Source organism: Pelophylax lessonae (assembly GCF_965119305.1).
Source record: "Pelophylax lessonae genome assembly, chromosome: 5".
Classification (NCBI taxonomy): Eukaryota; Metazoa; Chordata; class Amphibia; order Anura; family Ranidae; genus Pelophylax; species Pelophylax lessonae.
Genome location: NC_138772.1, coordinates 141,205,040 through 141,493,397, shown reverse-complemented (window position 1 = coordinate 141,493,397; position 288,358 = coordinate 141,205,040). Strand labels below are relative to the sequence as shown.

Genomic DNA, 288,358 nt, shown 5'->3' with positions numbered 1-288,358 from the left:
AGGGGGTTTTCACCCCGCACGTACTCGGTTTCCCGTGTGCTGTCTTTCCTTCAGACGGGTGTCGATCAGCGTTTGGCGCTGGCTACGATAAAGGGTCAGGTGTCTGCGCTGGCCGTTCTGTTTCAACGTCCCGTGGCTTCCAACTCCTTGGTTGGCACTTTTGTTCAGGGTGTGCGGCATCTGGTTCCTCCTAGGAGGGATCCTTTGCCCCCTTGGGACTTGAATCTAGTCCTATCTGTGTTACAACGTGCTCCTTTTGAACAGATCAGGGAGATCTCGTTGTCTATGTTGTCCAAAAAGGTCGCCTTTTTGGTGGCGATCACTTCGGCTCGCAGAGTGTCGGAACTGGCGGCTTTGTCCTGCAAGTCTCCGTACCTGGTTGTTCATTTGGATAAGGTGGTCTTGCGACCTAATCCTTCTTTTCTGCCGAAACGAGTTTCGGAATTCCATCTTAACGAGGATATTGTTTTGCCTTCGTTGTGCACGAAGCCTAAACATCCAAAGGAGGTGAGATTGCATTCTCTGGATGTTGTTCGGGCGATTAGGGTTTACCTTAAATCGACTGAGTCTTTTCGAAAGACGGACTCCTTGTTTGTTCTTCCAGAGGGTCCTCGGAAGGGCATGGCGGCTTCCGCCTCTACCATTGCCAAATGGATCAGGCAGACCATTGAACAGGCCTATGCCTTGCAGGGGAAGGTTCCCCCTGTGCCTGTGAAGGCGCACTCTACTAGATCTCTGAGTACGTCTTGGGCCTGTCGTCATGGGGCTTCTGTAGCCCAGGTGTGTAAGGTCGACCGTACACACTTTCACAAAATTCTACAAAGTAGATGTTCAGGCATCGGCGGATGCTTCCTTTGGCCGCAAGGTTCTTAGTGCGGCTGTTCCCTAGGGTCCCTTGTTGGGGACTCCTGGCTGTTGGGATAAGTTTTGTATCCCCTGGTTTTTTGTCTTTTCCTGGGTTGTTGCTCCTGTTGAGCACTTATTTTTGCTGTTGCCCAGCTGGTTTCCTTCCTTTGGTAAGGTTCCTTTCTTTGATGTGGAGACTGCGTTGCCTTTCGGCGCGGATGCGTTTCCCACCCCTCATGTTTGCACTGCTTTGGGACGTCCCCATATGTGACGAATATGAAGAGGTGGCGACTGTCGGAGGACGTAAGAGAAAACGGAATTTTTGTAAAATCTTACCTGTAAAATTCCTTTCTCTGAGTCCTCCGACAGTCGCCGCCCCCGCCCCTCTTTTGGGGTTTGAATGTATACTCTACTGCTATTCCACTAAAACTGAGATATGGTTGCAGGAAGTAGGAGGGTATTGACTGAGGGGACCACCCCTTGAGGGTGGGATATGTTAAAGCTTTATTGTTAACATATTCTGTTGCCTAGCTACTCCTTCGGAGCAAAGTCTAATACCCCATATGTGACGAATATGAAGAGGCGGCGACTGTCGGAGGACTCAGAGAAAGGAATTTTACAGGTAAGATTTTACAAAAATTCCGTTTTTAAAGCTTCAAGTGTTACGGTACCTCCTAACACATCAGCTTCTAAGCATTTCCGATGGCCTCAGCTGTCAGGGCTTAGAAGACCTCAAAATTAAGGTCAGAAATAACCCTTGGTCCAAAGGCCTATTAAATCAGGTTCCAAATCTGCCTTATGAAGGGGTGCCCCCACTCGTTTGGGTGGGGGGGAAGGCTCCTACAGCTCTCAAACTTGGGAAAGAGTGATGGACAGGTGGGTCTTGTCCATAGTGGCACGGGGGCTACATGATAGAGTTCTAGAAAGTTTCCTCCTCCTCCTCGGTTTCTGGGTTCAAATGTCCCTGTTTGCCCAGTAAAAAAGTTCTTGTTCCAGCCCCTGGAACGTTTGTGGGTGCAGGGTGTGATTGTGGAGGTTCCTACCAGCGAAAGGTTCACAGATTTTTACTCAAATCTTTTTACAGTGCCAAAACCAAATGGCGAGGTAAGACCCATTCTAGATCTCAAAGCTCTGAACCTGTATCTGACCATTCGGTCTTTTCCCATGGAATCAATCCGCTCTATGGTAGCCTCTCTAGAGGAGATGGCTAAGAGATTTTCTGGCTTCCATAGAGATCATGGATGCATACCTCCCATGTACCAATTTTCAGGCTCCATCAGAGGTTTTTGTGTTTTGCAGTTGGGCAGTCCCATTTTCAGTTGGTGGTTTTGCCGTTCGGTCTGGCCATAGCTCCCCGGGTGTTTACAAAAGTCTTGGCCCCGGTGTTGGCTCTTCTAAAGTCTCAGGGCATCTCCGTAATGGGTTACCTAGACGACCTGCTGATCAAGAATTGGTCAGGACCAGGTCTAAGATGGGATGTTTCCTAGACCGTCCAGTTCTTAGAAAATCTGGTTTGGGTACTTAGAAAAGTCGGCCTTAAGGCCTGTTCAAATTCTGGAATATTTGGGTCTGATTCTCGATACTGCTCAGGCAAAGGTTTTCCTGCCATCAAAAAAGGTTCTGGCCTTGAAGGGTCTGATGCGGTTGGTAAGAGGGAAAAAGTTTCCCTCTATACGGCTGTGCATAAGACTGCTAGGCAAGATGGTGTCCTCATTCGAAGCAGTCCCTTATGCGTAATTCCACTCCAGACTCTTCCAGAACAGTATTCTGTCCGCTTGGAACAAAAAACTCTGAGCTCTGGATTCCCCAATGTTTCTTTTCCCCAAGGGTATGACAGGATCTGACGTGGTGGCTAGTCTTTAGCAACCTAAGCAAGGGGAAATCTTTTATGCCTGTGACCTGGAAGGTAGTTATCACAGATGCCAGCCTTGTGGGCTGGGGAGCGGTCCTGGAGGAAATCTCTATCCAGGGGAGGTGGTCTCGGGTAGAAAAGGTTTTACCCATTAACATCTCGGAGGACGGGCGCTGGTTTGCACGACCAAACTGCGGGGGTGTCCTGTCAGGATTCAGTCTTACAACGCGACTCTGGTGGCTTATATCAACCATCAGGGAGGAACCAGAAGCCAGTCAGTGCAGAAGGAGCTGAACCACATTCTGTCTTGGGCAGAGAGTCTTGTTCCATGTCTGTCAGCGATTTTCATCCCTGGGGTGGACAACTGGCAGGCAGACTTTCTAAGTCACCAGCAGTTGTTTCCAGGGGAGTGGTCCATGCATCCTGAGGTCTTTCAACTGATCTGCCAATGTTGGGGTACTCCCAACGTAGATCTATTGGCGTCCAGGTTCAGCAACCAGCTTCACAGGTTTGTTTCCAGAACCAGGGATCCGATCGTGTTCGGGACAGATGCTTTTGTGATTTCTTGGTTTCGGTTCAACCTGATCTATCGGGTCCAGCTTTGGCCACGTCTGTTGAGCAGAATTCAGGTGGAGGGGAAGCCGGTGATCCTAGTGGCTCTGGCTTGGCCCAGGAGACGTTGGTTCACGGAAATTATAAAATTAGCAGTGGAGAAGCCATGGTTGCTTCCATGTGTCGTCCAGACCTGCTCTCCCAAGGTCCCATATTTCAACCTTCTTTACGGTCGCTGAATTTGACGACTTGGCTATTGAGACCAGAATCTTAAGAGATCATGGGGTCTCTGGTCCAGCTCTGGCTACGTTGATAAATGCCAGGAAACCTATCTCTAGGAGAATCTATTATAGGGTCTGGAGATCCTACATTTCTTGGTGTGAATCCAAGAGATGGCATCCTAGTAAGTATGTCATTGGAAGAATTATTTTTCTTCAAAAAGGGGTAGACTTGAAGCTGCCATTAGGAACTAACAAGGGGCAGATCTCTGCCTTTTCTATTTTCTTTCATAAACCATTAGCAACTCACTCCTTGGTGCAAGCTTTTTTGCAAGGTGTGATTCGCACGGTTCCGCCAGTCAAGCCACCACGATGTCCTTGGGATTTAAATCTTGTGCTCTCTGTGCTACAAAAGCAACCCTTTGAGCCTATCCAGCATATTCCCTTGGTTCTCATGATAAGGGAATTGGTCCTTTTGGTTGCCATAACCTCGGCCAGAAGGGTGTCAGAATTGGCGGCTCTTTCCTGCAAAGAGCCATTTTTGATCCTTCATCAGGACAGGGTGGTCTTACGCCCTCATCTTGCCTTTTTGTCTAAGGTAGTTTCCGGTTTTCAGCTAAACCAAGATATTATTCTACCTTCCTTTTTTCCGTGTCCTCATACTATGCACTAATTCGTAGTACTGATGCTTTCTTTAACCTGCCAGAAGGGCCTAAGAAAGGCCAAGTGGCAACTAGTTCCACTATTTCCAAGTAGATTTGTCAAGTTATTGCTCAGGCATATGGCTTAAAGGGTAAAGTTCCACCCTTTAAGTTAAAATCTCACTCTACCAGAAGGGTAAGTGCTTCATGGGCAGTGTATCATCAGGTGTCTTATGGCTCAGATTTGCAAAGCTGCTACCTGGCCTACATTCACAAAGTTTAACCAAGTGGATGTAAGAGCCCGAGAAGGAGCTCAATTTGGAATTAGCGTACTTCAGGCAGCAGTCGTTCTTGCCCAGGGGCAATTTTGGGGTTACTGTGTCCCCTCCCCTCATGGGCATTACTTTAGGACATCCCAGATTGTCATTACCAGCTCTGTGTTCCATGATTTACGATAAAGAAAATAGGATTTTTCCTTCAACTTACCTGTAAAGTCCTTTTCTTGGAGTACATCACGGGACACAGAGGGTCCCGCACCTCTTTTCTGGGATCATTGCTTGCTTCAAAAACTGAAGTTCTCCCTGTATGGGAGGGGATACATGGGAGGAATTCCTGTTTTATTGGTTGCCAGTGTCCAATCATCTAAAGGTAGTGCATAACCCAGATATTCATTATTACCGGCTCAGTGTCCTGTGATTTGCTCCAAGAAAAGGATTTTACAGTTAAGTTGAAGGTAATATCGTCCTGCATAAATATTATGGTCTTTTTGAAAGATGCAGACTTTTTCCTGTATAACTGATTAAAGAAAATGTCTTCTAAAAACTGGCATTAGGTTTGGGAGTTGATTTTGGGTCAATCTTCAACCCGAAATCCAGCTAGCTCATCTTTAAAAATACCAGCCCATACCATTACCCCACCTCCACCATGCTGGCCTAGTGGAGCTCTTTGCCCAGTACTGATCCAGCCACAAGCCCATCCATCTACTCTGTCAAGAGTTTCTCTCCTCTCATCAGTCCATAAAACCTATCTGTCTTCAGATACACTATATTACCATAAGTATTGGGATGCCTGCCTTTACACGCACATGAACATTAATGGCACCCTAGTCTAAGTCTGTAGGGTTCAATTTTGAGTTGGCCCACCCTTTGCAGCTATAACAGCTTCAGCTCTTCTGGGAAGACTGTCCACAAGGTTTAGGAGTGTGTCAATGAGAGTGTTTGACCATTCTTCCAGAAGCACATTTGTGAGGTCAGGCACTGATGTTGGAGAGAAGGCCGGCTCGCAGTCTCCGCTTCTAATTTATCCCAAAGGTGTTCTATCGGGTTGCGGTCAGGATTCTGTGCAGGCCAGTCAATTTCCTCCACCTCAAACTCATTCATCCACGCTGTCATAGCTGAACAGGGCGGGTCAACTCAATATTGAACCCTACGGACGAAGACTGGGATGCCATTAAAGTTCATGTACGTGAAAAGGCAGGTGTCCCAATACTTTTGGTAATATAGTGTATTTCTTGGCCCAGTCTTGACGTTTCAACTTGTGCATCTTGTTCAATGGTGGTCAAGTTTCAGCCTTCCTTACCTTGGCTATGTCTCTGAGCACTGAACACCTTGTACTTCTGGGCCCTCCAGGTAGGTTGCAGTTCTGGAATATGACAGCACTGGAGGATAATGGGTTTCTGGTAGCTTAACATTTGATTTCTTCTCAAATCTTTGGCAGTTAATTTGCATTTTTTTTTTTTTCTCAACATGTTTCTTGCGATCCTGTTGAATATTTGCAACAAAACGTTTGATGGTTCTGTGATCACTCCCCAATATCTTAGCAATTTTAAAAGTGCTGCATCCCTCTTCCAAATTTTTTTTAACAATTTTTAACTTTTCAGAGTCTGTTAAATCTTTTTTGGTCCATTTTGCCTGAGGAAAATAAGCTGCCTAATAATTATGCACACCTTCATATAGGGTATTGATCTACTTAGGCCACACCCTCCCTTTTTACACAAATACACATCACCTAATATTCTGAAATCCAATAGGCATTTAAGTTTATACAGCTTGGAGCTGGACAATATGTTTAAAAATAATTTGGTCATACTCACTTGCCTAATTGTGCACACAGTGTAATTTTAGCTTTAATCAGGTGTGGCTCTGTTTGGCTTACTGAGGTTATGTAAAAAAAAAAAAAAAGGTGCATCTAGATTTGTGAGAGCTTGTGATTTTCTTTGCAAAAATGCTTTGTTGGGGGCCTGTGCAGCCAGCTGCTAAGTACCAGCGCTGTTGCATGTGGAGAGGATTATACACCCAATGTATGCTTCAACTAGAGCAATTTTAAGCTTTTTCTTGTGTTCCTGTAGGTGAACAGTGGGACAGAGGAGCAACAGTAATGAAATACAAGATTGTAAGCTCTAACGAGCAGGGCCCTCTAATTCCCCTTGTATTGTAACTGTATTGTCTTCCCTCATATTGTAAAGTGCTGCACAAACTGTTGGCGCTAAATGAATCCTGTATAAAGATATGTAGTGGTGCAGCCACATTTTGATTCATTCTAGACTTAATTATCACTAGCCTGAGGTATGACTTTCGACTTATGTTTTTTGCACACAGTTTTGCCTGAAGCAGTCTCTCCTTTGCTCTGTACTAACTCTCAACCAGAGTTGTTTTTTTTTTTTTAATACTTGATAGATTAAATTGCTAAAAAAAAAAAAAAATCAGTTCATAGAATTGCATGCATCTAATGTTTTTAATTTGTATGACCCAAGACTGATTTGTACTTCAGTGCTGAGTGCTTTTTTTCCCCCCCTTAGCAATCAATGGTCACTCCGAGTGCCTAAGACTCCTGATTGGAAATGCAGATATTCAGGCTGCAGTGGATATTCATGATGGAAATGGACAGTAAGTGTATGCTTTTTACTCCAGCAGTATAGGGTGTAACTATGAATTACTGTACAAAACTGTGAAAGGTTTAAGGGCATAGGGCATAACTTCTATTTTAACAAGTCTGTTAAAAAGAAGTCAAATATCTGCCTATTAATGGTAGTAAGAACAATGCACATATACAACGCTGATTCAAACACATAGATAGCCATATTAGCCTAATTGGAAGCACATACATGGAAGCGACATGCCAATTCCTTATTTAAAGGCTCATTTATAGTAGAGCATAGATATTGCTATCCACTCACAATGCACCGCTGCCCTATGCACACCACAACCCGTCCCATTTTTAAAAGACAGGCAATGGTATGTAGCAGGCAAAGCCCCACAGAGCTCTCTGGCTAGTGAAGCAAAGGAAACGGGAGGAGTGCTAGTCATGTGACCTTGACAGGTGACATGACCAAGCTGTACTTGGCTACGTGGCTTTTTATTATTTCGAAAACATCTATTGGTTTTTATTGTGCTTCATCTATTCACTGTCCTTAAACCAATGGGTTGTTGTGACATTTGTCAAGCATATAGATGTGCATTATAAATGTGCAGTGTTTGTAGCCATAGTCCTTAATTCCTGAAGGTGAATGACAAATGCTTTTGTACAATTCTCACAAAAACAGTTTCTAGAATGCATAAAGACTGGCACAGACAGATTTTGCAAAAATACAAAAAATTGTCACTGCCCCCACCTATAACTGGACTTTAAAGCAAGGAGCACTGGAAGGGCAAATAAAACCAAAGGATTTCCAAGCTCAACCTACCGAACAGCCTGTGACCAACCATATTGACCTGCCTAACAGTATGCATTAAAGACAGTGGTTTAGTTGTACACATTTGCAAATACTTGCATAAGCTGCAAGCCCCAGCAAGGCACCCATTTACCTGCCGTCCCTTCTTCTAACTTTTAAGAGTCTCCACAGTGGGAGCACATGCATTCTGATGGATAGATGGAGGGAGGTTTCGCAAAAGAGTGTTCTAAAAATGGTGCAGCATGGACTTAATTCATGTACCTGTCTAAAACTTGTACTTGAATTTGGCACATGCTGTGCAACTTTAAAAATGCATGAGAGACACTTTCGCAAAAATTATCCGCGCCAGTTTCTCTCTACGCTGAAAGAGTTGGCCTTAATTAGCTAAATTTTTGTAAAAAATGAACTATTTTATTTTACTTTGAATTTGGCGCATTACACCACAGTGTAAATATGGATCATTTTTAGATCTAACCAATCTTGTCGCACAAGTCGCTGTCATAGCCGAAGTTACAAAAGCTTCATGAATTTATTGAATTACATTAATGCCAGAACAGTGGCGCAGCAGCTTTATTGAATTCCTCCCAGTTTTTGAGTAGATTTAAGGTTTTAGAGCTTATTTTTTTTATTTTAAATGCTGCTTGTGTTCCTACAGAGGAGGTTTCTCTACTTTTCCTTTTGTCTGACACCCATGTTCAATGACCTGGAAGTCAGAAGAAATTTCCCAAATGGGTACACAACAATCAACATTGACATATGTCGAACTTGAGACAGAACTTCGTTACTTTTTTTTCTCTCCTGCAAGGTAAAGTTATAATGTGCTGGTATGCATCGCATATCTAGCACATTATGTGAAACTTACCTTAAAATGAAGCTATTCCAGCACCGCAATGTCATCGCTTCAGGGCTCCCATCTTCACCCGTCTTGATTCCGGGTTCGCGGCTCTGAGACTGGCTGGAGCCATGATGATGTCACTTCTGTGCATGCGAGCAAGAGCCACTGTTCACGGCACAGGGCTCTGAAGGAACAACACGGGTGGCTGTTCCTTCACAGCGCATGCACCAGTGATGTCACTGGCTGCATATAATGTAAATATCTTCTAAACAATGCACATTTAGGAGATATTTACACTACCTATAGGTAACCCTTATTATAGGCTTACCTATAGGTAAAAGGAAGTTCCTCATTAATAACTTACCCTGGTTTAAGGTTTTCATTTGAGGACCAAACATGATAGAAAGCATACCCAATTTGTAGCAAAACAAGTAAGAAATAAAACCCTGCTCTAGGCATATTTATCTTTTAACTTTATGAACCTGATGGCTATGATCACTTTTCTAATGTCTGCTGTAGAAAGACAATATACACAATAAAAAGTTAATGTGTCCTAAAAACTATGTATTGTACAACCTGGCTATTTTCTGATTATTGAATGTGAGATGGTCTGTCACATTACTTTCCATTTTTTCTTGTTCATAAAGCAGTATTAAACCCAAAATAAAACATTTTATTATATTGCAACTTACATTTCTTAGATGTGATTGCATTATTTTTCTTTATTAGGCTTGCTTGCTTCTATTTTCGTCTGGTGATCCAGCCAGGAAGTCTGTTGTTTCAAAAGAACAAACTCGTCAGCAGAATGTATCCGTTAGAGATAACTATATAACACTAGCATGGGTGCTTAAAGCGGAGTTCCACTCATTTTTGTGTTAAAGTCAGCAGCTACAAAAAGTGTATCTGCTCACTTTTAATAAACACACACTCACCTGTCCCATGATCCAGCGTCGCGGCCGCCTGAAGCCTTGCTCCTATACCTCTCCTCTCGGCGGCCCCGGCATGTCTAGTGTGGGCACCTGGCTGTGACAGCTTGCTGCTTCACAGCCAGGTGCGCACTACGCTTGCGTGAGCCGTGCTACATGTTGTGAATGGCCGGGCAATCTTCTGGGACCTGTGACGTGTCCCAGAAGATTGCAGGGAGGGGGAGAGGAGAACTTCCGCTCGAGCCGCCTAGGCGGCCCTAGCGGAAGTGGGAGCGGGTACCTGTCAAATCAAGATACCTGCTCCCTCCCCAAAAAAAATGACATGCCCAATGTGGAATGTCAGGGGGTCAGGAGTATTTAAAGCTGAAGTTCCACTTTTGGGAGGAACTCCGCTTTAAAATCAGATTTTAACTTTTATCCCTTTTATTTGGTGATCCAACCAGTAAGTGTTGTTTTTCAACAGAAAAGCTCCCTCTCAGTTATAGGGATTGGACAGACCACCACTTATCACTGGCAGGGGTGCTTAAAATGATCAGCTTTTAATTATGTAAAACCTATATCCCAAATGGGAAGCCCTGTTTGCTGTAACTAATTAGGAAGTATTAGCTGGAGTTCAGCTTTAATTTGTTGTATTTAAATTGAATACATCTAACACCCCCCTCCCCCAGACTGACAATGCTGCTGTCCAAATGTGCCCCCTCTGTGCTCATTCATCCAGCTTTGGGGTCACTGTAATGCAGGAGGTTTGTTACTGCCAGATCACCAGGTGAACACAGAGCCAAAGAAAAGAAAACTTATGCAGCCACCACATCTTATAGTTGGCAAGCTGAAATATATTACATTTTTGGGTTTAATACAGCTGTAATTTTTAATTTATCTATAATTTTAAAGTTAGGAGTACAGCGAGAAGATTTAGAACCTCTACCCTGCTTAGGGACATTTCCTCTCACTTCCTGGCACAGTGACCACACTAAAACTAAAAGGAATCTCTCAATCAGGACTCAGTGAAAACTGACAACGGTTCTCCCCCCTTCTTACCCTTACAAAAAACGAAATGCAAAGTGGTTTTCCTACTTGTACAGGACACAGGCTTTTTAATTATTAAAACTGGGTATCTATTGAGCTACCTTTTTGAGTGATTGGACACTGACCAAAAAAAAAAAAAAAAGGCTGCAGTGATATCTTCCTATATAACACTTTTTCCTAGCCTCATTTTTTGTTTGCTAGTGTTCTTAAGGGATGGACCTCTTCACCGAGAGGTGCTTACCTCCTCCTGTGGAGGTTTCCCCATACTCTACTATAAACCAATTTTTATTGGTTTTCCTACTTGTACAGGACACAGGCTTTTTAATTATTAAAACTGGGTATCTATTGAGCTACCTTTTTGAGTGATTGGACACTGACCAAAAAAAAAAAAAAAAGGCTGCAGTGATATCTTCCTATATAACACTTTTTCCTAGCCTCATTTTTTGTTTGCTAGTGTTCTTAAGGGATGGACCTCTTCACCGAGAGGTGCTTACCTCCTCCTGTGGAGGTTTCCCCATATCACTCTCATATTCCACCAAGATGATTCTTCTAACAAGATTCCTTCTGCACAGTCACTTTTACTCCTAATGCAGCTTTGGGATCCGTATACTCTTCGACAGAGCATTTGGTCCAGCCTGTAATGTTGCTTTTATATACTGGTTCCTGCTGGGGATGTTCACCAGTTTACCACAGGATGCTTTACAGCAGTGGTCCTCAACCCTGGTCCTCAAGGCCCACTAACAGGCCAGGTTTGCAAGATAACTAAATTACATCACAGGTGATCTAATTTGCTGCTCAGTGATTGCAGTGTTCTAGTCTGCATCTCCCCAAGGTAATACTTAAAACCTGGCCTGTTAGTGGGCCCCGAGGACCGGAGTTGAGGACCACTGCTTTACAGGACCAAGGCTGCTGCAGAGCCCTGTTCCTGAAGTATCCTGCAGAAATATTGGAAGAGAGGAGGGTGCAAGGACACTGTTTCGGGATCCCTTGCCCTTCAAGGCACCGGGCCCACCCGAGCGGAGTTTCCCCGGTACGGTAGACGGAACCCCATCCCCCAGGATCCCCAAACTGCCACAAGCCCTAGTCCCATGACTCAGCTCTGCCAGACACTGCATCGGCCAGACAACAGGGACGTGTGCTGCAAGGTGACTGTACCAACCTACCCATTGTGTTGTCTGGACCCAGGCACCCTACTGTGTTGAGGACTTCCACCAGAGGCCCCTGATTTTTAGAGCCTTGTTGCTTATGTAAGTTGCCATTTGTCTCTTCACCACGATGAACGTGTTTATACTACACTTATATTGCACCTTCCTCTCTTCCAATTTGTTATCCAGAGCTACTTAAGTCTTTCCAGAGGTACTGCACTTAGTGTCTGAGGCTAGCAAGACAAATCTGTGTACATAAGTCACTCATTGTGCCATATTTTCCTCATCTATCCTGTGGAAATATGCCCATCCTGGGTGAACATCCCCTGTTACTCTTCCAAACTGGATCTCTAGTTGTGAGTACAAGTGTAAGCACTTTAAACATGCACCCTGGGGTTCCCCTCATTCTCTAGAGCTTCTTCAGGTTGTGTGGGAACTGCAAATGACCCTTCTGGTGGTGACAGCAAGAAACTTGAGTGCCAGGATGAATTTAATTTGGTGCCAGTTTTGTTAGCTTCTCTGTAGTGACACTATTGTGTCTGAGAGCACCCACCTATCCCTCAATGTTGTCAGCTACAGTAACCTCAAACAAGGTGGTGCAGGCATTAGAGAAGCCTGAGTCACCTCATAGGTATTGCAGTATGGGGTCGCCTAAATTGTCTAAACCAGCCAAGACTTTCCCAGTTCAGGCATTTGTCTCAGATTTATCCTTCCACATATTTAAGTTTTACCAGTTCAGATTTCCTCAAATGCCTGTTTCAAGTGTAAGGTGCTCCATGCTGCTCTGAGTCTCTCTAGCCTTCTTGACTCATTTGTTTTTGCGAGCCTATTCGGGTTGTTTACCTTGTTGCCCTGCCCTCAGTTTCTTTCAGACACCTTAGGCTACATGTACACGGGACGTTTTAAAAAGTCCTTTGAACGCTGGAATTTTACATTTAAGTAAAGGACGTTTAAACCGTCCGTTGTGTTGCGTTTGCAGTCGCGTTAAGCGGCATTTAGCGGGTGTTTGCGCTCAGATAAGTTTTTAGAGGTCAAAAAAATCATTCCCCTTTAAAATGGAAAAACACAAGCGCTAAAAGCGGATGATCGTTTTCGGTCACGTTTTGCGTTTGAAACGCCGGTAAACACGCGTTCTGAACATCGTGAACGCAAATACGGTAATTGTTTTCCAAAAAACGACACTGAACTCAACTGCCTCTAAATGACTGTAAATGACCCAGTGTACATAGACAGATAAGATAACAGAGGAGGGTTCAGGGGCTTCTGAAAAAAATGCCCAACTGCTCCTAAACGTCCGTTTACAAGTAGCAGTGTACATGAGGCCTAAGTCGTATTGATTAAAGTGTTTGTGTCCTGTACTGTACAAATACAAAATAGGATTTTTGTTTTACCTGTAAAATCAGTTTACTAGAGTACAGTACAGGCACAGGTCCCCTCCTATCAGTTTTTTATGATCTCCTGATTGCTTGCCTCAAAACGGAGTCTGTCTGGGTGTGGGAAGGGTCATATAGAGGGATGTCCCTGCAGCCTTTTTTAGCGAGTGTTTAGTCACCTAAAGGTAGCAGCATATAACCCAGTTATCGGTGTCAAAAATCCTTTTTTGCCAAAGGAACACTATAAAATAATACCGCTATTCTTCTTTCTAAATTGGTCATATTTCACTTGAACATTGTTTTTATTCTGGTATATTGGTGTCGTATGCGTTCATTTTCATCCTGCATAAAATTTCAAGTTCATATCAATTTGAACTCTTTCCAGCTAATTTCAAAATGTGCCCTTATTTTATAGTCCACTTTATTGTTTCGGTGACCTGTCTGGCTGAACATTTTGTGTTGTAAATCTGCATTGCACTTCTGTTTGCTGCCTAAGTGCATAGCTGGATACCAGCCATAAAGGAATATTGCTCCACTGACTGCTTCACTTTCCAGTAAAACCTGTGTGTCTCTGCTTTCTGCCTTGTATTGCTCAGGACTCCATTGATGCTCTCAGTCTTGAATGGGCATACAGAGTGCGTTTATTCATTGCTGAACAAAGGAGCTAATGTGGATGCCAAAGACAAATGGGGAAGGACAGCACTGCACCGAGGGGTAAGGCATTCCTCTTCTTTTTATCTTTCAGTGTGGTGTTTTTCTGCATTTGAACAGAACATCAATGCACACCCTGCACTTAGATCTATGTGCTGAAATTTATTGCTTGTAAGTATGCACTGCATAATGACCAAAAAACATTGATCTTTAAAAATGTTCAATATAGGCCATACATGTTTTCTATATGGCAGAGATATAGATATGCGATTTTAACTAAAGATGTTTTTACTATGAAGACTAGTAGTACGTTATGTACTGAATGTAAGTAAAATGTTTGCTTTGACAAGTTTATGAGAAGGCTTAGTGCAGTTAATTTCCACCCTTATTTTGGAGGCTAAAAAGGAAAAAAAAAAACGGTTTCGGAGCATGCGTGAACCACTCCTTCAAGTCATAGAATTTTATTGGTAAAAAATGTGTACGAACCCTGTGTATGTATGTACGTATATGGGTGGGTGTGTGTATATATATATATATATATATATTTGTATGTATGTATGTATGTGTGTGTGTGTGTGTGTGTGTGTGTGTGTGTGTGTATATGTATATGTATGTGTATATATATATATATATATATATATATATATATATATATATATATATATATATATATATATATATATATAATTTTTTTTTTTTCTTTTGCATAGATATATACACAGTATTTCACAAAAGTGTGTACACCCCTCACATTTTTGTAAATATTTTATTATATCTTTTCATGTGACAACACTGAAGAAATTATACACTTTGCTACAATGTAAATTAGTGAGTGTATAGCTTGTATAACAGTGTAAATTTGCTGTCCCCTCAAAATAACTCAATACACAGCAATTAATGTCTAAACTGCTGGCAACAAAAGTGAGTACACCCCTAAGTGAAAATGTCCAAATTGGGCCTAAAGTGTCAATATTTTGTGTGGCCACTATTATTTTCCAGAGTGAGTTCACCAGAGCTTCACAGGTTACCACTGGAGTCCTCTTCCACTCCTCTATAAAGACATCACAGAGCCGGTGGTTGTTGGAGAACTTGCGCTCCTCCACCTTCAGTTTGAGAATGTCCCACAAATGCTCAATAGGGTTTAGGTCTGGAGACATGCTTGGCGAGTCCATCACCTTTACACTCAGCTTCTTTAGCAAGGCAGTGGTCGTCTTTGAGATGTGTTTGGGGTCGTTATGTTGGAATACTGCCCTGCAGCGCAGTTTCCGAAGGGAAGGGGGATCATGCTCTGCTTCAGTACGTCACAGTACATGTTGGCATTCATGGTTCCCTCAATGAACTGTAGCTCCCCAGTGCCAGCTCACCCATGTTTGCAGGCTTTCTTGTGCATTATGTTTAGAAGAGGCTTCCTTCTGGGACGACAGCCTTGCAGACCAATTTGATGCAGTGTGCAGCATATGGTCTGAGCATTGAAAGGCTTACCCCCCCACCCCCCCTTCAACCTCTGCAGCAATGCTGGCAGCACTCATACGTCTAATTCCCAAAGACAAGTTCTGGATATGACGCTGACCACATGCACTCAACTCCTTTTGTCGACCATGGCAAGGCCTGTTCTGAGTGGAACCTATCCTGTTAAATCGCTGTATGGTCTTGGCCACCGTGCTGCTGCTCAATTTCAAGGTCTTGGCGATCTTATAGCCTAGGCCATCTTTATGTAGAGCAACAATTCTTTTTCAGATCCTCAGAGTTCTTTGCAATGAGGTGCCATGTTGAACGTCCAGTGACCAGTATAAGAGAGTGAGAGCGATAACACCAAATTTAACATACCTGCTCCTAATTTACACCTGAGACCTTGTAACACTGAGTCTCATGACACTGGGGTGGGAAAATTGCTTATTGGGCCCAATTTGGACATTTTCACCTAGGGGTTTACTCATTTTTGTTGCCAGCGGTTTAGACATAAATGGTGTGTTGAGCTATTTTGAGGGGACAGCAAATTTACACTGTTATACAAGCTGTACACTCTCTACTTTACATTGTAGCAAAGTGTAATTTCTTCAGTGTTGTCACATGAAAAAATATAATAGAATATTTACAAAACTGTGAGGGGTGTTCTCACTTTTTTGAGATATATATATGTATATATATATATATGTGTGTGTGTGTATATATGTGTATATGTGTGTGTGTGTGTATATGTATATGTATATGTATATGTATATATGTATATATATATATATATATATATATATATATATATATATATATAGAGAGAGAGAGATTTATTTGTCTCTACATCTAATAGACCGTTTATCACTTGAGACTATTTTGTGAGTGCTGAGAATGTGATGAAGATAATTTGAGAATTTTTTGTTACATTTTTACACAAACTTTCCTCTGGAAGTGCTGTTAGAGGTGACATTTACAAGATTGCATTAAATCATTACCACAGCACCCAGTTATGTAAAAAGCGCAGTGCCTTTCATATAGCTCAATGAATATATATGAAAATAAGAGAAAAGATAGTTCAGCGCTGCTACTATTATTCTTTGATCAAAATAGAAATGTGCAAATAAGCATGTGTGCAAACAAACCAATAAATTATATTAATAGTAATTGTGCAATCAATCAAAAATTCATTGAGTCCATATCCGTATGAAAAATGTCCATACAGTGCAAATTTAAAAAAATGAATAAGGTGTCCATTCAGTGCAAAAATAATAAATAATAAAGGTGCTTCTGTGCTCCACTTGATATAAAGTGCCAGGTGCTCCCCCTGTGGTTCCCTACTTACCACAAGACGTTATGAGACTGACAATGTGCATATATCCTTGTATGTGATCACCGCTCCTTAGGAAACACAGCCTCGGATGTTCACTCAGTGGGAGAGATCCTTGGAGATAGCCATTCTTATATCCAGAGTGCCCTCATGAAAAATAAGATGCCATCCATAGTGAAGTATGTTCAAATTAACAATTTATTTAGTGAAGAAATCTACTTACAAAACATATCAGATAAGCAGACAGAGCTCGGCACGGTGGTTCGCTGTTCCCGCAGCGTGCGTTCCACCGGCCGAAAGTGACGTCAAGGTACGCTCAGCCAATCGCTATATATGAAAATACACTGCGCAAAAAAAATTAAAAGGAACACTTTGAAAACACATCAGATCTCAACGGGGAAAAATATCATGCTGGATATCTATATTGATATGGACTGGGTAATGTGTTAGGAACAAAAGGATGCCACATCATTTAATGGAAATGAAAATTATAAACCTACAGAGGGCTGAATTCAAAGACAGACACCCCAAAAATCAAAGAGAAAAAATGATGAAGCAAGCTAGTCCATTTTGCTGAAATTTTATTGCAGCAACTCAAAATGGTACTCGGTAAATTTGTATGGCCCCCACGTGCTTGTATGCATACGTGACAACATCGGGGCATGCTCCTTTTGAGAGGACGGATGGTGTCCTGGGGTATTTCCTCACAGATCTGGACCAGGGCATCATTGATCTCCTTTTTTATTTTGTTTCTTTTGTGTTTCCCTCTTTGTTTTCCTTCCCTCTAGGTGATTCTAGACAGGATAGTTCTTTTCCCAGAATATGCACCATCAGAATACTTTTCCGTTTCTTCCTTTAATGTTCCTTCAACCCTTTATTCACACACCCATCTGAAGCATATCCAGTTCTCTGTCGGAGAGCCCTCTTCAGTTATTAGTCTCTTACCCCTTTATATGTGACATGTAATGATCATTCACAGTCATGAGGGGGCATCAAATCATCAAACGGGATTACTCACCACTCCGTTGAAAAACATTTTCTTGTCCGGGGGGTCATCCCTCACTATCTAGATACTGGTTACTGTGGTTGTCTTGGGTGTGAAGGGTTAACTCCAGGGGGTTTACAATTTTCGATATGTGGCAGTTACATATGCCCTTGTTTGGCTCTCTCTGGCCTCCGGTCCTCTCTGCTCCAGTCCTTTTTGCGCTGATCCTGCCAGCCTGTCTAGAGAAGTTGCCAGGTCCCTCTGTTCAACTGCGGTTCTGACTCCTTTCCTGTTATCATGCAACCTGCACATCCCAGGTGATAATGCTGAGGGGGGAGCCCCCAGCTGTCCAGGTCCTCTCGAGGCGATATCAAGGAAGCCGAGCACTTGAGCAGCCACACACACAGGTCTCCCAGCTGCTTTGCGCCATGTGCTGGGCACAAGTGTCCTCCCAGTGTCTCCTTCCTCTTTACGTCTCGTCCGTCCAGTCCAATCCCTCCAGGGGGATCCTAGCCCAACTCAACCGGTAGGGTAGGGGGTGATGATTAATAGGCGAGGGTGGACGGCAGCCTCTTCTTTTTTCATCTTTAATATCCCGGATAGGATCTCCTGGAGCTCTCAGCAGCTCCTTGCCGGGGCCATACTCAGGCCCCTCCCTCATCATTGAGCTCCTGAACAGACTGAGGTGCAACCTGGCAGTGTCAGATGGACCAAAACCTAATGTCCCAGAGGTGTTCTATTGGATTTAGGTCAGGCAAGTGTGGGGGCCAGTCAATGGTATCATTTCCTTTATCCTCCAAGAACTAGCTGCATACTCTCGCCACAGAAGACCGGGCATTGTCATGCACCAGGAGGAACCCAGGACCTACTGCCCCAGTGTAAGCTCTGACAATGGGTCCTGGGGTTTCATCCCAAGACCTAATGGCAGTCAGGGTACCATTGCCTAGCCCACTGTTTCTCAACTCCGGTCCTCAGGGCACACTAACAGGCCAGGTTTGCAAGAAAACTGAAATACATCACAGGTGATATCATTTGCTGCTCAGTGATTGCAGTATTCTAGTCTGCATCTCCCCAAGGTAATATTTAAAATCTGGCCTGTTAGTGTGCCCTGAGGACCGGAGTTGAAAAACACTGGCCTAGCCTGTAGAGGTCTGTGTGTCCCTCAATAGATATGCCTCCCCAGACCATCACTGACTCACTACCAAACCGGTCATGCTGAACAATGTTACAGGCAGCATAACGTTCTCCATGACTTTTCCAGACCCTTTCACGCCTGTCATGCTCAGAGTGAACCTGCTCTCATCTGCACAGGTCACCAGTGGCACACCTGCCAATTCTGGTGTTCAATGGCAATCGAGCTCCATGGTGCTGGGCAGTGAGCACAAGGCCCAGTAGAAGACGTTGGGCCCTTAGGCCACCATCAAGAAGTCGGTTTCTGATTGTTTGGTCAGAGATTCACAGCAGTGGCCTGCTTGAGGTCAATTTGTACATCTCTGGCAGTGCTCATTCTGTTCCTCCTTGGACAAAGGAGCAGTCCTGCTGAAGGGTTAAGGGCCTTCTACGGCCCTGTCCAGCTCTTCTAGAGCAGTGGTTCTCAACTCCGGTCCTCGGGACCCACCAACAGGCCAGGTTTGCAAGATAACTAAATTACATCACAGGTGATCTCATTTGCTGCTCAGTGATTGTGGTATTCTAGTCTGCATCCCCCAAGGTAATACTTAAAATCTGGCCTGTTAGTGGGTCCCGAGGACCGGAATTGAGAACCACTGTTCTAGAGTAACTGCCTGTCTCCTGGAATCTTGAGACTGTGGTGAGAGATACAGCAAACCTTCTAGCAATGGCAGGTATGATGTGCCATCCTGGAGGACTTGGAATGCTTGTGCAACCTCTGTAAGGTCCAGGTATCACTTCATGCTACCAGTAGTGACACTGATCCTAGCCAAATGCAATACTAGTGAAAAAGTTACAAAAGATGAGTAGGGAAAAAGGATTCAGTGGCTTTCACCTGTAAAACCATTCTCTTTTGGAGGCTGTCTCGTTGCAAATCTAGTGTCCCTGTTAATTTAATGACACCAAAGCAGCTGAAACTGATTAATGCCCCCTCTGCTATGTAACTGACCAGATCAATATCCCAGGAGTTTAATTGACTTGATGCTATACTCTGATTTAAAAAGTGTTCATTTCGTTTTTTGAGCAGTGTGTGTGTATATATGTATGTATATAATATATTTGTAGTTTTTATTTTATTTTTTTTTTTAACTTTTTTTTTTTTTTAATTCTTTAAACTAGGCAGTGACTGGGCATGAGGAGTGTGTAGAGGCATTGCTGCAACACAATGGAAACTTCCTTTTGCGAGACTGTAGGGGAAGGACACCTATACATTTAGCTGCAGCATGTGGTCATATAGGAGTTCTAGGTGCTCTTCTCCATACTGCGGCCTCAGTAGATGTTGTTCCCGCAATAGCTGACAATCACGGATACACATCTCTTCACTGGGCTTGTTACAACGGTAAGCAGTTTGTTTAGAAAATTTCTCTAGTTTTGTTTTATCTTTTTTTTTTTTTTTTTTTTTTTTAATTTTTTTTTTTTTTCGTTTTCATTGAAACCTGTAGTAAGTTTAGTAACTATCTATGGCGGGTTCCTACATTCTGCTGTTTGTCTATAAAAGCTGCCTTTACATGTGCTGGCCTTAATGGCTGGTTTACGTTTAAGATTTTGTAAACTCGCAAAAATGTATGCTTGGCTTGTTCAATAATCTTTTTGTAATGGGTTTTAATAAAAATGAAACCGGAAAAAAAATTGAGAAATTCCTGTTTATTATACCAGTTTGCTATTCTCTTTTTGTGTGTACATGGCTGTTGGCAGTTCTTCTCTAATGACTGACAGTGGCTCTTGCACAAAGCCCCATTTTAATACAATAGCATGGCATTGTAGCCAGCCTGTTGTACGTTGTTGGGCAGGCTCACAGCATGATGTGATCTGCTGCTGCTTTTGGTTCCACCCACACCTCTAAGCGCAAGTCCAGTCCAAGTCCAATATTTTCTTCCTTCAGGGACCAGGTCCCAGAAGAGAGACCGTTCAGTGAAGATTCTCATTTATACAGCATGGCCACATTGACCAATCACTGCTTGCTCTTGCCTGCATTATAATGCTACACAGCTGCCGGGGCTGTGTAGTGAAGATTACGTTTGCAGCCGTTTATAATGACTGATAAGGGAAGCAGGAGAGTGGTATGGGATAAGTTAAAGCGGTATTAAACCCAAATGAAAAATATAATATCTTTGGCTAGAAAATTACTTATAACCCCCAAATATTTTATATATAATATATATATTTTTTTTAAGTAGAGACCCTAGGAATAAAATGGTAAAAGTTGCAATTTTTTATGTCACACGATATTTGCGCAGCGGTTTTGCAGACACAATTTTTTTGGAAAAAATACACTTCAATTAATTAAAAAACCAAAACACGATATTTAGCCCAATGTTTTTGTATAATGTTATGCCAAGTAAAAAGATAACTAACATGTCACACTTTAAAATTGGGTGCCCGGATTTGAAATACCAGTGCAAATGAGAGAAGCCCATGGGAAGGGATAACTCAGGGGAGCATATCGCTGCATCCTGGGACAGGTGGGTACGTGTTTATTAAAAGTCAGCAGCTACAGTTTTTGTAGCAGTTGACTGTTAATAAACACAAAAACCACTGGAGCTCCTTTTAAAGAATCTAGTACTTTTAAATGCAATTAAAGTGGAACTCCACTGTATATGAGTACTATAAACCCAAAGCGCTATTCATTTTTATTATTCAAAGCAAACTGTTACATCTATCCATCTCTCTATGCTTTATATTGCTGAGAAATCATTTAGGAAAACGCACCCTCAGTATTTCTGGCTGTGGCCATCCTAAGTCCGTGTTGTATTAGCTCTGGTTTTGGATGGTGTCTAATCATATCTGGGTGGATGACATCGCTAATCTCCCTTGGTGACAGTGTCCAGTCATGGGGCCTTTGACAGAAGGTGCGACACATGCCCTGTTATACCCACAATTCCCGCTTTGTTAGAGAAACAGAGCTAGAAGCAGTTGAGGGATGCAAATAGATGAGTGGATGAGTATACCATACTATGGAGGTGGGCTGAATGGGCAAAGTGGCAGTGTCTTTTAATGTAGGTAATTATTGCCTCATGCCTTCAGCAAAGACTCTAAAATATCAAATAAGTATTGTTATACCTTTTGGCTTTAATTCCCTTTACCTAAAATCTTCTGTCCTTACCATCTGCTGTTCTCTTGAACAGGTCATGATGCCTGTGTAGAGTTGCTTTTGGAGCAAGAAGTGTTTCAAAGAATGGAAGGAAACTCATTCAGTCCCCTGCATTGTGCAGTGTAAGACCATTACCCTTGTATGGTAGTATGTACTGTATATATCAATAGCTGTATGCGTGCAATAACATTTTTCTCTTTTCCTTTCTATAGCATAAATGACAATGAAGGTGCTGCAGAAATGCTCATAGACACTTTAGGTACAAGCATTGTTAATTCAGTGGACTCAAAAGGAAGGTAAAACCAACAGAATCTGTTTCAACATGCAATTGTTTGCCTTTTAATAGTAAAGCTGTCTGTGGGATACAGTTACCTTTTGTATTGCTATTAGCAGAAAATACAGATATTAAAATGTATGTAAACATTACCTGTGCACACCACTCGCCTGCACCTTTTTGGTCTTTTAAATATACTTTTAAAAGTGTTTTTGTTATATCTGTTCAGTAACAGTAAAAATATACCTGTTTTTGCTAGAAATCCAGTGAGCTGATAACTTTGAACAGTCTATTTGTGCTATTAATAGGGTAGTAGTCAGTTTCTCTTTCGTTTATTGACTGACACAGCTCCTGATTCTTCTTAACTAGGTTATACTGCCTCCTACAGGAGCAGGACACAAGGCAGGAAAAACCTCGACTACGCCTATGGGCTGTCCTAGGGGGTATACACCCACTCTTCGCTATAGACACTCAGTTTTTTTTTCTGCATAGTCAGGAGTAAGGACCTAGTTCCTTGCTGGAATCTCTGGTCCTGGCAATTTTTTTCTTTTTCAATGGAATTTTTTCCTCCTTTTATTATTTTGTTCCTGTGATCTACAATCAAGTGCCGGACTGGGCAACGAACTGGATATTCTAGATCCTTAGGGTCCCCCCAGTCCGGCCAGCGAGCGCGTGCAGACCGCAGCTCCGATCTAGGTCAGCCGCGACATAGCCCCACTGGACGGAGGCTGGCCTGCGAGTTAAATGTCTAGTGAGGACGCATACGAACTAGCTTTAGCCTGAGTCGCAGCGTTTCCTCCTGGCCGTCAGCACCAACATTATGACGGAGCAGTATCCTGTCCAGAGAGGTGCCCATCCTGTTCCTGGTGTGGTAAGTAGCTGTCCCCCCTCTAGACCTGGAGGATTTTGGGGTGGACGGTGCTAGGGATCGACCGATTATCGGCAAAGCCGATATGTCGAGGGCCGATATGCACTACAACCGATATATCGGAATTGGCCCTTGAGGTTACCGATATTTCGGGAAAGTGCTTGTACCGGAGTGATGCCGGCAGCTAGAGGCATTCACCCTGGTACCGGCGTCCATAGCTGACAGTCGGCTGTCTTGTAATGACAACCGATGTGGCTGAGAAGCCGCTCGGCTGTCATTGCACGGAGCGGGAGGGGACATCCCCCTCCCGCTGCCTTCCGCGTATTGCCCGGGTCTCCCGTCCCACAGGGAGACCCAGGTAACCAGCCTGCACGGCCGCCGAAGACCCGATCAAAGCCGCATTCGGCTCTGATCGGGTCTCCATGTAAAAACGAATTCTCTCCTTCCAGACCAGCGCTGGGTGACGTTACTTAGGGGATCCTAACACGCAGGGCAGGAGGCACTTTTCGGAGCTCTGATTTGCTGCTACCTTGATGTAACGCCTCCGGGGGGCGTGGCTTGGCTGTCACTGTGTCCGGTCTTTAATGTCAGGGTGTCCAGCTGCCTGCAGGAGAGAGAGCGCCCTATCTGATCAACAACGAAGCCACCAAGATCAATGGGGCGTCTGCCGGGGCTCTCAGTGCTGACGCCTTGATGAGTCCTATGGAGAGACAGAGGGGGGGGGGTATGGGGGGGGCGCGCTCCTGTGTACACAGCAGTTCGGCTTCTAGTGGTGCCAGAATGACATTACTCCCGGGTACTTGGCGCCAGTTTAGAAAAAAATTACAGCATTTAAAGCAGCCAAACTTGACGTTTTGAATACTTTTAAAGGCAAAGGAGGGACCCCCAGATTCCTCCACAAGAGTACCTGTCAAGGGATACATTTTTTTTTTTTTTTTGAATGTACAAAAATATCGGCCGATACCGATATTCAATGGCCATAATATCGGTATCGGCAACCAAAAAAAAAAAACGATATCGGTCAATCATTAGACGGTGGGACCCCTGGGTTCTGCAACCCCCCCCCCCCCCCCAGCTCCTCTAAAATTTCGGTGGTCACTGTGGTTCTTTCGACCCCCCCCCCCCTCCCTGGGTGAGGTTATGAACTGGCTGTTGCCACATAGTCTTAAGGGGGGCTGTTTGGAGTTGCTGCTGACCGGGTTTTCCTGGTGCACAATAGGGGGTTGAGCAAGGTTCCCTGCCATCCTGGGGTTGGTGACTAGGGCAGGGGGATGTCCTCTGGGCTCCCTGCGGCAGTTGTTGGGCTGGGGGAGCAGATGGTTTAACATCCACGGGTACGCACCTCATGTGGCCGGATCAGGCCGAAAGTTTAGGCTGCGGCTTTGCCGCCTACTTGTTGGAAACTTCGTGAGGCGGCCCCTGTGAGGGTGGCGGAGACCACTGCCTCCCGTTTGGGTATCCGCCTTCCCCTCTGCTGCCCCTGGGTGGTAGGTTCTGCTGTGGCTCGCATCCAATCGGCCAGGTGCTCACAAAAATTTAGACCGTGGCCTACTTAATAGGTTGTGGGGGGGGGCAGTGTGTTTAACTGAAGCCCCCACTCTTCCTTTGGGCATCTGCCGGGCTGAGGATCCATGCACTTGCTGCTGGACCTTCACAAAAATTTAGACCGCAGCCTGTTAGGCGAACTGGTAAGCTTGGCGCCAACCTTTGAAGGGGTGGCGCTTCATTTGTGATTGACAGTCTTGCTGCCATTATTGTGTGGGGCACCTGCCCCTTTTAACGCGGAAGAACCATCATGGTACCGGTACCTGCCTGTGTGTCCGCATCCCGGCGGGCGGCCCCTTTTAAGGAAGCTATTTCCTATTATGCCTTCTATAGAGGGCAACCCCCTTTCTTCTTCTTTTTTTTTTTTTTGCGGGGTCCAGTAGGTGGTCCGTTCGTGGACCCTTATTCAGTGTCCCCTTTGCGGGATCGCAGTGGCGGACTCCCCTGTTATGTTTTTGGGGTGAGCTTGGTATATAGCGACCCTACTGGGTCTGCGTCCACGCACCCTGAGTGCTCAGGTAGGCAGGATGATTCCTCTGCTCCTCTAGCCGCGCATGAAAAGGCGCTGGTGGATGCGGTGTTTGTGTTCGTGCGTGACACTTTGAAGTTGAAGGTTGCGGCTGATGCTGTGTCGCAGGCGCTGGTCCCTTTTTGGCACCCACAGGCCCTCCAAGTTGGCCAGGGTGTTCTCTTTTCCGCTCACTTTGACAGCATTACCACAAAACAGTGGGGTTGTCCAAAACACAGTGGTTCCTAAACGCTTTTTGCTTGCGGTGTCCTTATCAGGATAACTGCGTTAAAGGTGGACGGTCCCTCCTGTAGTGGACTTGTGGGTTTAAAGGTTAAATAAAGCTACCTTAATTCCGGTCGAGGAGTCCCCGGCCTTTAAAGATCCAGCTGATAGGAGGGTGGAGGCTCTGGCCCACCATATGTACACTGTGGCTGGTTCGGCACTTGGGCCAGTATTTACTATTGCCCTGGTGTCGCAAACTCTGCCAGAGTGGGCTAAACTTTTATGCCGGGACCTAGAAGGGAAACCACTTTAGACTTGAGCCATGCTCCTCGGCTCATAAGAGGCCTTTTCATCTCTCAGGGTCTCAAGACGAGAACAAAAGTCAGGCCCTCCACCAGCGGTCTGGCAAGCCACGAGCAGGCTCTTCCAGACCTGCAGACAAGGCTGCCTCTGCATTCAGGGGCGACTTCACCCATTTCTGGGGTGGGGGGGGGGGGGGGACATCTTCGCTGGTTTTCGGATCCTTGGACCTGGTACAGGACAGGTGGGTCCACAAAGTTATTTGGTTAGGCTACAAGATCAAGTTCGGTCTTATCCTCCGGAAAGGTTGTTCCCTTCCAACCTACACTTTTCTTTGGGGCAGTGCAAGACTTGTTACTTCATGTGTGATTGTTCCGGTTCCGACCTCGGAATGTTTTCAGGGGTTTTGTACTCAAACCTCTCTACAGTCCCCAGGAAGGAAGGCAAGGTATGTCCAATTCTGGACCTCAAGGCGCTAAACGGCTTTGTGCGAGTACAGAAGTTCCACATGGAGTCCATTCACATGGTAGTGGGGTCCCTACCTCAGGGGGATTTCTTCTCGCTTCTATCGACATGAACGCCTAACTGAACATTCTAATATGTGCCAGTCACCAGCGCTCGCTTCGTTTTACTGTGGGCAGGGAGTATTATCAGTTTGTGGCGTTGACCTTGGTCTAGCCTCCTCTCCTTGGGTCTTTATAACAGTGTTGGCATTGTTTGAGTCAGGAGGGGATCTACAGTACTGGGGTACCTGGACGATCATCTTCTGCGAGCAGAGTCTCTGACTGCTCTGATGGCCAACTGAAGATTTCTCTGCGAACTCTGAGGGAATTCATTTGGATTCTGGACCTTCAGGAGTCTGCTTTTGGTTCTGTCCACAAAAACTAGACTATCTGGGTCTGACTCAGTCTCGGCAGGAGTGTTTCTTCCTCTGGAAAAACTCCAGACTTTGTAGGAGGCAATTCGGCTTCTGTTGTTCAGCAGACAGTCATCCCTCCGGGCTTGCATGCGGGTGCTGGGCCTGATGGTGTCCACCCTCGAGGCGATTTGTTTACACAGTGCCACACAAGATCTCTGCTAAAGAGATTCTGGTAAAATGGCACAGGATCCAATGTCTCTAGAGGTGGCTTCATTCTCCATCACTTTGACTAGGAAAATCCTTTCTCCCTCTGTACTGGACGGTTGTCGCCACAGATGCCAGCCTGTCTGGTTAGGAAGGCGTCCTCAGCAAAGACATGCTCAGGGGGTCCGGACTCAGGGGGTACGGAATTATTGTACTGGAACTCCGAGCGATCAGACTGTGCCTGGCTCATTGGGCAATTCTTCTTGAGGGATGTATGGTACGATCTCTTTCGGACAATGCCACGGCTGTGGTCTATGTCAATCACCAAGGGGGCACAAGAAGTGTCTTGGCGGCTCGGTAAGTATGCCTAGGTGACCATTAGGTGGTGATTGGTTTCGGGCAGTAAGATGAAGATGGCAGCTTGTGCAGGGCTGTCTGCACACGGTGTGGGGGTCCTGTTTGTCCTGGCCTGCCAATCAGCTGCTGAAACTAAGAACTGGGACACTAGGTGAGGGGCAGGAGACACACTGACATACATTTTTTACGTCTTACACTTGCTCTGTGCGTTTTACGCCTGACCCCTGCACTCTGTGTGTTGCCTGCCCCCGAGGCCCCTGCAACTCCCTGTGTTGACTGCCCCTACTCACAATTCAGCACACTGTGGCACCTGCATCGTCTCTTTTCTCTATACAGGGCGCCCAGGACATTTTGACACTATACCTTGAATGTCTGCCTATTGTTTCAAAAGTCTGTGACCAATTGTTTCAGGGCATTTTAAAAATAATGGCTTGATTTTGAGTGTGTGGCTAAAAGGGGTTTGTTTTTTATGACTTTTATGACTTTTATGACTTTTATGACTTTTATGACTTTTATGGTTAAAAAAAGTGGATGTGGTCAGTAGGGTGTCCCAGGATTTCAGTTTGAAAATCTGGTAACCTTTAACATGGTGTGTTCTGTCACAACTGCTCATGCCCTCAGTCTACAAAACCTACACATTGTGAGTTGTCTTATACGTGTGCTGTAATATGTTTTAGAAAAGTCATTAGGAGCCTTACTATTTTTCTTTTTATTCACACTTGTGTTTTTTTACAGGACGCCCCTTCATGCTGCAGCTTTTACAGACCATGTTGAATGTTTGCAGCTTTTGCTCAGCCATAATGCCCAGGTAAATGCAGTGGATTCTTCTGGAAAGACGCCTCTGATGATGGCTGCTGAAAATGGACAAACAAATGCAGTAGGTAAGGCAGACTGCTATTCACCACTATGTGAGAATCTTTGTAATTGGAAAGAAGCTTAGTCATTGGGAAGAATTTTTGTATTTATTTATGTGAAGATGCCCTTTGTCTTGTAATGTACTCTAAGAAAATTACATTTCTCTCTCGTTCAACTTCGGACACAGTACTCCATAAACCATAACTAGTGGGTCCAGGAGTAGGACTAGGCAGAACTAAAATTACCTGGCTACGCCCATGGGCCATCCTCAGCTGGTATATAACCCTCCTCTCTGCTCTAGGTAATCAGTTGTAATCTGTCTAGTCAGGAGTAAGGACCAAGGCTCCCGGCTGGGATCTTGTGGTCCTAGCAATTTTCTCCTTCCTTACATCTTTTTTTTTTTTTTTTTTTGCCTCTCAGGAGATCTAGAATCAACTCCTGGACTGGGTGACGGGCTGGATAATATAGATCCAGTGGTCCCACCAGCCCAGCCAGTGAGTGCGTGCAGACCGCAGCTAGGCGCTAGGTCGGCCGCGATGTAGCCTCACCGACAGAGGCTGACCCGAGAGTTAAACATCTCGCAGGGTCGCATACAACTGGGCTTGCGGTCCCTTGGCCAACTGCTCCCCTACTTCAGTGGCGAGGAGTTCTGTCTGAAGTGTTACCCGCACCATGGAAGGGTAAGTACAGTCCTCCCTCTCCCTTTTTGGTGGTTTTCTTTGGGGTGGACGTGGGTAACCTCCAGGGACGGTGATCAGACCTGCCTGCAGGTTCCCTCCTCCCATCCCCTACTCATAAATTCCTGGGCTTCCCCCACTCCCATTCCCCCTGTCTGGACCTAGAGTCCGGTGGGGGTCCCAGGGCAGAGAATGCAGCAGAGACCCCTGGAGTCTCCCCCCGCTATCCCCACTCCACTCTAAGGGTCCTGGGCTAGTGTGTCCTGCCCTGGTAGTGTGGAGGGGTCCCAGCGTAGGAGTCCCCTAGGTGTATGCCCTGCTGTTTGCAGTGTGGGCATAGTGCAGGGGGTCGTGGTGCATAGTGCATGGCAGAGTCTCCCCTAAACGTGTGTCCTACCTTCAGGGTGGGTCCCCTTGCAGAAGGTTCAGTGTTGCAGAGGGTTCAGGAAAGATCCTGGTAGCATGCTATAGTGTTTGTAGCTCAAGGTGACCATTTTTCCATAGTCTGGCTGGTCTCCAGTTGGCCATTGTTTGTGTAGCCCGATGATGTCACAGGGGCCATTTTCCCTTAGATGCTGGAGACAGCTAAAGCCTCGTGGGGATGTCGAAGCTCCTCTTCTGCTTCCTCCTTAGTTTCTTCTTCCTGTGCCCAGGACATATGAACAGGGATAGCGTCCCTGGGTTTGAATGATGCTGGATTTGAATTCTCGGCGCTCCTCCGGTCGGTTGGGGGTCCCTGTTATTTCTCTCTCTGCTGATCGGTACCCTGAGCCTTGAGGGGATCCTTTAGTGGTGCTAAAAGATCCTTTTTTTTTTGTACTGCAAGGTCCTCCTTTCCTTATGGAGCCTCAGGGTCACATCTCCCCAACTCACTGCCGCATGGAAGTGGCAGGTCCCTCGGAACCCCAGCTTCCCATGGTTGCATTGACTGCTGTCCTGCAGTCCTTCGTGTCCCAGGTGGAAGTGGTGTGTGGGCAAAGGCCCAGGAGGAAGCGTCCCCCCGCATTCCCCTGCTCAGGCTGTCTCACATGATTCCTCCATGGTCACAGCAGCGAATGAAAAATTGCTGGTAGACGCACTTATCACTGCAGTGCGTGAGACTTTAAAAATGGAGGATGCGGCTGATGTAGCCACGGGTGTGGCTGTGTTGTTTGGTACGCACAAGTCGCATCGTACTCCAAAGGTGTTTCCTTATGTGCCTTATTTTGACAAGTTTTCCTGCAAGGAATGGGAACAACCAAAATCACCCTTTGTGGTCCCTAAACGTTTTGATGTATGTTACCCTTTTGAGGAGTCACTTTTAAAAAAAAAAAGTGGTCTAGTCCACCAGTGGTGGACCCTCCTGTTTCCAGGTTGAGTAAAGCAACCATGATCCTAGTAGAGGAATCCCTGTCCTTTAAGGACCCAGCTGACAAAGCAAAGGCTGTGGCACGCAGCATGTTTACTATGGCTGGTTCTGCATTGCGGCCGGTATTTGCGTCTGCTCTGGTGTCTCCGACCCAAACTGAATGGGCCAAGCTTTTGCACCAGGGCCTGGAAGGCGAGCAGGTCCCTGCTGCTTATGTTGATTTAGCGGACCAGTTGGTCCATGGGCAGCTTTGGATACAGCTCCTGTGCGGTCCAAACTTTCTGTTTCAGCGGTGGTGATTAGGTGCGTGCTGTGGCTTAAGAATTGGTCTCTAAAGCCTCTAAAAAAAGCTCTCACTTGATCTACCCTTTCAAGGCGATCGCTTGTTTGGGGCTATCCTGGATGACCTCATTGGGGGGGGGGGGGGGGGGGCGACTTTCCTACCACAGTCAAGGAAAGGGAAGGCGCCTTGCCCCAGATGTGGGCCCACCTTCTCAGCCCATAGAAAATGATTTAGTGCGGTCTGGTAAGCCTAGAGCTAGCTTCCCCAGGCCAGCAGACAAGACTCCTTCAGCGTGAAGGTCTGCCCTCACCCATTATTAAGGTGGGGGGGACATCTTTGCTGGTTTCCGGCCCAGTGGACTTCTTTAGTGAGCATCAAGGAGATCCCCAAAATGTTTATTTTCGTGGTACTCAGAAAGGGGGACAAAGCTTATCCTTTTCAGGTTTTTTAGGCCCTAAGTTTCCTTTTGCAAATTTAATTCCTGCAAAGGTTCAGGTGATGTCTGAACTACCAAAGGTCCCCCCTATCCCTGTCCAGGGAATTAATTTACCTAGATCTGATGCCATTTCTGACCAGGGTGGTTCTTCCTCTGCACAAACTTAAGGGACCACAGGCCGTGATTCACCGGCTGCTGTCACACAGGTAGTTCTCTCTCCCATTTTGCATACAGGTTCTGAGTCTGAAGGTATCCACCTTCAAAAACTGTTCTGTTTTCAGTCTTACATGCAGCTCCTTTAGCAGGTGCGACTCCACAGGAAGATACCGAAGTTCATGACCAGGCCACAGGGTCCTCTGACAGATGCCGCAGACGGCCAAGGCCACAGTTATGCCAGTATCATCCTCGGCTAAGGCTCCTTCTGCAGTTCCTGTGAGGACTCAAGAGCGAGGATCTTTTAATCATCCTGGTGGTGGTAAACGTTCCTTGGGGGGCTTCCTCTCAGAGAAGACCAGTTGTCCCAAGGGCTGATCTACCATCCTGCTTTATAGTCGCTGGTTTTAATGGCTTAGCTATTGGAAGCCAGATACTGAGGGATAGAGGTCTGTCTGAATCAGTGATCTCACCTATGGTGAAGGCGAAGAAGTCGTCTTCCAGCAAGACATACCATCGTACATGGAAAGCTTGCATTTCTTGGTGTGAGTCGATTGGCGCTCATCCTTGATCCTTTTCTGTGCCTTGGCAATCTTCTTTCAGCGGCCCCTAGCCACGCACTTTAGTTTCGCTCCTTCATTCAGGGGGTTCGACATGTGGCTCCACCTGTACGGTCTCTTTTGCCGTTTTGAGAACCTCCATTTGAGAATATTTGGGAGCTTTCCTTGCCTGCATTATCCCAGAAGGTGACATTCTTGATGGCTATTACCTCAGCCCGCTAAGTATCGGAATTGGCAGCATTATCCTGTCGCAGTCCCTATTTAGTGGTTCATAGGGATAAAGTGATTCTTTGGCCCTGTCCATCATTCCTACCCAAAGTTGTTTCTGACTTCCATTTGAATGAGGACATTGTTATTGCCTTCCTTGTGTCTCAAGCCGGCTCATCCCAAGGAATTGTCTTCGCATACCTTGGATGTGGTTCGTGCGATTCGGGTGCATCTGGCAGCTACTGAGCCCTTCCGGAGGTCAGACTCGCTTTCTGTTATGGATGAACCTCGATAAGGGCTGGCTGATTCTTCGGTTACCATCTCCAGATGGATCAGACCGACGATAAATCAGGCCTATTCCATTAAAGGTCAGGTTCCACCTTTCCCTGTTTCTTTATTTCTCTTTCGTTCACTGTCACACAGCTTCAAGTCTTCAGACCATTGGGCTTATGCTCTTGCTCTCTAGGAGTAGGACTAGGCAGAAACCTTTTTGGTTATGCCCCTGGGGCAGTCTCGGAGGGTATACTATCACTTTCTGCTGTAGGACTTCCAGCTTTTTTCTGCCTAGTTCAGGAGTAAGGACCTGGCTCTCTGCTGGGATCTGCGGTCCTGGCATTTTTTCTGGCCCCCCTGGCCAGCAGGGTTTCTGTGACAGCAGTGATCCGGTTGAAGTAGTGGAAAGCTTACTAGGCTTCTAGAAAGGTACTGACTGATCTTCCCTTTTGTAGGTGGCCATTTGTTTGGCGCCTCTATGGAAGAGATCATTAAGGGCCTTGCGGGAGGCAAAAGTACTTTGCTTCCACAGGCTGCCAAGGGCAAGGAACCTCGACATAAGAGGGGTCCCTTATTTTCGGCTCACAAGTGGCCCTTTTGTTCGTCTGGATCGCAGGAAAAGGGCTCGAGATCCACCTGTAACTTTGTGGGAGGAATCAAGAGACCCTGGAATGGTAAGTCCAAAAGGGCACGTCTGGTTCCGCAGAAAAGCCTTCCTCAGCCTGAAGGGACGGCCTCACCCGCATGTGGGGGGGGGGGGGGGGGGCGCGTCTTCTTCTTTTACCGGATCCGCGGACCTTGCTCATTCAGGACAAATGGGTCCACAAACTGGTTCGGTTACAACATTGAGTTTCGGTCCTTACCTCCGGCAAGGTTCTTTCCTTCCAACTTACGCCTGTCTCCAAAGCGGCTACAGGGCCTCTACGGAGCAGTGCAGGACTTGTTAGCACTAGGAGTTATTGTGCAGGTTCCAGAATCGGAACGTTTTCAAGGTTTTTATTCAAATCTGTTTACAGTTCCAAGGAAGGAAGGCAAGGTTCGTCAGATCTTGAATCTGAAGGCTCTAAACCACTTTGTGCAGGTTCAGAAATTTCAGATGGAGTCCTTCCGCACAGTAGCTGCTTTCCTTCATCAAGGAGATCTGATGGCTTTTATCGATCTCAAGGAGGCTTACCTTCATTTCTCTGTCGCTCATTGACAGACGCAGGACTGATATCTTGATATCCGTAGGGTTATACTGCCCCCTACAGGAGTAGGACACTAGGCAGGAAAACAGTTCTGGCCACACCTATGGGCAGTCCCAGGGGGTATATCCTCTCTCTCCCTGCATAGGATGTCAGTTTTTTTTCTGCCTAGTCAGGAGTAAGGACCTAAGTTCCTTGCTGGGATCTCTGGTCCTGGCAAGCTTTTTTAGATAAATCTTTTTTTAGTTAGCTTTTTTCTCCAGTTGTTCCTGTGAGATCTTCAAGCAATTATGCCTGATCTGGGCGACGGGCTGGATGTTGAGATCCAGTGGTCACCCCAGCCGGCCTACGAGCGCGTGCAGGCTCTAGCTCCGCGCTGGGTCGGCCGCGACATAGTCCCGCTGGACGGGGACTGGCCCGCGGGTTAAACGTCCCGCCGAGTCGCATACGACCGGTCGACGGCCGAGTTGCAGCGTCTCCTTTGGCCGACACCCCCCCACTGGGTGGTGAGGGGTTTTGTCTGGAGTGGCGCCCTCTCTGTTCCGGTATGGTGAGTAAATGTTTCCCCCCTGCTCCTCATGGCTGACTCTGGGGTGGACCCGGGCCCCTCCCTGGGACGGTCGGACCCACACTAATCTGGGTTCCCCTCTGTTCCCCTGTGCACCCTCCCTCTGTGGTGTCCCTCTCCCCCCTCCCTTCCCCCCTACGGGGGGGTGTTTGTGTGTGTGTGGGGTTGCTAGCCGTTCATGCAAGCCGCTAAGGGGGCAGGGGGGTTGGGGGGTCCCGAGTGCGGACGGCTGTTGTGCGGGGGGCTTCCTCCCTGGCTTCCCAGGGCCTACCTGCCAATCGATCGTCTGTTAGTAGATGTGGGGACCCCCCTTCCCACCGCAGTGCACGGGGCTGCCATTTGTTTGGAGTCCCTCATGTGGCTCATGGGGGCGGCCATCTTGGTACACCCAGCTCGTTTTGTTTGCAGAGCTGGGCAGCTGTGGGAGTTACTGAGGGCATGTGATGGGGCGGAGCCCCTCCCTAGACCCGGGAAGGTCGCTCCACAGGACTTCCTTGTCATGTAGACAACGCTTAGAGCAGTCCTGTTGGACTCTGGTGCATCATGTGGTGAGCCTTTTGGGGGTATCTCTCTGCAGGGGTCTCGAGGCACGCTGTCTCATTGAGGGGCGCTGTAGTGCTGGGTGACATTTCTAAAAAAAAAAATTTTGTTATACTTTGCTGACGGGTTCCCCTGGTGTTGCCATGGACCCTGCTGCACATGTGTCCCCACCTGACCCCCTCGAGGTGGCCGCAGGGCCCTTCGATTCTCCGCTCACCATTGATGCGCTTTAGGCGGTCCTGGAGTCATTTGTGTCCCGGGTGGAGGTGGCCTGTCAGGGACGGGGGGCTAAAAAGCGACCCCCGCCTACCCCTGTCTTGTCTGTTGCCTTCGCCGGTTCCCGGACCCGTGGCTCTCCAGGATTCAAGACAAATGGGTTCACAAGGTCGTACGGTCGGGATACAAGATTGAGTTTCGATCGCTTCCACCGGTGCGGTTCTTCCCTTCCAATATGCGACTGTCCCCGAATCGCCTAACGGCTCTGTTGGGGGCAGTGCAGGACTTGATGCAACAAGGAGTGGAGTCCATTCGCACAGTGGTGGCCTCCCTGCATCAGGGGGATTTTCTGGCGTCCATAGACATCAAGGATGCCTATCTTCATGTTCCCATTTACGCAGGACACCAGCGGTTTCTGCGCTTTGCTGTGGGAGAGGACCATTATCAGTTTGTGGCGTTACCCTTTGGTCTCGCTTCTGCTCCCCGGGTTTTCACAAAGGTTTTGGCCCCAGTTCTAGTGCTGTTGCGGCTGTGGGGCATATCGGTCCTGGGCTACCTGGACGACCTCCTCCTTGGTACGGAGTCTCCGCAGGCTCAGTTTCATACGCGGACTCTCCAAAAGCAGATTCTTAAATGGAACCGGAATCCCGATTCCCTGGACAATCGGATCCTGCTGAACGAGCGGACCAGGGAGTCTCTGGCTGCTCAGGGGCTCTGGTCCCTGGAAGAATCCAGGTGGCCGATAAATGTGTTGGAACTGAGAGCGATCAGGTTTTGCCTGGTTCACTGGATCGAGCATCTTCGGGGCTACCCGGTTCGGATTCAGTCGGACAATGCCACGGCCGTGGCTTATGTCTATCACCAGGGGGGCACCAAGAGTGTTCTGGCGGCCGTAGAATTGGCCAGCATTCTTCATTGGGCGGAACAGTTTGTTCCGCTCTTTCCGCAGTTCACATTCCAGGCATGGAAAATTGGCAGGCGGACTTTCTCAGCCGTCAGACCTTGGATCAAGGGGAATGGTCTCTACATCCAGAGGTGTTTCACCAGTTGTGCCTTCATTGGGGCACCCCGGACGTGGATCTGTTGGCATCTCGGCTCAACAGGAAGGTGCAGAGGGTGCTCCCGCAGACGCGCTGGTTGCTCCGTGGGGGCAGTATCAGCTGCTGTATGCCTTTCCTCTTCTCAAGTTGCTGCCGAAACTTCTTCGCAGGATAGAGGCAGAGGGAATTCCAGTCATCCTTGTGGCTCCAGACTGGCCTCGTCGGGCCTGGTACGCCGACTTGGTCAGGCTGGTCGCGGACGCTCCTTGGCGACTTCCTCTCAGGGAGGATCTACTGTCTCAGGGACCGATCTTCCATCCTGCTTTACGATCGCTGGCTTTGACGGCTTGGCTGTTGAGAGCCAGGTGCTGAAGGACAGGGGTTTGTACGTTTCAGTTATTCCTACTCTGATTAAAGCGAGGAAAGCGACTTCCAGAAAGATCTATCATCGCACATGGAAGTCTTATATCGCGTGGTGTGAGTCCCTCGGGGTTCCTTCACGTTCTTACTCGGTGGCTCGGATATTGTCCTTTCTGCAACGGGGGGTCGAGCAGAAGCTGGCCTTGAGCACTATCAAGGGTCAGGTTTCAGCATTGGCGATCTTCTTCCAGAGGCCACTGGCTACTCATTCTTTGGTGCGGAACTTCATCCAGGGGGTGCGGCACCTGGTTCCTCCGGTGCGCGCACCCTTGCTGGCCTGGGATCTTGATTTGGTGTTGTCGGTTCTCCAGAAACCTCCCTTTGAAAATATTAGGGAGATTCCCTTGCTTACCTTATCCCAGAAGGTGGCCTTTTTGGTGGCTATCACTTCTGCACGCAGGGTGTCGGAACTGGCTGCGTTGTCCTGTCGTTCCCCCTATCTGGTGGTTCATAGGGATAAGGTGGTTCTTCGTCCGAATCCATCCTTCCTAAGGTGGTTTCCGACTTTCACTTGAATGAGGATATTGTGTTACCTTCCCTGTGTCCTAAGCTCTGTCATCCTCGGGAGTTTGCGTTACACTCCTTGGATGTGGTTCGGGCGATCAGGGTGTACTTGGCTACTACTGACTCTTTTCGTAAGGCTGATTCACTTTTTGTGATCACGGATGGCCCTAGAAAGGGGTTGCCTGCGTCTGCCGCGACTATCTCCAGATGGATCAGACAGACGGTGGTGCAGGCTTATTCTATTAAGGGTCGGGTTCCTCCGTTCCCTGTTAAGGCGCACTCTACTCGGGCTCTTAGTGCTTCCTGGGCCTTCCGCCATCAGGCGTCGGTGCTTCAGGTTTGCAAGGCGGCTACCTGGTCGTCGGTTCATACCTTTACAAAATTTTATAAGGTTGATGTGCTGGCATTGGCGGATGCCTCTTTTGGCCGCAAGGTTTTGCAGGCCGCTGTTTGAGGGGACCTTTGGTCTACCTCTGGGTTTTGTTTTTTCAGGTGGGTCTCATCTGCTTAGTTCAATGAGTCCTCTGTTTTTCTGGTTGGCTCTGTTTTGGCCTTCTGGATTGGATTTTATTTCTATTATCCCACCCCTCATTTGTGGCACTGCTTTGGGACGTCCCTACAGATATCAAGATATCAGTCCTGCGTCTGTCAATGAGCGACAGAGAAAACTGGATTTTTGACTTACCGTAAAATCCTTTTCTCTTAAGCTCATTGACAGACGCAGTACCCGCCCCTATTTTGAGTTGGGTTGGTATGAGTCTGACACTGCTTTGTTACATAACTGACATCCTATGCAGGGAGAGAGAGGATATACCCCCTGGGACTGCCCATAGGTGTGGCCAGAACTGTTTTCCTGCCTAGTGTCCTACTCCTGTAGGGGGCAGTATAACCCTACGGATATCAAGATATCAGTCCTGCGTCTGTCAATGAGCTTAAGAGAAAATGATTTTACGTTAAGTCAAAAATCCAGTTATTACAATTAGAGTTGAGCGGACACCTGGATGTCCGTGTTCGGCGGGTTCGGCCGAACTTTAAAAAAAAGTCCGGGTCTGTGTCCCGGACTTTTGCCGAACTTTTCCCGGACACCGAACCCCATTGAAGTCAATGGGGACCCGAACTTTAAGGCACTAAAATGGCTCTAAAACACCAATGGAAAGGGCTAGACTGCTGCAAATGGCAGCAAACCGTAGTTAAGAGCATGGCAAGTGCTCTGCAAACAAATGTGGATAGGGAAATAACTTAAAACAACAAAAAAAAAACTGAAAAATAAAACAATGTTCTTCATCTCTGAAGGACGAGGCCCATATGGAGTAGGAGGGAGGTTGAGGTGGTGGTGGATGTGGCGGTCTCATAGGCGTGCGCACAGGGTGTGCCGGATGTGCCTGGGCACACCCTAATCACCTAGGGCACATAGCATTATCGTTCTGTTTGCCAGTGAGGAGATGGGAAAGATCTCCCTCGGACATGCTCTGCTCTATTTCACTTTGCCAGCAGGGAGAGTAATGTATCGGGGCCATGTACATGTAGGCAAACACATGCATGTGTATTTAAACTTTGGGGTGCACACCCTAATGCAATAGGCTGCGCACACCTATGGGCGGTGTAGGTGGAAGCGGCGGTGGAGGAAGACCAGGGCCGGATTAAGAGCATCATGGGCTTGGTGCTGAGGATTTTGAAGGGCCTTAAGGGCCGTGCCTTGGCATGCACCCAGAGGAGGAAGGGTGCAGCCATGCATGCCTAATTCCACATGGGATGCTGTCTCTGAAGCCCATAAACACATCCATGCATCGGCAACTGTCCCCCCTTGTCCGGCCTTCGTGCTGTGTGGGGAGGTTCTGAGGGAGCTGCCTGGGGAAGCGAGCATAGAAGCCAGACTTCTGTGTTTACAAGTGACAGAAGAGCGGTAACAGTGAATATGGCCAACCTGGGGCCTATATAAAGGTAGGGGCCTGGAGCTGCAGCTCCAATAGCCCCTACGTTAATCTGGCCCTGAGGAGGACGAGGTAGCCAACACTGCTTCTTTTCACAAATTTTAAATGAGGGTACACCCCAAAAGAGTGAGAGAGCAAAAATGGAACAATGGCTGGGTAAGGTTGGTATCCATCGCTATTCTGCACAAGGTACGGAAAAGTCCCGTGGGATCCATGCCTGGTTCATTTTAATGAATGTGAGCTTGTCCACATTGTCTCTGGACAGGCGGCTGCGCTTGTCTGTGATAACGCCCCCAGCCATGCTAAATACCCGTTCAGATAATACACTGGCTGCAGGGCACGCCAGCACCTCCAAGGCGTAAAGGGAAAGCTCAGGCCATGTGCCCAACTTGGAGACCCAGAAGTTGAAGGGGGCAGACCCCTCATTCAGTACGTCTAGGCGTGTGCACACATACTGCTCCACCATGTTGGTGAAATGCTGCCTCCTGCTAAGACGTTCCATATGAGCTGCTGGTGCTGCTGTTTGTTGTGGCGTGCTGACAAAGCTTTTCCACATTTCGGCCATGCTAACCCTGCCTTCTGAGGTGCTGGCGGTGCCCTGGTTGCATTGGCGACCTCTTCCTCCTCCTCCTCCTCTGCCTTGTGCTTCCACTGTGGCCCCGCTGTCAGGTGGGAATGCCAGCAGCATGGCGTCTACCAGCGTGCGCTTGTACTCGTGCATCTTGCGATCGCGCTCCAGTGAGTGAATTAAGGACGGTACGCTGCCCTTGTAACGGGGATCCAGCAGCGTGGCCACCCAGTAATCAGCACAAGTTAGAATGTGGGCAACTCGGCGGTCGTTGTGGAGACACTGCAGCATGTAATCGCTCATGTGTGCCAGGCTGCCAAGAGGCAACGAAAGGCTGTCCTCTATGGGAGGTGTATCGTCCGTGTCCTCTGTATCCCCCCAGCCACGCACCAGTGATGGCCATGAGCTGGCCTGGGTGCCACCCTGCTGTGAACATGCTTCCATCTCCTCCTCCAGCTCCTCCTCCTCATCCTCCAGAACTGTGCCCCTGCTGGACAATTGTGTCCCTGGCGTTTGTGTGTGCAGGAACCCACCCTCGGAGCCCCTTGCGAATGACTGCCCTGAAAGCCTTGGAAATGTTAACTCTTCATCCTCCTCCTCCTCCTGTGCCACATCCTCTTCCATCATCGCCCAAATTGTTTTTTCAAGGAGGCATAGAACTGGGATAGTTAAGCTGAGAACGGCGTCATCGGCACTGGCCATGTTGGTGGAGTACTCAAAACAGCGCAACAAGGCACACAGGTCTCGCATGGAGGCCCAGTTATTGGTGGTGAAGTGGTGCTGTTCCGCAGAGCGACTCACGCGTGCGTGCTGCATCTGAAACTCCACTATGGCCTGCTGCTGCTCGCACAGTCTTTGCAGCATGTGCAAGGTGGAGTTCCACCTTGTGGGCACGTCACATATGAGGCGGTGAGCGGGAAGGCTGAAGTTACGCTGCAGCGCTGACAGGCGAGCAGCAGCAGGGTGAGAGCGCCGAAAGTGCGCACAGACGGCCCGCACTTTCTGCAGCAGCTCTGACATATCGGGGTAGTTTTTAAGTAACCTCTGCACCACCAAATTCAGCACATGCGCCAGGCAAGGGATGTGCGTCAAACCGGCTAGGCCCAGAGCTGCTATGAGATTTCGCCCGTTATCGCACACCACCAGGCCGGGCTTGAGGCTCGCTGGCAGCAACCACTCATTTGTCTGCTGTTCCATGCTCCTCCACAACTCCTGCGCGGTGTGTGGTTTGTCCCCCAAACAGGCAAGTTTTAAAACTGCCTGCTGTCGTTTACCCCTGGCCGTGCTGAAGTTGGTGGTGAAGGTGTTACGCTGTCCAGATAAGGAGGCGGTAGAGGATGAGGAAGCGGAGTAGGAGGAGTTGGGAACAGGAGGCAAACTGAAGCGCCCTGCAATCCTCGGCGGTAGAAGGAGATGCGCCAAACAAATTTAAAAAGGTGTATCTCACATGTACCGATACAGACTATCCCGCAATTTAATTTTTTACACTCAAACAGGGTGTATATTGAATAGCGGAATAGGACAAATTTTACAAAACGGTGTATCTCACACGTACAGACACAATCTAGGCCCTGATTGCAATTTTTTGTACCCTAAAGGCAGGATGAGGAGTAGGAGGAGTTCGGAACAGGCAGGAGGCAGACTGAAGCACCCTCAAATCCTCAGCAGTATGAGATGCGCCCCAAAAATTGGAAAGGTGTATCTCACACGTACCGACAATTTAATTGTTTATACCCAAAGGTTTTGATTGAATAGCGGAATAGGAAATATGATCCAAAAAAGTGTCTGTATCTCACACGTACAGAAGCACACTAGGCCCAAATTACTATTGTTTGTACCCCTAAAAGGCTGAATGAGGAGTAGGGGGAGTATGGAACAGGCAGCACCCTCAAATCTTCAGAAGTATGAGATGAACCCCAAAAACCCCAAATATCATTCAGCTCTGCTGCAGGCCACAATTTAATTTTTTTTTTAACCCAAGGCTGTATATTGAATAGTGGAATAGAAAAAAAGTGTATTTTTGAAACCACTCAATAATAGCATATGTGAACTGAACACAGCAGTGTATGATCAGTCAGCACAGCACAGCTGAAGGAAAAACACTGCACACAGTGCCTGATAGAAAAATACTTTTCTCCCTCCTCCTCAGTGGGCAAAAAAGATTGTGTTCACTGCACCCCAAAAAGATTGTGTTCACTGCACCCCAAAAAGATTGTGTTCACTGTACCCCACACACAGCAAAATGAATGTGGACCACTGACACCTGCCTATCTCCTATCCCACCCCACACAGCAATATTGATTGTAGTTTGTAGAACACACTGACCCTAAAAATCAGCAGACTCTCTCCCTAAAAGGATTGATAAGATCGTAGATCGGTCACTGCAAACCCCACCCCACACAGCAATATCGATTGTAGTTTGTAGAACACACTGACCCTAAAAATCAGCAGACTCTCTCCCTAAAAGGATTGATAAGATCGTAGATCGGTCACTGCAAACCCCTCCCACACAGCAAAATCGATCGTAGAAAGCTGACCCCAAAAATCATCAAGACTCTCTCCCTAAAATGCCTACAACTCGCCCTGCCTAACACACTCCGACCTGTCCCTCAATTCTATCCGGACACAAATGTTTTTTCTTTCCTTTCTGTCCCTAATCAGCAGCCAGCACGTTGATGTGTGCTCTTTCCCTGAACTAAACAGCAGAATGACGCCGCAGCGGCGCTGCCTCGAACTTATAAAGACTTGGTCACATGCTTCAGACGGCCAATCACAGCTACTAATACATTTGTAGGCATGGCTGGGATGGCTTAAGGCACACCAGTTAAACGCTTGTTGATTGGCTGTTGAAAGCCCGCCATGAAAAGCGCGCCAAAGCATGCAAAACCCGGAAATAAAATGACCGAACATGGATTTTTACCCGAACATATAGTAAAGTTTTCGGGTCCGTGTTCGGGTAACAAAAATCCAATTATTCGGTACGAACACGAATAATACAGTCCGTGTTCGCTCAACCCTAATTACAATATATGTCGGGCAATCAGCGTTTTCTTCATTTTGCCATGGGCGAGGAGCACTTTTAATTCGTGGCGTTACCCTTTGGTCTTGCTTCAGCTCCTGAAGTGTTCACAAAGGTTTTGGCCCCAGTGTTGGCCTTGTTACGGCAGAAGGGGATCGCAGTACTGGGTTACCTGGATGATCTGCTTCTGCGTACAGAGTCTTCTTCGGTTCTAGAAGCTGACTTGGAGGTTATGGATCAAAAGGAGTTCGGGTGGACACTGAATTTTCAGAAATTGGTACTGTCTCCTTCCACAAAGCCGGACTTCTTGGGTCGGACACTGGATTCAGCGTCAGCCTGGGTATTTCTTCCTCAGACAAAACTACTGAAGCTACAGGAGGCTGCCCAGCTTTTGTTGTCCAACCATCAATTGTATCTCACGACTTGCATGCAAGTTCTGGGTCTGATGGTCTCCACTGTTCCATTACATTCCATATGCGCAGTTCCACACCAGACCTTTTGCAAAGGGAGATTCTGATCAAATGGAACAAGGATCCGCTGTCATTGGAAATCTGATTCTGTTGAGTCAGGGTTCGAGGGAGTCTCTCCTATGGTGGCTCCGCTCCCTGGCCCTGTGTCTGGGGAAAATCTTTTCTTTTCCTGTATTGGAATGTAATCACCACGAATGCCAGTTTGTCTGGATGAGGGGGTGTGTCTTGGGAGTATGTTTGGCCCAAGGTGTCTGGACTCGGTCGTCTGCAGGGGCGCCCTGTGCAGATACAATCGGACAATGCTACGGCTGTGGCATATGTCAATCATCAAGGGAGCACAAAGAGTGCCCTGGCAGCCTTTGAAGTAGCAGGCATCTTTAGGTGGCCAGAACAAGATGTTCGGGCCCTCTCTGCTGTGCACATTCTCGGGGTGGACAATTGGCAAGCGGACTATCTCAGTCGGCAGGCATTGGATCCAGGAGAATGGCCTTTTTTCCCGGAGGTATTTCATCAATGGTGTCCTTCGTGGGGGACCCCCGATGTGGACCTGCTGGCTTCCGGTCTCAACATTAAAGCACAGAGGTTTGTGTCAAGGTCTCGTGATCCTCTGGCCGACACCGCAGACGCTCTGGTGGCTCCTTGGGGTCAGTATCGCCTTTCCCACAATTCAACTTCTGTCGAGACTGCTACGTAGAATCATGGTAGAAGGAATTCCAGTCATTCTGGTGGCACAAGACTGATCTCATCGGTCCTGGTATGCAGGCCTGGCAAGGCTGATAGCAGACATCCCTTGGAAACTTCCTCTCAGGGAAGATCTTCTGTCTCAGGGACCAATCTTCCATCCTGCTTTACGATTGCTGGCTTTAACAGCGTAGGTATTAAAAGCCAGGTACTGAAAGACAGAGGACTGTCTGAGTCGGTGATTCCTACGCTGTTGAGGGCTAGGAAATCTACTTCTAGGAAGGTGTATATTACTTGGTGTGAGTCACCGGGGGTTTCTCCCCACTCCTTTTCGGTGTCTCGCCTGTTGGAGTATTTACAATTGGGTGTAGATCAACGTTTGGCTCTGGGCACCATCAAGGGCCAGATTTCTGCCTTGGCTATTTGTTTCCAAAGGCCGTTGGCGGCGAAATCCTTGGTTCATATCTTTTGTGCAGGCAGTTCGCTATCTGGCTCCTCTGGTGCGATCCCTGGTACCTCTGTGGGATCTCAATTTGGTTCGGTCTGTGCTTCAAAGGCCCCCCTTTGAAAAAAATTTTAGATATTCCTCTACTCTCACAGAAGGTGGCTTTCTTAGTAGCGATTACTTCCGCACGTCACGTGTCGGAGTTGGCTGCGTTGTCTTGTCGGTCACCTTACTTGGTGATTCAGAGGAACAGAGTGGTGTTAAGACCCTATCGGGCGTTCCTTCCTAAGGTTGTCTCGGGGTTTCATTTGAATGAGGACATTGTGCTACCGTCCTTATGTCCTAAGCCTAAACATTTTAAGGAAATTGCCTTACATTCCTTAGATGTGGTAAGGGCGATTCAGGTTTACCTGGCGGTGACTGAACCAATTAGGAAATCTGATTCTGTGTTCTTACGGATAGACCTCAAAAGGGGCAGGCTGCATCTGCTGCGACCATTTCCAAGTAGATAGGCAGAGGGTGGTGCAGGCCTACTCCATTAAGGGTCAGGTTCCTCCTTTCCCTGTTAAAGCGCATTCTACGAGGGCGATTAGTGCCTCATGGGCCTTCCGTCATCAGGCGTCGGTGGTTCAGGTGTGCAAGCCTACTACTTGGTCGTCTGTACACACATTCCCCAGATTTTTTAAAGTGGATGTACTTGCATCTTCAAATGCGGCGTTTGGCCGCAAAGTTTTGCAGGCTGCGGAGGCTTCCGCTTCTTGAGGGTGAAAATTTTTTCTGGTGGTGAGCTCCAATTCCTAGTTGAGCTCCTGTTGTTATCTGGTTGGCTATGTTTTAGCCTTGTTGGGAATTCTGAGTTTGCTGTGTTTTTCCCACCCCTCATGTTGCACTGCTTTGGGACATCCCAGTGGTCTGAAGACGGGGCTCCTGTGACCCTGTTAAGGCTCCTGTGTCCTGGTTAAGGGCTCTTATGTTTAGCCTTGGCTTATTTTTCCCCACCCCTCATTTTCCTTTTGGCACTGCTTTTGGACGTCCTACTAGTTATGATTTATGAAGTGCTGTGTCTGTCGATGAACGAAAGAAAAAATTGGATTTTTGTACTTACTGTAAAATCCATTTCTCTGAGTTCATTAACGGACGCAGCACCCAACCCTCTATGGAGTTCTAATACGTCTAATACTGCTTGATACTACTACTAAACTGATTACCTAGAGCAGAGAGGGGGGTTATATACAAGCTGAGGACAGCCCATGGGCGTGGCCAGATGTTTTTTATTCTGCCTAGTCCTACTCCAGGAGCAGGCAATATACCCCACTAGTTAAGATTTATGGAGCGATGTGTTCGTTGAACTCAGAGAAATGGATTTTACGGTAAGTACAAAAATCCAATTTTTTTTTTTTAGGCCTGTAGAATAAAATGGTGTCAGTTACAACTTCTATGTAACAGGATATTACTGCAACTGTTAAAATGTTACTGGCTTTGGGTTTGTTTTGATGGGAAAATGCAGGGTGCTTTCAGCATTAGTTTGAGACTCATTCAGAATTCATTCACAAGTACATTTTACATCGAGTTTTGATTGCATTTCCATCGACTTGTATAGGGAGAGAAGCCGTTCTGATGCAAACAAATGTTAACCGGCACAGACTCTAGTATTTCCCATATTTACATGCTTGTGTATAATTCTCATCAATAGCTTGTGTATATATTTGTCAATTACTTTAAAATTACATTCTGTTCTGTGTTGTCATATTTTCTTTTTCAGAGGTGTTAGTTAGCAGTGCAAAAGCTGATCTCACGTTGCAAGATAACCATAAAAATACTGCACTACATTTGGCATGCAGTAAGGTACGTCTCTAAGCAGTATTTGCCTCAGTTCCTCTGCCTTGCTTAGTTATAGGTAGCATCTTTTTTTACACCTTCCTGCAGTATGAATAGCACTCATTTCATGCCTTAAAAAATGCCAGTAATGTTTGTATTACTGGGTTCTTTTGATGGGTGGTTCTCAGCTGTTTTCTGTCAGGAACAACTTGATAACTCAATGCAGTGAAAAATGTAGTTCTGTTTTTTTTTTTTTTTTATGGTGCAAAAATGAATAGTCGTGCAGTACATTTGACAAAATAAACACACAAGTTCCTATTTATAAATCATTTTATCTGTTCTCAGAGCTGCAGAGACAGATCTTAAAAAGAAAACATCTCTCTAGAGTACCATTAGAGTTAAGCTTTAACATAACCTTTTTTTCCCTTATAAATAGAGTGGACAAGGGTTAGAACCTTGGTTGGGTTTTTTTTTTGCGGTCTGTGTTCTCATTGCGAAGATACAACCTCACAATTTGTTCTGGTGAGAGGAAATCCAAAACTTTACAGTTGCCACTACAACAGGGGTAGAGGGCTTTCTTCCAATCGGGACATCTTTTATGGTGACAACTGCTTTCCCCTCATTTTGGGGAAATTTTTTTGCTTACTTCTGTTTCATTTCTTGGGACAGGAAGTGCAAGGAAATCTCAATGGTTACATAGAGCGCACTGCTTAATACTACTACGTAAAAACCTAATATACGTTCCATCCCCTTACCATTAGTGAAAAATAGTTTTGGATATAGTTACACCTAAATGATTTACCTGCTGTGCCATCTTCTTTGGACTTGGCTCTCTATGGGGTAAGCTTAATAAATGTACATCAACTAAGCAAAGTAAAGAACATTTTTCCATAACCTAAAGAGAGCAGCCCCATTTAAAAATATGCTGTGCAAAAACAGGCTCTCTGATATACTTGCTTTGATATTATTCAATTGAAAATATAAAAAAAAAATGCCATAATGTACCAGAGCTATGATGAGAAATGCAAAGTTACTTTAAAACATCCAGGGTCCTGGGATTTTAGACATGCCACGTTATTTCAGTTTGTGATGATAAATGTTTGTGTTACTTAGGTTCTTTTTATGTCAAAGTATGTTTTACTAGTGTTTTTTTTTTTTTTTTTTTTTTTTGGTTTTGTTTTTTGCTTCTTTAAAGGGTCATGAAACCAGTGCCTTGTTAATACTAGAGCAAATTACTGACCGAAACCTCATCAATGCAACAAATGCAGCTTTGCAGACGTAAGTGATGTTCTGGTACATCAGCAGATGGCGCTGTCTTCCCAAAGCTCATAATGATAAGAGGGACCAACACTGCAAAAAAATTTAGGCAGGCTGGTTTCTAGTTGAGGTCTTAGCAAAGTCTTGTGATGTAGGCAGTAACAGAAATTTGGAAGCAAAGTGATGTCATTCCGAAGTAGAAAATCTCTTTCAAATCCTATCTGTACTCCTACACAGTCCCAGTATAGGCGTTTCAATAATAATTTTAGAGAACCAGTTTCCCTTTCGAACCTCTGTGGGCTTCTATGACATGGATTTATTTAACGCAGGCCCTCTTATACACATGTAGGGCTGAAACCCTCCAACTGTCTAGGTGCTCAGTGTATAAAAATGTGTTTACCCTTATAGCTCAGTGCACATGCTTGCTCAGTAAAGTGTTAACTGTGGGCTGTAGCCAGCTGCTTGTTGGACAATGCAGTTATTTTTATATACGCACTCTGTAGCATTACATTAGCAGTTTGTGATCAACGCAGTAGATCAGTGTTTAAATGTGATTTTGTGCTGCATGGTTGGCTTGGATCAGGTCCCTACTGAACTGATCTAATGCTTGCATAGAAACACAAAAAAAAAGAACAGAATTAAACATCTGCTTGCCAATTTGGACGCAGGGAGATCTAAGGTCGCCAACACTAAATCATTTTTTTCAAAAACTGGTTTTACATTTTTAGCTGCAGAACTGCCCATGCCCTATAAAATGTTATGAATATCTTTAAACCTTTTGTGAGCAGAAGTGATTGATGACCAAATGTACAGGTCTAAATTTTTATCTGTATGCATTAATTAAACTATGTTTTGTGCTCATGAAAAGCTTTTTCTTCTAGGTGTACATTAAGCACACCTAGAAAGAAAAAGTGAGTTTGTTTAGAAAACAGCCTTGTAATCATGTCATAGTTGACATGACGACCACTGTCAGTGCAATGCGCAAAGCTGCTTGTAGTGGAGCGTTATTGTAAAGATTGTAGACAAGCAAGTGTTGGCATACAAAAAACATTGCATTCTAGTGATATTTGTTACTATCTTGCATTTCTTTGTAGACCGCTCCATGTGGCTGCTAGGAATGGGTTAACGGTTGTAGTCCAGGAACTCTTAGGCAAAGGAGCAAGTGTATTAGCTGTAGATGAAAATGGTAAGTTTCTTTCCTTCAACCTTGTGTGTATCCATATCATATAAACATTCACTTTATTGTCCAGATGGAATTAAACCATTTTTTTTATATATCTGTCGAATTGAGTGCCTTTAGAAAAACCCAGCACTCTGTGATCTGTATTTTGCGCTAGGTATAGTGTTTTACGGCTGGTTCACACCAAAATGCGTTCTGAGAAAGACCCCTTCTATGCATGTTTCCCGCATTGCAGGTAAGCACGCTGCCCTTACGATAGATTGTTGGTGACAGCAAATGGTTAGTGGCACCCCAAATGCCATACATTTGTGGCCACCAAATCGCATGGTGCCACAGTATGTTCCAGTTTGGTGTGGTACATTTTCAAAAGTAGTACATGCACTATTTTTTGCATGATTCCGGTGTGTATGGCAGCCCATTGAAATCAATAGGCTGCCAAAAACTGAATGCACGGGAACACATGCTTTCCGCTGTGACCTGACCCTGAAGCTTTTATTTATTTTTTTCTATACTTCCTTTATTATTACTGAAATATCACCATGACTGTGGGATGTATTCTAAGAGCTGCATTTTAAAGCAGCACTAAAGATGAAGTTCAAAGATCACAAAGTAATTCCCATCATAGGAAAGGTTTATATTAAAAACCAAAGGCACAGATAGATATAATTAATGTAATTAGGAAGTGTAAGGCCCCTTGCACACGGGCAATCTATTCTGGTCTGTCTGTTTTTCAGGCGGACACAATCAGACCATCCATTCTCCTTTGATGTAAATAGACTTGTGTCCATTTACACCCAGCTACCCCTGATCCAGCAAAAACAAATGGTAGGGGGATCCACTCCCCTCTGTCTGGCTGGATCCAGATCAGAGGGCATTCAGATGTAAACAGCCAGCCAGTCTGTTTACATCCGACTTCTGATTGAGCAGGGCAGGCTCTGTTCATGTCTGCTCTGCATAGGCAGAGCAGACATGGTCCTGTCATCCGGCAGCTCTGCTCAGCAGGGGATTAGCGGACAGATTCCCTGCTAAGCAAAACCGGACCCTGCCCATTTGAAAGGGGCCTAAGAATACTCTCCTACCCCAGAACAAAATGGTTTACTCTTTTACCAGTAGATTGTCTACTTCCGCGGCTATGAAGGGTTCCTTAAGCCCCCATCAGTCTTCCAATGTCAGCTCTAATACCAGAATGTACTTTCAAAAGAAGACATGTCCTCTCAAACTAGCAAAGACTGTACCAAGGCCTCTTACGGTTATGGGGTGTCCTCATTTCTCAAAGTGGAGAGAAAAGTCGGTCAGCCTTCTGATTTCAGAAAATTTAAGATGCCTGTAGAGTGTCTGTCTTTTCCAAGGGATACAAACCGGAATTTCTCTTTCATTCATTGACGAATACAGCCCCTGATTTTTCTTAACAATTGGATTATACTGCCCCTACAGGAGTAGGACACTCGGCAGGAAAAAGCTTGACTAGGCCAATGATCAATCCCAATGGCCATGACCTATGTCAATCACCATGGTCGCACAAGAAGTGTCCTGCCGGATCAGGTAGTAGCCGGCATTCTAAGGAGGGCAGAAGATCATTCCAGCGCCCTCTGCTGTACATATTCCATGGAAGGTACATAGGTCCCAGCATAATGATTTTAAATAAGTAAGAGATCTCACATTTTATGCCAGGGTATAGATGAAAAATTCATCACCTCCTAAATCCTAAATGATTGTAATTTAGGGCTTTCTGCTGGAAGACTAAAAGGAAAGAAGCAGGCCACCTACAGTCCATTTTGGTATACCTTTATAGTCAAAGTTCTTCAGACAGTATGGACACACAACAGTGTGTATTCATCTAAATGGGGAAAGCACCCCCAGCTATTCAATAAAGCAGCAAAAGTCCATCAAAGGGTAGTCAAGGTGTGACTCATTGAATGATCCAACAGCATGCTGCACCATAGATAAGGAGATAAAACAAAGGTGGAAGCAAGTCTTTTGGGAGTCTCGGCCATCTTTCTACACCTGTAAGCCGCTGCAGCCTATGTTCCAGCTGAAAGCCTGGCAGTTTCCTGGCAGAACTCTGCTTCAGCCAACCGCTTACCTGCTGAGCTCTGCAGCCTCACGGTGATCCTAAGAAGAAGAAATCCGTGCTGGACGCATCTCAGAGATTGGAGTACCTGGCTTGACAAATGATATGGCTCTGTCCAGAATCTTCCAGCTTCAGGACAAACGTCTATTCATTCCCATGCCCAGGCTCTCTGCCCAGAGTAAAGCCATTGATCCGTGTTTGCATAGGGTTGTTGGGTCTTATGATTGCCTTCTTGTAAGCTGTACCGAACCCCTAGTTTCATTTCAGATGATTGCAACCCCACATTCTGGCAGCCTGGGACAAATAGACTTGGCTGTTCAACTTTCCCATGCTTCTGACCTCCAGGCCAGACTCTCACTAGCATGATGGATTTCCAACCAAGCACTGGAGTTGACTCCATAGTCATGGAAGGTTCTAAAGATAGAATCCAGCCTGTTGCCTTGGGAGCAGTCTTCTCGGCACAGTGGATTTGGTATTCATAGAATGCTCGCCCTCCTATCAGTGTTCTGGATGTTGGTTTAGTTCTTTGTCAGGTGTCCTTGCAATAAAGGCATTCAGAAGTTCAATGTTCAGGCTGTGGCCTGTATCAATCATAAGAAACAACAGAAACCACTCTAAGGAATCTTAGATGATCCTCTCTTGGGCAGAACTTCATGTTTTGGCCCTGTCCACCCTTCACATTCCAGACTTGCTAAATTGGCAGGTGGACTTTCTCAGTTATCTGCTTCTAGAATGGTCTCTCCTTGTGAATGTTTTTCAAGCCCTTTACCAAAGATAGGGGATGTTGAATGTGGATCCCCAGGCATTGAAATTTAACCATAAACTTGACAGGGTTGGCGCCAGGTCCTTAGGGTCTTTGCATTGAATCCCTTGTACTTCACAGGATTAACTTAAAGAGCATTTCATTTGTCATTATCTCACTGAATTGGCCCAGGAGGACAGTACTCAGACATACTCAGACTGCTGGCAGATGCTCTTTGGACTCCTCTGGACCTCCTGTGTCCATAGGCCAGTGTTTCTGCTTCTTAGTCGCTGGTTCTAATGGCATGGCTGTTGAAGCCACGGCCCTGATGAGCAGACCTTTCGGATTCAGTCATCCTTAAACTTTTAAAGGCCAGGAAGTCAACTTCTCGTAAAGTCTATCTTACAAAATAGTGGGGAAAATTAGGATTTGATCCCCTGCAGATTTTGGAAGTTTACACTTGCAAAGAAAAGAAGGGTTTATATTTTTTTTATTATAGGTGTATTTTAAATGATAGAGACAGAATATCAACCAAAGATCCAGAAAAACACGATACAAATGTTATAAATTGAGTTGCAGGTTAGTGACTAATTATTTGATCCGCAAGCAAAACAGGACTTAGTACTTGGTGGAAAAGCCCTTGTTGGCAAGCATAGAGGTAAGACATTCCTTGTAGCTGGTTACCAGGTTTGCACACATCTCTGGAGGGATTTTGGTCCACTCTTCTTTACAGGCCTTCTCTTAATCCTTAAGGTTTTTTGTTTCCTGCTTGGCAATTTGAAGTTTTAGCTCCCTCCACAATTTTTCTATAGGCTTACTCAATGGCCTTAGTGTGCTTCTTCTTGAGCAACTTCTTTCTTACCTTGGCGTTATGTTTTGCGTCATTGTCATGCTGGATGACCCATCTTCAGTGTTCTGGCTGAGGGAAGAAGGTTCTCATCCAAGATTTTCCAATGCAGCAAAGTTGGCCTGTATCTTTAGCAGAGAAACCGCCCAATGCATAATGTTTCCACCTCCATGCTTGACTGTAGGGATGGTGTTCTTAGAGTCATAGTCAGCATTTTTTCTTCCTCCAAACACAACGAGTGGAGTTAATGCCAAAGAGCTCAATTTTGGTCTCATCTGACCACCACACTTTCTCCCAATCCTGAATCAAAATTGAGCTCTTTGGCATTAACTCGACATGTTTGGAGGAAGAAAAATGCTGATTATGACCCTAAGAACACCATCCCTACTGTCAAGCATGGAGGTGGAAACATTTCTCTGCTAAAGGTACTTTGCCACATTGAGGGGCCAATGGACAGGGCCTTGTATTGTAAAATCTTGGATGAGAGCCACCTTCTCTCCAAGTCAACAAAAGAGTTGGTCCAGAAGAAGCACATTAGGGCCATTTGAGTGGTCTAGCCAGTTTCTAGACCTTAATCCTATAGAAAATTTGTGGAGGGAGCTAAAACCTTGAGCCAAGAAACCTTAAGGATTTAGAGAAAATCTGTAAAGAAAGAGTGGACCAAAATCCCTCCTGGGATGTATGCAAACCTGGTAACCAACTACAAGAAACTTCTTACCACTGTGCTTGCCAACAAGGGTTTCTCCACCACTTTGCTTGCCAACAAGGGTTTCTCCACCAAGTACGAAGTCCTGTTATGCTTGGGGATCAAATATTTATTTTAGTCACGGAATTGCAACTATATCATTTATTTTTCTAGATTTTTGGTTGATATTCTGTCTCTATCATTTAAAATACACCTTTGATAAAAAAAAAAAATATATATATAGATCTTTCATTTCTTTGTAAGTGGGCAAACTTACAAAATCTGCAGGGGATAAAATAATGATTTTCCCCACTTAACACCCTGTTCCAAATTATTATGCAAATTCTATTTAAGTGTCACAAAGATCAAATATTTAGTTTTTCAGTTTAACTCATGGATGGCATTGTGTCTCAGGGCTCTTTTGATCACTGAAAACAGTCTCGGACACCTGTGATAATTAGATTGCCAGGTGAGCCCAATTTAAGGAAAAACTACTAAAGGAGGGTGTTCCACATTATTAAGCAGAGCACCATGTTCATGCAATATGGGGCAGAAAAAGGATATCTCTGCTGCCGAAAAGAGTGAAATAGTTCAATGCCTTGGACGAGGTATGAAAACATTAAATATTTCATGAAAACGTAAGTGTGATCATCACACTATTAGGAGATTTGTGGCTGATTCAGAGCACAGATGGGTTCGTGCAGATAAAGGCACATTGAGGAAGATTTCTGCCAGATCCATGCATCGAGAGAGCAGCTCCTAAAATACCATTACATAGCAGCAAACAGATATTTGAAGCTGCTGGTGCCTCTGGAGTCCCACGGACATCAAGGTATAGAGTCCTCCAGAGTCTTGCTAGTGTGCATAAACCACCTATTCGGCCACCACTAACCAATGCTCGCAAGCAGAAACGGCTGCATTGGGCAGAAAAATACATGAAGGCTAATTCTCAAACAGTCCTGTTCACTGGTGAGTGCCGTGCAACCCTGGATGGTCCAGATGGATGGAGTAGTGGATGGTTGGTGGACGGCCACCCTGTTCCAACAAGGCTGCGACGTCAGCAAGGCGGTGGTGGGGTCATGTTTTGGGCCGGAATCATGGGAAGAGAGCTGGTCGGCCCCTTTAGGGTCCCCGAAGGTGTAAAGATGACCTCTGCAAAGTATGTGGAGTTTGACCACTTTCTTCCCTGGTACAGAAGGAAGAACTATGCTTTCCGTCATAAAATTATCTTCATGCATGACAATGCACCATCTCATGCTGCAAAGAATACCTCTGCATCAGTGGCTGCTATGGGGATAAAAGGAGAGAAAGTCATGGTGTGGCCTCCATTATCCCCTGACCTCAATCCTATTGAGAATCTTTGGAGCATCCTCAAGCAAAAGATCTATGAGGGTGGGAGGCAGTTTACATCCAAACAGCAGCTCTGGGAGGCTATTCTGACACCTTGCAAACAAATTCAAGCAGAAACTGTCCAAAAACTCACAAGTTCAATGGATGCAAGACTTGTGAAGCTGCTATCAAATAAGGGGTCCTATGTTAAAATGTAACGTGACCTGTTAAAATGTTTAAAACGATTAAATGTTATAAGTTTGATTGAAATAGCTTTTGATTTCAGTAAATATGCTACAAACACAACAAATGAAAATTTTCAGTTCCTTACAACCTATAAAGTATTTTGAAACTTACTGTGCGTAATAATTTGGAACAGTGCATTGTAAGTTTTTTATGTTTAAAATAAATACTGTTATTAGGAGGTTTGTCCAATAAAATTTGAATTGTACTAATAGTTAACAGGTGAATTATGCTGACTGTTATTTACATCAACTATTTAGGTAAATGAGAAAAATATCATTTGCATAATAATTTGGAACAGGGTGTATAAAGCCCATTTTGCTTGGTGCAGTTCGAAGAGCTTTCATATTAGACAGAATATGGCCCACAGAGTTCTTTCTATCTTCCACATTTGACTGATTTTTACCTTTTTTAAAGTCCTTTTCTTAGAGTTGATTTAAGGACACAGGTCCCACCGCTTGTCTGTGATCTTGCTTCTACTATTGCTTTTCTAAAACTGAAGCATTCTGGCAGTGGAAGGTGTTTGCCGGTGTCCAAATCCTTCTGTAGGCTGCAGTATAACCAAATTGATCTCTGAATCATGTGCCCCTCAATGAACTCCAGAAAAATGGATCTTATAGCAAGTAAGATAATCAAGTTATCCTACTGCTCTGCCAACACTGCTTTTCTAAGTTTGGACATTTTACTGCAGAATCTATTGCTCTGGGATCCCAAAACAGCCAGTCATGTGAACACAGTTTTGAAGACCTTACCCATTTTGTCCACCAAAGGGAATAGTCAGAGTTTAGAAGGACTGATGACTTGCCAATCTTTTTGACATGGCTGGCTGTGAGTACTTTGGTCATGTGACCAACCAACATGGGGTACTTGGGCAGTGGTTTCTGCAGTGAAGGTAAATATTCTATAGCTTCTTTTAACCACTTCCTGACTGCCCGCCGCAGCTATACTGTGGCAGGGCGGCCCTCCTGTGTGAACCGACGTAGGTATACGTCGGTCGTGCACATGCAGCTAGGGACGGGCGCGCACCGGCGCGTTCCCGCCCCCACTCGGCAGCGGGGATGCCGATGCACGGGGCAGGCGGCTCCGATTGCCACCTGACACCCGCGATCGCTCCCCGCTGAGAGAGGACGGGCAGTTGTAAACACAGCTGACTGTTCTCTCTGCAATGATCAGAGCGCCAGTGATCCTGCTATATAGGAACACAGGTCTCTGTGATCATTTCACAAGCCACGCCCCTAGGTACACATTGAACCCCTTGATCATTTACTGTGTTAACCCCTTCCCTGCCAGTATCATTATTACAGTAACCGTGCATATTTTTAGCACTGAATACTGTAGTAATGTCACTGGCCCCCCCAAAAGTGTCAAAAATGTCAGTTAGGGGTCCGATCTGTCGCCGCAATGTCGCAGTCCTGCAAAAAATTGCAGATCGCCATTACTAGTAAAAATAAAAATGACATAAATCTTTGCCGTAGTTAGTAGTTGCGATAACTTTTGCGCAAACCAATCAAAATACGCTTATTGCGATTTTTTTTTTTTTTTTTTTACCAAAAATATGTAACGGAAAATAAATTGGCCTAAAATGTTAAATTTGGATTTTTTTTTTTTTTTTCAGAATTGTCGCTCTTTTTTTGTTTATAGCGCAAAAAATAAAAATTGCACAGGTGATCAAATACCACCAAAAGAAAGCTCTATTTGTTGGGAAAAAAAAAGGACGTCAATTTTATTTGGATACAACGTTGCACGACCGCACAATTGTCCATTAAAGTAACGCAGTGCCGCATTGCAAAATATGGCCTGGTCATTAAGGGGGAAAATCTTCCGGTCCAGAAGTGATTAAGTAACAAGCAAAGAGGACAGATTAGTTTTGAATCCTATTTGACCACAGGGGCTCTTTAGATAGAAGGTTGTGTGTTGATAACAAAAATCAGCAAGCGCTTGCTAATGTTTACTTTTTCTTCCCTTCTCTGACTGCAGGCTACACACCAGCATTGGCATGTGCTCCCAATAAGGATGTTGCTGACTGTCTGGCTCTCATTTTAGCCACCATGATGCCGGTCTCATCATGTACCACAATGCCATCTCTGACTTTAAACCACTACACCAATCCCTCAAAGACAGTCACTTTTGACTCATTGCCCCTCACGAGAAGTGAGCACAGTTCATATTGCAGCTTCAACAATATCGGCAGGGAAGATGGCTATCCATACACAGAAGAAGATGAGCTCAATGACTCGGACTCGGAGACCTACTGAGGGATACAATGGAGCCCAGATTTTAAATAAATTCACATTGTGCAACCAGAAAGAGTTCTCATCTCTGTGCTGCCAAGGTGGCCACAAATATAGGTTAACTTATCGAGTTTATAAGAAAGTGTTTTTTTTTTTTTTGTTCTTTACCCTTTTAAAGTAAACACTGATGATTTGACTTTACATTTATTTTAATCTGACCACTTTTTTTTGGATAACAAACCTTTCTACACCCCTGTTAATGTCGTCTAGAGGTTTGGATCCTGTGATGAGAATTGTTCCCGGACAACACATAGCCCGGGGATGGTTGAGACCATTTAAGCAGTCATTACTGTTTTATTTAATATTTTATTGTCTTTGTGGAAAGAATCTTTTATATGGCGGGGCCTAGCAGTCCAGGCAGTGGGCGACTTCAACCATTGTACAGAAAACACTATAGTGAACGTTGTATAAATTGAAAAAAAATTTTTTGATGGCAATAAATTAATTTGGTACATCTGGCATTGTGTGTACATCCGTTTGCCAAGGGACCAAATAATAGTTTTTTTTTTTTTTTTTAAGTGGTTTGAATTGACTGGAAGCCGTTAATCTAGCATCATGAGTTCTATCTAAGTCTTGTTTCAGTTAATACCAAAAATGTCAAATTTTTCTTTGATATTTTTTCTTCCGGCGTCCACGCAGGAATAATAAAAAAAAAACTTAGACTCTGTTTCATTATTGCTTGTTAGCAACACGTGGTTATGCAACTAATACTGTATTGGGAATCAATCATTAGTAGTTTTTTTTTTTCCTTCTCTCTTGTCCCAGTAGTGCTCTATCTTCTATTAACTATTAAAGTACACGGGACAGAACTGTGTTAAAATATAAATTTAATATAAAACTGTTCTTTTTGCCAGTGCACAGAGAAAATGTTTTTTTAATGCAGGGAACATTGCATACATGGCCTGGTTTAAACTAGTGGATTAACTACTAACTCAGACCACAGATGTCTTCAGTGCGTATTGGTGACTGGTACACTTCAACGCTCTTGCAACAGTTGTAATTGAAAGAAGCTTCCAAGGCAAAAAAGAAAATGCTGTTTCTATCTCTTGATCACCTAGACCAGTGTTTCTTAACCAGGGAACCCTAGGGTTCCTCCTGCGCTTGCTAGGAGTTCCTTGAGCAGTGAGCAAAGGTGGGTAAGTCTCCCACCTACACTGGCCACCAAGGTAAGGAGGCAATTTTCCTCTGGCTACCAATGTAAGGACTCACCCCTACACTTGCCACAAATGTTAGAGGACACTATTGTTTTTATTGTCTGCATTTCTGGTCTGCAGTTATTTTAAGAATATTACTGAAAATAATTTTGTAGGAGGGTTGGTAAAAATAATTTTTTTTTTATTATTTAAAACGTTTTTCAAATGATTATTTTCTAATGTGCCTAATGATAATGTACCCTGAACTGTAGTTATACTTTTTTTTTAAAGGTTCCCCGAGAACCTGAAAATTATTTCAAAGGTTCCTAAGCGTGAAAAGGTTGAGAATGGCTGATCTAGACTAAAGAACGCCGTTTCAGCCTTGTTCTACAGCACCACCTTTAGATAAAAACCTGTCACTGCACCTGTCACTGCAGTGTGGCCTATCAGATGCAGCATATTATAGGCATTATATCATTCCCAGTCTTGGAGGTGATCTATTTTCATTGAAAATAAGCAGTCTGGCTAATAGCAATGTTCTATAATGACATTGTTGGATCTGGCAGTGTATCCTCTGTACAGGTTTCAAACCTGAGAAGGCTGCACAGGAAAGGTAATTATTTTCAGATTCCTTATTTTTAGAGTTTATGAACTAGGACGTGGTAATTCCTATGGGACACAGGGCATGTTGGCCTACCTACCCAAAGTATTTGCTAGCTATCATTTGTAATGGGAAAACCCTTTTAAAAATAGCTTTATCACGGCAAAGCATGTAGATTTGTGTCAAATGGAATGGTAGCTTTTTTCCATAAAGGTCTGTCACTGTAGCATGATTGTGCCCTGGCAGATTGCTGGTAACTTTGAACATCCGAACACTAACTGGCTACCTGCTTTAAAAGGCAATTGTTTGGTGTATATATTTTTTTATATCTTTTCTGTATGACATTTTATAAAATGAAATGTGTATTTTTGGTGTAATAAAGCTATTTCTATTTCAAATTTGATTGATTTTTAAACTAAAGAAACTTATAGAGCATATGGCCAAATGTTAATTAAAACAAGCTAGTATTTTAACTTAATTATGATTTAAAAACCACCTGTTGTAAGGTATGCCTTACCCAGTCCTTTGTAGGAATCTGTCCACAAGTAAGACACCTGTGTAAGAGCCCTCAGCCGGAAGGTGTCCTCCTCTGATAACTGGATAGACTTGGATAAAAATTGTCTTGTGTTAGTATACAGCCCAGGAGTCTACGATTGCATTTCCTTATTAGGCTTTCCTACAGGTAATTTGCTTTGCCACCCGAGTGTTTGCTTTGCCAGAAGACCATTTCTCCAGCTTGGACAGGCTTTGTGTAAGTGCTCATAATTCTTCCCAATTAAAGATTTATTCATGTCAGCAGACATCCTGAGGAATAGCATTGACAATGCTCTGAAAAGCAAGTTAAAAAACATTATTTTTTGGAGGGGTGTATTTAGCTGGATATAGGTCTCGTTTAAGGATGGATACCAGCTTGTGAGTCTGGGTTTAAAGAGAAGCGTACAGATGTACTAATTTTTTTGAAAGAACTGCACTACGAATTTAATTTGAACTTGAAATGAGCATCTGTTACTTTTTCATATATGATTAAGGACTCAACCACACAGTTTACTTTTTGTTGGCAAACACTGCAATGAAGTTATTAGTTGCAAAGTGGTTCAATTGATTTTTAGCATGAGATTAAAATTCCCAAAGTAAGTCTTGTTTCTATGAGCCTTCTCTTGTACATGTTGGTGTAAAGAGCAGAGTGTACCAGCTTTTTTGAGGGTGGGGTGTATAAAGAAAGTGATTTGAAGCTCCTTAGATGCGTTTCTTGTACATGTTTTTCAAGGTAACATAAGAGAGCAAATGGTACAATGCTCTTTCTCAAATCTCCTGAGCCTTAGCATGACTGCAACAGTCAAGCTATTTTTTTTTGGTAGGTATTTTGACAAGAATTAAATATCACTGGAATAAATACTATGTATGCATTATTGTGCTTGGTGCGCATAGTGCTGGCACCAGCTTTTCTTCAAGTACCATTGCATGCCAAATTACTTCCTGATATAGCTTCACCTGCATCCCTGTGCTTTAGTTTTCTTGAGAAGAGTGAGGATACATCCAACAGATCATTAATTCTATTTGTTGAGAATGCAGTCTACATTAGTGACAGCACACCCTGCACCTCTAGCTTTTAATTATGCACCAGCATCTCTCATTCGATTATGGGCCACCTCTCAGCTGCCAAGAATATGGTACTGATATAATTACACTCACCTCTACTACCTCTCTTTTTTTGAGGAAACCTTTACTGAGGAGATATGGAGCTTGAGCTTCAACCTCTTCCCGCTAATGGTACGCATATATGCGGCCTCTCGGCAGGTGGGCTTTAACGCTGAGAGGCAGCATATATGTGACCCCATGTAAACATTCTTCTATGCTGAGAGCGCGGGCCCTCCATTACCGTCGGGGACCTGAAAGCTCCCGATGCATACTTGCGGTCGGGAGCTTTCCAATCACGTGACCGCTGTGAAAGCCAATTACGGCAACCACATGACCCAAATGCCCACCTCCATCTCCTGGCACTTAGAAGTTCTTAAAGGGTCGGGAGGCGGTGGCAGGAAGGGGTTAAAGTGTAGTTCCAAACTTGTAGTCTAACTTGAGAAAGCTACACTGTTTGTGTTCCCATTCTCGTACCTTTTTGGAAGTTTCTGAGGAGAAGGTTTCATTCTCACTGCAATACTGTTCTGAACAGCCCCATAATTTCTCTATCCCCACACAAACTGGGGACACACTGGATTATCCCTCTTTAACATACAATGTAGAAGCTCAGTTTCTAAAGCCAGCCATAGATGGCGTGAATCTCGGCTGATTCAGTATATTTAAACCTCTATAAGCAGGTTGATTGTACCCAAGTGGATCCATCGATCCACTTGGGTACAACCAGCATCTCAGATACTTCATGCATTTATTTCCATTGGTTATAGCCACTAGCAATAATCACTGTGTTTTCCCGACAGGGATCGCTTTCCAGCAAGATCCACACCCCTGGTGCTGAATTTAGTGATTTAACTTTAACCCTTTGTTAGGGCAGACATTGTTCAAATCTTATGCAAACACGATTAAAATATAAAGCTGGCCATTCATGGATCAAAATTTGGCTGGTTCACCAGGGACCAGCTGAATTTCAATCCATGTGTGGCCACTGTGGCTGAACAGAAGTTGATCTACCTATCAGCTACAGTTTTGATCTGTCGGTTATGAAGGTCAGGAAGTCTCTTCACTGTCAGAATAAAAAGACCCAGTGGAGAGGAATACTTCATCTACCTTAAATGTGTGGATTAGGGAGACGAGTCAGTGTGTTTATTTATTTTTTTTTATTCAACCGACTGGTTGAACTAAAAACTTGACTTTTCTTTGGCCAGCCCTAGAGGAAGTAAAAAGTTAAGCAGCAAACAAAACTTTTTTATTTTAGTTTAACCACTTAAGCCCCGGAGAATTTTCCTGCTTAAAGACCAGGGCCTATTTTGCGATTCGGCACTGCGTGACTTTAACGGACAATTGCGCGGTCCTGCGACGCTGTACCCAAATTAAATTGACGTCGTTTTTTTCCCCACAAACAGAGCTTTCTTTTGGTGGTATTTGATCACCTGTGCAATTTTTTTTGTGGGACTGCGGCATTGCGGCGGACAGATCGGTCCCCTAACTAACATTTTTGACACTTTTGGGGGTACCAGTGACATTACTACAGTAATCAGAGCTATACATATGCTTTGTTACTGTAAAAATGACACTGGCAGGGAAGGGGTTAACTTTATTAGTGATCAAGGGGTTAAGTGTGTCCCTAGGGGTGTGATTCTAACTGTAAAGGGGTGTGGCTTGTGATGTAACCACAGAGACATACGATCCTACATAGCAGGATCGTATGATCTCTGCAGTTATACCAGGGAGCATGACAGGCGGCTTTGTTTACATCAGCCACCTGCCTTTCTCCCTCTCCAGCGGGAGATCGCGAATGGCCAGCGGACATGGAGCCGCCGGGCACACGCGGGGATGGCTGCGAACGAGCAGGGGCGGGAGCGCGCCTCCAGCGGCGCGCGCTCGCCCCCTGCAGACTCCTGGGCGAGCGACGTAGTACTACGTCGCTTTGCCCAGGAGGGGCTGACTGCCACAGTAAATATACTGTAGGCGGTCGGCAAGTGGTTAAAAAGAAAGTATGGTGTTTTTTTTAATCGCACCTAGGTGATAATTACTGCATCTGTCCCCCGCTGGCTCAAACACTGAACCCGAGCAATCAATCAGCAGATCACTCAGTTCTTAGATCTCCCTGAGCAGAGAGCTGCTGACTGCCCTGGCCTTCCAATCTGAACTAATAAATTAAATGGTTAGATTGAAAAGTAAGAAAAAAAAAAAAAACCTTGGTAGTTCTTATGAGCAACCATTGTTTAATGGCAATGGTTACTTTCATATTTTAGCAAATAGTTTTCAACCATGTTAATAGAAAATGCTTATAAGTGACTGTTCTAAATATTAAAGAAAAATGTAAATAATTGTGTAGTAGGGATCTTAAAATTTGGTTGATAACGTTTTTCAACTCAGTCTGTCGAGGTTCATTGACATTCATATGGTTACTTGTGGATCGAACATGTAACTCATTTTTAACGCATTTCATACTTGACTTTAAGATCCAGAGAAACTACATGTTTTCCTATTTCTACGGGTATTTGTATTTTCCAAACGTTGAAATTTTATTGCACATTTTGTGGGGGGGGGGGGGGGGGGGGACTGCAATATTTGCAAAAGACCTTTCTAAAAAAAATTTAGGTTATGTTCACTTTTAGGGTTTAGAAACTACACACCAGTATTTCAAATGAAGTAACTGGTCTTTACAGATGAGGGATTGGGGCTTTTTATTTGCAAAAAAAAAATTCCTCCAATTTGACACAAGCTTTTTTTATGTTCAAATAAAAATAAAATCAGTTCTATCATTTTATTATTTTTGGTATTGTGAAACTGAAACCTTCTACATTGTAAATGGTCGACTGGTGAAGAGTGTGAACACAACACAGTATTTTGATCTATTTGGAATTTTGTGATTTTTTTTTTTTAAAGAAAATAGCATGTAAATAGAAAATAGTGACTGCTTGAATACTGTATTTACCTGCACTCTTTAAGTACATTGAAATTCCTGTATATTTTATGAAGCATAATAAAATGTGAGTTATGTTTAATGTTCCATGGTGATATGTTGACATCTACCTCAACACTTAACTCTTCGACTTCACACCATAAATGCACTGGTGCTGCCATACATGCACTAGCAGGCATGGAACACCCATGGCTCTGCACAACCTTGTTACAGTGCATAGGCTCATGATCAGTGTCCATTTATAAATATCAAATTAATGTATACATGGAGACCCTGTCCCCATCTTCAAAAACTGCATGTAAAAAGAAAAACCAGTTTCTCTTTCGTTCATTAATTGACACAGCTCCTGGTATTCTTAACCATTGGGTTATACGGCCCCCTACAGGAGTAGGACACTAGGCAGAAAAAATTCTAGCTACACCCATGGGCAGTCCCGGGGGGGGGGGTATACTCCCTCTCTCTGCTATAGCCACTCAATTTTTTTTTTCCGCCTAGTCAGGAGTAAGGACCTAGTTTCTTGCTGGCATCTTTTGGTCCTGGTATTTTTTTCTTTTTAGATAGAAATTTTTTACCTTGGAGATTTAGAAACAGCTGCCGCACTGGGCGACGGGCTGGATAATCTAGATCTGGTGGTCACCCCAGTCTGGCTAACGAGCGCGCGCAGACGCCGTGCTAGGTCGGCTGTGACATAGCCCCACTGGACAGGGGCTGGTCTGTAAGTTAAACGCCTCACGAGGTCACACACAACCTGGTCTCGGCCCAAGTCACAGCGTTCCTCCTGGCCGACAGCCCCCTCATTTCAATGGAGAGGGGTTCTGTCTGGACGTGGGCCCCTCCTTGGGACAATCAGGCTCCCGGGCTCCCCTCCTTTCCCGCAGGCACCCCCCCCCCTGCAGAGTCAATCAAACTGCCTCCCCCTCCTTCCGTATGCGCTGGGGCTGTTTGCCTGGTCTGGCAACTTTCTTGGGGTGGGGCAGGGTGCTGCCTGGCGACCATACGATCGACTGGGGGGGAGGGGGTTTGTACCTGCTGGGGCCCCTGCCAAGATCTGTCCTTGAGGCCTGGTCTCCCAATGCTGGGTCCTGTATACCTCATGTTGCCGTTTTGTTGTAGCCTGTGTGATCTATACACAGCGGCCATGTTTGTGTAGCTTTTCGGCCATTTTGCTGTGGTATGCTATTGTAAATAGCGGGGGCCATGACAGTGGAGCCCTGTGGGTGGCGATTTCAGGGGTGAGAGTCTCTCCTCATCCCCTGGTACTGACACCTGAATCATTATACTTCCCGATCGCCCGCACGTGTAGTGCAGATTATCCTGGTAGCTGCAGGTGCTTGTCTCTGAAGGTGGTGAGTCTGGTGGGGTCCTGTCCCTCTCTGCTGAGGAGCACTGTTGCTTTGTGCCTGGCGACCGGGTTTTACACTTTTTTGTGGGGTCCCCCTGGTGACTCATGGAGTCTTTGGAGCACATTTCCCCACCTGATTCCCTCTCTGAGGCTGCGGGGCCCTCCGGGTCCAAACTCTTCATCCATGCATGGACTGCAGCCTTGGAGTCCCTTGTTTCCTGGGTGAAGGTTGCTTGCAGGCGACGGGCTAGCAAAAAATCCCCCCCCCCCCCCCGCCATCCCCTGCCTCATCAGATCCTGAATCTGATTCGGCCGCCATGCAGACTTGGGTCACCCTGCTGGGTCTGCAACCACGCGCCTGGAATCCTCTGATAGTGAGGATGATTACTCCACCTCTGCGATCGCTTACGGAAAGGCGCTGGTGGATGCACTGATTGTATCTGTGTGTGAGACCCTGAAAATGGAGAACGCAGCTGAAGCTGTGAGGGAGGCGCAGGTACCTTTTTTGACACTAGAGTGGTAAAGCTATTTCCTTTTCCTGCCTATTTTGCAGGGCTCTGGAGTCGGTAGATAAATACTCTGACTCCTCAGTTTTTTGTACTTCCGACTCCGACTCCTCTGTATTAATATGTATTAATCTTTCGACACTGACTTGGGTGGGTGGCATTGCAGTAACTATTCTGGCCACATCACTAACGATCTCTGGATAAACAAGGATTTTTTTTTTAGTGCTTTATAAAACTCCTGTTGGAATTTTTTTATTTGGACATTTACTGGTTCTGTAACGCTTATGCGACGTCGCTTTCCTTTAGCAACTTCCATTTTGTCTAAGAAGGAATCAGTCTAAAGCCCCGTACACATGAGTAGAAATTCGGCCGGGAAATTTCGTCCGACCGATCCGACTTTTCGTCCGAAAAAATCCTGGTGTGCAGGCTATATAATTTTTGTCAACCGTCAAAACACGACCGATTTTCATCTTATTAGTACAGATTTCGATGGGGAAAAATCTTATGAGCAAGACTAGGCATGCTCAGAGATGAAAGAACACAAAGAAAGCAATCCAACACATGACATCACTTCTGAAGTAGAATTCTGTCGTGCGGGAAAATTTGTGTGCAGTCTAGAGCACATTCCAACCAACAGAAATTCGTTGCGTGTGTACGAGGCTTAATTCTTCGAAGAAGATGATCCAGAGTTACCACTATTGCTTAAAAGAACTTCATCCTGTGGAGGTATTTCAGGTCGTAATCCCTTCATGTGAACTTCTACATCATAGAGGGCCTTTTTCCCAGTAGCAGTCTGTTCACTGTTCAACAAAAGTCGGCTCATTGGGTCAACATAAATAGCCGCTAACAAGATTTCATTTTCCAGCAAAAGACTCTTTTCATCATTAAAGATGCAATGCCCTCAGCTATTAACCCTCCATTTTTGTTCAGGCGATATAACAGGCTCTTCCATTCCAAGAGAAATTTACCCGGGGTTAGATCGTCACATTGCAACCTCTTGGTGACAGTGAAGGGGTGAGAAAGAAGGTTCTCCAGCTCTTTTGTTTGTGTCCACTGGCTTTCAGTTAATGCAAGATTTTCATTGTTTGAACTTAAAGACTTCATAGAAGAAATGGACAAACGCTTCACCATTAAATAAGTGCTTCCCCAGCGAGTTGTTTGATCCAAAATGTCTCCTTTTCCTGCACGTATTTTCAAAATTGCATCTGTTTTCGGGGCCCTGGCTGCAACACTTGCTGTAATTTGCCAATTAGTGTAGCTGCATGGCGATCTTCTAATCCATCTCTTATGGCAAGTTGCAGTGTATGAACAGCACATCGCATATGATGAATAGTAGCAAGCTTCAATGCTTCTTCAACAAAGTTGTCTAAAAAAAAAATGTCAGCATTCTCCTCAGTTTCTAAACTTTCTCCGATACTTGCAGAGCTGTCTTCCTCTAACTCTAATATCTGTTTTACTTTCTTCATCTGCATTCATCTTCTCAATTGTGCTCAACAAGTTAGAAGCGTTATCTGTCACCGCACACATAAAATCTGTTCCTTTGTAATTTCAAAATCTTCTATAACACCCTCCACTAACTTCTGAATCACTGGTGTGATGTGCCTGAGTGTCCTTAAATCCGAGGGTCTGTGTTATTGTTTTGTTATTTTCATCCACAAATCTAACATTAATAGCAAAATAATTGACTCTGTGACGTGTGCATGCATCCATTAAGGAAGACAAAACGTCCTTTCAGTACTTTCTGTAGTTCTTCCTTTTTACATTTGGCCTCCTCAATTAGAAGTTTCCTTATACTAAGTCATTAATTATAACTTTTTGTGAATTGGGATATTTAAACTTGCTTTTTTTTAAATTCCAATCTAAACTTAGTAGGAGTTGGCGTCGGTGCATTGTTTTCCGACTCCAGGTACCCAAAATTTCCTCTGACTCCTCGACTCCGACTCCACAGCCCTGCTATTTTGACAGAATTGTCGCTAAAGAGTGGGGACAACCAAAGCATCCCCATGGGGTCCCTTAGCGGTTTACTAGGCGTTACCCCTATGAGTCGTCCCTTCGTAAGTGGTGGACTATGCTGCCGATGGTGGACCCTCTGGTCTCCAAATTAAACAAGGCTACCATGATTCCGGTTGAAGAGTTCCTGGCCTTTAAGGATCCGGCTGACTGGAAGGTGGATGCTGTGGCCTGCCATATGTACACTTTGGCTGGTTCGGCAATGAGGCCAGTATTCACCATTGCCCTAGTGTTGCAAACTCCGACCAAGTAGGCTATGCTCCTACGCTGTGACCTGGAACGGGAACAGCTCCCCCCTGCCTTTGCCAAGCTGGCGGACCAGCTGGTCCAGAGGCTGCAGTTTACCTGTGATGCCTCTTTGGATGCGGCTTCCCTGATGGCTTGCCGCTCTGTTTTGGCAGCGGTGTTTCTTTTGGCTCAAGTGCTGGTCTGCAGATCAGACTTCAAAAGGCCTTGACTGATCTTCCCTTTCAAGGAGATCTGTTTGGTGCTACCATGGATGACATCAATAAAGGTCTCACGGGGGGGGGGGGGGAGTACCTTTCTTCTGCAGGCTACTAAGGGCAAGAAACCTTGTGGTAGACATGGGCCCTCCTTCTCAGCTCATACGTTTTTTCGTCCCTCAGAGTTGACTGACAAGGGTCTCTTCAGGAGGATCCAAACGCACCTGGTCTGGCAAGCCAAGATCGGGCTTCTCCAGACTCTTATACAAGGCTCCTTTAGGTGCGCCCTCACCTGTATCGGGGGTGGGGGGATGTCTTCACTTGTTTCTGGACCTGTGGACTTCCCTAGTGCAAGACAAGTGGTTCCAAAAAGTCATTTGGTCCGGCTACAAGATTGAGTTTCGCTGTTATTCCCCGGCAAGGTTTTTTCCTTCCAACTTGCGCCTGTCCCCATACCGCTTACAGGGCCTGTTTGTGGCGGTACAAGACCTGTTCCTTCAAGGGCTGATTGTCCTGGTTCTGACTTTCGGAACATTTTCGGGGTTTTTTCTCACACCTGTTCACAGTCCCAAGGAAGGTAGGCAAAGTGCGTCCAATCCTGGACCTCAAGGCGCTAAACTGCTTTTGCGGGTACAGAAGTTCAGAATGAATTCGAACAGGGGTGGCATCCCTGCGTCAGGGGGATTTTCTCACCTCCTATCGATATCAAGGTTGCCTGCCTTCACATTCCAATATGTGCCAGTCATCTGCTTTTGCTGTGGGAGAGCAGCATTATCAGTTTGTGGCATTACCCTTTGGTCTCACCTCTGCTCCTCGGGCCTTCAAAAAAGTGTTAGCCCCAGCGCTAGCCTTGCTACGCCAACGGGGAATCACAGTACTGGGCTATTTGGAGGACGACCTTCTGCATGCGGAGTCTCCTCCTGCTCTGGTGGAAAATCTGAAAATCACCATACAATCTGAGGGTGTTCAGCTGGATTCTGAATTTTCAGCAGTCTGCTCTGGTTCCGTCCATGAAGCTGGACTATTTTGGGCCTGACTCTGGATTCGGCCTTAGCCAGAGCGCTCCTTCCTCTGGACAAACTCCAAAAATTGCAGGCTGCGATTAGCCTCCTGCTGTCCAACAGATGGTTGTCCCTCCGGACTTGCATGCGAGTGCTACCTTCGAGACAGGGAACAAGAAAGTCCTTTTATATGGTGGCTTTGTTCTCTGGCACTTCGGCTCGGAAAATCCTTCCTCCCCTTGTATTGGACAGTGATCACCACGGATGCCAGGCTGTCTGGCTGGGAAGGCGTCCTCGGCAAGCATTCTACTCAGGGGATCTGGACACTGGAAGATGTCTTGGAACTTCGAGGTATCTAGATCATTGGACAGATAGTCTTCAGGGTTGTCCACGGCCGTGGCTTATGTCAATCAAGGGGGCACAAGAAGTGTCCTGGTGGCTCTGGAGGTAGCCAGAATTCTAAGGTGGACAGAACGGATATTTCCAGCCCTCTCCGTGGTACACATTCCCGGGTGGAAAATTGGCAGGCGGATTATCTCAGTCACAGGGAAGTGGTCCCTTCATCCAGAGGTGTTTCATCAGCTGTGTTTCTGATGGGGCACCCTCAAGGTGGATCTATTGGCGACTCGGCTCAACAGAAAGATGCAGAGGTTTGTAGCATGGTTAAGGGATCCTCTGGCGGACACCACAGATGCACTGGTGGCCCTGTGGGGTCAATATCGGCTGATTTACACCTTCTCGCCTCTCAAGCTTCTGCCCAGACTTCTACGCAGGATTGAGGAAGAAGGGATTCCGGTCCTCTTAGTGGCTCTGGACTGGCCTCGCCAGGCTTGGTACACCAATCTGGTGCAGCTGGTCGCCGACGTTCCTTAGCTTTCTCTCAGGGAGGATCTGCTGTCCCAAGGGCCGATCTTCCATCCTGCTTTAGTCGCTGGCTTTGACGGCTTGGCTGTTAAACACCAGGTGCTGAAGGATAGGGATTAGTCCGTTATTTCTACCCTGTTGAAAGCTAGGAAATATACTTCTAGGAAGATCTACCATTATACGTGGCAGACGAACGTTGCGTGGTGTGAGTCTCTTGTGGTTCCTCCTCGCTCATTCTTGGTGGCGTGGATCTTAACTTTCCTTCAACAGGAGGTTGAACAGAAATTGGCCTTGAGTACCTTTAAGGGCCAGGTGTTGGCCTTGGTGTTCGTCTTCCAATGACCTTTGGCCACTCACTCCCTGGTGTGTACCTTTTATTCAGGGTGTCAGACATTTGGGAGATTCCCCTGCTTACATTGTCCCAGAAGGTGGCCATCACTTCTGCGCGCAGGGTGTCGGAACTGGCGGCATTATCCTGTCCACCTTACCTGATGATTCACAGGGATATGGTGTTTTTTTGCCCCTGTCGGTCGTTCCTTCCTAAGCTTGTCTCCGACTTTCATTTGAATGAAGACATTGTGTTGCCTTCCCTGTGTCCCAGGCCTAAACATCCAAAGGGAATTGCCTTGCATGCCTTCAATGGTATCCGGCAATTAGGGTGTACCTGGCAGCTATGAAGTCTTCAGGAAGTCAGGCTCTATTTGTGCTCACGGATGGACCTCAAAGGGTTGTCCGCTTCCTCTGCGACCATTTCCAGATGGATCAGACAGGCGGTGGTTAAGGCCAATTTCATCAGGGGTCAGGTTCCTCCTTTCCCTGTCAAGCTGCACTCTACTAGGGTGTGCTTCGTGCCTTTCGTCATCAGGTGTCAGTGACGCAGGTTTGCAAGGCGGCCACCTGGTCGTCGGTACACACTTTTTTTTAAAAGTTTTTTAAAGTGGATGCGTTGGCACCTGCGGATGCTTCCTTTGGCCGTAAGGTTTTTCAGACTGCGGTTTGAGTACATGATCATCTTTGAAGGTGTATTGTATTTTACTTTTTTTTCTGGTGTGCTCCAGTTACTTGGTTGAGCCCCTGTTGCCTGGTTGGCTAATGTTTAGCCTTGGGAATTTTTTTGGTTGTTCCCACCCCTCATGTTTAACACTGCTTTGAGATGTCCCAATAGTTATGAATACAAGGAGCTGTGTCCATCAATGAACGAAAGAGAAAATGGGATTTTTGACTTATTGTAACTGTAAAATCCATTTCTCTTCCGTTCATCGATGGATGCGGCTCCATATCTTCTTTGACCCGTGGGTTATGCTGCTCTTCCTAGGAGTAGGGCACGGCGGGAAAAGGGTTAACAAGTTAACAAAGCTTAGCTACGCCTATGGGGCAGTCCCAGGTGGTATACTCCCACTTCCTGCTTGTCGCGGAACTAGCCGGAGAATAATCGCTCACAGACCTGGCACATTAGCCAATTCTCAACATGGCCGCGCCCGCATGAATACGCACACACGTATTGCAAACGCATGTTTGCTAGGGCGAAGACGTGTGCGTGCTGGCGCACAAAATGGACATCCAATCCCAGCACCCTCTGGCCTTTAAAATGATATCTGTGGCACATGAACATTGCTGACTGGTCTTCAGCTTACTGTTTCCTGCTTCCTGTTCCTGTGTTTGCTGCTGCTTCTGATCACCTGTTGTCAACCCGGCTTGCTCTTGGATTCCTCTTGTCTCGCTCCCAGCTCTAACCTCGGATTGTTCACGGATATTCTCTTGTCATTTGCCCTGTGTATGACCCTGGTTTGCCTAACCACAACTCTGCTATATGATCTGCTGACCACTGGCTTACTGACCTCTGCTTCCGTCCCCGACTACGCCTTCGGCTGTGCCTTGTCTGCTGTTGATCCTGCCTGCTGCACTTTTCATTACAAACTACTTCCAGTCGTGTGCAGTCTGCACCATCCTCAGCACTCCTGCGTCTTAGTGCTCACCTCCTGGTGTTCACCTGCAGAGAGATCTCCCTAGCATCAACCCTCATCTGGGGCACAGCTGGCAATCCCTGCTACTTTGGGCTTCGTGTTTCCTGTTACCACCTTCAGGGACACTGAGCACTCTGCCACAAGGAGAGCTCTCTCAGCATTTCGGCTTCAGGACCGGTACGTGACAGTGCTCTAGGATGTTTTTTTTTTTTTTTTTCCAGCCTAATCAAGAGTAAGAACCTAGCTCCTGGCATGAATCTCTGGTCCTGGCATTGTTTCCTTTTAAACTGAGTTTTTTTCTTCTTTAATTATTTTCTATTCCTGTGAGAAATACAATCAATTTGGTTCCTGTGAGAACTACAATGAACTGCCGGACTTGGCAATGGACTGAATATCCTAGATCCTTAGTCTTCCCAGTCTGGCCAGCGCGCGCGCCACGCTAGGTAAGGCGCAACATAGTCCCACTTGCCCGTGAGTGAAACACCTCGCGAGGATGCACACAACCTGGTCGCGGACTGAGTCGCAGCGTACCTCTAATCCGCAACACCTCCCCATTCCAGGATGGGGAGGTGGTCTGCCTGGAGTGGTGCCCACTCGATTCCATGGTGTGATTAGTGTCCCCCCCTCTCCCTTTGTGGTCATTTGGGGGTAGACGTGGGCCCCTCCTTGGGATGGTCAGACCCCTGGGTCCTCTTCCATTCCCCCAGCCCTTATAACAATCACGGTGGTCTTTTGTCCCCAACCTAGCCCCACTTCCACCACCCCCCTTTCTGGATGAGGTTGGTAGCTGTCTTTGCCACTTGCTCCCGAAAGGGGGGGAGTGGGTGTGGTTGTTGCTGTCCGGATCGCACACGGGGGTCTTTGAGCAAGTTCCTGGCCCACCGGAGGTTAGTGACTGGGGCAGGGATGTCCTTTGGGCTCCCTGCAGTTGTTATAGGCTGGGGGGAGGAGAAGTCTGCGCCTCACGTGGCTGGATCGGGCCGAAAATTTGGTACGCGGCTTCGCCGCCTACTCGCAGCTGTTCGGGTACATGACCAAGCTGTCTGAGGGTCTGACTGAGCTGATATAGTGGACGGTACTGCCGACGGATGCCTGCCTCACGCGGCTGGATCGGGCCGAAAATTGAGGCCGCGGCTTTGTAGCCTACCTGTGGCTGACAGAGCTGGCTGTCCAAGCGACTAACTAAGCTGTCTGAATGACTGACCAAGCCGGATCGGTCCCCAAATTTAGCCCGTGCTTTTGCCGCCTACGCGGGGCTGGCTGTTCGAGCTGCTGACTGGGTTGATAGAGCAGCGGACGGGAATCGCCTCTCCGGCCACCCAAACACCCCCCCCCCCCCCCCGAGGGGGTTGGACATATGGTCTACCTGGCGCCCCCTTGAACCGGGGTGCGCTGCATTTTTTTTTTTTTTTAGAGAAGTGAAGCAGGCATTATTGTGTGAGGGTACTCTGTCTGTGCGTCTGCGTCACGGCGGGCCCCCTCTTCCCCTTTCTAGGGGGCTTTGTCCATTATGGTCAGCGAACCTTTGGCCTAATAGGTGGTCCTTTTGTGGACCTTTAGCCGGCGTCTCCTTGCAAAACTGTGGTCCGCGACCTCCCCTGCTTATGTTCTCAGGGTGAGCTTAGCATATAGCGACTCTACTGAGTCTGCATACACGCACTTCGGATGCTCGGACAGTGAGGATGATTCCTCTTTTACTGCACATGTGCATGCAAGGGCGCACTGGTGGATGCACTGATTGTTTTGGTGCAGGAAACTTAAAACATGGGGAATGCAGCTGCTGGTGCTGCTGCATCAGAGGGGTCGGTTCCCCCGAGGCCCGCAGATCCCCTAAAGTGGCAAAGGTATTTCTCTTTCGTCCACCGACGGACGTGGCTGCTGCTTTAAATCATAGACAGATGGGTAATAAGCCCCTCCCACTGGGAGTGACCAGGTAGAGACAAAGGCTTTGACACGCCCAGGGAGGCTAGGGCCCCTTGGTTATTACCCCTGGCCTCACTGTTGCATCTTCAGTTTTAGCTGCCTGGTCTTAGGAGTGGCCAAACAGCTCCCTGCTGGGACCTTTTGTCCTAGCTCTGTTTTAAACGTCTTAAAGGGAACCTTTTTTATTTTATTTTTTTGTTGCTGCTGACTCCAGTTCCTGTGGAATGCCGGCTGGGTTTCAGACTGGCTATATGAGAGCCTTACGGTCTCCCAGTTTGTACCAGCGAGCGCTTGCAGACCCTAGCTCCGCGCTGGGTCTCCATAGCTACTAGTGTCCCACGGATGGGGACTAGCCTGTGGGTGAAACACCCCGCTGGGATGCACACACCTGGCATGCCAGCATTGTAGCCTGCCCCTTGGCCAACAGCGCCCTTACTGCGGTGCAGAGGCAGTCTGTCAGGATGGATGCCCACCCTCAGCAGCGTGGTTCGGTAACTACAGTCCCCCGTCTGGTTAGCGGGCCTGGGGCGGACGTGGGCTTCTCCAGAGGTGAGTAGGACCCTCGGGTACCCATACCTCCTACCACCCTCCTCCACTATGAGGGGGTCACCTGGGACCTTCCCCTCCTACCCTGACCTCTCCCTACCCTGGGCTCCGGACCCCCGGGACACTTTTAGTGGGGGGTCCCCTTTGGATGACTTGATCAAGACGGTCACTGGGGGAAAGAGCATACTCCTTCACTTGTCTAAGGGTAAGTCTCCGTCACGTAAGCGAGGTCCTTCCTTTACAGCCCAGCGTCTTTTTTGTGCGACCGTGTCGCAGAAAACCAAACAGACTTTGGGCGGAAAAGGATCCGGGAAACAGTGGGCTGGTAAGCCGAAATCCTCTGCCCCCAGCACCTCCAAGCAGACCCCTTCTGCCTGAAGGGGGGCCCCCACCCACTTTAAAGGGGGGGGGACGTCTCCATTTCTTTCCGGATCTTTGGACCTCACTGTTGCACTACAGGTGGGTTCACAAGGTAATTCAGTCCGGGTAAAAGATAGTTTAGTTCCCGTCCGCCAGACTTTTTACCTCCAATCTTCAGCTGTCCCCAGACCGCCTTGCGGGGCTGCAGGAAGCGATTCGGGATATGCTGTCACAAGGCGTGATTGTACCAGTTCCTCATCAGGAAGGCTTTTGAGGGTTCTATTCGAACCTGTTTACTGTTCCATGGAAGGAGGGAAAATTGCATCCGATCTTGGACCTCAAAACTCTGGTCTGCTTTGTGTGCGTCCAGAAATTTTGCATGAAGTCCCTGCGGTCAGTGGTGGCATTAGGGGGACCTGTTGGCCTCGATCGATATTAAGGATGCCCATATCCATATCCCTATTTTCCAGGGTCATCAACGATTCCTCTGCTTCGCGGTAGGCAAGGACCATTTTTAATTTGTGGCGTTACGGTTTGGTCTTGCCTCTGCTCCCAGGGTCTTCATCAAGGTGTTAGCCCCTATCCTGGCTCTGCTACGACAGAGAGGAATAGCGATTCTGGGGTACCAGGATGATCTTCTCCGAGCGGACTCGTCTCTGACATTTGGATTTGGAGGTGACCATTCATGCTCTGAAGCAGTTTGGTTGGAATCTCAACTTTCAGAAATCTGCCCTGGTTCCAACAACCAGACTGGAGTATCTAGGGAAGATCCTAGCTTCGGCAAAGGTAAGGGAAGCGATTCTGTCGCTGCTGGCTTGCAACCTGGTGTCTCTCAGGTCATCTATGCAGGTGCTGATGGTGTCCTCCTTTGAGGCCGTACCATATGCTCAGGCCCACACAAGACTTTTGCAACAGGAGATCCTTGTCAAATGGACAAGGATGGGGAGTGGCTTAGAAGTAGAGCGGTGTGGACGTCTGCTCTGGGAGCTCCTCACATCCTGAGCCTTTTTCACCCATCCTGCAGCCGCAAATCTTACTATTCCTACCTCTGGACCCTTCCTTCATGTTGAGGTATATCCCTGCTTCACGACCATGCCCTCCAAGCGCAAATCCATGGTGCCGCAGCCCCAGTCTAAGACTTTGGCGCCCTCCGCCACATGTCCTGATGCCATATTGGCTGAGCCACTCCGTGCGATTTTCTGGTGGGCCCCCCCCCCCGGGGACCATCCGAGGCTTTTGTCAGTGACCCCCCTGGGGCTGCCATTTTGCTGTAGACTTGCCCTACATTAATGTCAGAATTCCTCATTGTAATGTATGGGCAGCCATTTTCAAAATCTTCCCCTTAGGAATGCATGGGGCGGTCATTTTCTTGTGGTCCATAGTGCTGGACATCATAGGAAAGGCTTCAGACACTTTAGGCATGACCCGGTGTTTTCACTTCCTGTGTCAGATTGTTTCTCTCTGCTGTACAGATCGTTCCTTCATGGCTTCTGATCAGTTTGGTAATGTTTTTTGGGGTCTCCTGTTGGTTTCCCCGCACACACTGCTAACAGACTGTTAGGCTGGGACTTGCAGTACCGCTGTAGCAGCGGTGCGATCACGTTTTTACGACTTTTTTAAAGTGACAGTACATCTTTTTAACCACTTAAGCCCCGGAAGATTTTACCCCCTTCCTGACCAGGGGGTATTTTGCGATTCGGCACTACGTGACTTTAACGGACAATTGCGTGGTTGTGCGACGCTGTACCTAAACAAATTTGGCGTCCTTTTTTTCCCACAAACAGAGCTTTCTTTTGGTGGTATTTGATCACCTGTGCGATTTTTTTTTTTGATCACCCGCTATAAACAAAAAAAGAGCGTCAATTTTGCAAAAATAGCAATATTTTTCACATTATTTTTATATGAAATTCCCCCCAAAAATGTAAAAATCAACATTTTTTAACATTTTCGGCCAATTTGTTTTATGCTACCTATGTTTGGTAAAAAAAATCGCAAAAAGCGTCATTTTTGTTTTTTTTTTAAACGCGTAATGGCGGTGATCTACGATTTTTTTTTTTTGCGGTACTGCGACATTGCGGCGGACAGATCGGACCCTTGACTGACATTTTTGACACTTTTGGGGTTACCAGTGACATTTCTACAGTAATCAGTGCTATACATATGCACTGTTACTGTAAAAATACACTGGTAGTGAAGGGGTTAACTTTATTTGAGAGGGAGGGGCTGTGTGTCCCTAGGGGCGTGCTTTCTACTATGATTGGCTGTGGCTTCAGATGTATGAAGAGTGATCGACAGTTCTACATAGTAGAACCGTATGATCATCCTTCATACACCGGGGAGAATGACAGGCGGCTTGTTTACACAAGCCGCCTGACTTTCTCCCTCTCCCCCGCTGATCGATGAGTGACCGGCGGACATTGGGTCTGCCGGTCACACGCGCGGGGGGTGCGTGCTCGCTCCCTAGACCCTCACAAGCGAGCGACGTAGACCTACGTCGCTTTGCCTGTGAGGGGCTGACTGCCGACGTAGATCTGCGTTAGGCAGTCGGCAAGTGGTTAAATTTAGTGAACATGGGAGTCCCAGGACAAAATTTCACCTGCAGACCCCCTATGTGCGACTGCGGAACCCTCTGGGTCGCATCCACTGTCAGCAGTTTTGGAAAGCCTAGTGTCAAAAGGGGATTGAGAACACTTGCCGTAAGCGGCCTTCGCCTCATTCTGTTGTATCTTCAGATTCAGAGGCTGATGTGGCTGCCGCAGATGCATCCCACCCTGGTGGCTCTGTGTCATTACATTCTGATGGCGAAGAGGACCTGTCCTCATCGGCCACTGCACGGGAAAGAGCTTTGGGGAAAGCATTTAGTTTCAGTGCGAGAAACTAAAACTAAAATAGCAGATGAGTCTACAGTGTCAGAACCACAGGTGTCTTTTGGCACCTGCATATCCCAGAAATCGGGCAAAGTGCTCCCCTGTCGAACTTTTTGACGATATTGTCAATAAACAGCGGGGGCGCATTAAGCACGTTCGTGGTGCCCAAGTATTTTAAACACTGTTATCCCTTTGCAGATAAGGTTTCCACGAGGTGGACAGTGCCATCAAAGGTGGATCATCCAGTTTTCAGACTGGAAGAAGTTGCTATTGCTAAGAGCATGGACTTTCCTGGCACCGCAATATGACAATCATGTCGTAAAAAAAGTTATTTTATTAGAAAATAGTTAAAAAGTTTTAAACGTTATAACAGAGTAAATGTAAATACAATCAAAGGATTACTTAAAAATAGATCATAAATATTCCATCACTATCATAGAGTAGGGGTAACCCTCAATCACCACTAAGGTGTATAGATACCATAAAGACCTATTACTCATAAAAAGGTCATAATGTTTATGGTGACGACATGTATCCGGTGATGGGGGGGACCGCTGAACAATTGGTTTTCTCTACATGTTTTGCGTTTTTGCATAACGCTTCTTCAGGAGAATATTATGAAATACAGTATCAACATAAGATCTAGAAAGAACAAGGGGACAGTGCATGAGTTACATACAACATACATCCTTGATTCTTATGTATGTATATAAAGACAAATATATCTATATCAGTGTATATCAGCAAGCATAGTTGGAAAATACATAAAAGGTTTCTTACCAATACGTGATGTATAGACACAGGTAACACCAGGTCCCAGTGCGGGACTGATTTGAATAGTTTACACTGCAGTGCAGAATAGCCGAGTGCCAGGACTATATGCAGATAGAGGTGGGAGGATACTTAAGAAGAAAACTTTTCCTCACGTTCTTTAAATCTATAAGTATTACGTATATGTAGTCAAAGTGTACCTAGTGACACTCAACAGAGCTACATAGTAGATGCGATAAGGATAGATGTCAATTAGGGTGGAGGAGGAACAAAGTAAAAATCTCCATTTTCTTACCCGAAGTGTGCTTTTTGATAGGGTGGGATGTGCCAGATGGGACACGATCTATACATTCAGACGGTTGTCTGGAGTGCGTCACAATGTATTTAACACCTTACAATACGCAAGGTCCGGTTCTATAGAGAGGATACAACATACTGTCTACATGAAAAAGGTATACCATAACCCTATAAAGGGTATGTATTGCCAGGTAGTAGATAGTAATATGTATGAGACCGTACACCCAAGGCAGGAACAGTATGAGGGCGAAACAAAGGGAAAAAGGAGTTTTTATATGTGCTGTTTTTCTACAGGCCCTGGATGAGCAGGTTGGATGCTACACGGTCTCTGGATGTAAAGGTTTTTTACTAGGTGTGCCTTCTAGTCCATTGGGTACGTAGGGGGTGAAAGCGGAGCTGAGGTAACACCTGGATGCTGAGACAGCAGATAATGGCACTGCTGGTCAGTGGGCACAGAAATATCACTCTGTGTTACTATATAAAAGGCACACAGAGAGCAAACAGACTCTGTCTAGCCACTAGGTGGCGACCATCAGCATGTACTACATCAATGTATGTCTTACCTTGTGTGTATCGCCCTTTCAGTGATCTGTTCCCCAAGGACACCGGGCAGGAAATAACCCTGTTGATAGCCGAGCAGACAGTGGCGTCTGTCCGGCTGATTAAGTATCCTCCAACTGAGCGACGTACTCCGCTGATAGGCGTGCTGACGTCACTCAGTCCGGCATGATGGTGCCTCCCATCCAGTCACTGCGCATGTGTAATCACATGCCGCTCGGGAATGGTAAGGAGACAGGTCTGGGGGGGTATCCAGTTTTCAGAATGGATAAGTCTACTGTGGTCCCGCTGGAAGAATCCATGGCCTTTACGGACCCTGTTGATGGATGGATTGAGTCTCTGTTCCACCATTTACAAGTGATAGCGGGCTCCATATTGAAACTAATTGACCTTCCCTTTACGGGGGAGGGGATGTTTGGATCCTCCCCGGATGAGTTGATCAAAGGCCTTATGGGTAGGAAGAGTACTCTCCTCCCTCAATCCTCTAAGGGCAAGGCACCACGTGCTAGACGGCCACCTTATACTGCTCATAAGCGGCTTTTTTGTACCTCTGGGTCGCAAGAAAAAGGAAAGCCATTCAGGTCTTCTGGGAGTTCCAGGAAGAGAAGACGTGGTCAGGCAAACCAAAGACAGGCCAATCCGGATCTGCAGAAAAATCTTCATCTGCATGAAGGGGCGCCCTCACCCGATTCTGGGGTGGAGGGGACGTTTTCGCTTCTTTCCAGAACCATGGACTTCTTTGTTTCAGACCGCTTAAGGGATCTCCCAGTGGTGGTACAAGACCTGCTGTCGCAAAGGGTGATTGTGCCGGTTCCCTCTCAGGAACAGTTTCAAGGGTTTTATTCAAACCTGTTTACTGTGCCCAGGAAGGAAGGCAAAGTGTGTCCAATCCTGGCCCTCAAGGCTTTGAACTGCTTTGTGTGGGTACAGAAGTTTTGAATGGAGTCCATTCGCACGGTAGTGGCGTCCCTACACCAGGGAGACTTTTTGACCTTTCTAGATATCAAGAACGCATATCTACACATTCCCCATCTATGCTGGACACCAGCGTTTTCTCAGTTCGCTATAGGAGAGCACCATTATCAATTTGCGGCGTTACCCTTTGGTCTCGCCTCCGCCCCCAGAGTCTTTAGCAAGGTACTGGCTCCGGTGTTGGCATTTCTGCACCAACGAGGGATTTCGGTACTGGGGTACCTGGATGATCTCCTATTTAGGGCAGACTCTCACTCAGTCATGTTGGATGACTTGACTGCCACTGTCCAAACTCTGCAAGAGTTCGGTTGGAACATCAATTTAAAAAAAATCTACCCTGATACCTTTGATGAGACTGGACTATCTCTACCTGACTTTGGACTCCGCTCTGGCAAGGGTCTTTCTTCTCCCGGACAAGTTGCAAAAATTGCAGGGGGCGATCTGGTTGTTGTTAGTAAGCAATCTGTCCTCTCCTCTGGTGGACACTACAGAGGCGCTGGCCGCCGTGAGGTCAATATTGGCTGATTTACGCCTTCCCGCCTCTCAAGCTTCTGCCCAGACTTCTACGCAGGATTGAGGCAGAAGGGATTCCGGTCATCTTAGTGACTCTGGCCTTGCTGGGGTTGGTATGCCGATCTGGTGCAGCTGATCGCCAACATTCCTTAGAAGCTTTCCCTCAGAGAGGATCTGCTGTCCCAAGGGCCAATCTACATCCTGCTTTACAGTTGCTGGCTTTAGCGGTGTGGCTGTTGAAAGCCAGGTATTGAAGGATAGAGGTCTTTCTGACTATGATTCCTACACTGTTGAAGGCCAGTAAGTTTACTTCCAGGAAGATCTATCATCGTACATGGACATCATACATTTCATGGTGTGAATAGTGCACCCTCGCTTGTTTTCGGTAGCTAGGTTTTTTGACTTTTCTTCAAAAAGGGGTTGAACAGCGTTTGGCTTTTTCAAAGGCCAAGTGTCAGCTTTGGCTGTGTTTTTCCAATGTCCTTTAGCTACGCATGCCCTGTTTTGCACTTTTATTCAGGGGGTGTGTCATATGGTGCTTTCGAGACAATCCCCGTTACCTCCGTGGAATCTGAATTTGGTGTTATCGGTTCTTCAAAAACCTTGCCTTTTTGGTGGCTATCACTTCTGCTGCAGGGTGTCTGAACTGGCGGTGGCGTCTTGCCATTCACCTTATCTGGTGGTCCACAGAGATTAAGTGGCACTTCAAACTAATCAGTTGTTTCTTCTTAAGGTGGTTTCTGATTTCCATTTGAATGAAGACATTGTACTGCCTTCACTCTGTCCCAAGCCCAAGCATCCCAAGGAAATTGCTTTGCATTCTTTGGATGTGGTTAGGGCAATTTGAGTTTACCTGGCGGCTACTGAATCTTTCCGGAAATCAGTCTTTGTCCTTACCGAAGGACCTCCGAAAAGGATTGGTTGTGTCTGCTGTGACCATATTCAGATGGATCAGGCAGTCGGTGGTTCAGGCTTATTCACTGAAGGGTCAGGTTCCTCCTTTCCCAGTGAAGGCACATTCTACTAGAACGCTGAGTGCCTCTTGGGCTTTTCACCATCAGGCGCCAGTGATGCAAGTTTGCAAGGCGGCAACTTGGTCGTCGGTGCACACGTTTGCAAAATTCTACAAGATAGATGTGTTGGTATCTTCGGATGCCTCTTTTGGCCCCAAGCTTTTGCAGGCTGCTGTCTAACCTTGCTGGTGGTCTGATTATGTCAGAATTTTTGATCTAAAAGTGGTACATTGTTTTGCATGGAAATCTGTTTTATATTTTAGGCCTGTAAGTCTTAGGAATAACTCACTTAAATCTATCCATTAAATCTATCCAAACAAGAGTCTAGTAGACATCCTGGGTATGATAGTTTGAAATACGAAATCATAAATTAGAATATAATAGGAATACATTTTATTCAGTAAAATAATCAAACCAAAAACACTGAAATGTGTACAAACAAGGGATGCAATATTACTAGTCACTGTAATAATGGTTTAGTTAACATCTCGGGTATGAAAGATTTTGAAACATTGGACTGCACAAAGTTCAACATCACACTCAGGACAATATAATCTGGTTTCCTTTCTTATTTTCTTTCCACTGCCATCTCCCTTCGAGCAACAAACCATGCACACCCTTGTAGGTGCTGACTTTGTCTCAGTTGGAGGGATGTAGTCCATGAAGTGACTACCAGTCAGGCGTTCTGGGTTGACAACGCCAACAGCACGACGTCCAGATCTATTCCCAGCCATTGATGGTGTTTGGTGATTTAGAAAGATACATTCAGCAACTTTCCAAATGAAGTCCGAATGAATCACAGGCTTGTCGCTCTTTTTTTTTTTTTAATAGCAGAATGTAGGCATTCCGCAAGCATTGCTCAAGATGTCGTCTGAAGATCTTCTTGTAGTACTTCTTTTGCTGTTTCCTCATTGCTGGGTAGAATATCATTGATTGGTGGGCTCTTGTCGAAACCTCCCATGGTGGTTTTGTAGTCTATCACTACTTGTGGCTTCATGACTTCTTTCCCACCTTTCATGCGTACCATAAAAGTGGCGGTATTATCCACTGTACTCATTAGTCACACATCTTTCTTGTCCCGCCATCGCAGTGACATAATTTTGCATTTCTGCCAGGCAACCATTTCTCCTGTCTAGAGCTTCTTTTTGCCAAACATTGGCGGCATGTTGTGACGGTTAGCCCTAACGGTTCCATAGGCATCTGTTTTGTTTTGCAGTAAAACCTCATAAAGTTCAGGAGATGTATAAAAAGTGTCAGTTTTTATACAATAGCCCTGATTTGGCTCAATGAGTGAAAGAACGGAAGATGTTGCCACTCCATAATTGCTGTATATTTGATCTAATTTTGTTCCTTTTCCAGTGTATATCAATGAATTCCAAATGTAGCCAGATTATTCGCATAACATGTAGGATTTTATGCCAAATCGTGCGCTCTTTGATGCAATGTATTGCACCCAGCTGAGCCTTCCCTTGTAGGCCATTAGACTTTCATCTCTGCTGATGTCTCTTTCTGGCACATAGTTCACTTGGAAATTATGTAGAATTATTTGATATACTTCCCAAATTTTCATAGTTTTTGGTGGAGGAGGAGTAGTTTCATCAAATTCTCCATTGTTTTTGAAGTGGAGAGATTTCATTATGAGGGAGAATCTGTACTTCGACATGACCATACCAAAGAATGGAGTGGCAAGTAATGTATTGGTTGTCCAATAACACTTCTGCAGGGGTTTCCCCACCATGCCCTGAAGATTTATAAGGCCCAGAAATTTCCAAATGTCATCTTTGGTTACTGGTTCCCACTTTCTGCATCTTGAAAATTTCTGATGTGTAGCCAATTGTTGCTCTTTGTACCGGTAACTATTTTTTCTATAACCTCATCGGTCAGAAATAATTGTAGGTATGCCAAGGGTTTGTCATGGTCAATGTCAATGCTGAGCTCAGTCGCAGAATCGTCGCTGTTGTCAATTTCAGTACCTGATGACGAATTTTCCCCCGAATCACTATTGCGCAGTTCTCCAAACAATTCTCATTCATTGTTGCTGTTTTCCAGTTCGTTTAAAAGTGCTTTTGAGCTAAAAGAACGCTTTTTGGATGCCATGAACGTTCTCAATTTTCCAGGCACAAAGAACTGCTAAAGTACAGGCAGGGCACTGGAAAAGACAATGGGTGAAAACCTGCGGTAAAATGGCTTGATACAAAGTTGTAATCCTAACCGATTACACTGTATCATGTCATTTGTTTCTATTTATCTTTTGAATTTCCCGCCGGTTCCAACCCCCTGCATCGTGGCGCTCGCAGGGAAGGGAACCAGAAGACAGGTGCCGGATCACATAGCAGGAGGATGACTGGAGGACGCTGGGGGATCGCAGTGGAAGGTAGGTTTGTGGGGGTAATCCCGAGTGTGGCTCAGGGTTATCGCTTTTGGCACTGTATATTAACTCGGTGAGCTCCAGTTGTTGAACTGCTTGTTATTTGGTTGGCTACGTTTTTAGCCTTTGGGGAATTATGTTCTTCTTTGTGTTTTTTCCCACCCCTCATGAAATTACTGCTTTGGGACGTCCCAATGGCTAAAGAAGATATGAAGCTGCGTCTGTCAATGAACGATCAAGAAAACTAGATTTTGTCTTACCGTAAAATCCTTTTCTCTGAAGTTCATTGACAGAGACGTAGCACCTGTCCCTCTAATTATGAGTGGAATGGGGTTGTTGTCTTCTAAACACTGCTTGCAATGAAACTAAGGGCTGTAGCAGTGTGTGGGGTTATGCCTATAGGGATAGCCCCATGAGTGTGGTGAAGTTTTTGTGCCCTGCCTAGTATCCTATTCATGATGGGAGGAGCATAACCCAATGGCTATAGAAGATATGAAGCTGCGTCTGTCAATGAACTTCAGAGAAAATGATTTTACAATAAGTACAAAAATCAATTTTTTCCAGACCCGCGGATCTCCCTGATTTTTTTTTTTCTTCACTTTACAAAATGCAATGTTAGCAAACAGAAGAAAAATCTAAATTAAATCAATATTTGGTGTGACCACCCTATGTAGACCAACTATGTTTGACCACCCGTACGTATAAATTCTAGCCTTTTGTTTTTACTTCATCAAATACACACAGGCTAGATTTAGATGTTCAGCACGTGAAACAATTCCTTGAGTCATTTTGAAATGCTCATCAGCTGTTAGTCAAACATTGCACGAAACGAATGTGTTCATATACATTTGGTGCTTCAAAATAGTGTGCCAAAATTCTGTGAACTTCCACCTCCGTGTTAATTGTGTTCATAAAACAATCCTCCACCAGTGATTAGATGGCAGCTCACCTTATACTTAGACCCCTGTTTTACTAGTTTAGTGCCTTGAAAAAGTATTCATACGCCTTGAAATTTTCCACATTTTATCATGTGACAACCAAAAATGTATTTTATTGGGATTTTATGTGAAAGACCAACACAAAGTGCCACATGATTGTGAAGTAGAAGGAAGATGATAAATGGTTTTCTACATTTTTTTTTTTTTTTAACACAAATAAATATCAATATAATATAAATAAATGAAAAGTGTGGCGTGCATTTGCATTCAACCCCCCTGAGTCAATACTTTGTAGAACCAACTTTATCTGCAATTACAGCTGCAAGTCTTTTTGGATATGTCTCTACCAGCTTTGCACATCTAGAGAGTGACATTTTGCCCATTCTTCTTTGCAAAATAGCAGATGCAGGCATTCCCTCCGATATTTTTTTTTCAGCGGGTGATCCCCCCCCGGCAATGTAAAAGCCATCATAGCGGCTTGATTGCTTTTAGGGCTCTTTCACACAGGTGGACCGTTTTTTTTTGTCCCCCCCCATACATCCCTATGGGGCATCGGATGTCAGCGGAGACATGTCTGCTGACCTCTGATCCGATCCGTCAAATCTGGACAGATGGTAACCCTATTTTCCATCCGTCCAGCGGATCGGATCAGATGGGATCGGATGAGAACGGACCGACGGTCCGTTCCCATCCAATGCCCCCATAGACATGTATGGGGAACTGACAGCTGTGTCTCCGCATTCAGAGCGGAGAACAGCTGTCATCCTCCTGCTCAGCGGGTGATCGGCGAATCGATCCTCCTGCTGAGATAAACTGAGTCCGTCTGACGGATGGACTGTGTGAAAGGGGCCTTACAGGCGGTGAGAGGGAATGTCCCCATCCCACCCCCGCGCCCTCCGGTGCTTCTCTGGTCTCTGCCGTGCGATCGGGGAGATAGGGAATGAAATTGCTGGCGTGGGTGGTTTACCATAGAGCTGCTAATGGACCAGATAAGTCCCCGGCCATCTCTATGACCCTCGGAGGCCAAAAGCAATGTCATGAAATTTTTTAAAGAGCCCTGTATCATCGTGCTTGCACGCAGAAGCGAACACATACATAGGTTGCACCTGCCTATGTAAACGGCATTCAAACCACACGTGAGGTATCCCCACGAACGTTAGCATGAGAGCAATAATTCTAGCCCAAGACCTCCTCTGTAAAGCCCCGTACACACGTACTGATCGTCGGCCGAACGATCGGCCGTCTTTTGTTCAGGGCTGTCGTGTCTGTTGAAAACTGCAAAAGACTGCACACGAATTTTGTCAGCCAACAGCCGACTGCAGAAGTGATGTCATGTGATGGTTAACTTTCCTTGTCTTTTTTCTTTTCTGAGCATGCCCAGTCTTGCTAATCTGCTGTCTGTCGGCCGAAATCTGTACTGACTGGCGAACAATCGGCCGTTCTGGTGTTGGCCAACAAAATTTTTAATGCCTGCACAACAGATTCTGTTCGGCCGAAAATGCACTGTCGGCTGTCGGAAGCATCATACTAACAAGCCTACAATCGGCCGATTGGTCGTCGGCCGAATATTTACGGCCGACAATTGGTACGTGTGTACGGGGCTTAACTCTAAACTTGTAACCTGTAAAAAAAATGTAAGCATCCTATGGAGATATTTAAGTATTGTAGTTTGTCACAATTTTAAAGCATGGCATGTTAGGTATCTATTTACTCGGCCTAACATCATCTTTCACATTATACAAAAAAATTGGGGTAAATATTTAAATTCATAAAAAACATTTTAAAAATCGCTGCACAAATACTGTGTGACAAAAAATTGCAACAACCTCCATTTTATTCTCTAGGGTCTCTGCTATAAAAATATATATAATATTTGGGAGTTCTAAGTAATGTTCTAGCAAAAAAAAAAATTTTTACATTTATGAGAGAAATGGCATAATTGAACCGGTTGGCAAGTGGTTAAGGCTCAGTTGTGCATTTCAATAGTAGTGAATGTAGGCAGTTGCAAAGCATCAACACCTGCCAAACTCTGCAGAGAGGCAAAAATAATGCTGCCTGCAAAGGGAAGCAATGCTAATGCTGCCGTGTGAACACCTCCATCTGCTCCATATTGTAACAATTTTGTATGAGATCGAGGTGTTTTGGAAGCATTGAAAACTTGACCCAACCACCTATTTTCAACACCTGCGTGAAAGGACCCACAAAGCATTTAGAGGACTTTTAATCAATCAATGATGCAGTTGAAAAAAAAAAAATCCTCTGTTCCCAGAGAGCCCATCTCTGGTCCCTAATTTTGAATATTATGTTTGTGTTAGCAATCACTTTGAGCTCCTGAGTTTCAGAATTGCAGGCCCTTAATAGCCTCTCTGATTTGTCTTCAAAGATTGGACAATGCTTTGTTCTTCACTAGAATTCCTTCTTTATTTGGTGTCCACCTTCCTTCTTTGTTGATTAGAAAGATACTTCCTCTCTCTCCTCCTCTCTTTTGGATATGGTGAAGTTAGTCATGTTATGGGTAAGCAGCTTTTTCCTTCAAGACCCAGAAAGGTAGAGCCAGGTTTGAAAAGGGTTGTAGCTTCATAGGGCATCCTGCCAACATGGAAAATATGGCTTTTCCACCTGGTGTATGGCGATCTGTAGATATGGCAGCACATTTTACTACTCAATTCTAATTTTTCTGTGTTATACCATGTTTACAAGTTACTTTGTGTTACCATATTAGCTTTACCCCTTACTTTGCTTTGTTTTCGCCAAAATGTGTGTGCATAAATTACAACACTATTGATACATGAGCTTAGCAGTCTATTAAAAGCTGCTACCATAAAGTGAAATGTCACAGTGTTTTCAATATTGGCTTATCATACTACTAGAAATAAAGTCTGAGACATTTGGAAGGAGACTAAATGAAAATACAGTTAAAAACAATTCTCTCTGCCAAATGTATGTGAACACATTAGTATCGTGTGATGTTTGACTAACAGCTGATGAGCATTTCAAAATGACTCAAGGAATTGTTTCACACGCTGAACATCTAAATTGTCATTTACTTTATTTGGCATACAGATTTACTAGTCTGTGTGTATTTGATGAAGTAGTAAAAAAAAAAAAAAAATGCTAGAATTTATATGTACACCTTCAGATCTGATGTGGCTGCCAAATTCATACTGTGAGTAAATCGCGCAAACAGTAACTTGCTGTAGCAAGGGGTGTGTATGGTTCCTGCGCTGTCTGGAGTGTTGTGGGTTTCCTTAATGCTGCACCACTGTTACTGATACTAAAACAGTTAAACATTATATACAATGGGGGTAGTGATGGGCTTTAAGGTGAAAAATATAAAATAAATATCAAGTGCTTGTGATGAACATGAAGGGAAGAAAATTCTGTGTAAAATATATATATATATATATATATATATATATATATATATATATAGTGTCTCCTTTTATCTGGTGTGTGTCTATATAAATTTACTCCTGTTGTCAAAGTGCTGTGTGCTTCAAGTTTTTAACCCAATAAATTATTAAATGAATAAATAAGTGAGTGAAAAGACAATATTTCATCAAGATAAATATGCGATCTCTAGTGTGACACACACATATCTTAGTGCTCATAAAAAGTGCTGTGTGCTTGCTATATTCCACCTCATCAATCAAACAATGTATAAATAAACGTGATTAAACCTATATCCAATCAGTATAAATGTGCAACAATGCAATCTTAAAAGAAGTCTATATTGAAAAAGTCCAAAAAAATCTTCAAAATTATGTTTCAAACCTTCTCTTATTGTAGATGATATTGACATAGATATAGTGACTTTTCTCCTCCACCTTTTTTTTTTTTTTTTTTTTTTAAAGCCCGTAGCGTGTGAAACACACTCAAAAGACTTCACCCGGTGCATAAAAAAGTGCACACACAAACGTGAGGAACACAAAAAAGTGCACAGGGTGTGCGAACAAATGGTCTTCCCTCCGAAGAGGTAGGACCCGAACCTCGATCCCCCGGGGCGCAAGACTCCTGACAGGGATTTGAGGTACTCATGGTCTGTCTGGCCGGAACCAGACTGACCCCGTTCTTCAGGGGGACTGCCGAAACAGCCCCCACCGAGTACTAAGTGGGGCTCCCCCGAAGGGAGACCCCATGAGAGAGGGCGGACCAAGCCAAAAGGCCATATCCACCCCCTCCCAAGACTCAAGGTAGGGCCCGAGGACCCACACCCTACAAGTCGTGCAAAGTGAAAAAAGGTGATAGAAAAGTGACAAACCACAAAGAAAAGGCACACACAAACAAAAAGGTGGGGGAGGGGAAGTGGAGAGGTGAATTAGTGCCTAAGTGAAAAACAAAGGCAGGCCTTCCGGCCGGAATAAAAATTCCTCTGGTCGAAGCCAAAAGGCCTTGCCCAAGAGGCAGGTGCTTAAAAAAGTGTGCGTAGGTGCAGTGACCATGGTGCCGAAAAACTCAAGGCGAGCTGCCCCTCACCAGTGAGAATTAAGGCACCCCTGGGCTGCCACCCCAGGGGCACATACACTACGGGCTTTTTCTACCCCGGCCCAAAGGCCAGACCAAGTGTAGCCCTATCCTACCAGGAGGCATCAGAACTTTGGATAGCTTAGGGAGAACCTGCCTTCAACTGGGGACAAGCCTTTTGCAAGGCCAGATTCAACCCAGGAGGAAAGGCTCCCCCACCGCCACCGCCGTTCCTTACCAATCACATCCAGGAGCAGTACTAACTGGCCGCAGATCCAGTTTTCTCACTCCCTTCAAACTGGTAGGGGCGGACCCATTCAAATCAGGAAGGCATTGGAACCCTCCGGCTTTCTCTGGTTTGGCCTACTCCGGTCCTCCAGTTACGCCCAGAGCGCCCCGGTATACTTCGGCCACCACCGATACTAACCTTCAGGTTCCATTCCAACACTGATAAGAACAGATACTACACTTGATCTTAGCCAAAAGGCCGAGAAGCGTATATACTGACTTTTCTCCTCCACCTTGTGCCACTTCTAGGTGTGCTAAACTCTCACCTCTATTTCAAGGGTTATGCGCCTGTGGTTTATCTCTGGGGTAATGGTCGTTCCTCTTTCCCCTTATGGCAGCTTCCATTATTCTGTAATGATTTGTTAACTTTAAGCAGCTAACGTGCTGAATCCAGTGATTATCTAAGGAGATCCATAACACTCATTTGCCTAGCTCCACCTTTGTCATGTATTGATGTAAATTTGCCTAAATCCTTATTTTCATTCTGCCATCATTTATACATTTGCCCCCAAATGGTCTTTAATACATTTAGGCCACTTCATAATCATGCAATTATTGATACGAAGCCACAATCTGGGTCTGGAAGACTATTTACAAGTTTTGTATCCTTTTACTGTAACTATGGCTGTTAGGGTTCCACAAAGACATCAGCGGGTTGTGGAATAAGCAGTCATCCAGCATTATTCATGCTAATTCTCATAACCACCCCAAAAGCGGGCTACAAGTTATTCACTTTCAGTTCATTACAGAGAACAAAAGCCATTCATTATACACGGGCAGCTGGGGGTGACGTCAGCGCCGGGAAGTGGGGTTCCTTGGTCACAGCGGTAGTGCTCAACTAGGAGGGGGCTTTTTATCTGGCTCCCGCTCTAAGCCACCCATGTTGTTCTGTCACCCAAGAGAGGCAGGGCACGGCGGGATGATGTCATCGCTAATCTATTGCAGCCATTCTGCATCAATGCAGAATCGGGAACGGATGCATTGATTCGCCAATCGTGTTCAACAGCCTTAGTGTGTCTTTGGTACCAATCGCTCCTGTGTCCATTCATCAATGAAGCATAGTAAACTGTGTTTACTATGTTTTCGTTTGTTAATTACCAGTAAGCCTCAGAGCATTTCCTATTTATTCATCTGTGCATGAATCTACATCTGTCATCAGTCCATTTACCTCCAAAGTGAGACATCACATTATTGCTCTGTTTAGAATCCTAATATTTCACTAAATGACCCCCAACAGGGCAGTAATAAAATGTAAAGAAATAAAAAAAGAAAAAAAATTTAAAGTCTAAAAAATTATAATTAAGGACTTGTTCAAAAGTGGTTTGGTTTCTGAAGAGCAGTCAGCATTTGGATCGCTCTTCAGAGAGCATTTAAACGGCAGTGAGGAAGGTATTGCGTCCTCACCGCCTGCTTTAACCCCAAACTATCCCACTGAGTCTGCAAGCTTTGCACGGGTTGTGGGGCGCTTGCAGGACAGCGCTATTCAATTGAATGAGTCTTGATTGAGGAGAGTATCATTGCAGCCATGGCATTTTAGTGACAAAAGCATTTGATATTTCGCAGGAGGGGGTACCTGTGATTTCTAATAGCAGCCTTGCAGGGGGCCCCTACTACAAGGGTAACTTTTTCTCCAGCTGGAGATCAACTTCAAAGTTTTCTTTAGCTGGGGTAGTGGATGTAAAAAGTTAGACTATAAAAAGCTGTCTCGTCATCCTAAAGTTTATAGAACTTTTAACATAGCTTTAAAAATAAACCTTAGTGACAAATTGAATATATTTATTTGTTCTTTCATATATAACCATTGGACTGAACATTATCACGAAAGAGGTGTTCTGAGCACACACAAGAAAAAATGACTGAAGATGTAAATTAAAAAAAAAAGTTCAGTTGTAGGTTCTTGAAGCATCTTGAGTGGTTCCTCCCACACAAACTATTACAAGTATAAAAAAAGAAAACACACATTATGGTGCTTACAGGCTGGATCGTTCTTCAGCAGAAAACATAAAAATATCTAACTACATACTTAATGTGCTCTTAGTTCTGCTTGGAGCACTCCACTCTTCATCACCTCTTTAAAAAGCTGTGAAACTAATTTTCAATGTTATTTTTATCCCTAATAATTGTATACTCATACATAGAATGACTAATCAGGACTTGGTAAATTGGAGGGCTAAGAGGAGAAAGCATTTCAAGCCACTCAGGACATCAGGCAAGCAATGGTAATTTAAAGGCCACTCTGCCTCCTGCTCATTAAAGTATATGTGTGGGCAAAAAGAAAAAACAAAAACATATTCATTACATCTCTGCTATAAATACACATTTCACTATGTGTATGTGCTTCTAACTAAGGCTCCATTCGGACTTGTACAGTTCCAAAGTTGCACCGACTTTGGAATGCAACTTGTATACGACTTTGGTTTTTGACCAGTGATAATGAACAACTGTTGCACACAAGTTGCATTGTGTAACATTCAGGTACTTCTGAGGGTTAACATTGAAGTCCATGGCCCTCAAGTTGCATGAAAGTTGTACCAAAGCAGTGCATGAACTACTTTAAAGTTGCTGCAACTCTAAAGCCTCGTACACACGCACCGATTGTTGGCCGACCGATCGGCCGTCTTTTGTCCAGTGTTGTTGTGTTGGTTGAAATGTGCTCTAGACTGCACACAGATTTTTTTGGCCAACAACAACCAACTTCAGAAGTGATGTCATGTGCTGGTTTACTTTCCGTGTGTTTTTTCTTCTCTGAGCATGCCCAGTCTTGCTCATCTTATTTTTGTCTGCCGAAATCTGTACTGACTGACGAACAATCGGCCGTTCTGTTGACGGCCAACAAAAATTTTATAGCATGCACACCAGATTTTGTTCGGCCAAAAAATCGCAGTCGGTTGTCGGAAGCATCATACTAACAAGCCGACAATCGGCCGATCGGACGTTGGCCGAAAATTCACAGCCAACAATCGGTGCGTGTGTACGAGGCTTAAGTCACGAATATATGAATAGGTATCATTGGAAAACATGGGGAATGACTTGTCATGCAACTTTGATGTCACACAAACGAGAATGGAGCTTTACTGTTGGTCTGACAGGACAGTGGTCTTTGCAGTCACGACATTTCAACCTGCGTGGTCATCTATGTCTGCTGGACTACAGGAATTCCCCCTATTCCCCATCCTTCTGAGTCTTACTTCACATGCATGCCTTGGTTGCTTTCCAGCATGACTCTGTCCCAAATACCAAGGGCACTTGGGAAATTAAGTCTGGGGGGAAGCCTATATCAATCAATAGGAAATTAGCAAGAATTTTACAAGTCCACATTTGATGGCACAGGGGGTAATAAAATCTGTTTTTTGTTATAGGAAGAAGGTGAAATTAAACAACCATGGCTTTGTACTATTTTACAACTGATCTCTATAAAGCAGCTCTAGCCGGATGAGACTGGATTAACCCTAACATTGTAATGATTTCTTCTTCTTCTTGTTCCTACTGTGGGACAGAAAGTAAAGGGAGTCCCTCCCATTCCAGTAGGACACAAACAGAAAAAAATAGAGTTTTTGTAAGAACTTACCGTAAAACTCTTTTCTTTGAGTCTTCCGACAGTTGCAGCCCCTCATACAGCCTTCATGAGTGGGTAATGCCTCCCTCTGCAGGAGCAAGCTAGGCAGTTTTAAATGTTAATAAAACATTTTCTACACTTATGCACACCTCCAGTTTTGTAGCAAGCAGTACTGGAAGACAACAACCCCAAGATCCAAAAAACAGAGGGGCGGGGGCTGCGACTGTCGGACTCAGAGAAAAGAGTTTTACGGTAAGTTCTTACAAAAACTCTATTTTCTCTTACGTCCTTCGACATTCGCAGCCCCTCATACAGCCTTCACGAGTGGGCCGTCCTAAAGCAATGCAGGTATGAGGGGTGGGAAGACGCAACCTACCAAAAAGGCAACATAGCAACCAGGCCAGAAAAAAACAACTGAGCCAACAGGGCAACAAAGCTCAAAACAGGAGCTAACCCAGAATCGGAAAAAAAACACCCCAGAAAGAGACAGAAAAAAACACGTCTCTTCAAACAACCGCCGCACTCAAAACCTTGCGGCCAAAGGAAGCATTCGAGGATGCCATCACATCAAGTTTGTGAAACTTTGTGAAAGTGTGTACAGACGACCAGGTCACCGCTTTGCACACCTGAGCCACAGAAGCCTGATGGTGAAATGCCCAAGAGGCACTGACGTAGAATGTGCCTTTGCAGGGAAAGGAGGAACCTGACCTTTGATTGAATAGGCCTGAACAATCGTCTGTCTGATCCATCTAGAAATGGTTGCCGCGGACGCAGCCGAACCCTTCCGAAGTCCCTCAGGAAGGACAAACAGGGAATCAGACTTCCTAAAAGACTCCATGGCAGACAGGTAAACCCTGACCGCCCGGACCACATCCAAGGAATGCAAGGCAAATTCCTTGGGATGCTTGGGCTTCGCACAAAGCAAAGGCAACACAATATCTTCATTGAGGTGGAAAGTCAACACCACCTTTGGGAGAAAAGACTGATTGGGTCGCAGGACCACTTTATCCCTATGAACAACCAGATAAGGCGAACGGCAAGACAGAGCCGCCAACTCAGACACCCTGCGAGCAGATGTGATAGCTACCAGAAAGGCAACTTTCTGGAACAACACAGGCAGAGGTCTGATGTTCTCAAAGGGAGGCCGTTGCAAAACAGAACACCAAATTCAGGTCCCAGGGAGGCAAAGGAGCCTTCCCCGGAGGAGCCAGATGCCGTACCCCCTGAATAAAAGGTACAAATCAAAGAATTAGGTGCCAAGGGACATTGGAAAAGAATGGCTAAAGCCACAACTGACCTTTATCAAGGTCAGCGCCAAATGCTAATTCATACCTTCCTGCAGGAAGGCCAAAATCCTTGCCACTGAAAAGGAGCGGGGATGAAACCCTCGCGACTCGCACCAGGCAATATACGCCTTCCAGGTGCAATGATACATTTTTCTAGAGGTAGCTTTCTGAGCCTTTAATAAGGTAGGAATGACAGCATTTGGGAGACCCTTGTCCCTTAAGACTTGGCTTTCAACAGCCACACCATCAAAGCCAGAGACTGTAAAGGAAGATAGAAGATCGTCTCTCAGCGGAAGCCACCAGGGAGGCTCGACGACCATCTGCACGATGTCTGTGTACCAAGACTGACGCGGCCAGTCTGGGGCTACCAGAATGACCTGCATCCGTTCCAACGCCAACCTGCGGAGGAACCTGGATAACAGTTGAATTGGAGGGAAGGCATAAATCAGCCGATACCGGTGCCAAGGCACCACTAATGCGTCCTTGGCGTCCGCCAGAGGATCGCGGATTCTGGCCACGAACCTCCCCACCTTTTTGTTGAGACGGGACGCAAACAGGTCCACGTCCAGAGACCCCCACTGGGCACACAGGAGGCGAAAGACCTCCGGATGCAGGGACCATTCTCCCTGGTCCAGGGTCTGGCGACTCAGTCCGCCTGCCACACCTGGTTCTCCACACCTGGAATGTGAACGGCCGAATTTGCCGTAACGTGCGTCTCGGCCCAGCCCAAGATAGCATCTCGGCCACTTCCTTGGCCGCCCGGGTACTCTTGGTGATTGAGATATATATTTATTGATGTTCTGGGCATAAAACGCACCCAGAGCTCCACCCCAGCCCGACAGGCTGGCATCCGTGGTGAGCACCGTCCACAGCAGAGGCCGGAAGAACTTGCCTTGTGTCAGAGTTGGTGACAGGAGCAACCACAAAAGATCCGATCTTGCGAGGTGGCTCAGAGAAATCCTCCTGTTCCACGACTGAGGTGTTCTGTCCCACCTGGCGAGAATCTCCTCTTGCAGAGTTCTCGTGTGAAATTGAGCAAATGGGATGGCTTTGAAAGCCGAAACCATCAGACCCAGGGACCGCATACAGGCCTGTAGAGAGGAGAGATCGTTGTCCCTGAAGGACCTGATCTCGCCATGCAGAGTCCAGAGTTTGTCCTTTCAGGAGAAAGGCTTTCGCCTGAGCGAAGTCCAGGACCATCCCCAGGTACGGGAGGCGAACCGAAGGAGTCAGAGCCGACTTCTGAAAGTTGATGGTCCACCTGAACTCCTGGAGCATCTGAACCGTGACCGACAGATCGCTCGTCAAAGTGGCACACGAGCTCAACCTTAACAGGAGGTCGTCCAGATAACCGAGGACCGCAGTCCACTCTAAACGCAGTAAAGCCAGCACCGGAGTCAAAACCTTGGTGAATACCCTGGGAGCCGAAGTGAGACCAAAGGGCAACACCACAACCTCATAATGCTCCTCTGCTACCGCGAAGCGGAGATACCTCTGATGACCCTCGTAGATAGGGATGTGCAGATACGCATCCTTCAAGTCGATGGAGGCCAGGAAGTCCCCTGGACTCAACGATGCTACCACCGACCGAATGAATTCCATCCGGAACTTCTGTACAAAGCGGATCAGAGACTTTAGGTCCAAAATCAGATGCACTTTGCCCTATTTTCTGGGCACCGTGAACAGATAAGAAAAAAACATAAAGAAACTGAGACACTAGGTTCCAGCAGGGAAGACCTAGCCTATTCCTGATGCTAGGAAACAGTGGTAACTGGGTCAGGATAATGGCTGAGGGACAGCCCCCTGGAGGTGTACCTAAGTGTAGAAAGTTTTTTATTAACATTTAAAACTGCCTAGCTTTCTCCTGCAGAGGGCACTATTACCCACTCGTGAAGGCTGTATGAGGGGCTGCGACTGTCGGAGGACGTAAGAGAAAATTGGTTTTAACCCTTCCCTGTGAATAAAAAAACTATAACTATACATAAACTTTATATAGCATTTTTCTTTTCTAAATACTGTATTTCTCATTTGCCCAATTAAACCAAGCTATTATTATTATACAGGATTTATATAGCGCCAACAGTTTGCGCAGCGCTTAACAAAATGAGGGCAGACATTACAGTTACACTACAATTTGGAACAAAAGGAATCAGAGGGCCCTGCTCGTTAGAGCTTAAAATCTAAAAGGGGGGGTCAATTGATACAAAAGGCAATAGCTGTGGGGGATGAGCTTATGGAGCAAGTGAAACAGCATTATTAGTTAGTAGCCGGGTAGGCTTCTTTAAAGAGAAGGGTTTTCAGGGATCGTCTAAAGATGGATAGATTAGGGGACAGTCGGACAGATTGGGGTAGAGAGTTCCAAAGAATGGGAGAAGCTCTGGAGAAATCCTGGAGGCGAGCATGGGAAGAGGGGACAAGGGGGCTAGAGAGCAGGAGGTCTTGGGAGGACCGAAGAGAGCGGCTAGGTTGATATTTTGAGATCAGGTTAGTGATGTAGCTGGGGGCAGAGTTGTGGATGGCTTTGTAAACTATTGTTAGCACTTTGAATTTTATTCGTTGGGTGAGTGGAAGCCAATGAAGGGATTGGCAGAGAGGGTTGGAGGACACTGAACGGTTGGTAAGGTGGATAAGTCTTGCAGCTGCATTCATTATGGATTGAACATGAACATGAAACTATGGAATGTAAACTGTACATTATAAATAATTTCACTCAAATTGGGTAGGTGCAGGAAAATAGATGAGCCTTATTCTACAGGAGAGCCTGACACATAAAGCAGAATGGGTAGAGATGATTTACCCTCTGTAACCAGACATCCTAAATCACCAAGCAACAGAAGACAGACAAATCATTTCTTTCTGCTGCTGACAACCTTTCCAGCACTTGCTGGTGCTAAACCCTCCTTGATAGCAGTGGCGTCACAAGAGGGGTGCGGGGGGGGCGGACCGCACCAGGGTGTCCACCGGGTGGAGGGTGACACCGCTCTGCCTCTCTTCCGTTCCTTCCTCATTCATCTATGCGGGCTGGCATCGCATCGCCGCTGCGCAGCATAGTGAGTGTCAGACTGTCTGCTGCCAGTGCCTAGGCTGGACTTCTTTCTCCTCCTCTTGGGCCGCCCTGAACCTCCCCTCCCTCACTCCCTGCCCTCGCGTTCAGGCGGGCGGGGGCGGAGCCAGTGATGGTGACGGCATGGCAATGCTAGGGAGAGGAGACATGTGAGTAGAGGTGCGGGCGGGTGAAGAATGAAGACATTGCAATTAAATATGCAGATAGGATGATTATGGCAGCTTGAACTTCATTATGTCGGTCACGTCAGTATGTTTTAGCAGATCATCTGTAAACTTTAAAGTAGGCTTTTTGGCAAGTTCATTTCCCATCTTTGGGCATTGCATTGCCTTCTCTGACACATCAGTCAGTATGTGTTGCCCTCCCCCACCTCTAATCCCCTGCTAGCCGGCAAATGTATCTTCAGTTTCTGGCAGTCCCTCTCCACCTCACTGCAGAAGCCTGCACTGATCCCAGGGACAGTCTGGGCAGCCTGCAGCTCTCTCACCTCTAATATTCTACTAGCTGACTGCTTTCTTCATGTCCTGGCAGCTGCTCTTCTCCATTTTACACTGAATTCATGCCTGATGCTTTTACACTAAAACTGGCCCTGAACATATGTGAACCCAGTTAGGGCTCTTTCACACGGTCCGCCTCCGTAGGCGGATCCGTGCTGCTCAGCGAGGATCGATCCGCGATCCCCGCTGAGCCGGCAGATGACAGCTCCGTCTCCGCTTGTAGTGCGGAGAGGGAGGTGTCACAGCCCCCGCTGCTCTCTATGGGCGATCCGATCCGATCCCCAGGACGGATGGAAAATAGGGTTTCCATCCGTCCGGATTTCACAGACCGGATCGGATGCGGATGGCAGCGGGTGTCAGCGGACATGTCACCGCTGACATCCGCTGCTCCATAGGGCTGAATGGGGCATCCGATCAGATCCGCCTAAAAAACTGACAGGCGGATCTGATCGGACCGCCCGTGTGAAAGAGCCCTAAGTCTGCAGACTTGAAGGTAGTGCTTGTTGACTCACTCTCAGCAGACAGACAGTGTCAGTCATGTGAAGTATTCCCCCTCCTCTGTGGGGGCCCAGGGCCACTCCCCAGACAGATTTGGGCCTGCAAGGGCCCCCTGTGTTTTGAGTACAGACAGTATAGATGTCCTTCTAGTGGGTCTTCCCTCTTCCATCTTTCATGCACTGGGGAGAGAAATATAAAAAATCCCATCCAGATCGTCTCTCTGCGTTATTCCCAGCCAGTGGCAGCCGGTGCGTTGGGGGGCGCCACCCCCCCCTATCCATGCGTCCAGCCCCCTAATCTACATGCGGGGCGCCGGACGCATGGAGTTCAATGGGGCTTTTTTTTTTTATCACTTGATTAGAGCCAGAGGCTCTAATAGGCTTCAGCTAAGGGTGGACCCAGGGCGCCGGGCAGTGCGCCCCCGAGCTCACCCATTGTGTGACAATAGCGGATGAAAATTCGCTATTGTCACACGGATCCTCCTCCTGGCCCGCTTCCTGATTGGCCGAAAGGCAAACCCCATGCCATTGGCCGAGGAGGAGGCGGGAGGACTGAGAACGTGTAACTGGAGGGATCACTGCTGCATTTTTGCTGGTCCTGGCAGGATGGTCTGTCAGCCATTATCCGTTACTGCTCCTAGGGACTGAGCCATTAGGAAGTGCCTAACCTGCTATCCTGTAGGCCTTATAGACCGTCGCAGCCTGCTATAAAAAACTCAGACGCTGAGCTGCTGCCCGGCCCAAATATGGGGGGGGGGTGACACCATGTTTTACTGCACCAGGTGACACCAACCCTAGTGATGCCACTGCTTGATAGTACAGCCTTACCAACCTACTGTGTGAACATATCAGCCTGAAATGGCAACAGAAGGCAACTTATAGGGTGGCAGCCAGGGTGAAAATAAGGTTTAATGGTGCTAAAGCAAGACTCACTTGTCAACTTGGTGACAGGGAGATGAGTGATGTTAAAGTGGAACCCCTCCTATTGGTTTGGGGAACAGTTGAATTGATGGCTTTAGTTGCTCTTTAACACTCCAGCTTCACAATGTTCCTCTTTTCAAAGGAAATGTACATACTTGGATCAGTCCACTTCCAGTGGGGATTTCCCAGCAGCAGCATGTCTCTGCGCAGTTGTGACATCCATAACTGTGTGTTGCTGAATTATACAATTGTTTCATGCTGTGCAGAATGTGTTATGGTCATACAGTGTACATATTCAGAGAAGCCAGAACCCACCTTCAGTCCTCTTTTAAAAGTTGCTGGTGGACCCATGACGTAAGCCCGGACTTCTATGCAAGCTTTGACACTGCCTGGTAGAAATAAAATAGGATTTTTGACTTACCGTAAAATCCATTTCTCTGATGTTCATTGACGGACACAGCTGCTGGTATTCATAACCATTGGGTTATACTGCACCCTACAGGAGTAGGACACTAGGCAGAAAAAAAATTCTAGCTACACCCTTGGCCAGTCCTAGGGGGTATATTACCTCTCTCTGCTATAGCCACTCAGTTTTGTAACAAGCAGTGTCAGAAGAATAATAACTCCACAGAGGGGTGGGTTCTGCGTCCATCAATGAACCTCAGAGAAATGGATTTTACGGTAAGTCAAAAATCCTATTTTCTCTTTCGTTCATTGACAGACACAACTCCTGGTATTCATAACCATTGGAAGTCCCAAAGCAGTGGTAAACATGAGGGGTGGGAACATCCAAATAATTTCCAAGGCTAAACATTAGCCAACCAGGCAACAAGGCCTTGACCAAACAACCGGAGTCCACCTGAAAAAAACAATACACACTCAAAGAGGATCAAATCCTCCTAAACAGCAGCCTGCAAAACCTTGCGGCCAAAGGAAGCATCTGCAGATGCCAACACATCCACTTTATAAAACTTTATAAAAGTCACTGACGCCTGATGATGGAAGGCCCAGGAGGCACTAAGCACCCTAGTAGAGTGCGCCTTGACAGGGAAAGGAGGAACCTGACCCCTGATGGAATAGGCCTGAACCACCGCCTGTCTGATCCATCTGGAAATGGTTGCAGAGGAAGCATGCAACCCTTTTTGAGGTCCATTCGTGAGCACAAAAAGAGAGTCTGACTTCCTGAAAGACTTCATAGCTGCCAGGTACACCCTAATTACCCGGACCACATCCAAGGCATTCAAGGCAATTTCCTTTGGATTAAAAAAAAAAAGGATCCAAAACGACAAAGCCATACAACATGGGATCCTTAACACCATGCCATAAAAAGTCGGATCTAATTCTTGTAATTTAGATATTCAGACAGTGGTTGAAAATTCATTTAAAAGCTGCTGCTACTTTAAAAACAAATGAATAAAGCAGATCTATTTGAATTACATAACATCAAAAGGTAGACAGTAGCGCGCTTAAATAAATGATACAAATGATGATTAAGAAACGTTATAAATACACCCGTGACAGTGTGTTAAAAACGTATTGAATAAAAAGTCCAAAAAATTTAAGTTTCCAGTCTTGCTACACTTCCACCACACCAAGTGATTGATTATGACCGCTTCCTTCAGCTGGGAACTCACCAACTGCAGATGCCTAATATTTTCATATATATGCAAAAAGGCAGGTAACTCCAAACTGGGTTAAATGAATCCACGCTGAGCTCAACACCGTCTCAAGGGTTATAAGCATTTAAAAGCATAAAGGAAAGCATGTAAACCAGTCTGGCAAGAAGTCCCTCAGATCCTGGTCGCGGCAGACCTAATGTTAAACGTCTTTATCTCACCCGACTCCTCTGAGCAATCTGAAGCGTCACTTCTGGTGGGCATGTGCGAAGAAAGGAAGAGTTTCCGTGCAGCCACGTCCCGACGTTTCGTCTTTACCACTTAATCATGGGAATGACTGCATGGCATGGCAACAAAGCTTTAAAGTGTGACGTATGCTAATGAGGAGCCACCAGCCAATCAGGACTTTCTTGCCTCCATGACCAGGATAATGAACAGCAAACTAAATTTGTACACAAATAAAATGTTAAAACATCTTAAAACTTGCTCAAAATGTACCAAAATTGTTGCTGTATTAAAAATAAGTAGCTAGCAGGAATTTAAAAAGTTACTATTAAATAAACATACAAATGGGCTCAAATGACACCAAAATGGGACACTCTAGTAATTGCTAATGAAGCAATTTAAGTCTAATTCAATATTGAGTCCTCTTGGAGTAAGACTTTTTAAAAGATAAATCCACTTTCTTTCTCTTTGGGATAAATCTCTAATGCGATTCGAGCCTCTCCAAGACGCATACACTACATTTATCCCACAAAATTGCAGCAATGAAGGATCTCTATTGTATTTTTTCCTAAAATGTACACAAAGGGACACACTGTGTTTCTTAAAGGGCTCTTCCACACTATCCGTCCATCTGACGGACTCCGTTTATCTCAGCGGGGGATCGATCCGGCTATCCCCCGCTGAGCAGGAAGATGACAGCTGTTCTCCGTGCTGTGTGCGGAGACACAGCTGTCAGTTCCCCATACATCTCTATGGGGGAATCAGATGGTCCGTTCTCATCCGATCCGATCCGCTGGACGGATGGAAAATAGGGTTTCCACCCGTCCAGATTTGGATCGGATCAGATGTCAGCAGACATGTTTCCGCTGACATCCAATGCCCCTTAGGGATGCATGAGGGGACTGTTCAGATCCGCCAAAAAAACGGACAGGCGGATCTGAACGGTCCGCCTGTGTGAAAGGGGCCAAAGCCTTTTTTAATATTTGCCAGGTGTTCAGATATGCGAAACCTTAGTAGCCTTTTGGTTCTGCCTACATAGTAAAGTCCACATGGACACCAGAGTAAATACACCACATATGTGGAATTGCACATGATGAATTCACGAATAGAGAACTCCTTACCATCAACATTAGTGATAGAAGTATGACCTCTATTACTCGTTTGGACAGTCCTACAGGCAATGCATTTCCGACATGGAAAAAAACATTTCTTCCAATTTAAATTTTCTGTTGGCCTGGTGGGTCAATTATTTTTTTAACCACAAAATCCTCAGAATTGGGTGCCTTCCTGTAAATCAGGCATGTCCAACCTGCGGCCCGGGGGCCACATGCGGCCCGGAACCCCAGGCAATGCGGCCCACTGCCCTCTGACAATTTTTTTTTTAGCTGGGGAGTAAGGAAGTCGGGTCGGGGGCATGGCCACAGCGGCTTCCAACTAACGGTAGGCAGAGGCTGCCTCGGAGGGGGGGGGGGGGGGGAGCGAGCATGTGCAGTGTTTCTGACTCCTACCACCATGACCACTTCAAATCACTGAAGTGGTCATGGTGGTTAGAGTGTTCCTTTAATATCTCTCAGAAGAAGTAAACCTCTGTATACTGATTCCATTTCATTTGATCATCCTCTAGTTGTGTTAAATTAGTGCGGGGGGGGGGGGGGTGTGGCGGCGTGGGAAGGGCGCGGCGGCATTTTATTATTTATATACCTTAACTATAGTATATATTTTATATGCGGCCCGAGAAAATTTCTCTACACTCAGTGTGGCCCAGAGAAGCCAAAAGGTTGGACACCCATGCTGTAAATAAATGTAGGATTGGTTGGGATCACCGGACCTAAATACCTATCCAAACCCAGGATGTACCAATGTTTCTTGAATATCCTTTCTATGTCTTTATATTGTTGATGGTAACTAGAAATTAAGCTCCATTGGTGCTTTCCTTCAGATGTTTAGGCCTTGGACACAGGGAAGACAACAAAATGTCTTCATTCAAATGAAAGTCAGACAACCTTAGGAAGGAAGGACGGACAGGGGCGAAGAACCACCTTATCCCTGTGAATCACCAGGTAAGGTGAACAACAGGATAATGCCGTCAGTTCCGCCACCCTGCACGCAGAAGTGATAGCCACTAAAAAGGGCATCTTCTGGGACAATGTAAGTAGGGTAATCTCCCGAATATTTTCAAAAGGAGGCTTCTGCAGAGCTGAAAGCACCAAATTAAGATCCCAAGGCGGCAACGGAGCCCGCACTGAACCAAATGTCGGACACCCTGAAAAAAGAAACGCACCAGGAAGTGTGTGACCAAAGGTCGTTGGAAAAAGCCTGCCAAGGCCGACATTGATGGTACTCAAGATCAATTTCTGTTCAACCCCCCATTGAAGGAAGGTTAAGATCCGAGGCACCGAGAAGGAGCGAGGAGGAACCCCAAGAGACTCACACCACGCAATGTACGTCTTCCACAAATGATGGTAGATCTTCCTAGTAGATTTCCTAGCTTTCAACAGGGTAGGAATAACCGACTCAGATAAACCCCTATCCTTCAGCACCTTGCGTTCAACAGCCAAGCTGTCAAAGCCAGCGACTGTAAAGCAGGATGGAAGATCCGCCCTTGAGACAGAAGATCCTCCCTGAGAGGAAGCTTCCAAGGAAAGTCGGGGACCAGCTGCACCAGATCTGTGTACCAAGCCTGGTGAGGCCAGTCTGGAGCCATTAAGATGTCTGGAAACCCTTCTGCCTCAATCCTGCGTAAAAGTCTGGGCAGAAGCTTGAAAGGAGGGAAGGAGTAAATCAGTTGATACTGACTCCACGGAGCCACCAGCGTGTCTCTGGCGCGTCCGCCAGAGGATCCCATGACTGAGCTACAAACCTCTGCACCTTTCTGTTGAGCCGAGATGCCACCAGATCCACCTTGGGGGTGCCCCACCGGAGACACAGCTGATAAAACATCTCCGGATAAAGGGACCACTCCCTGTGGACTAATGCCTGCCGATTGAGATAATCAGCCTGACAATTTTCCGCCCTGGGAATGTGTATGGCGGAGAGGGCTGGAGTGAAGCGTTCTGCCCACCTTAGAATGCCGGCTACCTCATGAGCTACTAGGACACTTCTTGTGCCCCCTTGATAATTGACATAAGCCACAGTCGTGGCATTGTCTGAATGCACAATGGACAACCCTGCACCCTAAAGACGATCTGTCCAACAATCCAGACACAGTCTGATCGCTTGGAGCTCCAAGTCATTGATTGGTAGTCTGGACCCTTCCAGCATCCAGATCCCCTGAGCAGAATGCTTGCCGAGGACGCCTCCCCAACCGGACAGGCTGGCATCCGTGGTGACCACTGTCCAATACAAGAGGAGGAAGGATTTTCCCAGCCAAAGCACCGGAGAATGAAGCCACCATATCAAGGACTCTCTCTTTCCCCGACTCAGCTGGATCTGATTTTACAGAGACTGACTGGGGAGTCTTGTCCCATTTGGTCAGAATCTCCCTTTGCAGGGACCTCGTATGGAACTGTGCAAACTGAATCGCCTCAAAGTTAGACACCGTGAGGCCCAGCACCCGCATGCAAGTCCGGAGGGACGACCATCTGTTCGAAAGCAGGAGGCGAATTGCAGCCTGCAATTTCTGGAGATCGTCCAGAGGAAGGAGCACTCTGGCTAAGGCCGAGTCCAGAGTCAGGCCCAGATAGTCCAGCTTTGTAGACGGAACCAGAGCAGACTTCTGAAAGTTCAGAATCCAGGCGAACTCTCACAGAGTTCGTATTGTGATATCCAGGTTGTCCATTAGAGCAGAGGGAGACTCCCCTCGCAGAAGGAGACCGTCCAAGTAGCCCAGTACTGCAATCCCCCGTCGCCGTAGCAAGGCTAGCACCGGGGCTAACACTTTTGTGAAGAACGGAGGAGCAGAGGCGAGACCAAAGGGTAACGCCACAAACTGATAATGCTCCTCTTCCACTGCAAAGCGGAGAAAACACTGGTGACTGGCACATATTGGAATGTGAAGGTATGCATCCTTGATATTGATAGAGGCGAGGAAATCCCCCTGATGCAGGGATGCCACCACTGTTCGAATGGACTCCATTCTGAACTTCTGTACCTGCACAAAGCAGTTTAGCGCCTTGAGGTCCAGGATTGGGCGCACTTTGCCTTCCTTCCTGGGGACTATGAACAGGTTTGAGTAAAGACCCTGAGAACTTTCTGAAGTCAGAACTGGGACAATCACCCATTAAAGGAACACGTCTTGTACTTGGCTTGCCAGACCAGGTTCATTTGGATCCTCTTGAAGATGCCCTGAAAGGCTTTGAGCCCTTGTCAGTCAGAACGAAAAAAAAAAAAACTTTGAATGAGCTGAGAAGGAGGGCCCACATCTACGATGAGGGAGGTTCCTTGCTCTTAGTAGCCTGTGGAAGAAAAGCACTCTTCCCCACCGTGAGACCCAGGGTAGCTCCAAACAGGTGATCTCCTTGGAAAGGAAGATTAGTCAAGTCCTTTTTTGAAGTCTGATCCGCAGACCAACACTTGAGCCAAAAGACACGCCGCAGGACCACTGCCAAAACAGAGAGGCGAGCCATCAGAAGAGCCACACCTAAAGAGGCATCACAGAAAAACTTCAGCCCCTGGATCAGCTGGCTCACCAGCTCAGCAAAGGCAGGGGGGAGCTGTTCCGTCTCCAGGTCACAGCGTAAGAGCTTAGCCCACTCGGTCAGAGTTTGCGACACTAGTGCAATGGTGAAAACTGGCCTCATTGCTGAACCAGCCAAAGTGTACAAATGGCAGGCCACAGCCTCCGCCTCTGGCTTCCAGTCAGCCGGATCCTTAACAACTTCTGGACCGCCCAGTATACGTCGTTATACGTCGGTATTTTGACGTTAAATACTGGGGTTATGGCAGCAGATAGCTTTTTTAAACTGCCAGCAGTCCTCTTTCACATAAGGGTAGTCCCAGTGGCGGATTCGCTGTGGGATCACCCTTATGGGTGGCGGGAGAGGTGCCCCCCCCTGCTTCCTAGTAGTTTTCCTCGCTTACCGGCCCACCGTAGTGGGGAAAACGATCCAGTCCACTCTCTTCACAGGCAGGAAGTCGAGTGAGGGCAATATAGCCCTCACTCGTGTCTATGGCATTGGAGGACCGAAGTGATGTCAAACGTTGTTTCCTAGCAACGGGTTTAAAGAGACAATTTTTTTTTCTTTTTTAGTGTAGATGTGAAATCTGAGGTCTTTTTGACCCCAGATCTCACATTAAAGAGGTCCTGTCATGCTTAATTCTATTACATTACTTGTAATAGGAGTAAAAATTATCAATTTTTTTTTTTTTTTTAAAAACTGTGTAAAAATAAAAAATAATAGATAAAGTAAATAGGAAAAAAAATTAAAGCGCCCTGTCTTCATTAGCTCGTGCGCAGAAGCGAACGCATACGCAAGTCCCGCCCACATATGTAAACGTGTTCAAACCACACGTGAGGTATCGCCGCGATCGTTAGAGCAGGAGCAATAATTTGAGCCCTAGACCTCCTTTGTAACTCTAAGCTGGTAACCTGTAGAAATTTTTAAAGTGTCACCTATGGGGATTTTTAAATACCAATGTGTGTCGCCATTCCACGAACGTGCACAATTTTGAAGCATGTCATGTTGGGTATCTATTTACTCAGCGTAACATTATCTTTCACATTATAGAAAGAAATTGGGCTACTTTACTGTTTTCTTATTTTTTTATTTAAAAAAAGTGAATTTATTTCCAAAAACATTGTGTTTGTTAGACCGCTGCGCAAATATGGTGTGATAAAAAATATTGCAACGATCTCAATTTTATTCCCCTGGGTCTCTGCTAAAAAAAATAATATATCATTTTTTGGGGTTCGAAGTAATTTTCTAGCAAAAAAAAACTGGTTTTAACTTGTAAACAACAAGTGTCAGAAATAGGCCCGGTCTTAAAGTGGTTAAAGGCCAGGGACTCTATAACAGGAACCATGGCTGCCTTGTTTAATCTGGAAACAGGAGTGTCCACCACCGGCGGCACAGTCCACTTCTCATAGGGGTAACACCTAGTAAAGCGCTTTGAGACCACTTTAGTTGTCCCCACTCTTTAGCGACAATTCTGTCCAAATAGGCAGGGAAAGAAAACACCTTTGCCACTCTGGATGTCTTGTGAGTGCTAAAGGGAACCTGCGCCTCCGTCGCAGCTTCAGCTGCGTCCTCCATCTTCAGGGTCTTACGCACAGATACAATCAGTGTATCCACCAGCGCCTTTTTCTTTGCGGTCGCAGAGGTGGAGGAATCATCCTCATTATCAGAGGATTCTAGGTGCGCGGTTGCAGACCCAGCAGGGTGACCCACATCCCCGGTGGTCGAATCATATTCAGGATCTGATCAGACAGATGAGGCAGGAGAAGGCGGGGGGGGGGGGGGTATATTTGCTAGCCCGTTGCCCGCAAGCCAACTCCACCTGGGAAACAAAGGGACTACAGGACCGCTGTCAGTGCATGGATGGATGGTTGGGACCTGGAGGGCCTCGCAGCCTCAGAGAGGATTAGTTGGGGAAATGTACCCCAAAGACTCCATGAGTCACCAGGGAACCCCACAAAAAAGTGTAAAACAGTGCTAAGGGACAACCCCCACTGCACTGGTAGCACCATTCGGTCGCCAGGCACAAAGCACCAATGATCGTCAGCAGAGAGGGAAAGGACCCCACCAGACTCGCCACCCACAGAGACAAGCACCTGCAGCCACCCGGATAATCTGCACTACACGTGCAGCGATAAGGACGTAAAATGATCCAGGAATCACCCACAGGGATCCACTGTCATGGCTGCCACTATTTTCCATGGCAAACCACAGCAAAATGGCCACTGGACTACACAAACATGGCCGCCGTGTAAAGAACACACAGGCTACAACAAAATGGTGGCCACGGGCAGCGCTACGAGGCATACAGGGATCTAGGATTGGGAGACCAGGCCTCAAGGACAGATCGAGGCAGGCCGGGGAAGCCCCCACCAGTTACAACCCCCTGCACAGTCGATCGTCCGGTTGCCGGCAGCGCATCCCCCAGCCCTATCCCAGGAAAATGACCAGACCACCCAAACAGCACCAGCGTATGTGGAAGGGGTGGGGGGCAGGATAAGGGAATCGGCAAGGGGGGGTGCCTGTGGGAAGGAGGGGAACCCGGGGGTCCGACTGTTCCAAAGAGGGGCCCACGTCCACCATAAAACCCTCCAGGGGTAATGGGGGGACAGCTACTAACCATACCAGAAACCAGGTGGGTACTGCTCCAGACAGAACCCCTCTCCATCCAAATGGGCGGACTGTCAGCCAGGAGGAACACTGCGACTCGGGCCGAGACCCGGTCGTATGCAACATTGCGAGCTATTTAACTTACAGGCCAGCCCCCGTCCAGTGGGGCTATGTCGCGGCCGAACTAGCGCGGAGCTAAGGTCTGCGCAAGCTTGCTGGCCAGACTGGGATGACCACTGGATCTAGATTATCCAGCCCTTCACCCAGTCTGGCTGTTGTATGTAGATCTCACAGGTAAAATCAAGGAGAAAAAAAAATTCTATCTAAAAAGAAAAAATTACCAGGACCAAAGATCCCAGCAAGGAACTAGTCAGAACAAAAATTGCTATAGAGAGAGGGAGTATACCCCCTGGGGCTACCCATGAGTGTAGCCAGAATTTCTTTCTGCCTAGTGTCCTACTCCTGTAGGGGGCAGTATAACCCAGTGGTTATGAATACCAAGAGCTGTGTCCGTCAATGAACGAAAGAGAAAAAAAGTTTTGGCTAGAATTTCACTTTAATATTTCAATGTAATGTATTGAGTGTAGAGCTTGTATAACAGTGTAAATATACTATCCCCTCAAAATAACTCAACACACAGCTTTAAACCGCTGGCAACAAATGAGTACACCCCTAAGTGACCATGTCCAAATTGGGCCCATTTAGACATTTTTTCCTCCCCGATGTCATATGACTTGCTAGTGTTACAAGGTCCCAGGTGTGAATGGGGAGCAGGTGTATTCAATTTGGTTTTATCGCTCTCATTTTCTCATACTGGTCACTGGAAGTTCAACATGGTACCTCATGGCAAAGAACTCTCTGAGGATCTGAAAAAAAAAAAAAGTTACTCTACAAAAAGATGGCCTAGGGCTAGGCTATAAGAAGATTGCCAGGACCATGAAATGGAGCTGCAGCACGGTGGCCAAGACCATACAGCAATTTAACAGGACAGGTTCCATTCAGTACAGGTCTTGCCATGGTCAACCAAAAAAGTTGTGTGCACGTGCTCAGCGTCATATCCAGAGGTTGTCTTTGGGAAATAGACATATGAGTGCTGCCAGCATTGCTGCAGAGGTTGAAGGGGTGGGAGGTCAACCTGTCAGTGCTCAGACCATTGCTCCACACTGTATCAAATTGGTCTGCATGGGTGTCGTCCCAAAAGGAAGCCTCTTCTAAAGATGGTGCACAAGAAACAGTTTGCTGAAGACAAGCAGACTAAGGACATGAATTACTGGAACCATGTCCTGTGGTCTGACAAGACCAAGATAAACTTATTTGGTTTAGATGATGTCAAGCGTGTGTGGCAGCAACCAGGTGAGGAGTACAAAGACAAGTGTGTCTTGCCTACAGTCAAGCATAGTGGTGGGAGTGTCATGGTCTGGGGCTGCATGAGTGCTACTGACACTGGGAGCTACAGTTCGTTGAGGGAACCATGAATGCCTACATGTACTGTGATATACTGAAGCAGAGCATGATTCCCTCCATTTGGACACTGGGCCCCAGGGCAGTATTCCAACACGATAATGACCCAAACACACCTCCAAAACAACCACTGCCTTGCTAAAGAAGCTGAGGGTAAAGGTGATAGACTGGCCAAGCATGTCTCCAGACCTAAACCCTATTGAGCATCTGTGGGGAATCCTCAAATAGAAGGTGGAGAAGCGCAAGGTCTCTAAAATCCACCAGCTCCGTGATGTCATCATGGAGGAGTGGAAGAGGACTACAGTGCAACCTGTGAGGCTCTGGTGAACTCCATGCCCAAGAGGGTTAAGGCAGGACTGGAAAATAAAAAGGTAGCAACACAAAATATTGACACTTTGGGCCCAATTTGGACATTCTGGCTTAGGGGTGTACTCACTTTTGTTGCCAGCGGTTTGGTCATTAATGACTGTGTGTTGAGTTACTTTGAGGGGACAGCAAATTTACACTGTTATACAAGCTGTACACTCACTACTTTACATCGTAGCAAAGTGTAATTTCAGTGTTGTCACATGAAAAGATATAATAAAATGTTTACAAAAATGTGAGGGGTGTACTCATTTTTGTGAGCTACTGTATATAGAGACTAATCTCTTTCATAGTATCTCCCATACAATGCCGCTGTCACTAATCCCATATCCATTCCTCTTTTGTTCATGTAACAGTTATTATCCCTCCAGCCCCAGTGGTCAGGTAACTGTAGGGTGACTCCTGATGTAACAATCATGGGAAATACATACTTCGTACTGAAATTGCCCCAAAGCTTAAAGGTCAAGATACTACTTGCATCAGTCACCTCCTGTCCACACATTGTGATATTTGGACCCCCACATTTCACCAAGGCACAAATCTGAAGGGAGTATTGACCATGAACAGTGTGCAGACCATCAAATACCCCCAAAGCATACAGCTCATTGGAGGTATTCTGTTTATGATAAGTCACATAGCAGCAGAGCGCCTGAGCACACACTTGTACTATTCCTTCACTTGTAAGCAGGGGGATAAAAGTGAAGTTGTCATACATCATCTCTGAATGAAACGATGCATCTTCCAAAGCTGATCCTCCACAATGTTCTTTTCTGTCCTCTAAGTGACATGTCTGAGAACTAGTAGGGAAGACATTATCTTTGAATGTCTCACTCTTCACACATGACACCTGATCTTCATCCCCTGGGCACAGCCCTTCTGATGGATCCACTGGAAGGTTGGCGATAATAAGCTGACCATTTTCACTGTCCATGTCATAGTGGTATGAAGAGCCCATTGGACTGAATATTCCACTTCCAGTCATACCCAAAGTTGTGTGGTGGATGTTAGCAGCTAGAATATTAACGTTGAACCCAGTGGCAAAGGCTCTCTGAATCTGAATGGAAGACAGAAGTGGCAATTGGTTCATCCAAGCTGTTGGGTACACTAGGTGTTTCACTTGATGTTTTTCAATAAGAGTCACAACTGGTTCATAAAATAGCATATCAAAGCAAGTAAAAAGGCCAAACGTAGCAAAGGAGGTATGAAATACGACATGTTGGACATGCGGAGGTGTGTCAAATCCATATTCAAAATACAAGTTTTGTTTAAAATAGCTGGCTAATAGTGTACCATTGTCACTAAACACTACATTTGTGTTAAACTGGTACCTCCCATCAGGTGGGCACTTAGGGTCCACATGCTCACAGGGCACTTTAGTTCCTAGGTTTGCCACCACAAACATTCTTCCTCCCTGTGCCATGCAACTGAGCCGCTGGAGAACCTGAATAAGAGAGGACAAAGTACATGAAAACAAGCAATTGAACTTTCATTTGATTAATGTGCTATACAATTATCTGGCTAATATTTTACTAAAATCTAGATACAATTACATATGTTCTCCAATTAAATAAAATTCTGTGATACTTTAAGAAATCAACCTATTTGTAATTAACATACATATAGATGACTTCAGATTGCAGAAGACATCCCGGGCCAAAGGGTGTCACAATGTGGAGCTTTTCACCTGGTTAGACTTTAATGGACAATATTATTGCTCTGTGTAATAAAACTAGCGCCAGAGATGTATGTAAAATCCAGCCATCTTACAACGTTTTGCAGGTGCAAATGCACCTGTTTAGGGAAACAGGAATAAAGATTGTCCCAGGGAAAGTACTTGTAGGCAGGGGCTCAGAGGAAAGCTTGGAAAAATGCATTGGGAACATATGCAACTAGGGACTTGCTGGGACATGTGGTCCGCCAATTCACTGGTAAACCCCAAGAACACGGCCTTCTCTGTTCGATCATTGCTAAGCATGGAATGTGCAGGTAACCTGGGACAGCCACAGTTGGGTATAGTTGGGAGAAAGTAGTTATTGCATGTTATATGTGTTGTGCCAATTTTACATTAAAAGTGGATTCAACTGCTCAGAGCCTGGTCTAAGGTTACCAAAGGGGTGCATGTGGGGTCTTGGCGTATTGCTAGAGAACTTGGGTCCATAACCATAAATGGGGTATGTGTAACATCACTACGACAGAGGTTTATTCAAAAAGACAAGAAGGAAGAACAACAACCAGTCATTGGCATGGTACCTGGTTAGGTGACAGGTTTTCTGGTAGTGAGGGGGGTCGGTTCTTTGACTCCCTCCCTAGCTATCCATCTCTGCCAGTCTCTGGGAGTGGACTAGCGCTACAGAGATCTAGTCTTAGTCACTAGGTACGGGAAGAGAAGAGTTCGGTGAGAACATGCATGAGGTCTGCGCTATGTGCACAGTGGGATCCCATTTTGTTACTGGGAGTGAGGTAACAGAGGTACGCTGACTGGTAGAGTGGGCAGAGGCTCAACTTGTATGCAACAAATCCGAATGCAACAAATACATCAGTACAAGTGTGTAGGACATGGGATGAAGCAGCTTAAGGAGGAAATCTGTACACTGGCTACTATGCACATGTGGCTCATCTGAGTTGGGAGGCCACCTTCATTTTTGACTCTTCATATAACCGTGGCTTCCACCTGGTCCCGGGCTTTGGTGAGAAAGCCTTCGGGTGAAGTGTTACTCCACATGCAAGGGTTAGTGATCCCATTCAACTTCTGATGTAGCCCAAAGAACCCACCCCGTGGTGAGCCTCTCATGTGACCTTTGCTTAGTGCCCAATGAGGACGGAAAACAAAGGGCTTGACGACCAACCTATCAACCTACTCTTACATACCTATGATCAGACAAAACTGCTCTATTGTTTTAAAGCCTGGACTTTCATAAACATCCACTAATAAAACAAATCATGATCAAATGATCCAGCCAAAAATTGTTACACCTGGAAACTATGATCCAATGTTTAGGGGCAACTTGAAGTGTTACTAAACCCGCAACAGTAAAATCAGTCTGTATATGCCGTAAAGCATGCCTGTTATACTCACTGTAGAACCTAAGGGGTTAATCCCCTGCATTGTGTAAAAAGGCTGTTTGATCCTGTATGCACAGATTCTCCCCTTCTTGCATTGTCTCCAAACATGTATGGATAACACAGAACTTTTGGAGTCAGGCTGTACTTGCTCAGTTTGGTATGTATTGCTAGAGAGTGTTTTTTTTTTTTTTTTGGAGAGTGCATGTGATCAGCACAGGGCCAATCAGCACTGTCCAGACAGAGGGTCAGGGGTCCTGGATCCTGATAGGACAGCTCAGTGCAGTATGAAAACCCCCTCCTACAAGCTTTACCAGAAACTGATAGAAGCCACAAGACTGCTAAATACTGCTGATGAGAAAAGGTATTTAGCAGTTTATATTTACTAAAATAATTGCATTTCCTTTTCTGTGTAATGTGGGAGACCAGATATATTGAATGCAGGGTACTGGGTTTAGTAACACTTTAAAGCGAAACTCCTGCCTTACCTTCAGTCTTGCACAGGTGTACAAGCTCCTCTCCTGTATCAAAATCACTTACTACGACTACACTGCACACAGTAAGCTTCTCACAATGTGCATTGAAAGATGCAGCAAGTTAGATAAAGCCTAATTTCCAGGCTGGAGGACGTTCAGCATCATCCAACTCTTTCCTCCTCAGCCTGACTGTCCTTGCCCCATCCCATTCAGTCATAGGATTTTAGTTCTTTCTAGTTGATTAGGTGATTAGGTAGCCTGTCAAGGGAGGTACATCAAATAATTATGGCCAGCAAAGCTACAGGTCATAGACACAACATCCAGCAGTACAAAACAAAGTAGACACTTCAATTAATACTTGTGTAATACTTGTGTACTGCACAGAAAATAATACATTAATATACTTAAGGGGCTAATCGACCTGTGTTAGGATTATGCATCCATTTGCTGTGCACTGGCCCAAATCAATAAGCATAATGACAAAATGATACAATATCTATAGACTAGAGTCTCCAATAGTCCAATGAGAATAAAGCATTTAATTATTTTGGCACTCAGGAAAAAGCACCAAAGATTCATTCACCGCATATAAGAGCTTGTCCGTATCTCTTTTATCTGCACTTACTTAAACAAAATCAACAGTACAGCCTTGAAATCCAACTAAATTCATTGAGCTTGTAAAGTACTTACTCCTTTTGATGTTGATAATGACATCAGCAAACATGTTGTCACTGAATTAAAGCTTCTGAAGTGTGTTTACAGCTTGTACAATCTCAGCCTTTAATACGGTTCTGCATACTTGATAATATCCAGCTGCTTCCTACAATTTCTTATTTTCCGAGGAGAAAATAGTGATAATATGCAAGGTTTACTCTAGCAAATGTAAATCATACTGAGGAAGACCCACATTGTGTCTAATTATCAAGCTGATAATGTTTTTGTGCACCAGGCCAGTGTTCTGGGAAAATGAATGCTGCTCAATAGGTCTCAATAGGTGCCTACAGATAGGAGATGACAGTCTCAAATCCAAAAAGCAGATAATAACAGGGCCATCAGTTGCTGTGAGGTGAAAGAGTCAAATCAAACAAGTACTACCCCAGTATCCACCAATAAACCAACGCTGGCAGTTTCCTGGTATCCTGTATGGCGGGTTCTCCTCTCCATACAATTTACTAGTCCCCTAAAAAAACATGTTTACAATGTAAAAGAAACCTCTGTTGTGCACTGAAGATATTTTAACCCAAGGGTGGTTGAAGCATGCCTGGCCATACAACCACTCTCTAAAATCTACAGCCTAGTACACAGGGGCCGAATGTCAGGCAGCATCAGCCGATTCACTGGAAACTGTCCGACGTTCGGCCCATGTGTACAGCAGTCGGTCCAACAGAAGCTGGTTGTTCAGCTGGCTTTTGTTCAAGGGGCATGAAGAAAAAGGTCTGCTGATTGGCTCCAAATCAGTGCTCTCAGCCATTGGACCAGAGTGTTCTGGTGGAGGGGGGCATCCCCTTGTCAGAACACAATAGCACAGCCGGGGAGATTGCTGTATGAACATCAGACTGTTATTACAGCGGCTCCTCCAGAGCTGTCGGTTTTTTTTTTTGTTCAGTCCTGTCTGGTTGAATGAAAAAAAACTAGGCTTAAGACTTCACATTTCAATAATGCAAGCCAGAGAGCAACCAAGACACTCAATGAGACTGATTTACTAAAACTGGAGAGTGAAAAATCTAGTGCAGCTGTGCATGGTAGTCAATCATCTACCAGTTTTTTTGTCAACACTTAATTGAACAAGTTAGAAGCTGATTGGCATAAACAATGTAGGCTATGTGGGACTTTAAGTGAGACCTCAGCAGGTAATGCCCAGCGTCTACATCCCTGTATCAGAAAAAAATGAAAGTTGAAGGATTAAAAGAGGTGCATGGAAGCCAGCCAGTACCTAGTCTGATGTACTCACCCTCCAGTCTGCCACCAACCAAGTAGACCTTTCTCATGATATAAAGAACAGGGGTTTAGTTGACACGCATTTGCAAACGCATGTGTAAGCTGCAGGGCCACTACACAGCACCCTGTTTTACCTGCAGTCCTAACACTTTCCAATTTGAGTGTCTCCACAATGGAAGCACGTGGCTGCTAATGGATGGATGGGGAACAGGTGGGAGGGAGACAGCCCAAACATCCCCTAACCCACCCCCATCCATGACTGGTCTATTATATCAAAACTCAAATAGCGAAGTTGTAGCGATGGTACAAACTGGAAAGGACCAGCTGAGAAGCATTACACCTCCATCCCCTTGGTAGATACAGTATAAAACACAGATTGGGACTTTATATGAGGCATTGGCCTGTAAAGCACAGTGCCTTCATCCCTACTTTCATAAAATATTTGTGACTTTACATGAGACAAGCAGGTCATGCTATTGGTCTTCATCCCTGTATATGAAAAAACTGAGGTCAAATCAGACTGCATCCACCAAAAACGCACAAAAATCGCACGGTGGGACTTAATATGAGGCACCAGCCTGTAGGCAAGGCGCCTCCATCCCTGGTTACATTCTTTATATCATGAGACAGGTCTACTTGGTTGGTGGCAGACTGGAGGGGGAGTACATCAGACTGGGGACTGGCTGGCTTCCATGCACCTCTTTTAATCCTTCAACTTTCGTTTTTTCAGAAGCAGATTGGCTACCATGCACAGCTATGCCAGATTTTGCACTTTTCAGTTTCAGTTAGGGTCTTTTCACATGGGCTGTCCGATCAGGTGGATCTGATAGGACCCTCTATGGTGGTCCTATTTCTCATCCGTCCGGCAGATCGGATGGAAATGGACAGGCAGTCCGTTTCTATCTGATTTCCCCTTAAAGGAGAGCAGGACTGTGTCTGTGGCTGCTTTCCAAAGCGGAGCGGACACGGACCAGTCAGAGGCAGAGTGATATCAAAATGAACTCCGCCTGTGAGGAGACCGAGAAATACAGGAAGCATAGGCTCTGCAGGCTTCCACTAGTGCCACTCTTATCACTCTTTGCCAGCTTTTCCCATCAGCAGTACCAGCCAGCAGTACCCACTGCAGTACCCGCCAGCAGTTCCCGCCAGCAGTACCAGCCAGCAGCACCCACAGCAGTCAGCCAGCAGTACCCGCCAGCAGTACCAACAGCAATACAAGCCAGCATTACCCACAGCAGTAACAGTCAGCAGTACCAGCCAGCTGTACCCACCAGCAGTACCAGCCAGAAGTACCCACCAGCAGTACCCATCAGCAGTAACCATAGCAGTACCAGTTAGCAGTAATCACCAGCAGTACCAGCCAGCAGTACCCACCAGCAGTACCCGCCAGCAGTATCCACTAGCAGTACCAGCCAGCAGTAAATCACTAGGGGTGCAACTAGCCCCTAGCACATATTTGTAAATATCCCAGCATGTGCAGTGTTTCTGACTCCTACCACCATGACCACTTCAAATCACTGAAGTGGTCATGGTGGTTAGAGTGTTCTTTTAATATCTCTCAGAAGAAGTAAACCTCTGTATACTGGTTGCATTTCATTTGACCCTCCTCTAATTGTGTTAAATTGGTGGGGGGACGGGAGGGGGGCGCGGATTGCCACCTCCCTGAAATGAGTTTGCCACCTCAATAAAATTAGTTTTAGCAAGTTGGGATGTCTGCTGTCCCCATGCGGTCCCCACCCGCGGGTGCACGTACTATGTTTCACCGGCCGGTAATTGAGGCCACGACATTGCGGCTCACTGTAGTGAGACGCTTACATTGGGGAACTGGTGCCCTCTTGTGGTGGCCGGGGCTGCAACAAGCAGTCACTGGCGGCGCTGAGGGTTTCCCCTGCCTTTTCTCACTGCTCAAAGAAAAGGATGAAGATGTTGAGGGCTTCATCTGGCACCCTGTCCTTACCGGTGAGTGGACAGGGATGGAAACAGTTTTTCTATTTTTTTTTCCATTAAATTCAATTTTTTTATTTTTTATTCTCTCCCTGTCAAGGCTCCTTTCACACGGGCTATCTGATTAGATTCGCTTGTCAGTTTTTCAGGCAGACCTGATCGGACCCTCTAGTCTCCTTTATGGAGTGGCGGATGCCCGCTGACAACCGCCACCATCCGATCCTGTTGGCCAAAAACAGTCAGATCGAATCAGATGGCATAAAATTTAAATGGACAGGCAGTCCATTTCCATCCGACTGCCTCATAGAGTAAAGCGGGACTGTGTCCATGTTCTTTCTGTATAGCGAAGCAGACAAGACCTGTCATCAACCTTAGCGAAGAAATCCCAGCTGAGCAAGCAGATTCCGCTTAACGGAGGTGGACGTGTGAAAGGTGGCATGAGTTACTAGATCTCCTATTGTCTCCAACTTCCTGCACTGTCCTTCCCTAGTGAGCCACTGCTCATCACACCATCAAGCCAAGTACACACGGGTCAAATGCCAGGGAACATCAGCCGGTTCATTAAAAACTGCCCGCCATTCGGCCTGTGTCTATGGCAGCTGGTCCAACAGAAGCCAGCCATTCGGCATTCGTGAAAAAAATCTGACTTTTTTAGCTGGCTCCTAGATTTCAAACAAATTTGTCAAGCACTGCAATAGAAGATTGGATAAACTTTGCCTGGTCTGATGAGTCTCAATTTCAGCTGCGACATTCAGATGGTAGGGTCATAATTTGGCATAAACAACATGAAAGCATTGATCCATCCTGCCCTGTATTAACGGTTTAGGCTGGTGGTGTAATGGTGTAGGGGATATTTTCTTGGCACACTTTGGGCCCCTTAGTACCAATTAAGCATTGTTTAACCACTTCCATACCAGCCTAATTCTGGTACTCCTCTCCTTCATGTAAAATTTATAATTTTTTTGCTAGAAATTTACTCAGAACCAAACATTATATATGGTTTTTTAACAGAGAACCTCAGGAATAAAATGGCAGTCATTGCAACTTTTTATGTCACACGGCACTTTCAAACACGTTTTTGTTGGAAAAACTGTTTCAACGAATAAAAAAAAACCCCACAAAACAGCCCAATTTTTTTGTATAATGTGAAAAATGATGTTACGCAGAGTAAATAGATACTTAACATTTCATGCTTTAAAATTGTGCACAAGGCAATACCTCACATGTGTGGTTTGAATGCCGTTTACATATGTGGGCGCAACAAACATATGTGTTGGCTTCTGCAAGCAGGGACAGGGGCGCTTTCATTTTTTGTTTATTTTTATACTTTTAAACTTTCCCTTTCATTTGTTTTATTTTTTATTTTTTTTATCACTTTTATTCCTATTAAAAGGAATGTAACCATCTCTTGTAATAAGAATAGGGCATGACAGGTCCTCCTAATGGAGAGATGTGGGCGTCTATAGGTCCCCACATCTCTCCTCTAGGCCGGAAAGACTGAGATTAAAAAAAAAAAACACGATCTCATCTTTTCCAGCCGAGAACACAGCAGTATTTACAACTGCCAGGTTGGATGGTACATCACAACGTCGTGCCTGGGCCTCCGAGAGTCAGAGAGACTGCCAAAGACCATCTGGTTCTCTGCATTCTCTATGGTGAACTTCCGTCCCCTCCCGCCACCTTATCGTTCGAGTGGCTTAACTATCGCTATGATTGTTTCCTATGGTGCAGGGAATCGCTGGCTGCAAAAGATGATTTCTGAATGATGCCTGCAGCTGCAGGCATCATCCAGATATCTCCACTCAAAGTCCAGAACGTCATATGATGTCCTTGGGCTGGAAGTGGTTAAACAACAGGGCCTACCTGAGTATTGTTGCTGATGTCTATCCCGTTATGACTACAGTGTACCCATCTTCTGATGGCTAATTCCACCAGGATAATGCACCATGTCACAAAGCTCAAATTATCTCAAACTAGTTTCTTGAACATGACAATGAGGTCACTGTACTCCAATGGCCTCCACAGTCACCAGATCTCAATCCAATAGAGCACCTTAAGGCTGTGGTAGAACGAGAGATTCACATCATGGATGTGCAGCCGACAAATCTGCAGCAACTGTGTGATGGTATCATGTCAATATGGACCAAAATCTCTGAGGAATGTTTCCAACACTTTGTTGAATCTATGCCATGAGAAATTTAGTCAGTTCTGAAGGCAAAAGGGGGTCCAACCTGGTACTAGCAAGGTGAACCTACTAAAGTGGCCGGTGAGTGTATATGTATAGCGCTGCGTAAATTGTCAGCACTATATAAGTACCTGTAATAAATTAATAGAAAGGAAAGTTTGACCAAAACAATTGTCCCCGTCATTAGTTCTCAGGATCTATAAAGCAATCTGCCTATTTGACTGAAGTTACATTGCACAAAAAAAAATTAGTGTTGATGTTTGCAATGGAGTTCCATTAAAGTCCCATTTGAGTGTGGTTTATACAGCACCATGTAGGACAGTCACTGCAAGCATCCATCTATTACCAAGGTCGAACACTAAAGGGAGTGCGGTCCTCATTATTTTAGGATCTGTAAAAAGATTAGACCAAGAATCCATTCTTTTATAAAAACTGGAGGAACAGGAATGCAGGGGTGTTGAGGACAAAAATAAAATATTTTTTTAACTAGCAATACAAAAATGACAACCATTGTGTGACTGGCAGATGTAGACTCTAATACACACTCCATTTTCAATGGTAGGTAAAAAAGGGGAGCTCTGTTCGAGCATATGAGTTCGCCTATGCCATAAAGCAGATATTTTCATCTGTTTCCTCCAACTACCTCTGTATCTTGGAACTTGTCTGGCTCCACACATGGATTCCATGGCAGTAAACGGGAAGGAGGGAGGAAATCCAGGTATGGGTAAATGGACCTTCTACTGTAGTTAAAGCCATGGATGCCATCTTCAGGAAAGACGATGATCTGGACACCCTGCAATTGCAGACCGGAAACATTAATAGCCAGAACATTACAGGAAGAGCTGTATAATATGGATGCAGCATGAAAATTTCAGAATTACTCAGACAACTTTGTTTTACAATGGAAACGTGAAAATAATTTAACTAGGAATTTTTTTTTATATAAAAGGAAATATGAAGGACTAAATGGTACAGACATAAGTTATTAAAGATGCAAGATTTCAGGATAACTTAGATCCCTTCTTTGAGTTTCAGGCAGATAAAACCAGGAAGAATCTAAGCTATCCTGAAAACTTGCATCTTTAATAATTTAAAGAGTAACTTTACTTTTGTTGAAAAACATTCCCCTCTGAGTGATCCATGTACATTAAAAGGATTTTAACAAACCTTGTTATAGATTCCTACCTTTTGTTATTCAGAAGAAATAGCTGTTTGTTTGTCTGTCTGTGTCCATGTGAAATATGAATGTGGATGGGAGTAATTTTATATTTATTAATCAGTTGCTGCATTTGCAGGATTCTAATGAGGAACGTGGTAGGGCTTGCATCCCTTTAGATGTGATTTCCCTTTGGGGGTATCTCACCAAAAATGGCATTTTATGCAGGGGATGCCCAAAATATGACTTGTATGTTAGTGCGGACTTCTGGGAAAATCAGTAAGCCAATCACACAAGCAGGAAATTACATTTCTGGGGGTGCGTTCTATACACCAACTGTGTACAGAATGCCTCCAGGTTGCCATGTTGCATTGCATTTTACAGAAAATTACAGCACTGCAGATTGAAAAGGAAAAGTAATTTTTAATAACATTATATTACTATATGAAATGTGTAGCAATTATAAATGCGTTATTACTTTTTTTTTTAGTTTGATATTTATTCCCTTAAAAGGGATGTATAGCTAAAGCTTTTTTTGGCCATACCTCTCTTGTGGATTACATGATTACATTTACTATTGGACTCCTGTGACCCAGTGTCAGACTTAGTGATATAGACATAAGATAACGGTCATTCAATACTGCTGAAACTGGTGGTGACTGACAGACCGCATTGTGCGTGTCTGAAAATAACAAGCGCAAACACCTTCAGCAAAGGAGCTACAGTCCAAGATTATTTAACCCATTGTCTATTTGTTCCCTTGCAAACAGATTTGCATATTTGGAAAATACAAGTGCACATGTTTAAGCGTTAGGTGAAGTTCTTAGTGGTTGTCTTAATACTTGCCATCTGATTGGAATCTACTGTTTAAAGGGTGGGCATATGTGGGTTGACGATACCACAAATAAACAGGACAACCTGTCCAAGCTACACCCTTAAAAATAAAAAAAACATCAAGCCTCCAAAAAAAAAAAAACATCATATTGCCCTGACCCCCCCCCCTCCCGTAATGTCCTTTGCTCCCCTTCACATTATCCCCCCACAGTAGTGTCCTCTTACCCTCATCCCCACCCCATACAGTGTCTTCTTCCTCCTCATATCAGTGTCCTGCCCTCTTTCACATAACCCCCTAACTGTAATGTTCTCTGCTCTCCCCCTCATAGCAGGGTCTTCTGCCCCCCATCACATTGTAGTGTCCTCTGTCCTCCATAACAGTGTCATTTGCCCCCCTTCACATCCCTCCACAGTGTTCTCGGTCCCGCTTTACAAACCCTCCCCATTTAGTGTCTGTCCTTGGTCCCCCCCATAGCAGTGCCCTGTTCCCCCACTTCACATTACCCCCCTCCCCACTGTAGTGGCCTCTGCCTGCCCCTCCCCTTATAGCAGTGTCCTCAGTCATATCACCCCATCACTCCCCCAACTGTAGTGTGTTCTCTTCCCCTCTGTCCCTTTCACATCACCCCCCCCCCCCCCCCAATGTAGTGTTCCGTGCCCCCCTTCCTTTCCCCCATAGTAGCAGTTTCCTGTGCCCTCTGCCCCCTTCACATCACTTCTTCCTGTAGTGTTCTCTGCCCCCCCCCCCCATTAGCAGTGCCCTCTGCCCCCCCCCCCCCAGAGCTCAATAACTTAAACTCTGATAACAAACATTTGAGTCAATCAGAAAAAGTGATCTATTCCACCTCCTCCCCTTTGCTCTGTACAGCAATATAGCACCCTACCGATTTTCAATTGAAAATAGTGACATTTACAAAGAGTGACGGTATTAAATTGATAAAATAAATATTTCGATATACTATGTAAAGTGTATAAGTATTATTTATTTATAAATATATTTTAAAATGTGCATAAAATAAAACCATAAATACACTGAATCATCTTTTTAAACATACTATATAAAATTTGGATTAGTTGTTTTATTTTTGTTGTGGTACTGCAAAGTTAAGCCCTCCTGATGCTTTGCTCTGTATGGTAATCTTTTTTTTTTTTTTTTTTTTTTTTACTGGATGGGGAACATGGCCTGTTTCTGCTGATGACAAACATTTAACATTTAAGTCAAGTTTATGAAACGGAGTACAATATGGCAACATCAACGTTCCAAGAAAACAGAGCTGGAAACAGAAAATCCATCAATGTTATCAGCCAAGTATAAAGAAAGCATTTCTTAATTATATGTTCACATTTTCCAAAGCCAAACTAATTAATCCAAAAACAATGATATTTATTCCAAGCCAAAAGGGTAAATATAGTTTATTTTTTAAACTGCTGAAAAATTGTTTTTGCCAAAACTTTCAAATTTTTTGTTATTTAGTGCTGATCTTTCTTATATTTATATACATAGTGTTAAATTTGATAATTACAAATTTGCATATGCCCCTGTTAGCCTTGGTTCACACTTATGCGAAGCGGGAAGGCTGCGAATTCGCAGCCTGTTCCCGCATCGCAAATGCACCCTTGGCAGTTCACACTGCCATATGCGATACGCTCGGGGTGTCAATGTAATCTTAACGACACCCCCAGTTTGATCGCATATCGCAGTGCGATCTTACAGTTCGCACAGGATCGGATCGCACAAGTGTGAACCACTGTGCGATCCGATCCTGATGCGGCTCAAAAAAGGGTCATGTGCGATTTTACTGCGGGTGCAGTGCGAATTTAGCCATACAGAGTGTATGGCTGAATTCGCACCGCACACCCGATCGCATACAATGAAGGAGCAGTGCGCTCCGATATTATATGCGAGCGCCGCACTCGCACATATGTGAACCGGCACTTAATGTTGAACATGATTAGCATCCTATGCTTATGAGCTTTGGTACATGGGCATCCGCAAACATTTTTCCGGGGGGGGGGGGCATTATTTTAAGGTCAGCCATGCTCCGCCCCTTTTCAACATGGTCATGAAGGGGAGGGGCTTAGTCATTATCACGTAAAGCACAGTCATTCAAAGGTTTGATAAACCTGATGCGAAAGCAAAGCTGACCCTCTTTGTTTTGGGTTTGTGCAGGTGGTGCATGCATGCACGTGCGTGCTGTGAAATCACGTGCTGTGCCTCTGTGCAGGGGGACACATGCATGCACGTGACATCAATACGTGCTGTGTCTCTGTGCGGGGGACCATAAATCTCCGCACGGCTGCTAATGTCAGTCATCACGCAAGCCGCGACTCTTGAATATTTTTTTTTTCTTTTTAACAGGCAACGAATATTTATTTTTAAAGGGGAAAAAAATCCGCTCTTTACCAGTTTTCAGAATTCTGATTGCCGCTCACATGACCCGCCGCCTCACTCCTCCTCTCGGCCTCCCCTCCCCTCCCAACTGACGTCAGCTGGGGATCCTCGACCCCACCCGCTGCAGGCAGCTGTCAGACAGGGAGAGGAGAGAGCTGGCGGGTCACGTGAGCAGTGATTGGCGCTCAGAAAACTGGTAAAGAACGGCTTATTTTTTTAAAACAAAGACACAGGGGCACAGGCACAAATGATTATTAAACAGACCAGACAGGATAGTTTAAAGTGGCTTAATAACCAGTTTAAAGGGGACGTTGAGATTCCGGGGGGGGGGGGGCACTTGCGGACGCCCATGGTGGGCAGGTTATATAGGGAAGGTAAGTAGCATGAAGATGAGTGGCAACTTACATGAAGGCAGGATGAAGGGGGTAAACTGGGTTATTTAGGCGAAGTGGGGTTGGGGTGAAATTGAGTGGGCAGCTTATGTAGAGGTAGGAAAAATATGGGATGGGGGCTGTAAAAGGGAGGTGGGCAGGGTAAAGGTGGGGGTGAACAGGTTCAGTAGGGGCAGTATAAGGATAGATGGTCATCTTTTCTAGCCATTCAAGTCAATGGGAATGTAAAAGTAGCATAAGCAACCAAAGAGGCAGTCAGAAGCAGATCAAAAAGAATCAAGAAACATTTTAAGACGCGTCAAATGCAAACTTAAAGCGGAGTTCCACCCAAAAGTGAAGCAGGAAACATAACAGATCCAAGAAGACTTCAGGACCAGTCACAGAGCACAGCGCCGCTCGCGCATGCGCAGTGGGCACCTGGCTGTGAACATGCAAGCTGTCACAACCAGGTGCCCATAGTAGAGAAGCCAGCGTCGCTGAGGGAGGATATGGGGCAAATAGGGCTGGGGTGAGTGCACCGCTGGATCATGGGACAGGTGAGTGGCTGTTTATTAAAAGTCAGCAGCTAAATTTATTTGTAGCTGCTGACTTTTAATAAACAAAAAAAAAAAAAAAAAAATGATTGGAACTCCCCTTTAATACACTTGAAAGAACGCTGCATTTGTCTTTCTACAAAGGTTCTAAGTGAATTAGTCACGCTGAAACATTAGTAAAAATCTGAATATTCAGTCTTAGAACCATGCTGCCATTTCTGACTTTCTTTAGGTTGGTTGTTGACCCCATCCTTTATCCAAGCTTAATACAGATATAATGGGGCAGCACAGGACTTCCGCCTAGCAGCACTAGTGTTGTCGGGTAACATCCCAACCATGGCACTATTTGCATGAAGTTTGCATTTTCTCCCTGTGCCTGTATGGGTTTCCTCCCCAGGTATGTTAATTGGCTCTTATCCAAATTGGCCCTAGTATGTGTATATGTGATTGTAAACTTTGTTTGTTAGCTCCTTCAGGGCAGGGACTGAAGTGAAAATACAATATATATGTAAAGTATCGTATACATTTTCGGCACTAAAATATACCTGTCATAATAATAATGGTGTTGATTTACTAAAGGAAAATAGGTGTTTTTTTATTTTGCAAGGGAAGTTGCACTTTGCATTGGAATTTTCCCCAGAAGATTAGTAAATGTGATAAAGCTTCCCTTTGCAAAGAATAACCAGTCATGTTAAAGAAAAATGAATAAAAAATAAATAAAAAAAAAATTGCTTCTCCTTATTCAGTAAGCTCTGGGGAAAATTCCCTTGCAAAGTGCAACTTCGCTTGCAAAGTGCAATAGTCTATTTGCCTTTGGTAACTCAACCGCAATGCATTCTCAGTGCTATCTTGCAGTTTCAGTAGTTGTTGAGTCAAAAAAGTACAGTGTACATTTAGCATCATACAAACACCTGACAAGGTCTTATCCTCAATATACTATGTGGCATCATGAGTTTATATAAACTTTAAAACGGAACATTCAGATTCTTAGATTCTTGTAGGTGCCCATTAGGGGCTTTTTTTAAAGGGTTGTTTAGATATGATCAGGTATGTTATAGGCTGTTAGCTTCTGTTATCAACAAACTGCTTGAGGAATGTGTCTCCAATTGCAGGTCTAGGGACCTGTCAGCATAGACTGTATATCAACTTACACGGTAATCCCCTAAGAGATAAGGCTGAACCTGGGTATACAGTGCACCTTGTGTTATCATGTGAAGAGATTTAACACTTTACTTCCCTGCATGCTGCTTGGCAAATCTTAGGGCTCCTTCCTATGTGTGGAAGTGACTATTGCTCCTCTGAAAAGATCCATACTTGGATTGGTTTTCAGAACTTTTTGAGAGACCACCTGATTTAACCCAATAATTACCATACGTGGCCCCGTTGAAATACAGTATTATTGTTGGCCAGTTCACGACTGCGATATAGCAGAATGACAACTACAGCACAGTCATCCAGTTCTAGGAGGACATCTTTTGATGTCCTCCCAAATGAATCCCCCCTGCCCCCACTGCAGAGCACATCTGGTACACTCTGATCACTGTGTCCTTTGGACACAGATTTTCACAGATCAGGGTAAAGGGCCAATCGCAGCAGTCTTTTACCACATGATCAGCTGTGTCCAACACACTTGCCGGGTTATCAATAGATAAATAATAGATATTATCGGTTATCGGCATTCCTTTCCTCATGCGCTGTCACAGCATGAGAAGAGGAAAGCCGGGAAGTGTGACAGGGGACATCTATTCTACACTGATAATCAGGGCACTGATGATCAGTGTCCTGATTATCAGTGCAGCCCCAATAGTACCAATTAGTGCTGCCAATCAGTTCCTCCTTATTAGTGCTGCCTATTCGTGCCCATCAGTACCATCTATCAGTGCCCTTCAGTGCTGCCTATCAGTGCCCAGTGCCATCTATCAGTGCCCAGTGCCACCTATCAGTGCCCATCAGTGCTACCTATCAGTGCCGCCTCATCAGTGTCCATCAGTGCAGCCTCCTCAATGCACATCAGTGAAGAAGAAAAACTACTTATTTGCAAAATGTTATATCAGAAGCTATGAAAAACATTTATTTTTGTTTTTTCATTTCTTTTTTTGTTTGTTTAGCAAAACAAAAAAGCCCAGTGGTGATTAAGCCCCCGTTCACACTGGGGCGACCTGTCAGGCGACCTGGTCGCCTGACAGGTCGCCGTAGGTCGCCTGGCATAGAGAAGCTGTGGACCCGTTCTAATAGGAGCGACACAAGTCGCTCCGACTTAGAAAAAGGGTCCGGAGCTTCTTTGGGGCGACCTGGAGTGACCTGCATTGACTTCAATGTTATGAAGTCCGTGCCGGCCGCTCCGAGGTCGCGGTGCGAGCAGCGCGCCGCGACCTGTGAGGTCGCCCCGGGAAGTAGCGTCGCCCCAGTGTGAACGGGGCCTTAAGCCCCCGTTCACACTGGGGCGACCTGTCAGGCGACCTGGTCGCCTGACAGGTCGCCGTAGGTCGCCTGGCATAGAGAAGCTGTGGACCCGTTCTAATAGGAGCGACACAAGTTCCTCCGACTTAGAAAAAGGGTCCGGAGCTTCTTTGGGGTGACCTGGAGTGACCTGCATTGACTTCAATGTTATGAATCCCATGCCGGCCGCTCCGAGGTCGCGGTGTGAGCAGCGCGCCGCGACCTGTGAGGTCGCCCCGGGAAGTAGCGTCGCCCCAGTGTGAGCGGGGCCTTATAATACCAAAAGAAAGCTCTATTTGTGTGAAAAAAAAATGATAAAAATGTCATATGGGCACAGTGTTGCATAACTGCGCAATTGGCATTCAAAGTGTTACAGCGCTGAAAGCTGAAAACTGTCCGGGGCAAGACGGAGGTGAAAGTGCCCAATAAGCATGTGGTTAAGCACAGCATCATGAACACAGCATGTGTAAATCTGGTAGCAGCTGTATTTTTAGTGTTCAGGCAGGCAGTCGGTGGGGGGGGGGGGGGGTGGTAGGGGGGTTAAAACCATGATTCAACCACCCGATTTCACTGCCCCTAGTCTTAATAAACATTTCACATGGAATGGGGCCCAATTTAGCAGGGGAATGCAAGGGCACAACCCTTGCTGAATCAAAGCTGAACAAGACTGATGCCAGTTTTTTTTTTACATCTGTGCCATTCAGTTTGTGCAGCAGACACAGGTAGGCCCATGACCAATTTGATGCAATATGCAGCGTATGGTCTGAGCACTAACAGTCTGACCCCCCCAACCCTTCAACCTCTGCAGCAATGCTGGCAGCACTCATACATCTATTTCCCAAAGACTACCTCTGGATATGACGCTGAACACGTGCAATCAACTGTCCTGTTAAACTGTTAAACTGATGTATGGTCTTGACCACCATGCTGCAGCTCAGTTTCAGGGTCTTGGCACTCTTCTTATAGCCTGTAGAGCAACAATTCTTTTTTTAGATCCTCAGAGAGTTCTTGGCCATGAGGTGCCATGTTGAACTTCCAGTGACCAGTATGAGAGAGTGAACCAACACCAAATTAAACACACCTGCTCCCCATTCACACCTGAGACCTTGCAACACTAACGAGTCACATGACACCAGGGGTGTACTCACTTTTGTGAGATATTGTATATGGCTGAACACACACACACACTTGCAAACTATTCATCATAGCAACAACATTCCAACTCATTAATAAGTTTAATTACATAAAGGTGATACCATACAAATATATAGCTAAAAAAAAAAAAAAAATTAAAGGATCATAGTTCCTCTTTAAAAACGGGTATGTAACCACTTCTGGAGCGGAAAATTTTCTCCCTTAATGACCAGGCCATTTTTTGCCATTGGGAACTGCGCTACTTTAACGGACAAATGCGCGGTTGTGTGACGCTGTACCCAAATAAAATTGATGTCCTTTTTTTCCCCACAAATAGAGATTTCTTTTGCTGGTATTTGATCACCTCTGCAATTTTAATTTTTTGTGCTATAAACAAAAAAAGAGCCACAATTCTGAAAAAAACTATATTTTTCACTTTCTGCTATATAACACTCCCAATAAAAAAAAATCTATTTTTTTCATAATTTTAGGCCAATTTGCATTCTGCTACATATTTTTGGTAAAAAATATATCCCAATAAGTGTATATTGATTGGTTTGCTCCACAGGGAGCGATTGCGGGTGCCCGGCGGCAATCGCGGCCGCCAGCCCCACAGACCAACTTCCCCTCTGGGGAACAGGTACGTTGTTTCACGGGAAGCTGCCGACCTGCCACTGTATATCTGCGGTGGCTAGTCTGCAAATGGTTAATTCTATACGTACAGTGACCGAGAGGGGGTCAGCAACGGGAGATCACATTAGCCTATTTTTTAAATTAAATTATTAAATTATTACAAATTTTTTTTCATAGTTACAAATAAGAAAGAAAAAGTCAGTTTTTCCTATATTGCAAAATCATAATTTCTCCCCTAAATCCCCCCTTCCCTTTATCTCCCCAGTCCCCTTATATACTCTGTTCCGGATTTGCAGTTCCACTTCTCCTTTCTTAAATATATTAGCATGTCCCAGTCTTTAGTCACTCCCCTAAACTTTCCATAATTCTATGTGCTATCTGCTTTTTTTTAAAGTCAATCCATTTTCTCCACTTATTTGAAAAGCAGTCTACTTGTTCTTCATTTCTACTACACAAATATTCCACATCATATATGTATTCTTCCCTGCCACACCATTCCCTTACGGCAGGGGCTTCTATTTCAAGCCATCTTTTTGGGATAGTCCACTTCGCTGCAATAAGCAGGTTTGGAACTATCGAATTTCTGTAATGTTTTAAAGATCTATTTATTCTATGATATAGACATGTCCAGGGGTAATCCATAATAATCTCACCCGTAATTTTATTGATAAGTTTTTGTATCCTTAACCAATACTCCTGGACCTTGGGACATTCCCACCAGACATGAATCATTGTGCCCCCGTCTGACAGCCCCTCCAGCACAGATTTGACTTCTCTGGCTGACAGCTGTGTGCTATAACCAGTGTTATATACCATCTCGAAAGGCACTTATAATTCATCTCAATGGTGTTCATTTCTCTAGCGGTGCAGTGTGCGGCTCTCAACACAGTCCTCTCCTCGTGCTCATTGAAACCAAATCCTATTTCTCTTTCCCAACTTTCCATAAATGTAAGTTTCCTCATTCCCGCCAGATCAGTTAACTGAGACAAACCATGTTTTATTATTGTTAACGGGTTACAGAGTTTTTCCCCAAGGTTCAACTATTTTTCTGATCTGATGGGTTGGGGCAAAGAACCTACAAAGTGATTTAATTGCTTATAACTCCAGTTATTTAGTGTCAACCATCTCATTGTGTTTAATTTGTGAAGTGATCTAATTTTTCCATTGTGTGTTAATTCTATTAATCGCAAATCCCCTATCCCACCACCAAACTGTTTCTCCATTCCATGTAAAAAACAAAAATTTGTGCCATCTAGTAGTAACAACGGAGAGTTGTATTTCCATCCAGCCTACCTATATAGCATATCCCAATATACAACTCTTATTTAAAGTGTATCTTCGTGTATTTCCCTGTACTTTGGTGGGATCCAAATGTTCCTATCTAATAGTGTTTGACTCAACTGATTTCCAACTTGACCCATCTTTTTTCTGAATGTTTTTTTTTCCATTCTATCATCAGTGATATCAATGCTGCTGTGTAGTATCTTTTAATGTCAGGTGCCGCTAGTCCCCCCTGTGTCTTATCTCTACTAAGTGCCGCATACTGCACCCTAGGTTTTTTTCCCCTGCCATATGAAATTTAACAACATTGTTCTTATTGTTTTAAATTATGCAGATGGAATGGCAATGCATTTGATATCTGTATAGTATTTTGGGCAGGATTATCATTTTAAACATATTTAATCAACCTAACCAAGAGATTGGGCAAGTTGATATTTTCCTAATGTTTAACTTTATCTCCTCTAAAAGTGGTATATAATTGGCTAGGTAGATATTTTCAGATAAAGGTGTTATATTTATCCCTAAATATTTAGATTAAGCCCAAGTAAATGGGAGTTCTTTCTGCAGAGCCTGCTCTTCTTTTTTATTCAGTCCGATGTTTAGAATTTCTGATTTTATTGGGTATATCTTAAAGTTTGACAGTTCCCCATACTGTATCTCTTTAATTCCTTGATAATATTTGGGAAGCTTATTCTAGGATTACTAATATAAAACAAGACATCCTCTGCGTATGCTGCTATTTTATGACCAATCTTCACCCCTTTTTTCTACATTATTCCTTAAAGATGCCAACAAATGTTCTAATGACAGAACGAACAACAGGGGCGAAAAAAGGACATCTCTGTCTCTGTCTCTGTCCTGTTACACATCCTAAACCATGTTGATAAATTACCATTTACTTTTACCGGTGCAGATGGGTTTTTATATAGGGCTCCTATCCATTGGTTCATCTTGGGTCCAACATCCAAGTCCTTTATTGTTTCAGCCATAAATTCCCTGTCCACCCTGTCAAATGCTTTTTCAGCATCGACTGACAGCAAAAGGGCCGGGACATCTTGTTCTTTAGACTTTTGTAACAATTGGGTTCTAATCCCATTATGTTTACCTTCTCTTCCTGGGATGAATCCTGTCTGGTCTGCATGGATCCATTCTGCCATCAAGTCCTTCAATCGAGCCGCTAGAATTTTTTGCATATAATTTTGTGTCTGTATTTAACAGTGCGATTGGCCTATAATTAGAGCATGGGTTGCATCTTTCCCATCTTTAGGAGTTAAAGTTATATGTGCCTGCAGTGATTTGACTCTCATCTCCCCCTTTTCACCTCTCTCATTCATATAAGAGCAGAGTTTTGGGACCAATATTTCCTTAAACCTCTTGTAATAACTGGTAGTATATCCTTCCGGACCAAGGCTTTTTCCAGTAAGGGTATTTTTTAAGGCTTCCCTTACTTCTTTCTGAGAAATTGGTGCCTCTAACGCTGATAATTTTTCAATTTTTATCTTAGGGAGCTTTGAGGTCTGTATGTATTCTAAGATCTTTTCTTGTTTATACTGTTCTTTAGTTTATAAAGTTTTGTAATAGTTTTTAAATGCACTAACTATTTCTATAGTTGAATCCACCATGTCCCCTTTGCTCTTCTTTTTTTTATATATATAGTTGTTTGCTTTTTTACTTTTTAATAATCTTGCTAGGTATTTTCTGGGTTTATTTCCCCATTTATATCTTTCCTTAGCCACCCTTTTGAAGCATCGTCTAGTTTTTTCTTCAAGCAGTTCTCCCAATTTATCTTTTTTTTAATACTAGAACTTTTTGTGTCTCGGCATCTAGGCTCTATTTATGTTTCTGTTCCAACTTGTGTATCTCTGATCTTATTCTGCTTATGTGGGCAGTTCTTTCCTTTTCTTTCCTAGAACCTACTGAGATAAATATCCCTCTAATATATGCTTTGTGAGCTTCCCAAATTGTGGCTAAGGACACATCAGGGGTTTCATTTACTAGGAAATATTGGTCCAATTCTTCCTCTACTCTTCTTCCAATAATACACTGCCCGTTCTCTGCTCATCTTGCAATAACTCTTCATTTATTCTCCATGAATTTACTTTTTTGTGGGACCCAGGGAATTTTATTTCCATGATAATTGGTGCATGGTCAGAGATAGTCATTGTCCCTATCGATGTACTAACAACTGCTTCTATCAACCTGTGCGCTATCATTATATAGTCCAGTCTTGAGTACGTTGAGTGCATGGGGGAATAGAAAGAATAATATCTCTCTCCTGGGTGTTAGATTCTCCAGGCGTCTACCAGTTGGCATTGGAAAAGCTTACTCCTTACCTTCTTAAGCTGGAGTCCTTCCGTCGCTCGTGCACTGTACGTACAATCCAGAGATGGATCCATGCAGAAATTAAAATCACCTGCCTATTATAGGTTACCTTTTTTTTTTTTTAAAGGGACAGTTTATCTAATGCTTTCCTCAAATATTCTTTTGGATTTTTATTTGGGAAATATATATTTGCTAGGGTACAGTTCGTACCTTCAGGAAGATGTATCGGCCCTCTGGGTCAACCAAATCTTCTTCTAGGGAGAACCTTATATCCTTGGCAAAACCAATTGCAACCCCTTTGCTCTTTTAATAGGGTTATTCTCCATAGTACCAGATCGGAAGGTATTTTGAGTATATTTTCACATTTGTATTTTGTGCAATATATGTCTCCTGTAAAAAGAGGATTTTAGCGGAAATCCGTCTGAGCTCTTCTAATATTTTATGTCTTTTAGTTGGCGTATTTAGTCCTCTAACGTTATATGATAGTATTTTCAAGCAATTAATTTGATCTTTCTATCCCCTCTCACCTTTCGTTCCAATGGAAAGCAACGCAACATTAGCCTATGAACACCTTTTTTATGAGGTCAAACAACTTTTAGAAAACAAAGTCTGGTACACACTTTTTTTTTTTTTGTTTAACCCAGCAGGGCTGAACGAAAAAAAACTGACTGCCCAGGAGGAGCCAATGTACCAACTTTGCGACTGTCAGACTGGCAGCAGTACACACTGCCTGTGTGTACTAGGCTTAAGTATAATAAATACATAAGTTTACAAGATAGAGGTGTAACCATTGTTGGATTCCAACACATGGAAGGGTTACCACTTCAATGTTAAAAACAGAACAGCCTTCAAATGTCAAAAAGGTTTTCAGTATCCCCCTCCCCTTCCTAAAAAAAAACCCTTATCTGCTACAGGCAATATCTATATAAATTGACTTTGGAATAATAAAAAAGACTTACCTTTTTTGCAGCAGTATTAACCTGCTGTTCATAAATATCTAAATTTTTGGACATAAATTCCAGAGCAGATTTTCGGTCAGACATGGCTGTAGAGTTGGGATTCAGTATAGAATGGTGTTCATACACAGCAGCCACATAATACTCTATTCCAAGGCCAATCCGAGCCATTAAACAGCAGGAGAACACTTGAACTATCAGTCGGAAGTTTATTGAGGCCATCTTAACACTATATGTAAAAAAAAAGAACAAAATTATTATTGGACACATTTGTGGTTACTGATATATAGCTTGCTGCAGTCAATTGTCACTGCAAGATGTGATGTAGCTTAATCCATTAGGTTCACTATAAAGTAAGATATTTTTTAATTGTCAAAATCCCAATTGTCTAAATGGGTTTTAATGTGGGCCACAAATATGCAGCAAGGTGTTTCCATCCTCTGTGGTTATCTGAGAAATATTGCATGCCATAGGGCATTGTAAACGGAACCTGCAATCCCATCCAGTGGCATGGCCTATAACAGTGATGGAGAACCTTTTCGAAACCGAGTGCCCAAACTGCAACACAAAACCAACTTATCTATTTCAAAGTGCCAGTGGCTTAATACCGGTGGTGAGAAGCTGATATATTCCCTCCCAGCCACCTGTCAAATGCCTTCTGAAAATTGATCCACGATGGATTGCTTCTTAGAGGGACAGCAAGGGGCGATGGTGGGTGGGAACTGGGGGAGGGGCAGGATTTGCATATGGCCGGTCATGTGATTTACATATGAATGCCACTCTCTTTATATATAAATCAAGCAGTTTACATGGGAATGTCACGCTATTTGCACATGAATGCTTTGCTATTTTTTTATGAATCAGCTGTACACACTGTAGCAGCACTGGGAAGAAATAGTGACAGGCTCAGGTTCGGGAGGAAATTACAGGACAGCTGCTGGAAGGAGAGACACAGTGCAACGTCCTGTAATTTTCCTCCCTTCCTGCCACACCGATCCCCCTGTGTACCCCCCTGTCAGTGGCCCTGAGCAGAGTATCTGATAAGTGGGGAGGGCATATGCTGAGACCATAAACAGACAGCGTCAGGCTGCAGGTGACACCAGCCAATTGGAATCTCACCCGACTCTGGCGTCCATTGTCGGTGTGACCTCATCCAAACCAACAGCACTGCCTTGTCTCATCCATGCCCACCTTAGAAACATCACCCTCTGGCCCCGGAATTCTATGGGGGGGGGGGGCTGTGTGGAGGAGATACACCTCGTAAAGGATGGCCGGACAGTGTGCACTCTTCTTCCTCGCATGCCGACAGAGAGGGCTCTGTGTGCCAGCTGTGGTTTGCCATCACTGGCCTATAACCTACTGAGAATGACTGAACAACACTTTAGCTGTGTTGCCAGCTGTGATTTGCCATCACTGGCCTATAACCTACTGAGAATGACTGAACAACACTTTAAAAAGCTAATCCAGGGGAATTTTTACACATCTGGCAGTAAAGGCAGCCTCCCTACTAAACAACTAAAATACTTAAGTGGTTCTAAAGTGTCAAAATGTTTTTTTTTTTACCTTAATACATGGAATACAAAAAAACATCCCCCCACCTCAAACATTTACCTGACTCCTCCTCTACTTATCCAGAGTGGTAAAAGGGGAGGGATGGGAGGAAGATGGCTCACAGGATGCTGAGGAAGGGTTATGTGCAGACAGAGCGGTGATGGGGGAAGGGGGGGGGGGGAGTAAAGTGGTGAAGGGTGGTGCTACCACAATGGAGAGAGTGGGGGGGTGGGGGTGTTTGCAGAAAAATGAGAAAGCAACTGACAAAGAGTGTGTGGGGAAGGGGAAGTTATAATGACAGAGGGTGGCGAAAGCAGGGGAGCTGAGGCGTGGGGGTGTCTGGCAGAAATCGTGAGAATAGGGGATGGGTCTGCCAACATACTCTCTGCTCTCAAAACTCTGCCTGCCCTGTGTGGGGTAAAGTTGTATACAGCCATTCTCCTTCAACAAAGTATACTACTTTGGATTCTGGATGTTTGCTCCTATCCAAAACTGGTGTGCCTGGCCAGGTTTCAGTACAGCAACACTTCACTCAACGCTTGTGCAGCATTTGCACAGTTTCCGGGTGCCTATCACACGTTTGCAGTTGTGGCACCATTCTGTATGAGCCTAAAGCTGGTCTCCAATAAAATGCCATAGCTGCTTTGAAATATCCCAGAATGGTGCAGATACCAGGAAAGTATTATTAAAGTGTAACTAAGGCAAAACTTTTTTACCTCATTTTGTATAGAGTAAGGGAGGGTATAACCCCCATCTTTTTCTTTTTGGCCATCTGTGTCCTATAGCAGAGATTTTCTTTCACTTCCTGTCCCATGGCCAAAACTGGAAGGAGGGAGGAAATCCATCCAAAGTGAGGGAATTCCAGTGTGCCACCAGAACTATTGCTCCCATTGGAAGATTTCCCTTCTATTAGTGTTCTGATGTCAACCCAAAATCTAGGGTTTTCTCTTACTTTAACTTTCAATGATAACAGTAAACAGGACAAATAGAGAGGGTGAATCTCCCTAACAGGGGCACAGAGAGCAATACAAATTGATAGGAGTTCTAATGGCTCTCCACTCTCTTCAAAACAAACAAAAAAAAGTTTTTGACTTAACAACCCATGTTATTGAATAACTGCCATGCAAGTGCCTGGTGTTATAGTCACTTTTGGTTATCCAAAAGACAATACTGAACATGACATTTTGTTGAAAACCAGCACTGTTAGTATTAAATGCCATTGGCTACATTGCCGCTCTATTTTCTGATGCCACAGTGCATGCACATCTTATAGATAGTACTGCACATGCACTGTATACCAGCCTTCCCACTGCCCCATGATTTCGAAACTCTAACACCATAGAAGCCCAACTGCTGACATTTTTGCTAACCAGCCCACCCACCATACCACCGATATGAGAGCATACTGACATATTGGTGAAGAAGACCAAGTCAGAAATGCATTCCTTCTTACTTCATATAAACATGGCATCTATTGTTTCTTCTTTTGCAATAAGTATAGGATAAGGGATGACAGTATGTACACAATATCACAAGAATAGTAGAAATGGCAACAGCATTACCATAAAGCAAGGGCCAAACTTTCTAAGTTAGAAGAAAGCTGTCTCAGAAAATAGTTACTCTCCTAAAAGTAGGTTTTAATGAATATGACCCAAACCCAATTTCTATCCACAGGAAGGCATGCAGCAGCCTTCTATGTCATTTCGCTTACAGAATGTACTTTGTAATCATTCACTATTATCTGTAAAATGTCAAAATGGTCTAGAGAAGTCTAGCTATCAATGTACAGTACACTTCAATTTCCATTTGCCAAATACAAGCGTTTGGTATAATTTATAATGGTTATTTCAGTATTTTCCTCTTTTAGGGCTGAACAGCTGCTCTTGTCCTTGCTCAACTTACAGACCCATATACCAAATAATAATTGTGTTTTTTTTGGTATTTTCCTCTTTTAAGGCTGAACAGCTGTTCTTGTCCTTGCTTAGCGTACAGACTTATATACTAAATAATATATGTGTGTCCAGTAAGAAGTTGCTACTGTGTTTGTAAAAAGGAAAGTATAATATATTTTTTTTTCCGGTTAAAATCCATTTCTTGGATTACAGTACAGGATCTTTCCCCTCCCCTATATAACTCCTCCCACTCCACGCTAGCCTCATTTTTTTTAAGGAAATAAGGGAGATCACAAGAACTGAAGGGTCCAGTCCAAGAAATGGATTTTACTGGTAAGTCAAAAAATTGGATTTTTGTACTTACTGTAAAATTAATTTCTCTGAGTTTATTGATGGACACAGCTCTCCATTATTCAGAACCATGGGGTTATATTGCTCCCTACAGGAGTAGGACACTAGGCAGAAAAAAAAAAAAAAAAAAACTTGGCTACGCCTATTGGCAGTCCCAGGTGGTATACCCCCCCTCTCTGCTATAGGTCTTCAGTTTAGTAACAAGCAGTATCAGAAGTATAACAACTCCATATAGGGGTGGGAGATGTGTCCGTCAATGAACACAGAGAAATGGATTTTACGGTAAGTACAAAAATCCCATTTTCTCTTTCGTTCATTGACAGACACAGCTCTCCATTATTCAGAACCCAAGCAGTGCCAAAACATGAGGGGTGGGAAAAAAAATAATCCTAAGGCTAAACACAATAGCCAACCAGGTAAACAGGAGCTCAACAAAAACAACTGGAGCCCAACCTGAACAATACATCCCCAAAGAGGGAACAGACCCTCTAAATAGCAGTCTGAGTAGAGTCCGCCGTTACAGGGAAAGGAGGAACCTGACCCTCGATAGGGACCCCTGATAGAATAGGCCTGAGTCACCGTTTGTCTGATCCATCTGGAAATGGTCGCAGAAGAAGTGAACTGCCCTTTCCTTGGCCCGTCCATGATCACCAAAAGTGAATCAGACCTCCGAAAAGACTCCATGGCTGCTAAATACACCTGAATTGCCCAAACCACATCCAAGGCATGCAAGGCAAATTCCTTAGGATGTTTGGGCCTGGGACACAGGGAAGGGAACACAATACCTTCATTTAAATGAAAATCAGAGACTACCTTAAAAAGGAATGCTGGACATGGGCTAAGAGCCACCTTATCTTTGTGGACCACCATAGGGGGTACGACAAGATAACGCCGCCAGCTCTGACGCCCTGTGAGAAGAAGTGATAGCCACCAAAAAAGGCCACCATCTGGAACAGTGTAAGCAGGGGAATCTCCCGAATATTTTTAAAGGGAGTAAGGAATGGTATTGAAGGGGGTTTTGAAGTTTGGTTGAAGCACAGCAGTAATAGAATAGGAAACAAGTAATGTATTATAAAGAGAGAACCCCCTTGGGTGGGTGGGACTTTAAAGGTAACTAGTAAATATTTCTCATAAGAAAAAATAAATTTTAAATAAAATATACAATTTATTGAAAAAAGTGATTGTAAGAAAGATCATCAAGGTAAATTATATTGTATATATAACAATATGAATAAACATATAATACAATACAGTATACAGGTGCACAACTCTGTTGGGGAGGGGCAAAGACAGTGATGACACCTGGCAGCTCTGTGGAGTCAGGAGCCTGGGGTGTGTGCTAGTGGCTTCTGCATACAACTGAGACCATCAGTGAGGAGTCTTATAGGTGTATAGACTGGTGTGCTGGAAGCACTAGTAATTTGTGAGTACCTAGCATTTGTTTTTTTAAATAAAGAGATTGTTTTTAAAAGGTATAAGCACTACTGAGATTTTTTTCAATTATGGTACCTGGTTATCAACAAGTGGGATTGCAGTCAACCTTAATGCAAAGGTCTAACTTTAATTACACTTTTATTTTTATTACTAGTTTATGTTTCAGGTTTGGTTGAAGCACAGCACAAAGTGGAGGAAGCACTGGTGTTGAGCACATATTGAAATGTGCAGGTAAGCATCCTTGATTTCGATAGAAGTAAGAAAGTCCCTCAGATGAAGGGATGCCACCGCCATGCGAATGGACTCCATTCTGAACTTACCCGCATAAAGCAGTTCAGGGCTTTAAGGTCCAGAATTGGACGAACCTTGCCCTCCTTCTTTGGGACCATGACCAGGTTTGAATAAAAAACCTGAAACCGTTCCAAGACTGGAAACTGGGACAATCACATCCTGAAACAGCAAAGAGAGCTTGCAATCGGTCTGGAGACAGCCGCACATTGGAAGGAAAGAACCTTTTCAACAGGCAAGAAGGAAACTATCTTGTAACTGGGCAGGATCAATTCATGGACCCATTTGTCGTTTACCAAGGAGGTTCACCAGCCCGGAAACCAGCGCAGATGTCCCCCCACCCCAGGTACAGGTGAGGGCACACTTTCTTGCTGAAAGAGCCTTGTCTGTGGGTCCAGAAAATCCTGTTCTCGACTTGCCAAACCAGGGCTGCTTGGAACCCTCGTAGGAGGACTTAAAAGGTTTCGAACCCTTGTCAGTGGGCGACACTGACAAGAGTTTGTGGTGGTCTGCGGAACCTGCAGCCTCTGAGAGGGGGTCAGGTGAGGAAATGTGATCCTAAGACTCCATAATTAACAAGGACCACTAGCACCACTATGGGCCACCTCCACCACGCCGGTAGCACAGCAAGCAGACAACCCCACAATATGCACCAGAGAGAGGGAGGGACCCCACCAGATTCACCACCCCAGCAGAGTAGCACCGGTCTGCACCAGGAAGTATTGCTCCACTTGTGGTGTCCAAGAGAAAGGGAAGAATGCAGTAGTCAACACCCCAGAGGCCCCCCTGTCAAGGACACTGCTTTATTAGCACGCTGGACCAATGAAAAATGGCTGCTGGACTACACAAACATGGCCCCCGGCCATTGAAACACATAGGCTACGACAAAATGGCCACCACACGGGGCTCTATGAGGCTCCCAGGGACCCAGGAGGGATCCCTGGAGCCCTGGCATTTAACCAGCAGGCAGAGGGGAGACCGGGCACAGAACCAGAGTAACAGCCAGTGCCCCCCCAGGCCAAAAAGCACAGCCGCTGCCGGTGTGCCTCCCCCTGCCCCTCACCGGTACAGTGCAGCACACCAGCCCCAGTCAGTATCTCAACCCACCACTCTACCCCAGATGTGGTGGGTACAAGATGGCCCACAGGGACCAACAACCACCAACAACCCAGGGGGGGGGGTCTGAGGGAAAGGAGGGGAACCCAAAGTTATGCCTGTCCCAGGGAGGGGCCTGCATCCACCCCATAACCCTCCAAGGGATAGGTACTCACCATACCAGGAACCAGATGGGCACTGCTCCATACAGAACCTCCTCGCCATCACCACCCCCTAAAGTTCCCACAGTTAGTTTGCCACAGAAGAAACCTACTTTAACATGTTGAAAACTCTTAGTCATATTATCATTTTTCAAAAATAAATCGTTCATATGAGTCACATAATGTGTGTGCACTATGCGGGGTGCCGGACTAATGGGTGTCTATTAAGTTCATAAATGTGATGTGAGCATGTGATTCCAGGCTGGGGCTCTAATTGGCATGATTCAGGTTGTCTTCAGGGAGCGGAGTGCTATGCCCCGAACCCTCTCACTTTTGATTTTAACAAATCAATATTCGTCATCACCGTTGCTTACGGTTTCAGTATTCTCTGCCGGGGAAAGTGCTGGGCAAGGTAATGCGGAAGGAGCAGATATGGATTGTACTTTGTGTGTTTGCTGCAATATTAACTGTATGTGGGTGCGGACCTGGAGGGGTTTGTTTGCGCCCTCCCAAATATTTTTAGCACCAGCCTCCACTGCCTAAGACCATTATGCAGACACAAATTGAGGGTTGACCCTGGGACCAAAGGGCCTGGGCACAAAAATGGAGTGGCAGAAGCTTGACCCTGGGAAGGAAGGTCCTCAAAAAGGGCCGTATCAAATGTTAGGCCCAGGTATTCCAATCTAGGAGTTGGTTTCAGCAATTACTTCTGAATGTTTGGGATCTAACTGAAGATGTGCAGAGTCTGAACTCTCTGCTGGACATCGGCTGACAGGGTTAAGGAGGACTGGTCCTTTAGCAGGAGATTGTCAAAGTAACCCACAACATGTATCTATTGGAAACAGAGCAGAGGTAGACAAGCTAAAGGAAAGGGCAACAAATTGGTAATGCTGATAGCCCACTAAAAAGTGCAGATAGTATAAATGAGGACGAAAAATGGGAATGAGCCCACTAAAAAGTGCAGATAGTATGAATGAGGAGGAAAAATGGGAATGTGCACATCCTGGATGTCGCCTGGAAGAAAGGAGACTATGACTAGCCAATTCCATACAGAACTCACAGGAGCAAGTTGAGAGTTTTTTTCTGATCCGGAATAAGCTGAACACCTCTAGTTAGCTTGAGATCTGTAAACAGGTTTGAGTAGAAACATTGAAAGCGCTCCTCCCTAGGAATTGGAGCAATGGCCCCTGTGAGAGTAGCCGCTGAACATTTGTCTGTGATGGACTAGTATAGTGGCTGCCAGCATGTGCTGTTAATTTGTGCTTTTGTGAATGATCGGCCCTGCTCCCCAACTGCTGTCTGCTTCTGTGAGAGTTCTTCTTTAAGATGGCGCTAGGGTTTCAGGCCATGTGCTTAGTTTAGACAGCAAGGACTGGAAAACAGCAATGGAAGCAATTAAAGGTGATATGGGGGGGGGGTGGCTGTCAAGGAAAAAAGGACCTCAAAGAATGCCTCTGTGCTCCACTAGATCCACTGGAGCATGAACACATGATTATCCTCTACAGAGACTTAAGCACCTTGGTAAGACATGAGATAGCAGGGACCGTTCATTTTTGCATAAAGATCAATGAAGGTAGCCTAAAGCCCTTTTGAAGAAAAGATGTTGTTGAGAAAAATGTTTTGGAGTAGCAATTCGTTTTTCAGGGTGAGGCCAGTCACTGTAGAGCAGTGGTTCTCAACTCCGGTCCTCGGGGCCCACTAACAGGCCAGATTTTAAGTATTACCTTGGGGAGATGCAGACTAGAATACTGCAATCACTGAGCAGCAAATGAAATCTCCTGTGATGTAATTTAGTTATCTTGCAAACAAGGCCTGTTAGTAGGCCCCGAGGACCGGAGTTGAGGACCACTGCTGTAGACAATGGCCTCTAAGATCAAGTGAACTGGAAAGATCTTAGCAGACTGGGGTAATTGTAGGGACTCCATGCAGGAGACCTTGGAGTGAGCAGGCTCTAACCCTAAACAAAAGCATACAGTGTCAATATAGGTATCCTGAATTTTAATTTAAAAGGCAACACATTCTGACTAAATTCCTCAGAAGTAGAGTGGGAAATTTCCTTATCGTTCATAGGGATCATAGGGACCCCAGGCAGCCATAGACCCTTGATATAGGCTCTAACCCTTCCCTGTTTTATTAAAGTAGAAGTATAGCCAAAGCAATTTTGGCTGTACTTCTCCTATGGATCACAAAAGTGCAGTTTCAGCATCACAGAGTCAGTTGAGGCTCTAAAAAGATCCCCTGGGATCCACCCAGGTTCCTGGACCAACAGCTGGCTCAGCCTCTCAATGAGCTGCTGAGAGCCTGAGCCAGCCGCTCCCACCCCTCCATAGCATAGCGCTCCAGTGAGTGCTGGAGGGGCAGAGCAGAGAGCCGGTGGCTGGCAGTCACCAACTTTCTGCAGCCTGAAGACTGAGAGCTTAACTATCAGCGGTGAGAGACAGATGCAACATTGGCCCAATAATGCATCCATCTAGGCGAGTATATCATTTATTTATTTATTTTTTTACCTACACCCCTATACTCTATTAATGCTGAAACATTGAAAACATTCTGTTCTAAAGAGGTTCTGATATTGGGACAAGGAGGAAGGGAAAATCCGTCTAGTGGAACTAAAAAGCAATAAAAATCCCCCCCACCCCCGCCTCTTTTTTTCAAAAATAAAAAATGGCTGGAGTTGAGTGTAAGACTGTAACAGACTTTAAAGAAAAAAAACAGAGTATAGATTAGAAGAGAGTAAACCTAAATGTAAACTTTAGTCAAACCTAAAAAATTAACCTTACAACGCAAAAAGAGAGCACCAAATCCCTGCTCAGCAACAATGATTTTCACCCAGACATTGTGCTGTAGTGCATCAATGAACCCCACTCCAATTTGCTGGCAATTTGAGAGCCCCAGCCTCTGATGCAATCATACTCACTAGAGATTTTTCTGCCTCTCACACATTCTTCACAGTCACCTATTCACTTTGAACCTGCCTTGAAAGTCTGAATTCTGTTCATCATACAGCAAGAAGAGAAAAGAGGAAGTTACACAGCTTGTGCATCAGAAAATACATTGCCAGCAGACCTGTAAGGTGCTCTATGGATTCTGGCTGCAGTGGATTACACTAAAGTCAGAATTAAGTCAATTGAGTAAATCAAACTTTAGCATGTCTCTCTTAGGACTGTAGTGCCATAAGATAAGGTAAGGCTAGCCATACACGTACAGATTTCCAGTCATTCAGCTCCAGACTGAAGAACAGAAAAGCAGTCCATTCAATCTCCATTGTCAGCTATTGTATTTGGGTAGTGATGGGAACAGTGCATCTGATCTAATCAAATTCAGTCAATGTTTGGCTTATATTTTCCACCAGGCTCAGTAGATGTTTAATCCACTTCCGTTGAGCCAGGTGATGCTGACAGGACAACCCATGACCAGTTTATTGTGAATTGGCTGAAATTCAAGTTTTATATGTTATATAGTTAAGGGTAAGGCATATCCAAGTATGGTCTCTTACTATACAATGTCTCTTAGGGGTGTATTTAAATAAAGAAAAAAAACACAATACAGAGCTATCAGTCACGTAAAACTGCATGCACATTTGTTTTGTGTAAACGGGAGCCAGAACAAAAGGTTTTCGACTATTTTCTGTCCAAACTGAAGATCTTTCATTAATATATGAATATAATCAGGAAAATACCACACTGGAGCCACTAGATGGAGCTAACAATCATAGTGACCAAGTATTTCCCTTTATTCTTATGCATAAAAAACTTTCGACCGGAAGTAAATAGCCTAGCAACATTAATTTTTGATTCTATTTGCACAGAGCATGCAGGTTTACAGGATGAAAAGCTATCTGATTTTTTTTATAGCTACACCCCTTAGCATTTGAGTGTTTAACAATAAAATATCCTCTGTGTACATTGTATAGATGCCACACTTCAAATTGCAGGTAATACATAAACATATTTCATTGGTTGTTTTGAGCAGCAGTCCTAAGACTACTGGAACTCCCCATAAACCAGTTAAAGCTTCTACATTTCTACCATTCTGCATTTTTTTTCCTGCACTCATTAGCTGTGTGGGTTAAATTTGTAAGTATGCATTTCTCTATCAGTAAAATTAGTAAAATGGCAAGAGTCAGTTCTTAGAACAGCATCTATGACGTAAGAGTGAAGTACCACTCCAAGCATAAGTGGCCTCTCAAAGTTTTATCAAACAAGATATTTAATAAAACTTACTTTTATTCCACAGCTTTTTCCTATTCCCCCGAGTACACCCTGAATCCCTCATGACAATCTCAAAGGACTCTAATTACTGCTCTATTTGTGGGAGAACAAAGCAGGTCAACTGATATGGCTCATCTGCACACATATTCAGTGTGGGAAGCAGATTACCATTAAGGCATATAAATTGAGTCAGTGAAGCTGGCTGTCACTCTGTTCAGCGGATGACGGGGAAGCAGTGCTGGACAGAGACTAAGCATCGGTTTTCCATAAGGTGAGTAGCCGTAATGGCGGGAGTAGACATCTGCTTGTGGATTCTCTACACTCTCTATTTAGATAATATTTTTACATTTATTTTCTCAGGATGAAAGAGTCCTATTTTGTGGCAGCCTATGTAATATCTCTACTTATTGCAAGCGTAGCTGCTCAGTCATCCAGAGAGAGAGAATGGAAGTCTCTAGGAAATCCTTACAACAGGGACTTGGTAATGGCTGTTTATGTACTTTAGTTAAAAAGTTATTTAAGTGTTGCATGTTTCACAGTTGATTGTAGATTTCAATCAGATGTTTTAAATATTTTAACAGAAGTGTTCTTACTTTTACTGACAGTTTTTAAAATAGAATATATTATTTACATTTAGGACTTTAAGTGTACGTCGTATTCTTTAAGAAATTTGCATTCCACCATCGCTGACCACCGTCTGTAAATGCTAGTGACCTAGCTGTCTCTGCCTTCAATACTTTGACTTGTTGACATAAGAACAAGCATGCAGCAAGTGAAGTCAGAAATCCACATGTGGATGCTTATTCCGGGTCAGTCACACAAGTACCAAAGTCACTTGATCAGCATAGAGGACAAAACTAGAATTTGTAAAGTCAGCAGTGGCAATCTACAATTTCTCTCAGTACATGCTTCCTTCCATGGATATAGAATTGGATTCAAATTTGATTAGATTTGTATGCTTTACTATATTTGCATTATTCTTTGCATTATTCTTTGCAATAGTGAAAAAAGTTTATTCTAATATTATTAATAACAGCAATATAATCTCAAATCTGTAATACTATAATAGCAATACAAAATAGTTCTATAATAATAATAATAATAATAATAATAATAATAATAATAATAATAATAATAGCAATATCAACCCAATCTGTAGACATAGTAATAAAAGCAACCAAATTAATAATAATAATAATATCAACTCAATCTGTAATAGTAGTAATAGCAATATCAACTCAAATTTGTAATACTAATAATAGCAATGCAAATTCATTCTGTAATAGAAATAATAGCATTATTAACCCAATCTATAATAATAATAATAATAATAATAATAATAATAATAATAATAATGTCATCTCAAGCTATAATAATAGTAAAACCAACCACATTTTTAAATAATACTAAAAACAGAAATATCAACCCAATCTGTAATAAATAGTAATAACAGTATCAACCTAATTTGTAATAATCGTAATAACAGCAGTATTAACCCAATTTGTAGTAATAACAATATCAGCCCAATCTATAACAACAATATCAACCTAATCTGTAATAATAGCAATATTGACTCATTCTGTAATCATAGTAATAACAGCATGTTGGAAAATAAAAGTTAATAGCCAAAACTGTTGATTTGGGATATTTTTCCATTTATTTCTTTAATTCAGACTCACAGTTGCATTGTGTTTGGCAATCTTATTATCTGATTACTTGAAACTAGTTGATGAAGAGGAACATCACAAATTAACATTACACATTCAGTTAGAAACCCTATCAAACGTGACACATGTTCACAAGCCAATTATGGTAATATATAATATTCACTCAAAAAAGTTTCCACTTTTGCAGTTACATTTCAGAAACCTACAATATTTGTTATGTGTTTTAATTCATACAGAATGCCTAAAAAGAATTTAAGAAAAAATTGTTTTTACCTTTTTAGTTTGGATCAAGTGAACAATTTCAAAATGCAATTAGAGGGAGAGCCAGGAGAACAGTGTTTTTTTCTTATGTGCATCAACATACAATGCACCACTGTGAGATTGTTAACCACTTGTTAGGGCAGACATCTAGTTGAAAACTGATAAGGAGATCTGTCAGCACAGTATACATAGGGTTAATTGTTGTAAACCTTCCTCCCAGCCCCCTCCTTAAGGTGTTACTAAACCAAGGACCCTGCATTCACTATATCTGGTCAGTACACGTAAATTCTATTATTTTAGTAAATATAAATTGCTAAATACCTTTTCTCATCAGCAGTATATAGCAGTCTTGTGACTTATATCAGTGTCTTGTTTAAGCTTGTAGGAGGAGTTTTCATTCTAGTCTGACTGTCCTATGAGTCTACATGACCCCTGACCCTCTGTCTGCAGTGCCATTTTAAGAGATTTAAAGGGCCACCGGGCAATGCAGTACACTGGGGCCGTGCCTACCCAATCACCCATGTGAATAAAAATGCAAATTATCGATAAGGCTATATTTATTGGTACAGCAGTGCAAGGCTAATGACCGCTTCCATGTTCAGCGGCTGGGTCCGGTGAACACACACACACAGATGGGAGTCAGATTCGATTGTCCTGTGTGTGCCTGTTCCAGTGGAGGCGGACAGGCATTCCTGCAGTTGTGAGCTCCCCATCCACGGCCTAAGTGGCCTGACAGCAGGGCCGACAGGCGCTTGCCACCTGCTAAGTTCGGCAGCGGGATGCACACGGAAATCGGGACTAATGCTTGGCTGGGGCTAGGTCCCTGGGCAGGTAGGGCCACCCGGGCAAGTGGGGTCCCCGGGAAACTTCCCAGCGTTCCCATTCGGTAAGATGGCCCTGTCTGTCTGGACAGTGCTGATTGGCCCTGTGCTGATCACATGCACCCTCCCAAGGAAAAAAAAAAAAAAAACTATCTAGCAATACACACTGAGCATTTGCAGAGTGCTTCCAAGGCTCTGTTCTATCACAAGATGGATTGGGGACTGTGGAAGAAGGGGAGGATCATAGAAGACAGGATCAAAAAGCCTTTTTACACAAATAGGTGGTTTAACCCCTTAGGTTTCACATTGAGCATAACAAGCATGCTTTACTACATATACAGACTGATTGTACTGTTGTAGGTTTAGTAACACTTTAATATTACAGATGGGGGAAGCTAGGTGATAGTCTTTTAGCAAGTAAAAAATGTAAGCAGCAATTTTTTTAACTTATATTATGTGAATGGGAACATGTAACAAATATAAAGTAGGTGTTATCCCAATATGGCTGCAGAAAGTGAACACACACTAAGATTTATCAACATATAATATGTAACCATATTAACATCTAGCGATGACCATTGAAAAGGGGCAGTAGTGTGAAATGCTTACCTCTTCATCGCAGATCTTGCCGCTAGGAAAATATCTACAGTATGTATATATTGAAATAGAAGCTGGAGATGGCACCTACAGTAAATGGCCATGTAAAATTATAAGGAAAGTGGCAGCATTTTCAATGAAGGAGAAGCTGATTAAGTCAACTTTCTTTTATTTTTTCCTTTCTAAAAACTGTTAGGAACTTGCACAAGGGGACGTCCTTGAATGCACAGGGTACTAAACGTCTGTACCACTCAGTACAGTGTTAAGGCACAGCCGGTGAAAGGCTTTGACTGGCTGCCTATGGCTGGGCTGGATGCTGCATCTGTTCCTCCTGGGTGTGCTAAAACACTGGGAGGGAGGCACTTCAGATGGACAGCCACGTGTACAATGGGCCTTAATATTGTAATTACCTAAAGTGAATGCATCAGTAATTTTACAAACCTGTAATGTCACTCTATTAACCAAATTATATATATATTTTTTATTTTCTAATCTGTACATTTTATCATTTAAAAGCAGTCCTCGAGCTCTGGACAAGTGACTGTACCTAAGGCTGAGGGGAGAAAAATGGGAGAATTTCATCAGTGTGCTATAGGAATGAGAAAGCTTTTCCCCTTTCTTCATGTCCCCGAAACTATACCATAACAAATCACACAATAATAATCAAAGCAAGGAGCTGAACTTTTTGGGAAGTGTATATACAGTTCAAAAAAGCAGGATGGATATACAGTATCTCACAAAAGTGAGTACACCCCTCACATTTTTGTAAAGATTTTATTATATCTTTTCATGTGACAACACTGAAGAAATGACACTTTGCTGAGTAGTGAGTGTACAGCTTGTATAACAGTGTCAATTTGCTGTCCCTTCAAAATAACTCAACACACAGCCATTAATGTCTAAACTGCTGGCAGCAAAAGTGAGTACACCACTAAGTGGAAATGTTCAAATTGGGTCCAAAAGTGTCAATATTTTATGTGGCCACCATTATTTTCCAACAGTGCCCTAACCCTCTTGGGCATGGAGTTCACCAGAGCTTCACAGGCTGCCACTGGAGTCCTCTTCCTCTCCTCCATGATGACATCATGGAGCTGGTGGAAGTTAGAGACTTTGCGCTCCTCCACCTTCTGTTTGAGGACGCACCACAGATACTCAATAGGGTTTAGGTCTGGAAACATGCTTTGCCAGTCCATACCCTTTACCCTTAGCTTCTTTAGCAAGGCAGTGGTCATCTTGGAAGTGTGTTTGGGGTCATTACGTTGGAATACTGCCCTGCGGCCCAGTCTCTAAAGGCAGGGGATCATGCTCTGCTTCAGTATGTCACAGTACATGTTGGCATTCATGGTTCCCTCAATAAACTGTAGCTTCCTAGTGCCAGACCATAACACTCCCACCACCATGCTTGACTGTAGGCAAGACACACTTGTCTTTGTACTCCCCACCTGTGTCCCGCCACACACACTTGACACCATCTGAACCAATAAGTTTATCTTAGTCTCATCAGACCACAGGGTATGGTTCCAGTAATTCATGTCTTAAGTCTGCTTGTCTTCAGCAAACTGTTTGCGGGTTTTCTTGTGCATCATCTTTAGAAGAGGCTTCCTTCTGGGACAAAAGCCATGCAGACCAATTTGATGCAGTGTGCGGCGTATGGTCTGAGCACTGGCAGGCTGACCCCCCACCCCTTCAAACTCTGCAGTAATGCTGGAAGCACTCATACGTCTATTTACCAAAGACAACCTCTGGATATGACGCTGAGCACATGCACTCAACTTCTTTGGTCGACCATGGCCAGGCCTGTTCTATGTGGAACCTGTCCTGTTTAACTGCTTTATGGCCTTGGCCACCGTGCTGCAGCTCAGTTTCAGGATCTTGGCAAACTTCTTATAGCCTAGGCCATATTTATGTAGAGCAACAATTCTTTTTTTCAGATCCTCAGGGAATTCTTTGCCATGTTGAACTTCCAGTGACCAATATGAGAGAGTGAGATCGATAACACCAAATTTAACACACCTGCTCCCCATTCACACCTGATACCTTGTAACATTACCGAGCCACATGAAACTGGGAAGGGAAAATGGCTAATTCAGCCCAATTTGGACATGTTTACCAAGGGGTGTACTCACTTTTGCTGCCAGCGGTTTGGGCATTAATAGCGGTGTGTTGAGTTATTTTGAGGGGACAGCAAATATACACTGTTATACAAGGTGTACACTCACTACTTTACATTATAGCAAAGTGTAATTTCATCAGTGTTGTCACATGAATGATATAATAAAATATTTTCAAAAATGTGAGGGGTGTACTCACTTTTGTTATACTGTAAATGTGACATCTCAGTGAATGACTTTGGTGCAGAAAGTAGATGCAGACAAAAAACATGCTCCACTCCAGATAAAAATACTCAACTATTCATACTGAGTAAGACCAAGTGGATTGTTCATGTATCAGGAATTTGATTGTCTGGGGAGTAAGGAAGAGGACAGCAATGTCAGGAGGAGAATCATGGTCTTTTTAAGACTTTACCTGCAGGTGCTAAACTTATAACCTAACCTGCATGTGCTGTAAAAGAACATTTTTTTTTATATATATATATATATATATATATATATATATATCACACATATACATACATACATACATACATACATACATACACACACACACAAATATATATACACTGTACATTGTCCTTTCTTTGCAATATTATGTGAATATGTGGAAATATATACGGTAAGGCCGGCCATACATAGGTTGAATCTCAGCTGTTTCAGAAGGAACCGGCTAAGAATCGAACCATTAGTGGGCAGGCTGAATGTACCAACCAGCCTGCTGGATTTGTTTAATTAATTGCTGCTATATCCGCTAGCGATAATCACCGTCCTCACCATAATTCTCCTGGTGAGGACGGCTCCCCCCCCCCTCCCCCCAGGAGAAGACAATGGCCCGGCAGGAGGGATTCCCATCAACACTGTCTGTGTCGATGGGGGAATTAAGCAAATCTTTCCATGTATGGCTGGCATATATGGCTGGACTAAGTAACCTACTTACGAATGAGTTCCCTTCCGAGAGCTCGTTCATAAGTCCAGCTTGTTTGTAAATCCAACAAAGATCAGCGCTTGCAGAGAAAGGCTGCAGGCACTGATCAGTGTGTTCTGGCGGGGGGAGTCCCCCATCAGAACACAATAGCACAGCAAGAGAGATTGCTGCACCAACATCGTTTAGTTAGAACAATGATCTGTCCATTTTTTTTCTTTCAGCCCGTTGGGTTGAACGGAAAAAAAAACTGCAAATAGATGTCCACATCTTTGAAAGTTTGCAAGTTGAATGTTTGTATGTAGGGGACTTACTGTAGTACTAAATTTTTTTGTACCAATTGATTGTAGGTTTAAGACTTAAAGCAATTCCCATAGAAAGCAAGAAACACAGTTTTGTAAACTCTGGCATCCTTAGCATACATGTTACAATTGCTGCTGCCGATCATATACAGGATCTCACAAAAGTGAGTACATACCTCAGATTTTTGTGAATATTTTATTATATCTTTTCATGTGACAACACTGAAGAAATTACACTTTGCTACAATGTAAAGTACTGAGTGTACAGCTTGTATAACAGTGTAAATTTGCTGTCCCCTCAAAATAACTCAACACAGCCATTAATGTCTAAACCGCTGGCAACAAAAGTGAGTACACCCCTAAGTGAAGATGGGCAAATTGGGCCAGAAGTGTCAATATTTTGTGTGGCCACCATTATTTTCCATCACTGCCTTAACCCTCTTGGGCATGGAGTTCACCAGAGCTTCAAAGGTTGCCACTGGAGTCCTCTTCCACTCCTCCATGATGACATCACAGATCTGGTGGATGTTAGAGACCTTGCGCTCCTCCGCCTTCCATTTGAGGATGCCCCACAGATGCTCAATAGGGTTTAGGTCTGGAGACATGCTTGGCCAGTCCATACCCTTTACCCTCAGCTTCTTTAGCAAGGCAGTGGTCGTCATGGAGGTGTGTTTGAGGTCGTTATCATGTTAGAATACTGCCCTGGGGCCCAGTCTCCAAATGGAGGTGATCATGCTCTGCTTCAGTATGTCACAGTACATGTTGGCATTCATAGTTCCCTCAATGAACAGTAGCTCCCCAGTGCCGGTAGCACTCATGCAGCCCCAGACTAAGATACCCCCACCACCATGCTTGACTGTAGGCAAAACACACTTGTCTTTGTACTCCTCCCCTGGATGCGGCCACACACGCTGGACACCATCTGAACCAAATAAGTTTATCTTGGTCTCATTAGACCAGAGGACATGGTTCCAGTAATCCATGTCCTTAGTCAGCTTGTCTTCAGTTAACTGTTTGTGGGCTTTCTTTTGCATGATCTTTAGAAGAGGCTTCCTTCTGGGATGACAGCCATGCAGACCAATTAGATGCAGTGTGCATGGCGCTGACAGGCTTACCCCCCCCCCCACACCTTCAACCTCTGCAGCAATGCTGGCAGCACTCATACATCTATTTCCCAAAGACAACCTCTGGATATGACGCTGAGCACGCGCACTCGACTTCTTTAATTGACCATGGCGAGGCCTGTCCTGAGTGGAACCTGTCCTGTTACACCGCTGTATGGTCGTGGCCACCGTGCTGCAGTTGAGTTTCAGGGTCTTGCCAATCTTCTTATAGCCTAGGCCATCTTTATGTAGAGCAACAATTATTTTTTCAGATCCACAGAGAGTTTTTTGCCATGAGGTGCCCATGTTGAACTTCCAGTGACCAGTATGAGAGAGTGAGAGTTATAACACCAAATTTAACACACTTGCTCCCCATTTACACCTGAGACCTTGTAACACTAAAGAGTCACATGACACTGGGGAGGGAAAATGGCTAGTTGGGCCCAATTTGGACCTTTTCACTTAGGGGTGTACTTATGTTGCCAGCGGTTTAGACATTAATGGCTGTGTGTTGAGCTATTTTGAGGCAGACAGCAAATTTACACTGTTATACAAGCTGTAGACTCACTACTTTACCTTGTAGCAAAGTGTAATTTATTCAGTGTTGTCACATGAAAAGATATAATAAAATATTTACAAAAATGTGAGGGGTGTACTCATTTTTGTGAGATACTTTATTTTCTATAGTTCCTTCTAGTCTAGTGGAGGAAGGGAAGAAGCACAGCCCATTCTCAATGGAGAGGGGATGCAGCGTTTCACACAGTATTTTTGTATGCAACAAGCCTGCCACCAAAGCCATGTAGGGAAGGTGTGGGAGAGACAGGAATGCTGGATTTCTGAATTTTGCAGTATCTCAATTGACAGCTGAATGGAAGGTAGGGAAGCCAGTGAATGTTAGGGGAAGGTGGAGGAAGGGGGACAGGAATGCTGGTCCTCTGGATCATACTGTATTGCAGTGACTGTGGAAGGAAAAGTGGAAGAGAGATACAGGAATGATGGATTTCTAAATTCTGCTGTATCTCAGTGAATGTTAGACGGAAGGTTTTGGGATACACAAAGAGATGCTGGATTTCTGAATTACAATGCATCTCAGTGACTGTTAAAGGGAAAACAGAGGAGTGACACAGGAATGCTGGATTTCTGAATTATGCTGTATTCTGGTGACTGTTAAAGCCTTTTCACACCGGGGGGGGGGGGGGGGGGGTTAAGAATGCTATAATATTTTGTTGGGAATGTATAGTATTTTTAGTTTGTATTTAGACATATATTTAAAATAGAGCACATTGATATGAATAATCTTATAAAAAAAATGTTTCTATGTTTATTTTGAAATATACAGCCATATGTACCACACACAAGCTCTGCTACACATTGGTTGTGCTTTACTGGTCCTCCTAATTACACAAGTCCTAAATCAGGCTACCAGTTGAAAACAGTGGCTGATATATTTGGCCAGTTATGTGATTATAAAGTGAAGCAGGAAAACATGGCAGTTGAAAGTTGGAGAAAGGAGAACTTTTCTGTAACTTTCCTGACATAATTTGTGAATTTTCACTTCAAATCCAATCGTGCAGATAAAAAGCATCTGCTTTTCACATAATTGCATACCTGAAGTAAATAATCACACAATTTATCTTGGGACAATGTTCAACTACCTTAGTAAACCAGACTCTGTATTTCAACAGTTGTTAAAGCTGAACTCCAGGTATGATCTGTATTGTATAGATAAATGGGTCCAGCTTGGTACATAAGTACAGTCAGGTCCATAAATATTGGGACATTGAAACAATGCTAATCTTTTTGGCTCTATACACCACCACAATGAATTTGAAATGAAACAAACAAGATGTGCTTTAACTGCAGACTTTCAGCTTTAATTTGAAGGTATTTACATCCAAATCAGGTGAACGGTGTAGGAATTACAACAGTTTGTATATGTGCCTCCCACTTTTTAAAGGGACCAAAAGTAATGGGACAATTGGCTGCTCAGCTGTTCCATGGCCAGGTGTGTGTTATTCCCTCATTATCCCATTTACAAGTAGCAGATAAAAGGTCTAGAGTTCATTTCAAGTGTGCTATTTGCATTTGGAATCTGTTGCTGTCAACTCTCAATATGAGATCCAAAGAGCTGTCACTATCAGTGAAGCAAGCCATCGTTAGGCTGAAAAAACAAAACAAACCCACCAGAGAGATAGCAAAAACATTAGGTGTGGCCAAATCAACTGTTTGGAACATCCTTAAAAAGAAAGAACGCACCGGTGAGCTCAGCAACACCAAAAGACCCGGAAGACCACGGAAAACAACTGTGGAGGATGACCAAAGAATTCTTTCCCTGGGGAAGAAAACACCCTTCACAACAGTTGGCCAGATCAAGAACACTCTCCAGGAGGTAGGTGTATGTGTGTCAAAGTTAACAATCAAGAGAAGACTTCACCAGAGTGAATACAGAGGGTTCACCACAAGATGTAAACCATTGGTGAGCCTCAAAAACAGGAAGGCCAGATTAGAGTTTGCCAAACAACATCTAAAAAAGCCTTCACAGTTCTGGAACAACATCCTATGGACAGATGAGACCAAGATCAACTTGTAACAGAGTGATGGGAAGAGAAGAGTATGGAGAAGGAAATGAACTGCTCATGATCCAAAGCATACCACCTCATCAGAGAAGCATGGTGGTGGTAGTGTCATGGCGTGGGCATGTATGGCTGCCAATGGAACTGGTTCTCTTGTATTTATTGATGATGTGACTGCTGACAAAAGCAGCAGGATGAATTCTGAAGTGTTTAGGGCAATATTATCTGCTCATATTCAGCCAAATGCTTCAGAACTCATTGGACGGCGATTCACAGTGCAGATGGACATTGACCCGAAGCATACTGCGAAAGCAACCAAAGAGTTTTTTAATGGACAGAAGTGGAATGCTATGCAATGGCCAAGTCAATCACCTGACCTGAATCCGGTTGAGCATTCATTTCACTTGCTGAAGACAAAACTGAAGGGAAAATGCCCCAAGAACAAGCAGGAACTGAAGACAGTTGCAGTAGAGGCCTGGCAGAGCATCACCAGGGATGAAACTCAGCGTCTGGTGATGTCTATGCGTTCCAGACTTCAGGCTGTAATTGACTGCAAAGGATTTGCAACCAAGTATTAAAAAGTGAAAGTTTGATTTATGATTGTTAACCTGTCCCATTACTTTTGGTCCCTTAAAAAGTGGGAGGCACATATACAAACTGTTGTAATTCCTACAGCGTTCACCTGATTTGGATGTAAATACCCTCAAATTACAGCTGAAAGTCTGCAGTTAAAGCACATCTTGTTTGTTTCATTTCAAATCCATTGTGGTGGTGTATAGAGCCCAAAAGATTAGAAATGTGTCCATGTCCCAATATTTATGGACCTGACTGTATGTATATCTCATATCTGAGGAACCGCTTGGGAAGCTGACAAATCACTGTAATAGTCAGAGTTACTTCAGTGATAGCCGTGATCTTTTAGGTCCTGTGCCAAGTGGCTTCCTCTCTGCACATTAACCAAAGGGAGTCACTCGCTTGGTAGTGCTGCCATTTACAGAAGGCCATGTATTTTTTTAAATTAATTCAAGGCATTTTTTGATTGGATGAGGTGAAAGAAGAGGCAGTAACGTCGCCATTATTGAAAAAGTGCCGTTGTTGGAAAAAAAAAAAGTGCCGAGCGAGTGACCTGTGCAGTCAGTGTGTAGAGGGGAACCCGGTTGGTGCATGACCCGAAAGATTGAGGCTAGAAATGGAGTAGCATCGACTACTATAGTGATGGTCAGCTTCTCCAACAGCCCCTTAGAAACGAGATATACATAGTTACATTGGTCCAAGCCGATCTAAGGATGCCGTAAAGATCATACCTGGAGTCCAGCTTTATCTATTTTTCTGAAATATGCTGCCCCAGAGATGACAGGGGATGTAAATCTTAATGTCTGTGTAGTAGACTGTGAGGGTTATTTACTAAAGCTGGTGAGTGCAAAATCTGTTGCAACAGTTTTTTCTCCATTCAACTCAGCGGGCTGAATGAAAAAAAAGATAAAAAAAAAAAAAAAAATGGACAGATCATTGTACTATAACTGTAGGCAAAACTTTTTTTTCTTCATTTTGGATAGAGTAAGGAAGGGTTATAACAGTGGTCAGATTCTTTTTCGCCATTGCAGAGATTTCCCTTCACTTCCTGTCCCATGGCCCAACAGGAAGTGAGAGGAAATCCCTGCAAATTAAGGGAATTCCTTGGAGACCCCCAGGTCATCAGAACAAGTGTCACCATTGGAAGATTTCTCATCCATTATTTATCTGGGGATAACCCGAAATTTGGGTTCTTTTACTTTTTTTTTAGGGCAAATCTCCCTAATGGGGGCACAGACAGCAATAAAAACCTGACAGGTGTTCTAATCCCTCTCCACTGGATCCAAAACTAAATGATTTGCCTTTAGTTATACTTTAATTGAGCTGATGTTAGAAGCTGATTGGCTACCATGCACAGCTGCACCAGATTTAGTAAATCTCCCCCTGTGTTTTTGGCCTGTGGGTGGCTGGCACATTTCTCAACTAGCTTAGAGCCGGTTACTTACAAAGCCTGGTGGAGCTGTTCAAAGATGGCTTAACTTTCAGCCTTCCAGCTCGCGAGAAAAAGAAAATCATTTGATTCTCCCATCGTAATCTCTATTGTGTTGCTGCTGCAGTGACTGCATCTGATTAGTAATTATTGTTTTTTTTTTTTTTTTACGCAGCTCAGTCAATTTTTAAATCTACCTTTATTAAGCTGGGTGACACTTGCAGGGCCAGGCTAAAAGTTTGAGCCACCTATGGTGGCTTTTACTCCGCTGCCTCTCTATGTGGGGGCTACATCAGAGAAAAGCAAGCTATAAACTATACAATTTTCTTTCCTTCAACCACAGATTGAAGGAAAGAAAACTGCTAGATTCCCCCATGAACACTGTCCCTCCTGTAGGACTATTGTATTTTGACAGCAATCCTTTCTGTCCGGCTGGTTGTACTGAAGTTAATCAATGGGTCGACTTCAGTACAACCAACCTGCCCACAGGTTCCAATTCCTTGATCTGTCTATGGCCAGCCTATGAATTTATCAGCCCACCCCCACCCCATTCTCCAATAAGACTTGCCAAAAAGTTACAATATACAGTTCAAGCCAATGGAAGACCTGTATTATTGTAGATTTAAATTACAGAATTCTGAGCTCAAACACTGCTTTCAAACTATTAAACAAAAAACAAACACCGTATAGCTGTAGGTGTTTAAATAGGAAAAATGAATATACCATTAAACAAAGTGTATCCGTTGTGTAATATGGTCTCTGCCACTCACTATTATTGTCTTCATCTCAGTTTTTCAAATTTTTGAAGTCATACATCACCGAGAGAGGAACACATATGATGAATCCAGGAATCAAGGACAAGCTTGAAAGTGACTTGAAAGCTGATGGAGAGTCCAAATACAGAAACCTGCAGCAATACATGAACAACAATGAGATAGCGGACATCTAATTCACAATGCCTGGCCAAATACCATTTCAAAAACCATTATAATGCATGTAAGCAGTGTGTGTGACTGCTTATGAAGCTCTTTAAAGGTTCTTTCCACTTTTGAAAGACTTAGGCTGGGTTCACATATATGAAGCTGTGGTTTGCAGTCCAGAGTCCAGTGCGTTTCTGTTCACCGTTTCAGGTGCGATTCAGCTGCAAAAATTTTCCCTGAATTCGCTGACCTGGACCCAAAAAACACACTGGACCCTTTATAAAATTGCACCGCGGCCACCCCACAAATGTGTGAACCGGCTCCATTAAAAACCGGTCACATTCACATGTTTTGCGGATTGGATACGGTTAAAAATGCATCAAATTTGCATATATGTGAACCTAGCCTTACTGTTTACTCTTACAAGCTTTTCTACATTTTTTTTAAATGCAATGCCCTTTCTTTCTTTCGATTTAGTTCTTTATTTATATTAGGTATATCACTATGATGCAGAGATGTTCAGGCTAGCAGAAGCTCACAAAGCGGTTTTCCTTGGCAACACAAAATGGAAAAGAAAAACTGGCTCCAAAATAAAAACTGTACCCATAAGAACAGAAAGTAAACTCTAAAAGAGAATCAGTAAAAGTTTCAGAAAAGCATGTAAAACAAACTTAAGTCTTGCAAAGCTGGAAAACTACTTTTACAGTGGTGAAAATAATTATTTGATCCCCTGCAGGTTTGCCCACTTACAAAGAAATGAAGTGTCTATCTTTTTTTTATCATAGGTGTATTTTAAATGATAGAGACAGAAAATCAATCAAAAATCCTGAAATGCACATAAAAAAAATGCTTTAAATTAGTTGCAGTTCAGTGAGTAAAATAAGTATTTGATCCCCAAGCAAAACATGACTTAGTACTTGGTGGAGAAACCCTTGTTGGCAAGCACAGAGGTAAGACGTTCCTTGTTTGATTGAATTGGTGACCAGGCTTGCACACATCTCAGGAGGGATTTTTTTTCCAGTCTTCTTTACAGATCTTCTCTAAATCCCCAAGGTTTCTTGGCTGTCTCTTGGTAACTCGAAGTTTCAATTCCCTCCATACATTTTCTATAGGATTAAGGTCTGGAGACCTACTAGGCCACTCCATGACCTTAAAGTGCTTCTTTTTGAGCCACTCCTTTGTTCCTTTGGCGGTATGTTTCGGGTCATTGTCATGCTGGAAGACCCATCCACGACCCATCTTCAGTGTTCTGGCTGAGGGAAGAAGGTACTAATGCAAGCTTTTACAATATATGGCCCCGTCCATTGGCCTCTCAATATGGCAAAGTTAGCCTGTACCTTTAGCAAAGAAACAGCCGCAAATCATCATTTTTCCACCTCCATGCTTGACAGTAGGGATGGTGTTCTTAGGGTCATAATCAGCATTTTTCTTCCTCCAAACACGGTGAGTCGAGTTAATGCCAAAGAGCTCAATTTTGGTCTCATCTGACCACAGTATTTTCTCCCAATCCTTCTCTGAATCATTTAGATGTTCATTGGCAGGACTGTACATGTGCCTTCTTGAGGGGGACTCCTTGCGTTTGGAGGAAGAGAATTGATGACTATGACCCTAAGAACACCATCCCTACAGTCAAGCACAGAGGTGGAAACATTATGCTTTGGGGCTGTTTCTCTGCTAAAGATACAGACAGACTTTTCTGCATCGAGGGGCCAATAGACAGGGCCATGTATTGTAAAATCTTGGATGAGAACCTTTTTCCCTCAGCCAGAACACTGAAGATGGGTCATCGATGGGTCTTTCAGCATGACATGGACCCAAAACATACCGCAAAGGCAACAATGGAGTGGCTCAAGAAGAAGCACATTAAGGTCATGGAGTGGTCTAGCCAGTCTCCAGACCTTAATCCTATAAAAAATGTATAGAGGGACTGAAGCTTCGAGCTGCCAGTCGAAAGCCAAGAATCCCTAAGGATTTAGAGAAGATCTGTAAAAAAAAGAATGGAAAAAAATCCCTCCTGAGATGTGTGCAAACCTGATCACCAACTACAAGAAATGTCTAACCTCTGTGCTTGCCAACAAAGGTTTCTCCACCAAGTACTAAGTCATGTTTTGCTTGGGGATCAAATACTTATTTTACTCATTGAACTGCAACTCAATTTATAACATTTGTATTGTGTTTTTTTCTGGATTTTTGGTTGATATTCTGTCTCTTGTACTTAAAATACACCTGTGAGAAAAATTATAGACCCTTGATTTTTTGGAAAGTGGGCAAACTTACAAAATTTGCAGGGGATCAAATAATTATTTTCCCACTGTAAATATTATTAATACATGTACATATGTCTTCAGTCACATTCTATATTAATGGAAGATGTTTTTTATTCATCTGCTGTAATAAAGCTTTACTGTAATTTTAAATTCTTGTTTTTTGGTTCAATAGTTTTTATTGGGTTTTCAAGACAGAACAAAAGTAGCACCAATTTCACCCAAGCAGGGTCTAAAAAAGAAACATTCCATAGTACGAAACATCGTTAGGTACCAAATAAAATCAGAACAATATAAAGTATGAACAAGTAAAAGGGAGGCCCAGTAGGACATGAGTCTATATATACATCAAAAAAGTAGGCTTCCCATACGTGGTACAACCCAAAACAAGGAAAAATAAGAAAAGGGAAAAGGATTAGGGGGTTAGAGACCCCATGTATAAAAGAAAGGAAGCAAACAGAAAAGAAGGGTGAGAAGGGTAGGGTGAGAGGGGTAGGGTGGGGTAACATGAACTCAGGACTGCCTCACGCATCAGTCACAAGCCATCAATGCTAGCCCAATGTAAAGATAGGAACGAGAACTCGATTCAAGGTTCCCATATTTTAAAAAAATGGGAATCCTTTAAAATACTAGACATCTGTTCATTAATCGTGAGGGCTGTCATATGGTCTTTCACTCCCTGGAACGAGACGGCAGTTTTTTTTCCAGGACTGGGTGATGGTTTCCTTGGCTGATAGAAATTAGTATGAGGTATGTATGATGCCATATTCTGTTGGTGGGCGTATGGGCTATAGAATACTATAGTAAGGCTAATTTAGTGTTCTTGTGGATTGTCAAATGAAACAATGTGCCCAGCAGGCCAAAGACCTGGGACCAAAATCCTATCAGTCGTAGACATGTCTACCAAATATGGAGGACATTCCCGCGATAGCCACAACTCCTAAAGCAGTGGTCGCTAAAACTAGGGTTGGTATGGGCGATCCGGGCGGGAACCCTGTACCAGTGCAGGAGAACTTTATATATATTCTTCTATTAATTAATCAGCCTTTCTTGAATTCACTGTAAGGAGCTAGTGGCTAATACAGTACTTTCCTTTATAGGGTGACTATTATTGTTATTGTTGAATTGTTGAACTCGCACGAAGCGATTCAGAAACTTTAAGTCCAGAATTGGACGCACCTTGCCCTCCTTTCTGGGCACCGTGAACAGATTTGAGTAAAAACCCGGAAACTTGTCCCGATGTGGCACCGGGACGATCACCCCCTGGGCGAGGAGATCCTAAACCACCCGTTGGAGATCTTGGAAATGATCTGGGGTCAACTGAAGATTTGAGGGAAAAAATCTGTCTGTTGGGCGTGATCGAAATTTGATCTTGTACCCTGACCGAATGAGCTCCTAAACCCATCTGTCCTGAATCTTGGCCAGCCAGGGCTCGGGAAAACAGTGCAGACGTCCCCCCACCCCTGAGACGGGTGAGGGCGCCCCTTCAGGTCAAGGCGGGCTGGGCCGCTGTGCCAGAGTGGGCGGCTTTTGATTTTCCCGCCCAAGGCTTCTTCTGGCCACCAGAGGCCTTGAAGGATTTTCCCTTGTCTTGTGCCTTGAAGGCACGAAAGGACCCCTGGTTAGGTTTAAAGGAAGGGCCCCGTTTACCACGGAAGGACTTGCCCCTGGACACCTGGGGCAGCAGCGTGCTTTTACCTCCAGTGACCCCTTCACCAATTCGTCCAGGGAGTCCCCAAAAAGGCGATTCCCAGCATAAGGGATGTCAGACACTGTCGTCTTGGAAGACTGGTCGGCCGACCAGCTTTTCAACCAAACGATGCGATGGATCGTCACTGCGACTGCAGATAAGCGTGAGACTAAAGGGGCCTCATCCAAGGCCGCGTCACACAGGTATAAAACAGCCTGAATAATTTGGTCCACCATAGGGCTGCAACTAACGATTAATTTGTCTGTCGACTAATCTATCGATTATTTTTACGATTAGTCAACTAATCTAACGATTATTTTTCTTCTTTTTTTTTTTGCTTAATTGAGTGTTTTTTTGATTAGCTAATTAATCCTGTAATTAATTAATACAGACCCCTCAGTAAGCCCCCTCCCAGTACAGACCCCACAGTAAGCCCTCCCACCTAGTACAGACCACTTAGTAAGCCCCCCTCCCTGCAGCCAGTCAGTAGGAAAGACCCTATATGTCTCGTATGTAGGACTGTGCCCACCCACTCATGTCCCAGGAGCTGTGCCTACCCACCATGTCCCAGGAGCTGTGGGCACCCACTCATCATGTCCCACGAGCTGTGCCCACCTACCCATCATGTCCCAGAAGCTGTGCCCACCTACCCATCATGTCCCAGGAGCTGTGGGCACCCACTCATGTCCCAGGAGCTGTGGGCACCCACTCATGTCCCAGGAGCTGTGCCTACCCACCCATGTCCCAGGAGCTGTGCCTACCCACCCATGTCCCAGGAGCTGTGCCTACCCACCATCTCCCAGGAGCTGTGCCTACCCACCATCTCCCAGGAGCTGTGCCTACCCACCCATGTCCCAGGAGCTGTGCCTACCCACCCATGTCCCAGGAGCTGTGCCTACCCACCATGTCCCAGGAGCTGTGCCTACCCATCATGTCCCAGGAGCTGTGCCTACCCATCATGTCCCAGGAGCTGTGGGCACCCACTCATCATGTCCCAGGAGCTGTGCCCACCTACCCATCATCTCCCAGGAGCTGTGGGGACTGACTGCTGGTAACATAAAGAAAGCCATGTGCACTCACTTGTCGGGCCCCCTCATTGAACTCCTGCAGGCTGAAGTCCTGGTCCAGGAAGGTCCCGATAAGGAGGACGTAGGACTCTTGTTCTCATCCAGATGAAGGGAAGGATTGGGGAGGCTGATCACCATCATCTTGTTGGGCGCCGGGCGCTGACTGCTGTACTCCCGCCTGATACATCGCTGCTCTGCTGCAGCCGGGGGCAGGAATGGGAGCCGCACGGGCCGACATACCGAGCTCGGTCCCCCAAGACTCAACCAGGACACTCGGAGCGCCGTCCTCCACATCCTGTGCGGGGCTAAGCATGGCAGTGTGGACGGAGCCCGGGGAAGGGGATTTCACCCGGCCGGCAATGCTTCAAGCGGCGCTGCGGCCGGCCAGGGTGCGTGTGACGTCACGTGTTGACGCGTCGACGCCTTTCACGCACGTCGATGATTCGTTGACTACGTCGATGCGTCGTGGCAGCTCTAGTCCACCATCTCCAGAGTAGCAGGAGGGGTGGATTCAGCCACAAGGGTGTGTCTTAGCACCTTAGTCCACTCCACCACAGCCTGAGAGACCATTACTGAGGCGAACACGGATTTCATCAAGGAACCTGCTACCAGATAGGAGTGGCGGGTAAGAGACGCCACCCGCCTATCCGCCGGGTCTTTAAACACCGGAGAATCCTCTGCTGGCATCAAAGTGGCTTTATTTAACCTGGACACAGTGTGGTCCACCTTAGGGGCCACAGTCCAGCGCAAATCCACCGGAGACGCAAAGGGATAACGGTACTGAAACCGCTTAGGCACCACAAAATTGCACTTTAAATTGCGCCATTGTTCATTCACTGTTTCGTGAAACTCAGCGGGACAGGGAAACACCTGAACTGACTTCTGGGCTTTGCAGGTCCGCTTACCCGGCAGGTGGGGCTCATCTTCTAAATGTAGCGTGTCTTTAACAGAGCTAATGAGCGCAGACATTGCAGCGCGTTCTCTTGCTGACCCGGAGGGGGAATCCTCCACCTCCTCCTCCCCATCCGACTGAGACCCCCTCAGGGGGTACACTGTCCGTGGCAACCATATCTGGCTCTGAATCAGAAGACTGAGAAATCCTGGGCCTTTTCTTAGAAGCCCGCTCAGACATCAACAGATCCACTTTGGACGCTAAAGTCGTAAGTGCAGCAGTAAGTGAGACTATTGCAGAGGATTCAGGAGTAGCTGAACCCTCCACCAGAGCTGGGGGGAATTTGCTATCCTGGGACTCCATCAGAACACTTAGAGATTAAATGGCGCTGGCCCTTTAAAACGGTGATAACTGCGGTTCCCACCGTAATGAATAACTAGCCTGTGCTACTAAGCACTGAAAAGTAATAACTGCCAGCAGAGATATAAAGCAGAAAAAAACAGCAGAAAATCCCCCAGAAGTGTGCTATACTGTACCCACGCTGCCAGCTCGATCTGTGTGCCAGGAGAAAGGAAATGATGTCATGCCACTAGAGGCAAAACATAGTTCTGAGCCACAAGAAAATGGTTGCCAATGTAAGTCTATGGGGGAGGCTCCAAGAAAATGGCCGCTGAGCACATGAGGAAACACATTGCCCACACTAAAGATGGCGCCCGAAGGGCGCCAAAGCATTACAGAAAATGGCTGCTGCCCTCACAATGAGGCCAACAGCCTGCGCACACCTGAAATGGCGGCCCTGTGGTTTTACACCGATTGCGGCCCCCACAAGCATGTCTGTACCCCCAAAACATTGCACAAGCACCACAGGGACTCAGGGACCCCCGCTAACCCTCCGCACCGTGGCAGGACCGCTATAGCGCCCCCGCAGGGACCGGGAAGGGACACACGGGAACCGTACTGACAGACATGAGGGGGATATCACAGACTCCACATAGACTGCCATCCCCATAACAGAGGCCCCACATACACCCCCCAACAGATAATGCCATAGACAGAGGGGTAGCATGGTACTCACTGTTCCAGCGAAACCGTGGGTACCTCTCTGTGACAGGAAGCCTCCCACTCTGGGTGGGGGTGCCGTCAGCCGAACAGGACGCTAGCAACATGCGGCGTACTGCAGTTGAGACGTCCCAGCAAAGTAGCCACTTCGCAGGCTTGTCCCTGAGGACAGGGACAGGTTGTTTGTGAGGCCAGGGCGTACACATAGCCTGCTAACGCTCGATGGCAGGCTGGGATTCCGTAAGGCTCTAGGATAACCAGTGCGATTCCCAGCTCCGCAAAGGCTGTAGTCTTCCAAAGTCTGACTAACTAAGCGCAGGAACAAATAAAAAGCTATTAGTGTAAAGAAAATCACTTTTTCAGAAATAAAAAATAAGAAGAAGAAAGGCTGAGACTGCAGCCCCATCCAAGGGAAGCCTGCCTACTCCTAACTAGGCAAAAGACAAACTGAATTGGGAATGCTGCTAGCAGGGGGGTATTGGACCAGAGGGACAGCCCCCTGTAGGTGTTTCAATACAAGGTTTTGTGAATGTTTTCTAACAAAATCTTCTGCCTAGCTTACTCCTGTGGATAAGACCAATACCCAGTAGTGAAGACTGTATGAGTGGGCGGCGACTGTCAGAGGACATAAGAGAAATATATCTTTTTTTCAAAATTGTTACTCTTTTTTTGTTTATAGCGCAAAAAATAAAAATCGCAGAGGTGATCAAATATCACCAAAAGAAAGCTCTATTTATGGGAATAAAAAGGACATACATTTTTTTGGGGTACAGCGTTGCACGACCGCACAATTGTTACTTAAAGTAACGCAGTGCCAAATCGCAAAAAAATGGCCTGGTCATTAACCTTCCTAGCGGTATTCCCGAGTGTGGCTCGGGGTTCATTTTCAGTAACGAAAGCGGTAGCCCCGAGCCACGGATTACCCCAGATTGATACTCACCTTCCCTGCGATCCCTCGCCGTCCTCCCCAGTCTTCCGGGAGCGTTCATCCCTCTGTCCTCTGCTGGTACCGATGCCGGCACCTTCTTCCGGTTACCTTCCCTGCGAGCGTCGCGCCGCAGGGGGATGGAACCGGCGGGAGATAAAAAAAAAAAAATGACATGATACAGTGTAATCTGTTAGAATTACAACTTTCTATCATGCCATTTCACCTAGAGGCTTTTCCAGTGCCCTGCCTGTACTTTTTGTGGGTACTTTGTGCCTGGAAAATTAATAACGTCCGTGGCGTCCAAAAAGCGTTCTTTTAGCTCAAAAACGCTTTTGAGCGACCTGGAAAACAGCGACGGTGAATTGGAATTATTTGAAGAACTGAGCGATAGCGATTCGTGGAAAAATTCGTCATCAGGTACTAAAAGTGACAACAGCGACGATTCTGCGACTGAGCTCAGCGATGTGTGGACTTGGTGCTCTATTGACTGCGATATGGATCAGGCAGCGCCCCCGAGTACACATTCTCCCTCATAATGAAATATCTCCACTTCGAAAACAATGATTTAGTGTTTCAAACTTTATCATACCCAGGATGTCCACTAGACTCTTGTTTGGACAGATTTAAGTGAGTTATACCTAAGAATTACAGGCCTAAAATATAAAACATATTTCCATGCAAAACAATGTACCGCTTTTAGCACAGAAATTCTGACATAATCAGACCGCCAGGGAGGTTAAGCCCCCTTTCACACAGGGAGTCCGTTCAGATCCGCCTGTCAGTTTTTCAGGCGAATCTGAACGGATACTCCATGTATTTTTATGGGGCATCGGATGTCAGAGGAGACATGTCCGCTGACATCCGAACCGTCAAAATCTGGACGGATGGAAACCCTATTTTCCATCTGTCTGGCGGAGAAGAATGGGGACCTGACAGCTGTCTCCGCGCTGTCTGCCATCCTCCTGCTCAGCGCGGGATCAGCGGATTGATCCCCCGCTGAGAAAAAATGGAATCTGCCTGACGATCCCCTGCTGAGAAAAACGGAATCCGCCTGACGGACTCGCCTACGGGTCCTTTCACACGAGCGCTCCGATCAGATCCGCCTGTCAGTTTTTTAGGGGGATCTGAACGGATGCCCCATGCATCCCTATGGGGCAGCGGATGTCAGCGGAGACATATCCGCTGACACCCGCTGCCATCCTCATCCGATCCTGTCCGTGAAATCCGGACAGATGGAAACCCTATTTTCCATCCGTCCAGGGGATCGGATCGAATGCGATCGGATGAGAGCGGACAGGCGGTCTGCTCTTATCTGATTCCCCCATAGAGCTGCATGGGGCTCTGACACCTCCCTCTCCGCACACAGAGCGGAGAGGGAGATGTCACCTTCCTGCTCAGTGGGGATCTGTGTTTACAATCCGCTGCTGAGCAGCACGGATCCAACTACGGAGGCGGACCGTGTGAACGAAGCCTAAAGCCCCATACACACGTTCAGATAATCGGACGACTTATCGTTTGCATTTTGTTGCAGGATACTAACATCGAATTCAACAATGCGTACAAACCGTATCATTTTTGTCGTACGATTCGAGAAAAGCTTCCTGGTTGCTTAGCTACGTATCAGATGGTGCAAAACAAAAACAATGGCAGCCAGGCTTTTTCCGTGCTATTTTAGTGTTTCTGATCATGCGCAGTCTTTGTCGATCGATTTTTAGCAGACACATAGTGTACTGATGAAACGATTGTCGTTAGCGGGGCTATCGTACGACAGAAGTTTTCCTGTTTGTCCCTTCGGATTTTGTTGCATGAACTGTCGTGATCGTCTGTCGAAAGCTATGTACTAACGATCAGATTATCGTGCGATCAGATCGAAAGCGAGTTTTATCGTACGATTATCGGAACGTGTGTACGGGGCACAAGGGGGATAACCTTCTGATCCAGAACTAGTTGAATTGGTTAGATACTTTGTTGCAGTACACTGAACATGCAGCACATACATTTTTTTTTTTAAAGCCCCTGGTGTGTGAAACACACTCAGACTTAAAGAGGTTGTAAACCCATACAACTTTTTTTTTTTAAACCTGTAAGAGAAACACATAATGAGCTAGTATGCATCGCATACTAGCTCATTATGAAATACTTACCTTAGAACGAGCCCCCGCCGTGCCACCCGCTCACCTGTATGACGGGCGACATGTCCAGTCGCCCGTCTTCCGGGATCGCGGCACGTGCGCGGGAGCCGCCAGTCACGGCACGGGGCTCTGAGGGAACGGCACCAGCGGCCGTTCCTTCAGAGCGCATGCGCCAGTGACGTCACTGGCTGCATGTAAGGTAAATATCTCCTAAACGGTACATGTTTAGGAGATATTTACAGTACCTATAGGTAAGCCTTATCATAGGCTTACCTATAGGTAAGTTTCAAAGGAAGGTTGACTTCCTCTTTAAGCTGGCCATACACTAGCTGAAAAATCATTCAAACTCATTTTTGAAAAACTAAATATCGGCCATAAGAGCAGACGATCGTGCCATCATGTAATGACCGAATTTCGAACGATAAATCGTTCAATGGATGTTTTTCGTTCAGTTTGTCACATATGCCTAGTGTAAACAGTTCGGCTGAGAAAAACATTAACCTTTCAATTTATCGTTCGTTCAGGAGAATTTTCCAAAGTCTCCTTTGATTTTCCAGGTCTCTGAAAAGTAAAAAACGATTTGTGCCCATTAACTGGACGAAAAACAAACGATCGGATCAAATGACAGATTTTCAAAAGAATTTTCGGCTAGTGTATGGCCAGCAAAAAAAAAGTGCGCACACAAAATGTGAGAACACAAAAAAGTGCACAGGGTGTGCGAATCGTCCACCTCAGAAGAGGACGGACCCTGACACCCCTCCTGACAGGGACTGAGCTACTCACTTGGTTCACCTGACTGAAACCAGGCAGACCCCGTTCTCTGGGAGGACTGCCGAAACAGCTCACCCCAAGTATTAGGTGGAGCTCCCATGAGAGGGCGAAATAAGCCAGAACGCCATATTCACCCCCTCCCAAGACTTCAGGGCAGACCCGAGGACCTACACCCTACTAAATACGCACATAACACACACCAACCACACAAATACATTCCAGTCACCTATGGAAGCTCTGCCCTCACTAGCTGTACAAGTGTACATTACCCAGCTCTGGGTCAGCCAGTCATAATGCATGGCCACATTTATTTATTTATGTTAATCTCCACACACGAAGCCACGCCTTGTATAAAAAAGCCACACCCCAATCCACTGATATAGTAATTAGTAATTATGGATCGCTATCAGCAGACATCACATACCGATCACCTCTGACACGCTTCTTCTCAGGACCTTGGACTGCACTCTGCCCTATTATAAGACACCAGGGGGCGGGGATAGTCTAAACCTCCAATCTGCGCTCTACAATACAACATAACGACCCGCCCTCCACCTCTTTTCAGTGGGAGAAGGGAAGTGTGTGGGCGGGGTTAGGTGGCTGCGAGCTCACCGATAGGCTGTGCGGATTGTGTTCAGGAAGTGGGTGCTGGGCACTGGCTGTGTGGGTGCACAGTTCACTTTATCCTGGGTCAGTATGGCATCTGAGCGGGGTCCCCAGGAGCCGGTCACCGGGGCCCAGATCATTGCAGAAGCCTTGGCTGCACAGGTAAGAGCCCATGGCTTGTCCTTCACATTAGATGACACGGACAGAGCTCCTGGGGAAAGCACTGGGCTTGGCTGCAGCATGTGAGGATTGGCATAGGGAAGAAGCTGGCTGTTATGCCGAGCCTCCTGTATGTAGGGATCAGGGATCCTGCAGTGCAGATCAGGAGTGGATGGCATTGTCCTGAGGACTGGGCAACATGGATTCCTCCATGGATCTTTTAACCACTTCTGAACCGGAAGGTTTACCCCCTTAAAGCGGTTGTAAACCTAAAAAAAAAAACAAAACCCTGCAAGACAAAGGCATAATGAGCTAGTATGCATCGCATACTAGCTCATTATGAATTACTTACCTTAGAACGAAGCCCCGACACGGACCCCCGGACACCGCTGTGGGAGCTGACATGATCCCTCAGCGTCTCTTCCGGGTTCGGCGGCTCCGGCGCTGTGATTGGCTGGAGCCGCGATGACGTCACTCCCGCATGCACGCAGGAGTTATTTTCCGGCAAGCTCCCGGCAAGGAAAGCTGAAGGTCCGCTGGACCTTCAGAGCACATGCGCCGATCGCGTGAGCGGCTGCATGCAGTGCAAATATCACCTAAACTGCGCCGGTTTAGGAGATATTAATTGTACCTACAGGTAAGCCTTATTATAAACTTACCTGTAGTTAAAAGTGGGAAAAAAGCGGAGTATACTATTGCTTTAATGACCAGGCCATTTTTTTGCGATTCGGCACTGCGTTATTTTAACAGACAATTGCGTTGTCGTGCGGCGCTGTACCAAGATAAAATTGATTTCCTTTTTTTTCCCATAAACAGAGCTTTCTTTTGGTGGTATTGGATCACCTCTGCGATTTTTATTTTTTGCGCTTTAAACAAAAAAATAGCGACAATTCTGAAAAAAAATAATAAATTTCACATTTTGCTATATAACATTCCGAATAATAAAAATGTAAAAACCTAAATTTTTTTTTTCATAATTTTAGGCCAATATGTATTCTACATATTTTTGGTAAAAAAATTCCCAATAAGCGTATTTTGATTGTTTTGCACAAAAGTTATCCTGTCTACAAACTAGCAGAAAGATTTTTTTTTTTTTTTTTACTAGTAATGGCAGCGGGACTGCGACATTGTGGTGGACAGATCAGACACCTGTCACTTATGACATTTTTGGGGGGACCAGTGACATCGCTACAGTAATCAGTGCTAAAAATATGCACTGTTACTGTAATAATGACTCTGGCAGGGAAGGGGTTAACTCAGGGGCAATCCAAGGTTTAGGTGTATGCCTAGAGGGTGTTTTCTAACTGAGGGGGGATGGGTTTGTGGAATCAACACAGAGACCTGTGATCCTAAATAGGAGGAACACAGGAGCTCTGTGCTGATTCCTGAGAACAACAGTCTGCAGTGTTTACAACAGCAGACCGTTCTCTCTCCACGGGGAGTGATCGCAGATGCCCAGCGGCCCCGTGAATCAGCTTCCCCGCTGGCTAAAGGGGGCACGGCGGTTCGCGTACAGTATTTGTAGCTGCTAACTTTTAATTATTTTTTTATTCCCCAGCTGGAACACTTCTTTAATGACCAGGCCATTTCTTGCGATTCGGCACTGCGTTACTTTAACTGACAATTGCACGATCGTGCGACCCTGTACCCAAATAAAATGTATGTCCTTTTTTTTCCCACAAATAGAGCTTTCTTTTGGTGGTATTTGTATTTGATCACCTCCTGTGTTTTTTATTTTTTGCACTATAAACCAAAAAAGAGCAACAATTTAAAAAGAAAAAAATATTGTTTTTTTTTTTTTACTTTCTGCTATAAAACACAGCCGATTAAAAAAAAAAAAAAAAAATGTAAAATCCTATTTTTTTTTATCAATTTAGGCTAATATGTATTCTGCTACATATTTTTGATATCGATTTTGTTTGTGCAAATGTTAAAGCATCTACAAACAATGGGATATTTTTATATAATTGTTATTTTTTTTACTAGTAATGGCGGCGGTCAGCGATTTTTAGTGGGATTGCGACATTGCGGTGGACAAATCAGACATCTGACACTTTTTGGGGACCATTGACACTAATAAAGTGATCAGTGCATTGCACTAATGACACTGGCAGGGGAGGGGTTAACATGGGTGATCAAAGGGTTAAGTGTGTCCCTAGGGAGTGCTTACTAACTGTGGGGAGTCACACTGATTGGGGAAAGACCAGGACACAAGATCTCAGCAGGAACTCAAGATCTCCATCTTGTCCCCTTGAAGAACGGTGATCTACCTTCATTACATAGGCAGATCGCCGTACTGCCTCTCCCTTTGATGATTGCGGGTGGCCGACAGATATCGGGTCCCTAGGACCGGTTGATTGACATCCCCACTAGCCAATCACAGTACGATGGCGCCATCTAGTGCCTATTGAACTGAATGATGTACAGGTATGTGATTTCGCTCAATAGCACCACTTTTTTCCGCAGTATGTATGTGGCGGCCATTCAGCAAGTAGTTATAGGTGAGCTCCAGGCAGATATCCAAGACCCACACACCTCTCCTTTTCCCCCTCACTTTGGAAGGAGCAGCATGCATTAGATGTGGTCCTGTGCACTGCACTGTGCACACTACACATTCTATAGTCCATGGGGGGGGGGGGGGGGAGCAACAGAGGGGGGCTACATTCTTGCACACAGTGGGACCGTGAAGAAGGAACGTAGCCACCCTCTAACAGGAGGTCCGATCACACAGCAAAGTCCGATCACACAGCAAAAAAACAAATAAGGAATTTAAAGGAGGAATTTGAGTTAAGAATACGCACTTGCATAGCATTTTATTTTTAGGGATGGTTCTCACCAGAACGCGATGCAGGAACGTTCCATTCCGTTTCCCGCAGCGCATTCAGATGCACTTTCCTTACAATCTGCATGCGGTTGGAATTGTAATGTTAACGCAAGGCTTGACAAATTTTCATGGAATCTAGGAGCCAGCTAAAAAATTTAGCAGCCGTTTTTTTTCCGCGCATGCCGAATGGCTGGCTTCTGTCAGACCAGCTGCCATACGCACAGAATGAATGACGGGCAGTTTTTAATGAACTGACTGATGTTGCCCGGCATTCGACCCATGTGTACTTGGTTTGATGGTGTGATGGGCAGTGGCTCACTAGGGAAGGACAGTGCAGCAAGGTGGAGGCGATCGGAGATCCAGTGATCCAGTAACTCATGTCACCATATAACACTTTCACACGGGCACCTCCATTAAGCGCTATCCGCTTGCTCAGTGGGTATTTCTCTGCTAATCCCCACTGAGCAGGCGGGTGACCTTTCTTCTCCACTATGCAGACCAAGCATGGACACAGTCCCGCTTTCCTCTATGGGGCAATCGGATGGAAATGGACTGCCTGTCCATTTTCATCTGATGCCATCTGATTCAATCCATCAGACGGATGGAATGTAGGACCACCATCCATCTGTTTTTTGGGGGACAGGATCAGATGGGGGCGGTTGTCAGCGGACATCCGCCGCACCATAGAGGAGACTGGAGGGTCCAATCAGGTCCGCCTGAAAAACTTACGGGTGGACCTGATCAGACAGCCCGTGTGAAAGGGGCCTTCAGCTGTGTGGCATGACAAGGAGAGAATAAAGAAATAATAAAAAATTAATTTTAATGGAAAAAAAAATAAAAAACAGTTTCCATCTTTGTGGGGTTTTAAATGGAACTGAGGCCATTCCGACCAGCTGCCCCACACTCCCTGCCCACTTACTGGTAAGGACAAGGCACCAAATCGAGCCCTTAACATCTTCAACCTCTTCTCTTGGGAAAGAGATGGATGGGCACACTGAGAACAGGCAGGGGAACTCTCAGAGCTGCTAGTGATTGCTTGTTGCAGCTCCGGACACCACAAGAGGGTGCCAGTTCCCCGATGCAAGTATCTCGCTCCAGCAGGCCGCAAAGCCATGGTCTCAATTAGCAGCCAGCGCAGCATCTTAGACCACGCACCCGCGGGTGGGGGCCGCATGGGGACAAGACACCTGCAGCAGTGTAGCCCATGCACCAGACCGCTAATTCTAGTTGCCAATGCAACCTGGCGCCTGGGGTTTGTTGAGCCCTGTGTTAACGGCACCCCAAAATACAGGTCACATACTCAGTGTGTTTGCAGGCACCAAATCGCATAGTACCGCAGTGCCATGTGATTTGGTGTGATAAGTTTTTAAAATTAGCGCATACATTACTTTTTCCACATTCTGGGGAGATTTGCAACCAGTTCAAAAGGATAGCTGCAATAAGTAGCGGATGGGGATGTTTACATGCCATGACCCGCGACAAGGTTGACCCAACACTACCCATTCAAGTCAATAGGAAAGAGCCGCAAAATCGCACCACATAGGAATCTCACAGGAATGTGGCACACAATCCCGGTGGGAGTCGGTGTCACTTTAAAGTTAAGTTGTCACACCTCTAGGAATTGTCTAGTGCACATGTATCATCAGAATTAGTTTTGTCCTTAGGCGTTGTTTAGACTTGTGGTGGGGGGCAGCAAAAATGTGCGGTTAAGGCTCATTTTTGCTGCCCACCAAGCTGCAATAGGGAGCGAATGGGGATGTTTACATGCCATGGCCACGGTGCTTTGCTTCGCACCCACAAAAAAGTTGACCCAACACTACACATTTAGGTCAATAGGGAAGCACCGCAAAATTCCCAGCAATTCACACAGTTGTGGTGCATATGTTGGCAAAAATGGGGTTAAACAGACAGTGAGGAGGTATTTTATTTCTTCTACACCGTCTGTCAGTAGCCTCTGCCATGCAATCTGAACGCAGATCAGACTTCGGTGTCAAGGGAGATTTAGACACCCGTTTAAGGCTGGGTTCACACATATGCCAATTGGAAGCAGGTTTCGTATGACATGGTCTGGGGCGGTCGGGGTCCACATTCAAAAAGGGTCCTGTGCGTCCCCCCCCCCCCCCATATCACTCCAGCCTGCACCACCACATCGAACATCCCCCCCCCCCCGCCAGTAGTTTACTTACCTTGTTCCTCCGGACTGATAGGCTTCCCCCTCAGGCTCCTTCATGTCCCTTCTCAGAGGTCATCTCCTCCCCCCTTCTTGGCCAATAGCATGCCTTCTCCTTTCAGCCAATCGGGAAACAGATCTCAGGACCCACTTCCTGATTGGCCGGGAGGAGAATCAGTGTGGCAATAGCGAATATTCATTCGCTATTTGTCACACAACTGGGTGGGCTTATGGCGCAGTGCTCTGTGCCCCGAGCCCAACCTTTTTTGAAGCCTATTAGAGCCTCTGGCTCTCATCAGGTGCTTAAAAAAAAAAACATTGGAATTCATGCATCCGGCACTCTGCATGTAGATTAGGGGGCCGGTTGCATAGATGGGGGGGGGGCGGCCGCCAATGGACAGGCCGCCTTTGGTTTCAGGTGCAAATTCAGGCAAAAATTCAGATCTGATTCACATCTGAACCTGAACCCCCAAGCTGATGAAGAATATATGGCTTGTTTTTGGAATGGGTCATTTAACAAAGAGTATTATTATACACTTATGGTCCCAGGACAGTCCGTGGTCCAGTCCGGTGCGCCTCAGTGCTGCAATATTTTTTTTTTTTCTCAGAACTGCTCAGTTATGCTGCCCATATACTAGTAGATTTGTACTAACATTCTTGTGAAAATTATTTGTGCCTTCGATGAATGGCTGAATGTTATTTAAAAAGTCTACTTCCTTTTTAACAATTGATTTTTAAAATCCCCTCTTAGTGCTTGTTCACATGGACAGCTGGGGGATGGCTAAAAAGCAGGTGGTTGAGCCATGGTTTTACCACTCCCGGACCACTCGTCTGATGCAGATTAGGGCTGTACACATGCCAAAACTAAACAGCAATTAAATGGCAAACAATAAATGCCAGGCAGTGGGTTGGCTTTTTTAGGGTTAAAAGGTGGCATAACGCCTCCTCGTCCCTTGTCAAATGCCTTCTGAAAAGCGATTTGTCAGTGATCACTTTTCAGAGGAGTGGAAATTATATCTTCACATCTGAACAAGCCTTTAGACGGTTATCAGCAGAACAGGTGCCACCATCCAAGAACTTCTCTCTCACCCCCACTACGCTATTGATTACAGTAGAGATATGAACACGCGTGTTTACATGAATACATAGATGAAGGTAAATTAAGCCTGATGTAGGAGGGTTACTTCCGAGCAGCCACCAATCAGACTTCATTCTGCAGAGAAGGTACAGATCTGACTGGAGAGAGTAATAATGCAGTGTAGAACCATTCTAAACAATGTAAGGGTTCATATAACCAGTCAAGTAAAATACACTGCCAGGCGCTTCAATTTGATTTGCAAATCTTAAAGAAGAACTCCGGGCACACTTTTTATTTTCCCATGCATCTTGGGTAATTGCTCGGTTTTGTCTGGGGATTGCAGAGCAGAGATATACTTACCTAATCCACCAATCCTCCGAGCGCAAGTGCGGTTTCTGTCTCTCCTGCTCTCCCGTGCGCTAGCGGTCTTGTGAATGGGACTGTTCCTGATGTCATCATACCCATAGACTGGCTCTGGATGTGCTGGACACTGATGGATAAGGGGGAACATGGTTTTTCCTTGTGCCCCTGGACAAAATGAGCAGTTAACCTATGCAAGAACTCCAGCCATAGAGATTTACTAAAGCAAAATAAATAGTTACCTCTGTGGGCGGCACAGTGGTGTAGTGGTTAGCACTTTCACATAGCAGCAAGAGGGTCGCTGGTTCGAATCCCAACCATGACACTACCTGCCTGGAGCTTGCATGTTCTCCCTGTGCCTGCGTGGGTTTCCTCCGGGTACTCCGGTTTCCTCCCACTCTCCAAAGACATGCTGGTAGGTTAATTGGATCCTGTATAAAATTGGCCCTACTGTGTGTGTGTGTGTATGTGAGTTAGGGACCTTAGATTGTAAGCTCCTTGAGAGCAGGGACTGATGTGAATGTGCAATGTACAGTGGGTACGGAAAGTATTCAGACCCCCTTACATTTTTCACTCTTTGTTATATTGCAGCCATTTGCTAAAATCATTTAAGTTCATTCTTCTTCCTCATGAATGTACACATAGCACCCCATACTGACAGAAAAACACAGAATTATTGACATTGTTGCAGATTTATTAAAAAAGAAAAACTGAAATATCACATGGTCCTAAGTATTCAGACCCTTTGCTCAGTATTTAGTAGAAGCCCCCTTTTGATCTAATACAGCCAGGAGTCTTTTTGGGAAAGATGCAACAAGTCTTTCACACCTGGATTTGGGGATCCTCTGCCATTCCTCCTTGCAGATCCTCTCCAGTTCTGTCAGGTTGGATGGTAAACGTTGGTGGACAGCCATTTTTAGGTCTCTCCAGAGATGCTCAATTGGGTTTAAGTCAGGGCTCTGGCTGGGCCATTCAAGAACAGTCACGGAGTTGTTGTGAAGCCACTCCTTCGTTATTTTAGCTGTGTGCTTAGGGTCATTGTCTTGTTGGAAGGTAAACCTTCGGCCCAGTCTGAGGTCCAGAGCACTCTGGAGAAGGTTTTTGTCCAGGATATCCCTGTACTTGGCCGCATTCATCTTTCCCTCGATTGCAACCAGTCGTCCTGTCCCTGCAGCTGAAAAACACCCCCACAGCATGATGCTGCCACCACCATGCTTCACTGTTGGGACTGTATTTGACAGGTGATGAGCAGTGCCTGGTTTTCTCCACACATACCGCTTAGAATTAAGGCCAAAAAGTTCTATTTTGGTCTCATCAGACCAGAGAATCTTATTTCTCACCATCTTGGAGTCCTTCAGGTGTTTTTTAGCAAACTCCATGCGGGCTTTCATGTGTCTTACACTGAGGAGAGGCTTCCGTCGGGCCACTCTGCCATAAAGCCCCGACTGGTGGAGGGCTGCAGTGATGGTTGACTTTCTACAACTTTCTCCCATCTCCTGACTGCATCTCTGGAGCTCAGCCACAGTGATCTTTGGGTTCTTCTTTACCTCTCTCACCAAGGCTCTTCTCCCCCGATAGCTCAGTTTGGCCGGACGGCCAGCTCTAGGAAGGGTTCTGGTCGTCCCAAACATCTTCCATTTGAGGATTATGGAGGCCACTGTGCTCTTAGGAACCTTAAGTGCAGCAGAAATCTTTTTGTAACCTTGGCTAGATCTGTGCCTTGCCACAATTGTGTCTCTGAGCTCTTCAGGCAGTTCCTTTGACCTCATGATTCTCATTTGCTCTGACATGCATTGTGATCTGGAAGGTCCTATATAGACAGGTGTGTGGCTTTCCTAATCAAGTCCAATCAGTATAATCAAACACAGCTGGACTCAAATGAAGGTGTAGAACCATCTCAAGGATGATCAGAAGAAATGGAAAGCACCTGAGTTAAATATATGAATGTCACAGCAAAGGGTCTGAATACTTAGGACCATGTGATATTTCAGTTTTTCTTTTTTAATAAATCTGCAACAATGTCAACAATTCTGTGTTTTTCTGTCAGTATGGGGTGCTATGTGTACATTCATAAGGAAGAAGAATGAACTTAATTGATTTTTAGCAAATGGCTGCAATATAACAAAGAGTGAAAAATTTAAGGGGGTCTGAATACTTTCCGTACCCACTGTATATGTAAAGCGCTTTGTAAATTGACAGCGCTATATAAGTACCTGAAATAAATAAATAAAAATAAAATAAGGGTTGTAAAATGGTTACAGCACCTGTGAACAGGATACACATTGTTCTGTGAATGGACAAAGTGGAGAGGAAGGAAAGGATAAACAACAGGAATGCTTCACCACCGCAGCTCTCATGCCCACAGCATTGTAAATTCAGCGCTGACAGTAGTACCTGGTAAACCTTTTATACCACACTACAAGAGGTAATATTTTTGCCTTAAGAATGTACTGTGAGGAAAATAATTATTTGATCCCCTGCAGATTTTTTTTAGTTTGCCCACTTACAAAGAAATTAATTGTCTATAATTTTTATCATAGGTGTATTTTAAATGATAGAGACCGAATATCAACCAAAAATCCAGAGCAAGCACATAAAACAAATTCTATAAATTAAGTTGCAGTTTAGTGAGTGAAATAAGTATTTGATCCCCAAGCAAAACACGACTGAGTACTTGGTGGAGAAACTCTTGTTGGCAAGCACAGAGGTAAGAAGTTTCATGTAGTTGGTTACCAGATTTGCACACATCTCAGGAGGGATTTCGGTCCACTCTTCTCTAAACCCTTGATTTCGTGGCTGTCATTTGGCAACTCTAAGTTTTAGCTCCCTCCCATACATTTTCTATAGGATTAAGGTCTGGAGACTGACTAGGCCACTCCATTAATGTACTTCTTCCTGAGCCAATCCTTTGTCGCCTTAGCGGTATGTTTTGGGTCATTGTCAGGCTGAAGGACCCATCCGCGACCCCTCTTCAGTGTTCTGGCTGAGGGAAGAAGGTTCTCATTCAAGCTTTTACAATACATTGCCCTGTCTATTGGCCCCTCAATGTGGCAAAGTGGGCCTGTACCTTTAGCAGAGAAACAGCCCCAAAGCATCATGTTTCCACCTCTGTGCTTGCCTGTAGGGATGGTGTTCTTAGGTTCATAATCAGCATTTTTCTTCCTCCAAACACAGCGAGTTGAGTTATTGCCAAAGAGCTCAAGTTTGGTCTCATCTGACCACAGCACTTTCCCCCAATCCTTCTCTCAATAATTTAGATGTTCATTGGCATGACTGTACATGTGCCTTCTTAAGAAGAGGACTCGCCGTGTTTGGAGGAAGAAAAATGCCCCTAAAAACAACATCCCTACGGTCAAGCACAGAGGTGGAAACATTATGCTTTGGGGCTGTTTCTCTGCTAAAGGTTCAGACCAACTTTGCCGCATCGAGGGGCCAATGAACGGGGCCATGTATTGTAAAATCTTGGATGAGAACCTTCTTCCCCTAGCCAGAACACTGAAGATGGGTCAAAGATGGTTCTTTCAGCATGACACTGACCCAAAACATACCGCCAAGGCAACAAAGGAGTGGTTCAAGAAGAAGCACATTTAGGTCATGGAGTGGCCTAGCCCTAGACAGTCTCCAGACCTTAATCCTATAGAGAATTTTTGGAGGGAGCTGAAACTTTGAGTTGCCAAGTGACAGCCAAGAAACCTTTAGGATATAGAGAAGATCTGTAAAAAAGAGTGGACCAAAATCCCTCTTGAGATGTGTGCAAATCAACTACAAGAAACATCTTACCTCTGTGCTTGCCAACAAGGTTTTCTCCAACAAGTACTAAGTCATGTTTTGCTTGGGAATCAAATACTTATTTAACTCATTGAACTGCAACTTCTTTTATAGCATTTGTTTAATGTGCTTTTTCTGGATTTTTGGTTGATATTCTGTATCTATTATTTAAAATACACCTATGATAAAAATGATAGACTCTTCATTTCTTTGTAAGTGGGCAAACTTAAAAAATCTGCAGGGGATCAAATAATTATTTCCCCCTCTGTAGATAAATCTCTGTGGCTGATGTTCCGCCATAGGCCCCCATTCATATAGCAGGAAGGAATGTTCCCACTCGTGTTTTTTTTTTTTTTTAATGTTTTGAGCGATTAACTCACGTTTCCGTTTGTCATGCATAGGGCAGTACGTTAACTTGGATGATGCTCTTATACTCCTCCCTCACTTCTCCATCCCCATGACTAAGCTCTGGGGGTGGAGCAAAATATGTTGGGGGCATAGCCTGGCAGGAGCCCAAGCTGAGGTTGTCTCTTCCACCATTACACTACACGCATGGATGTGTGGCACCGGGGATTTCCTTCCTTCCTCTTTCTAGCATTCACTTGAATGGCCTACCCTATGCATGTTTGTCGTGGCTAAGAAGCTCAGGGACCAAATTTTGGCCATGAGTCAGGCACATTTACACAATGCGGTTTGATGGCCCAACACGGTACATCTGTCTGATAAGGAACACAAATTTTAAGTGCTTGTTTTGGTGGTACGGGGGGGGGGGGTTGTGAACCTTGCTGTCCTATTGCTATACTCTTTTTCATGTCTTGGTGCGCTTTATAGTTTTTGATGCAAAGACATGCTCCCTGTATTGCAGATTTTGTATGCACCATATGCCTTGTGATCCACTTTACCTGTTTTTACTTTGTACGTTGTACAACAGTTTTGTATGTTAAAAACCGCAATTAGTACCATTGGAACCGAAAAAGAAACTATTCTCAAAACATGGAACACTAAATTATAACAGTAACAATCTGCTTTTAATTGTTTGTTTGTTTCTATTTTCAGAATGTGAAGTACATGTTCGGAATTGTTGGTGTTCCTGTGATTGAATTAGCCATTGCCGCCCAAGTAGCAGGAATCAAATATGTTGGCATGAGAAATGAGCAAGCGGTAAGAACAGCTAAGTAATGTACCAGTAATGAATCTAGTTTGCCCACCTAATAATGAATCTAGTTTGTATTTCACCCCCTGGAGGCTGCACAGAATCTATCCCACTAGATCCCCTGCTTGCTCTAGATGCCTTACCTCGGAGGGTACCTACTTCCATATGTTCTGGACATGCCCACGGATGGCCGAATACTGGGGGGCAGTATTTGATATTGTCAATACTCGCCTGCAGCTCTCGGTTTCCTGCACTCCGGAGCTGGCTCTCTTGGGCGTTCCGGACACTGTTAGACGTTCCAGGTATACCAGGTTATTGATTTCTTTCCTGCTTTAGATTATCCTTCGCTGGGCTTCTCCCTCCCCCCCTCCACGATGGCTTCATGGGAGGCTCTGGTTAATGGGGCTCTGCCAATGTATATGTTGACCTATATTAATAGGAATTGCCCCCAGAAATTTGAAAACATTTGGCAACCTTGGCTGGACTGTTAGTTTTTAGTACCTGTCTTCAATACATTTTCTTATTGTACTTGATCTGTAACGAGTCCCCTATTTCTGTGTGTTCCCTTCTTTTTTTTTTTTAATAAAGAGCAACCTTGTTTGTTAAAAAAATGAGTCTAGTTTGATCTCCTAGTAATGAGTCTAATTTGTCCGCCTGGTAATGAGTCTAATTTGCCCGCGGCTTGTAATGAGTCTAATTTGCCCACGGCTAGTAATGAGTCTAGTTTACCCATCTAAAAATGAGTCTAATTTGATCTCTTAGTAATGAGGCTAACTTTGCACGCCTAGTCCTCATCTGGGACTACAGAATAATTATTCGGGACATTGTGGAAATGAATACAGTGGAAGGGATTCAGTAGTTTAGTAAAAGACATGCCATTTAGTCCACAAAATTGCTGTGCCATGTCAGCTGACAACCAGAACTAAAAGCGGAGTGCATGTCTGATACTTGAACAGGCATATTTTTATACTTTCAGGGTCTTTCATAAAACTTTCATAAAACACATGTACTCTTCCAACACCAGTCAAAGGTAATCATCTACTGACATTGCTAAGATGAACTAAGATTTTTGCTTGAAGCTCCTTTTACATTCTTGCATCGCCAAAGTCTCACGATTTTCAGTGTGACTTTGATCTGACTTTACATTCTATTGACCAAAGTCCCATCAATGTTCAGAGCAAAGTAGTCCAGGAACCATTTCAGAAGCCGCAGTGACTTCTGTATTGTCAGTAGGAACGACTATTATAGAAATAAAATGTCAAGTCGGATCCCAAGTCACAGAAGTGTGAAAGGAGCCTTAGGGGTAGTATCACAAAGAATCCAGACACCTGGGGGCACATTTACAAAAAGGCTAGTTTAAACAGAATCTGCAACAGCTGTGCATGGCAACCATTCAGCTTTTATTGTTATTTTTCAAAGGTTAACTGAAGAAACTGAAGATAGATTCTCATTGGTTACAATGCTCAGCTGTTCCAGATCCTGTTTGCTCCGGTTTTAGTAAATTCCCCCTCTAATCGAATGTAATCTGTTTTACACTTCCCCCACTGTCCCATCACTGTCATCAGCTCCAGGCTCCCTCTATCCGCTGACGTCTGCCTTGGCAGTAGGTCATGTGGTCACGTCAAAGGCAATTTCTGGCTCTTCATCAACCCATTTCCCTTTGGTATTGGATATATGACCCATTGCCACAGTTGTGTTTGAACCTTAAATATTAAACAGCTTTTCTTATCAATTTAGGACAGCTGGAGGATTAAAGAGGTTTGATTTAGACTTGGATTTGGTTGGCCCTAAGCTTCATTCTTGTTCCTTGCATAGCTTCGCAAGGTGCTATGTGCTGGCTGTGTTGGTTTCAAAGGATTGTTTGGACTATGTTGGGCTATTCATAGACAGTAGGGATGAACTCATCCGTGTTTGGATTCTAGCCTGAACCCACCAGGAAGCTGTCATTGTACTGGGCCAATCATAAATGTCGGAGGTATTCCCAACCCCGCAGCTGCATGTGTACACACCCCTTTTATATGTGCATCTATGGGGGGGGAAATGCACTGGCTGCAGATGATTGACCCAGTACAGGTGACGGCTTCCTAACAGGCTCACTTAGGTGGGTTCGGACTAGGATCCAAACATGTCTGAGCTTATTCCTAATTGAGAAATCTTGTGGAGTTGTTTTTTGTTTTTTTTTTTCTTTTATGAGAGAGAACGCAAGGAAGAAATAATAAAATAACGTTAAGGCTCCATTCACACCTGGGCGTTTTTGAGTGTTTTTCAGCTCCAAAAACGCTCAAAAAAACGTTCCAAAACGCCCAACAAGTAAAACCCCATTCATTTAAATGGCCCCTGTTCACATCTGAGCGTTTTGCAAAACGCCTGTAGTTGAAAAAAGTACATGAGCTTCTTTTTGGGCTGATTACCAGCGTTTTTGATAGATGTCAATGCCTGCCTCCAAAAACGCCTGAAAAAAACGCCTGAAAATCGCGGTAAAAAACCCGGTAAAACGCTTCGCTCAAGTGTGAATGCAGCCTTAAAGTAAATTTTATTTACATTTCCCTGATGTAAACATACTCTAGTATTTATCATAAAGCTGAACTACAAAGATTCAATGCTTATTTTTGTCTAGGGAAACATTAAAGTGATTGTAAAGCTATATTTTTTGTTTTATTAAAATAAGAAACATGTTATACTTGCCTGCTCTGTGCAATGGGATTTAGCAGGCATGATCTGAGCTGGGCTGTGTGTGTTTATAGATACACACAGCACGGCTTGGCCCCACCCCTGCTCCCTCATTACATGATTTGACTGCCAGCAGCCAATGCTAGTTTCCTTTGCTGTCGTACTGAGGCTTTCACTTTAATACTTTGAGAGTCTCTGACCTAAAACACATATTTAGGTTGGGAATTTTGACGTTAAAGTTGTCTATACACTAGTAGAATTTTGTTCATACTTTTTCATTTTAAAGTGATTGTAAAGGTGGTGTGTTTTTGTTATTTAAAATAAAAAAAAAAAAAAATTATACATACCTGCTCTGTGTAATAATTTTGCATAGAGTGGCCCCAAACCTCCTCTTCTGGGGTCACCTGCCGGGGCTCTGGGCACCATAGAAAGCCATTTTCATGGTGGCACAAGTGAGGGCTCGATCTCGGAGTTGCGCTGTGTGTGTTTATTCACTCATACTCTGTGGCTTAGCCCCTCCTTATCACCGGATTTGATTGACAGCACAAGGAGCCAATGGCTCCTGCTTCTCTTACTGAGTTCAGTATCAGTAGTGGGGTCAGATTGACATTTCAATGACCGTAACAAGAAAATTCAAAGGAACAGGATGGAGATTTCTAACAGTGCAGGTGGTTTTCACTCGGAAAAGTCCATTCATCCAAAATTCAAATGTTAAAAGCAAAGCAAAGTTAAGCATTTTTCAATGACGTTTGTCAAATCATTTATATTTTTATCATATTTTACAAACCTTTGGTTAAAAAATCTACTAGTGTATGGCCCATTTTATTCTGTAGTCTGTAACTAGGAAAGGTTAAAGAAGCAGAAAGCCAAGCAAATTTTCAGAGGTAGTTCTGCAACAAAAGCCCCTTTAATTCCCTATAAGATAAGATATGTACAGAGCTAGTAAGTGGTACATTTAGTGCTTAAACAAATAAAAATGTCCAAACAATGAAACTGAGCCACCAGGTTGTGCTCAAAGGTGCAGCGTGGGTAGCTATAGATACAAAAGTCCAAATGGTGAACCCAAAAAATTTAACAGTCAAATCACAGCTGGGTTATCCAGTGCATCTAGAGAACTCCTCCAATGGTAAATGTGGAGTGTCAGAACACTCAGTAGACATCAACCAAGTAACGGCATTAAGAACAGGAGACAATACATCTAAAGTGTTGTCAGATGCTTCTTCACAGTAGTCTTCCTCCACCAATCTATGCACTCACCAGAAGATGAAAAATGATGAGCCCTGTACTGCTGTTATGTGGTATGGTGAATATGTGGTCCACTGTGCTGATTTCACGATCACTTCCAATAGGATACAGTATCTCACAAAAGTGAGTACACCTCTTACATTTTTGTAAATATTTTATTATATCTTTTCATGTGACAACACTGAAGAAATGACACTTTGCTACAACGTAAAGTAGTGAGTGTACAGCTTGTATAACAGTGTAAATTTGCTGTCCCTTCAAAATAACTCAGCACACAGTCATTATTGTATAAACCGCTGGCAACAAAAGTGAGTTCACCCCTAAGTCAAAAATGTCCAAATTGGGCCCAAAGTTTCAATATTTTGTGTGGCCTCTTACGTCCTCTGACAGTCGCCGCCTGATGGTATTAGCCTTCACTAATGGGTAATGGCACCCTCTGCAGGAGCAAGGCTATTCAGATAATTGATTATCAGGTTAATACAAAAAAACTTTTATACCCCGGCACGCCACTAGGGGGCCATCTCTCAGCCATTATCCTGAACCCAATCTGATGTTCCTCAGTTTTACGCTGCCTAGCTCAGGAGCTGGTTAGGTCTTTTCTGACTGGGACCTTGTGTCTCAGTTTTCTTTATGTTTTTTTCTGAATTTGGTTTTGCCTGTGTTACAACAACCTCTCTTCGAGAACATCAGAGAGATTGCTCTGTCTGTGTTGTCCCAAAAAGTTGCCTTTCTGGTGGCCATCACGTCGGCTCGCAGAGTGTCTGAGTTTGCAGCCTTGTCCTGCCGCTCTCCTTATCTGGTACTTCATAGAGATAAGGTGGTTCTGTGACCGAATCTTTTCTTCCCAAGGTGGTTTCTTTGTTCCACCTCAATGAAGATATCGTGTTGCCTTCGCTGTGTGCGCGGCCCAAGCATCCTAAGGAATTTGCCTTGCATTCTCTGGATGTGGCCCCGGGCGGTCAAGGTCTACCTGTCCGCCACGGAGTCTGTTCGACAGTCTGATTCTCTATTTGTTCTTCCTGAGGGACCTCGGAAGGGATCGGTCGCCTCCGCAGCGACCATTTCGAAGTGGATCAGTCAGACGATTGTTCAGGCCTATTCCATTAAGGGTCGGATTCCTCCTTTTCTGGTAAAGGCCCATTCTACTCGAGCCTTTAGTGCCTCGTGGGCTTTTCGTCATCAGACTTCTGTGGCTCAGGTGTGCAAGGCGGCGACTTGGTCATCCGTGCACACTTTCACAATGTTTTACAAACTTGATGTTTTGGCATCTTCGGATGCTTCCTTTGGGCGTAAAGTTTTGAGTGCGGCAGTTGTTTAAGGGGACATTGTTTTTACTGTCCTTCCTTCTTGGGGTGTTTTTTTGTTGTTCTAGGTTTGTTTCCAGTTTTTTCCTGTGGGCTCAGGTTGTTACTGCGTTATCTTCTAAGTTGGTTGCGTTGTTTTCCCACCCCTCATACCTGCACTGCTTTGGGACTGTCAGAGGACGTAAGAGAAAATAGAATTTTTGTAAGAACTTACCGTAAAATTCTTTTCTCTGAGTCCTCTGACAGTCGCGGCCCTTCCCCCTGGTTTTTTGGATCTGGGGGTTGTTGCCTTCCGGTACTGCTTGCTACAAACTGAGGAATATCAGATTGGTTTCAGGATAATGGCTGAGGGATGGCCTCCTAGTAGCGTGCCGAGGTATAAAAGTTTTTTTGTATTAACCTTATAATCAATTATCTGCCTAGCCTTGCTCCTGCAGAGAGCGCCATTACCCGTTCGTGAAGGCTAATACCATTGGGTGGCGACTGTCAGAGGACTCAGAGAAAATAATTTTATGGTAAGTTCTTACAAAAATTCTATTTTTCCAGCACTGCCTTAACCCTCTTGGGCATGGAGTTCACCAGTGCTTCACAGGTTGCCACTGGAGTCCTCTTCCACTCCTCCATGACGACATCACGGAGCCGGTGGATGTTAGAGACCTTGTGCTCCTCCACCTTCCGTTTGAGGATGCCCCACAGATGCTAAATAGGGTTTAGGTCTGGAGACATTCTTGGCCAGTCTATCACCTTTAAGCTTCAGTATGTCACAGTACATGTTAGAAGCTTAAGCTTCTTTAGCAAGGCAGTGGTTGTCTTGGAGGTGTGTTTGGGGTCGTTATCATGTTGGAATACTGCCCTGGGGGCCAGTCTCCGAAGGGAGGGGATCATGCTCTGCCTCAGTATGTCACAGTACATGTTGGCATTCATGGTTCCCTCAATTAACTGTAACTCCCTAGTTTCGGCAGCACTCAGACCATGACATGCCCACCACCATGCCTGACTGTAGGCAAGACACACTTGTCTTTGTACTCCTCACCTGGTTGCTGCCACACATGCTTGACACCATCTGAACCAAATAAGTTTATCTTGGTCTCATCAGACCACAGGACATGGTTCCTGTAATCCATGCCCTTAGTCTGCCTGTCTTCAGCAAACTGTTGGCTTTCTTGTGCATCATCTTTAGAAGAAGCTTCCTTCTGGGATGACAGCCATGCAGACCAATTTAATGCAGTATGCGGCGTATGGTCTGAGCACTGACAGGCTCAGACCTACCGGGTAGGGAAAATGGCTAATTGGGCTCAATTTGGACATGTTAACTTAGGGGTGTACTCACTTATGTTGCCAACGGTTTAGACATTAATGACTGTGTGTTGCGGTATTTTGAGGGGACAGCAAATTTACACTGTTATACAACCTGTACACTCACTACTTTACATTGTAGCAAAGTGTAATTTCTTCAGTGTTGTCACATGAAAAAATATAATAAAATATTTACAAAAATTTGAGGGGTGTACTCACTTTTGTGAGATACTTTACACTGTGTAAAGAAGCTCACCAACGGGAGCCAGAATAGTGTTCATATAGTGTAGTATTTTTTGAATAAAATAAAGGTACGTGTACACATGCGTAAAAATGGCCACAAAACTTACAGAGAAAACTGCTGCTCCTACCATGAGGACGCTGCAGCAACGACGTCCGTGCGTAGGCCCCTTCCTTCGCATTTCATGTTCAAACGCGTTACCAAGGGATCCGCCTATCCCAGCTGTGATTTGACTGTTAATATTAGTTTGGGTTCACCATTTGAACTTTTTTATTTACAACTACCCACCCTGAACTTTTGATCACAACCTGGTGGCTCGATTCTGTTGTTTGGACATTTTTATTTGTTTAAGCACTAAATGTACCACTTACTAGCGCTGTACAAATCCTATTGTATATTGTTTTCTGAAGGTTGTATATTCATCTTTTTTCTTGTGCCAGCTGCCATACACACTAATTTATCTAGCGCTCACTTTATTTTGGATTTTACCCTTTAATTCCCCAATGTTCACAATTCTTTTACCCACTTGAAGACCAAGAGTTTTCTGCCATTTTTTGTTTACAATTTTATATCAGTATTTCTCTTTCGTTCATTGACGTACACAGCTTCAGATCTTCATAACTGATGGGTGTACTGCCCCCTACAGGAGTAGGACACTAGGCAGAAATAAATTCTGGCTACACCCATGGGCAGTCCCAGGGGGTATAGTCCCTCTCTCTGCTATAGGCACTCAGTTTTTTTTTATCCTGGCAATATTTCCATTTTAGATAGAATTTTTTTTTTTTTTGTCCTGGATTTTTCCCAATCAACTGCCGGACTAGGCGATGGGCTGGATAATCTAGATCCAGTGGTCACCCCAGTCTTGCCAGCGAGCTCTGCGTTAGGTCGGCCACGACATAGCCCCACTGGACTAGCAAAGCAAAGTCCTAGCGAGGTCGTATACGACCGGGTCTCGACCCGAGTCGCAGCATTCCTCCTGGCCGACAGCCCCCCATTTAGAAGGAGAGGGGTTCTGTCTGGAGCGATACCCTCCTGGTTTCTGTCTGGAGCGGTACCCGCCTGGTTCGTGGTATGGTGGGTAGCTGTCCCCCCTACTCCCTCTGGAGGGTTTTGGGGTGGACATGGGCCCCTCCTTGGGACGGTCGGATCCCCCGGTTCCCCTCCTTCCTGTCAGGCAGCCCCCTTGTTATCTGTCCCCCATCCTACCTCCCTCCACATATGCTAGGGATGTTTGGGTGGTCTGATCCACCTCCTGGGGTGTGGGGGCGGGGCACTATGCTGGCGATGGGGGCTGGGGGGGGCGTGCCGGCGGCGACCGGACAATCTACTGTGCCGTGGGGGGGGGGGGTTTACCTGGTGGGGTCCCCCTGTTGGGGGATAAGAGCGAAATTCGATTTTGTAACCGGACCAAATTACTTTTTGGACCCACTTGTCTTGCACCAGGAAGTCCGCGAGCCTGGAAAAAAATGAGCAAAGACGTCCCCCCCACTCCCGATAAGGCTGAAGAAGCCTTGTCTGCACGTCTGGAGAAGCCCGCTTTCGGCTTGCCAGACCAGGTTCATTTTGATCCTCCAGATCTCCGGAGATCCTGAAAGGCTTCAAGCCCTTGTCAGTCGACCCTGAGGGCTGAAAAAAAACTTCTCATGGAAGGCCCACGTCTATGACAAGGTTCCTTGCCCTTAGTAGCCTGCGGACGAAAGGTACTCTTCCCCCTGTGAGACCTTTTATGATGTCATCCAGGGTAGCTCCAAACAGGAGTGTAATGGTAGTTTGTCAGGCAGCCATTTCGTTCAAACGCTGTCGCAAGCATCCATCTTGTGTTTGGAGCTCAGCTGACCGGGTTAGAAACCAAATGGGTCATTTCTTACCAGCCTAATCCCCCAGCTCCTTTTGGCAGTGTTAATTACCCCCTGGGTCACTGAAGGCTAGGTTTCTGCGCAGCGGACGCTTCTAACACCTTTATCATACACATGCAGACCGGCCTCCTAGCCATTCTGTCTCCTCGTGCTCTAGAGTTAATTGGTAATCTGAACACAGCCATATGGCTCCTAGGTCATAGAACAAAAGCCTTCAATAGCCTGTTGTGTGGGGACACAGTTAACCCCAAACTTCACAATTTTATACACAAGCAAGATATGTCTCTAGAAAATATATATTTGAATGCCAGATAAAATACCGATCGGATTAAGATAAACTTGATCACTTTCCTTGCTAGGGGAGACAAGCTAGCGATCAGATGCCTTACAGGTCAGAGGTTATTCCGAGATAACCCATGTTTAGTGTCTGTAGAAAATAGATTAAATACCGTACACTCCAATGTCAGTTTCAAGCATGTAACTGTTACATATTTCCAGATATGAGTTATTTTAATAATCTGTCTAAACGGGATGTGTCTTAGCATTTGTGAGCCTCCAAGGGGGCGCCCATGGATGCCCGTGAGCCTATTGGCCAAGTCCTTCTGGTGACACCCCCTGGGGGGTCAGAGAAAAGGACAGGAACTGATAGAGAGTTCAGTCTTCATTCTACCATCCAAGCAATAACATCGCTTTAAGAGAAGGACCGATCGCATGTTCAGCTTCTGAAACTAATATAATACCAGGACCGTTTAAATGCAAATATATTCACTCTCTATCTTCATATTTCTAAATTGCTGTATTATGTCCCTATTTCTTTGTAACCCATTTTTCTTTAAATATTTTGATTTGCACCAATTTTTAACCTTTCTTATAATTAAACCTTTATTTTGAAAAGTGTTAACTTTGTCTCTAAGCTATTAAACGCAAACTGACCCAAAGAACCTGCCTGCTGAGAGCGCTACTGTTAGGATAAATCCTCCGGACATTCCTGTCTGTATGTGACAGAGCGTGTTACGAATGATTATTCTAAAGTCATAATTGATATTTCTAAAATCACTAGCGTCCGCTGGGCTCATTCAAACGTAGCTGTGGTGGCAGGGAAAGGGTTAATTGTTTAATTAGCCCGGTGACAATCGCTCTCAGTCTGCTGGCATCTAGATGGTGGTCCCGCAAGCTGGACAATCTGTGTGCCGGGTGCAGCTGAGAGTGGCATTGTTACGCAAGTGATGGCAGGGTGTGAGATTGCTTGGTCTTTGGTCACGAGTTGGATGAGAAGGCCAAGGGTCTGATGCCCGCCACCGTCACAAGGAGATCTCCTTAAAAGGGAAGAATACCTCACTCGGCGGGCGTTGGACCAAGGGGAGTAGTCCTGTCACCTGGAGGTGTTTCATCAGTTGTGTCTCCGGTGGGGCACCTCCAAGGGGGATCTGTTGGCGTCTCGGCTCAACAGAAAGGTGCAGAGGTTTGTAGCTCGGTCAAGGGATCCTCTGGCGGATGCCACAGACGCGCTGGTGGCCCTGTGGGGTCAGTATCCTCTGATTTATGCCTTCCCCCCTCTCAAACTTCTGCCAAGACTTCTAGGTAGGATCGAGGCAGAAGGGATTCCGGTCATCTTAGTGGCTCCAGAATGGCCTTGCTGGGCTTGCTATGCCGATCTGGTGTGGCTGGTCGCCGACATTCCTTGAAAACTTCCTCTCCGGGAGGATCTGTTGTCCCAAGGACCAATCTTCCATCCTGCTTTACAGTCGCTGGCTTTGATGGCTTGGCTGTTGAATGCCAGGTGCTGAAGGATAGAGGTTTATCTGAGTCGGTTATTCCTATACTGTTAAAAGCTAGGAATTCTACTTCTAGGAGGATTTACTATCGTACGTGGAAGACGTACATTGCATGGTGTGAGTCTCTTGGGGTTCCTCCTTCTCAGTGGCTCCTATCTTGACCTTCCTTCAACGGGGGGTTGAATAGAAATTGGCCTTGAGTACCATCAAGGGCCAGGTGTCGGCTTTGGCTTTTGGAAGCACTTCGGTGCTTAGTGCCTCCTAGCCTTTCCGTCAGTGGCGCAGGTTTGAAAGGCGGCCACTTGGTCATCGGTGCACATTTTCACAAAGTTTAATACAGTGGACATTTTGGCATCTGCGGATCCTTCTTTTGGCCGCAAGGTTTTGCAGGTAATAGCAAAAACTGTCCATCTGGCTCAACCAATAAAAAACAGTAAAGAAAACACAACCATACAGTTCCATATACACAATCCCTATACCCGCATTTGATCCAGAGGAAGGCGAAAAACCCCAGCAAAGCATGATCCAATTTGCTACAGCAGGGGAAAAAATTCCTTCCTGATCCCCCGAGAGGCAATCTGATATTCCCTGGATCAACTTTACCTATAAATATTAATATCCAGTTTTATTATTTACACCTAGAAAAGAATCCAGGCTTTTTTTAATTCAATCTAGTGAGCTAGCCAGAACCACCTCTGGAGGGAGTCTATTCCACATAATCGCAGCTCTTACTGTGAAGAAACCTTTCCGTAGTTGGAGACGAAATCTCTTTGCCACTTGATGTAAACGAGTGCCCCCTTGTCCTCTTTGATGACCTTAAAGTGAATAACTCCACACCAAGTTCACTATATGGACCCCTTATGTATTTATACATGTTGATCATATCCCCCCTTAATCTCCTCTTCTCAAGAGAGAATGAATTCAGTTCCTCTAATCTTTCCTCATAGTTGAGCTCCTCCATGCCTCTTATCAGTTTTGTTGCAGTTTTCTGCACTTTCTCCAGTTCCCCGATATCCTTTTTGAGAACTGGTGCTCAAAACTGAACAACATATTCCAGATGAGGTCTTACTAATGATTTGTACAGGGGCAAAATTATATCTCTCGCTCTGGAGTCCATGCCTCTGTTAATACAAGAAAAGGACTTTGCTTGCTTTGGAAACTGCAGTTTGGCATTGCATGCTATTATTAAGCTTATGATCTACCAGTCGCTTACATGCTACAAGCATACAGAAGCACAATCACAGTAATTCCTGATCTGCATAACTGTTGAATTGGTGTGATTGGCCAGGCACATTTTATTTGACTGGTGAGGGTCGTCATCTGGCTTAAAGACCAAAGAACATCACACTGGCACAGATCATGGGAGTCCTGTAACAGAACACATTGCAGAAACAGGATTTCACAGTTCACGATATAGATGATTGCTCCAATATGCAGACACCCACAGTGGATGACACAGAGCCTTATTAATGTGTGTTACTTTCCACCCACTTTGATTACAGTGCTAATGAAAAGTGTTTTTCAACCTTTTTTCTTGAGTGCAGCCACGTGAATGATGGTTTCCCATCAGACCCTTGCCAGCCTCAAGCATGCCCCCAGACATGTTTTTGAGATGTCATCTATCTGATTGTATTCTGGATACAATTTTAGTATCAGAGTAATGGACAGTTGTGTTTTTTATTTTTAATTGAAAAAATTTGAGTATTTATACTCAGTTTCATTTTGAAATGGTAACTGCACTTTCATGGGTAAAACAATTATCAAAAAAATAATAATATTATAGCACAGTGATGGCGAACCTTGGCACCCCAGATGTTTTTGGAACTACATTTCCCATGATGCTCCACTACACTGCAGAGTGCATGAGGAACATGGGAAATATAGTTTCAAAACATCTGGGGTGCCAAGGTTCGCCATCACTGATATAGCATATGCAATTGCAACACCAGTCCTATTGTAATTGAATGGTATTAAAAATGACTTTTCCTTTTCAATCTGCAGAGCTTTAATTTTCTGTAAAACGCAATGCAATATGGCTACCTGGAGGTTTTCTGTACAAAGATGGTGTACAAAACATCCCCCAGAAATGTCATTTCCTGCTTGTGATTGGCTTGCTGATTTTCCCAGAAGTCTGCACTGAGATACAAGTCAGATTTTGGGCATCCCCTGCAATAAAAATATAATTTTTGGCTGAAGGGATGCGGACCCTGCAACTTTCCTCATTAGAGCCCCACAGGTGCAGTACAGCTGACTGATAATTATGAAATCCCTCCCATTCACATTTATTTAGCACATGGACACAGACAAATTGCTATTTCTTCAGAATAACATCAATCTGCAACAAAGTTTGTTAAAAATCCTTACAATGTACATTGATTACCTACAGGGGAGGGGATGGTTTTTTTTTTCTCAACAAAAGTGGAGTCACTTTTTAGGTTTTACAGATTACAAAGGAAAAAGGGTACCAAGGCGTTCGCCTAGCGCACAGTTACAGGCCAGGAATATTGCTACCCAATACTGGCTACATCAGTTGGACCAGTCATATATGTGATTAAAGTGGCACTTAAAAAAAAAATATATATATATATATATTAATAAATAATGATAACATTTAGCTAGTGGGTTAATAATAGATTTAGAAAAATCATAGTCTACCAGTATGGCAGACATTTTTTTCTTACTTAGGAGCCAAGTCACTTTTTTAAATTGATCAGTATTCATTTTCAGACCATCCCATTGTATATGTTTCAGGGTACCTATCTCCTTACAGCCTCTAAAGCATACTGTAGGTCTGATATATATTATTACAATACTGTATACCAGTGTAATAGTGGTTTATGGTCTGTAGTAATTTGCATAACCCAATCCGCAGTATTTCTTCCAATATCTTCTTATTAAGCTTGCATCTAAGGCCTCATGCTCACTGGAGATTATCAGAACGCCAGTAGAAAGCTGTTTTTCAGCTTTTTTGCAGTAGAGTTTTAAAGCGTTTTTCAGTGTGTGTGTTTTTTTTTTTTTTTTAGCTTTTTCAGCTGTAACGTTTTTTAGCTTTTTTTTTTTTTTTTTTTTTTTTTTTTTAGCAAAACTATACTCCCACAAAAGCTTATGGCTCAAAAGTGTTGATAAACGCTGAATAGCCAAGTTTTTCAGCATTTTTAGGCTTTTATCAGTTACAGCGTATTTACAGCTGAAAATCTCTGCTCACTAGTTCTGGGGTTTTCTTTCTAGCCAGAAAACGCTCCTGCCAAAAGCTGCTGATAACAGCCTATGTGTGCATGGACACATGGGATAACTTGCTGGAGAGTTTACTGGCTACCGAATAAAACGTTTGAAGCTAAAAACAGCCGCTAAAAAACATCCAGTGTGCATGAGGCCTAAACGTAATTTTTCTATTTTGTATCCTATTTTAGGCCTGCTATGCTGCATCAGCCGTGGGATATCTTACAGGCAGGTAAGGTTTTAAAAAAATATATTTTTAAACTTATAATAGGGTAAAGATATAAATGACATATGCGTATTTCATATTTGCCACTTGCTGTTTGTAGCTGGAATATTCCATCAGATTTGAACATGTAATAAATATTTGTTTTGTTTTTTTTTTTGCTTTTTATTATTTTTTTTCAGACCTGCCGTTTGCCTTGTGGTGTCTGGACCCGGTCTCATTAATACCCTCAGTGGGATGGCTAATTCTAATATGAACTGCTGGTAATATCACCTAATATCACCTATCTTCTGAGAACCAGGATACCCAGATGATCGATTGTCATAATAATGGTCATTAGAATATAGAACACATACTGTAGTTGTGATTTGGATTCTGTTTTTATTTTTTAACCACTTGCCTACCAGTCGCCGTACTCATACTTCGTCAGGTCGGCTCTGTCCCGCAAAACGACGCACATGTACATCGTTTTGCAGGACAGCTAGTGGGGACATGTGCATGCTGATTGGCTACAGGGGGAGCCAATTAGTGGGTCTGGCGGCCACAATGTGCGCCAGGCACGTGTGATCGCTGCCCATGGCGACACGGCAGACCGCTGTTCTGTCAGTAATGAACACAGGAAATCTGTGTTCCTCCTATTTAGGAACACAGGTCTCTGTGTTCATTCAGCAAGCCCATCCCCCACACAGAAAGCACCCCTTAGGAATACATTTAACCTTTTGATCACCCCTGGTGTTAACCCCTTCCCTGCTAATGTCATTAGTACAGTAACAGTGCATATTTTTAGCACTGATTACTGTAGTAAAACCTGTGGGTAAAGCCCCCCAACCCACCCTCCAACCTCAAACAAATCTTTGTTTAAATATATGTAAGGTTTACAACCTCTGTCAGGTTTTTCTTGCTGTCTGTTTCTCCGCTGGAAATATATACCCTCCTTTCTCCTCTTACCTACCAGGATGGCAACACCTGAGAGATGAGAGGCTCCACCCTACAGAAAACACAATCAGTTTGCAGCTGTTTAAAAGACCCCACCCTTTCCCGTTGTCCCTCAGAATTGATTGTGTTTCTCCCACAGCAAAATGTTTGTTTTGTCTTCTCTGACCAGAAGACCTAGAGAGTCGGATGGTACCCCTGTGAGGCAGGTTTAGGAACACTGGTGAGGGCCGCACTAACCTGCAAGCCTTGAGTTTCTCACAGGTCGCCTATTTTATTCTACAGGCAGTTTGAGCACAGTGTGGTGGTCCCCCGCCTTTGTACTCTGCTCAGCAGCTCGAGTCTCCAACTGTTGCCCCCCCCCCCCCCGCATACAGCGAGCTCAGTGCTCTGAAGGGCCGACCAGGTGACCTAAGCGTCAAGGGGAGGCTTGCGCTCCAAGCCTCGCTCTGAAACTGGAACTACGGAACAGGGAAGAGGCAGAGCACACACAGCGCGACCTGGAAGAGGGAATAAAGCGCAGAGGAGACACTGGACCCGTGTGGCGGCGGGAAGGTGACAGACTCTCCAGCTATCAAGAGTCAGAGAGCTGCAGGGAGCGCAAAGCCTATCTGGATCCACCTCATGGAGAAGGAGAATGGAAAGACAGCACAGGTGGCTGCAGGCAAGAGCAAGTCGGGCCCCGTAAGTGCCTTTCCTTACTTGGGGGTAATACCAGAGTCTGGCATAAGTCCCTAGTAGACCCAATGCTCTCCCCTCCTGGGGGGGGAGTAGACGTGTGGCCAAGTAAAAGGAGGGCAGAAAGAGTGACAGATGGTTGTTTCTCTATCGCTCATTGACAGACGTAGTTTTCTTGATTCTCAAGAGCTGGGTTATGTTGTCTCCGCAGGAGTAGGACTAGGCAGAAAGACAAAACGTTCTGGCTCCACCTTAGGGGCAGTCCCTGAGGGTATATCCTCCCTCTCTCTGCTACAGGGAATCAGTTTTTTTCTGTCTAGTCAGGAGTAAGGACCTAATTCCTTGCTGGGATCTTTTTGGTCCTGGCAAGATTTTTTCTTTAGAAGAAATATTTTTTAGGTAGTTTTTTCTCCAGTGTTTTTCCTGTGAGATCTTCAAGCAAAAACGCCGGACTGGGCGACACTAGTGGTCACCCCAGCCGGCCTACGAGCGCGCGCAGACCATTGCATTGCGCTTGGTCGGCCGCGACACATTCAAGTAAGTATGCGGGGCCGGGCGACGGGCTGGATGTTGAGATCCAGTGGTCACCCCGGTTTCTGCCTACGAGCGCGTGCAGACCAGAGCTCCGCGCTGGGTCGGCCGCGACGGAGTCCCAGTGGAGGGACTGACCTTGCGAGTTAAAAGTCTCGCTTGGACGCCAGGAACCAGAGAGTCGAGGCGTCCGGAGTGGTCCACAAACCCCCACCCCGGTGGAGAGGGTATTGTGAAGAGAGGGTGCCTGTCGGTTCGGTATGGTGAGTAAACGTTCCCTTTTTTCTTCCCTCGTTATGAGGCAGTATGAATTATGGGCCCCTCCATACATGGTCAGCATATATCTGACACTAAAAGTCCCCCTTGTAAATACAGTATGTGTTTGTGGGAAGTGGACTTGGTTTGAGAGCTAACACTCTACCCAGCAGACTGTAGCATTACAGCAGACATAGGAGGTATAATCCTACCTTATTTGTAGAGTATCTCCTGTAGATCAATCTATCGCCACTCAGCAGAGATGCAGGTGGATGTGCTGGGAAAAACGATTTCGGCGGTCCGCCGCCATTTTGCCGTAGACCAGGTGCATGCATGTCCTCAGGTCACGCCGGCCGCCATGTTTTTGGAGTCTAATGTCTCCTGTATGGGGGCGGCCATGTTTCATGAGCCCAGCTACCTCGTGGAGAGCTGGGAACGCCGGAAGGCGTACACAGGGGGCGGAGCCACGTCCTTCTACCCGGGGAAAAAGCAAACAGCTCCTTCCAGTCTGTAAAAGACAGACGCTGACTGCAGTTGGTTGGAAACTTCACTGCATCGGTTGGTGAGCCTTGGGGGTCCCTCTCTCTCTCTGTGGGATCGAGAAGCAGGTACTCTGAGGGGCGCTATTGCGCTAGGGGGAGACACATAAAAAAAAAAAAAAAAAAGAGGTATTTTTTATTTAAAAAAAAAAAAAGTTTTTTTTTGTGTTTTCTGGCAAAGGTGTCCTGAATTAACATGGACCCTGCCACTCATGTATCTCCTCCGGATCCCCTCGAGGGGTCTGCGGGATCCTCCAGCACCCCACTGACGATTGAATCATTGTCCGCTATTATGGAACTTTTGTGTCCCGGGTGGAAGTGGCTTGTCAGGGACAGGGCGCAAGTAAGCGACCCCCGCCTAACCCCTTATTATCTGAAACCTCGGATTCAGACTCTGAGCCTATTTCTGCAGTTGCAGGTACTTCATCTGGTATTGGTGTCTCGTGTACTGTCTTTTTAGACAGTGAGGAGGATGTTTCGGCATCAGCCATAGCCAGAGAGGTAGCGTTGGTAAACGCACTCATTGTATCTGTTCAAGAAACCTTAAGATTACAGGGTATTCCGTCAGAAATAGCTGAAACTGAAATCCCTTTTGGGACTAAAAAACGCATCAAAGTGGCGAAGGTTTTTCCATTGCCCAAATGTTTTGGCAATCCAATCAAAGAAGAATGGAGTCTGCCAAAACGCATTTCTACTATTTCTAAACGCATTAACAGGCGTTATCCGTTTGAGGAAACCCTCATTAAGAAATGGACAGAACCACCTGTGGTGGATTCACCAATTGCTAGATTGAATAAAGCCACGGTTATTCCTCTAGAAGACGCTCCGTCTTTTAAAGATCCAGTGGATCGCAAGATAGAAGCTATGTCTCGCACCATGTTTACCTTGATTGGATCAGCTTTCAGACCAATAATTGCTATTGGTCTGGTTTCGCAGGCTGTAACTGTATGGACCAAGTGGTTACGCCGGGACCTAGAAGAGGTCCCTCAGGCGGTATCAGATTCGTTGGAACAAATGATACAGGGGTTACAGTTTGTGTGTGATGCGGCGTTAGACGCCACTTCATTATTGGCGCGAGCATCTATCTCAGCGGTGGTTCTCAGGCGTACACTGTGGCTAAAAGGTTGGTTAGCCGACCAAGGTTCCAAAAAAGCATTGGCTAATATCCCCTTTTTAGGAGAGCGTCTATTTGGAGCCAACTTAGATGAGATCATTAAGGATCTCACGGGTGGAAAGAGCACCTTTTTACCGCAAAATTTTAAAGGTAAAGGAACTCGTCAAAGATGAGGGCCTTCTTTTTCTGCTCACAAGAGGTTTTTTCGTCCCGCGGGTGAAAAAATTAAGTCCTCCAAAGCTCCTGCAGGAGGCGTCAGGGGTCGTTGGTCGGGCAAGCAAAAGCCCGCCCCCTCTAGACCTGAAGATAAACCGTCCAAAGCCTGAAGGTGCGCCCCCACCCATAACTGGGGTGGGGGGACGTCTTCGCCGGTTCCCGGATCCATGGCTTTCCAGAATCCCGGACAGATGGGTTTGCGAAGTCATAAGGTCAGGGTACAAGATCGAGTTTCGATCTCTCCCACCGGTGCGATTCTTCCCTTCCAATAGCCGACTATCCCTGGATCGTTTAGACGATCTGCGGAGAGCAGTCACAGATTTACTACTACAAGGAGTGGTAGTCCACGTTCCTTGGACAGAACGGTTTCAAGGTTTTTTATTCAAACCTATTTACAATACCCAGGAAAGAGGGCAAAGTGCGTCCAATTCTGGACTTAAGGGCACTCAATTCTTTTGTCAACATAAGAAGATTTAGAATGGAGTCCATTCGCACAGTAGCAGCCTTTCTGCATCCAGGGGATGTCCTAGCGTCCTTAGACATCTAGGACGCATATCTTCACATTCCCATTTTCGCAGGACATCAGCGGTTTCTACGCTTTTCCGTAGAAGAGAACCACTATCAGTTTGTGGCGTTACCTTTCGGTCTCGCCACGGCTCCGCGGGTCTTCACGAAGGTGTTGGCCCCAATGTTGGCACTACTGCGCCAAAGAGGCATATCGATTCTAGGTTACCTAGACGATCTTCTGCTTCATGCAGAGTCTCCTCAGACCTTGCTACAAAACATAGAAATTACTATGATTTCTTTACAGGAATTCGGGTGGCTGGTGAACCAGCAAAAGTCATTGCTGGTTCCCACCCAGAGGCTCGAATATCTGGGTCTAATTCTAGACACAGTCAGGACAAGAGTTTTTTCTCCGGTAGGGAAACTCCGAAAGATTCAATCAGCAGTCCAGTTGTTACTATCCAACAGCTGGTCTTCCCTTCGGACTTGCATGAGGGTTCTGGGGTTGATGGTGGCTTCCTTCGAAGCAGTCCCATTTGCCCAGTCCCATACCCGAATTCTTCAGCAAGAGATTCTTCTCAGATGGAATCGGAATCCGGAATCCCTGGACAATCAGATCCGATTGAGCAAACAGACCAGAGAGTCTCTGGTCTGGTGGCTTCGGTCTCCGATGCTCAGCCAGGGAAAGTCATTTCTGCCAATATATTGGACGACAGTGACCACGGATGCCAGTCTATCCGGATGGGGAGGAATTCTCGGTCAGTTATCTGTCCAGGGACTTTGGTCCCCGGAAGAATCCAGGTTACCGATAAATGTATTGGAACTGAGAGCGATCAGACTTTGTCTGATTCACTGGACCGAGCAGCTCCAGGGCAGCCCGGTTCGGATCCAGTCGGACAACGCCACGGCCGTGGCTTATGTCAATCACCAGGGGGGCACCAAGAGTGTCCGAGCGGCCAAAGAAGTGGCTTGCATTCTTCGCTGGGCGGAACGATTTGTTCCAGCAATCTCTGCGGTGTTCATTCCGGGGGTGGAGAATTGGCAGGCAGATTATCTCAGCCGTCAGACTCTGGATCAGGGGGAATGGTCCCTCCATCCAGACGTTTTCCACCAGTTGTGCCTACGATGGGGCACCCCGGATATGGATCTGTTGGCATCTCGATTCAACAGGAAAGTTCAGAGATTCGTGGCTCGCTCCCGCGATCCTCTAGCAGAAACTACAGACGTACTGATCGCCCCGTGGGGGCAATACCAGCTAATGTATGCCTTCCCTCCTCTTGGGTTACTGCCAAGACTTCTTCGCAGGATAGAGGAGGAAGGAATTCCAGTAATCCTGGCAGCTCCGGACTGGCCTCGTCGAGCTTGTTACGCCGACTTGGTCAGACTGATGGCGGACGTCCCGTGGAGACTTCCTCTCAGGGAGGATCTACTGTCTCAGGGACCGATCTTCCATCCTGCTTTACGATCGCTGGTTTTAAACGGCCTGGTTATTGAGACCCAGGTGCTGAAGGACAAGGGATTGTCAGCTTCAGTTATTCCTACTCTAGTCAAGACAAGGAAAGCGACTTCCAGAAAGATTATCATCGTACATGGAAGTCTTATATTGTGTGGTGTGAATCCCTTGGGTTCCATCTACATCTTTATTCGGTAGTCCGAATATTGGCTTTCTGCAACAGGGAGTTGAGCAGAAGCTGGCCTTGAGTGTTATCAAGGGTCTGGTTTCAGCATTTGCTATCTTCTTTCAGAAGCTTTTGTCTACTCATTCCTTGGTGCGGAATTTCATCCAGGGGGTGCGACACCTGGCTCTGCCAGTGCACACGCCGTTACCATCCTGGGATCTTAATTTGGTGCTGTCGGTTCTTCAGACACCTCCCTTTGAAAATATCAGGGAGATTCCCTTGCTTACTTTATCCCAGAAGGTGGTCTTCTTGGTGGCTATCACTTCTGCACGCAGGGTGTCAGAACTGGCTGCATTATCCTGTTGTTCCCCAGATCTGGTGGTTCATAGGGATAAGGTTGTTCTTCATCCGAATCCATCCTTCCTTCTAAGGTGGTTTCAAAGTTTCATTGAATAAGGACAGTGTATTGTCCTTCCTATGTCCTTAGCCCAATCATCCTCGAGAATTTGCATGGCATTCCTTGGATGTAGTTCGGGCGATCAGGATATACTTGAATACTACGGATTCAATTTGTAAGACGGATTCACTGTTTGTGATCACGAATGGCCCTAAGAAGGGGTTGCCTGTTCTGCTGCGACCATCTTTAGATGGATCAGACAGACGGTGGTATAGGTTTATTTTATCTAAGGGTCGGGATCCCCCGTTCCCTGTTAAGGCGCATTCTACTCGGGCGCTTAGAGTTTCCTGGACCTTCCGCCATCAGGCGTCTGTGGTTCAGGTTTTCAAGGCGACTGTTTAGTAGTCGGTTCATACCTTTACAATATTGTATAAGGTTTATGTGATGGCATCGTCAGATGCCTCTTCTGGCCGCAAGGTTCCTGCAGGCCACTGTTTGAGGAGACTGTTGGTCTACCTCGAGGATTTGTGGGGTAGGTCTCATCTGTTTACTCGATGAGTCCTTTGATACTTCTGGTTGGTTCCGGTTGGGCCTTCTAGATTGGATTTTGATTCTGTCAATCCCACCCCTCATTTTGTGGCACTGCTTCTGGATGTCCCAGCTCTTGAGAATCAAGAAGACTACGTCTGTCAATGAGCGATAGAGAAAAATTGATTTTTGTAAGATCTTACCGTAAAATCCTTTTCTCTTAAGCTCATTGACAGACGTAGTACCCGCCCCTCTATCGTTGAGTTGGGTTGGGTTAAATTCTCTGTTACTGCTTTAGAACAGAACTGATTCCCTGTAGCAGAGAGAGGGAGGATATACCCTCAGGGACTGCCCCTAAGGTGGAGCCAGAACGTTTTGTCTTTCTGCCTAGTCCTACTCCTGCGGAGACAACATAACCCAGCTCTTGAGAATCAAGAAGACTACGTCTGTCAATGAGCTTAAGAGAAAAGGATTTTACGGTAAGATCTTACAAAAATCCATTTTTTCCTCTTCTCTTGCAGAATCCCCAAGTGGAACCCAGGCCTCTGATAAACCACCCCCTACATCTGCTTGCACTAGCTCCTCTACAAAATTTGGCAATTCTGGTTAAAGATTGTCCAAATCTCACACTAAGCCATTCTGTTATAGGTGTATTAACAAGCTGGCTGGTAAGGAGGCCTCAGGGTTAATGAAGGATGTCCTTAAGCCTGTTCAGGAGGAAATGTTAGCCACTATCTAGTCCTTTCTAACCACTGTAGCTTCACCCCAGGTAGCAGACCCATAGTAGCTAACCACTAAGGAGGACCCTTCTTCTCTGGAGAGTTTACTTTCCAAGATGGGGTCGAGTGCTTTTCTGCCTGTTTCACGGGGACCTCTCCCCGCTCAAGCTAGGAAGGAGGAGGAAGACTTGGGAGAAGCAGAAAGTCAGGCAAAATCTGAGCTCAGCTCTGTGGAAGAGGTTAAATCTGGATCTGGATATAGTGAGGCAGAGGAGACCAAGGTAAACAGAATTCTGTTTGGTCTGGATGACTTAGAGGGACTCCTTCAAGCTATTCATGCCAGTGAGGAGATCATTGAACCACCCAAGGAGACCTCAGCACAAATAAGATGTATAGGCGGTTGTTTAAAAATCAGTCCAAAGTATTTCCTTTACACCAGTCCTTGAAGAATTTAATTTTTCGAGAGTGGGATGTTCCTGAAAGGAGTTTGGTCAGACCAAAAGCGTGGAAAAGAAGATTCCCCTTTGATGAGGACGTGGAAAAATTCCTAAAGATTCCTAAACTGGACGCCTCCCTATTCCAGGTGACTAAAAGGTCTGACCTCTCCTTTGAGGATACAGGGAGCATCAAAGATGCCATGGACCCTAAGTCAGAGTCCCTGTTAAAGAAAGCATGGGACGGCAATTCATCCACTATGGCCCCAACGTTGGCAGCAACCTGCTTTGCCTGGAATGCGGACTTATGGATAGAAGACTTACTAAGCACCTTTTACAGGGAAATGAGTCTGAGGAAGTTCTAGATTCCCTTTCGGTTATAGGGAAAGCTGTCGCCTACCTGGCTGATGCTGCAATCGAGACTGTCAAAGCCTCAGCTAAAACCTGGGCCCTTATTAATTGGGCTAGGAGGGCCATTTGGGTTAAAGCATGGGAAGGCGATTTTACTTCAGATGCAAAACTGTGTGGCCTTCCTTTTGAAGGGTCCTTGCTGTTTGGCCCAGCCCTGGATAAAGTTTTGTCCAGATCCTCTGAGAAAGGGAAGACATTTCATATAAAACCCAAAAGGGAAAGATATATAGGAAATGTTTTTTCCATTGACAATGTGTGTTTGTTGTGTTCAAAAGTATTGATAGCTGCAAACGTCCACTGCCTTCACCTCCGTCTGTGATATCCTCAGATTCTGAGACAGATATGGCTGCCACGGACGCTCCCTATCCTGATGGATCGGTGTTCTCGCATTCTGGTGGTGAAGAGGACCTGTCCTCTTCAGCCGCCGCACGGCAACACACATTGGTGGAAGCACTAATCGTTTCCGTGCGAGAAACTTTAAAAATGGCAGATGAATCTACAGCTTCAGGTACGCAGGTGTCTTTTGGCTCCCGTAAAGTCCAGAAGTCAGGCAAGGGGTTTCCTTGTCCAGAGCTTTTTGACAATATTGTTAATTAACAATGGCGGCACATCAAGCACATGCTAGTGGTGCCAAGCGCTTTAAACGCTGTTATCCCTTTGCAGAGGCGTCTTCCACTTGATGGACTGTCCCACCAAAGGTGGATCACCCAGTTTCCAGATTGAATAAGTCTATTGTGGTTCCGGTGGAGGAATCCCGGCCTTTACAGCCCCCGTGGATAGACGGGTGGAGTCTCTGTCCTACCATCTACTCATGTTGGCGGGTTCCATACTAAAACCAATTTTTGTGAACATTCTGGTGTTACTTAAGGGGAACTTGGAATCTCATCCGGTGCTAATTGGAACTCCTGGACCAGATGGCTCAAGCCCTTGGGTTCATGTGTGATGCGGCCCCCCTAGTGGTCTGGGTGTCTGCAGTGGAGATTGCTATAACCATGGTGTGGTTAAAAAGCTGGTCGGCGGACCAGGCTTCCAAGAAGGCCTTGACTGATCTTCCCTTCACGGGAGAGAGGTTAATTGGATCTTCTCTGGATGGTCTGATCAAAGGTCTTACGGTCGGGAAGAGTACTCTTCTCCCTCAATTCTCTAAGGGCAAGGCGCCACGTCATAGATGGGGGCCTTCCTTCACTGCTCACAGGCGGCTTTTTCGTACCTCTGTGTCGCAAAAGAAGGAAAGCCAGTCAGGTCTTCTGGGGGTTCCAAGAAGCCATGGTCAGGTAAATCAAAGCCAGTCCGGTTCTGCAGACAAATCCTCGTCTGCATGAAGGGGAGCCCTCAGCTGCTTCTGGGGTGGGGGGACATCCTTTGCTTCTTTCCGTAAACATGGACTTCCTTTATTCAGGACCAATGGGTTCACTAACTGATCCGATCAGGGTAAACAATCGAATTCTGGTCCCAACCGTCGGACATTTTCTTCCCGTCCAATCTTCATCTATCTCTAAACCAGGTAAGGGATCTACGAGAAGCGGTACAAGATCTGCTTGCACAAAGGGTGAGTGTGCAGGTTCAAGGGTTTTATTCAAACCTGTTAACTGTGCCCAGAAAAAAGGACAAGGTGCGTCCAATCCAGGGTCTCAGGTCTCTGAACCGCTTAGTGCGGGTACAGAAGTTTTGAATGGAGAACATCCACACGGTAGTGGTGTCCCTACACCAGGGAGACTTCTTGGCCTCCATAGATATCAAGGACACATATCTACACATCCCTATCTATGTTGGGCATCAGCGGTTTCTTTGCGTTGCCGTAGCAGAGGAGCATTATCAATTTGTGGCGTTACCCTTTGGTCTCGCCTCTACCCCCAGGGTTTTTATCAAGGTACTGGCCCCAGGGTTGGCATTGCTGCTCCAACGGGGGATTGTGATACTGGGGTATCTGGACGATCTCCTATTGAGAGCGGACTCTCATTTAGCCCTGTTGGGTGATCTATCGATCACTGTCAGAACCCTGCAAGAGTTTGGGTGGAATATCAATTTCAAGAAATCCACCATGATACCTTCATTGAGACTGGATTATCTGGGCCTGACTCTAGATTCTGCTTTGGCTAGGGTCTTTCTTCCCCTAGACAAGCTGCAGAGGTTCCAGGGGGCGATTCGGTTGCTGTTGGCAAACAATCTGTCCTCTCTGCGGATTTGCATGCGGGCCTTGAGTCTGATGGTATCAACCTTCGAGGCGGTTCCATTTGCTCAGTTCCACGCGAGACCTTTACAAAGGGAGATTCTGTCAAATGGAACAAGGATCCAAAGTCCTTGGACAATTTGATTGGGTTGAGCCACAACACAAAGTCTGCTCTGTTGTGGTGGCTTCAGTCGCCAGCACAAGTCTTTCCTGCCGTTGTTTTGGACGGTAGTGACCACGGACACCAGCCTGTCAGGCTGGGGCGGAGTGCTGGGAAAGCTCTGTAACCAGGGAACCTGGACAGTGGAAGAGTCAAATCTACCGATCAATGTTTTGGAGCTCAGAGCAATAAAGGTTTGTCTGAACCAATGCACGACTCATCTGCGAGATTGTCTGGTTCAGATTCAATCGGACAATGCCACGGCTGTGCCTTACATCAATCATCAGGGGGCACCAAGAGTGTCTTGGGGGCCAGAGAGGTGGCTGAGATTCAGGCTTGAGTGAAAAAGTTTGTTCCAGCCCTCTCTGCTGTACACATCCCAGGTGTGGAGAACTGGCAAGCGTTAGGTGTTGGATCAAGGGGAATGGTCCCTACTCCTGGAGGCGTTTCATCTCCTGTGTGTCCGGTGGGGAACACCCGAGGTCGATCTGTTTGCTTCTCGTCTCAACAGGAAGGTTCACAGGTTTGTAGCCAGGTCTCGGGATCCTCTGGCCGATGCCACAGACACACTGGTGGCTCCTTGGAGTCGGTATCTGCTGATCTATGCCTTTCCCTTTGCTGAAACTTCTGCCGAGGCTTCTATGCATGCTAGAGGTGAAAGGAATTCCAGTCGTTCTGGTGGCCCCAGACTGGCCTCGCCGGTCTTGGTACGCAGACCTGGTAAGGTTGGTCAACCATGCTCCTTGGAGACTTCCTCTCAGGGAGGATCTGCTGTTTCAAGGGCCGATCTACAATTCTGCTTTACAGTCGCTGGCTTTAATGGCATGGCTGTTGAAAGCCAGGTGTTGAGAGAGAGAGAGAGAGAGGTCTTTCTGACTCCTGTGATTCCTACACTATTGAAGGCCAGGAAGTCCACTCCCAGGAAGATCTATTATCATATGTAGAAATCATACATTTCATGGTGTGAATCACTGAAGGTGCACCCTCGCTTGTTTTTAGTAGCTAAGGGTTTTGGCCTTTCTACAAAAATGAGTTGAACAGCGGTTGACTTTTGGGCACTATCAAAGGCCAAGTGTCGGCTTCGGCTATTTATTTCCAACGCTCGTTCGCTACGCATGCCTTGATTCACACTTTTATTCAGGGAGTGCACCATATGGCTCCCCCAAGACAATCCCTGCTACCTCCTTGGGATCTGAATTTGGAATTATCTGTTCTTCAAAAGCCTCCTTTTGAGAAAATTTGGGAGATTTCTCTGCTTTCATTGTCTCAGAAGGTTGCCTTTTTGGTGGCTATCACTTCTGCCCGCAGAGTGTCTGAATTGGCGGCGTTGTCCTGCTCCTCACCTTATTTGGTGGTCCACATAGATAAAGTGGTACTTCGACCTAGTCAGTCATTTCTTCCTAAGGTGGTTTATTATTTCCATCTAAATGAAGACATTGTGCTGCCTTCTTTATGTCCTAAGCCCAAGCATCCCAAGGAAATTGCCTTGCATTCTTTGGATGTGGTTCGGGCCATCAGGGTTTACCTGGTGGCCACTGAGTCTTTCAGAAAATCAGATGCTCTTTTTGTCCTTACAGAGGGACCTCGTAAAGGATTGGCTGCGCCTGCTGCGACCGTATCCAGATGGATCAGGCAGACTGTTGTTCAGGCTTATTCACTGAAGGGTTAGGTTCCTCCTTTCCCTGTGAAGGCTGATTCTACTAGGGCGCTGAGTGCCTCTTGGGCTTTTGGCCATCAGGCGTCAGTGATTCAAGTTTTCAAGGCGACAACTTGGTCGTCTGTGCATACGTTCACAAAATTCTACAGTAGATGTGTTTGGCATCCTTGGATGCCTCTTTTGGCTGCAAGGTTTTGCAGGCTGCTGTTTGAAGGAGAACCTTTTTGTTTGTTCTCTTTGAGGGTCTATGTTTTTCTAGGTGAGCTCCAGTTGTTCCTGGTTGAGCTCTATGTTACCTGGTTGGCTAATTTTAGCCTTTGCGGAATTACATTCTTTGCGTTGTTTTTTCCGCCCCCTCATGCATATACTGCTTTGGAACGGCCCAATGGTCTAAGAATATCTGGAGCTGCGCTCGTCAATGAATAGAGAAAACTGGATTTTTGTACCTACCGTAAAATCCTTTTCTCTGAAGTTCATTGACAGACGCAGCACCCACCCCTCTACTTGTGAGTGAAATGGGGTATTTTTGTCTTCTAAACACTACTTGCAATGAAACTAAGGGCTGTAGCAGAGTGTGTGGGGTTATGCCTGCAGGGACAGCACCATAGGCGTGGTAAAGCTTTTTCCTGCCTAGTGCCCTATTCCTGATGGGAGGAGCATAATCCAGTGGTCTAGTAGATATGGAGCTGCGTCTCTCAATGAACTTCAGAGAAAAGGATTTTACGGTAATTACAGAAACCTGGTTATTTTTCAACTTATTTAAGAAGGCTACCGCCTAGAATTCTCATACAAACCCCCACAAAAAATTACATTAACACATCCACCCAATAATGTATTTAAAAAGAGAGCCCTATTATGAGGGATCCAGGATCTAGTGGGACAGCAAGTGGTAGTGCTGGTGCCAGAAAGTCAGCTTTACCAAGGCTTTTACTCCCATGTGTTTCTGGTCCCCAAATCCTCAGAGAAATCTTGCCTTATCATAAACCTCAAGAACATAAACAAGTTCCTAGAAAACAAGAAGTTTTCCATGGAAGGTATCTATGCAGTACACAAAAACCTTTATGACTACTCTGGATCTCAGGGATGCCTACTTGCATGTTCCGATTCATCCACAACACCCAGCATTCCTGAGATTTGCATTAATAACCCACAATTGGGTCTCACATTGGCAATTCAGGGCACTCCCCTTTGGTCTAGTGGCCAGGCCAAGGATTCTCACAAAGATCCTGGCGGTAGCCTAGCTTCATCTCCAGGGAATAGCTTTAATTCCTTACCTTATCTACTGATCTTCGGACCTTCAGCAATCCAGGTGAGAACAAACACCCAGAAGGTGATAACCTTCCTGCAGACACTGGGCTGGTTGGTCATCCTTGGAGCCAGCTCAGGTTCATACCTATCTAGGCTACCGGATAGACTCATGGGTTCAAAAAAACTCTTCCTTCCAAGGGAAAAGGTAGAGAAAGTAGTCTCATCAGTAAATAGGCTGATGGGAACCCCCTCGTGCTCCAGGAGAGAGATCCTGAGAGTTCTGGGGCTTATGTGAGCCAGCATCCCAGCAGTTGTTTGGGCACAGCTACACTCAAGAACTTCAATCCTTCCATCTTTCTTCTTGGGGCAAAAAGTTTACGAAAGTTTAATCCTCACCCCCTCATGTAAAATATTCCCTAAGATGCTGTTCAGTACCAAGCAATCTGGGCACGCCCCTGGGGTCAGTGGGATCCCCTGAAAGTCATCACAGATGCAAGCACCTGGGGATGGGGGGCCCACCTAGAGAAATCCAGAGCCCAGGGCACCTGGAACAAGGAAGTAGCCCAGGCTTCTTCCAGTTTCAGAGAGCTCAGAGCAGTGGGCGATGCTCTAAAGGCCTTCGAGAGTTCCATTTCAGGCAAAGAGATTCAGGTCTGCTCAGACAGCGCTACAGCGGTAGCTTACCTGATTCACCAAGGAGGAACCAGGTCCGGACCCTTCCTAGACCTAGCCAAGAAAATTCTAGTCTGGGCCGAAGGAAGGGTGGTCTCGTTGTCGGCAATACACATAAAAGGGGAAAGCAGTTAGGGAGCAGACTTCCTCAACCGTCAACCAGTAAGACGGGGAGTGTTTCCGCTAGTCCAAAAAGTTGGCTGCCCAGAAGTAGATCTATTTGCCAGCTTCAATAACAGAAAGGCAAAGAGGTTCTTCTCCCTCTCTCGGGAAAGAGTCGGAGGGCTTGGATGCTCTAGCCCAGATCTGGCAGTTCGAGTTGGCTTATGCCTTTCCCCATCAAACTCTAATCCATTGAGTCATACAAAAACTCAGTCATTCCTCGGGCCTCTGCCTCCACCTGATTTCGCCATGGTGGCCAAGGAGGGCATAGTTTGCGACCTTGAAGGTGCTATCAGTGGAGCCTCCTTGGAAGCTTGCAAACTTTCCACACCTACTTTCTCAGGGTCCATGGTTGCACTCCAGGCCGGAGTTCTTCCAGCTGACGGCTTGGTTAGTGAGCACCAGAACCTTAGAAAAAAGGACTGCTTTTCTAAAGTTTGGAAAACATTTTGTACTTGGCGTAGGCAGAAGTAGATTTCTTCCACCTCTCCCCTTAATCCTAGGGTTCCTACAGGATGGGGTAGAGAGGGGTATGGCGGTCAAAACTCTTCGGGTACAAATAGCAGCTCTCTCAGTTTTTTTTAGACGCGAGACTAGCAAAAGGACCTTTTACCTAAAAGATTTTTGACAGCCAGGGATAGAGCTTTCCCGGTCATAAGAGATAGGTTCTCGTCTTGGGACCTGACTAGGGGAACTAGAGGCATTATCTATAAACCCTTGAACCTTTTGAATAGGTTCCCTTTAAGTTTTTGACCCTAAAATTGGCCTGTTAGCTATCACAACCGCTAGAAGGATAGGGGACTTACAAGGTCATTAAGGAACTATTTTTTCCTTCCAGATCCTTTATATCTGCTCAAAGTAGCCTCATGCTTTCATAGGACACAAGAGATAACCTTACCATCCTTTTGTGATAACCCTAAGAATGAGAGGGAAAATACATTTTATAGTTGAGCTGTAAAGAGATGCCTCCTCACTTATTTACAGAGGACCAAAGAGTTTAGGAGGTGTAATCCTCTTTTGATTATCTATTCTGCACCAAGTACCCTACCTGGCCTCTAATCCTTCAGTCTCTTGGTGGATCAGAGAGGCCATTGCCGTGTCATACTAGAGTTTAGGTAGTCCTGCACCAGCAAAGCTGAAAGCACACTCAACCAGAGCCCTGGCAACCTCCTGGGCTGAGAAAGCAGGAGCCTCCTAGGAACAGATTCGCAGGACAGCCACCTGGTCCAGTGAAGTACACCTTCCTGAAGCACTACCGAATTGAGGTGCTGTCACAGCAAGACCTAGCCTTCCGCCTAAAGTTGCTACTGGCGGTGGTCCCACCCTACTTGATTATCCCCTCAGATGTTGCCGTCCTGAAACGTGAAAGGAGAAACGGTTAGACTTACCGGTAACAGTATTTCTACGAACCTTCCAGGACGGCAGGCCTACCTCCCGTCCAGTTAAGGGGGGAGGAAAGAATGTAAACAATAGGTGGTGAGTACCTAAGTGAATTTATACCCTTTGTGGATCGGTTGGGAGAATTACTTTTTTAAAACTGAGGGACAAGTGGAAGGGTGGATCTTTTAAGCAGTTGTAAACTGAATGTGTTTCCTGTAGGGTGGAGCCTCCCATCTCCCAGGTGTTGCCGTCCTGGAAGGTTCGTAGAAATACCATTACTGGTAAGTCTAACCATTGGTTTTCCTGTCCCTGTGGCCACACAGGAAGTGTGTAAACACCTGACAGAGAGTCTGTGTATTCTTTACTGTTGTCTTACTGTTTTAACATAGAAGGGTAAATCTTCCTAATGAGGACAAGGATAATAATAAAAACCTAATAGAAAATCGAACAACATTTTGACTGGAGTTCTTCTTTCAGAGATTCACCAAGAAAGTGTTTAAAAATGATACTAAAGTCTCATTATTTTTTCTTTAAAAATAACAAACATGTTATACTTACCTGCTGAGTGCAGTTGGTTTTGCACAGAGCAGCCCGGATCCTCCTATTCTTAGGTCCCACGCCCACACTCTTGGCCCCTCCTTCCTTTCGAGTGCCCCCACAGCAAGCAGCTTGCTATGGGGGCACCCGAGCTGAGCTGCTGCTTTGTGTGTCCATTCAGACATGGAGCCATGGTTCGCCCACCCCCTCTCCCGCTCTCTCCTGATTGGCTAACTGACTTTGACAACAGTGGGAGCCAGTGGCACTACTGCTTTGTCTTAGCCAATGAGGAGGGTGCGTCCTGGATGGCCAAGGCACTCGGGGACATCGCTGGATTGAGATGGGGCTCAGGTAAGTGTTAGGGGGCCTGAGGGGGGATTCCCCCATCAAAACTGACTGTGCTAAAAGGGAATTGTGGTTGAAGGAAAGAAAATTGCATAATGTCTGGCCTAACTTAGTTCTCCCAAGCAGTCAAAGGGCGACCATTTGTCAAGCTCACTTAATAAATTCAATGGGACCGGGCCACAAATGCATTCCAAATGTGGCTATGATGGTTAGGATGTGGTAGTTTATTGTAAAATCCCATTGGAAATTAAAATAAATAAAAAAAAACGTATCATTTTAGAAGACTGCTGTATCACCTCCTGAATGCCTGTAAACTGTCTCTAAACCGCCTCTTTAAAAGCCACCCATACACATTTACACATTCAAGAGCAGAGGTAGAGCCTTCCACCAATTTGAATGAGCCCCAAAGCGGCGTGTAGACATTAGATTGTGACTGGTAAACAAATAGGTAGCACTTTGTTGTTCAGTAAGCATTAAGAATATATATTTTTTTTTGTTATGGGTTTTTCTTTTAACTATATTCATTGTTGTATTTCTTTTTGTTAGGCCTCTGATTGTCTTAGGTGGATCTTCTGATACTAACCAGGAAACAATGGGAGCGTTTCAAGAGTTTCCCCAGGTACATAGAGTGTTTTAAATCTCAGTTTATGTTACATGATTACTTGGGCGTCCCCCCCCTTTCTGGAATCTCTGACAGCTGCCTGCAGCGGGCAGGGCCGAGGATTCCTCGCTGATGTCGGTCAGGAAGGGAGGAGGAGGAGAGAGGCGGCAGGTCACGTGAGCGGCAATCGGCGCTCTGAAAACTGGTAAAGAACCGCTTATTTCTTTAAAACACAGAACGGGCAGACAGGGTTATTATACGGACTGTAGACAGGACATGGAACTTTAAATAAAACTACAGCAGCAGGAGGGGAAGGGACAGGCACTGACACAGGAGCAGACAGGCAGGGAGAGAGGGGGGAGAGAGGACAGGGGGGGGGGGGGGGACAAGAGGGCTGCGGAGGACAAAAGCTCAGCAGCCATGGTATACTGTGGTCAGTATACAGAGGGGAGGGTATAGCCAGGCAGGATCAGCCAGGTATTTTAGGTGATAGAAGGGGCCAAATTACACAGCACAAACACTGTTCTGTATAACATGCTTTGAAGAGGAAGTAAACTCTTCCTTTTTTTTTTTTCCCCCTGCAAGGTAAATGCATAATGTGCTAGTATGCATCGAATACTATCACATTATGTGACACTTACCCGCAACGAAGCCCGCGATGTCCCCACTGCCGGTGTAACTTGAGAATTACCTACCCCGTGAGAAAAACCTACCCTCGTCACTTCCTGCCAGGAACAGCTGAGCAGCGCAGCAGTGCGCATGCTCACAGCCCCGGATACGTAATGGAAGAGTTGAGGAGATGACTAGTGCGCATGCGCACTAGTATGAAATGATCACGGTGTCCGTGAAAAAAACCTACCCACGCGGCGGTTACATTAAAACAGCTGTGCTACAATATGAGTCATCTCCGCTCCTGTCCCTGTCACTACCCTGATCTTGGCTAGTAAATATAAAAGCGGCTCTAGGCTCCGTGATTTATCTTTTCATACACCCGCTGCCGCTTTTATATTTACTAGCCCAGATCAGGGAAGTGACCGGGATAGGAGTGGACTCATATTGCAGCACAGCTGTTTTAATGTAACCGGTCGTGTTACACACACTGCCGTGCACCGGAAGTGACGAGGGTAGGTTTTTCTCACGGGTAGGTAATTCTCACGGAACACCAGCCACATCCATCTTCGTCCGTCTTCCTTCCGGGTCTGCGGATTCCGGCTGTATTACTGGCCGGAGCCGCGTGACTTCAATCACGCGTATGCGCGCGTGACCCGCCGGTCACGGCACAGGGCTCTGAGGAAACAGCACAGGCGGCCGTTTCTTCAAAACGCATGTGCGATGACCTCATCGGCTGCATGCAATGTAAATATCTCCTAAACAGTGCAAGTTTAGGAGATATTTATTTACAGCACCTATAGGTAAGCCTTATTATAGGCTTACCTATAGGCAAAAGTAATCAAAGTGGATTTACAACCCCTTTAAGGGAACAGGATCAATATATTTTTTTTTTTTTTTTTTAGAAAAACAAACGCTTTAAAAATAAATTCTGCCTTTAGTGTACCTATTGGAATGAGGTAGTGTACATAAAAAGTACAACATAGCTAAAGGGTTTAAAAATAAGCAGTGTGTCTGCTATGTCTACCAATAAAGATTGTTACAATTTGAAAAAAAAAATAAAAATAAATAAATTCTGCCATTTCCCCTTTAAAAATAAATGCTCAAAATTATAATAAAGACTGAAAAAAGTTCTGCAGACTCCCATGCATGATTATTAAACCAGATATAGATTTTTTTGGTCAAATTTACTGTACTTTTACTTGAAGGGGGATCTGTCAAAAAAGGTAAATATTAAAGCGGTTGTAAACCCTAAAAAAAAAAAAAAAAAAACCCTGCAAGACAAAGGCATAATGAGCTAGTATGCATCGCATACTAGCCCATTATGTGTAACTTACCTTAGAACGAAGCCCCGACACTGACCCCCGGACATCGCTGCGGGCGCTGCCATGATCCCTCGCCGTCTCTTCCGGGTTCGGCGGCTCCGGCGCGGTGATTGGCCGGAAGAGACGGCTCCGGCGCGATGATTGGCCGGAGCCGCGATGACGTCACTCCCGCGCATGCGCGCGGGAGTGATTTTCCGGCAGGCTCCCAGCAAACATAATTGAAGGTCCCCCCGGACCTTCAGAGCGCATGCGCCGCTCGCGCGAGCGGCTGCATGCACTCAAATATCTCCTAAACCGTGCCGGTTTAGGAGATATTATTTGTACCTACAGGTAAGCCTTATTATAGGCTTACCTGTAGGTAAAAGTGTCAAAAAGCGGGATACTATCGCTTTAAAGTGGTTGTAAAGGCAGAAGGTTTTTTATTTGAATGCATTCTATACATTAGGATAAAAACCTATATGCAGCAGCACCCCCTAATACTTAACTGAGCCCCATCTCTATCCAGCGATGTCCACGAGTGCCTCGGCCATCAGGGACTCTTCCCTCCTGATTGGCTGTGACACAGCAGCGGCGCCATTGGCTCCTGCTGCTTTCAATCAAACTCAGTTGGCCAATCAGGAGAGGGGGGTGGGCCTGAACTGCAGCTCCGTGTCTGAATTGATGCACGGAGCTACAGCTTTTCTTGGGTGCCCCCATTTGCATGCTGCTTGCGGTGGGGGCGCTTGGTAGGAGGGAGGGACCAGGAGCTCTAGCCAGGCACCCGAGAAGAGGAGGATCCAGGCTGCCCTGTGCAAAACCACTGCACAGAGGAGGTAAATATAACATGTTATTTTAAAAGAAAGGAAAAAAACAAGACTTTACAATCCCTTTATCTTCATACAGAAAGCCTGTCAGTACTAAGAAGCATCTTACAGCCACCGATCAGATTCAGATCTGCCTTGAAAGTTTCAATCTGATTGATCATACACAATGTACAACACATACTTCAGGATAAACTTGCAGTGACCATGTTACATACCGGTACTCTCAAGATTCAGACTGCCGTGAATTGCAGAGAGCCAAGATTAAAGTGTGTGTAAACCCTAGTAATGAAGATCTACACACACCCCGCACTGATAAAGGAGCTTTCTGCACTATGGCACTTTGAACTACACCTATTACTTTTTTACAAGTGTATTTACAGACCTTATTAGTTTTGGTTTGCACTTTAGACATATGAAATTCTTAAATTTTAAATGTATGAATTTTAGTATATCTATTAACCACTTCAGCCAGGATTTGTGCCCTTTCTGACCAGGCCCTATTTTGCGATTCGGCACTACGTTACTGTAACGGACAATTGCGTGGTCGTGCGACTCTGTAACCAAACAAAATTGATGTCCCTTTTTTCTCTTACGTCCTCCGACAGTCGCCGCCTCTTCATATTCGTCACATATGGGGTATTAGACTTTGCTCCGAAGGAGTAGCTAGGCAACAGAATATGTTAACATTAAAGCTTTTAACATATCCCACCCTCAAGGGGTGGTCCCCTCAGTCAATACCCTCCTACTTCCTGCAACCATATCTCAGTTTTAATGTCTAGCTTGTCAGGAGTGGCTGGCTTTCTCTGTGCTGGGGCTTTGTGCCCCAGACTCTTTCTTCTTTTTTGATTTTTTGTTTGAGTTTTCTCTCTACCTTTACTTAGCTGTTCTTTTTGTCAGCTTTAGTTAGTTCTTCGGATGAAGAGGATCATGCGGGCTGGGTCTCGGGCTGATCCCCCTGGTCGCAGGTCGTGGGTCAGTGGCTTCCCAGCCTGCCATCGAGCGTTCAGCCAGGTAACGCTCCTGGCACAGTGAACGACCCATCCCTGTTCGGTGCAGGGATGATTGGTGAGGTGGCTACCTCACTGGACGCTGTGCGGTTTCTTAACCCCCATTTTGTGCGTCTTGTATGCGACTCTCCCTGCCTCATGTGCAGCGGCTTGTTCGCCTGTGCGGGTCCCCCACGCCACTGTGAGGTAAGTGTATTTATGTGGGGACCTGTCTGTCTGGGGGGGTGTCAGTCTGGGACTGTGTAACCTGCCTCTATTCACACTGTTTGTCTCCCTATCTCTCGGCTGCATGCTGTGGGCTGCAAGGGGGGGGGGGGGAGCTGTGTGACACTGTGTGTGTCAGCCTTGTCAGTGTGAGAAGCTGTGTGCTGTGGGGCATGTTTTGTGGCATGTTTGGGCATTATACAGCGATCGCTGCGGCGATCTGACATGTTTTTTTATATACAGACATGTGTGCATTACTGTACTGTGGAGCGGCGGTTTCGGCGCCAAACGGCGCCATTTTGCCTACACTCGCTCCGGCCGCATGTTCTACATGCATGGCGGCCATTTTCTTGTAGCCTCCCATAGGCTTTCATAGAGCGCCCTGGCAGCATCACTTCCTCTTCTCCAGGAACACCGATCGAGGCAGCAGCAGCGGCGAGGGTCTCCTCAGGTTATATCCTTCCTATCCATTGCCTGTGTCAGTTTTATTGTCCCTGTGGGGGTCTCATTGTGCTTGTGTGTGGTGCGGTGGGCTGCGCTCGCCGCGCGTGTTAAAGGGGCAGTTAACCCTTTATTATCCGGCATTTGTTATAGGGGCAATGGATTCTCAGGAGGGCAAATTTCCTACCGCCTTGGTGGAAAGCCAGGGGACCGCTGTTTCCCCCCCAGGGGGGGATTTAGCCACTATTGTGGCTGGCCTTGCTGCTCAGGTGCAGATGCTGGTGGCTGCTCAATCTACTAAAAGACCCAGAGTTGCTCTTTCCTCTGATTCTGAGGGTGAAGGTGATGGGGTTGTTATGGCGGGGGCCTCCTTATTGGGGTCCCGCTCCTCCCTGGATCTAGTGGGGTCCGAGGTGGAGGCTGAAGTTGAAGGGGTTGATAATTCTCCCCCTGGCTCGCCTGAAGAGCTTGCAATCATGGATGAACTGATTGCTTCCATAAAACAAACGCTGCGTTTGCAGGATGAAGTGTGTCCCCCCGCTGCCTTGGCGGCTTACGGGACGCAGAGAAAACGCAGGGCGCCGCAGGTTTTTCCCTGCAATGATGATTTTCAGCGCGCTGTTAAGGAACAATGGCGCAATCTGCGCAAACCTTTTGCTGTACCAAGTAGGTTCAAGCTGCGTTATCCTTTCTCGCCTTCCACTGATGAAAGGTGGTGTGTGCCACCCCCAGTGGATCACGCAATTGCGGTTTTAAACAAATCCACTGCGATTCCTGCAGAGGATTCCCCTGTGTTCCGTGATGCCATGGATAGGAGATTGGAGTCTCTTGCCCGTCATACTTATTCTGTTACGGGTTCTATGCTTAAGGCTCTGTTTGCCTCTCTCATGGCGGCCCAGGCGGTCGCAAGTTGGACGCAGATGCTTAGGCGCGGCCTAGTGGCCGATTCGGCCTCGCCGGCGACCCTGGATATGGTGGATCAAATCCACCAGGGTGTCATGTATCTGTGTGATGCGGACTTGGACCTAGTCCCGTTGGCTGCACGTGTGCACAGCGTGGCGGTGTTGTCTCGCCGCCTGGTTTGGTTGAAATGTTGGTCGGTGGACCAGTCTTCACGTAAGACCTTAGCCAATCTGCCTTATGATGGGTCTCGCCTTTTTGGGGAGTCCTTGGATGTGTTGATTAAGGGGATCACCGGAGGTAAGAGCACTCTCTTGCCCTATTTCCCCAAGGCTAAGGGGGCTTCTGGGAAGAAGCATGCTAATTTTCGACCCCCTCAGGGGTCCTTTCGTGCCTTTCGGTCGCACTACAAGGGCAAACCGTTCAAAGGTCAAGGCTCTCAGAAGAAGCCCTGGTCTGGAAAACAGAAGTCTGGTCAATCCGGATCCGCAGCCCATAACAGTGCGGCCTGAAGGGGCACCCTCACCCAGTTTTGGGGTGGGGGGACGCTTGCTCGGTTTTCTTCAGCCCTGGTTGGCCCGCGTGCGGGACAGATGGGTTCAGGAGATCGTTCGATCTGGTTACAAGATCGAGTTTCTCTCTCGGCCGGAGAGCAGATTTTTTCCCTCAAATCTTCAACTGTCTCCAGAGCGTTTGCGGGACCTACACCTGGCGGTGCGGGACCTGAGGGCTCAGGGAGTGGTAGTTCCGGTGCCTCATCGGGACAGATTTCGGGGGTTTTATTCCAATCTGTTCACCGTGCCCAGAAAGGAGGGCAAGGTTCGTCCAATTCTGGACTTGAAGGCTCTGAACCGCTCTGTGCGGGTTCGCAAGTTCCGCATGGAATCCCCGCGGTCGGTGGTGGCTGCCCTGGTTCCGGGGGAATTCATGGCCTCCATCGATTTGAAGGATGCGTATCTTCACATCCCCATTTTCGAAGGTCACCAGAGGTACCTTCGATTTGCCATTGCGGAGGATCGCTACCAGTTCGTGGCGTTGCCTTTTGGTCTCGCCTCGGCTCCGCGGGTCTTCACCAAGGTGCTTGCACCGGTTCTGGCATTATTGAGGGCCCAGGGCATTTCTGTCCTGGGGTATCTGGACTACATTCTGGTTCGGTCTGCGACCAGCCAGGGTCTGGAGAAGGACCTGTCTGTCACGATGCAAACTCTGCAGGAGTTTGGTTGGACGATAAATTTTCCAAAGTCGACACTGAGTCCGTCGGTTCGTCTTCCCTACCTGGGAATGATTCTGGACTCGGTGCAGGCGAAGGTCTTCCTGCCGGAAGACAAACTCAGGACTCTTCAGGAGGAAGTCAGGTCCCTCAGGGACGTTCCGCACTCGTCTCTGCGGACGTGCATGAGATGTCTGGGATTGATGGTCTCGGCCTTCGAGGCGATTCCCTTCGCCCAGTTTCACACGCGGGGTCTCCAAGCGGAGATCCTATCCATGTGGGACGGGCGACCTCAATCTCTGGATCTTCAAATCTCGTTGAGTCATCGCACCAGAAGAGACCTTCTGTGGTGGCTCCAGTCCCCGATGGTGTCCGGGGGCAAGTCGTTTCGTCCTATCTCGTGGATGGTGATCACCACGGATGCCAGCCTGTCGGGCTGGGGTGGTGTTCTGGGCGTTCTGTCCGCCCAGGGAACTTGGTCGGAGGGGGAGTCTTCCCTTCCGATCAACATTCTGGAATTGCGTGCGATAAGTCTCTGTCTTCATCGCTGGACGGACCGGCTGCAGGGCTGCCCGGTTCGGGTGCAGACGGACAATGCCACGGCGGTGGCCTACATCAACCACCAAGGGGGCACCAGGAGTGCCCGAGCGGCTCGAGAAGTGGCCGACATCCTGTCTTGGGCCGAGACTCATGTCCCGGCGATAACGGTGGTTCACATTCCGGGGGTGGAGAACTGGCAGGCGGACTATCTGAGTCGCCAGACCCTGGATCAGGGGGAATGGTCTCTCCACCCGGCTGTCTTCCAGATGTTGTGCGCGAAGTGGGGTCTTCCAGATGTGGACCTATTCGCGTCTCGTCTCAACAACAAGGTGAGAAGGTTCGTGGCAAGGACGCGCGACCCTCGGGCAGACGCGTCGGACGCGTTAGTGGCCCCGTGGCATCAGTACAGGCTGATGTACGCGTTTCCACCGATTCAGTTGCTGTCCAGGTTCCTTCGCAGGTTACACTCGGAACGCAGCACGGTGATTCTTGTGGCACCGGACTGGCCTCGCCGGTCCTGGTACGCAGACCTCGTGAATCTGGCGGTCGACGCCCCGTGGCGTCTGCCTTTTCGAGACGATCTCCTGTCTCAAGGACCGATATACCATCCTGCTTTACAGTCGCTGGCTTTGACGGCCTGGCTGTTGAGACCGAGGTCCTGAAGGAGAAGGGTCTCTCCCCAGAGGTCGTTCATACTTTGATCAACGCGAGGAAGTCTTCCTCGGGGAAGGTTTATTACCGTACTTGGAAGGCCTATTTTGCCTGGTGTGAGTCCAGGGGGTTTTCACCCCGCACGTACTCGGTTTCCCGAGTGCTGTCCTTCCTTCAAACGGGTGTCGATCAGCGTTTGGCGCTGGCTACGATAAAGGGTCAGGTGCCTGCGCTGGCCGTTCTGTTTCAACGTCCCGTGGCTTCCAACTCCTTGGTTGGCACTTTTGTTCAGGGTGTGCGGCATCTGGTTCCTCCTAGGAGGGATCCTTTGCCCCCTTGGGACTTGAATCTCGTTCTGTCTGTGTTGCAACATGCTCCTTTTGAATAGATCAGGGAGATCTCGTTGTCCATGTTGTCCAAAAAGGTCGCCTTTTTGGTGGCGATCACTTCGGCTCGCAGAGTGTCGGAGCTGGCAGCTTTGTCCTGCAAGTCTCCGTATCTGGTTGTTCATTTGGATAAGGTGGTCTTGCGACCTAATCCTTCTTTTCTTCCGAAACGAGTTTCGGAATTCCATCTTAATGAGGATATTGTCTTGCCTTCGCTGTGCGCGAAGCCTAAACATCCAAGGGAGGTGAGATTACATTCTCTGGATGTTGTTCGGGCGGTAAGGGTTTACCTTAAATCGACTGAGTCTTTTCGAAAGACGGATTCCTTGTTTGTTCTTCCAGAGGGTCCTCGGAAGGGCATGGCGGCGTCGGCCTCTACCATCGCAAAATGGATCAGGCAGACCATTAAACAGGCCTATGCTTTGCAGGGGAAGGTTCCCCCTGTGCCTGTGAAGGCGCACTCTACTAGATCTCTGAGTACGTCTTGGGCCTGTCGTCATGGGGCTTCTGTAGCCCAGGTGTGTAAGGCGGCGACTTGGTCGACCGTGCACACTTTCACAAAATTCTACAAAGTAGATGTTCAGGCATCTGCGGATGCTTCCTTTGGCCGCAAGGTTCTTAGTGCGGCGATTCCCTAGGGTCCCTTGTGGGGACCTCTGGCTGTTGGGATAAGTTTTTTATCCCCTGGTTTTTTGTCTTTTCCTGGGTTGTTGCTCCTGTTGAGCACCTGTTTTTTCCTGTTGCCCAGCTGGGTTCCTTCCTTTGGTAAGGTTCCTTTCTTTGATGCGGAGACTGCGTTATCTTTTCGGCGCGGATGCGTTTCCCACCCCTCATGTTTGCACTGCTTTGGGACGTCCCCATATGTGACGAATATGAAGAGGCGGCGACTGTCGGAGGACGTAAGAGAAAACGGAATTTTTGTAAGATCTTACCTGTAAAGTTCCTTTCTCTGAGTCCTCCGACAGTCGCCGCCCCCGCCCCTCTTTTGGGGTTTGGTTGTATACTCTACTGCTATTCCACTAAAACTGAGATATGGTTGCAGGAAGTAGGAGGGTATTGACTGAGGGGACCACCCCTTGAGGGTGGGATATGTTAAAAGCTTTAATGTTAACATATTCTGTTGCCTAGCTACTCCTTCGGAGCAAAGTCTAATACCCCATATGTGACGAATATGAAGAGGCGGCGACTGTCGGAGGACTCAGAGAAAGGAATTTTACAGGTAAGATTTTACAAAAATTCAGTTTTTCCCACAAATAGAGCTTTCTTTTGGTGGTATTTGATCACCTGTGCAATTTTTTTATTTTTTGCGCTATAAACAAAAAAAGAGTGACAATTGTGAAAAAAAAAAAAAAAAAACAATATTTTTCACATTCTGCTATAGGACAGTCACAAAAAAAAAAAATTTAAAAATCAACATTTTAGGCCAATTTGTTTTCTGCTACATATTTTTGGTAAAAAAAAAAAATCGCAATAAGCGTATTTTGACTGGTTTGCGCAAAAGTTCTCTCGTCTACTAACTACGGTAAAGATTTATGTCATTTTTATTGTTTTTCTTTTTTTACAAGTATTGGCGGTGATCTGCGATTTTTAGTGGGACTGCGACATTGCGGTGGACAGATCGGACCCCTGACTGACATTTTTGACACTTTTGGGGGTACCAGTGACATTACTACAGTAATCAGTGCTAAAAATATGCACTGTTACTGTAATAACACCATTGACAGGGAAGGGGTTAACACTGTGGGTGATCAAAGGGGTTAATGTATGCCTATATGCTTACTGTGTGCGCCGCTGAAACTCCTTCCCCTCCAGTCACATAGTACTACGTGACTGGACCAAGGGGAGCCGCACTGCCGCAGTAATATTACGGTGGGCTGTCGGCAAGCGGTTAACACAAGCACAAGAAATTATGTATGTATGAGGGGAATTTAGGAGCAGCACTGTGTCTTTTGACGTTTGTTATAATTAAAACTGCTCTTTAAGTCAGGCATATCATGGGATAAAAATTAACCATGGCCTCTTTCTCTGGAATTAAAAGAGAAGTATTAGTCTCCTGCCCCTCCACCCCTCCACCCCTCCACCCCTCCACCTCTACACTGAGAACTGAGCGGTCAAACACCCCTGATCTCTCAGTTCTCCCCTCTACTGAGTAGAGAGGGGTGAGCGTCAGTCACCAGCTCAGTAGAGAGGGATGAGTGTCAGTCACCAGGTCTCTGCTCGGTCCCTCTAGGGTTAACTGAAACACTGAGCTGTTTAGGGGGAAGAAGAGACTGGCTTAGTCTCCCAGCAGCTCACTGAGAGGCTGGGCCAGCTGCTGGTCCAGGCTGCAGGGTGAATCCCGAGTATAAAGTCAGGATCGATCCAGCGCCTGGACTGGCTAAGTGACAGCTGAAAATGGGTCACAGGAGTGCAGAATGAGCTACACTCTTGTGATCCATAGAAGTAGGGCCAAAATAGACTTTGTCCCTACTTCTCCTTTCACCATCTGACGACCAGCAATATTTCTAGCACCAGAACTCCCGTGTAACGCTAAACTGGTAACCTGTAGAGGGTTTAACCACTTGCCGACTGCCGCACGACTATATACTGCGGCAGTCAGCCTCTCCTGGGCAAAGTGATGTATTGGTACGTCACCCGCCCACGAACCTGTAGGGGGCGAGCATGCGCTGCCAGTGGCGCGCTCCCGCCCCCGCTCGTTCCCTGCCTTTCCCGCGTGTGTGACCGGCGGCTCCGATGTCCGCCGGCCACTCGCGATCTCCCTCAGGCGAGGGAGAAAGACAGACGGCTGATGTAAATACAGCAGTCTGTCATTTTCCCTTAGATCATGACAGAGGCTATGTGATCCTGCTATGTAGGATCCTATGTCTCTGTGATGATCTAACAAGCCACGCCCCCTGACAGTTAGAATCACGCCCCTAGGGACACACTTAACCCCTTGATCACCAATAAAGTTAACCCCTTCCCTGCCAGTGTCATTTTTACAGTAACAGTGCATATTTATAGCATTGATTACTGCAGTAATGTCACTGGTAACCTCAAAAGTGTCAAAAATGTCAGTCAGGGGTCCGATCTGTCAACCGCAATGTCGCAGTCCCGCAAAAAAAAAAACGCAGATTGCCGCCATTACTAGTTAAAAAAAAAAAATGACAAAAATCTTTCCCGTAATTAGTAAACGCAATAACTTTTTCGCAAACCAATCAAAATACGCTTATTGCGATTTTTTTGTTTTAACAAAAATATGTAGCAGAAAACAAATTGGCCTAAAATGTTAAAAAATTGTGATTTTTACTTTTTTTTTTTTTTTTTTTTTGAGAATTTATTGTTATTTTTTCAAAATTGTTGCTCTTTTTTTTGTTTATAGCGCAAAAAGTAGAAATCGCACAGGCGATCAAATGCCACCAAAAGAAAGCACTGTTTGTGGGAAAAAAAGGATGTCGATTTCATTTGGGTACATCGTCGCACGACCGCGCAATTGTCCGTTACAGTCACGCAGTGCCGAATCGCAAAATTGGGCCTGGTCTTTGAGCAGCCAAATCCTCCAGGGCTTAAGTGGTTAAAAGCGTTTGTAAATTTTTAAATATTGTAGTTTGGCGCCATTCCATTGAGCGTGCACAATTTTAAAGTGTGACATGTTCTGTATCGATTTACTTATTTACTCAGTGTAACACCATCTTTTATATTTTACTAAAAAAAAATGGGTATTATATTGTTATGTGTTCATTAAATTCATTACAGTGTATTTTTTAAAAAAAAATCTTAAAGTGGTTTAGTATAGTAAGTTGCAGTATTTGCTATATTGTTAAATTTCAAAGTGCCATAATCTTTACCTGGAATTGGGTTTTTGTGGCCCTCAGTAGACTGAGGGCTGGTTCAGTCTGGCTTAGAAAGCTATAGTAAGTACCGAAAATCTTGTTTTTTGTATTTAAGGTGGAAACCTGTCGACTGTACAGTAAATTCTCTGCCAGACCTAGCAGCTTGGAAGCGATACCCATTGTTATTGAGAAGGTATATTCTCTGTTCTGTTGTAGTCACGTTATACAATCAGTATGTCTTATAGGCCTCATGCATACAGGAGTAAAAAAACACATTTCAAAAGTGTTTTATTTTTTTTTTGTTTATGGATCTAAATACAGGTATATTGTTTTTAATTAGGCAATGCACACAGGCACATAAATATGCACTATGTTCCGATCCATAACCCAAAATTTATAAAATCTGCATCTGAGGGTATACATTTTAAGCACTTTAAGGTGTAAATGCATGTATACCAGATGCAAGGGATGCATTTCGGTCTTTAAAAAAATCAGGACAATATAGAAGTACAATTTTACACATTTAAAAAAGTATCTGAAGGCAAGCATTTTACTGATCATTTATGCAGGAACTCTTGTTCCGGAAAAACCTTGCTTCTGATCAGTAACATTCTTATAGTCATGTGTATGTACACTACAGTTAATTTACGGGTGAGTTTGTTTATACTTTGAACTGGTATGCTGTCCAGTGTAATTTTGTATGTGATTCTGATTTGGGCTTTTCTATTCTACACAGTCCTCTGTGAGGGTTTTTTGTAAGTATCAAGTGATTGAAAAATCTCCCCTCCCCCCCCCCTTTTTTTTTTTTTCTTTTTTTTTCAGGCTGTAAGAACAAGTATGTATGGCCGCCCTGGTTCTTGCTATGTGGACATTCCTGGAGACTTTGTAAACAAGATGGTTGATAGGAGTGAAGTCAGGCAAGTCAATACCTCAGGAAAGTTGGGGGTGCAATGTAATTCCAGTAGTTAGAATTTCCTAAATTTCAGTTGTTTGTGTATTATTGCAATGTATGAGTGCTAATTTGTAATCATGCTGTTTACAATTTAGAATAGTCTTGTTGTGGTTGTGTGTACCATCTACCCACTATGTGGCACTCATATCTTTGTCTGTACCTCCCAGTGCTGACACTTGAGTCTCTTCTTAGGCTGACTGTAGATGAGTCTGATTTTTTAAGTCAACTAGAATTTTGAACTAAATAGACTGACATGATTTCAAGGTGGATGGGGGAAATCATGATCAATAGATCAACTTCTGTTCAACCACAGTCAGGGCTGCTAATGGGGGGTACCACTGGTCCTCCTGTGGTGGGCCTGGGCACACCGGGGGGCCCGTAGAGCAGGAGGATTGGTGCGGCGGGCAATTACAGAATGATGCCCTGTGTCTGTGTTTCTCCCTGCAGCAGCCGAATGCTGGGTTCTCTCCTTCCCACCGGTTTTTAGCTGCTGCAGGGAGAGACACAGGGCTTTGTTCCATAATTGCCCCGCTGCACCGATTCTCCCCCTCCTTGTTCTGCTGACATATGATTCCCCCTGTGTGTGTACCCCCTGGCTTGAGCCGTGGTTGCCGACACCACTTGGCGGCCATGGTCCATTGCACACTGGCGCTGCTTAAGGATGGCATGGCAGGGACTGTGTCGCTGTATGTTTGAAAAAAAGCCAGTGCTGGCAGCTGCTGAGTAGAACCCCTGTTGGCCTCTGTAAGGAAAACCATCAGGGGGCCCTGAGAAGGGTTGTGGAACGTGTAGCACCGGTGAGAGCAGTGAATGCGGAGTGCTGAGCGTAGGAGGGAATGCTTTGGATAGGAAGTGAGGAGGCAGCTAGGTGCAGAGTGTAGAGAGCTGTGGATTGGGGTGGGGGGGGGGGGTTGCTAGGTGCAGAGGGGTGAGAGATGTGGATGGTGGTGGGTATTCTAGGTGCATAGGGATGAGCTGTGGTTTAGAGGGGTGAGCTGTGGATGGGGAGGGTATTTTAGGTGCAGAGGAGGGAGTCCTTTATTAACGGAATACAGTTTTGTCCTTTAGGTTTGTGTCCGTTAATAATGATTTTAGTGTATTTTTAGTGAAAATATCAGTTTGATATTTTTCTTTGGGGGTGCGCAATTGCTGCCAGGTCTGCGGTATAGGTCCCTGTGATTTCTAACAGCTGCCCTGACCACAGTGGCCATACCCAGATAGCAATTTGTCCAGTTACTGCTGAACTAGCTGAATGTTGATCCATGTATGGCCAGCTTCATGTAGTTAATAGAATATATATTTTTGTCTTTCTCAAGGTACGCACCTTGTTGTTTACCACGTCCCATCAGCCTGGCTGACCCATTAGAAGTACAGAAGGCAGTTGCTGAGTTAAAAAAAGCTCAAAACCCTCTGGTTATAATAGGGAAAGGTAAGTTATGTCTTTATATTAAGCATTGAGTGCCATATGAGAAGTTGTGCAGACAGTTGTGTAACAGGGAGTATGTAAAAACAGTATCTCACAAAAGTGAGTACACCCTTACATTTTTGTAAATATTTTTATTATATATTTTCATGGGACAACACTGGAAATAAGACTTTGCTACAATGTAAAGTAGTGAGTGTACAGCTTGTATAACAGTGTAAATTTGCTGTCCCCTCAAAATAACTCAACACACAGCCATTATGGTCTAATCCGCTGGCAACAAAAGTGAGTTCACCCCCAGGTGAAAATGTCCAAATTGGGCCCAATTAGCCATTTTCTCTCATCTGTGTCATGTGACTCGTTAGTGTTACAAGGTCTCAGGCAGGAATGGGGAGCATGTGTGTTAATTTTGCTGTTATCGCTCTCACTCTCTCATACTAGTCACTGGAAGTTCAACATGGCACCTCATGGCAAAGAATACTCTGAGGATCTGAAAAAAATAATTGTTGCTCTACATAAAGATGGCCTAGGCCAGTGATGGTGAACCTTGGTACCCCAGATGTTTTGGAACTTCATTTCCCATGATGCTCATGCAATCTGCAGTGTTGTTGCGCATCATGGGAAATGTAGTTCAAACACATCTGGGGTGCCAAGGTTCGCCATCACTGGCCTAGGCTATAGGAAGATTTCCAAGACCCTGAAACTGAGCTGCAGCATGGTGGCCAAGACCATACAGCGGTTTTGCAGGACAGGTTCCACTCAGAACAGGCCTTGCCATGGTCGACCAAAGAAGTTAAGTGCATGTGCTCAGCCTCATATCCAGAGGTTGTCTTTGGGAAATAGACGTGTGAGTGCTGCCAGCATTGCTGCAGAGGTTGAAGGGGTGGGGGGTCAGCCTGTTAGTGCTCAGACCATACGCCGCACACTGCATCAAATTGGTCTGCAAGGCTGTCGTCCCAGAAGGAAGCCTCTTCTAAAGATGATGCACAAGAAAGCCCCCAAACAGTTTGCTGAAGACAAGCAGACTAAGGACATGGATTACTGGAACCATGTCCTGTAGTCTGATGGGACCCAGATAAACTTATTTGGTTCAGATGGTGTCAAGCGTGTGTGGCGGCAACAAGGTGAGGAGTACAAAGACAAGTGTGTCTTGCCTACAATCAAGCATGGTGGGGGGAGTGTCATGGTCTGGAGCTTCATGAGTGCTGCAGACACTGGGGAGCTACAGTTCATTGAGGGAACCAGGAATTCCAACATGTACTGTGACATGCTGAAGCAGAGCATGGTCCCCTCCCTTCGGAGACAGGGCCGCAGGGCAGAATTCCAACATAACGACCCCAAACACACCTCCAAGAGGACCACTGCCTTGCTAAAGAAGCTGAGGGTAAAGGTGATGGACTTGCCAAGCATGTTTCCAGACCTAACCCCTATTGAGCATCTGTGGGGCATCCTCAAACGGAAGGAGAAGGAGCGCAAGGTCTCTGACATCCACCAGCTCCGTGATGTCTTCATGGAGGAGTGGAAGAGGACTCCAGTGACAACTTGTGAAGCTCTGGTGAACTCAATGCCCAAGTGGGTTAAGCCAGTGCTGAAAAATAATGCTGGCCACACAAAATATTGACACTTTGGGCCCGGTTTGGACATTGTCACTTAGGGGTGTACTCACCTTTGATGCCAGCAGTTTAGACATTAATGGCTGTGTGTTGAGTTGTTTTGAGGGGACAGCAAATTTACACTGTTATACAAGCTGTACACTCACTATTTTACATTGTAGCAAAGTGTAATTTCTTCAGTGTTGTCACATGAAAAGGTATAATAAAATATTTACAACAATGTGAGGGGTGTACTCACTTTTGTGAGATACTGTAGCTGGGTGATTTTCAGACGTTTTAAAAACTGTAGTCTCCCTTTATATTGTAAAGCAATACTTTTATTCTCCTACAGCCCCAGCACCCCATTCTAGAATTTTCAGAAAGTTGTCTTTTTTGCATAAATGGTTAGAACCCCGGTCATTGTTATTACAGGTTGTGTACCAACTGGGGGGATTCCATCCTCCCCACTTTTCATGTTTCCAGTAAAGGAAGTGAAAATAAATCTTACCAAAGGGGACATCGTAATAGTAACACTTTTTTTTTTTTCTTTTCCATTTAGCAAGGGGAAAGGCTAGAACCTTTGTCAGGGATTTACTGTTTTGTGTACCTTTTTTATATTGGAAAATTTCCCCATCACTTTCTGACCCAATGTCGGTTGTTGCAAGAGGTCCCAACACTTTAACTTAGGTTGGGTAAACCCATGGTTACAGGAGCTTTCATATTCTTGTAATTTTTACCAATTTAAACAAATATATACATTATTCTTTTTTTTTTCTTAAGGTGCTGCTTTTTCACGTGCAGAGAATGTTATACAGAGACTAGTGAATGAATGTGGGCTTCCATTTTTACCAACACCGATGGGTAAAGGTGTTGTATCCGATGATCATCCTTTTAGTGTTGCTGCTGCCAGATCCAGGTATGTTTACAGAGGAAAGCAACGGGTTGATGCTCATATAGATTGCATTTGCTTTATAAAAAACAGAACCAATAAACATACGTGGAACACCAGCCAAATAGGAGAAACCCCCTATAATTTGTACATTTTTAATTTTTGCCAGTAAACGTGACTCGACCAGGTGAATGAGTGGACCCCTTTTAGATATAAATGTTTTATAGATGCACATTTCTTAGCAAATAAGCAACAAATGTTTGACTCCTCAATCATTTACCTCTTTAGAAATGTTCCTTCTTAAAGTGGGTTAAAGGGTATGAGGGGTGCAAACAATGGTTACAATCTATTTCCTGCTTTACTGTTTACAATTATTTGTCTCTCCTTTTATATTGCTGCTACTAAACTTTTATTCATGCTGCTCGCTATATATTTTGACTGGTTATTCCCCGATAATGGATATTTCTTGCCTACAGTGCATTGCTGCATGCAGATGTTATTCTGCTGTTGGGTGCCAGACTGAACTGGATGTTGCACTTTGGCCTTCCTCCAAGGTTTCGGCAAGGTGTGAAGATCATCCAGGTAAGATGTGTGTTGGTTAAAAAAATTCAAAACACACTTTACAATGCCATAGTGATGTGATGTTTTGCAAAAAATCTCGTGAGAAGGACTTTTCACAAAATTCAGACATGTCCATAAAGCCTACTCTCAGTGAGTTACACTGAATGTTAAACTTAACGACCTACAGAAAAGTATTCACAGCGCTTCACTTTTTCTACATTTTGTTATGTTACAGCCTTATTCCAAAATTGATCAAATTCATTATTTCTCTATCGTTCATTGATAGACGCAGTTCTCTCTGATTCATATCAGTAGGGTAATACTGCCCCCTACAGGAGTAGGACACTAGGCAGAGAAAAGTTCTGGCTACGCCTATGGGCAGTCCCGGAGGGTACACCCTCTCTCTTCCTGCATAGGATCTCCGTTTTAATCTGCCTAGTCAGGAGTAAGGACATAGTTCCTTGCTGGGATCTCTGGTCCTGGCATATAAAGTATTTTTTTATGTATATTTTTTTAGCTAGCCTTTTTTTCTCCGGAACTTTTTTTCCTGTGAGTTCTTCAAGTAATTATGCCGGACTGGGCGACAGAGTGGACCCCCATATCCAGTGGTCACCCCAGTCTGGCCAGCGAGCGCGTGCAGACCGTAGCTCCGCGCTGGGTCGCCCGCGCCATAGTCCCACTGGATTGGGACTGGCCCCGCGAGTTAAACGTCTGGCCAGGACGCACACGACAGGGTCCAGGCTTATGTTGCAGCGTTCCTATTTGGCCGACAGCCCCCCTACTGGGGTCTTGTCAAGAGATGGCGCCCGCCTGTGTTCCCGGTATGGTGAGTGAACGTTCCTCCCTTACATGGCGGATTTTGGGGTGGACGCGGGCCCTCTCCCTGGGATGGTCGGACCCTCACACTCCTGGGTTTCCCTCTGTCCTGTTGTGACCCCCCCCCCTCCTTACCCCCCCTCCCATGTGAGGGACTGTTTGGGCCTACTTGAGGCTGGGGCCTAGTGTGCAGGCTGCATGGGGGGCCGGGGGAGTGCGCTGTACGTGGTGCTCAACTGATCGTGCGGGGGGGGGGGGGGGCCTTGGTGGGGTTTTCTGCTGTGCGTTTGGGGGGTCCCCCTGTGGGTCCCGATTCCCGCGCGGGGCCACCATTTTGTTGTAGCCTCTGTCTGCTTCTATGATGGCAGCCATTTTGCGGTCAATTTTTGCTGTGGAGGCCGGTGGGAGTGCCTGAAGGACAGTGAGTCATGAGGGTGGTCTCTCGCTCTCTGTGGGGGTCTGTTAGCACGCACCTGACCTCTGGAGGGCGCTGTAGCGCTGGAGGGCCGCTTTTAAAAAAAAAAAAATTATTTTTGTCTTTTTTTTTTTTTTAAGTTACTGGCGGGTTCCATAGCTTCAGTGTGGACCCTGCAGGCCATTTGTTCCCACCTGACCTCCTCACAGAGCCTACTGGATCCCCACTGTCCGTCGATGCCTTTTCAGCAGTTCGGGAAGCATTTGGGCTCGGGTGGAGGTGGTAGGTGTGCTGAAATGTTTCTCTGCCTACCCCTGCCTCATCAGATATCTCGGAGTCTGACTCTGGCTCAGCCGCCGCAGACATGGGGCCACCCTACTGGGTCTGATACCTCGCACCCTGTCTCCTCGGACGATGAGGATGACATTTCTACCTCCCCTGCTGCGACAGGCGCTGGAGGATGCACTGGCTGTTTCGGTGCCTGACACACTGTAATTTGGAGGTCGCAGCAGCGGCTGCGCCTGGGGCGCAGGCGGCATCTGGCACTCACATGCCATCTGGAGCTGCTCTTTTTGCTGGCTGCTCATGTAGGAGGGGACTGTCTGAGATGTTCCCCTGGGGTGTCTAAGGGCCTCCCCTGTACTGCTGGCTCCTGTCGCATGTGGAGCGATACGAACTGCACTCCACCTCTTACCCCGGCTAGCTGTCTGCAGAGCTGTGCCACAGCAGGAAAGAAGAGATCTTCAGGTCAGTGTGAAGCAATACACTGGGCATAATAGTATAGGGCTGCTTTCATACTGATGTGCTGCAGTTTACCCACACCATGGGTGCAGTGAAGTGCAGTGTACCGGCAGCTTTCAGAAAGAGCACCACACCTGCAGGATATAATAGAAGTATATGGCAAAGCACAGCTAACCCAGGAAAGTTGCAGATGCACAGCGCTGCACCCATGGTGCAGGTAAACCACAGCACATCAGTATGAAAGCAACCTTTTATAGGATGTTCAGAACAGTAAGGGTTAATTTACATTTGCAGTTTGGGAGGTGGGTAAACCCCATAGTTAAGACGTATTATTATCACCCCCGCCCCAATCGTATTCTCTTTAGCTGCAGTGGCCACCTGCATCAGCAGGGGTTATATGCCCTGTCATGGTTGATGGGTGTAGCATTTGCCAAGTATGACCCATTCAAGTGAATAGGGTTACTCTGCAAGTGGCCTTGTGCAGTATAGCAAACAAGGGGTTAAAGCAGGCAGCATTGTGTTACTTTCTCAACACCTGCTTTAACCCCTTGGACCCCGCAGAAGCATGTAGTTGCAGGGCACTTTCAGAGTGGCCCCATTTCCTGGACTAGTTCATGTTTGGCAGGCGGTAGCACCCACCAAAAGCAACAGGGGGCTTATTTCCTGCTGTGGGATGTGTACACCTTTGGTTGCTGCCTCAGCTGCTAAAGGGGGTAGGGATTGGAAGTGAAAAAACCACAACTGCACAGTTTCACCACCACCCAACTGTACATGTGAACGAACCCTAAGGGTCCACTGCCAAATGCAACCACCACCCAACTGTACATGTGAATGAGCCCTAAGAGCCCGCTGCCAAATGCAACCAGGGGCCCATTCACAAATGCAACAGGCACTGCTGCTCCTCTGAAAAGTGATTTGAGTGTGTTTTGACAGGTGGTGGGGAGGCGATATGTTGCCTCCTCATCACCTGATTTAAACCCATGATTGCCAGGCAATGCATTGCGAAACTGAAGTACGGCAATTGGAGGTTTAAATCGGGTGTGAGGAGGGGACACTGTGCCCAGTGATCTTTGACTTCTCCCATGTTGTTCAGGTAGATCTCCACCTCTTCAAGGTTGCCTACGCCTGGTTTACATCAACCTTTCTTTTTTGAAAAAAAAAGTGTACTAAGAAAAATATGTAGGCTGCTATTGGTGATCTGAAAGTGCTAGGTACTCTATGATTGCTGACTCCCTGCCTGGTACAAATCAGGATTTCTGACTTCACTCACATTACCCTTGCTGCATTCTTCTTACCAAATGATGATGTTTTAGGGATTGGGGCATCCTAAACTGTTAATGTGTCCATGTCTTACAAGTTCCTAGTTCTGCCAAACCTTTGCAGCCATTACTAGGGTGTCACACAAGCAGTGACACTCCACGGCATGGGGTGAAGTGTAGTAGAGCAGAGATAAAAACTCTGGTTAGGACTACTTCTGTAGCTATTCAAGATATAAGACTTCGGTAGGCCATTTAATTTCATTATTTAGTTCAGGAATAGAACACAAAAGGCATTATATAGAGCAGCAGTCACCAACCAGTAGTGCGTGAGAAAGTTTTGGTGGTCCCCAGGAGTACAGCCGCAAATCAACATTGTGGCGCAAGTATGCTGCTCAATGTTGTTTTCAATGCATGCTGACCGCATTCCTACAGAATGCCTCTGTGGTTCTGGCACCTGTGAACTCAGAGGGAGTCGCCGGGAGGTGAAGGAGGGGACTTCCAATGGTAGCGCTGATCAGACTGTGGGAGCGAGCACGGAGCTCGAGCACATGGCTGGATAAGGACGTGAGATCCAATGATGACTCTGTGTAAGGCTGCAGAGTGGGGCAGAGAGCCGGAGCATTGTGTGTGTATAAGGCATCAGTGTGATCCAAGGGGAGGGGGGGGGGGGGCAGAGAGCCAGAGCATTGTTTATATAAGGCATGTAAAATTCATGTTAGTGATTCGCAGGATTCAAAATCGTGTGTTTAGTGGTCATTGAGGTCCGAAAGGTCAGTGATCGCGGATATAAAGTACGCTGGTGCCCTCCACTGATGGGGAAAAGGTTTTTTACTCTTCCATGATGTGCATTAAGCTTTAAAACGACAACATTTTAATTTCTGTATGTTTTAAATGTGCACACTTCAGTAAAGACTTTACAGGAAGAGCTTTTAAGGGTATGTATCATACATTCCAGTTGGTGCCACTATGATAGCAAAACCTCAGGCTGATGCATTTAATATACTGACCTCCTATCTCCCTATTAGCCACTCATAAAACTTCTGCAAAAGGTTTCATGGCCTAGTTTTGTCTGAGTTGGTAATATTATAGCATTGTTACTCAAATAATTGTAATAATCATTTTTAGGCTGAAAATGTATTCTTTTCTGCTCCTGACAGGTTGACATTTGCCCAGAGGAGCTTGGCAATAACATTAAACCTGTAGCAAGTCTCATGGGTGATATTAATGCAGTGACTCAGCAGGTAAGATGAGTCCGTTATGTCTACTGTCACTTGACATTGTACATGCCTTAAAGTAGAAGTTCAGCCAAAAACTAACTAACTCTAAATATACTGGCTGCCACATTCTAAAACTAATCTGTCTAATCCTGTAAAGCAAAAATCGCTATGCATACTTTTTCTGCAGCCGCTTTGGTCTGGTCCCGCGAAGAGCTGTCAGTGGTGCCTTCTGTGTGTAGGCGAGTGCAAGAGAGGCAGCCGACAACAGAAGCCCCATAGTAACTCTGTGGGTGACGTAATTTCCCAGCAGTCGGCTGTCTCTTCTACACTGCATCTGCTGCTTGAGACCGGACCGGATCAGCTGCAGAAAACTTATGTACAGTGATTTCTGCTTTATAGGCCTAGATAGATTAGTCTTAGAAGGTGGCTGCCAGTAGATTTGGAGTTAGTTAGTTTTTAGCTGAACTTCCATTTTAAGGCTAGGTTCTAGGTGCGTGGGAAAACACTGCCTGTGATTTGCACAGGAATCACACCGCATTTCTGTGCACATCACATGCGGTGTCTGTGCGGTGTGATTTCAGCCATACATTTTGTATGGCTGAAATTGCATCACATCCACACCAGAATGGTGCAGGACCCCTTTTTCCTCCTGCACCTGAATCGCTTCGCATGGGTGTTCACACCCATGCAATGCGATTCTGCAGTCAAACTGCGTTTTGTCATCTGTTTTGAGCCGTCGTTAAGATAACATTGACACCCGCAGCCAATCGCATGGACACCGTGCGATTGCTTACAGTGTGATGCGGTGCCCTTCCCACATCAAATTAGTGTGAACCCAGACTTACGGCAAGTTCACACCATAGAAACGCAGTCCGGATGTGTTCTGGATGCTTTTTTGCATGCATGTTTTTGATGCATTCCGGTGCATTTTTTCCCTCCCCTTTTTTTTTTTTCTTCACCTTAAATAAGGACATGTGTGTTCCAGTGCATTTTTAGTGCATTCTGTGCATTTTTTGATGCGTTTTACAGCATTCCAGTACAGTCCAGTGCAGAAAAAATGCAGCATGTTCTACTAACTGCACTGGTGAGAACTATGCCATTAAAAACCATGTAACCTACTTTTCATGCGTTTCTGATGCAGAAAACAAACACACAGGACTGCATGTGGTGTGAACTGGCCCTAAGGCCCCTTTCACACTTGTGCGAATTCAAAGTTGCACGATTTTACCGCGATTTTGCCGCGATTTTGACTGGGCTTGAATGTCTTTGGCCTCAAAATCGTGCCAAAGTAGTGCAGGGACTACTTTTGAAGTCGGTGCGACTTCAGGTCGCACTGATATGAATGGCATTCATTGGAAATAATGGAGAACGACTTGTCATGTGATTTTGCAGTCCCAAATCGCATGACAAGTCGCACAAGTGTGAAAGGGGCCTAAAGAGGTTTTTTTTAATGGCTTCAACTATCACATCACTACTTTTAGATAGGCAAGAACAATTTTCACATGTGCAGTGGTAGTTGTCCAACGGTTTGTCTGTTTGTGTCTCTTCCAGTTCTCATTTACTAAATTTGTAAGTGATGCCAGCAAGACAAACTTCTCACAAGCCTTCTCTAACTTTATATTTTTGATGTGCAGTGGTTGCATTTATAGTAAATTAAAGAGAACGCAACAGTAGAAGTAGGACTACATGTTGGTGGAAATACAGGAACTCAAGTGTGCAAAAGATACAAGTGGATGTTTGCCCACCTACCTCCTTTCTCTGTTTTTGGCAGGCAGACATCAAATGTACAACATATAGTAAAATCTTTTAAACACTAAAATAAAATGACTGACTTTACTTTTTTTATTTGTTAAGCTTCTAGATGAGTTGCTTAAAAGTTCCTGGAAGTACCCGTCCACTACAGGATGGTGGAAAGACCTAAAGACGAAGATAAAAGCCAATGAAGAAAACACAAAGGTGAAAAGACGCAATCCTATGATAAAGTGGACTTGTATATCAGAATGTTTACAAGGAATCGGTACCATATGTTTAATGGGAATTTATTAATGGTTTCTCCCAACCTCTCAGAGAAATCACAACTTCTGTTTGCTGGTTATAGCAATAGCTTAAAGGGATAATATAACCTATTTTATGCAAACATTTTGTTTCCTATTATCTAAATAACATAAAATAACTGTGGTGCTTTAAATTCACATGAAAAAAACAAATTATATTTGATATATACATGAATAAAACATCCTCTTCTCTGTCCCCGGAGATTTGTCAGCTGAAAAAAGGCCATTAAAGCGGAGCTCCGGACCCCCTCCTAAAATTAAAAGCCAATAGCTACAAATACTATAGCTGCTGACTTTTAATATTAGGACACTTACCTGTCCAGAGGTCCTGCAATGTTGGCACCCCAGCCAATTTTTCGAGTGGTGCCGATACTTCCTGTGTTTTACTTCTTTTGGCAATTTGGCAGTTTTACCAGGTTTGCTTTACTTTCAATGTGTTCAATTAAAGGCATTCCTTCTTTTTTTGGGTTTGTACAGGTTTTGGCATCACAGACAACCCTTCCAATGAACTACTACACTGTTTTTCACCATGTGAAGCAGGTTTTGCCCAACGATTGCATTATTGTAAGTGAAGGAGCGAATACAATGGACATTGGCCGTACTGTGCTCCAAAACTTTCATCCACGTCACAGGTAAGTGTATTGGACTACCTGTAAACCGTTTATATTTTGAAGCTTTTGCTTACCTATGTGCCCATAGTTCTGAAATGGGTGGAACAGGCCAGTAATCAGGCTGTGAGAATGTTTACAGCAGCAGGTAGCTACATAATTAGCACTTTTTTTCCTTGCAGCTCGGGGCTTGCTTCCACTGTGATTACACACAACGGAAGCCAATCAGCAAGTGCCCGATGTCCGCCGGCACCCGCCCATCATTAGGCAGAGAGGCAGATCGCTGATTTGACAGGAGGGAAGAGATAGAATTTGTGTCCCTGCAAAGCAGGGAATACATTTTATCTTTTCCCCTAGTAAAAGCACCTCACACAGTGTAGTAAAACACTGGCTAGACACAATTTAACTTTTTGATTGCCCCTGATGTTAACCCCTTCCCAGCCAGTGTCATTAGTACAGTGACCGTGCTTTATTTTTTTCTGATCACTGTATTAGTGTCACTGGTCCCCAAAAAGTGTCAGTGTCAGAATGTCCACCACAATATGCAGTCCCCTATAAGTCGCTGATCACTGCTATAACTACTAAAAAAAAAGAAATAAAAATATCCCATAGTTTGTAGACTCTATAACATTTTGCACAAACCATAGTTTGCAGACTCTATAACATTTTACACAAACCAATCAAGATACGCCTATTGATTTTTTTTTTTTTTTTACCAAAAATATGTAGCAGAATACATATTGGCCTAAAAATGTATGAAGAAATTTGAATTGAATTTTTTTTTTCTTTATTGGATATGTTTTATAGCATGGGTGTCCAACCTTTTGGCTTCTCTGGGCCACATTGAGTGCAGAGAAATTTTCTCGGGCCGCATGTAAAATATATACTGTAAAATATATACTACAGTTAAGGTATACAAGTAATAAAATGCCGCCGCGCCCTTCCCGCACCGCCCACCCCCCCACTAATTTAACACAACTAGAGGATGATCAAATGAAATGGAATCAGTATACAGAGGTTTACTTCTTCTGAGAGATAGTAAAGGAATACTCTAACCACCATTAACACTTCAGTGATTTGAAGTGGTCATGGTGGTAGGAGTTAGAAACACTGCACATGCTGGAATATTTACAGTTATATGCTGGGGGCTAGTTGCACCCCTAGCACATATGACTTAGGCAGCCAGAAAATGTCATGTCCTTATTCATACATATATGAACAAGGACATGACATATTATGACAAAACACAACTAGTTATTAAAAAACATATTGCAACAATTTACACACGCTAATGCACATACCTTTTCTACTTATTTTGCAGACTGCTGGTGTGGTTTCTTCTGGCGGTTACTGCTGGTCGTGTGGTTACTGCTGGAGGAAGCAGCGGCTGCAGTAGAGAGTAGAGCCACTGCTTCCTGTATGTCTCCTGTCACAGGCGGAGTTCATTTCATATCGCTCCCCCTGTGACAGAGCTGGAACTATACAGGAAGCAGCAGCTCTGTCACTGACTGCAGACATCCTAAGTCTCCTGCGGCAGACGGGAGATCGCACAGCACTTGCAGCCTAGTGCATGCCCATCCAATGCAGCCTACACAGTGCCTATCCAATGCAGCTTCACCAGTGCGTGCCCATCCAATGCAGCCTACACAGTGCCTATCCAATGCAGCTTTACCAGTGCGTGCCCATCCAATTCAGCCTGATCAGTGCCCATCCAGTGCAGCCTCAACAGTGCATGCCCATCCAATGCAGCCTGATCAGTGCCCATCCAATGCAGCCTCACCAGTGCATTCCCATCCAATGCAGCCTGATCAGTACCCATCCAATGCAGCCCCACTGGTGCATGCCCATCCAATGCGGCCTCACCAGTGCCCATACAATGCATCCTCACCAGTGCATGCCTATCCAATGCAGCTTCACCAGTGCATGCCCATCCAATGCAGCTTCACCAGTGAGTGCCCATCCAATGCAGCCTGATCAGTGCCCATCCAATGTAGCCTCACCAGTGCGTGCCCATCCAATGCAGTCTGCAATGAAGAGAGAGGAGAGCCGCTGGATTACACAAAGCAGGGATCTCCCGCTTACCCGGCGACCACTGTCATATGAAGTCCTGCCTCCTGGACCGGCTCCTATGATAGACGTCACCAATGTGCTGTCTATCATTGACAGAGGCTCCGGGGCAGCCTCTGCCTACAGTTAGTTGGAAGCCGCTGTGGCCATGTCCCCAACTCGACTTCCTTCCTCCCCAGCAAAAAAAATAATTGTCAGGGGGCAGTGGGCCGCATTGCCTGTGGTTCTGGGCCGCATGCGGTCCTCGGGCCGCAGGTTGGACATGCCTGTTTTATAGCAAAAACTAAACAATTTTGAAGTGGGGGGGGTTAATTCTTCAAGAAGTCAAATGGTTAAGTAACGCTAGCTGTATAACGTTTGTGTGTTCTCCCGGAATTTATGTGGGTTTCCTTCTGTACTTCTGTTTCCTCCCCTAACCTAATATATATTGGTCGGGTAATTTTTCATCAACCCATTGTCAATGAGTCAATGAGCATGGCAAAGAGAGATTGTGGTCTTTTTTTTGATGCAGGAACTGATGTCATTTGCCCCTATATTCTGTGAATTATTGTGGTTTAAGAAGAGCCTGTTTAATTTGCAAAGTAAATGTTAGTAAAAGGTGAACCTGTTCACTGAGTATCAATACATGTGCTGGCAAAAAAAAGATTTATTTTTAATTTCCCTTGCATATAATTATTTACCAGTATTTACTCAAAGTGAACGTAAGCATTGCTAAGGGAACAACCTCTTCTAAATTTTACTTCATTATGTAATATGATGGCAATGTGTAAATGAGGAAGTAAAGTAATTTTTTAAAGTGGTTTTAAATCTCTGAAATCAAAAATTACCAGAACATATCCCTCTGTAGTCTGTACTAGCCTCAATCCAAAGCACCATGTGTGACTGCTGTTGCCTCTGACAGTTTAGGAGGCAGCTCCCCCCACCCCAGCACACAGAAGGTGATTTGACAATCTCAGCTATGCATGTTTCCGTATGAGACTGTAGGGGGAAGTGTCCTTTTCCTTCCAATCATATCTCAGATTTCACTTAGCTTTCCTCTCTGTACTGTGCTCTGCAAGATCCCCACCCCATCTTTGGGAGCTGAGAAATAGTCTTTGATCTGCATGCTTTAGAAGGTTGTAGAGCAGAGGGAGCAGATAAACAGGTACAACTTGTTTAGGAGAGTATTTGTTTCATCTCTGTATATCACCTGAGGCCAGTCCCTTCACTGGGTATATGTAAGGGTTAACAACCACATTAACCGTGATTGTACCTAGTAAGCATGGTAGTGCATATGTTGGGGTTAGTGATGTTATCTGGGAGATGTTGGAAAAAGAAATGCTGACTAATCTTGCTGTAACATAGTCACAATCACTATGTCCAAAATGGAACCCTACAAACGCTATGGACATTGACAATCCTTTGGGCTGAATTTCTGCTGCTGTATGGCAGCAATGTGTATTGTGGTTGTTGGTGCACAACAGTGCTATTCATTCTGAATGGCACCCAACGCACTTCATGGTAAGCTGAAAAGTTCACATTTTCCTGCTCCAATCTATTTAGCCCAAAGCAATGTGCAATACCATTTTAGAATTTGTACGTTCCAAGGTATATCCAGGTTATATCATTTTTAAATGTTTTATTTATCTTTAAAGTGGCAGAGCTTTAATTCAAAATGACAGTACATTTTGTTGTTTTCTACAGATTAGATGCCGGCACATTTGGCACAATGGGAGTTGGCTTGGGATTTGCCATAGCAGCTGCCATGGTGGTAAAAGATGAATGCCCGGAGAAGAGAGTGGTCTGTGTGGAGGGGGACAGTGCCTTTGGTTTCTCTGGCATGGAAGTTGAAACAATCTGTCGGTAGGACTCTTCTAGAATGAAAATCCTAATTGTGTTTTGCTGTTGCATTAAAAAATAAGTGCACCCTTATCCTAGGAATAAAAATGTAATTTTATGCTCTGTTTACTTGTTCATATTAAGTCATTTTGTAGTCCAAGCTTTCTATAGTAGCCTATGCGGCCAGCAGCTGCAAAGACAATCATAAATAAATTCTGAGAGTAGTTTAAAAAATGCACTTTGGTTCTTTGGTACAATATTCTGCAACGGTTTATCGAATCTATATTTTCAGAAAGAAACCCCCACCAAACGGAATATTATTGCACACAAACACAATTTAATCCCCAATTTTTTTGACAAAATAATGAGTAAATAGATATCTGATATATCAAGCCTCAAAACTGCATGTAAAATTACCACAAATTATAGTATCCAAATTATCAGTAGGCAGAGTTAATTATAAATGAGGGACTTGGAAATCTTGCTCTCACTCTGACATTTACGGTAATAAATAACGTGCGGCGCAATCACTGTTTAGGTGCATGTGTGTATTTATGGGTGTGTACAGGGTGACTAGATTTCTTTTAAAATGTTTTATCACCTGAATTTTTTTTTTTTACATTTAAGTTGAATGCTACTGCAAGGGGGGGCTAACCAAACCAATGTAATAGCATTGGGCAGGTGGTTTTCTGCATGAAGATATCAGGGGTCTGTTAGACCTCTAATGTCTTCCTTGCCCTACACTGCAGCGAATCGAGCACAGATCATGCTTCCCAGACTACAGTGGCCTGACATCTATGGAGGGCTGAGCACTTCCGGTTTCATATGCGGCAGAGGAGATCAAGGAATGGATATTCCCTGATCTTCTTCTGCCCCCGTACTGAGGGCATTTGTACTGGCACTGAGCTCCAGGGAACCCAGTGGGTGGGAGGTGAAGGAAATCACTGTAAAAGTGATCGAATGGCTATACCTGATCCGCCTGGACCACTGTTACTTTTTTTTTTTTTTTTTTTTTAATAATTGACAATTTTTATTGAAGTTCTATATTTTTTCATTACAAAAAAGAATAACAAACACTGTAAATTTTGCTAGATTCCGATAGCAATCTGTTATAGAGTACATACATTAATACACTTAAGTACCGTATGAAACCTTCAAATCTGCAGCCTAGTTCAGCTACCTTTTTTATAGTGCGTAAATTACAGGAAAATCAATAAAAATTGTGAAAAATCATTGTAGTAATTTCCTGGAGAAGCGTTCCCCGTGACTTCAAGTCTATGAAAGTAGTACAGATACCTACTGGTTTCCTATAGAAGAAAACAGCAGGAAAAAGAAGAATGTGGAAACAAGAGAAGGAAAGGTAGAAAAAATAGAAAGACAAAGCTTGTCACTCCTTCACTCCTGGGTATAGAAAGAGTCGAAATCCCAAGCGGAAGAGGGTCTTTAGAGGCTCATGGAGGATCTTCTCTTAGATGTCACAGTTCCCAAACCGCACGGCGACAATCTACCTTATCAGCCAGCCCTAGCATAGAGCTCGGTTGACGTTGGCGGTGTTTGATAGCTCTCCAATGGAAGAGACAAACACCTGGCCGCTGTTAAGATATGACTGGTCAGTTTCTTGGCTAATCTAGGGAGTTTGGAGGGGAGTAGCCCTAAAAGATAGATTTTGGATGAAAGGGAATATCTACCTTGAATAGTCGATGGTGGAGATCTTGGACTGAACGCCAGTATGGTTGCAAAGATGGACATTAAGGAAAATAAATTAGGCGCAATATCTGTGAAAAAATTGTATGACGAGAATTTTTTTTTATATATATATATATATATATATATATATATATATATATATATATATATATATATATATATATATATATATATATATATATAAATGGTGGTGGTGAATAAATATGGGATGGTAGTGAAATTAATGTAAGACAAAAAATGCTAAAGCAAATGTATGCTTATAAGTGCTAGTGCTTAAGTTCAAACATATATGCTAATAAGCACCTGAAACCAATTGCTTGGTATATATGGGGGCAAACTTAGGGCTCTTTCACACACACTGCTCCGTTGGCGGACTCCATTTATCTCAGCAGGGGATCGATCCGCCAATCCCCCGCTGAGCAGGAGAATGACAGCTGTTCTCCGCACTGTGTGCGGAGACACAGCTGTCAGAGCCCCATACATCTTTATGGGGGAATCGGACCGTCGGTCCGTTCTCATCCGATCCGCTGGACAGATGGAAAATAGGGTTTCCATCCGTCCAGATTTGACAGATCGGATCGGATGTCAGCGGACATGTCTCCGCTGACATCCGATGCCCCATAGGGATGCATGGGTGGACTGTTCAGATCCGCCAAAAAAACTGACAGGCCGATCTGAATGGTCTGCCTGTGTGAAAGGGGCCTTAAGGTGCTGGTGCTTCAGTGCAATGGTTTATACTTATAAACAAAAATATTTCTCAAACTTAATAATTTCTTATCAAACAATTAAAAATAAAGTCCATTGAATAAAATTCATTATTATAATCCTCCCGTGCAGAAAAGTGCCAATAGTGCTGAAAAATAAATAAATCTCAGAGTGCTTGTAATGTGTCAGTGAGGATCCTTCCACCACAGTAATTAGTGCCTGGGTAAACTCACCAGATATATTGCTGGTAAAATTATAAACCAGCAATCAAGCTTTGTTCACACTTTAATTAATTCTTGACCTCCTCTCTCCTTGGTCACCGCAGCTCAGGTTTAAATTAGTGGAATCACATAGAGGGATAAAGAGGGATGCCACACATAGCATTATACTGCATAAAAGAGACTATTTTATTTGTAAAAGATATGTTCTATAACACTCACAAAGATGGTGTCTGCCAGACACTAGGGATCTCTGCTGTGTAACATTGATCCTCTGCTCAAGCCGTCCGTGAGCAGGGATATGTGAAGCAGTTCCCATCTGGGCACTCTTTTCTTCCCACCCACATGGCTGCGCTTTTTATGTGCAATGCTCGGATGGCAAGTGGTTGATTTTTGCTTCAGGTACAGGATTATCTTAAAAGTATACCTCTCAGTTAGTACAAAACATAGTACTTTGCAGTTGGAAGGATAGACATAGTCCCTGAACTTCTCTAGTTCTCTGTTTTTCCTTTTCCTGCCAGTACTGCAGTGTTGGAAGCTAGGTTGGGGAACAGTTGCCTGTGAGTGAATTTTCTACCATCCACTGTAAGCTAAAACTTTTTTTGAGCCTGAACATTAACAACATTTCTTTGAATAATGCAATTAAATATACTTGTATTTATTTTTCACAGGCATAATCTACCCATTATTATTATTGTGGTGAATAATAATGGGATTTACAATGGGTTGGATGAAGGCACTTGGAATGACATGTTAAAGGCGGGAGACCCAGCTTCATTGTAAGTATTAGAATGCGGTTATGGTTTGTATAAAAAAAAAAATGGTTCCATTAGGTTCCTGAAAATGGCCTTTAAAATGTATAATAAGCACTAGCAAAGCAAAAAATTTAATATCCTGCAGCTTACCAATTTTTAGATTTGCTAGCGGTATTAGTTTTTGTTTTATTTCTTTAAGGCTTTTTTTCACTTTGTTTTCACCTGGTGATCTGGCCAGTAGCACAGCTCCTGTATGAGACCGCATTCACACTGGTACGACTTGGACCGCGACTTGTCAGCCTGACAAGTCACGGTCCTCGCACTCCCATTGTGTAGTACAGGAGCCGTTCTAATAGGAGCGACACAAGTCGCTCCGACTTAGAAAAAGGGTCCTGTACTACTTCGGGGCGACTTGCATTGACTTCCATTATGTGAAGTCCATGCAAGTTGCGCCGAAGTCGCGCTGCACGCGACTTCACAGGTCGCCCCCTAAGTCGGAGTGACCTAATGTGAACGGAGGCATAGAGTGCCCCCACTCTGAATGAAGAACAGGGGCACCTTTGGACAGCAGCATTGTCAGTCTTGGGGAGAGGTGAGTATTAGATGGACTAGCAGATGTATATACACTAAAAAATGTAAGTGAGATTCCAGCTAACACTTAAAAAAAAAAAAAAAACACTTGCTGTAACTGCTTTTACTTTTGGGATAAAGGTTTTACTTAAATATATAAATAAAAGCTGATCATTGTAATCACCCCTGTCAGTGGTAACTGGTTTTTCTCATCCCTGAAATTGATACAATCTGCAAGAGAGCTTGTTCTTTTCAAAAATAGAAGGCTTACTGGCTGGATCACCAGGTGAAAATTTAAAGAAAAAAGCCTAAAAAAAAGAACTTATACAGATATCACATGTAAGAATTGGTAAGCTGCAATATAATAAATGTTTGATTTTGGGTTTAATACTGCTTTAACCGGTTGCCGACTGCTCACAGTATATTTACTGCGGCAGTCAGCCCCGGCCAGGCAGAGTGACGTAGGTCTACGTCGCTCGCCTGTCACTCCTTTTAGAGCCAATAGCCTCGGCTCGTTCACAAAGGAGTGTGGGCGTGTGACCGGCGGACCCGATGTCCGCCGGTCACTCGCCGATCGCCGGTACAGCGGGAGAAAGACAGAGCGGCTTATGTAAACAAGCCGCCTGTCATTCTCCCCTGTGTAAAAATGAAGATCAGACGGTTCTACTATGTAGAACCGTTGATCTTTGTTTTTACACTAGGAGACCTGTCCCCCTACAGTTAGAATCACGCCCCTAGGACACACTTAACCCCTCCCTGTCCAATACAGTTAACCCCTTCCCTGCCAGTGTCATTTTTGCAGTAACAGTGCATATATATAGCACTGATTACTGCAGTAATGTCACTGGTACCCCCAAAAGTGTCAAAAATGTCAGTCAAGGGTCCGATCTGTCCGCCGCAATGTCGCAGTACCGCAAAAAAAATCGCAGATCGCCGCCATTACTCGTTAAAAAAAAACCACCAAAAATGACAAAAATCTTTCCCTTTGTTAGTAAACGCGATAACTTTTGCGCAAACCAATCAAAACACGCTTTTTGCGATTTTTTTTTTTTACCAAACATATGTAGCGTAAAACAATTTGGCCGAAAATGTTAAAAAATTTTGATTTTTACATTTTTTTGGGGGGGAATTTCATATAAAAAAAAATGAAAAATATTGTTATTTTTGCAAAAATTATGATCTTTTTTTGTTTATAGCGCATGATCAAAAAATCGCACAGGTGATCAAATACCACCAAAAGAAAGCTCTGTTTGTGGGAAAAAAAAGGACGTGAAATTCGTTTAGGTACAGCGTCGCACGAGCGCGCAATTGTCCGTCAAAGTCACGCAGTAAAAAATCGCAAAAAAACCCCTGGTCGGAATGGGGGTAAAATCTTCCGGGGCTTAAGTGGTTAAGGTAAAATTAAAACATAACCATCTCTCTATATACAGTAACTTCTGTATATGAAAAAAATTTTTTTTTTTTTTTTTTTTCGTTTTCTATAGCTCTGTGAAGAATACGGACTTTCCATGTGCGCTCTCCCATCACAATAGGGGAAAGTGTTCATATTTTTATAGAGTCAGTTACTTTTTTTTTTTTAAATAAATTGTGCGCAGATTACTAATTAGAGCTGAATGTCCCACATATTTATTTTACTGATGTTATGAAGAGTATTAAAAAGCGAACTAGTCACAAACTTCAACACCTCTTTAAAAATTAGTAAAATCCCATATAAAGATTGTGAATATAGACAAGGGGCTCGGTCACATTTTATGTGCTGTGTAAAGGTACAGTCACACTTGCGAATATACCCTGCCTGTGATTATATGTGAGAACCCAGCAGGGGTTCCCACGATTAGCTGCGAGAGGCAGCCCCATTAAAAGCAAGCAGCTCATAGCACCTGCTTAAATGTAACCTCTCATGCATGCACGTGATTGGCCCTGGATGCAGAGGCACTCTCAGGAGTACTTTTAGACACATTCAGATGTATATCTTCTCATTTTAAAACAATGCTAGTACATAAAGATTTTGTAAGTTACCAAGAAGGAGCTCACTCCAGTGATATTGAAGGTATGCAGTAATAACTAGGCCTCACTTAACAACGTCCTGGGAGTTTTCAGGTCAGGCTTTATGAAGTACGTAAATGGCCTAAACCTATAGCAAGAGCATTATTCAACTTTAATCAATACTGCACAGCTTGTTTACATCTACAGATGTCCCTGATCTGCATAGGCAGTTTTCAGTAAAGATAAACTAACCCTTTAACCACTTGCCGCCCGCCCGCCCGCCCTAATATTACTGCGGCAGGACGGCTCGGCTGTGCTCAGTCACTTAGTACAGCGGGAGGCGGGCCGCGGGAGGAGCGGCGGCGATTGCCGATGCCCTCCCGCGATCGTCTGAGAAACCGAGAGAAGACCCGCCTGCTTATGTAAACAAAGCAGGCAGATCTTCTGTCAGACAGGCAGGGAGAGATCAGCAGTTTCAGCTAAGCTGAAACTGCGATCTCTCTGTGCCTGTCACAGAACCCCCCCACACACACAGTGAGTAAGCACTTTAGGCATACCTTTACCCCTTTGATCAACCCCAGTATTAACCCCTTCCCTGCCAGTGTCATTTATACAGTAACAGTGCATATTATTTAGCACTGATTACTGTATTAGTGTCACTGGTCCCCAAAAAGTGTCAAAAATGTCAGTTAGGGGTCCGATCTGTCCTCCGCAATGTCGCAGTCCTGCTTAAAATCGCTAATCGCGGCCATTACTAATAAAAATAAATAAATTAAAAAGTCCAAAAATCTATTCCATAGTTTGTAAACGCTATAACTTTTGCGCAAACCAATAAAAATACGCTTTTTGGGATTTTTTTTTTTACCAAAAATATGTAGCAGAAAAATGTAATTAAAAAAAATTATTGGGAATGTTTTATAGCAGAAAGTAAAAAATGTTTTTTTTTTTTTTTCAAAATTGGCGCTCTTTTTTTTGTTTATAGCGCAAAATCTAAAAACCGCAGAGGTGATCAAATCCCACCAAAATAAAGCTCTATTTGTGGGGAAAAAAAGGACATTAATCGTATTTTGGTACAGCATCGCACGACCACACAATTTCCCATTAAAGTAACGCAGTGCCAAATCTCAACAAATGGCCTGGTCATTAAGGGGGTAAAACCTTCCGGGGCTGAAGTGGTTAAGGAAAAAAAATTTAAATTTTGTATGAAATTCAGAGCTTCAGCAAACTAAAGATCATCAATTAGTTTAGACCTACTTTAACACAAATTTGTTTTACCCAGGTAATTGCTTCTTATTGTATGTTTCTTGTCCTTTTGGTAGACCTAGAAGTAGTGTGTGAAAATCTCAGGAGGTTAGGAGTAGCCCTGATACTGACACCGTTGTAGCCCCAAGATTTGCAGTTTGGGTTGGGTGTACCTGATAACGTGGGCATTTAGTGGCTATAATATATCTATACACATTACGTACATGGATTGTAAAGTAGGTTACACATAGTGTTTTAATTTTGTTTATGCTCCTAAAAGTATAGAACATAAGTATTCCTATTCAGATCCAATGCTCTCACCCTAATTTGTGAAAGATGTTCCTGTTTTCCCGCTGTCAGCTCACTCCTGATGGCTTCCTTTTCCACAACTCAAGACTAGAGAAAACCAATCTTGTGCTGCCACATTTTCCTAATTTTGTTTTCTTTTCATCAGCACACCTCCTGTTTCTTTGTTGCCGAATGCCCATTACGAGCAGGTAATGACAGCCTTTGGTGGGAAAGGATACTTTGTGCAGACACCTGAGGAACTGCAGAAGGCACTGAAGGCCAGCTTCTCTGAGAAACATCTTCCATCTCTGATCAATGTCATGATAGATCCTCAGTCGGACAGGAAGAAGCAGGTAACGCGTTTAAATACCTCTGTGTCTGGGAGCACTTTACATCTGATTGTGAGGACTCCTGATATTTTAACTGTAGGTGCACTTTCCATGCATTTACTACAGAATCTAATAGTGTAGTACTCATAAGCAAAACGTCTTGTGCAGTCTCTAATTTGTCAGTGATGCTGTTCTTGCCAAACCACGCTCTTCTCCCATCCTGAGTGTCCAAACACACACTCTTGCAAGGAACTATGTGAGAAAGGGCAGAACTAAACTGATGCCCCTTCTGTTTAACTTACACACACCTATATATATATATAATTTTTTTTTTTGCGTGTTAGAGGTTTCTCAAGAGAAGGTGTCCTACCATGCACCCGTGGAGATGGTCCTAGGGGATCCCCGTGAGAGGGCCTCCATCTGGCGTTGTAATGTTAAAACCCTGCAAATTCCTTCTACAGGCAAACTTATTTCTGATCACCTCAAAGAATTCTTCCAGTCAAAATCACATACTATCTCTGACCCCTGGGTTCTGTGGGGAGCACACAAGGCCGTCATGAGAGACATCTGCATTCAGCAGTGCTCTAGAGCCAGGAAACAGTATAACCTTTAGCTCACTAATCTCTTATCCGAGATCCAGGACCTGGAGGTCATCAACAAGCAGCAGCCCACCCCAGTCCGTGCTAACTCTTTCGACAGACTGAGGAGAAACCTGAAATCCCTGTTATTAGATCAATATGATCAACATCTCATGAAGCTTAAACTCAATTTCTACGCCCATGCTAATAAAGCTGGGAAATACCTAGCCAACAGGATAAAAGCCAAATCTAGGATCTCCCACTTACTTCACCCCTCATCTGGGGCTAAGCTGATACAACCTAGAGACATAGCGAACTAATTTGCTCGTTACTATGGCTCCTTATACAATCTCGGACAAAACCCCGATACCCTCAGACCATCCACCACAGAAATAAAAAACTTTCTGGACAAGTTGAACCTTCCTAAACTCTCCGACGCGCAAATCAAAACTCTAAACGCCCCGTTCACGACCAACGAGGTGACCAAAGTCATCCTGTCCCTCCCCAATAGAAAATCCCCGAGCCAGGATGGATTTCCCAATGAATACTATAAAATTCACCACCAGACCTTGAGCCCCTACCTCACGGACGTATTCAATAAAGCAGCAACATCGTCTACGTTCCCTCAGGAAATGTTGGGGGCATATGTGGTGACAATCCCTAAACCTGGTAAGGACCCTTCCCTCCCGGCTAACTATCGCCCCATATCTCTATTAAACACTGACGTCAAAATCTTCGCCAAACTCCTAGCCAGTCGCCTTCAGACTGTTCTTCCCCACTTAATCAGACAAGACCAGATGGGTTTTATACTGGGGCGTCAGACGTCTGATTCTACCAGATGTCTCGTTATTATTATACATTTTGCAGAGAAAACCCGAACGTCTTCTCTGCTCCTAACATTGGATGCAGAGAAGGCGTTCGACAGGGTTAACTGGGATTATATGTCTATGGCATTAATAAAGTTTGGCCTCAGAGGAGGGATGTTGTCAGCCATCTTGGCGTTGTACTCTTGCCCTACAGCACAAGTGCTTATGTCCGGAATGTTTTCCTCACCCTTTAGTATTTCAAATGGTACTCGACAGGGGTGCCCTCTCTCGCCCACAATCTTCAACCTGATGATAGAGCCTCTGGCGGAGGCAATATGCTCCGCACAAGATATAGAGGGCTTCACCTTTATTAAAATGCCACACAAAATAAAACTATTTGCTGATGACATTGTCATAATGCTCACAACCCCTGAGATATCTCTCCCTGCAACACACAAGATTCTACTTAAATTCAGTGACATTTCTTACTACAAAATGAACACCTCTAAGTCCATTATTTTAAACTTAGGCCTCCATCTCGATACAGCGCACACCTGTGGAAGCCCTGGAACTGCTCTGACTTTTCCCCTCCAATGAAAGCCTCTTTGAGCGCTTGGAGGCTTCTTCATGGTCTCCGGGCTTCACAGGACAGTCGGGATCTGCTACCGGATTACTCTATCCCACTAAAAGTATTGAATTCCATAATCCCTATGATAGTCGTCACTAAACTCTCAGCATATGGCCTCACGGATGTACAACAATTCTACTCTAATGGTATCCTCATGGGAGGGACGTCCTTAAAGAATACGGAATACCGCATGCATTTTCCTTTACTGTTATAAGAGTTATAGATTTCCTGTCAAAACATCCTTTGAGACAACTGCCCGTGCACCTTAAGGCATGGCACTTCTACACATCGGAGAAGCCCCTCTCCAAAGGGATATCCATGTTCTACGACATCCTGCTCTCTAGCCATAATCCTCAGTAGTCAACCCCCATGATGAGATGGGAAAAGGAGCTGAAAAGCTCTTTCACCATACCACAATGGTCTGTGGCCATACGTTCCACTTACCAGTTCTCCCACTGTACCAATCATTGGGAAATAATGCTGAAAATAGTGAAAAGAGGATGACAGATGGTCGTCCATATCCTCTTGGCTGCTCAAACCCTCATACTACGTAAATGGAAAACAACACTAGTCTCCAACCTCTCGGAGGTAATAGATGTTGTTAATTGTAACTATCAACTATCAAATCTCTGGCTATCAGCACACTGTCATATACTAGATTCCAATCCTCTTGGAATAGCTGGATGTATCACAATTAAAGCCCCTCAGTTATCTTTGTAACCAAGTCTAGGCACTTATTGGTCTCACATTTTCAGACCCTCCCCAGTTCCCAGGTACAGCCGGAATGCGAGACTTCCCTCCCTGGCACACTATTTTCCCAATGGGAGTGTCTAGGGAGGCGGAGCTTCGCACTGGGAAGTCAGATTTCTACTCTTATACAGTCCTATTACTAAAATGCTCATGCTGTACATGTATCCGTCTTCAATTTGGAACCAGTGGATATAGAATGATATTGAATGTTATAGAAATCGTTCATCTTGCTTCATTTTTTTCTCTGTGTGTGTTTTTTTTTTTTTTTGACAAGTTTAATAAAAAAAACAATATTAAAAAAAAAAAAAGGTGTCATAGCTGACTGCAAGGTTTTTTGGACAATGTTAGAGTGGGCCTGTCCCAAGTTTGTCCTCATTAACATACCCATGCAGGAAGCCCAGCCTCCACACCTTTAACCCTTTGTGAGGACAGGCAGTGGTAATATCTAATTACAATTGGTAATGATCTGCTTGTACAGCACAGACAGGGTTAATTATGGCAAATACAGCTGTGCAGCTCCCTCATAAACAGAGAACCATGCTGCAAGATTTTTCCTTGCTGGAAGGTCCAGAATAGAATCTTCTAAAAAAAAAAAGTAAACTTCATTTTTTTTTTCTCAGTTATGCTATGTGAAGTGCGACATGAAACGAATCTGAAGTAAATGCTATCCCAGTTTGGCTGCAAAATTGGAAATACATTTTCGATTCACCTTTAAAAAAATAATACATGCACATTTTTTTTTTTTTTTGCAGGTAAAAAAATGTGCATGTATTTTTTCTTTTTTTTCCTATTAGGAGCCTCGGTGAATGAATGTCTATTGAGAACTATACGCCTACCTCTGCAAAGGATGTGGGTACTTGTAGTTCAGGTCTATGTGAATGAATGACACGGCTGTGTGCGTGAAGCCCCACACAGCCACGCTCTTTTCAAAAAGTGTCAGCTTGTGTGGGGAACTTCTTTCTATACTGCTGTCACAGAGAGAGAGGTTACATAGTTGCATAGTAGTTGAGGTTGAATAAAGACAATAGTCCATCCAGTTCAACTTGTGTAATTTTTTTACATACTATTGATGTCAGGCTGACTGGCCTATAATTCCCCGTGATATGCCTCTGCACTTTTTTTGAATATCGGTATCACGTTCGCTTTTCTCCAGTCACCTGGTACAGTTCCTGACATAATACTGTCAGGTGATCGGCAAGCGGCTGTAGCAGGGGGAACAAGTTACATGTATTGCAAAAGTGCATTTTTATTCTCTCACATGGTTCTTTGATTACTTCAGCAACTGTACCCAGAAGGAGGAGAGAAAAGGTGCCATTATGTCACAGTGTGACCAGGGCAGATGGCATGTACAGAGATGTGCAAAGATGTACAGAATGGAAGAGAGCTCTGCAGATATGTACAGATTGCACAAAGATAGCCAGAAATGGCTATGTTACAAGGGTAGGGGAAAGGATAGGGGGATGCTCATGGGCGTGACTAAGAACAATCCTTGATTATTGCTCTTAGCGTTGGTAATTCAGCGGAAGCCAGCTATGTAGTGACACCTCTCTCTAGTGTTGAAACATGGGGCATGTCAATGACTGCGAGGATGCTGAGCAGCCTGGACCATGCAGGGTAGGAACAGAGGTTACTGCCATGTTAGCAGGATGTATTAACAGTGTTAATGCTGCAAGAAGAGGAAAAAGGGAGTTAGCTGAGCAATTTTTTTGTACTGTGTCTTTTGTACTCTGAAAACCTTAAAGCTAGATTTGGGCCTTAACAAAGTATTTTTCCTCCATGAAGCCAGTTGTAAGCTAGTGTAGGAGCAATATAGTGTCTTAAAGCAGGCTTAGATAGAAAAGAGTTGCCATGGTGGTTTTTTTTTCCAAGTGCAAGTTTTGGTCGTCCCCCTCTTTGCTTTACTAATTAGATGCTCCTTAGGAACAAGCAAGCAGGATGAAAGTCTGCTCTTAATGGCTGCATGCTCGTTCAAGGTCAGTGACTGACTGGGTAGTGAATTGAGGATCAGGATAACAGCCCAACACTTTTTTAATGCAATTTACGCATGGATTTTGTCCTCGCAGGTTTACCAAGTACACTTTAAATCTGTTTCAAAATGTTTGTCATAAGGATTGGTATGGTAGCTCAAGTGTTAATACCAGTGTTTGGACTAGTATGTGCCGGCATTCTTTTCCTGCATTTGACATACACATCAAATACATCAATTTTTTTAATGTTTATTTGTAAATTTAAGGTTTTTTTTTTTTTTATTATTCTCACTTTAGCAGATGAAAATAAGATGGGATAAGAAAATGGAATAAGAAAGTGAGATGGGAAAATTTTCATTTAGTTGCAAAATATTTCTGCACACTAATAGTTGCCCCATAATTGTGCATACATAGATCTCCTAAGAAAGCCAAAACCTCACTTTTACTTTCTTCAGTATTCGGGTTTTAGATATTTTTAAATTTTGGATTGAACGAGAGCACTGTAGTTCAATAATGAAGTTAATCCTTAACAATACAACTTGCCTAATAATTGTGCACACAGTATAGGTATGCACAAAGTAGAGTATACAAACTGAACTTGTTGTTTTTTGTTTTGTGTATATATGTATGTTTTTTATTTATTTTTTCCATTTATATTTTTGTTTTTTATTATGGTGAGGTGGAACACTAAATTTTGGCTTTACATTTTGTTTTTTACAGGAGTTCCACTGGCTCACTCGTTCTAACCTGTGATTGGCTGTCACTGTCTGCATGATGGAAATACAGTTTCAAAACCAAAAGATACATAAAGCTGTTCACATATGATGCAGTCAAATTAGTAGTAAGCTATTTTCCCAGCTTCTCAAAAAATGTGCGTAGCTGGAATTAATACAGTTTAAATGTAAAACTTTCTTAAGGGAATTATAATGGCTGCCATTGCTTCGTTCTGAAAATTATAGTTGCCTGGCTTCTATTCTCACCCTCTGGCTTCAATAATTTAGGTCACTGACTCTGAATAAATGCCAAAATTTCCATTTTTCCGTACTGAAGTTAGGAGCTTCTGACTTCCATACTGATCCTAAAGAGGGTTGAACATTGGCTGCTGACCAGATCATAGAAGACCTTTACCAGTGACTGTTCCTATACCAGGCACTACACTGGGGTACAACACTACCTGTCCGTCCAGAACTTGTATACTAAATATTTGTTTCAGTTGGTTCATCAGCCAAAGGAAAATTCAACTTGCATAAAGACAATGGAAGGTGCCTGCAATTAACTTTGGCACACTCCAAACTTCTTTCCCATGCATCTGGTGAGATCCTCCCTGCTCTGGTCATCACTGAATCAAGGCCTTGACTTCCCACCCACTACCTTTCATCTTCACTCGTGAGAGTGCAAGGATTGTCTGAGAAATCTATTGTGTTCTGGATGAATCAGTGTGGACAAGAAAGGATTTTGGCCATGATATTAATGCTAGGTGCTAAATTTAAGCAACAGTGTAACCTTCTTATAATCATTAATTTTAAAGTGATTGTAACAATAAAAAATGGAGATATCAGCGCTCAGGATTAAAACAGAACAGAAGCACAAGTGTAATCAAACTAATAGGCAGCCAGCTTAACAGGTAGATTACACACCCAACATGAAGCATAAGATAATAGAAGCAGCGCCCAAAAAATGAATAATTATAAAAAACATATGACAGTCTTTTATATGTTAAATCGCTAAATAATTAAATAATAAGTCCCAGAGTCCTTAGAAGATCACAGAGGAAGACAGGGTCCAGATCGTCCAAAACCCACTGTGCAGAATGGTGAAAGGAAAAAACACACCCAGTGGTAATATCAAACTGCTTACCAGATGTTCTGACCCTCCTTTCACAGAGTGGTCAGAGATAGCCAGGGTAATCACAGCTAATGGTGTATACAGCAGACCCCTCTTATATCTTCTATCACAAACTGACTCCAAGACTTGACAGATGGACAGTACAGATATGAACCAGCCTAAACGCTCCTCTCCTATAGCGGACCGCCACACTGGGATGTTTAGCTCGCTGACACCGCGTTTTTGTTTTTTTTTTTAATTCTGCCTGTATGATTTTCATGTTCGATTCATGTAAGTGCAATAACTTTAATAAACATTCGCCTTGTAAATACATGCTACACTATTGGCCTGTTCTGTTGCTCTGAGGTGGCGGTCCGCTACGGGGAGAGGAGCGTTTAGGCTGGTTCATATCTGTACTGTCCATCTGTCAATTCTTGGAGTCAGTTTGTGATAGAAGATATAAGAGGGGTCTGCTGTATACATCATTAGCTGTGATTACCCTGGCTATCTCTGACCACTCTGTGAAAGGAGGGTCAGAACATCTAGTAAGCAGTTTGATATTACCACTGGGTGTGCTTTTTCCTTTCACCATTCTGCCCAGTGGGTTTTGGACGATCTGGACCCTGTCTTCCTCTGTGATCTTCTAAGGACTCTGGGACTTTATTGTTTAAAGTGATTGTAAACCTCAGACATGAAATCTGAACCAAGCATATTCCTCTATGGTGTGAACTTGTCTCAGTCCAGAGCACTAATCCCATATGTGCGATATAATAATAATTCACAATGAATTAACTGATTTTAACACATTTCTATAATGTTGTACAGAATAAATCAATATATTTTGGAATAATTAAAAGCTATATATTACATTGAAATGTAGTAACATGCTTTATTTGGAAAAATACCTCTGTCCCATGTAATGATTGTAGTACTTATAAAACAACCAAATTAAAATATGTATGTTTCTCGATTATTATTTTTTAAACACTGCTAGGATTGTAACAGGTTATGAAAGAAAGTATGGCTATGAGTGTGTGTGTGTATGTACAATCGGGTCCATAAATATCTGGACATTGACACAATTCTAATATTTTTGGCTCTATACACCACCACAATGGATTTGAAATGAAATAAACAAGATGTGCTTTAACTGCAGACTTTCAGCTTTAATTTGAGGGTATTTACATCCAAATCAGGTGAACGGTGTAGGAATTACAACAGTTTGTATATGTGTCTCTCACTTTTTAAGGGACCAAAAGTAATGGGACAGATTAACAATCATAAATCAAATTTTCACTTTTTAATACTTGGTTGCAAATCCTTTGCAGTCAATTACAGCCTGAAGTCTGGAACGCATAGACATCACCAGACGCTGGGTTTCATCCCTGGTGATGCTCTTCCAGGCCTCTACTGCAACTGTCTTCAGTTCCTGCTTTATTCTTGGGGCATTTTCCTTTCAGTTTTGTCTTCAGCAAGTGAAATGCATGCTCAATCGGATTCAGGTCAGGTGATTGACTTAGCCATTGCATAACATTCCACTTCTTTCCCTTAAAAAACTCTTTGGTTGCTTTCGCAGTATGCTTCGGGTCATTGCCCATCTGCACTGTGAAGGGCCGTCCAATGAGTTCTAAAGCATTTGGCTGAATATGAGCAGATAATATTGCCTGAAACACTTCAGAATTCATCCTGCTGCTTTTGTCAGCAGTCACATCATCAATAAATACAAGAGAACCAGTTCCATTGGCAGCCATACATGCCCACGCCATGACACTACCACCACCATGCTTCACTGATGAGGTGGTATGCTTTGGATCATGAGCAGTTCTTTTCCTTCTACATACTCTTCTCTTCCCATCACTCTGGTACAAGTTGATCTTGGTCTCATCTGTCCATAGGATGTTGTTCCAGAACTGTGAAGGCTTTTTTGGATGTTGTTTGGCAAACTCTAATCTGGCCTTCCTGTTTTTGAGGCTCACCAATGGTTTACATCTTGTGGTGAACCCTCTGTATTCACTCTGGTGACGTCTTCTCTTGATTGTTGACTTTGACACACATACACCTACCTCCTGGAGAGCGTTCTTGATCTGGCCAACTGTTGTGAAGGGTGTTTTCTTCACCAGGGAAAGAATTCTTCGGTCATCCACCACAGTTGGTGTCCATGGTCTTCCGGGTTTTTTGGTGTTGCTGAGCTCACCGGTTCATTCTTTCTTTTTAAGGATGTCCCAAACAGTTGATTTGGTCACACCTAATGTTTTTGCTATCTCTCTGATGGGTTTGTTATGTTTTTTCAGCCTAATCATGGCTTGCTTCACTGATAGTGACAGCTCTTTGGATCTCATATTGAGAGTTGACAGCAACAGATTCCAAATGCAAATATCACACTTGAAATTAACTCTGGACCTTTTATCTGCTCCTTGTAAATGGGATAATGAGGGAATAACACACACCTAGCCATGAAACAGCTGAGCAGCCAATTGTCCCATTACTTTTGGTCCCTTAAAAAGTGGGAGGCACATATACAAACTGTTGTAATTCCTACACCTTTCACCTGATTTGGATGTAAATACCCTCAAATTAAAGCTGAAAGTCTGCAGTTAAAGCACATCTTGTTTGTTTCATTTCAAATCCATTGTGGTGGTGTATAGAGCCAAAAATATTAGAATGGTGTCAAAGTCCCAATATTTATGGACCTGACTGTATGTGTTTGTGTGTATAATAAATAAATATATATATATAGTTCCTGAGATTTATCATGGCACTATTACAATAAATGTTTCCAGCAGATGTCAGGATTATCAAAGAATTCCCCCCAAAATAGCATCATGCTGTGGAACTAGAATTACAAACCATTTTCCTGGTGTCTCCATGGCAGTATACATATGGTCCAGCCGGATGATTGGATGGTCTGTATGAACCTCCAAGATGTTTATTTGCATATACCAGTTCATTGCCGTATTTATGCTGCCATGGATAGGCACCAGGAAAGGAAAATTACGGAAAGGTTGTTATTAAATTTTCTGTTTTCCTGGTGCCTCCATGGCACCATACTTATGGCAATGAACGCAAATAAGCTTCTTGGAGGTCTATAGAGACCATCCAGTCACCCAGCTGGACCAACTGTAAACTGATATGAATGGGCACCAGGAAAGGAAGATTACAGAAAGGTAAGTATTCAATTTTCCAGTATACACAGCAATTCTCTATAGCATGTATCAAACACATGGCCTGTGGGCCCCCCCAGATCAGCATATTTTTTATATTACAAAGACACAAATACTTTTTGATGTGTTACAGAGGAGATGGGATGATTTTATATTAGATATGAGAGCAGCGGGAGGGGAGGGGGTGGGCATTGGCACAAGCAGACAGGAAGGGAGGGGAGGGGGAGAGGAGGACAGAGCAGGGCTGCGGATGATGGAGGCACGTAAACTGACCACGGTGTCAGGGCTCAGCAGCCATGATATACCGTGGTCAATTTACAGGGGGGAGAGTAGAAACTGGCAGGATCTGCCAGGTTTTTTTATGTGTTACAGGAGGCCAAATGACACCATACAAGCACTGTGTGTATGTATGTGTTTTTGTGTATAATATATATATATATATATATATATATATATATATATATAGTGCCTCAGATTTATCATTGCACTATTACAGTAAGTGTGTCCAGCAGATGTCAGGATTATCAAAGAATTCCCCCCAAAATAGGGAACAGGATCTGTTGTTTTTTTTTTTTTTAGGTTAACCGGTTGCTGACCGCTTACCGCATATATACTGCAGCAGTGTGGCTCTCCCAGGCAAACCGACGTAGGGCTACATCGGTCACGCGCCTGCAGCTAGGGGGCGAGTGTGCCTAGCTGGCGGCGCGCTCCCGCTCTTCAGCGGGGAAGCCGATTCAGCGGGCAGACGGCTCCGATTGCCACCTGACACCCGCGATCGTTCCCCGCTGAGAGAGAAGAACGGTCAGTTGTTGTAAACACAGCTGACCGTTCTCCCTGGAATGATCACAGAGCCCCTGTGATTCTTCTATATAGGATCACAGGTCTCTATGGTCATTCCACAAGCCACCCCCCCCCCCCCCACAGTTAGAAACACGCCCCTAGGTACACATTTAACCCCTTGATCACCAACACTGTTAACCCCTTCCCTGCCAGTGTCATTATTACAGTGACAGTGCATGCTTTTAGCATTGATTACTGTAGTAATGTCACTGGTCCCCCCAAAAGTGTAAAAAATGTCCGTCAGGGGTCTGATTTGTCCGCCGCAATGTCGCAGTCCCGCAAAAAATTGCAGATTGCCGCCATTGCTAGTAAAAAAAAAAAAAACACAATAAAAATTACATAAATCTTTCCCGTAGTTAGGAGACGTAATAACTTTTGCGCAAACCAATCAAAATACACTTATTGCAATTTTTTTTACCAAAAATATGTAGCAGAAAACAAATTGGCCTAAAATGTTAAAAAAATTTAGATTTTTCCCTTTTTTTTTTTTTTTTTTGGGAATGTCATATAGCAGAAAAATATTGGGGTTTTTTTCTTCAGAATTGTTGCTCTTTTTTTGTTTGTAGCTTAAAAAATAAAAAATCGCACAGGTGATCAAATACCACCGGAAGAAAGCTCTAGTTGTGGGAAAAAGGACATCAATTTTATTTATGTACAGTGTCGTACGACCGCACAATTGTCCGTTAAAGTAGCGCAGTGCTGAAACGAAAAATATGGCCTGGTCATTAAGGGGGAAAATCTTCCGGGCCAGAAGTGGTTAACAAACGCTTTCTTAAGGGCTGAATTCAATGTATGTGAATGCATGGAGGGCCACATTCACTTGCTAATAAATGATGATAATACAATTCTAACATAGTAATAATAACAGTACAGGTTTACCTCACTTTAAGGTGCTTCACTAATACAAAGCCTGTTCACCCTGAGGGAGCACCCAGAGGGATATGGATTTTACTGCCCCCTCCCCCATCCTGGCACCCAAGGGTGGCTGACGCCAGCCCTGCCAGCCAGCATGGTCTGAAGATGAAGTTCCTGTCCTTAGGGTAAATGTGGTTCCTGCCGTTAGGGAGATGGGGTCCACATCCCTAGGGAAGATGGGGATCCCCGTCCCCAGGGGAGAAGGGGTTCCTGTCTCTATAGGAGATGGGGTCCCTGTCCCCAGGGGTGATGGGGTCCCCGCCCTATTGCAATGTCCTCTGTCCCCCTTCACATCACTCCCATAGTGTCCTCTGCCCTCTCCCCCCCATAGCAGTTTCCTGTGCCTATAACTGGCTGCTGTCCAATGAAGATGAGAGCGCCGAAGAAGTCAACAGGACGGGTGCATGTGAATTCATCACGGGCACTGACGGGTCAGACATTGAGCTGTGGCAGGCCGGGTGCGGCCTGTGGGCTGTAGGTTGCCGAACTCTGCACTCTGTGGGATTGATTTACTAAAACTGGAGAGTGCAAAATCTGGTGCAGCTGTGCATGGTAGCCAATCAGCTTCTAACTTAAGCTTGTTCAATTAAGCTTTGACATAAAAAAAAAAAAAAGTAGTAGCTGATTGGCTTCTATGCAGAGCTGCAAAAGATTTCGCTCTCTCCAGTTTGGCCACACATAGCTAGATAATAAAAAAATTTGCCAGCCCTTGGTATTGTACAAGAGCCTTCTATTTACATTATATTCACTCTGTCCCTGCTAAAACAAAGTAAACCTAACTGTAAGATCCAATCTGATATAAAATGTGTTCTATTATAGGGAACAACAGATACTTGCTGACTGCTGAGCAGGAGTTATAATTGAGTGGCTCATCAGACTAATGGCCCGTACACATGATACGAAAATCGGGCGAAAAATAACGCTTGTGAAAAGATCGGACAATAATCTGATCGTTAGTACACAGCTTACGAGAGGCAATCACGACAGTTCGCCCGATATTATCCGGTCGTGCAAGCATAAAAATTTTGATCGTATTATAACATCGTACGATAATCGTATTATCAGTATGTTGTTCGTCCAAAAAAAATGGTGAGCAGTAGACAGCGCATGTGCGGAAACGAAAGAACGACCCGGAAGTAAAACCAGGGAAAGAAGAAAAATCGTTTAAAATCACACAATGACATTTAATACGATTAAAATAGGATGTTTTCTGTTCTTTGAAAAGCAATCCAAGTTGTAAATGCTAAAAAAGTTATAAATGGTAATTTGCGCAATAAATAAAATGATATATAAATAAATGAACATATAAAAAAAGATACACCTACATATACATATAATATATATATATATATATATATATATATATATATATATGTGGTAAATAAATGGTATGGTTGATACCTCTATGTTAAAGATGTTGTTTGTTAATGATGTTGTATGTTCTAGGGTTTGTCAGTACTGAAAAAATACAAAGTTATTTCTAAAGAAGCAGACATCTTTATTAACAAAACAATTTATTTAATATTGAATAAAATTTAACAAATCAGCATGTAACTGAATAAACAAAATATCAAACAATGTGCATTAAAACAAAACTCTGGCAAATGCAACCCAAAACTTTACAATTGTGTAAAACTATAGTCCTGCGACCAGGTAGAATGTTGCCTTTCCAAGTGTGGGTATTGCCAACTTGGTGCCTGCTGATGGGATGGCATGGGTGGAGAAAATGGTTGCAATGGCTGTGGTGGTGGTATTGGTGGTGGTGTTGAGACCTGATCGTCGGACAAATGTCTTTTTGCACACAATTGACCACTAACACCCCTATGCAGGACTTGAAGCAGTAAACTCTCAGCCAAATTGCGTTGTTCATCTGTCATTTTTCGCAATTTGTTGGCTGTTATAATTCCAAATCCATCAAGGTCATCTGGCTTACGTTCAAGAGCCGACGATGCTTTTGTTAAGAAGGATGATGTGGCATCCTCCAGGCTACTCCTTTTTTTTCTCTTGAGTGTTGGTGCTAAAGGTGTTGTAGGAATTACATCGTCAGGTTCCTATAATTATAAAAGAAGACCATTATCAGAACGGTAAAAACCCCAAATATTTCAATCTGTTTACAGAGAAAAATATGAAGGCCATAAAATGTAAGAAACCTTTTTCAAAAATACTCTAAAAAAGGCATTTTATACAAGGCAAAATTACCAAACTATCCATCACTTACCTGAGAGGGTGGAATGTCCTGAGAAATTTCCAGGTCAATGTCTGATGTTGGCGGTTCTACTGAGGCTGGGGAAGGGTTTGAAAGGGTGCAAAGAGAAGCTTGAGCATCCACTTGCTCCATCAAGAAGACAAGGCTTTCATAGTACCACAGCCGTGGAACGTAAACATCCGAAGCTCCTGCTCCTGACTTCTGTGATGCCCGGACTTTATTCAGCTCCTTTTTGAAAACGGTTCTCAAATTAGAGATTTTATTCCGCACATATTGGATGTTCGGATTAGGGCAAACTTCATTGCATAGTTCCGCTAACTTGCTGAGGGCCTCATGTTTCTTTTTTTCGGTCCGAGTAGTCCTTGGACCTAACTTGCCATAGGCAAGGCATTTGCCTGTACATTTCAATAAATCGTTGCAGGAATTCAGGGTTGGTGAACTCGTCTGTCATGGTAACTGCAAAATAAAATTGGAATTTTTCAGACATTTAGCAAGTTGGCGCATACTGAAGTTCAATGCAAACAATGCAAACTTATGGTGAAACATTAAACATAAACCAGAGTATAGAAATCCTGACCAATAGACAACGATAATTCGTGAGGTCTACTAGCAGCAGCACCACCAGTGTGTAAACATAAAATATGAAATGTTCGCATATGAAAAGGTTCACTTACTTCGTTCGTTGAGGCCAACTAGCTGCAGTAGCAACACCAGTGTGTCAACATACAATATGAAATATTCGCATATGAAAAGGTTCACTTATTTCATTCGTGGAACAGATCGATTATGTAGCAGATCAATCAGGGTCGATGCTTGCTGTTTGTCAGATCGTTCGGGTCTGCCACGTATGGTATTACACAGTGAGCATGCGCACATTGCTCCGCCTCCTTCTTTTGACTCACGCAGCGGTTTGTATGTGCGTAGTACCTGTCGGCGACACTGTAGGAAGACAGCAGGTGTACGAAATGGCGGACGAGGAGAACGAAGAAGGGCCCAGACCAAAGGGCAAAGGGACATGTGGGAGAAAGATGAAGGCAACAGCTATGTCCAGAGGTGAAATGGTCGATCTTGTATATCTGCTGGAGAAGCATGATTATGACTGCAAGCTCCAATTTTATGAGAGGCCCAACAGCAGAAAAGATGCAATTTTGGACAAAGTTTTGTAATACCTAAGAAAGAAGCATGTAGTGGAGAGATCAAAAGACCAAGTCAGGAAGAGATGGTCCGATTTAAAACTCTGTGAGCATGAACATTTGGAACAAATCCATCTCACTCTCCAAAAACGTGAGTATTAATTTTAGGGGTATCTAATGTGAAAAATATGGATTGCAGCAATGTTGTATTGTGTCTATGCATGTATGACCTCTAAATTATTCTTATTTTTCTCTTATTACAGGAAATAAAGATAAAGCCAAACAGAGGGAGAGGCAAAAAAGAAGCAATCCTAACCAGACAAGTAAAGATGATGAGAACCACACAGAAGTTAATATTTGCACAACAACTAAATCAAGTAGGTACCCTAGCATATATCAACACATTTTTTATTCACATCTCAAAAAGTCTAAACATATGTTTTCTTTATTAAAGAGAAAAAACACAAGAAAAGAAGACTACATGTGGGTGATTCCAGCTATGGAAAATCAACAGGTGACCACACTGATGTGGACAGTGGCATAACGATGGTAGATCCAAGTACGCCAGAGTCTTGTGTTCAAGGTTGTTTTTTTTTTTTGTTTTTTTAAATTAAACTGTACCTATCCAACCACAATGTATGGACATGGAGGATATTGGGATATTGACATCTTAACTTATATTTGGAAATGCAGATGCTACACCAGAAGAGCATATGGAGGTTCAAGAAATGACCAGTTATGACTGCAAATCGGATAGCTTGAAAGAAGACACTTTGGAGATTGTGGGTACAGATGTCATGAAGCCAACAGATGTGGACATTGCAGAGCCTGTATTATCCTCCCGTAAGTCACATGGTCATGTCTTGTTTCTGTTTATTATGTTCTATCAAGCATATTAAGGCCATTAATTAGTATTACTTCCTACACAGAGCACAGTTTGAATCCAACAACCATTGCCCATCTGTCTGCTGATTTGCTTCACTGCTGCACTCAACTTCATAAGATTCAGGAAGCAACTAGTTCTATACTGTGTTTACTGCAAAATTCCATTGATATATTTGCTAAGTTGTAGACCTACAAGGCAGTCGGAATAGGAGTTTGAAAGGGGGTGGGAGCAGTTCCAAGCTTAGTTGATCTAGTCTTGAATTCAAGTTTAATGTGTTTAAAACATTAAGGTTATCATGTTGTTACTTTCAGTAATAATTTTAAAGAAGCACAAGGTCTCCGTGCAATACTGCCCAGCATATGTGGTTGATTCATATGTTGTGCAAAGAGAAATATGGAACAATGGAGAGTGGCCTTGCATCTAAAGTTATGTCCTTTTTGTTATGTTTTTTGGTAGGTGGGTGGGGGGGGGGGGGGGGGCAGCTTTACTAAATGTTTAAGGACGGTTTGCATGTGCACCATTTGCCTACCTTGTCAGACTTTTAGAAGTCTACATGGGACCAGCCAATATTAAAATCATGTATAGGTAGTCTGATTGTACGCAAGTTGGTCGATTGATGAGCTTGGGTACAACCAGCCTGGCAGGTTTTTCATGTAATCTATTGCCAGCGGCGGGAGCTTCTAGCAATAATAACTGTGTGTTCTCCCGGTGGCAGGAATGGCTTCCCGCTCCTCCCTCCAGTAGAATGGCTCTATGGGAACGATGCAGCAGTCAGTGAGGATGGGGCATTCATGCGATTTTTCATTTGCAGGATAGACAATTGCACCGTCTGTGGCCTCCTATAACATTCCAATGCACGGGGTTGTTCTTTAAATTTCTAAACATATCATGTCCTGTTTATTACTGAGAAGGTTTGATCAAACTAAACTAGATGGCTGTAACATGATTGTATGAGTCAGAGCATATGACATCATCATGCACCTCCTGACAGTGCAGTGTGCTATGTACAGCCACACCTAACTAGATGTTCAAAAGGACATCCATCATGATGGTGAGGGACAAAGTTCAGGTGATCCAATCTGTCCCAAACAAAATAGGTTCACAATAGCAAAAGATAGAGTGGAGCCTTTTTAGAACAAATAATGTAAATAAGTACACGTGCAATGTTGAATTGTTTTGATAATGCTATTTAAATTCTTTGTTTTTTGAAAAGAATCTGAGCATGAACATAATGTATGTAACCTGTATTTTTTCAGAAAAGTGTTTGAATAAAAGTGGTTCAAAAATGCAATGACTCTTCACTTCAATAAAAAACCCTTTGTCATTGAAATGTGGTATCTGTGAATGTAACTTCCCAAATGTACCCGCTATGAAAAAGACACTTGTGCAGTTTCTATCACCCTTTTTTTAACCATGCTAACCATGCAAGTAGCTGATTCAAAACAGTCCAAGAAATATATCAAATTCCAAAGTAATAGCAAATGCAAGAACAAAATCAAATATAATAATAACATTACAACTGTACAAATTTACTGGTTCATATTGCAAACATGTTTTTCACACATAAAGTATACAATTTTAACTTTGACAGCAGCAAATTACATGTCATTCTGCCAGCTCACTGCACCGATTCCATTAAAATAATTAATGTAATCCAGCCTGTTTTGCCGAGCACTTTGTGTTGGTAGCCTGGAATGTACTCGGTCAAGAGATGTCAGTCCAGCAAGGCACTCCTGCCCTCCTCACGGTTATATATGCCAAGTCTCTCAGCTTCCCGATCTGGTGCTGAAGCAACATACCCCTGTACATGTCGACGGAGGTAGTTTTGAAGGATGCAACATGCCAAAACTATTGTATCTACTTTATACATTGCCAAGTTAATGGCAGTTTGGAAAATGTGGAATCTGTTGGTTAGTATAGAAAAGAAAGGAGAATCATGCTTAATGTACACGGGACGTTTTCAAAAGTCCTTTGAACGCTGAAATTTAACAACCATGTAAAGGACGTTTAAAACGTCCGTTGTGTCGCGTTTGCATGCCGCGTTTAGCGGCATTTAGCGGGCGTTTGCGCTCGGATTTGTTTTTAGAGGTCAAAAAATCATTCCCCTTTAAACAGTAAAAACGCAAGCGCTAAACGCGGGTGACCACGTTCGGTCGCGTTTGGCGTTTGAAACGCCAGTTAACACACGTTCTGAACATCCTGAACGCAAATAATTGCTTTCCAAAAAACGACACTGAACTCAACTGCCTCTAAATGACTGTAAGCGACTCAGTGTACATGGACAGATAAGATAACATAGAGGAGGGTTCAGGGGCTTCTGAAAAAAACACCCAACTGCTCCTAAACGTCCGTTTACAAGTAGCAGTGTACATGAGGCCTCATGCCTAGTACTATATCAGGAGAGAGACAAAAGCAATTAAATAACTAACAGCATTATTAGAAAGAAACGTCTTGTAGCTAATTCCTTCATTCAAACCTGGTTATTTTGTAGCATGTAAGGAATATATCCATTGGGTTTCGATCTGTAATAGCTTTTTATCTATATCATCCCCTCTTTCATGTGCCGGGACGTGTTCTAGAGCGAAACATCCATTAGACTTTAGGTCAAAATGATGGTATAGACCTACATGTCTACTTATCGGCGTTTCCATTTTTTTATTTTTGATCAGAGATACATGATCTCTAATTCTTAAAAAAAAAAAAAAAGGTGTTTAGTTTTTCCTATGTAAAATGCGTTACACTTACATTTAATTATGGATACCACACCTATTGCCTGGCATGTTGTCCTATGTTTAACCACTTGCCGTCTGAGTACCGTAGTACTACTGCGGCAAAGTGGCTCGTTATCGTCTGACGACGTAGTACTACGTCGTCAGACACTCCCCTTTCTCGGCGGCGCGCTCCTGCTGTATTCAGTCACAGCGGGAGTCGGGCCAGGGGAGGAGCAGCGGCGATCGCCGCTGCTCTTCCCCGATCGTCGGGGATCTACCAAGTGACAGACAGGGTCAGATTGCAGGGTTCAGCATAGCTGAACCCTGGATCTGTCCTTGTGTCACTCAGTCACCTCCCCCCACACACGTCAGTAAGCACCAGGCATACATTAACCCCTCCCTCTCCAATAAAATTAACCCCTTCCCTGCCAGTGCCATTTTTACAGTAACAGTGCATATATATAGCACTGATTACTGCAGTAATGTCACTGGTACCCCCAAAAGTGTCAAAAATGTCAGTCAAGGGTCCGATCTGTCCGCCGCAATGTCACAGTCCCGCAAAAAAAATCGCAGATCGCCGCCATTACGCGTTAAAAAAAAAACACCAAAAATGACAGAAATCTTTCCCTTTGTTAGTAAACGCAATAACTTTTGCGCAAACCAATCAAAATACGCTTATTGTGAATTTTTTTACCAAACATAGGTAGCAGAAAACAAATTGGCCAAAAATTGAAAAAAAATTAGATTTTTACATTTTTTTGGGGGGAATTTCATATAAAAAAATGTGAAAAATATTGTTGTTTTTTCAAAATTTACGCTCTTTTTTTGTTTATAGCGCAAAAAGTAAAAATCGCACAGGTGATCAAATACCACCAAAAGAAAGCTCTGTTTGTGGGAAAAAAAGGACGTAAATTTTGTTTGGGTATGGCGTCGCACGACCGCGCAATTGTCAGTTAAAGTCGCACAGCGCCGAATCGCAAAAAGTGGCCCAGACGTAAGACAGCAAAATCCTCTAGTGGTAAAGTGGTTAAGCGTCCATATGAAATGTATTGATACTGCAGTATAACAAATGTGTAATGTTACATTAGTGAGAGATCAGTAAGATGGTGTGATGCATGCTTTATTAACCCATTCATTCAAGTAATTGTTGAAATAAGCCTTAACTTTTCAGTTCGTAATGCCTCGTTCACATGGGGTGATTTAATTGTGCCCTGTGCAGGGCCATGTGCACAGGTGTTGCTTGCATCCCCATGCCAACAGTTCCATAGCTGTCTATTGGGATGCAGCAGCTGTGTGCCAATGTGACCCATGCAGGTGCGGTTACATGGCTTTGAACACACCCAAGGTGAGTTGGGGGAGGGGGGGGGAGACATCCACATTCAACCATGCCACAAATATTATTGTGATACAGTGGCTGTGTCTGGGGAGCCGCTGTGTCCACATAGATGTGAATGGGATACATGGAACACTGTCCCTGCATAGGGCATGGATCTGATTGCCCCTTGTGAACAAGGGCTATATCTGAACTGCACAATTTTTACTATTATAAAAGTCTTCCTTGGGGCACCCCAAGCCCACAGCAGTTTCCTGTTAGGGCTTGACAGTGGAGGATTACAAGTAGGTTTATCAGCAAATTGCCCAAGCTGATAGATTATGTTATACTGTCATTTCTAAGAGTATTGGTATTGCCCGACATGGGGGCAAAAACATTAGGGTCCATTCACATTCCATTGTGATAACATGCAATGCCAGCTAATAAAAGAGGAGAAGAAAAAGAAAAGCGGGCCAAAACAACTTACTTGCTTTTCAATGGCACCCCAACACACTAATGTGGTGCTTTTGCCTTGCAGCATACTGAAATACGCAGTACCATGTGAGTTGGCAATCTACACTGGGAAAAAAAAGCTGCAGGTACATTTTCTTTTTCTATTTTTGTGCTTTAGTAGCCCATTTAAAATAATGTCCGCCTTAACTTAACGTACCTTAATGCACCTGCATTAATGCAATGTACTAGAGCAAGAAGGTGTAAATGGGCCCTTATGGGTTTGGCTATCTGTCTGTGCCTGGGCTCTACAAGGGGGAGCCTTGAGGGCTGTTTTAACAGAAAATGTGCCAAGTTAAGATTGAGGTTGTAGTGGCTCTTTAAAAGCAGCAGTTTCTAGAAGACTGAATAATGATTTACAATGAAATAATTGTTTTAAAAACATTTTTATAATATTGTACATATTAAGTCAATATATATTTGGAATTATTAAAAGGTATATATTACATTGAAATGTAGTAACATGCGTTATATGGAAAAATACCTCTGCTCCTTGTAATGTTTGTAGTAAATGGTAATAAAAGAACCAAATTAATTAAGTACTGTATATGTTTCCAGTTTATTTTTATTTTTTTTCAAACACAGCTGAGATTGTAACAGATTATGAAAGCAGTAGAAAAAAGTATGGCTATGCATGTGTGTGTGTGTGTATATATATATATATAAAATACATTTTTAATTTGCATTAAAATGTAGATTTCACTGATAATGCTTTTTATAGAAATTATATGTATGATGAGATATTTTTGCAAAACTGCTGGTACCATTGACAAAGGATTCCTGAGATTTATCATTGCACTGTTAAATATGTCCAGCAGATGTCAGGATTATCAAAGAATTTCCTCCAAAAATGGCATCATGTTGTGGAACTAGAATTACAAACCACTATTAAGAGGAATCCTCTTTAGGGCAAGTCAGCCCCACCAAACAACATGCATAAATTTTTATGTATAATAATACATTTTGCATAAAAAGACTACCTCATCCTTGCCATCTATAATAAATGTTCTGAGTCCCATCATTTAATCAGGTACATTGTGAATGTTTGTTGTTGTTAGAGACTGTATACTAAATCTATCTTTTTATTTTTATTGAATAGACCTTTTTAGTGAGATAAACAGTAGCAACTAGCAAACCCAAATTATATAGGAATTTATGGCTGTCCATAAGTACGTAGAATAATAAAATGCATATATAGAAACACAGGTTTTATTATTTTAATACAAATTAATAATGTTTTTTTATGTACAGTGCCTTGCAAAAGTATTCGGCCCCCTTGAACTTTGCGACCTTTTGCCACATTTCAGGCTTCAAACATAAAGATATAAAACTGTAATTTTTTTATGAAGAATCAACAACAAGTGGGACACAATCATGAAGTGGAACGAAATTTATTGTATACTTCAAACTTTGTTAAATAAAAAACTGAATGATCCAATGTTAACCTAAATAACTAATGATATTAAATAGAATCCACCAGTGTGTAATCAAGTCTCTGTATAAATGCACCTGCACTGTGATAGTCTCAGAGGTCCGTTTAAAGCGCAGAGAGCATCCTGAAGAACAAGGAACACACCAAGCAGGTCCGAGATACTGTTGTGTAGAAATTTGAAGCCGGATTTGGATACAAAAAAATTTCCCAAGCTTTAAACATCCCAAGGAGCACTGTGCAAGCGATAATATTGAAATAGAAGGAGTATCAGACCACTGCAAATCTACGAAGACCTGGCCGTCCCTCTAAACTTTCAGCTCATACAAGGAGAAGACTGATCAGAGATGCAGCCAAGAGGCCCATGATCACTCTGGATGAACTGCAGAGATCTACAGCTGAGTTGGGAGACTCTGTCCATAGGACAACAATCAGTCGTATACTGCACAAATCTGGCCTTTATGGAAGAGTGGCAAGAAGAAAGACATTTCTTAAAGATATCCATAAAAAGTGTAGTTTAAAGTTTGCCACAAGCCACCTGGGAGACACACCAAACATGTGGAAGAAGGTGCTCTGGTCAGATAAAACCAAAATCAAACTTTTTGGCAACAATTCAAATGTTATGTTTGGCGTAAAAGCAACACACCATCCCCACTGTCAAACATGGTGGTGGCAGCATCATGGTTTGGGCCTGCTTTTCTTCAGCAGGGACAGGGAAGATGGTTAAAATTTATGGGAAGATGGATGGAGCCAAATACAGGACCATTCTGGAAGAAAACCTGATGGAGTCTGCAAAAGACATGAGACTGGGACGAAGATTTGTCTTCCAACAAGACAATGATCAAAAACATAAAGCAAAATCTACAATGGAATGGTTCACAAATAAACATATCTAGGTGTTAGAATGGCCAAGTCAAAGTCCAGACCTGAATCCAATTGAGAATCTGTGGGAAGAACTGAAAACTGCTGTTCACAAACCTCACTGAGCTTGAGCTGTTTTGCAAGGAGGAATGGGCAAACATTTCAGTCTCTCGATGTGCAAAACTGATAGAGACATACCCCAAGCGACTTACAGCTGTAATCGCAGCAAAAGGTGGCGCTACAAAGTATTAACTTAAGGGGCTGAATAATTTTGCACGCCCAATTTTTCAGTTTTTTTATTTGTTAAAAAAGTTTGAAATATCTAATAAATTTCGTTCCACTTCATGATTGTGTCCCACTTGTTGTTGATTCTTCACAAAAAATTACAGTTTTATATGTTTATGTATGAAGCCTGAAATGTGGCAAAAGGTCGAAAAGTTCAAGGGGGCCGAATACTTTCGCAAGGCACTGTGTATATATATATATATATATATATATATATATGTACATTAAAACTGCAGGAAAGGGCACTGGGGGGCAAACTAATGTGAATTTATTTTATTTTGTAATGTATCAGTGTGTTTGTGTGTTTTACTATTTGAATTTGCCGCCAGTTCCACCCCCTGCGATCGTCATGTCGCAGAAGACAGAAGCCGGGGCACAGAGAGCATTAGGAGGAAGATCCGCCGCCGCACACCCCCGGGATACATCGCTGGATCCGGGGACAAGGTGAGTACCCTCTCTTACAGGATCCAGCGATCTTCCTAGCGGTACCCCGAGTGTGGCTCGGGGTTACCACTTTTGGCACTGAAATTTAACCCCGAGCCACACTCGGGAATACCGCTAGGAAGGTTAAATTAGTACTTGTTGCTGGTGTTCCGCAAACTTGCTCCCCCTCTTGTACCTCACTCACCAGAGAGCTCTCCCTTCTTGGGGGTAACCAGCATCCAGAGCACCCAGGAGCTGAGACAGCAGACCGAAGATCCACATTCAAGTAGCACCCAGTGGCTGAAGCAGCAGACCTAAGGTCCACATTTGATGGTAATCTTTTTCCCTCGTTTTACATATGGAAACATGAAAAGCAATATCCCATAGTGCAATATTGTATGGTTCCTTTACTTCATACGTTCCATGAACTCTAACTGGAAGTGACGCAATGGCGCTGGTAGCTCCGCTATGTAAATACCCTTTTTAGGCATAATTCATATTGTAAAGCAGCACCATACCCATCATAAACCCTTTTTATTACATAGAATGTACAGTCTATGACAAATGGGTTACTCCTGAAAAGATTTTTACCATACAAAAGATTTTTTCAAAATTCAATCGATTTGAAAAAGAGTTTCCAACGTGGGCTGTTTCTGTGGTTGACCCTGCCATTACTGTTCAAAACAAACATCTCATTGTACCCACCGAAGATGTTCCATCTTTTAAAGGTACTGTTGTCAGTCAGAGGGGGATGACATCTTGGAAAGCCCTAAACTCTCTTCACCCACACTCTCCGACCGCATGACGCAACTATACATCATACACAAGGCCTACTTAATCCCGATTAGAATTTCTAAATATCAAACGAACTTTAGCCAATGCCCAAGGTGTAACATACAGTCAGGTACCTTTCTGCAACTGATATGGACATGCCCAGAAATCCAGTCCTAGTGGTCAGAGAATGGCGCGCACAACCCAATAGAACACCAACAGCCAAAGCACAAAATCAGTCAACTCCTCACTCGGGATCTTGATCTTTACAGGTGAGCGGAAGTTCCAGCCATCTATTCCAGACCCTGTCAAATTTAACTGGACAGCCTCTATGTCTATATATTAATTTTTTATAGCGGAGGGTAGAGTTTACTTCTAATATCCAGTTCTGCACGGTAAGGGAGTGGGTCTGAATCCATGATTTAGCTATGAGTTTGCGTGCACTAAAAAGGGTCTCATGTAGGAAGGTGGCAAAAAATGTATCTATTTCCCCTGTAATCACACCATTTCTGTCTAATTATATGCTTTATCTCCTGCCACTGTTTTGTTAATATGTTGAAAAGATTGTTTCTCTTTTTTTTGTGTTATGGTTGTAATAATGGGAATGATACAACTTTTATATGCACCTTTTGTACCATTCAGATATGTAACATGTTATTGTGCCTTTTTTTACCACAAATAAACTTATTTCAACCAAAAAAAAAAAGGTACTGTTGTCAGAAAATTTGGTATGCTTTTATTGCAGGGGTGGGGAACCTACGTCTGGGGGGCCGTATGCTCTTATGTTCTGTAAGGCCACTACCTGGTCTTCTGTTCATACTTTTTCAAAGTTTAACCAGGTGCATGTTCAGTCTTCTGTTGATGCGGTTTTTGTCTAAAAGGTTCTCCCAGCACTTTGAACCTGTTTTTGTTTTTTACCCCTGTTGTTTTTGGACCTGTTGGCACAATTATATTGCCTAGTTGTTGCCCACCCTTGTATTCATTGTTTTAGGGCACCCCATAGTATGCAAATACGTTTATTCGTACTGTATGGTTAAGATAAGAGGAATTTTGACTTACCTATAAAATGGTTACAAAACTGAGGGCTTACAGAGTGGTGTAGGATTGTAGGAGAGGTGTATCCCCAAGAGATTTCTAGTACAAATCAGCTGAAGGTACAAAACTATAACTGATGGTGTATGTATAATTTGCCAGTGTCCTGTACTGTACTTTATTATATGGAATTTACAGATCAGTTAAAATTCCTCTTTTTTTTCCGCTCCTGAAAAACACTTTTTTTTAATTTTTTTTATGGTTTCTATTGTAAAACGCTGTTTTCATTGTAAAACAGTACTGCCCAGGGGCACCAAAGATAAGTAAACATTTAGTAAGGCACAAAACCTCATATTAGTTCCTGAATGGAAAGCAAACATATGTTTTATTGCTTTTTACCAATTTCTTCTCCGGTGTTTATCAATAAACTTCAGTCTGGTAATAGGTGCTTGTTTGTACAAATTTTGCTGCATCTTTTTTTTTAATCTCAAACTACTTTATATATCCCACTCTCCTAACAACACCAATACAACCAATTTTGTAGAGCTAAATTTTAAACTTTCATACAGATATTTCAGGCGTACAGTATATAAGTTTGCCAAAAAAGTACCAAAAAGTAATGGCCTTAAGGTATAGCCATTGATCTTTGCCCTATTCACTTCAGAGTCTTGAGCTGATAGCCGTCAATGCTTGACTATGTGAGCCCTAAGAATTGTAATTGTTGGGTGTTTCAATGACTATTAAAAAGTATCCATTCTGTGTATTATGCATTTAAAGATGGAGAATTTATTCACATTCCACCAAGATGCTTTTAACTGTCCAGATTGTTTGGAGGTAAATTAGGGTAACCTCATAACGACACGTCACCCTGCCCCGTGCCTATCAATGTGTTTTGGAAACCTGCCAGATGATCACTCAGTTAATACCATTCATTTTTCAATGTCATAAGATTGTTAAAGCGATAGCAGTGATTAGGGCAACTACAATCAAGGAAAGTCAAAATGCAAAGCTGCTCAGCTGTCAGGTAGTCCTCCAAGATTTTTCATATCGCACCTATTATATACGTAGAGTCACCGCATTTGCTGACACCATCTGCATATAGTCTCCAATCAAAGCTCCATTTACGTGGGCGTGGCCTGATGGCGGACTGAGTAGCACACTAATTCCTAAGCTCCGCGCTTCCTCTGCCCATCCTGCTACTTCTCCTGCACCGATCGCTCCCTGGCGGACCTCATCTGCCTCCCTGGGACACCGGGTACCCACCACTTACCTGATATGGTGAAGATTGGCCCTAATAAGACAGCTAAGTCGGCCGGAGCGATGGATCGCTTCCTCAGCCAAAATGGCGCCTATGACCTGCCTGTCTCCTCAGCTGCTGTGGCCACCTCGCTCCCACCTGGTACACAGGAAGACCACCTCTGCTCCATGGCACCCAATCTCCCGGATGCCCTGGGTTCTCCCGCTTGCGAGGAAGGGGCTATGTTCTCCCCGGACGACTAAGGTGAGCCGACAATCTCCCCTGATGAACCCACGCTGGGTCAGATTATGTCTGCCATACAGGACTGCAAGGCCATGCTTACAGCACAGATAGAGCCAATTCATGTTGATTTCTCCCTGCTGAAGCATGATGTACAGAACTTGCGTGAGCACGCTAGGGCTGCTGAGGAACGCATTACCTCTATGGAGGATACTCTAACCCCACTTACTGCCACTGTGCGGGAAACTTCCAGTGAGCTCTCGGCACTTCGCGCCAAGGTTAATGATCTTGAAAAGATCCTGCCGCAACAACTTGCGCTTTGTTGGCTTTCATGAACACTCCGAAGGAGCTGCCCCTTAACGATTTCTCCTTTCCTGGCTGCGACAGGCCCTGGGCCCAGACGTTATCCCTCCTGCCTTTACAGTTGAGTGGGCCCATCGCACCCCTCCACTCCCCCCCTTGCGGGAGCCCCTCCACGCTTGACTTTCAAGATAAGGTGGCTATACTAAGGGCTGCCCGCCTGAAGGGTGAACTGCATTACAATGGTCAGGTTATCCGTATTTTTTCTGACTTTTCAGTGGATGTTCAAAAGCAGAGGGCCTCCTTTACCTCTGTCAAGGCCAGGCTTCGGGATCATGAGATTCAGTACTCCATGTTGTTTCCGGCCAAGCTCAAGATCAACCATGCCAATAAGACCGTTTTTTTTCACTTAACCTATGGAGGCTTCCACCTGGCTGAATGACACCTTTGTGGGTTTGCAGTGCTCCAGACGGCGTTAACCGTTCTGCTCTACCCTGCTGCAGTGACACTTCTGCCTTCCAGCACACCTTATACAGCTACCCTGCATTTTCATCTCCCTTTTTCATAGATCCTGATCTCTGGATGCCATGTTAATACTGCTTAACCTTCTACTCGACCAGTGCCAGTTTCTATTGGATTGACCATCCTCATCTTGCTGTCCCCGGGACATCCAGTGCTGAACTTGATCCTTCACTGCGATGACTGCTCTCCTTTCCCTGAAGAGGACCGCGTGGGACACCTGGTCTCCCCCACTTCCCCCCCTTACTCCCCTTGCTTTTTACCCCCCCCCCTCCTCTTCACTTTTTCTTTTCTCCCTTTACCACTCTTGCCCTTTACCTCTGGTTGATGTATGCATCATAGGGTTTTGAACTACTGGTGCCTTGTTTTGGCACGTAAGCTCGCTGTGATTGGGATGGATGAGCAGGGTGGGTGGGTTGGAACTGAATTTTCTGTTTATTTTTTTTCTATTTTACATTGTAAGGCTTTTTGTGATTTGCTGGTGCTCCTGTTGTATCTCCCCCATTGTGGCTATGTTATTATCCTTTCTGTGGCATGTAGGTGTCAGGCATTCCTTTCACTAATATAGTTATTGTCAATATGTCTGATCGTTTAACAATTGTCTCCTGGAATGTCAGAGGGCTGAATTCTCCCCATAAGTGGTCCCTGGTCTTCTCCTTCCTCAAAAAGTATAGGCCCCATATTATTTGTTTACAGGAAACCCATCTGCTTGCCCCTAAAAAGTTGGCGCTGAAGAGAGCCTGGATAGCCCGGTCTTTTCATGCCTTCTACACCTCTTACTCCAGAGGAGTCTCTATTCTTCTGGCCAAATCCCTTCCTGCGGAGATTGTCCGGGTTTGGACGGACCCTGAGGGCAGATATGTCCTCTTGTCCTTGCAAATTGGGCATTCTGTCTTGAACTTGGTCAATCTATACATTCCCCCGCTATTTTCAGCTGAGTTACTTATTAAACTCACCTCCTATGTCCTTGATCTTCTGGCGGGGCCTGTTCTGTATAAAGGCGACTACAATGCTGTCGTTGACCCTGCTGTGGACCGCTTGCGGGGGGAGGGACGGGTGTTTCAATCACTTTTAGACTGGCTTCAAGTGTATGACCTAACTGATGTATGGAGATGGAGGCATCCTGATGTCACACAGTTCACTTGTCATTCTGATTCGTCTCGGACCATGTCCCGCATTGATATGGTTTTTGCCCCTTCCCCTACTTTCCCATTTATTTTTGGGGCGTCGATTCTCCCTAGAGGGGTTTCGGATCATGCCCCACTGATGGTGGAAATGTCTCTGCTACCTGCTTCCGGCCCTCGGCTGTGGCGGTTGAATGCTCACTGGCTGACTGACCCAATGTTCCTTGATGCTTGCGCTAAGGGCATCGCGGAATATTGGGCTACCAACCTGTCCACTACGGACTCTTACAGTATGGGAGGCGTTTAAACCGTCTGCTCGAGATGTCTTTATGTCTATCACTGGCATTCTCAGGAAAAATAATAAAATTCGTACTTAGGAGCTTCAGACTGCCATGCTGTGGGCGGAAGTGGATTATTCTGATCACCCCACCTCTCATACGCATGCTCAATGGCTACATGCTCGTAGGGATTATGAACTTTGTCTATTGGATCTTACGCAGAAACGCATGTTGTATACTTTGCAGAAACTGTTTGAACATGGTAATAAGGCAGGACGCTTGCTGGCTTATCTGGCGCTTCCGGAGCACTCCCCAGCCTCTGTCCCGAGAATTCGTCTTTCTCCGACAGAGGTGGTGGACACTCCTCGTGCCATTCTGGATGCCTTCATCTCCTCCTTTACTCAATATAATACCTCTACTGTTCACTATGATGATGACTCATTGTCTGGTTATCTGGCTGGTGTCTCTCTCCCCACATTGTCTGCCCAGTGTAGTGAGGACTTGGATGCACCTCTAACGCAGGAGGAGATAGAGCTAGCCATAGGACAAATACCTCCGCACAAAGCCCCTGGCTCGGATGGGTTTCCCCCTGAATGGTATCGCACCTTTAAGCACGTCCTGAGCCCCCACCTCCTGCGCTCCTTTGAGGCAGCCCTGGAGGCGGGTGTTCTCCCCCCCTCTATGCGTCAGGCCCTGATTGACCTTCTAAAACCTTGCAAAGATCCCCTAGAGTGTGACTCGTATAGACCCATCTCCCTGATTAATGTGAAGATACTTGCTAAAGTCCTTGCCAATCGTCTAAATAAAATTACTCCCTCCCTGATCCAGGACGACCAGGGTGGTTTCATACCTGGCCGTTCAACCCGTATAAATATCCGTAGGCTCTTCCAAAATTTGCAGTATCCCCACGCCCACTCTACTACCCGAGTAATTGTTTCTTTGGACACTTGTAAGGCCTTTGATAATGTGGAATGGCCTTACTTGTTCTGTGTGCTAAAACTGTATGGCTTTGGGACCCGACTGATTGCCTGGATCTGGCTTCTGTACACCGCCCCAGTTGCTGGGATTAGAGTGAATGCCTCAGTCTCCCCACAGTTCTCGATCTCCAGGGGTACAAGGCAGGGTTGCCCCCTGTCCCCTCTCCTCTTCGCTTTGGCCATAGAGCCTCTGGCCATCCGTGTCCGCTCTGCTCCGGATATTCATGGCCTACTTATTGGTACTATTGAGGAGAGGATATCCCTCTATGCAGACGACACCCTCGTCTATTTGGCGGACCCCTCAGGCTCCCTGTGTACCCTGCTGAGGGAGATGGAGGACTTCGGCAGATTCTCCAGGTTTCAGATCAATTGGTCCAAATCTAGTCTCTTTCCCTTGGACCCCGGAGCGGAACAGGTCATCTACTCGGGCTCCCAACTCCAGTTCATGCACTCCTTTCGCTATTTGGGTGTGATAGTTCAGTTGCCTCTTCACTCCTATGTTAATAATAACTTGTGCCCCCTCATTCAACAACTTCAACAGCGTACTGCTCAATGGATGGACCTCCCCTTAAACTTGATAGGTAGGGTTAATATGATTAAAATGATTTTTCCAAAAATTTGGTATGTTTTGGCCAACGCCCCCTGCAGAGTCCCAAAGTCCCTTTTTTAATGCATTGATTCCCTCTGTACTTCTTTTTTGTGGCATAGACGGTCTCCTAAAATAGCCCTGGCCACATTGAAGTTGCCCACCCATTTGGCCGGCCTTGCCTTCCCCGACTTTTACCTTTATTATTTGGCATCTCAACTGGTGGTGTTGCATGATTGGCTACACCCTTCCTCTCACAATGCCTGCACTACCACTGAGGCTGCTATCGTCGCATCACTGGAGTCTCTGCACAATATTGTGTATAGCAGACAATTCCATTCGTGCCCGGTCACCTCGATGTTGCAGACCACTTTATCCCTCTTTCAAACAGTGGTCTGGCGCTTCTCTGGGGAAGCTTGAACCTCTTCTCCCAATAAAACTTTGACACAACCCTATGCTCCCTGAACTGCTGAATATTCCTTATCTTTCCTTTTGGATTGCTAGGGGTGTCAAGTACCTCAATCATTTATACGATACCCGGGGGTTGCGATCCTTCCAGCAGCTTCGGGAGGCCTTTGGACTTCCTTCTTCGTCCTGATTTTACTATCTCCAGGTCAGGCATGCTCTGCTGGCTCAATTTGGTTCCCTTACGACCCCTTTGCATATGGCTGCCCTGGAGAAGTTGCTTAGAGAGCCTGCCACTACTAAATTAATCTCTCGGTATTATTCCTTCCTAGGTGCTGATTCCAGCCCTTGATTTGTGAGAGCACAGGCTCGTTGGTTGGCCCTGAGCATAGAACTTGCCGAGGATGACTGGACTCAGTTTTCCGAAACGTATCACAAATCCGTTCTGGCATCCAATGACCGCCTTATTCGGATAAAAGTGTTCCATTACAGTCACCTCTCTCCTTATCGATTGCATAAATTGGGTTTACGCCCCACTCCTGCTTCCAGGATTGTGGGGAGCCTGACGACTTTCTTCACTGTTTCTGGTACTGGCTAGGGTTGAGCGAACACCTAGATGTCCGTGTTCGACGGGTTCGGCCGAACTTTAAAAAAAAGTCCGGGTCCGTGTCCCGGACTTTTACCGAACTTTTCCCGGACACCGAACCCCATTGAAGTCAATGGGGACCCGAACTTTAAGGCACTAAAATGGCTCTAAAACACCAAAGGAAAGGGCTAGAGTGCTGCAAATGGCAGCAAAACGTAATTAAGAGCATGGCAAGTGCTCTGCAAACAAATGTGGATAGGGAAATAACTTAAAACAACAAAAAAAAACAGAAAAATAAAACAATGTTCTTCTTCATCTCTGAAGGACGAGGCCCATATGGAGTAGGAGGGAGGTTGAGGTGGTGGTGGATGTGGCGGTGACATAGGCGTGCGCACAGGGTGTGCTGGGTGTGCCTGGGCACACCCTAATCACCTAGGGCACATAGCATTGCCAGTGAGGAGATGGGAAAGATCTCCCTGGGACCTGCTCTGCTCTATTTCTCCTTGCCTACAGGTACATGGCCCCGATACATTACTCTCCCTGCTGGCAAACACATGCATGTGTATTTCAACTTTGGGGTGCACACCTTAATGCAATAGGCTGCGCACACCTATGGGCGGTGTAGGTGGAAGCAGCGGTGGAGGAGGACCAGGGCCGGATTAACAGCATCATGGGCTTGGTGCTGAGGATTTTGAAGGGCCTTAGGGCCGTGCCTTGCCATGCACCCAGAGGAGGAAGGGTGCAGCCATGCATGCCTAATTCAACATGGGATGCTGTCTCTGAAGCCCATAAACACATCCATGCATCGCCAACTGTCCCTCCTTGTCCGGCCTTCACGCTGTGTGGGGAGGTTCTGAGGGTGCTGCCTGGGGAAGCGAGCATAGAAGCCAGACTTCTGTGTTTACAAGTGACAGAAGAGCGGTAACAGTGAATATGGCCAACCCGGGGCCTATATAAAAAGGTAGGGGCCTGGAGCTGCAGCTCCAATAGCCCCTACATTAATCTGGCCCTGAGGAGGAGGACGAGGTAGCCAACACTGCTTCTTTTCACAAATTTTAAATGAGGGTACACCCCAAAAGAGTGAGAAAGAGCAAAAATGGAACAATGGGTGGGTAAGGTCGGTATCCATTGCTATTCTGCATAAGGTACGGAAAAGTCCCGTGGGATCCATGCCTGGTTCATTTTAATGAACGTGAGCTTGTCCACATTGTCTCTGGACAGGCGGCTGCGCTTGTCTGTTATAACGCCCCCAGCCGTGCTAAATACCCGTTCAGATAATACACTGGCTGCAGGGCACGCCAGCACCTCCAAGGCGTAAAGGGCAAGCTCAGGCCATGTGCCCAATTTGGAGACCCAGAAGTTGAAGGGGGCAGACCCGTCATTCACTACATGTAGGCGTGTGCACACATACTGCTCCACCATGTTGGTAAAATGCTGCCTCCTGCTAAGACGTTCCATCTGAGCTGCTGGTGCTGCTGTTTGTTGTGGCGTGCTGACAAAGCTTTTCCACATTTCGGCCATGCTAACCCTGCCTTCTGAGGTGCTGGCGGTGCCCTGGTTGCGTTGGCGACCTCCTCCTCCTCCTCCTCTGCCTTGTGCTTCCACTGTGGCCCCGCTGTCAGATGGGAATGCCAGCAGCATGGCGTCTACCAGCGTGCGCTTGTACTCGCGCATCTTGCGATCGCGCTCCAGTGAGTGAATTACGTTGTCCTTGTAACGGGGATCCAGCAGCGTGGCCACCCAGTAATCAGCACAAGTTAGAATGTGGGCAACTCGGCGGTCGTTGTGGAGACACTGCAGCATGTAATCGCTCATGTGTGCCAGGCTGCCCAGAGGCAACGAAAGGCTGTCCTCTGTGGGAGGTGTATGGTCCGTGTCCTCTGTATCCCCCCAGCCACGCACCAGTGATGGCCATGAGCTGGCCTGGGTGCCACCCTGCTGTGAACATGGTTCCATCTCCTCCTCCAGCTCCTCCTCCTCCTCATCCTCCTCATCCTCCAGAACTGTGCCCCTGCTGGACAATTGCGTCCCTGGCGTTTGCGTGTGCAGGAACCCACCCTCGGAGCCCCTTGCGAATGACTGCCCTGAAAGCCTTGGAAATGTTACCTCTTCATCCTCCTCCTCCTCCTCATCCTGTGCCACATCCTCTTCCATCATCGCCCGAATTGTTTTTTCAAGGAGGCATAGAAGTGGGATAGTTAAGCTGAGAACGGCGTCATTGCCACTGGCCATGTTGGTGGAGTACTCAAAACAGCGCAACAAGGCACACAGGTCTCGCATGGAGGCCCAGTTATTGGTGGTGAAGTGGTGCTGTTCCGCAGAGCGACTCACGCGTGCGTGCTGCAGCTGAAACTCCACTATGGCCTGCTGCTGCTCGCACAGTCTTTCCAGCATGTGCAAGGTGGAGTTCCACCTTGTGGGCACGTCACATATGAGGCGGTGAGCGGGAAGGCCGAAGTTACGCTGCAGCGCTGCCAGGCGAGCAGCAGCAGGGTGAGAACGCCGAAAGTGCGCACAAACGGCCCGCACTTTCTGCAGCAGCTCTGACATATCGGGGTAGTTTTTAAGGAACCTCTGCACCACCAAATTCAGCACATGCGCCAGGCAAGGGATGTGCGTCAAACCGGCTAGGCCCAGAGCTGCTATGAGATTTCGCCCGTTATCGCACACCACCAGGCCGGGCTTGAGGCTCGCTGGCAGCAACCACTCATTTGTCTGCTGTTCCATGCTCCTCCACAACTCCTGCGCGGTGTGTGGTTTGTCCCCCAAACAGGCAAGTTGTAAAACTGCCTGCTGTCGTTTACCCCTGGCCGTGCTGAAGTTGGTGGTGAAGGTGTTACGCTGTCCGGATGAGGAGGCGGTAGAGGATGAGGAAGCGGAGTAGGAGGAGTTAGGAACAGGAGGCAAACTGAAGCGCCCTGCAATCCTCGGTGGTGGAAGGACATGCGCCAAATTGCTATCCGCCTCAGGCCCATCCGCCACTGCATTTACCCAGTGTGCCGTTAGGGAGATATAACGCCCCTGACCGTGCTTACTGGTCCACGTATCCGTAGTTAGGTGGACCTTGGCACAGATGGCGTTGCGCAGTGCACACCTGATTTTTTCCCCCACTTGGTTGTGCAGGGAAGGGATGGCTTGCCTGGAAAAGTAGTGGCGGCTGGGCACGACGTACTGTGGGACAGCCACCGACATAAGGTTTTTAAAACTGTGCGTCTCCACCAGACGGAATGACAGCATTTCAAAGGCCAATAATTTTGAAATGCTGGCATTCAGGGCCAGGGATCGCGGGTGGGTAGGGGGGTACTTCCTCTTCCTCTCAAGTGTTTGGGAGATGGAAAGCTGAACGCTTCCACGGGACATTGTGGAGATGGTTGTTGGTGACCCAGGTGGTGGTGTTGCTGACAGATCGTCTGTTTGCGGGGTGGCAGGTGCCGGTATCACTACAGATGTGGCTGGAGCGGCCGAGACTGCAGCAGAAGAGGAAGCAGGATGAGCCAGAGACGTTTCTTGGTTTTGAAGGTGTGTACTCCACTGCAGCTCGTGCTTTGCACTTAGATGCCTGATCATGCAGGTTGTGCTCAGGTTGAGAAGGTTCATGCCTCGCTTCAAGCTCTGATTGCACAGGGTGCAAACCACTCGTGTCCTGTCATCAGCACATTTTCTAAAGAACTTCCACGCTAGAGAACTCCTTTGAGCTGACTTTGGTGCGCTCGTTCCCTTGCTGCGTTGGGCAGTAGCGGGCGTAGTGTCTAGGGCACGGCCGCTCCGCTTCTGCACCCTGCTCCCTCTTCTGCTGTGCTGGTGGCTCTGTGCGACCACCGCCTCTTCCTCCAAACTACTCAGTTCACCTGCATGACGTTCATTCCATGTGGGGTCGAGGACCTCATCGTCCTCCACATCATCTTCCACCCAGTCTTCACCCCTGCCCTCCTTGTCGGTCTCCACAATGCTGAACGCCGCAGCAGTTGGCACCTGCGTTTCGTCATCATCGGAGACGTGCTGCGATGATCCTTGCATGTACTCATCTTGAGAAATAAGTGGTTGGGCATCGCTGCACTCAATCTCTTCCACTTCTGGGGCAGGGCTAGGTGGATGGCCCTGGGAAACCCTGCTGACAGAGTCCTCAAAAAGAATAAGAGACTGCTGTATGGCTTGGGGCTCAGACTGCTGGCCTGATTTGCAAGGGGGTGAGGTGAAAGACGGTTGGACATTGGCTGCAGGTGCCAACTCTGACCTTTCTGCAGTAGACTGGGTGGGAGACAATGTGAAGGAACTGGAGGCACTGTCAGCAGCAAACCAATCTACTATCGCCTCAACTTGTTCTGGCCTCATCACTTCTAGGGGCGTTTGATGCCCTACCAAATACTGATGCAGGTTCTGTCGCCTACTCACACTTGAGGAAGGTGTTTCACTTGTGCGTGTAGCTGGCACAGATCGACCATGTCCTCTCCTTGCAACAGGAGCTCTACCAGCAGCACCACGACCCAGGCCACGGCCCTTATTTGACGGTCTCCTCATATTTCTGTAATTTAAGATCTTGCCCTAGAAAGGTTTTTATTGAATAGCGGAATAGAAAATATGATCCAAAAAAAGTGTATGTATATCACACGTACACAACCACACTAGGCCCCAATTACTATTGTTTGTACCCCTAAAAGGCTAGATGAGGAGTAGGGGGAGTATGGAACAGGCAGCACCCTCAAACCTTCAGAAGTATGAGATGAACCCCAACAACTTGGAAAGGTGGATCTCTCTCACACGTACCGACACAGACTATCCCGCAATTCAATTGATCCTCAAAGGTTTTTATTGAATAGCGGAATAGGAAATATGATCAAAAAAAGTGTATGTATCTCGCACGTACACAACCACACTAGGCCCCAATTACTATTGTTTGTACCCCTAAAAGGCTAGATGAGGAGTAGGGGGAGTATGGAACAGGCAGCACCCTCAAACCTTCAGAAGTATGAGATGAACCCCAACAACTTGGAAAGGTGGATCTCTCTCACACGTACCGACACAGACTATCCCGCAATTCAATTGATCCTCAAAGGTTTTTATTGAATAGCGGAATAGGAAATATGATCAAAAAAAGTGTATGTATCTCGCACGTACACAACCACACTAGGCCCCAATTACTATTGTTTGTACCCCTAAAAGGCTAGATGAGGAGTAGGGGGGGTATGGAACAGGCAGCACCCTCAAACCTTCAGAAGTATGAGATGAACCCCAACAACTTGGAAAGGTGGATCTCTCTCACACGTACCGACACAGACTATCCCGCAATTCAATTGATCCTCAAAGGTTTTTATTGAATAGCGGAATAGGAAATATGATCAAAAAAAGTGTATGTATCTCGCACGTACACAACCACACTAGGCCCCAATTACTATTGTTTGTACCCCTAAAAGGCTAGATGAGGAGTAGGGGGGGTATGGAACAGGCAGCACCCTCAAACCTTCAGAAGTATGAGATGAACCCCAACAACTTGGAAAGGTGGATCTCTCTCACACGTACCGACACAGACTATCCCGCAATTCAATTGATCCTCAAAGGTTTTTATTGAATAGCGGAATAGGAAATATGATCAAAAAAAGTGTATGTATCTCGCACGTACACAACCACACTAGGCCCCAATTACTATTGTTTGTACCCCTAAAAGGCTAGATGAGGAGTAGGGGGGGTATGGAACAGGCAGCACCCTCAAACCTTCAGAAGTATGAGATGAACCCCAACAACTTGGAAAGGTGGATCTCTCTCACACGTACCGACACAGACTATCCCGCAATTCAATTGATCCTCAAAGGTTTTTATTGAATAGCGGAATAGGAAATATGATCAAAAAAAGTGTATGTATCTCGCACGTACACAACCACACTAGGCCCCAATTACTATTGTTTGTACCCCTAAAAGGCTAGATGAGGAGTAGGGGGGGTATGGAACAGGCAGCACCCTCAAACCTTCAGAAGTATGAGATGAACCCCAACAACTTGGAAAGGTGGATCTCTCTCACACGTACCAACACAGACTATCCCCCAATTTAACTGATCCCCAAAGGTTTTTGATTAAATAGCGGAATAGAAAATATGATCCCAAAAAAGTGTATGTATATCACACGTACACAACCACACTAGGCCCCAATTACTATTGTTTGTACCCCTAAAAGGCTAGGAGTAGGGGGAGTATGGAACAGGCAGCACCCTCAAACCTTCAGAAGTATGAGATGAACCCCAACAACTTGGAAAGGTGGATCTCTCTCACACGTACCAACACAGACTATCCCCCAATTTAACTGATCCCCAAAGGTTTTTGATTAAATAGCGGAATAGAAAATATGATCCCAAAAAAGTGTATGTATATCACACGTACACAACCACACTAGGCCCCAATTACTATTGTTTGTACCCCTAAAAGGCTAGGAGTAGGGGGAGTATGGAACAGGCAGCACCCTCAAACCTTCAGAAGTATGAGATGAACCTCAACAACTTGGAAAGGTGGATCTCTCTCACACGTACCAACACAGACTATCCCCCAATTTAACTGATCCCCAAAGGTTTTTGATTAAATAGCGGAATAGAAAATATGATCCCAAAAAAGTGTATGTATATCACACGTACACAACCACACTAGGCCCCAATTACTATTGTTTGTACCCCTAAAAGGCTAGGAGTAGGGGGGAGTATGGAACAGGCAGCACCCTCAAACCTTCAGAAGTATGAGATGAACCCCAACAACTTGGAAAGGTGGATCTCTCTCACACGTACCAACACAGACTATCCCCCAATTTAACTGATCCCCAAAGGTTTTTGATTAAATAGCGGAATAGAAAATATGATCCCAAAAAAGTGTATGTATATCACACGTACACAACCACACTAGGCCCCAATTACTATTGTTTGTACCCCTAAAAGGCTAGGAGTAGGGGGAGTATGGAACAGGCAGCACCCTCAAACCTTCAGAAGTATGAGATGAACCTCAACAACTTGGAAAGGTGGATCTCTCTCACACGTACCAACACAGACTATCCCCCAATTTAACTGATCCCCAAAGGTTTTTGATTAAATAGCGGAATAGAAAATATGATCCCAAAAAAGTGTATGTATATCACACGTACACAACCACACTAGGCCCCAATTACTATTGTTTGTACCCCTAAAAGGCAAGGAGTAGGGGGAGTATGGAACAGGCAGCACCCTCAAACCTTCAGAAGTATGAGATGAACCCCAACAACTTGGAAAGGTGGATCTCTCTCACACGTACCAACACAGACTATCCCCCAATTTAACTGATCCCCAAAGGTTTTTGATTAAATAGCGGAATAGAAAATATGATCCCAAAAAAGTGTATGTATATCACACGTACACAACCACACTAGGCCCCAATTACTATTGTTTGTACCCCTAAAAGGCTAGGAGTAGGGGGAGTATGGAACAGGCAGCACCCTCAAACCTTCAGAAGTATGAGATGAACCCCAACAACTTGGAAAGGTGGATCTCTCTCACACGTACCAACACAGACTATCCCCCAATTTAACTGATCCCCAAAGGTTTTTGATTAAATAGCGGAATAGAAAATATGATCCCAAAAAAGTGTATGTATATCACACGTACACAACCACACTAGGCCCCAATTACTATTGTTTGTACCCCTAAAAGGCTAGGAGTAGGGGGAGTATGGAACAGGCAGCACCCTCAAACCTTCAGAAGTATGAGATGAACCCCAACAACTTGGAAAGGTGGATCTCTCTCACACGTACCAACACAGACTATCCCCCAATTTAACTGATCCCCAAAGGTTTTTGATTAAATAGCGGAATAGAAAATATGATCCCAAAAAAGTGTATGTATATCACACGTACACAACCACACTAGGCCCCAATTACTATTGTTTGTACCCCTAAAAGGCTAGGAGTAGGGGGAGTATGGAACAGGCAGCACCCTCAAACCTTCAGAAGTATGAGATGAACCCCAACAACTTGGAAAGGTGGATCTCTCTCACACGTACCAACACAGACTATCCCCCAATTTAACTGATCCCCAAAGGTTTTTGATTAAATAGCGGAATAGAAAATATGATCCCAAAAAAGTGTATGTATATCACACGTACACAACCACACTAGGCCCCAATTACTATTGTTTGTACCCCTAAAAGGCTAGATGAGGAGTAGGGGGAGTATGGAACAGGCAGCACCCTCAAACCTTCAGTATGAGATTGTGTTCACTGTACCCCACAAAGATTGAGTTCACTGCACCCCACAATGATTGTGTTCACTGCACCCCACAAAGATTGTGTTCACTGCACCTCACAAAGATTGTGTTCACTGTACCCCCCAAAGATTGTGTTCACTGCACCCCACAAAGATTCTGTTCACTGTACCCCACAAAGATTGTGTTCACTGCACCCCAAAAAGATTGTGTTCACTGCACCCCAAAAAGGATGTTGTTCACTGCACCCCAAAAAGGATGTTGTTCACTCCACCCCAAAAAGATTGTGTTCACTGCACCCCACAAAGATTGTGTTCACTGCACCCCAAAAAGATTGTGTTCACTGCACCCCAAAAATAATTTTGTTCACTGCACCCCAAAAAGGATTTTGTTCACTGCACCCCAAAAAGGATGTTGTTCACTCCACCCCAAAAAGATTGTGTTCACTGCACCCCAAAAAGATTGTGTTCACTGCACCCCACAAAGGATTTTGTTCACTGCACCCCAAAAAGATTGTGTTCACTGCACCCCAAAAAGGATGTTGTTCACTGCACCCCAAAAAGGATTTTGTTCACTGCACCCCAAAAAGATTGTGTTCACTGCACCCCACAAAGGATTTTGTTCACTGCACCCCACAAAGATTGTGTTCACTGCACACCAAAAAGGATTGTGTTCACTGCACCCCAAAAAGATTTTGTTCACTGCACCCCAAAAAGATTGTGTTCACTGCAGCCCAAAAAGATTGTGTTCACTGCAGCCCAAAAAGATTGTGTTCACTGCAGCCCAAAAAGATTGTGTTCACTGCAGCCCAAAAAGATTGTGTTCACTGCAGCTCACACACAGAAAAATGGATGTGGATCACTGACACCTGCCTATCTCCAATCCCACACCACACAGCAATATCGATTGTAGTTTGTAGAACACAGTTTCCCTAAAATTCAGCAGACTCTGTCCCTAACAGGATTGAGAAGAGATCGTAGATCAGGATTGAGTGCAGACCCCACCCCCCACACAGCAATATCGATTGTAGTTTGTAGAAGACACTGACCCTATATAATTCAGCAGACTCTATCCCTAAAATGCCTACAACTCGCCCTGCCTAAACACTCCGACCTGTCCCTCAATTCTATCCGGACACAAATGGTTTTTTCCTGCCTATCTTTCCCTAATCAGCAGCCAGCACGTTGATGTGTGCTCTGTCCCTGAATCTAAGCAGCATAATGACGCCGCTGCGGCTGCCTCGAACTTATAAAGACTTGGTCACATGCTTCAGACGGCCAATCACAGCTACTGAGACATTTGCAGGCATGGCTGGGATGGCTTAAGGCACACCAGTTAAACGATTGTTGATTGGCTGTTGAAAGCCCGCCATGAAAAGAGCGCCAAAGCATGCAAAACCCGGAAATAAAACGACCGAACACGGATTTTTACCCGAACATACAGTAAAGTGTCCGTGTCCGTGTTCGGGTACAAAAAATCCAATTATTCGGTACGAACACGAATAATACAGTCCGT

At 44.9% G+C, this 288,358-nt stretch overlaps 4 protein-coding genes across 4 annotated transcripts in view; 3 read left to right on the top strand and 1 right to left on the bottom strand.

Annotated features, from left to right (window-relative positions):
• ANKRD28 (ankyrin repeat domain 28) overlaps positions 1-56,343 on the top strand; it is a 182,542-nt gene extending 126,199 nt beyond the window's left edge. Inside the window, exons 19-28 of the mRNA XM_082259485.1 lie at positions 6,907-6,994; positions 13,681-13,798; positions 19,789-20,008; positions 21,795-21,882; positions 21,973-22,056; positions 27,636-27,781; positions 45,041-45,123; positions 46,292-46,374; positions 47,448-47,539; positions 55,428-56,343. Of these exons, the coding sequence (XP_082115611.1) occupies positions 6,907-6,994; positions 13,681-13,798; positions 19,789-20,008; positions 21,795-21,882; positions 21,973-22,056; positions 27,636-27,781; positions 45,041-45,123; positions 46,292-46,374; positions 47,448-47,539; positions 55,428-55,705 (1,280 nt within the window). The 3' untranslated portion in view covers positions 55,706-56,343. The remainder of the gene's footprint in view (positions 1-6,906; positions 6,995-13,680; positions 13,799-19,788; positions 20,009-21,794; positions 21,883-21,972; positions 22,057-27,635; positions 27,782-45,040; positions 45,124-46,291; positions 46,375-47,447; positions 47,540-55,427) is intronic.
• Positions 56,344-109,033: 52,690 nt separating this feature from the next.
• BTD (biotinidase) lies at positions 109,034-168,012 on the bottom strand. Its single transcript, XM_082259481.1, has 5 exons — positions 167,927-168,012; positions 156,550-156,686; positions 132,438-132,663; positions 119,006-119,155; positions 109,034-110,200 (listed from the first exon to the last, which is right to left on the bottom strand). Exons 3-5 carry the CDS (start codon positions 132,654-132,656, stop codon positions 109,037-109,039), a joined length of 1,533 nt encoding a protein of 510 aa, XP_082115607.1. The 5' UTR covers positions 132,657-132,663; positions 156,550-156,686; positions 167,927-168,012; the 3' UTR covers positions 109,034-109,036.
• LOC309556916 (uncharacterized protein C2orf66 homolog) lies at positions 143,578-156,799 on the top strand. Its single transcript, XM_082259484.1, has 3 exons — positions 143,578-143,688; positions 143,778-143,898; positions 156,570-156,799. Exons 1-3 carry the CDS (start codon positions 143,639-143,641, stop codon positions 156,726-156,728), a joined length of 330 nt encoding a protein of 109 aa, XP_082115610.1. The 5' UTR covers positions 143,578-143,638; the 3' UTR covers positions 156,729-156,799.
• A 178-nt stretch (positions 168,013-168,190) lies between the features above and the next one.
• On the top strand, positions 168,191-253,093 carry HACL1 (2-hydroxyacyl-CoA lyase 1). Its single transcript, XM_082259486.1, has 17 exons — positions 168,191-168,270; positions 179,524-179,628; positions 193,418-193,458; positions 193,632-193,712; positions 211,205-211,277; positions 223,263-223,340; positions 223,970-224,054; positions 225,391-225,528; positions 227,895-228,030; positions 228,480-228,585; positions 232,953-233,036; positions 234,867-234,968; positions 235,544-235,698; positions 239,425-239,583; positions 242,861-242,968; positions 247,197-247,383; positions 252,809-253,093. Exons 1-17 carry the CDS (start codon positions 168,199-168,201, stop codon positions 252,839-252,841), a joined length of 1,743 nt encoding a protein of 580 aa, XP_082115612.1. The 5' UTR covers positions 168,191-168,198; the 3' UTR covers positions 252,842-253,093.
• Positions 253,094-288,358: the final 35,265 nt, after the last annotated feature.

Excerpts from the sequence above, each read along its gene's own strand:
- BTD (XM_082259481.1), bottom strand. The coding sequence starts at position 132,656 with ATGGCCTCAATAAACTTCCGACTGATAGTTCAAGTGTTCTCCTGCTGT. Across the intron at positions 119,156-132,437 it reads TTAATACTGCTGCAAAAAAG|GGTGTCCAGATCATCGTCTT; the intron begins GTAAGTCTTTTT and ends CTGCAATTGCAG. Across the intron at positions 110,201-119,005 it reads ACAAGTTCCAAGATACAGAG|GTTCTCCAGCGGCTCAGTTG; the intron begins GTAGTTGGAGGA and ends TCTCTTATTCAG.
- LOC309556916 (XM_082259484.1), top strand. The coding sequence starts at position 143,639 with ATGACGGGGAAGCAGTGCTGGACAGAGACTAAGCATCGGTTTTCCATA. Across the intron at positions 143,689-143,777 it reads AAGCATCGGTTTTCCATAAG|GATGAAAGAGTCCTATTTTG; the intron begins GTGAGTAGCCGT and ends TTATTTTCTCAG. Across the intron at positions 143,899-156,569 it reads ATCCTTACAACAGGGACTTG|TTTTTCAAATTTTTGAAGTC; the intron begins GTAATGGCTGTT and ends TCTTCATCTCAG.
- HACL1 (XM_082259486.1), top strand. The coding sequence starts at position 168,199 with ATGGCATCTGAGCGGGGTCCCCAGGAGCCGGTCACCGGGGCCCAGATC. Across the intron at positions 234,969-235,543 it reads CCAATGAAGAAAACACAAAG|GTTTTGGCATCACAGACAAC; the intron begins GTGAAAAGACGC and ends GGGTTTGTACAG. Across the intron at positions 247,384-252,808 it reads AGTCGGACAGGAAGAAGCAG|GAGTTCCACTGGCTCACTCG; the intron begins GTAACGCGTTTA and ends TGTTTTTTACAG.